This window comes from Podarcis filfolensis (assembly GCF_964270895.1).
Source record: "Podarcis filfolensis genome assembly, chromosome: 5".
Taxonomy (NCBI): Eukaryota; Metazoa; Chordata; class Lepidosauria; order Squamata; family Lacertidae; genus Podarcis; species Podarcis filfolensis.
In genome coordinates, this window is record NC_139608.1 from 64,855,348 (window position 1) to 65,099,140 (window position 243,793).

The 243,793-nt window shown below is 42.3% G+C and overlaps 4 protein-coding genes and 2 long non-coding RNA genes across 9 annotated transcripts; 3 read left to right on the plus strand and 3 right to left on the minus strand.

Moving 5' to 3' along the window:
• Positions 1-67,508: 67,508 nt before the first annotated feature.
• Positions 67,509-121,746, minus strand: PTEN (phosphatase and tensin homolog). Its single transcript, XM_083614203.1, has 9 exons — positions 120,018-121,746; positions 99,280-99,364; positions 96,455-96,499; positions 93,345-93,388; positions 92,240-92,478; positions 79,163-79,304; positions 77,014-77,180; positions 71,637-71,864; positions 67,509-70,340 (listed from the first exon to the last, which is right to left on the minus strand). Exons 1-9 carry the CDS (start codon positions 120,094-120,096, stop codon positions 70,155-70,157), a joined length of 1,215 nt encoding a protein of 404 aa, XP_083470329.1. The 5' UTR covers positions 120,097-121,746; the 3' UTR covers positions 67,509-70,154.
• LOC310762795 lies at positions 109,978-117,377 on the plus strand. The gene is made up of 2 exons (XR_014548181.1): positions 109,978-116,305; positions 117,180-117,377. It is a non-coding gene; the product is annotated as an uncharacterized lncRNA (long non-coding RNA).
• An 8,970-nt stretch (positions 121,747-130,716) lies between the features above and the next one.
• On the plus strand, positions 130,717-151,244 carry ATAD1 (ATPase family AAA domain containing 1). Of its 3 annotated transcripts, none has more exons than XM_083614223.1 (10): positions 130,717-130,940; positions 137,686-137,861; positions 139,529-139,627; positions 140,197-140,317; positions 141,438-141,638; positions 142,830-142,936; positions 144,711-144,800; positions 145,279-145,329; positions 145,656-145,789; positions 146,722-151,244. In XM_083614223.1, the coding sequence occupies exons 1-10, from the start codon at positions 130,928-130,930 to the stop codon at positions 146,840-146,842; spliced, it is 1,113 nt and encodes a 370-aa protein (XP_083470349.1). In that variant the 5' UTR covers positions 130,717-130,927; the 3' UTR covers positions 146,843-151,244. The 3 variants fall into 3 exon arrangements, with proteins under 3 accessions (XP_083470349.1, XP_083470350.1, XP_083470351.1); XM_083614224.1 differs by lacking the exon at positions 130,717-130,940 and adding an exon at positions 133,773-133,971; XM_083614225.1 differs by lacking the exon at positions 130,717-130,940 and adding an exon at positions 134,003-134,255.
• Positions 151,245-154,261: 3,017 nt separating this feature from the next.
• On the minus strand, positions 154,262-197,865 carry PAPSS2 (3'-phosphoadenosine 5'-phosphosulfate synthase 2). 2 transcript variants are annotated; one of them, XM_083614128.1, is made up of 13 exons: positions 197,544-197,763; positions 174,533-174,647; positions 173,423-173,658; positions 172,487-172,625; positions 171,886-172,004; positions 171,651-171,764; positions 168,483-168,594; positions 167,384-167,413; positions 162,711-162,916; positions 161,191-161,326; positions 159,834-160,102; positions 158,440-158,669; positions 154,262-157,531 (listed from the first exon to the last, which is right to left on the minus strand). In XM_083614128.1, exons 1-13 carry the CDS (start codon positions 197,568-197,570, stop codon positions 157,390-157,392), a joined length of 1,875 nt encoding a protein of 624 aa, XP_083470254.1. In that variant the 5' UTR covers positions 197,571-197,763; the 3' UTR covers positions 154,262-157,389. The 2 variants fall into 2 exon arrangements, with proteins under 2 accessions (XP_083470254.1, XP_083470255.1); XM_083614129.1 differs by lacking the exon at positions 167,384-167,413 and having other exon boundaries at positions 197,544-197,865.
• A 3,889-nt stretch (positions 197,866-201,754) lies between these two features.
• LOC310762792 lies at positions 201,755-226,428 on the plus strand. The gene is made up of 3 exons (XR_014548179.1): positions 201,755-201,765; positions 203,392-203,507; positions 226,206-226,428. It is a non-coding gene; the product is annotated as an uncharacterized lncRNA (long non-coding RNA).
• MINPP1 (multiple inositol-polyphosphate phosphatase 1) lies at positions 220,948-243,552 on the minus strand. The gene is made up of 5 exons (XM_083614143.1): positions 241,979-243,552; positions 236,363-236,560; positions 233,209-233,306; positions 231,774-231,907; positions 220,948-223,362 (listed from the first exon to the last, which is right to left on the minus strand). The coding sequence occupies exons 1-5, from the start codon at positions 242,568-242,570 to the stop codon at positions 222,951-222,953; spliced, it is 1,434 nt and encodes a 477-aa protein (XP_083470269.1). The 5' UTR covers positions 242,571-243,552; the 3' UTR covers positions 220,948-222,950.
• Between the last annotated feature and the right edge of the window lie 241 nt (positions 243,553-243,793).

Consider the following 243,793-nt stretch of genomic DNA (forward strand, 5'->3'; position numbering starts at 1 on the left):
CATAAGCTATGTTCCTAAGCTAGATCAGGATCCTTCTCAAAGCAGGATCTGAAACAAGCCAAAATTTCACATCCTGAATTAAGTGGTGACCATTGTTGTGTGTGTTAACCATGGTTAATACTGCTACAGACATGATAGTTAGCAATCGTTAGAGACCCCTGTTTCCCTCACAGAGCTAAAATGCCCAAGGCAGTTTAGCAATCCCACTATAACTGCTTAACATGGTATGATATTGCTTTGAATGCCTAGTAGAGATCAGGCCTCATTGGTCTTTCTAATATGACAGAATAACAAAGTTACAATTTTGGACTTTACTCCCATTTCTATTCCTATTGAAGGGACACGGGTGGCGCTGTGGGTTAAACCAGAGCCTAGGACTTGCCGATCAGAAGGTCGGTGGTTCGAATCCCCGCGACGGGGTGAGCTCCCGTTGCTCAGTCCCTGCTTCTGCCAACCTAGCAGTTTGAAAGCACGTCAAAGTGCAAGTAGATCAATAGGTACCACTCTGGCGGGAAGATAAACGGCGTTTCCGTGCACTGCTCTGGTTCGCCAGAAGCACCTTAGTCATGCTGACCACATGACCCGAAAGCTGTACGCCAGCTCCCTCGGCCAATAAAGCGAGATGAGCGCCGCAACCCCAGAGTCGGTCACGACTGGACCTAATGGTCAGGGGTCCCTTTACCTTTACTATTCCTATTGCTGAGCTCCACACAGTTTCGCATGTGATTTTGAAATGTCTTTTGTTGCCAAAGTCGGGACCCCTCGCCACAGTTTCAGCAGCGGCGATTACAATTGCAGCAGTGGCAAAAGGGAAATAAAAGGAATGTAATTGGAAGTCAGTAACCTGGAAGGCTGGGAAACGCTGGGACATTTCAGAAACAGCCACAAGTGGCACGTTCTCAACAAGCAGAAAACAGGAAGTAGGAGGCCGTCTGCAGCTTCAGAAGCCCCAGGAGGGAAGAATTCTTGCTGCTGACTCAGTTAGAATTTCTCATGGGTTCTCTCCCAGCAGAAAAGCATACAGCTGCCATAGCAACACCTTTCCCCTCTAATTATTTCATGCATTTGAGAAAATGTGCTCCGTACAGCAAATCAAAGCAAATCTAGTAGACTCCACTGATGAAAGGAGGAGATGAGGACTCCTCCCCTCCATCCACCAGCAAGAGATTAATAGTACATCTAACTGCAATGTATGCATTTTGCATCCAGATAATTCCTACACTTTTCTTATGTGCAAAGACCTAGAGAGCAAGAGAGGGGGAGGGACAGGGGCAAAAGTTTCTTTGAACATCTGTAGATGATGTATGTGTGTATTGGGCACCCCTGGGACTTTTTTACTGCAAAGGATAAGGGTGACTTCCTTTCAGGCTGTGCTTCCACCAGAAAAAACTAGTTGGACCTGCATTCAGACAACGAACTAGTAATGTCAATACATTAGCCACTTGCTGGTGCTATGTGGCACTATTGATAGCAAGGTGGTTTTCTGACACAGAGCAGTACCATCAGTTCATCCATTGTTCCTTTCATTTTGGATTAAACCGGTGACTTATTTTTTATTTTATTTTTTAGCTTTTAATTTCAAAACAAAAATGAACAAAATCATTTTAGAAAGCTAGCAAGCAGAAAAAAATCTGGAACCCTGAGTTTGACTGGCAATGACGTTGGTCAACAGGACTGAGTTCTCCTTTTGGGGTGTAACTTTATGTCCTAGGGCTGATTCATGCATGTATGTTCAACACTTGATAACAGATGTACCAAGTGGTGCCATGCATGTTCAGGTAAGTCAAAATACTATAACCAGAAAAGGTTTCTATCACTTTCCAACTAAGTCAGTTCAGACACACCTTCAGCTGCTGGTCAAGTGCCGGAAAACCAAATGCAAGTGTAAACCAGAAATATTAAAGAGATGCTAGCTGATGTCCCTCTAGAACAGAAAGGCCATGATTCAGGACTCAAGTCACATATGGAGCTTTCCCTGACATTGAAAAGAATAGGTAAAACTGCTGTTCGTACTAGTATGCACTCATTTGGAAGCCAGCAAATGGAACTGAATCCTAGGCTTGAGTATTATCACCCTATGGCCCACCTCCAAAGATATTGTTAGATTCTCAAAATAAGAGGCACTTATGTAGTTTGGTTGACCTTTCCATATTGCTGTGACCCATACTCTGAAGCCATATGGAACACAGCCTTGGTTATGACAACAACACATCATAATTGGATGCATGTCATTTTATTATTATTATTGTGGAACTGGCTTTGAAAAGTGTTTGAAAACTTTCAGTTGACCAGAGCTGAGCATGGGGAGTTACAGCATGTAATTTGTTGTTGGTCAAAGTATACTGGCTTCCAGTCCATGTTCAGGTTCAGTTCAAAATACTGGCTATTATTTTAAATGGCTTGGGGCCAGGTTACTTAAAGGGCCATCCATGCAGGCCATCCAAGGAGGCCTCCAGATCCCATTGTGATCCAAAAAACACTCAGTTGGCAGGGACATGGGAGAGGGATTTCCCCACTGGAATGCCCAGGCTCTCCAGAACAGTGCTATCTGTTTTTTGAGATTTTCTGATGAATATTTTAAATAAATAAATAAATGGTTTCTTCTGCTTTTTGGAGTCGAATATCAAGGTGTTGCAAGATATTCCTAAGCGTTAATTTGTGGGCCACCTTGGGTGGGTATCTGCAACTGAAAGATTAGATATGCACATTTGAGTTAATAAATAAGAGTGGTTTTACTTCCTGCACCAGTACCACCCCTCCTCAAAAAGTCAGGGCAATCGGCATGGGTAGCTGTGCCACCTTCTATGCGGTTTGCCCATTCCTCACATTGCCCATGTGATATGGGAAGCAGCTGCATAGAAAAGATAACCATGTTGTTGGTGTTTTAAGAGCTGGCTTTAACAGAGACCTGCTTTTAAACTGACACTTCAGAGTTCCCTGGCCAAGTACAGAATTAAACTGCAGACCAAAATGTTTGCCCTCACACAGCTGATTTTTAAAATAGCCAGGGAGCGGGGGGCAGAATTGGATCAGAACCATTAACCATTGACTCTTTCCATGGTCCCAGTTAGAATGCGGGGGGATAGAAAATTGCACTATTTCTAGTTTTGAAGAAAGTTGCACAAAGGCAAGCTTTATGACAAACCTTCACCTCTAGTTTGGCCCTTTGGGGCAAACAGCTTACTTAAAATCTTTATATATCCCCCTTTCTTCAAATCTGCATCATTTCCCTCATCACCCGTTAGCAAAAAGAAAAAAGAAAAGGTCTTGCAGCCCCTGCGACTGCTGTCTATTCTATTGCTCAAAAGGTTGGGAGAAATAGCGGGATGGGATTGGCGGTAATTGTTTACAGACAGCAACCCAAGTGGCATGGCTTGATTTATTATCGGCCCACAGGATTCAATCCCCGGGAAGCCAAGCTTTGTGCCCAGTAAAACTGGTAATTTTAGAAAGAACATCTGTTTGAAATGAATTTTTATGCTGATGACAAAAGTTGATGAGCAGACCCCTACATGTGTGTTGTGTCCATATGAGCACCACACTCTTTCTTGCCTCTAATGAGAAACATGTACAGCAGATCTCAAAAAGGAGGGAAACAGAGAGAAACAAAAAAAGAAAAAAATGAATATGAAAGAGTTAATCCCCTCCTTTCCCTGTTCCCCCTCCCTCTCATTTCCTCTGAATAATGAAATTAGTTGTTCCACAGTCTCTTGAAGGACTAGTCTTGGTCTTCTTACAGAATAATACATGCTGAGCTCGCTGTGAGAATGCTCTTCCAGTGAACTTTAATCTCCACATCTGTTATAGAGAAATAACTCTTATTCCCAATTGGCCATTACTAGCAGAAGACTCGGAGTTCATCCATGCTTTAGTGTGTGTGTGTGTGTGTGTGTGTGTGTGTGTGTGTGTATCAATGTACTTCAGCCTTACAGGCATAATAGATTGTTAGTTGCTATTTATACACCTCATTAAAATGCATCCACAAGTTTTATTCTTTTCATTTGACAAATGGGAGCCCAGGCTCTCATTTTGCAAAAGGTGAACAGTTGACCATTATCCAGCATTACCCTTTGGAACGAAAGAAAGAGAAAATGACTATGAAGCGAGGGAGTGGGGGGGGGATCAGTTGCTTATTGCAGATGTGCAAATGACATCGTGCAAAGACTTTCCTCGGGGCTCTGTTGCTTGATGTTGCTGCTTCGTGTATGAATTAACATTAAGTGTCTTGGGGAAATTGTTGCAGGAAATGATTGATAGTCGCCTAATCTTTCAGGAATAGCTTTTCACTTTCTTGCAAATTCTGTCCTTCTGGCCCCCTGCCAATGCTCTTGCCTTTAATTTGGTTTCGATGAAATGATTGGGACAGAGACTAAAGGCTCAAGTAATACGAGTTCAACTCAGATATTCTCGCTTACTGCAAAGAGCACTGACATGCCTCCTCTTTGTGTATCTCTTTTAAAGAAACGGCTTAAAGAAACATCTCCCAGACTGATTGGATGTGATTTGTGATTTTTAAAAAACTGATTTGATGGCCTCTGATCAATAGTTTAAAGGCTAGGTTCATATTTGATGGGTTCCAATCCTGGTGGAGAGAAAAACTATCTCCTAAGATTACAAAGGCCAGCCTTACCTAGGGACTTTCAAAGGTGGCATTGACATCCAGGGGGAATTTCCAAAAGGCAGTGCTTTGTCCTGGATCTTAGGCAAGTCAATCAAAATATCACTTCAATTTTGGCATTTTTGTAAAAACAACTTTGGGGTTGGTCTAAAAAAAAGCTCAACAACTTTGTGGGGTGTTCCATAATATTGAGCTACACTCAGTTTGTGGTCACTGCCATTCGGCGCAGACAATGCTGAGGTGCACTCAGTTTGTGGTTGCCACAACCCTAACGGGGACCCATTGGGGTGCCCCTATTCAATGCAAGTCATAGGGATCCCTCTATTGGTGGTTTACCCTTAGATGGACTCCCTGCAGATGGGTGGGAGTCGAGATATAGCCTGGCTTCACCCAATGCCTAAGCCAAACCGCTCACATCTGTAACCAATTAAGTTGTGGCCTATTTGAACCTATAAACCTAAATACTCAGGTCCATGTGTTTATTAACTACTAGGGAACTGCGGGTCATGGGGCCTTGGCACGGAACTGAAATGGACAGGTCCTTCCATCTCTGTGCTGTGAATCGTCCTAGAGTCGGGTGCAGAGAACATGCCTACTTCCCCAATTGCCCCTCTGCTCAAGCCAACGGTCAGAAGATGTGCAGCAGTATCAGGTATCTTTCATGTTGGCTCAATAGACCCATGTCTGAAAAGGCACTCCAGAGTTGCTGTTCACCATCATATGAGTGGTTCCAGATTGAACAGAAGGGCTGCAGCAACAGTTGACAGAGCTGTGCCGAAGACATTTGCTGATAAGATGTCACCCACCCCCAATTCTACATGAAGGAGCCAACCCGGCTGATATTGAATCAGACTTCAACAGTGGCTGCCTACACAGCACCTGAGGGCAACAGGTGAGCTTTGGGGGCACATAACAGATTGCCTGACATGCACACAGCTCTTTCCTTCAACTTCCGTCTCCTCCAGCTGCCCTGCTCTGCCCAAAGGTAGAAACCAGAGAAAAGCTTTAAAAATGGAAAAGAAATCAAACTGATTAGCAATTGTTGATACTTCTTACAGTTCGGTAAGGAATTTTTTAGAAGTGAATCACATATGTAGAAGTTGATTCTTATAGGAACATGCTTATCTTTATGTATGTATTTACTTTTTTATTTAAAAAAAATGAAAAGCAATTTAAAAAAACCAAAAAGATGTTGTCTTTATTTTCAAAGAAAAGGAAGCTTTGCTGAAAAGCAGAGAAGCAATTTTAAAAATCAAAATAGTGTTCTTTGTAATTCATACTGCAAAAAAAAAGAGGGTGGGTAAAATGTAAACTACAGAGAGAGAGAGAGAGAGAGAGAAGGGGCAAAACACCCAAATGGTGGAAAGATTTTCACAGGTCTCGATTTGTGTATATAAGCAGGTTGTGTTAGTACAGCAACATATACACTTCCAACAGCCATGATGACAGATGGTGACTCAAGCTGCTGTAATAAAACCGAGTGAAAAGCGGTGTTGGGTTGATGGGCGCTTCTCAAGCGCCACAGAGGCTTCAGATGTTGCATTATTTCTCGGTACAACATTGCAATTAGGAGGAAAATGCCAAATTAACATTTACCAAAACTTCGCTGATTAACAGTCTTGCCTAGACTTGCCTAGAGGGGTGGACGCTGCAGAGACGGGTATTTTTGTGCGATAATTGCTCTCGTGTCGCAGGCGTCTCTGCAGTTTGTCAGATGCCGCTAGGTGGAAGATCTAGCACCACAGATTTAAACTGTGGCTGCCATTGGAGTGCCAGCTCCCATCCTGTGAAGAGAGTGGGAGAGGTGCGGTGGGGAGGAAAGTGGACGGAACAAGAATAGACCTGCAGAATAAAGAAGAAGGGACAGAGAGAACTTGCGCTGTGCATTCTAGGAAGTTGAAGAGTACCGAAACAAAACGCACCTGCCATTTAAATGACAGGTTCCAGGATAAAGGGCTTCATTAGGAGTATGTGGTAACAGTGGGCTGGTAAGAGGGTGAACTTATTTGACGATGAGTAGGAAAATAAAGCATATTTTCTAATATTTATCAAGTGAAATAGATACGTTGGCTCAGCCTTAGCTATCAAAAGCTAGGATTGCACTAACTAACTGCATGCAAACAGTGCCGATGCCCCTAATACCTTGATGGTTGTCTTGTTGCTTTACCCCCTAAAATATGTGTCAGACTCTGGGGAATTCTCTCCCTCCCTTGGTGGCCGCAAGGAGCAGATAAAAACAAAGAGTTCTTACTAATGAGTTTATTCAATCATCACAGCAGGAGACAAAGAGTGCAGGCTGCCTCCCTTGATGTTGTTGCTCCAACTGAGCTCCTCCTGCCTCCCTTCCTACCAACAGCACTTCTGTTTACGGTGTCCATCAGGGGCTAATTGTCTCTGAGACCTTTGCTCTTGCACCCTCTCAATGAACGCCGAGTTCTGGGAGAAGGAGGGTCAGAAATACTCTCCAGTGATAACCTGTCAGCTGGCTGCTCTGTCTCTGTCGTCTCCCTTGTCTCTGGCTTCCCCCCTCCCTTCTTCTAACACCTCCCAACTCTTCTGTTCACCTGTCTCTGAGCTGTGACCTTCCTCAAACCACTGCTGTAGTTCAAGGCTGTCTTCCTCTCCTCTGGAAGCTCCAGGAGAAGGGGGGAGGCAACCTCCACCATTCCTCAATGTTTCCCCCTTCAGTCCAGTCCCTTAGACCCAACAGGTACAGATGACGACAACTTTGTGGGCAGTTTGTGAAATGTGCCTCCTTTTTCAGGGTATGAATAGCTTTATACAAATTCTCCCATCAACTGAGAACATAGGAAACTGCTATGTAGCTACACTCATAGGAAGTTCTACCTTATTGGGGACTGAACCATCACTGCACCGCACCACAGCATACCTAACCTAATTATTGATTTGGCACCACCAAGCAGCAAGCTCAAGAAGCTGCCATCTCAACACATCTTAAATTGTTATGCGTCAACGGGGGCTCTGTTGCAGACCCCAAGTGACACTGCGCTCGGAGGCCAATCAGCATGCATTAAACTTACAAGAACGTCTCCAACCCGTGGCAAGGATGAGCATGCAAATCATTCCCCCTTACTTAACTTGGGTTTATTTTGCTTATCACCCATCTCAGTTCTGAAAGATAATGCAGAGAGCAACCTTAACTCTGCCACATTGGAGGTTTATTTTTGGGTTAATTTCTATTGTCCGCAAGGCTCTTAAGTGACATGTGTGTGATAACAGCCTAGAAATGCAGTTGGAGGAGGTAGCGAGCCAGACCTCGTATCTGGAGCACTTCTTAAATGTCTACTTGTATTCATATAAATCTTGACTCTGTAAAAAGCTTCATTGTTCCCTATCCCTCTCTCTCTCTCTCTCCTCAAATTTAAATGCCAGCAATCCAGCAGCCTTCTTGAGTAAAACTATACAATAAAGAGCCCTTTCTCACTTTCCATGAACGGCAATGACGGCAGCATACATTAGTCTAATGGTTTATATACTGTAATGGCCTAGTAATGGGGATTTGGAAGGGGGAGTCACAAAGACTTGCCAGCCACACTGGTATATGTGGCAACTTTTCCAGCAAGGTATTCTCTATGCCTAGAGCAATGTTTTCCAGCTATGCTTCTGGGCTCCACTAGCATCCCCCAGGAGTGGCCAAAATGTTAGTGCCAACCATGCCTTGAGTTTACGTTTGGTTCATGATATTGGAAGCATACCCAAGATATAATTATCGATGTTGACTTTGCGTTATGCAAATTGCTCTGGGGAACTGCCACATGGCTCAGTGGCTGAGCATCTGCTTTGCATGTTCAATCTCTGGCATCTCCACATCGGGCTGGGAGAGACCGTTGACTTGCAGCCCTGGAGAACTGCTGCCAGTCCTTGTAGACATACTGAGGTTGGCGAACCAGTGGCCTAGCTCAGTATAGGCCACTGGTTCGCCAACCTCAATATTGTCAGTATAGGCCACTTCCTGTGTTCCTTTGATCCAATTGTTAATCAGATTACTTGTTATCCGTTTTCACCTTGTGGGGTGGGTCCGGGACAGGGAGAGAGGGCTGGGGTTTTGTAGGGTATCACAATGCGTTCCAGGGCTTCCTTAAGAAAGGGCTGGCAAAACCACCAGCCTAGAGAATGGACTTGCTAATTGTAGTCAGCCCTGCAGCTTTGAGATGTAACCCATCTTATATTCTAAAGAGAGAATGCAAGGCACTTTGCCCTCGGAAATTTCTACTTTTGCTACACCTGAAAAGCAGGCTTCTCTCGGCGGCTTCTGCTGCTAGTCTCTACTCCTAGGCTGGAGAAGGAACAGTACTTTTAAAACCAACATGAAAAGGCATATTTCTCAGGTGAGTTGCGTGCTGCAACAGGAAGAAGAAAGGAAGTTGCAGCCCTGCCAACCCAAGAGAGAAACCTTAGAACAAAACTGAGCTTAGAACAAAACTGCAGCCTCCTTTCCCAAGAACAGTTTTACAGATGGCTATGATTTATTAATGTGCTAAGTGCCATCAAAGCATGACACGAAAAAGCAAGTGTGGTGATGAGTAGGTGGTGGTGCCATCATCTGTCCTTTGTTATGTGTTTATTACTTGTTTCTAGACATCACCAGAGAGTACTGAAAAAGTGAATCACCCTTGCCCTTTTATTTGCACTTGGAGGCCGGTGTGCAAAGGGGTAGTGGGTGTGCCTCTCCACCCATGAGAAGTCCTGCATCCAGGCACCATCAAGAGCCCATGCATCCTCCTCTTTACTAGAAGTAAACTTAGGCAGAGGGAGAAGTCATGGATTTTACATGTAAATGGAAGTCATGTATTTCTTCAGCAACCAGGTCAATTTGTCCACATTCGTCCTCATCCCCACAACTAGCTTTTAAATCAGCTAACAGAGGATCGATTCATTTTACCTCCCAGAAATGGTTCATTAAAAAACAAAATCAAACTTATTAAGAGCATAAGCTTCTCTCGCCTCCCTTACTGCCTCCTCAGTAATGCTTTTTAATAGTTTTAGGTATGCTCCGACTAGTCACATGTCTAGCATGTTGCACTTGTATCTCTTCTCAGCTACATCAAGGAGAAAGCAGGGAATCCACGGGTCTAAGCTGATACAGACAAACTTCAAAAAAGCAGTCATCATAGCTGGCGACAATAGATGGATAGACAGACAGACAACTTGCATACTGCCCTTCATCCGAAGGTCCCAGGGAAGTTCACAACATAAAAATACAAAATGAGAACACAAAATACACAACAGATGTGCCAACTCTAGGGGACAGAGGTGTCGTCAGCCCCCACAATATTGAGTGGGTGGAGAAAGCTGAACCACTGAGCTTAGTGCGGCACAGCATCAAAGGCAGGCTGCTCTTGAGCATAAGACAGGAGGAGTCGCCCAGCACCGCACAGCTTCAATGGCTGCAAGGCCTCCTCCCAACGACACTCCTCCTCTGACGAGGCTGCATGATGTGACGTCACAGGCACACGGTTCATGGTGCACATGTGATGTCACGTGTGTGCCCCGCATCGCTGCACCCCCAGTCTTCAGCCTGAGGAAGATAGGAACATAGGAAGCTGCCTTGGAAAAACATCAGACCTCAGACTCCTGCAGAGGACTTTCCATTTCAAAGAATCTTGGCTTAGTGAAAACTTGGTTTAAAACAAACAACAGCTAGTGGCTCTTGCTGTAGAAGGCAGCTTCCCAAGTCCATGGGATTCTTTTATGAGCATGCTGTGGGTGACCCAGTTTCATAAAACTTGCCGCATGATTTCAACCACTTCTAACCTGTAACTGTATTCGGGATTCAGCTTTGGTCATGCTACCGGTAATCCACATTTAGGGTGGTTTGCGATGGTATGACAAAAACTGAATCCCACATGTGGCGGAATGTGCACATGACAAGCTTGTCATGAGCTGCAGGCGTGGCTGGAGTTAACACAGGGGTCAGCGTTTTCTCAAATGTTTTCGCATACAGCGATGAGTCAAATGACTGTTGGCACGCGCACACACATGCCTTTATCATAAATCTTCCTACAAAATCAGAAATGTTCCTACAAGACCTCAGGTGGGCCAACACTGACACCAGTATATGCCACTGCAGAACATAGGGCTGAAGAAGAAGAAGAAGCGTTTGGCTTTGATATCCTGCTTTATCACTAACCGAAGGAGTCTCAAAGCGGCTAACATTCTCCTTTCCCTTCCTCCCCCACAACAAACACTATGTGAGGTGAGGGGGGCTGAGAGACTTCAGAGAAGTGTGACTGGCCCAAGGTCACCCAGCAGCTGCATGTGGAGGAGCAGAGACGCGAACCCGCTCCTAACCACTACACCACACTGGCTCTCAGAAATGTCTCAGAAATGTCCTAGCAGCACAGCATAATGCATATCTATATACATGGTATGACATAAGGCATGGTTGGTCTGCAGACAAGTCTGGATGCAGTGATTGCCAATGAGTATCTCATATATATATGTATATATATATATATGTGTGTATATGTGTGTGTGTGTGTGTGTATATATATATATATATATATATATATATATATATCCAATAGCAAAAAATATTGGAAGTAGCAGCTTCATCAAATATAGAAACACTTCTTCTTTTTACTATTTAGGGATCCTTCTTTTGGATCAGCTTCAAGCCTATATCTAGTCCAGAAGCCACCTACAGCAAACATTTCTTGCTGCCCCCTCTGGAACTGAAATATTTTTGTCTTACAAGGCCTCTCAGAAAGAGAGAAAGCAGGAAGAGGGGTGTTTTGGAAGGTCAAGCTGATAGCTGCAAAGTGATTGTTTCCACATGTATACTTGGTCATATTTCCTTGATATGAACAAGGACAACAAACAAAAATAGAAGGCATCACCCCACCACAATCTATTAAACCAAGGCCCCGGGTTCCACAAGCCACCTAAAGCCATGGCTGATATGGCCCTTAACAGAAAACAAGTAGAATGTTACGATTGTTCTATTCTGGGTGCATTTCTAGCTGTGTCAGCCTTGTGGGAGAGGGACAGCCGTGTTAGCCAGTCTGCAAATGGAAAAGGTCAGAGTTCCACAGCAAGACACCATAATTCTTCAAAGAAACAGGCATCAGAATGTGGATGTGATGATACCATTTTGCTTTACCCCACAACTTGTTCATGTCATTTCACCAATGTGATATTTTGTTATTAAGGAGAAAGGAAGGTGTGCTTTGTCATTCAGCTGTCTGCTGAGAAGAATAAACCAGCATTGACTCTCCCCTCCTCCCCCAAAATAAAGCTGTATTTATGTCACCTTAAATATTTATTGTCACCTGTGCAAAACGAGTGCAATGCCTTGGCAAGAATGGGATGTCTTAGTTTTCTTTCAAAAAGAGACACCAAAAAAAATCAGATGCTTAAAAAATCAAATAGCAGAAAATTATATTATAGCCTAATGAGAGCCCTTTTGGAAGGAGGCATAAAGGGAAGTGGGATTTGATCTCTCTGAATTAGCTTTGCTTCAAAAAGTAAATTTCTGGATGTTTATAGAACATGGGTATTACTGGCAGAAATCCAGCACCCCCAGCTTCTAAAACTTGTTCAAAGGTCAGAAATATCTTTTTGGTGTACTATCACTGAAAAATATTATCTCTTTGTTTCTCCCTTACCCCTGTCCCATTACTGCAGATGATCTCTTAGCTTTACTTCCTCTTCCCAGAGATCTCAGGAGACTAAAGCTGTGCAAACAAACACCCCCAATTTAAAAGGCTAGCTGGAAAAAAAGCAAACATGATTTGTCACTTTCCCTACATAGCCATTTTCCCAGTTGGCTACCATAAGTAACTCAGAATGCTGGGGAAAATCCACAGCCAGGAGTTTAAAGAGTCTGCCTGCAGCTGGTCAGGAGGGTCAGGAGGCAACTCACTAAGCCTCGTTTGAGGGCCTGCTTACAACAAACATTTCACCCATTTTGCCCCCTGAGCTACACAAGCAAGGCTATCTCTTCTGTCTGATTCCCATCCTTCATGGAGCATAATTCAGATGAGTCAGCAGTGAGGTTTTCCGTATTATTTTTAGCTTTTCATATGTGGTGACCATATGGAACAGATCACCATTCCCAAGGCCAGCCATGTGTGTGTGTGTGTTTTATCATGCGCCTTCATTTCAGATACTATTACTGCCCAAAATGATACATAACATGTGGCGGTGCTGGAAGTTTACATTCTGTTCTGACTACACAGATGCACACAGAGTCCTTCGTCTGACAACAAAATAACTCCTGGTTCTTGCTTAGCTTCACAGCATCACCATTAAGTAGTGTAAGTGTCACTATGGTTTTGCTTCAATGAGTTTCTGTCCTGCGATCAAGAAAACACACACTACCGAAGCTGCATGGGATCCCACCACAAGCCGATGGCTCCCACCTGGTTGGGTAAAGGGCATTAGAGAAAACATTGACTGTGATATCTTTCCAGACCACCTTACAAGGATGGGGTTAGAAGGAGGTGCTTTCTGACGGTTTCAGGCCTCTCTTGAGGGTCGGTTCCAGGATATTAGCGTTGGGTGGGTTTCTTGCTCACTGCCTAGCAGAGCCAGCCCAAGACATTTTGACACCTGAGGCGAAACACAAAATGGCGCCCTCCCTGCCCAGGGAAGAACGGATGAGCAAAGATCTACATCAGGGTTTAATTCAATATTACCTGACAGCTGAAGCTGAAATCTAAAGCCAATAAGGAGGTGCTCTAAATTACAGAGCCCAGGGAACCCCAGAAGGCATCCCCTGCCGTTTCCTTCCTAGGGTTGGGAGGAGACCAACAGCATCCCCTATTTGCTGAAAGGCCATTGTGGGGACAGCACTCGGGGGGGGGGGCTGCTGAGGAGGCAGCAAATCTTTCGTCCAGGGAGTGTGCCACAGCTGTTGCTGGTGACGCATTCCTTGGAGGCTGGATCTGCTACCCCTGTGGTTCCTACCACCCAAGGTGGTTGCCTCAGCTTGCCTCATGGGCTGGCTGGCCCAAGTGCCTAAGGCCATTTGCTTCTTGAGTCCCACAGGGCTCAATCACATCCCCATGTTATTTAATATTTTCATGGAATTGCTGGGAGAGATCATCTGGGGATTTGGGGTGTGCTGCATTCCATCTGCTTATTAGGGACATCTCTCTCCTTTTCAACTTGTAATTGTGGAATTTCCTTCCAGTTGAGGTCAGACAGGGCCCCTCTCAACTTCTGATACTTACTGAAGACATGAAAAATAATAATATAGCAGGCCTTTTAATAGAATTCATATTTTATAGTTTTCTCTTGTTTTTGTTTTTATTGTGTTTGATCTCCTGTGGCTAAGCAATATACCAATTGCCAAAACAAGCAAACAGTAAACAATATCAAGGAAGCTGCAAATCTTATGAATCAATGCTTGGAATCAGTAATGGATTGGATATGGGCGATCTTAATCCAGGACAAGACAGAAGTGTCATTGGTCAGAAAGCATTTGGACCCTAGAGTAGGAATGTAACCTGCTCTGAATGGCATAGAACTCCCCATGAAGAAGCAGCTTCACCATTGGGTGGGGGATGTTGCTACTGGGTTCAGATTTACAGTTGCATGATCAGTGGCGGCTGTGGGTCAGGGGTGCCTAAAGCTAGTGAGCCTGCCACACCCATTCCTGAGGTCAGCTTTGGTCATGCCTTGGTTGCCACACGCTCTACATTAGGCTACTTTTAGAAAATCCTTGGAAGCTTTAGCTGGTCCAGAAGGCAGCTGAAAGGATACTGGTGAGCAATCCATTCTCTGCCACTTGCAGGAACAAAGAAACTCAGTGCAATGACATTGAGTCATGCATATATCTTTTTTATTAGGTTTATTTATGGTGGGAGAGAGGGAGAAGATGCAGGGCTGCTGCTTTTGGCATCAGCACCACAAGCCTCTCATAATATCTAGTTCCAGCCTTGGGAGCAAAGTTGTCGAACTGGGTAATTGGTTGGGTAGGCAAGAATTTCAAGAAGCACTAATGCAATTAATCCAATAAGAACGCAAATAGGAGTTCCAAAAGCCAACTACTAATCTGCCATTCAGTCAAGAACGCTGCCTTTGTATCATCCCATGTAGTATTGTTTGTTTGTTTAGCTTTATTACAGCTTGCTTGCAGTCATGTAGCCAAGGACATGAAGTCTGCTGGGGATTTTTTTCCTTTCTTCTTTTTTGGTGTTGCCTCCAAGGATTCATTATTCTGAAATATAGAGTCAATAGACTTTCCCATGAATGTTTCCAAGCCACTTTTGACTTCACACACAGAGAAGTGGGGGGCCTCTTGCACAACTGGGTGGAACTGGTGTCAAAATTCAGTGTGATGCTGGCAACTTGAAAGCAAGGTCTGGGTCATTCTGGGGGCTTATGCAAAGCAGAGGAGAACGTCTTTCAGGTTTAACAGAAGCCTTTGTTATTAAATGAATTTTTAAAAATAGGAATAACAGAGCTCTTTAAAATGTGGAGTTGTTATTCTTTGTTGTGAATAGTCAGGAGGAGGTGGGATTTGTGCTTTGGGATTCTGTAGGGTCGCAAGCTCTACCCTGTGCTGTGCAATATCTACCGGAAATTGCTGAGCGAGGTTCTCCAGGGGTTTGAAGTGCTTTGCCATCAGCATGCAGATGGCATGGACGCAATTCTATTTCTCTTATTCATCTGGCTCTGGTGAAGTGGAAGAAAATGCTAGACCAATGCCTGGCTGAGGTCACGGGACTAGATGAAGGTGCGATCCAACCATTTATGACATAGCACTGTAAATCTCTAGAAATGGTTTAAATAGCTCTTTAGATTTGGGCGGGGGGGGGGGTATTTTGGTTAATTTTGATCTTGTACACAGATGCCATGACGTGCAAACTGAAGCTCAACCCACATAAGACAAAGGCACTGTTAGGAGGGTCTCCTCCACCCAGATGGGGTAGTTGCTTCCTCCACCAGCTTCAGCTGAGTGGCCACATGTCCAAAAGCAGGTCACCTCATGTCATTGTGACACCAGTAACTGACAGGTGGATGACCCCACCCATCTGTCAAACTTCACCTGTTTAGGGCAGGGCAAGAAAAAGATCCAATCTGCCAGTTGGATCTAGTTCACCCACCTTAAAGGATCGTGTTCATGGTCTGGGGGTCTTCAGCTCATGGATCCATCATTGTCACTGGAGATGCAACCAGCCACAATGACAGTTACCCCCTCTTATTCTTCCAACACCCATCAGCCCCAGATAGCATAGTCAACATTCAGGGAAGATGGGAGTTCAACAACATCTGGAGCGCCATAAGTTAGCCATTCCTATCTAAAGGAACACCTCTTCCCATATGTATCTTTGGAGGCCTTGCTCTGAATGGTCCCTCCAAATGAAGTGCAGAGGGTAGCTATGGGGGAAATGGGCCTTTTCAGCAGTGGCTCCCTGTCTGTGGAATGTTCTCCAGTACTTGGAATGAAGGGGATGTGATATTGGTGAGATAAGCACCATGCCTGAAGGAGGTGCATCCTATTGCATCTGCTGCCTGCAGCAACTTGAAGCTCACAGAAGCAGCAGCAGCAGGGAGGATACATGTGGTGGTGAGGCAACTGATCAGCAGTAGGTGGCAAGGCCAGCAAGCCTGTGCCTGTATGCCATGTGGGTGGGAATTTTTTATTGTTGTTATTGTTTCATGCGTGGGAATTGTAGCTGAGCAGAGAGTGGCAGTGCACCAGTGAGTTCAAGCAGCAGCAAATGGTGGTGCTACTTGCATAGATAGGTCACAAACCCCCCACCCGTTGCAGGAAGAGATCCAGCGTGGTGTAGTGGTTGGAGTGTCAGACTAGGACCTGGGAGCCCAGGGTTCAAATCCCCACAAGGCCATAGAGCTCAGTGGGGGATCTTGGCCCAGTCACTGCTGCTCAGCCTAACCTCCCTCAGAGGGTTGTGGTGGGGATTAAATATGGAAAGGGATAGCCACATACACCACCCTGAGCTCCTTTGAGGAAAAGGGTGGGATTTAAAGACCACAGATAAATAACTAGTGGCCTGTATCTGGAGTCTGGAAGAAAATTTGGCCACCACCAATACCTCTTATTCCAAACTCAGCAACACACCCCTAAACCACTGTGGGGCCCAATTATTCACCTAACACTGTGTGTGTTGGTATCTTCTTCTTCCTGTATTTTTTATACTTTAACAGGGCTATTTGTAAAATTCTGACAGCTGACAAAGATTGCCAAGCACCAAGACTGTGAATTTAACTAGTTCCCTTTTGGAGGAGGTGAATTAAAGTGGAACTAATTCCTTTTTGAAGAAGGTGAACTGGAAATGGAACGACTTCCTTTTTAAAATGAACTTTCCAAGCACTGCCAAGGACCGAGAAAGCAAACACACATTCCTATCTGAGTACAAACAATAACTATTGCCCTCTTCCAGTTTGCCTCTTTGCAGACTCAGAAAACCACTAGTCCTTTCTCCATGGGACTGGCACCAATTTCCAAAGAGCACCAGCTCAAATTCAAAGTCAAGGGAGTAGAAGTTGCATCAGAAGGACCATAAGCTACATGTTGTTTGTGAGCCACAGATTGGCAGGCACCATACTCCCAGCCAGCTCCTTTGGCAGGGAAGCAGCAACCCTATTATTTGCATTTCATGCCCACACTGTTGAGTTTGCTTGCTCATCTTCAGGATTACAAGTCAAAGCAGGGCACATGCTTTTTAAAGGGCATTTGATATTATCTAATGCAATCTTACAAGTTTCAAACCACAGCTTCAAACGAATCGCTTCCCGTAAGAGATTAACATAATTGGGCTAGCTAAAATGTGGCCTATTTACCAAACATAAGGAAACCCACTTTTATTTTCCTCCAAGAAACAAATGTAAAAAAGGAAGATTTGTTGAAATCAGACCAAGTGTGCAAAATATGTAAGTAAAGATGCTTCAGTTGATAATTAGTGAAGACACATAATTCAATCTACTTCAAATATAATAGTAGCAGAGCTCCTGGCTTCTATATGGATTTCAAGTGTCACGCAATCTGATTGAACATCACTGTCCAAGCATAATTTCCCTGGGACTAGCAGAAACTTGTTAACATATGACGCCCATATCCAAAGGTACCTAAATCAGGGCCAAATAAGTGTCTTAATGTACTGAGCAAGTTTTGAAGTTCCCCATAATGCTTCTTCAGGCAGGATGTTAAACAACTTGGGGCCAGGAAATCTAAAGACCACATCTTTCCACATGAAGCTTCCCATCAACTATGGCCTTTTTATTATCTGAAATGTAGCAGTACAATAAAATAACTTCTATTCCAAAGGTGTTTGGTCCACATGGAAATTTCAACTCTTCCCACCCCAAGTGCACCCATGCCTTCTTTACAGAAGAGCTAACATGGTGCCCTCCATATGTTTGGACTACAACTCCCATCAGCCTCTGCAAGCATGGCCAATAGTAGAGGTTGATGGAAGTTGTAGTTCAAAACGTCTGGAGGAGACCATGTTGGCTATCCCGGTAAAGACCTTTAAGTATTCTCCTACCCTCTGAAAGTCCTATCCCTAGAATGCTCAAGCCTCAAAAGGCACAACTGACTAAATTAGCAAACAAATAGTGAAATAGAAGCAAGAGGGAAGAGAGAAATATAATTATGATAAAATAATAGTAACAGCACCAAAAAAGGGAAAAGGGAATGTCTGATATTCTCTGTTCGCCGCTCAGTGTAAGCAGAAGACCAACACGCCCTCTTAATTCCTGGAGAGGTCAAGGAAGCCCTGCCAAGTATCTTCAGATATAGCTAGTTTCTCCCATTTCATGTAAGTCAGTATCTCATTGACTGCAAGAGCTAAGACCTGACAAAAAATTGTCAGTTTTGGTTCCTCTCCATTTATAACTTTTTCATCCTTAAGTTCAGCTTGCCCTTGGCAGTTTGAAAACTTTTCTTAAAGTTTGCATTAAAATGTGTAAGTATTTTTGTAAGCATTTACATTTCTTCTAATATACACATTTTTTAAGCAATTTCCCCAGTAAAATGCATTTTTGCATGCTGTTTTCACTAACACGGGCATATTTGTACAGACCTTTCTGTAACATACTTTTTGTACACTTTTTTATTTTTGGTGCAAAATTGGGGAAAATGTGGATTTGAGAGACTAGCTATGTTTTGGTTCATATATGGTTTCAGGAAGTGCACAATGGATACATTTGCATTTAAATGTGAACAAATTCCTCCCCCATGAGACCAACGATCCATATCTCAGCCTGTTTTGTCTTTCTAGCTTTTTCAGAATCAGCCTCTTGGACAATTGTAACAATCTCAAGCTAGAATGCAAGAGGAGTTATGCAAACTTAAATAAATCATGCTGGGTGAAAACATACCAAAAGCTTGCTCGCTAATTTGAGATATTTGAATAGTCATAATCAAGGTATTACCCTCCGTCACATTTAGATTGCTATTGTTTTTCTTAAATGGACCACAGGGTCACCTGCAATTTTTGTGTCATCCTGAAAAGTATTTGAAAGAGCTTCTGTCAGAAATGGAAAACTTCAAAATAGCATGAAATATGATTTTATAAATGGGCAATTAGGGGTGGGAAGACATCAACAAGAATACGTACATATGAAAAACAGAATTTTGGTTGGTTTCTACTCAACCAGGTTACTGTCCTGGAATGACATGATCTGAACTATGTTGTGCAACCAGAACGGCAAGTTCAGCTAGCTGGAGAGGAGAAAATGATACCATCATTTTTATGATTGCTTTAAAAGAATTTGGCAAATTGTAGAGATGATAAAATTGACTAATTTTGTGTGAGTCAGAAGTCACCAGCCATCTGAAAGTTTTAAGAATTATGTTCAGCTATGACTTGCTAGTATTTGACACCTGCTGGATTTTTTCTTGTTGTTTTAAGTGCCTGATATGGGCACGTGTTTCTGTGCATGATGCTGAGGGTGATCCTGGCATATCTGCCCCACAAGCCAATCAAATGTCAACTGTGTTCAATGCTTAAGTCTCCCACCAAAGTCAATGGGACTTCAAAAATGCCTAATTTTGGCTAGATAGTGCTCTTGGAGTTATATTTGGAGTATTTCCTTTCTTGATATAATGCATTCCACATTTGGATTCTCAAGACCTTATTGGGATGAAGTTATATAATAATGTTTTGACTGCCTGGAATTAATTTGCATTTGACTTTCTTTCATGCCTCCTGTTTAATGGCATTTTATAACTACATTTCTGTTGCCAGTGTGTATTCATGTGGTTATGTTGCATTCCTATTATTAAGAGTTCTTGCTTTTGCTCTATAGCTCTAACATGGCTGTTATGTGTTTATTTATTTGTTATTTAATAAATTTCTAGCCTACCCTTCATTGCTGTCAATCCCAGGATGGGCTTAACAGCATGAAATCACAACATAAAACAAAAAAATCAGTTACAACAGACAGGAGCTTCTGTGGCATCCTCCCTCCATAAAGATGGGAGTGAGGTAATAGATTTTTGTGTGGTTTTAAAAACTTGGACTCTCCCTGTCAGAACACTTGAGAAGTCTGTTATTAACTGTATGTGGTAGCATTTCTTGATAATCAGCAGCAAGGTATGGCAATTGTGTGAAAGGGAAACTTGGGACCACTTATCCTTGACTCAGAGGCTATGTTTTGGCACTTTTGGAACTAAACTAGAACTTCACATATTTACACTCCAAGAGGGTTATAGCTTAATGGTTACATTGAAAAGGCACAACACTTCATTTCAAGCAAACACCCTTTACAGAGATAGCTAATAACTTTCTTAAAATTCACACTTGAAACCTGTCTCTAATTAGACGAATTCCTCATAGAATGGCTATTGGTCTTACACCACGATTAGAACACCCCCAGCCACTTCTAGGGTCTTTACTTTCCCCTCAGAGAAACAATCTGGGTTGCCCAGTCTAGCAAAGCCCTAACTCAGCCCTAACCAGGTTCAAAACTGATCCCCATCAGCCCTAACTTGGAAAACACTCACTGATCGATAAGCCCTACTTGATAGAAGAACTAACTCCCTACCAGCTTCTGATTGGATGACACTACACCCAGCCCTGATTGGTTTCTGGGTCACCAGGAAGCTCACCCAGGGTCTGGCTGTGACAGCATCATTGACACAACATTTATTAATCAATCTCTAACGTTTCCACAACACTACACAATTGCACCAGTTTCCATAGGTTAACAGTCCTCAAAGACCTGAGCAGATAAATGTATCTCGACCTGGAAAAAGAATGAGTGCCAACAGAGGGGAAAGGAGTTCAGAAACAGTGGGGTGCCACCACAAAGGAGGCCCTTTTGTTTCATAACATTACAAATGTCTCCCCATATCTGGAAGTAGAGAAGGGCCTCTCATGAAAATGTTAAAGATCTGGTGAAATATTTTATTGAGCCTGTGGGAGTTGCTTGATTTCAGTGTGTGTGTGTGTGTGTGTGTGTGTGTGTGTGTGCGCGCGCACGCACGCACGCGCACACAAGCACACATTGTTTCCCATGAAAGCATCTTGAAGCAATTAACAATAAAAACACCAACAATTTCAAATCCAATACAAATACTGTCTGGGGGCGGGGCAGGGGAAATCTGTTTAAAGGCTTGTTGAAAAACAAAGCTCTCTAACAGTAGATGGTTCCTATCTGCCTCCTATGTATAACTCCTTTGTAAAAGAAACTGTGTTCTTCTACATCCCAGTTAATGTTTAATAAAGAGGGTTTGAAATCCCAAATGTTAATCAATTGGAATTGGTAGATTAATTAAGTAAAGCTGGATTAATCATGCTTACCTAGGAATCAACCACACTGAATACACTGGAACTTATTTCTAAATAAACATGCAAAGGATTGTGTTGTTATTTGTTTATTTGGTGAGGTCAAATTTTAAACTGGAGCCAAGAGCACTTTATTATTATTAAAATCAGAGGCTAATTTATCTCCGGTGTTTTATTATGAGAGGGGATGAAATACTAAAGATTGCCTTTCCCTCTAATAAATGAGGCTTAGGATCTCATACTTTCTTTACTCTACATAAAAATCACCTATATTGAGATTTGTATAGTACAGTGATTTATTTAAATGTGATTTGAAACAATTCTCTGAAATAAAAGGCAGGTAATTAATCAACTAAAATAATTTTATCTGTAGGCACCATTAAGTAATAATGGAGCATTTGCTTACAATACAGTATTCCTATTCCACAGTATGGATAGGACCATATAAAGCAAGGCATCATCACCTTCCCAATATTTCAAACAGCTGACGCTACAAAGGATCTGGCAGCAGCTTGAGCATTTTACTCATAAACTTGTTTTGGACACAGATTTTCAGAGTAGCCCATGTCAATGAGAGCACCTTGTGCCAAATGGCTGCAGCCTGTAGGAAATTATTCATCTCTGGATAAACACCACCACTTGGAAGAGACCATTCAGGGATTGCTTGCATCACAACGTGAGGAATATCTGTTGTTGGCATTTGGAATTTGGGGCTATTCCTTAACTGTACTGTTTGGAATTTTGACACGGCCCCTTAGGGCAAAGCAATTGCTTTAGTTCAGTTTAAGTTTCAAGCCTGTTTGTTAGTGTGGTTGTTAGTTGTGCCCAGGCAGGAACCAGAAGATTCTTTCTCTGGGTGTAACTGAAGTTCTCAACTCTTGTTCTACTGGGTGTTTGTGGAATTATTACTGTTTTTTAAGGACTTCCATTCACATTGTGGCTCAGGAGCTGAACTTATACCTGTTCCACATGGTATTATCTTATCCCTTAAATACAAAACAAATCTCTGTGCCCTGCAGATACCACCTTCTTGAGAGGTCCGTCCCACACAATGTCAGAATTCGGTCTTGAGTGTGGCATTACCTGAGCCTTTTGAACTCTTCCCCATTACATATCAGACAAGCCCCATGTCTGCTGTATTTTTTTCCTGGCATCTGCTGAAGACTTACCTCTTCCAACAAGTCTTCAAAAAGGAGATTTTATTTTATTTTTTGTGTCCTAAGCAGGATATGTGCTGGATTTGTTTTCTATGTGTGTGCACGTAATTGTTTTAAGTGTTTTTCTGTACGCGTTAAGTGTGTTCAAAAATTGCATTGAGGTGCTTCATAGGAAGAGATGCATAAATGAAATGATAAATAATGTGTAAAATCAACTTCATTTATTTGTTTCTCACACTTTGAATTCCTTGAATAGCTCACAGCACCTTAGGTCTCCATGGCCATCTGAAAGCATTTTGCCATGTGAGGGAGAGGAAGAGCAAACATGGTGCCCCCTCCCATTTCCACATACAGAAGCCAACTAGACAGGCAAGCAGATTTTACTTCACCACTGCTACAGGAGCAGCATCCTCCACAGCATCAGAGAGCAGGCGGCTTATTTAGATACCACAGCCCGGCTACGTGTTGCACACAGTGCTCTAGCCTCCACCAGTCCCTGCTGCTCTCATTGAGACAGCTTAAGACCATTTTTTCCCCCAATAGTGGAAGACAGCATATCCAAAGAATAAAATGATAGGTGCAAGCTTATATAGAGAAAGTAGGTTCACGGTAGTAAAGCTTGAGGGAGCAATCCTAATTTATCATACCGGCTTGGTGGGATTTTACAATGGCACACATGGCAACTGGGACAAAAGTTGGGAGCAGGCAGCTCTTTGTACCAGACTGGAGCTGGTGCAGTGATCAGGCCTAAATAGATGACAGTGGGGCAAATTTGGGATCCAGTGAGAACTAGGGCAGTTCAATCATTTCTCCTCCCTGGCCCCAGAAAGCCTGTTTTTTGTTTTTTTTGTTTTGTGGTGGTGGGGCTTTCTACTGGATGCCACCAGTCAAGATCTGCTGGAAACATTTCTGGAAACATCACATCATAGCTGGCAGCCAGCTGGAGGCCAATGGAGCCCAGTACAGTTGGGTGAAGAGACCTCACTAGCCTACCCTACCTCCCACAGCCCAGCATAAAGGATGGAGGTTGCATTGCTCTTCCCAATGGCCATTGGAGAAATTCTGGTGCAACCTTTTCTTTACATGTCCCTTTCCTTTATGGGCTTACCTAGGCCCTGATATAGGCTCCTAAGCCCAGCTTTCTAATCAATTTTGATGCTGTATGTTAATGTTCTGAGTCTGGTCTGCAACAATACTGAACATCACGCCAACGAGGCGCAATGTTTCTTTCTCCCCTCTGCTTCCCCTTCTTCCTTTGGCTCCCTTCTTTCCTTGTATGTTCATTAGTCTGCTCTACAAATCACATCCTGGGTACTGCTAATCCTACCTCAAATCTGCTCCACAAATGGTAACGGACACTGTCCCAACATGACATGCACTAAATGCACGGTCGAAAGGGTAAAATAAGGTTGTTCTGAATACACACATCTTTCATTCCCTTGCTTTAACTATTCTCCCTTCGTGTTTTCACATCTCACCAGCTCAGTTTCTTGGAAGCCTCTGCAGTTCACTTCTTATCTCCTGTGTTCTTTATAGGCTATGATTTGTACCACGGCTATTTTAAAGAGGCAGAGTTGAGCAAGACTTACCAGACGTTTTATGATCTGTTTCTTAGAAAGGTTAAGTATCTCTCAAGAAAATGTTCTGATAAAGTCAGAGAAGCGGATTAGGATCTCACAAGACTGGATGCATTTGAGGACTCTCTGCCTTGCCTCCTACATGAGTGCTTGTGGTGAAGTGTCCCAAATGCTAAGGAGCAGCTCTACAGTCCTGCTCTGAAGGGGAGGCCTTGCTCAAGAAGCCATCTATAAGAGGACCGGGAGTTCCAGTGGGTTTTCCAGAAGAGAACCAACCCTTTTTTAGTCTTATTTAATTAAATTGGGGGATGGGAAGTTCAAGGTAAGAAACATGTTGTAGCCACAAAGTGAACTTGTAGACTCAGTTCCAAGATGGAGACTGCAGGCTGAATAAGTCCTTCCCAGGATCCTGGATTGCCATGGATTTGGTGAAGGATGGCAGCCATTTTGTCATCTTCTAACAGGCTAGAAAACCGATCACGGCACTGAACCCCTATGTCAGTGCCTAAGTAATAACATTAATGACTGGGTGTCCTTAATAGTATGCCTCCACTATAAACATCTAACATAAACTTCCTCTCCAACTCTGTTAAAAATGTCTTGCATAAGCTGATCCAAAATGTTAACATCCTAATAATGATGGTTAAGGAAGTTTTCTTCTGCAAAGCAGGTCTCGGGAGTTATTAATCCATTGGTGAAGAGCTGGGGTGCGTATGTGTTTTAACCACTAAAGCAACAAAACAAAACTTTTCAACCACCTGGACTAGCCTCTTTTCAAGCCTATCCCTGCCTCTGATACTGCTTGAAAAGTGAAATGCAATCAAAGAGGTTTTTTTTTATTTATACATTATTATAAACAGGATAATCGGCTGCATAAATGGAAGTTAATGGGAGCAAGGACTATAGGCTTTCACTTTGAGAGTTTACTCAAATCGTACTTTGACTCTGTTTTCACTTTAAAAAAAAAGACCTGGTGTGTGTATACAAATGCTTTTCCTGAGTTTATTTCTGCTGGTGCAAAGTAGTCGCCAATTAATAAAAACCATTGGCTAAATCCCCATGTGACTACTTGGGTGGGTGGGTGGGGAACTGGAATATGCTTCTCGGTAGCAAGCATTAAGCAGCTGCCAAAATGCTACTGGTTTGCAAAAAGGTGCTGGGCAAAGAGGAAGGCATTTTCCAACCTTCCACTCCACTCTCTTAGCCAGGCTCATGGCTCAGTGCTCCAAAAATAAATCAATACAGCCCTCCGCCATGCCCCAGATGTCATCTTTATGGTGCATTCATTATTATTTGTGCTTTCATAGAATCAGGCAGTCATACGGGATCCCACTTTCAAAACTCTGTGTATGTGCAAAAGTATCAGAGATGCTGCTTCGTTTCCAGTCGGTGCACATCCTATAACCTTCTGCTGAAATCCTGTAACTTTGTACACCACAGATATGTGCAAGAGTGCCCCTCCAGATGGCAATAAAGCAGTAACGTTGGGAAAACATAACAGGACAACTCAAAGTGGAATGAGGTGTGGCCAGTCCACTAAATTCACCACTAATGTGCTACGATTGTGCCTATGCTGCTGCACTCCCAGGAAAAGAAAAGAAAAATCAATCTGGGTTGGTCCTATACCTTCTTTACTCAAACCAGAAGTTCCTACTTGTAGGGGCTCTGAGAAGTCTCTTATAGGGGGGATTTGGCTTGGAAGAATGGATTGGCTGCCATAGACAATTACCCTTACCTTTCAACTGCTAGGAGATACAGCGGTACCTCAGGTTACAAACACTCCGGGTTACAGGCTCCGCTAACCCGGAAGCAGTACCTCGGGTTAATAACTTTGCCCCAGGATGAGAACAGGAATCGCGCGCTGGGGGAACAGCGGCAGCGGGAGGCCCCATTAGCTGAAGTGGTACCTCAGGTTGAGAACAGTTTCAGTTAAGAACAGACCTCCAGAACGAATTAAGTTCATAACCTGAGGTACCACTGTAGTTCTCCTCGCTGCAGGAAGTATTCTATTGGGTGGGAAATTGAGTTCAGAGCTCCATCCTCCCCATTCATACAAACCCTGCTTCAGCTCCCTCCCTCCTGCACATTTCTCTGCTTCCCTGAGTTTCCTCCTCCCAGTTGCTTAAAGGTACTGCTGAACTTCCTGCCAGGGAATCAAATGGTGTCTTTGTGTGGTAGGGAAATGGCATTTTGGCAATGCTTTTGCCACATACCTTAGCATTCTCCCCCACCAGAAGCAATGGCATCCTGCGTATTCCTCGAGCTCTTTGGCACCAGGTGTATCTCCATATGGTGTACCCAATTTAAAAATGGCAGGAGGGGTGATAGATACACAAATCTGGCCATTCCTAAAGATCCCTTTCTCAGTTTTGAAACATCCAGAGATAAGATGGCCTTTCTTTTCATTAGCTTCTTTTTCTAGAGGGACATTGATCTGTAAGAAGCAGGGCTGGGAGGTCTTCAGTGTGATTCATTGGCATGTAGACTTCACAAAGTGTAGGTGGCAAGAGCTTACACGCCAGGGCTTCAACATACGTTGAGGAGCAGCACGGAATAATAATTTAACCACATCTTTCATCCCTCTCTGCAGGGGATCCATCTGGACCTGGCACTTTCTCACAGTTCTGGTTCTTAATGGTGGATGTTATTGATCTAGCTGCATAAAGTGAAGTCTAAGATCTGTCAAAGAAAAACTTGAAGATCATCCGTGATACATTTCCCTTTGCAACGGTCCCATACAGGACTTCCAAAAATAACATAATTGTATAAATCACTCAGATCCAAAGTGTCTCAAAAAATGGGAGAAATGATCCCTTGCTTTCTGGAGACCTGGCCTGGAATATACTGGACAAATCTTCATTGCCCAGATGTGAACAAGTCAGTTTAACGACAACAAAAACTCCAGCTACTGTAATTGCCAGGTGAATGGATTCCACCCTTTGCTTCTTTTTCTTTTATCAATCTCTCTGAGGGTGACTAGACTTTTAGTGGCCAAGGAGCCTCTTTTAATAATAAGTTGAACTTTTTAAAAATTTGGTCTGACACAAGTACCCAAAGGCCTCATATGGTCAAGAAATGGAGACTTCATGTGCTGATATTTAAATGCTGCATGCAGTTTCTGCCTGCTGCTAACTTTGTCCAGATGCGGGTACTCTGTGTGCCCATGGAAATTAGACAGATCTCTTTCTTTTCAGCTTGTCCAAGAATCTTTGCACTCTGACTCACTCCCAAAAAGAAAGAAAAAGAAAGAATGGAAAGAATGTGAGGCAACAGCATTCAGTACATAGTATTTTATTAGTGCAAGGTCTACTGGAAAGTGGGGATCTCAGCACGCAAACAGCAAACAATTGGATATTTTTCAAAACAATTGAATTTTTTTTCCAAAAAGAAAAGAAAAGAAAAGATTATGACATGAAAAAATATATTCCCTGAGATGGGTAGTCCCCAAGAAGGAAGGTGATGCCAATTATTGATTTCTTATTCATGTCCTCTTACTCCTGTGTAGAAAAATAATTTCTATGGAAGTCCCATTGAGACTGTATTGAATATTGAATGTATTTGCCCTTCCTCCCAAAGGAGTGTAGGGCAGTAAGCACATATTTAGGAAGAATTTGAAAGAATCTTAAAAATATTTCCAAACAATAAAACATTACAACAAGTGTAAAAGCAGATGAAACCAAATGTGTCTGGATAGGCCTGCTAAAACCTAGAGGTTTTACACAAGCATCTATAACAGTATTGTGAAGGTGCCTGCCTAATGTGAAAAGTGCAAGAAGTGAAAAGGTCAAAATGGACCTCCCCATTGAAAGCAGCAGCTGAAAAGGACATCTCACTATTGCCCGCTCATGTTATGGTAAGTGGCCTGGGGAGGTGGGCCACAGGTACAGTAAGGTCTCAGGTGTTGGTCTGAGCATGTACATTTCTATGAGCAGCGGCAATCCTGCAGATACCCTGCAGGTAATTATTGTCTTCAACAGCACTTAGATCAGTGGGGGAACACCAAGAAGTAACAAGGGGTTACTGAGCCCTCCACCCCCCAAATATTTCCCATTACCCAATTTGCCCTCCCAGGTGCGAGTCACGGCATATGTATATTTAATGTGCAGAGCACATCCTTACTCCCCAAATTTGCTAACCTTTCACTCCCCTTATCTACAGCCTCCCCATCCAGAATTTTTGGAGTTGCCGTAATAGAAAGATAGGTAGACACGCACAAGTATTATGATGAGAGGGGTCAGGAAGGTAGATGAAATGTCCATGTTACAAGTGGTTATCTATGCAGCAGACTGATAACCTATCAAAGCCGGTTGCAAATGCTTTGAGGAAGATACTACATGGAACAGCAGGAAGATACATTAGTCACAGTCGACACCATCAAAAGTCTTGGCAGGGATTGGCGAGTACTGGCTCATGATGAGTGCGGTTTGGAAAGCAAAGGAAATCTAAAGAGTGCAGAGAGTCCATAATGAAACCGATATGCACACAAAACGTGATGTGTAGAACTTCTCAGTGTTACACTGCTTGAAAAAGAAAATGCGAGAATGATGGATTTGACTGAGTATAGTGAGCGAGCTCATTAGAACTACAGAAAATGTGGTGGCAAAGGAAAAATACAAGGACGGTTCCAGCCCGAAGAGCTTGTTTATTGAGCTCATGGCTTAGTTTACAAGTGCAGAGGCAACAGATACTAATAATACATAGCACTTACATAGTAGAAGTGTTTTATATACATTACCCTAGTGAGTCTTACAATAATCCTGTTATGGATCAAGGAGGGGTGAGTTTGATATATGGCAGCAACCTCAAGGTCATGGGAATTTTCCTCTCTGGAATGTCGAACGTCGACAGATACACTTCTATCGTTACAAAGGCCCCTGAGTAAACCAAGATCCAAACTGGTGAGAGGCAAGCCAACTGGACAATAAGCCCAAAGGCTGCTAGTATCACCCAAATGGACGGTGGTGCTAAGGACACAATGTGTAAACTGAGAGATGAACCCCATGATCGTACCTGAAATTGAAAAAGAGGACCTGCTGCTGTGCTGTTTAGAGGCCTGGGGTGAGTGGGTAGACTCTCAGAAATAAGAACCAGGACTAAAGCTATGGTTGTTGTCTGAAGAGGTTTATTTTAGAGTACTGTCTTTGCTCACAGATACATGCAGACTGGTGTTTTTCCTTACAGAATCCTCTGTAAGATCTGGTTGGACTCATCTATGCATAGCCCAGAACAGCTTTTTCTAACCTTAGGTCCTCAGACTACAGCTCCCATCAGCCCCAGCCAGCATGATCAATTATCAGGAATGATTGGTTCAAAACAGAGTACTTTAATTGCATAACACAAATATGTGAAACTAGTAATTACTACAGAATTGCGGGTGCAACGTAATTATCTACTAAGAGAATTGTGACTGCGGATTCAAATATGTTACTTCATGTGTACAGGAGTTGCAGCTTCACTGCCAAGACCCTCCAAGTGTCCCCATTTTCCAGGGACAGTCCCAGATTTACAGAAGCCAGCCTGGTTTCTGATTTGATCCCAGAATATCCCGTGTTTCCTTAGGACGTCCCTATTTTTATCGGAGAAATGTTGGAGGGTATTGTACTGCACCTTCCTGTGCCTGAAGCAACATCTAAAGCTGCTCGTTTCAGAAGCCAGTGGTAACCCGCGTTAGTGAAAGGTGGCTTCTGCATAAGGAGGCACTGTTTCCACGTGGTCCAGAATGTCTTCTGTTGCCTAGGCACAGCAGCAAGGGAAAGAGCAGCAATGCACATTGAGGTAAAAGGCTGCATTACAGTTCAAATGTATAACAGAGATCAAAACAGAGAGCCAGTGTGGTGCAGTGGTTAGAGTATCAGCCTAGGGCATGAAGCTTGCTGGGTGGCTTTGAGCCAGTTGCCTCACAGGGTGGTTGTGAGGATGAGGGTGCAGGGAGAGAATCATATGCACGACTTTGTGGGAAGTTGAGATACAAATGCAATAATAATAATAATAATAGAAATAAATAAAGCTGAAATACCTGCAGGAGACCCCCCCCCCGGCGCATTTAAATGCATGGCCCTCTGGAGTCATGAGAATGGCTTCTAAAGCCCCCAACAGCCCAACTGGGGTAGACTTTTATACATAGAATTTGGCCTTTCCTGCAGCCTCCCAAACATAGGGATATCCTTCTTTCAGCTAAAGCAGATCCACGAAATTTCATGGTAAACAAAAGCGCTCTTGTGCCTTACGAGTCAGGGCGAAACATGCCAGCTAGAAATCTGAAGGTTAAAGTGTAAATTCCTTTTGCACAGTCACATGACTAAACTTTTCTACAACCGCATGTGAACAGGCTCTGCAAACTCACGAGAGGCAGTTTGCTCTGACGGGACCTCTTAACTTTTCTGGGTTTTGCAAGGATAGGTTTAGCCAAGGGGCTTTGGAGAAAAGTGGGGGGGGGGGCATGGCTTTGGATACAAGATGCGAATCTTTCAGATGCTTGTGTTTAGTTCAGAATGTGAGAGATTAACACATTTTAATAGTGTGAGGGGTTTTTTTATTTAAAGTTTATACATGAGGGAACAGAAAAATAAGGTAGAAAAGTGGTGGCGAAAAGAAGGAGAGGGGGAGAAAGATGAGCCTGACAATAATAAACAAGTGGATTAAAAATAACAGATGGCAAGGAAAACGCCCCTGGCCCTTCCAAAACCACCATTACAGCCTCCTACACCCTGGCCAAATTAAAGCGAGTTTGACATAATGAAGTCAAATGCTGCATTTGTGAGAGATATTTTCAACAAAAGAAGCAGGGATTGTAGGGGGCAGGAGAAAGCAAACAGGCTGTATCTCAGTGGGGCTATTCTAGAATGAATAGTTTGGGGATCTGAATGTAAGTAATGAATGATCGGGTTCCCACATAAGCTTTGATGTGTGGGGCTATGTGGGGCTTTGAACTTTTCCTCTGAACCCAAATCGCTCATTTGTAGCTGCACTACAAAGCGGCATTAATTGTATTGTTACATGCCACCCCTATCTCCACAGCAGTGAAAGATTCCAGAGGTCCAGCAGAGACTTTGGTCTCTTTATGATATATGGTTTATTTACACATATATACAACAAGATGGAGAGAGTGTGGAGCATTCACATCCCAAGAGGGTCCTGATTCTCCTGTTGCTGCAGTCTCAGATTCCAAGAGGCCCCAAACATCATGTCTGACCTCCCTGAAGCATAAAACTGACTGATTGCCTTGTGCTCTGCCCCCTTCACTCCAGCTTGCAAAAGGGGCTCTTTTTTCCTGTTCGTTTACTTTATCACCCACTGCAGTTCTGGAAACTTCCCTCTCCCAACTCTGGTATTATCTTTTGCTAATTACCCAGCTCTCAGGACAGGGTCTCCCCGCTCTGTGTCCGAGAGTCTCTTGCTTTCACTGATGGGTTAATGACTGACCATCTTCTTTTGCCCTCCTAACAATCCATGCTCAGCGAGCTCTACCAGGCTGGCCTTCTCATTAGCATAAACAGAGCCCAGGGATTTCAGTGCTTGGTGCAGTTTAATCAAACCTTGATTAATTCTAACTTTTACTAAATCCAGGAATTATGAGGAAGATCTGGCACCCAAAAGCTTAGGAGATCCTTGGCCCCTCAAAAACTTAAAACAGTATACATCTTTTAATTGTCATGGCTTTGTCCCAAAGAGTAGTTTGTGAGTTTGTGGGGTGCTAGGAGCTCTCCAGTAGAAATCTCTACTCCTGTTTAGGGGATTTCAGTGGGGCTTATACCCAAGTAGATGTGCATCAGATTGCAGCCTTCATCTCAGGTCTGTAAATAATTTCATCTTTCTCAGAGTCTTCAGTTCCTTCTCCTTCCTTTCATCCAACAACCAGATCATTGCCAAGTCCTCTTGCTTCAGAGCATGTCAAAAATTCACCCTTTGTTGTATATATCTGTTCATAAAAGATTGCTCTAGGCGATACCTTGGGATCCCTTCCAACTCTCTGATTTCAGTGTGGGTATCTCTAAGACAATACCTCTCAAGGCCTGCAAAAGACTATAGAGAGCCAGAGAGCCAGAAGATAGCTGAATACAAAATAGGTGGTACAAGGAGAAAACTCCTTCCCACTGTCTTAGGGAGAGGAGATATACCTGTGAGAAAGACCAAAGCAAGCAACCTGCATTTGTTTGGGGGCTAGACTGAGTTGAGGCAGAGGAAAGGAGAGAGACAGCTGAGCTGCTCTCTGTAAGCAATATGACAGGGCTAGCATTTCCCCTAGAAATTTGATGGAGCAACAGTACATGTTGGGGGGTTAATGTTGTGAAACCTGCCTATATTTGTGTGTAAATCAATCCTGTATCATAAAATGCCAAAAACCTTCCACAACCTTATTTCAAAGGGAAACAAAACCCTGAGCACCCACTGGACCCCTGGCGTTTTCACTGCTCAGAGAATTGAAGTGTGTAAGCCCCTACCATTTCTCATCCCGATCCCTTTCCCACTTTGTTTAGTATGCCCGCTTGTTGGCCTTCATGTTTATCCTATGTCTTCACTTCAGTCAAGTAAAAAGTGTTCTGCAAATAGCTTTCATCCCTGGCATGATGATTGTACTTCCCTTTGAAATGAAACTAGGCAGGCTACCTGTCCCGTCCCCCGTCCAATCCCTACCCTGCATTGCTTTTTGTTTACGATTTTATATCCTAGTTTTGATCACTTATAGTGCAAGCCTACATGCGTCTACTCAGACGTGTGTCCTACTGATATTGATGAAGTTATTTCCAGGTAACTGGATATAAGCTTACAGACACACATATTCAAGGTTACTATGTAGAGAAACACCACAACTAGAACATAACACAAATGTAATACTAAATACAGCCAAAATCTTGATAATTATATACAAAGTCAGGCCTTTTCTTATGTGGGGCTCCAACTTTGGAACTTACACCCCAACTAAGTTCAACTGGAACCTCCTCAATTACAGAACCTCCAAGTGTCCCTATTTTCCAGGGACAGTCCTGGATTTACAGAAGCCATCCTGGTTTCTGATTTGATCCTGGAATGCCCCGCTTTTCCTTAAGGGGTCCCTATGTTCATTGGAGAGATGTTAGAGGGTATGCAGTTATCTTTTCAGCAGTAAGCTGAAACCCTTCTTCATTTGCCCAGAATGTTTATTACGACGGATGGGTTTACCTGGCTTTTAAAATGGTCTTCTGTTGCAATTATGTTTAGTTGTATTTTGAGACAACACCATTTCACAGTTTTTAGACTGTTTTGGAAGCTGTGCACCTGAAAAGTGGTGCGTGTGTACTTCGAATAAGCAGATAAATTAAATCAAGCAGCATCGGGGTATTTTCAGCTCTTCATAACTCAGTCTAAATGCCCAGGGGGCAGCAGGGCAGAATTATCTTCATGACACATCAAGACCCAAGAACTAAGTGATGAGTCACAGAGCCAGACAACCTTTCCAGGAAAAGGGAGTTCTAGGGACAAACTAGACATTTCTTAGATATGCAGCATGTAAGTACATATCTAGGTTTGTGCTGTTACTTAATTGCTGGCATGGAGGGTGACTCTTACTGGAAAGGCAGCATATAGGGGTGAAGCCTTATTTCAAGGGAACTGGAGATTTCTCACACACACCATGAGACTAGGAGCCTTGCCAGTGGGATTCCCCATTAGTGCCAATGGCTCTCTCCATTCCAAGGGCACTAATCAGATAACAGATAGATATGAAGCTTCATGCTACATACCTAAGTGAACATCTTCTTTGGTTTCATGGCTGTGTGGGAGCAATCACCGAAAAGTCCCTACCTAGCCTGTGTGATCACCTGCCTTACATCAGATGAGAGGAAGGGGAGCATAAAGCTAAGTGAGGAGCTGAGTAAGCAGGTAGGCTCATATGGTGGCCATATTAACTCAGGGACTAAGTACACGTTACCTGCAAGTGTGCTGAAAGGCTCTGTGTGGTAAAACAACAACCATGATTAGTCAGTTAACCAGTTCCCTCCTTAAGAACCCTCCTTAAACAGACTTTCTCATGAGCTATGGTTTGCTAAGTCGTCAAATTAAATGGCCCATTTCTCAGCAGATCCTTGAAGGGAGTAAAAGGAGTGGAATCTAGGATGTTGGAGTAGATGGACTGTCTAATACACCATTCCATTCGCTGGAACACCAACTCCCACTGCAGCATTTCGCTGCAGGCTCCACTTGTTGAAGTGCAAAATATCCTTACATTGCAACAGAAGGTTAGACTCAGTTATTTTGAGCCATTTCTACCATTATATATTGCTTTTCAATCAGTTAGGATTCCTGTATGGAGCCTGTAAAGCCATGCCTCCACAGGAAGAACCAAAACTCTGGGAGTGTAGGTAACTTGCAGCTTAACACACATTCAGCTTGTGTGGATTCAGCTTTACACGCTTGGCAAAAAAAGAGAAAAAAGTGAACAATTAAAAAGGGTCCAGAAAGGAGGTGTGTGAGTGCAAGGAAAAAAAGACTTTGGCAATCCCACCCACCATTGAACCAGATATGTTTTGACGATACACAATGTTGGCTTTATGCGCTCTTCCCAGAATGTAAGCCCAGGATGAGTTGAGAGTTGCCTGTATGATGGAGAGGATTGCCTGAATTGGCACTACTCATCTGTAGATGTACATGCAAAATACCCACAGCATCTTACCCTGATGAGAGGCACCTGCCCCTTTTGTTTTTCTGTAAGATTCCTTGCAGGCTGAATGTCTGAACCAACCATATATATATATATATATATATATATATATATATATATATATATAATGGGTTCTGAACCCCCATGCTATACTTGAGTACGCCACTTCAGCCCATGTGATTGAGAGAGAACAATATGAAACCAGTATGCAGTGCAAATGACTGACTTCCCTTTAGGAAAGGCATTGGTTCAGTGGCCAAATATCTGCTTTGCATGCAAAAGCTCTCAGGTTCAATCCCTAGCATCTCCAGCCAAGGTTAGGAGAGAACCCTGACTGCAACCCTGGAGGGGCACTGCCAGACAAGGGAGGGGAATAGTGAGCTAGATGGAATAATGGACTGATTTGGTATAAGCTAGCTTCCTGTGTCCTGAAAGTGGGAATACTAGTAGTAGTAGTACTAATAATTTAATACATGTATATAGCCGCAATAGAAATAGATACAAACACAACATTAAATTACGGTTTTTAAAAAAATATTTGCAACTGATATGAGATTTCTCTGCTCTGGAAACTTTCCTTGTTATTACGACATCGTTGCAAGCTTGCGAGCAGATGGTTGTAAGCCTATCTGCTAATGAAGTTGCACAGGACTGTGGCGCCAGTCACTATTTAGCTATTTTTATATATAATCAAGCCCAAAGAGTTAAGATTCAAAAATGAAGAGGTCAAGATAACCTAACACTGAAGTGTGACACAGCCCAGCCAACAAAACACTCAGCTGAGATGCTTCAGTTTAATCCAGCATAATCCTACTGAAATCAATTATTTTGCTTAACTCGTTGTTGTTTTTAAAGTGCTTTTATCATTCAAGAAAATTTCCAGTTCACCAGAAGTCTCAGTTTTCATACAGATCAACAAAAGGTATAGTAAAATGATATATTTATTAGAACAACCCAAAGTTCAGTGTTTTAATTATAAAGTTAAATAAGCATATTTAGCTCCTACTGGATTCAAAGGGAGAGAGAGAGGCGCATCTTTCCTCATTGAAATTGGGGGTTTCCAGCTCTGGCTCTTAAGTCAAAGTATGCTGACTGTGAGCTTTTAGGTTACACAAAACTGTTCCGCAAGCTGGATGTTCAAAACAATTCAGTAAGGGGGAAATATATTTCTTGATTTAGTCATATATACTATCTGTTGTGTACTATCTAGAACACACAATGTAGGATACCAGATACCAATTGCAGGATACCAGAGAGAGTGATAATAATTACTCCATACTGTTGAAAAGAAAGTAAGCCTGAATAAATTTTGTTGTTCTAGAGCAGCGATGGGAAGCCTTCCACGTGGAGTTGTACTGCAATTCCCATCATCCTGTCCACTGGCTTGTTGGCTGGGGAAGATGGGTGTTGGAATCCAACACATCTAGGGGGCCAGTGGTTCCCCACACCTTGTCTAGTGACAAGGTGGTGTTGGCCTGTTCTTATATATTTGTCTGAGACACAACATGCAGCTTGTTTTGGTCTCTTAACGTATTATAATGCAGTGTAACTAAGTTGAAGTTTATTGAGAAAGAGAGAGAAAGAACAGATTTAAGAGTTTTAAAAGCACTGATATTTCATTTCTACTCTTTTTTTTGCAGGAGATTCTGCAGTTTCTTTTAAAGCACTAGTATTTCATTTCTGCTAATTTTTGTTTGAAGGGGAGGAGACTGCAGTTTCTTCATCTCCTTCCTTTGCATGCATTTGATCGCGACAAGCTGTTTTAAAAATGAAGAGTTGTACATAGCTATCCAGTGGGAATGATAACATCAAACTCAATCTGAACATTGATGCAAAACATTGGTTTTCAAATAGCCTAAGGAGTCACTAATGTTCTCGGCTGGATGGAATCTCGCAAGAAATTATGTACTGTCAAATGGAAAAAGAATAGACCGAACCTGTCTTCTGCATAAGCAGCTGTGAGAGATTCTAATCTGGGTCTGGGCCCTTAGTGTATATGCAGATGTATCTTGGATAAGCAGTTAATTGGTGTGCGCATGCTCTGTATTGTCTATGTGGTTCTCCCTTGAGCATCCTGGCAGGTCTTTAAACAAGCTAGAGCATATGATATTTTGGGGGTTTTAGAATCAGCACTTCCTTAGTGTTTTTAAAATCAAAGAACTGAATTGCTGTTTCTGAATCCAGCCCCCCACCCCCAGCCGCTGCCAGAAACCAAACTTTGTTTGGGCATATCTGAACTGCAACAGAGAGAGCCAACAGAGTGATGGATGGAGAAAGATCAGAGTAGGACTGTGGGGCGAATACATCAGGTAAAAAACCTCTTACCTATAAGCCTTTGGATTTAAAACTTTTCCAGGGAGAGAGCAGCTCACTATACACACCCAAATAGCAAACTTTTTTTTTTAATTAAGTTTGAATATTCTATTTGTTGATTTAAAAAAAAGAACCTCCTAGCTTAAGATCGGAGTTAAAACTATCTCATGTTGGTTCAAGCCCGAATAAAGCACATTATTAGTTTTCACCAAAACTGAAAAGAAATGCAGAATATACTTTCTTAAAAACTTGGGGGGGGGGAGGCTGTCATTTTCAGCACTTGATTTGCTGGATTGGGTTTGAAAATTGGCACTTTTGTAGATTTTAACAGGTGGATCACGTCTGCCAAGTTTCAAGTTATTAGCCCAACAGATGCAACTCCTATAATCTATAGAATTTTTATCCTTACAATGACAGAACTTGTTATATGCTCCTAAAGCAAAACAGCTTTTCTTCTGGAAGCAATGCATCCACTACATATTAATTTCGAACTAGAGCCTTAGCTGTACTTGGAACTAGGACTAAAGTATTGTAAAGATAATCCTGTTGCATAGTGCCAAGTGAAGAAGAGATCATCAGGCCCTTGTTTAGGTAATAACTAAAGATGGGCGTTAATGGCTAGAGAATGCCATCTTTGTAGACTTTGACACCTACTAGTTACTGGACAGGGATGCGGGTGGCGCTGTGGATTAAACCACAGAGCCTAGGACTTGCTGATCAGAAGGTCGGCGGTTTGAATCCCTGTGACGGGGTGAGCTCCCATTGCTCCGTCCCTGCTCCTGCCAACCTAGCAGTTCAAAAGCACATCAGAGTGCAAGTAGATAAATAGGTACCACTCCGGCGAGAAGGTTCGCCAGAAGCGGCTTAGTCATGCTGGCCACATGACCCAGAAGCTGTACGCCGGCTCCCTCGGCCAATAAAGCGAGATGAGCGCCGCAACCCCAGAGTTGGTCACAACTGGACCTAATGGTCAGGGGTCCCTTTACCTTTACTATTTACTGGACATGCAGCTGGAGACATGGAGACATGACTGGTCAGTACTGGAGAGAAGCTGAAACCAGACATGGCAGCTCCCAAAGCTTTCCTAGTGCTACTTTTTAGCAAGTAGCAAGGACAAAAAACATCAGCACTACTTTAATTAGAGACTAGTTTGTTAAGCTATGAGCAGACTGACCTGGGTTAAAATATCCACATAGCCATGAAACTCACTGAGTGACCTTGGACTACTCATTATTCGTCAGCCTGAAAGGGATTAGACCAAGCATAGGCAAACTCGGCCCTCCAGGTGTTTGGGGACTACAACTCCCATCATCCCTGACCACTGGTCCTGTTAGCTAGGGATGATGGGAGTTGTAGTCCCAAAACATCTGGAGGGCTGAGTTTGCCTATGCCTGGATTAGAAAATTAAATGGAGGACAAAGCTGTCACTGACTACTAGTTATGATGAGAATCAGTGGTAGTATGACTCTGAATGCCAGTTGCTCAGGGAAGTATTTCTTGCTCCCAGGGGAGGCAGTGGTGGCCGCTAACTTAGATGGCTTTAAAAGAGGATTAGACAAATTCAGGGAGGAGAAGGCTATTGGGAACTACTGGCAACAAGGGCTACGCTCTGCCCTCACAGGTGGAGACAGTAATACTTCCGAATACCAGTTGCTGGAGAACACAGAAGGAGAGAGGGCTTTTGTGCTCAGATTCTGCTCATGGGTTTCCCACCGGCATCCAGTTGACCACTGTGAGAACACAATGCTGGAGTAGATGGGCCATTGGCTCTTGTTATGTTATTAGTGTGTTCATATACCACTTGTTCTCTTTCAGTAGGCACCTGGCTGGCCATTTCAAGAACAGAATAGTGGGCTAGAGAGACCTTTGGTCTGATCCAGCAGGGCTTTTCTCACATCAGGCAGCTAGAGGATTCAAGAGCATTGCCTTCATCCTTCGGGTGGGACTGAGGCCAATGGCACTGATTTGGGAGCAGTAGCTGCAGCAGTAGGAACCCTGGTGTAAGCAGTAGAAAATGTGGTTATAGCTACTACTGGTTAGGGAGCTTTAGGATATCAGAAGGAAAATAAAAAGGGAGTCAAGGGCAAAACTCAAAACATCCATAATGCAGATTATACCATTACTTCAATTGATTAAGGTTGCTTTATGGTCCCTCTGATGGTACCTATTTCTATTTGGCTTTAAATCCCCAACTCAAGAATAATTCGTTTGGCTAAAGTTTATGATACAGATCAGATCAATGTTTGTCAATTAAGTCCGCAGTCTTGGGGTTTTCTAACTTGGAAGCAAGTTCAACTGAATAGCATCATGATTTGATGACAAGGTGTGTGGGATCTTAATACAAGAGATAAGAGAGAGAAGGCAGCTGTACATGTGGCTGTGATGAACAGACAACATTACGCTGACTGAACATCCAAGACCTCATATCTACACCACACACTTATAAAAGTTTCATATCCATTTAATTGCCACCCATCCCCAAAAATGAATTATAGAAATTGCAGCAACAGACGGCATCAGAGATGTACAGGAGAGAAGGGACAGGGTCAACTAAAACACTCAAAAGGAGGGAAGATAGAGAAAGAATAAAGGTCAAGTAAAAGATGAGCAACTGGAGAAAAGAATCTCTGGAGGAAAACAGTCAGCAGCAGGTTCTTTGTGGTGCTTCTCTCTGTGGCAGAAGGAAGAACCTGGACAGAACAGAAGTCAGCTTGTCCTCTCAGCCAGGCTACGATTTACTTGCTGCAGTGTGCATATGGACAGCTGGTCATAAAGTCATATATAATTTTACCAATATGTATCATTTTCATGTGGACTGCTGGTAAAACCAGGTATCCCCCATCTTATATTTGTGCAACTAGTTATTCCTGCTTGAGTACAGAACCTAACATTTGTCCTTACTGAAATCATTTCGTTAGTTTTGGCCCAGTTCTCCAATCTGTTGCTGGGGAATTTGGGAGAGAAAATGAACTAGAAATCAGAAGATGTCAAAATGGTGAGTGCTGCAGAAAAACTGGACTCCAGGAACAAAAAGAAGCTGGAAGCTGCACTATATCAGTGGAGTGGGATGGGCTGACATTGCTAAACCTTGGCTTAATATGAAAACACTAGCCCAGGTTTCAGGGGATGCATTTCTCCATATCCCAACTGTGCTTATGGTTAATTGCTAGAACTGCTTTTGACTTCCCCACCCAGAAATATCTTAACTGCAACTTTAATAGTAATCAGTTTAATTGCTGCTTTTCAAAATATTTAATAAAAACTTGGTTTGTTTTCCCTTGGCCTGATGCCTTTTTTTTTCTTCACCTCAGCCTAATTGTCTTAGCACACTAATACAGAAGCATAGCAATCCAAACTGGGGGCCTGGGAGGGACCAAATGACAGAACCAGCACTGCATCTATCAGCCAGGGAGGAAAGTGGCAGTGTTGTTGTTTTTTTAAGAAAATATCTGCTGTGCCAGCTCCAGGCTAGCATAGCCAAGGGGCCCAAGGATCAAACCCTTTGGAGAATTAGTGGGGCTACAGATGACTACACTGTCTGGACTCTGTTGCCAGAGGGAGAACCACCAGTGGAAGCTTACCACTCATTTGGATCTGCTGCAGAAGAAGCCATTCACTGGTAGTGTGCCTCCCTTCCAGTGAAGGCTAGCAGATAGAAACCTATTGCCCATCCTGACTTTAGTGGAGGCATGCAAGAACTAGCAACATCCAGTTGGTGACATCCAGTGAGAATCATAGATGGTGCTAGGTTAGCTCTACAGTAGGCAACATGGTGCTCTTCAGATGTGGTGGACCACAACTCCCATAATCTCTGACTATGGCCTATGCTGGGTGGGACCAGTGGAAGATATAGTTCAAAACATCTGTAGGGCACCACCGCATTGGATATTCCTGGGTTAGCTGGCTAGCTTGCCTCCTGTCCTTCTTACTAGGCAGACTACAACCCATGCTGTCACCTCCCCTCCTTTTCTTACATAGATAGTGATGAAAGCGTCGGACAAGTTTGTTCTGCATCTTGGTAGCATGCAGTTAATCACTAAAACCATGTATTTGTTGCAGTGACTAACCAAACAAATTTTAAAATCTTATAGCAAAACGTTTTGGCTTTCACCTTTATCAGTTGCTCTGATAAAAATGAGGATAATTGATATACGTATGTATATTTCCAAATGGAAAACCAAATCAGAAAATTCATCTTTGCTCGACAGCATTATAAGCAGCCTAGTGATTTTAAAGTTTTCAATACTATTCCATAATATAAAGCTGCACACGGAAGAGAAGTGCCATAATAAAATAGGTGCTATGAAAGCACAAAGGAAATCAAAATACATTTTAAATCATTCTTATTTTTATCTTTTTGCAAACTTTCCATGACCTGCAGAAGCAGCTTTAAAACTAAAACAGATCTTGCCTTGGATGGAATAATAATTTGGCTGACCTATATAGGCAGGAGGGGATTTGAGAAGAACATAGTATGATACCACAACCTAAATCTGGCACAAATGTCAACAAACACAAGGGAAGTATCATTCACAAGCAGATCCGGTCTACTATTTGAAAGACACACAGTGTAGACAGTCTTTTGAGGGATCGTGGCCAAGAATAACTGTAGGCTTCAAGCCGTCCAAAACACGAACTTGAAGGGCAAGTCATGCGCACAGCAGTAGTTCAGGGAACATTGGGGCGCCACTGAACCTTATTCAGGTTCCCCTGAGGAGAAGATCAAGAGCAGCAGAAAGCTGCCCTGAGCGTCAGCTTGACCAGTGCCCGTCATTACTTGTCCTCCTCAGGGATGCACAGCCACGAGAGAATGTGTTGTGCCTTTTAGAGTGAACTCTCAGTTCATGGCAATAGTCTCGCTTTCTGGCTTGTGCCATGTGTAATTGCAGAGTGTGCCCTACAGTGTTTACCAAAGTTCTCTGTAATACTCAGGCTTCCTTGGCGTATGTTTAAAGTGCTCCCTGAGAACAGGACATTTGCCCTGATCCTCCATCAAGTCAGGAGGAACAAAAGGCTATTAGAAAGTAAATAGCAACATATTAAAAACTTCTTAAAAAAATTAATCACACCAATAGGCTTTCATGACACTGCCCTTTTCTGCCTATTTCTCCTGCTCTTCATCTCTGTGTCTTTCTCTTCATGTGCCCTATTCTTTTCCTTCCACTTTCAGTGTGTACCTCTAGAAGTAGTTCAGAAACCACTTTTGACTGTGTAAGGCAGGCTTGAAATGGGACTGCATTTTTTCCTCCCATTAAAAAAGACTTGCAGCACCATCCAACTCAGACTGTCTACTCGGAAGTAAGTCCTACTGAGTAAGTGCCAAGTAAGTGTGTAGGGGATTGCAGCCTTGCTGAACCATTATATGTTCTTTTAAAAATCGGATTATTCAGAGTTAACATCCCATTAATTGCCCTGTACCGTTTACTGCCAGCTATTCAACTTTTCCATCTGAAGTGGTAAAGTATAACCTATGAAAGCTGATGCTGTATTAATAATTAGTCGAAAAAGGCACAACTCAATTACTTTAATACTGCAACCCAAGACTATTGTGACTGTTGGAACACACCTCTGGCTTACAGTAATTCACTAGAGGTGAGACTGTCTTAGGGACAAACTGAAATTGCCTCTAGTGTAACATGAGCATACGTAGGTGTATGGCCACTGCTTTAGGATCAGCATTTCAAAACAAGGTATTCATTCATCCTAAAGCTGCAGGAGTCATCCAGAATAAGTTGGTTGCCAATGACAGACAAAACCACCCTCTGCTATCCTTCTGCATCTGTTTGAAATTGCCCATTCATCTCCATTACAGCACAGATTTCATTCGAATTATCTACGCAAGTATGTCCGTTTCCTTTCCACAACAGAAAATTTTATTTTATTGCTTATTTGGGCTCTAGTTCTGCAAGTGTAAATTTAGACACTACGTGCCTAAGCACATAGCTGCAGCAGAAACACAATCCTAGTCTATTGCATCCATGCAGCATCTATTATCCCAAATAACATGTTTAATTCGCACGCGCTGCTCATCTAACACCAAATAAATGCTTGCCAAATGACTGAATCTGTAAGTAAACGTAATTTTGAAGGGGCTACATTTGATCTTGATTATAATTAAGTAGACCGTTCCAAGCGATTAGGGCTTGTAGTGACTAGAGCCTTGGCAACCCACAGCTAAGGAAAACGCAAGATGTGTTTCATAATGTCTACTCCTCAAAGGGGTTGGATTAACCACAATGCTGAATAAGCTATAGTGGAAGGCCCAAGCCCAATCCAAGTTTCTGCTGTGGCATAATTGTGGGAGAGTTTCCCATTGTGTGATGATACTACCCAACCTTATCCTTTTTTCATCAGTCTCATGCAAAACACTCTGCAGCTTCCTTATTTATTTGTGGCATTTCTGAGTTGCTCCATAACTAGGGTTCTCAGGGTGATGTACAAATGAGAAGGGGGTGGGATGATATTTGTGTGTGCATGTGTGTGTGTGTGTGTGTGTGTGTGTGTGTGTGTGTGTAAGTAATGATTGGCTCCTCCTTCATTGTGAAAAATAGGAGGTGCAGCTGTTTGCACAGTCCTTCAGCTTTTCAGCTCATACATCCCACCTCCACAGCTAATAGCAATACTTGGGGTAGGTTTGGACTGTGGGGAATAAAAGTTAGACTCTCCTTTCCCTTATGCCATTGCCCCAGTCCAAATCCCCCCACCTCTGTGACTATTTTTTTGGGGGGTGGGAAAACAGATGTTCCCCACAGGGCTCTCTCTAGTCATGCCGCAGATGAAAGTTAATTTTATAATGAATTAATTTTATAATTAATTATAAAATTATAATTAATTATAAAATTAATTTTATAATGAAATTATTTTAGAATGTTTTATTATTTTATTGTTGTTAGCCGCCCTGAGCCTGGCTTCGGCTGAGGAGGGCGGGATATAAATTAAAAAATATATTATTATTATTATTATTATTATTATTATTATTATTATTATTAAAGTACAGATCTGTGTACCTTTGAGGACACTAGAAAAAGAATGCTGGAGCACAGTTTTAATTGTGATAAGATAAATATTCAAAGAGATAATTGTGACCGCCAGGATGATTGTTACAAGTAAGGTGTGGGATATGCTGCAGCAGTTAGTTGTTCATATTAGGAGGAGTGGGAAGGGAAATTGTGCTGTCCACAGCAATCCTAACTTGAGGCGGTCGTGGGGTTTGTAATTCTGCACTTGCACCTCACAAGTGCACTAACCAGCACTGGACATCGCTTTCAGCATCCTGGGGATACTAGCCTTCTTTTAAAAGTATCGGGCTTGTAGTTTTTAAGATTGTGAAGAGGGTTTTCTCTTTCTTTTTCTTTTAAGCCTCAAAGTGAAATGCTAAATTCCCAGGGATACTAATTTATGTGCCTCGTCCTGAAGACTTGGGCCCTCAGCTATAGTTTATTCAGCAATGTGGTTAATCCAGCCCTGCTGAAGATTTTATAGGCAACACTTGCATAATATTACATGTGAAGTGTTTAAGAGACTCCGACAGCTTTGAAACAATTGGAATCTTACACAGAAACAGGAAAGGGGCTGTGCACTAAAATATATAAATATCTTGTCATCATATATCAGTGCTTTGGGATTAATTCATCGGGTTGTTTTATGGCGGGGTGTGTTTGCGGGCATTTGCCCTGGACTTGTAGAAAGCTCCATAAGGCCAGGAACAGCAGAAGGTTGGTGGGGGAGTTTTAATGTCATGTTCCTTCACCATCTCCCTTAACTGTCCTCCATCAAGACAAGTTAATAGCTTTATATTGAATGGCATAATCTGCCTTAAACTGCCTTGGGGATCATTTAAATACAGAGGCAGAGTATTCATCTCCGTAATAACAACTATTTCACAGTCAAATGGCGGCCGGGGTGGGGGTGAGGGGAGTGGAAATATTAGAGATATTAATCCCTAAAAGTATTTGGCAGTGCATTTTGACAAAAGAGGCCAAAACCAGCACCATGTATGAATATCAGAGTAATAATGTAAGCGACAGTGGATCAAATACAGACTTTCCACATTAGAGTACATGATCCAGATGGGGGAAAGGTTTTATTCATTGTTAGTCAAATGGTAGGAAATGCAATGCTTCTAGCAGGGGAGGTTTGGGAACCTCTGACCCCCCCCCCCGCCCCCCTGCCCCAGATATAGTTGGGTTGCAACTCTCATAATCCCTAACTATTGGCTGATGGGATTTGTAGTTCAACATCTGGAGGGCCACAGGTTCCATTTATCTGTCCTATTTTTTCCTCGGGAGATACACATGGATCTGTGTATTCCAAGCATCCTAAAATGGTCTGGAATTTGTCGCAAAGGTCACCATAGCCTGAAAAAGCCAAATTCTGATTGTGTGGATTAAATTTATTTGAAGCTTTTTAAGTATTGTGCTCTGGAATATTTTGATGAAGGGGTAGTTCAGGAGTATTTTAAATGAAATAAAAGACATAAAATAACTTCCTTGTTTGAAACGTTACTCAGCCATAACACGGTGTATTGCCAAAATGTAGAAAAAGTAATAAAATATACACATTTATGTGGCAATGCTATACCTTCTTACCTGGGAGTAAGCCCTACTGAACTCAATAAGACTTACTTCTGAGTAGACACATACAGGATTGTGCTATTAAGAGATGGTAAGAAGCAAACAGACTTTTTGCAGGATGCCATTCATTTTATAAAGGTGAAGAATAAATTGGATCCACATATGCAAATAAGTCTTTCTCTAAATCTGTTTAATATTGGAGATACTTTCTTGCAGTCTATATTTTCTGTTTCCTGGGAATTTTCCTCCTTGTAAAGTTCTCTTTAGTACATTCTATTTTATTTTATTTTTTTTAAAAGAGTAAATGTGAGGAGGTGAGGACTCCATGTGCACAGCTGTGCATTTGAAGATCTCAATTCCAAAGTTTATTGGTCAACCAAGTTCAAGTTATAGCCAAAAGGGGGGGGAGGGGAGGGGGAAAAACAAATGAGCAAACAGATTTTGACAGACAAGCAAAGATAATAAAAACATAATAAAACACACACACATAAAACATGCAAGCACGTTTGGAGATCCAGCTTGTGCAAGTCTAATCCTTTATGGGTGGTGAATGAGTGTGTAAATCACTCTGTGGCTTATAGTCTTAATGGTAGAAGTGACCTTGCGTGGCCAGCGTAGAGCAGCACATTCCACTGCCACCTCCATACAGAGGGCAACCAGGTAATAGTTGTTGCTTTGGCATCACATTCACAGCCGTCTTAGATAAATACGTGGTCCCTACTGCACAGCGTGAAAATCCCATTGTTCTTATTTCTTTTACACTCATTGCTTAAGTTAGCATTTGAAAGTTCAGCAAAGGACTCCGAGACCTTAACACACAGCCGAGGTGTGCTGGCAAGATTATTCCTCAACTAGGCCAAGATACGGATAGCACAGTATTTGCAAAGTTTTATGTAGTCCCCAGTCACTCCTTAAAGCCTACCTAATTTATATCATGCGTATCTTTCCCTCCCTTCCCTGTTCCTCTTTTTGCAAAAGCTAAAAACAACACACCGCATCCAGAGAGAGAGAGGGAGAAAGGGCAGCGAGAACTTGTGCGTTTCTCTAACCACTCCAGCAGCTCCCAGCAAAAACTGGCATCGAACCCCACAGAAGTATGCCCCTAAAACCCAGTGGCACAACTCAAGACAGTCAACGGTGCCTTATAAGCTGTCGGGAGGAACATTCTGCCCTCAATTTTTCCTCACCGGGTCTGTTCTAGCGCAAGAGCAAGCCACCAAGACCACAAACAGATGTCAGATTCTGGCATGCATTTTTCTGAAAGCAGCATCTGTTTGGCATCTTCCCATGCTTGTTGTTTGGCTCCACAGCTGGCTGCTGGGGTGGCTTCAGCCCTACCCATGGGGCTTCCACAAGCTTACCAAGAGTCCAGATTACTGTGCCCTACTGAATTGTCTATTCCTTCCCATTCCCCCCACCCTCTCCAGCAAATACGGCAGGAGCCTTCAGAACATTTATCTGTCCTTCCAAAACGGTGACTTGCCAGCTCATTCATAATTATGAATTCCCCCAACCCACCCACCCCCCACAAACAAACTGCAAAGTAAGAATCCCAACAGCAGATGGTTGAGCAAACGCACGACCCTTTAGAAACTCAGGGCAGAAGGTTTAAGATGAACACTGTCACTTTAACAAAGTTTTATTCCTGTTATCAGACCCATGCCAAAAGCTTACAGCACTGGAAGGTTCGTAAACATTAACACATAATAGGCTTGAAAACATCCCTGTCCGCAAGCAAAGCGTGGGCAGAACAAAATAACATGCGAAAGATTTTATAGAACAGAGGGGGAGGGAGGATAAAAAGCATGGACTTCCGTGCACCTTGGGTTTCTTGCAGACTCCAAGATCTAAAAACTGAGAAGCAAAAGCTTCATGTTATATTTCTTGGCTGAGTCATGTCATTTCATGCTGCCACTGGTGGAGGATCAAGTGTAAATTGTCCCCCACATAAATCCTTGCCTCCTAGGCTCACCCAAGACGCCTGGGGAGAAGGGCAAGACGGCATCCTCCTCTTTCCCCTTTAGAAGGAGACCAGTTTGGCGCCTGTATCTGGTGTTGGGAGACTGTCCTCCTCCATTGCATTTGAGGGGTGCAGGCTGAATTAAGGGGTACAGACTGCTCTATCCCACAAGTCCTCACTCCTGCTGCCTAAGGCAACCGTCTCACTCCGCCCAATGGCCTGGAAAGGTTTACATTAGAAACTCCCCCCCCCATTGTGCTAGTTTTGTAAGAACATCCAAACTGCCCGTCCTTCACATTCAGTATGAAACAGCAAAGCCTCAGACCATATTGTTTGGCTAAGGAATGTATGCCGCCTAACGTATTCCCCTCCCCCTAAAAAGCTCAACAACTTTGACCTGAACCCCTAAAAAACAGGGGTAGATCACTGCCAGTTTTTAATTTCTCTTGGAAGTTGGCCACCCCTATCCTATGGTACCCACAAAAGGGCTTATTTTTCCAGTTCCAGCACCTCTCAGGTGGGCACCATTGCCATTCTGAAAGTGTCCAGAACCTCTAGCCTACCTGGCAGCAAGTCAGTAGGTCCAGACCAGGGTTAAATCCACATGTCCAAAGTCCCGCAGAGATCCTGGCACACCCAAGCTGAAGTCCTTCAACAAGGGCAGACACAGCACCTCAGCTCTGCTTCCCTTTTGCACTTTGCCTGCTGATTGCAGCTTCTGGGCTTGACGAGGCATATGACCCTCACCTGTTCCAAGCCTACTCCAACTGAGGAATCTCTCACCTGCTGCCAAAGCTAGCGAGACCCACCTGGCCAGCTAGGGAGCTGGGCTGTGGGCCCTTGCCTGCCTCAATCTCCTGGAGTGCCCTGTCTGCTGCTCCCTATGCCTCAGAGCCCCTCTGGCTCTTGTGATGGGTCCTGCTGCTCCAGTTCCTGTGCACTGACACCCCCCCCATCCCCTTATCATCCTCCATCACCCTGTACTTCCTACACCAACCTCTCCTTCCCCATCCCCAGCTTGCTCCGGCATGTCCCAATCCTGGCTACACCCATGGCTGGGATTCTCTTCCTCCTCCCCATTGTCCTGCCAGTTCGTGACATCAAGGGAGGAGTTCGTGGTGATTTCCGGCACCTCTTTTCCTAGAAACGTAGCAGTGGTCTCAGTAACTATCACCTTAATAATCTGCAATGCACGAGAGGCTGTTTGCTCCTCCTGCTCACTTCCTGTTTGTTCTGGCATGGCCTTTCTTTCCTTAAACGTGCCCCTTAAGCATGTCCACATTTCACTGGATGCCAGGACTTGACAGGTACTCTCCCTGCTGTTCTGAACAGAGGAGAGTTGCAAAGAACTTCTTTCTGCAAGTGAGCATAGGGATGACTGATGCAGATGCCTTTTTTACATGGGTGGGTGTATGCATTGCGTATGAAGACCCCCAAGACCTCGAAAAGAAACAGTTGACACCAATATTAGTTTAATGTTATTGGCATAATTTTGGCCACAACTTTATTGATTACAGAATGTGAGTGGTTAGGGTTAGGGTTAGGGTTAGGGTTAGGGTTAGGGTTAGGTATTGGTTCGACTAGCTGCACCTACACTGCCGGCAGGGCAGCACTGACAACTGGCAGAAGTCAGTAAGAGTAAACATACTGGGGGAGCATTGGTCCTACCACAGATGCAACCTCACCTCAAAATGCTCCCAGGTGCTCTGGCGTGGCCCTAACCCCTGGAAAGGGATCGGACAAAAGCATGGCGAGCACCTGGATTCCTTTAATGGAATACCCTATCGCACATTGGGAGGGGCAGGTGTGACAACCTTCCCTCACCACACCTTGAACCAATGCCTAACCGCCAAACCTTACAAAGTTGTGGCGATTTGCTAAGCGGCAGGTGAAACCCAAGTGGCACCAGCCAATCAGCCAAATGGGAAAATTCCTACCGGGCCCCTGCCCCAAAAGCAGACAACCCACAACAGCATAGCAAGGTCATAATGAACCCTAAATATAGGGAGGGTGGGCGGGTGATCCAATGCACAATGCGAAAAGAGGAAGCTGGACGCAACGTGCAGCAGTATAAATAGGTCCCCATCTGCCAATTCTCTCAACCCTATTGGCCAGAATTACGCCAGCAACCGAGGGACCCAATCGGGTTGTTGTGGCTATCCAAACAATCCCACCCACACAGACAGTGAGATCAGTCTTAGTGATCTCACCGCAACACGTGCCCACCATGAAGAGGACACGATTATTCACACCTTTTTGAGTCTCTGCTCTTTTTTGTTTTCTTTTGAAATGGGGCGGCCATATTGTGTTATTCTGCTGTCCCCCTTAGCAGACATTTGGGGTTATGACACACACACACACACACACACACACACACACACACACACACACACCCTATGGCAGACATTTTATGTTGTGGCTCATCCCCATGGCAGCCATTTTGTGACTAGCACCCACAGCACTTTCTCAAAATTCCAGATATATCCACTTGTCCACTGAACTTGAAGCATGGGAAGCCCCAACAAAAATTTATAATTTGGCAGAATATTTGGACTATATGATATGTATTTGTATAATTTGGAATACTTAATGTGATTTGACTGGATTGTTAAAATGGAAAATTTAATTTAAATTTTTTATTTTTTTTAAAAAAGGGTGGTGAACCATAGCTTAATCAATTAAATGCCGAGATCCAGTTGATCCAAAACATTTAATTAACAAAATAGGTGTCCCTCATGAATTGGTTTGTTTGTTTTTCAATTAATAGCCTCTGTGAAGACACTATCATTTTAAGAGGGTTGTGCCTAAATAGTATTGCCGTGTAATTTTACTTGCAGCCTCTTAGTTGTGTGATCAAACATCATAGAATCTTAGAGTTGGAAAGGACCCCAGAGGGTCATCTTGTAGCACCCTGCGTGTGGTTAACGCTTAGCTGGAATGAAATATTCAACGCAGCAATAGAGAAATTAAAATAATAATTTATTTGTCAGACAAATAAATGAGAGACACAGTGGTATATGGTTACCAAAGCTCTGACCACTCCAGCCCTGATGGTCAGCACTTATATTTCCTCAGCCCAGCCCCCTTGCTCCTCCTTTGGCTGCCTCTGTCCAATCAGCCTGGTTGAAATTCCTATTGGCTGTTTGCTAGAACCAATCATAAAAGATACACCCATTTCCTATTACCTTTTATGGGAGACAAAGAGCTATATTTCCTTCTATCTATAAATGGCAGACAAGTAGCCATATATCTTACATTTGCCTCGACAAGGCACCTTAATTACCAGATCACCTTTTGCCCTATTGCCCTATTGCCCTCCAAAACAGATGGTTAAAACAGATGCTCATTCTGTCTTAAACAGATCTTGGGTTCACATTCTCACACACCATCAATGAAATAAGAATCTAACATAAGAATCTAACATTTCTTACTTTCTAAATCCTTTGCATAATTACATTTAAGCCAATATATTTCATACATAACATATATAGATTTTTAGAAGCAAAGGCCTTTTCAAAGTAAAAAGGAACTTAGTAAAAACACTTTCCAGAAGCAACCCCCCTTTCCTGGCCAGCTGCTTTTCCCATTAGCTCTTGTCCTTTAACCTGTGGCTCAAGTCTCTAATGGGAGACACATGGTATTATATTTTGTTAAACAATGAATCCTACTATTTACCAACTCTTAATTAGTGCTTTTGCAGCTTGATTGTATTCTGTAGGGTCAGTAACCTAGTAACCTTTGTTCTCAGCCTGTAATTCCCTTTTTACAACTTTGAGAATTTTGGCTCCTGCTATAAATAAATCAGGGGGGCCTTTGTCCAGGAGGATAAACATCTGCCAGTCTTTTAGCCAGCTGGTCTTCTGCCTGGCATAAAAACATCTTTAAGCTCATTTTTAAAATACAGGCCTTGATCAGATGCCTCAATCTAGTCCAACCCCCTGCAGCAGTCCTGTCTATTTTTAACCTTTATTAATGACTCCTTATTAATAATGTAAATAGTTAAGAAGGTTTTACAGTTGGTTTGCCTCCTTTTTGGATCCTGAAAGGTACAAAGGCAAGAATGTGACACCATGTTTCACATTATTCACACATCTCTCGCAGACCAAAAGAATGCCTCTTTTGAGATAGCCTGGTGCTACAAACTAAGAAAGAAGTATGCATCAGAAATACTTATACCCATATGCAAAATTTAAATCAGTAGGTTAATCAACTAAACCTCTTCTGATTGATTAACACTTCTTTGAATTGGGTTGAAGCCTCGTAGAGCCCAACAACAGATTCATCACCTGGGGTTTGTCGGCTGCAGCTCTTTATTCACTTTTCACTGCTTGCTAAACTGAGATGACCCAAATACTAATAGAAAAACATATGCTTTGTATGCAGAAAGCTCAGATTCTAATTATTATTATTATTATTATTATTATTATTATTATTATTATTAGAATTTATATACCACCCTACACCCAGAGGTCTCAGGGCAGTTTACAGAATAAAATCAAAATATAAAACCACAAAATACATAATCAAAATAAAAACAACAACCCAATACCCCCCCCCCAAAAAAATCCACATTTTAAAAGGGCATAGGATGTCAATCAAATCAACCAAAGACCTGTTTAAAAAGGAATGTTTTTGCCTGGCACCTAAAGGTGTATAATGAAGGCGGCAGGCGAACTTCCCTGGGGAGAGCATTCCACAGATGGGGAGCCACTGCAGAGAAGGCCTGTTCTCGTGTTGCCACCCTCCTGACCTCTCAAGGAGGCGGCACACGAAGGAGGGCCTTAGAAAATGATCTCAGGGTCCGGTTGGGTTCGTATGGAAAGAGGCGGTCCTTGAGGTATTGTGGTCCTGAGCTGTTTAAGGCTTTATAGGTCAAGACCAGCACTTTGAATTGGGCCCAGAATCTAAGTGATAGCCAGTGCAGTCAGACCAGGATCAGTGTAATATGCTCAAACCGTCTTGCTCCAGTGAGCAATCTGGCCACTGAATTCTGCACTGAAGATTCCAAACCATATTCAGAGGCAGCCCTATGTACAACACATTGCAGTAATCTAACCAGAGCATAGACAACAGTAGTTAGGCTATCTCTGGCCAGATAGGGGCGTAGCTGGGCCATCGGCCAAAGCTGATGGAAGGCACTCCAGGCCACTTAGGCCACCTGAGCCTCGAGCAACAACAAAGGATCCAGGAGTACCCCCAAGCTACGAACATGCACCTTCAGAGGAAGTGTAACCCCATCAAGAGCAGGTGATCTCCCACCCATCTTCTCCCACCCACTAACAGTGTCTCAGTCTTATCTAGATTGAGTTTCAGTTTGTTGGCTCTCATTCAGTCCATTACCGAGGCAAGACACTGGCCCAGCACTTCCACTGCCTCACCTGCAGATGTAAAGAGGAAATAGAGCTGAGTGTCATCAGCATACTGCTGACAACATACTTCAAACCTCCAGATAACCCCACCCAGCAGTTTCATGTAGTTGTTACACAATGTGGGGGATAGGATTGAGCCCTGCAGGACCCCACATTGAAGGTTCCATGGAGCTGAAAAGCATTCCCCAAGCCACACCCTCTGGGAATGACCAAGTCGGACTGGAACCACCACAAAGGGGTGCCACCCACCCCTAGTTTGGATAGTCACTCCAGAAGGATATCATGGTCAATGGTACAGAGAAGAATTAACAGGGTTGAGAAGAATTAACAGGGACATGTTTCTCTTGTCTCTTGCCAGTGTGGTGTAGTGGTTAAGAGCGGTAGTCTCGTAATCTGGGGAACCGGGTTCGCGTCTCCACTCCTCCACATGCAGCTGCTGGGTGACCTTGGGCCAGTCACACTTCTCTGAAGTCTCTCAGCCCCACTCACCTCACAGAGTGTTTGTTGTGGGGGAGGAAGGGAAAGGAGAATGTTAGCCGCTTTGAGACTCCTTAAAGGGAGTGAAAGGCGGGATATCAAATCCAAACTCTTCTTCTCTCAACAGAGGTCATCATACAGGGTGACCAAAGGAGTTTCTGTGCCAAAACCGGACCTAAACCCCAATTGAAATGGATCCAGAAAATCAGTTTCTTCCAAAAGTGCCTGGATCTGGTCTACATATCCAGCATCTCTGCTTAAAAGGGCCGGAGACTTAGCAGGCCTCCTCTCCATCAGAATAGATGGTGCTGAGCTTAATGACTGCACACTCTGACTCAGTATAAGGCAGTTTCATGTGAGCATTTGTCCTGCAGTTGCTTCTTGCAAAGTAACTGTAACCACATGTGGTTAGCTGTAAAACTGATGAACTGATAAGGAGGATAGTGGGGAATTTGTAAAATCTGACCCACTTTGTGCCTGGAGCCTCCAGCTGATGACTGGCTCCTCTTACAATACCAGTTGCCTCTCAGTGAACTTTTAAGTGGTCAGCACGGGACGAGCTGTCGCCAGGATCGAGCGATTGAGACACAATGCTAAAAAATTGCCCCAGACATAAGAGATGTTAACATAGAATGCTTTGAGTTAAAAACTGTGCTCCAGAGCCAGATATTCAGTTGGTGGGGGGAATACTGAGAGGCAAATGAGCTTCTGGGGTAGAGTTCTGCCTCACACATGCAAACTATTAAGAGAAACTCATCTGCTCCTACAGTAGCTGCCAAATTCCAGTTGCACCTCTGTGACTGTACCATCAACCTAAGATACCAGAATATAGGAAGTGAGCAGCACATAACGACAGCATGAGCAAAACCAGGAAATTCAGTGGTGTGGTAGCCACAGCTTGAAGGCTGGTTCTAAATTAGGGGTCCTGCCATGATCCATGAGTTCAGGACACAGGCTGGGCACTTGTTGTTCTAGCTCCATAGTTTAAAGTGTCAGGCAGCACTATGCTTGGAGAATTGGTAGTAGCCAGTCTTCTGTCCACTCCTGCTATGTTAACACACAGCTCCTAAGCCAGTATAGGCTCAGGAGTGTCAGAGAAATTAGGACACCAAGCATGCACACATGGAAACTAGCCCTAAATCTGAAATTGGCATGCAGCACACACTAACTTGGAGAATCACGGAAACATCTGTCCCTGTCAAACACCCTCCAGAGGGCAAGCCTCTTGGTTCCAGCCTAGCTTACCGTGCATCTGTGACATCAGAGCAGCTAAGCCAATGGCAACAAGAGGGACTTTGAAATCTCTCTGCTGATTCATCACTATGATCAGTCACTCTTAGATGACTCTGTTACCCCACTGGCCTTTTCAAATGGCACCAGAAACATGACACTTTTTTTAAAATGGAAGGACATAAATGTAGCCCACTGACTGGCAGTCCCTTCACTAGTAATTAATGCCAGCTGTGCCGCAGGAGAAGAGGTCCATGCTGCATAATTGCCTGCTACCACTTCTGAAGCACCAGCGCCTTTGCCAAATGCCAGGCATGTCATGTGGGCCCCCTAATACTCCGCTGGCCAAGGCACATAGGAACATGGAGCCGGGATTGGTTATACAGAAATCTCATGCATTTCATGATATAGATGTGTGGGACTACAATCCAATTTGGAGTTCAGTGAACTCTTAGGTTTGGGAAGGAAATTGCTGTTAATGAGTTGCAGCAAAGACATAGGCTCGAGGCCAGTGCAAGGAAAAATCACTTTAATGGGCAGAGCAGATGTTGCTTAAACTCATTGCAAAAGTTAGGCAGGCTAAGAGCCAAGAACTGCTTGGAGAAAACAGAGAAGCCTGCTTTGTTTTGTTATTGTTTTTTACAAAAGTAGTACTTTGTACAAGGAGTCCTTTGATGATCAGATAGGATGACTAGAAAGGATGGAAGGCTCGGCTCTCTAATGTCAGTGGACATACTGCAAAAAGTTGTAGTGCAAGCACAACAATGCCAACTTGGTTGGTGTGCCTAGGAGGACCTCCTGTGCATTCATCATCCATCTAACACAGAGGTGAGGAACTTGTAGTCCTCCTGTTATTGTTAGACTGCAGCTCTCCTTATCCCTAACCATCACTGGTCACGACGGCTGGACCTGATCGGCAGTGGAGTGTAACACTATTTGGAGGGCCACATGTTCCCTATCTCTGCTCCAGCACAAGTCTATACATTAGTAGCCATTGCCATGGCACTCTTTACACTCCCATCCTAAAAAAGTTATTTGGGAGATCTTAGTCATTTCCATGGGATTTAATTTCAAACAATATACTTCCACCATGTGAAAATTTGTCCCTACAATAATCCTGTGGATTGAGGTCATGGTTTTCCCCACATGACTGTTATAAATCCCAGGTTTGCCCAGAGGGTCTACGGGTTGGTTCCAAAATGCAGGAAGTCTTAGGGAAGTTCAGTGGAACACACAGGGCCATAGCTGGGCTTGAACAGAGGTATGAACAAGCACCACTCCAGAATTTATTTATATGCACGCATCTCAATCCACAAAATTGCTTTTGCTCACATTTATGGCTTCTTCGCTTTGCTTCTTGCAAACTGTCTTTTGGCTTTCTTTCTTTTTTTCTCATCTGGCCCACACTCTCTGGGGGTAGTGTGCTGGTGTGAGTCAGGCCTAACCCAAAAGTAGGTGGGGCCAAAGCCCAAAGGGAGGAGGCCGTTCCCTTTATCTCCATCACCTTATTTCCTCTCCTTCACTCCGCCACTTTCCCCTCCATTCTTCTTTCCTCACCACCCACGTAAACTGATCTGAACACACAGTGTGCAAAGTGTGTTATTATGCAATCCTAACAACTCATTTTACTGCAGCCCACAAGGCCTGAACTCAACATAAGTCATTTCCCAAGGGAAGACTCAAAATGTAGTAATAAAAACATGGGTCTAGTTAATTAGAATATTAGACAAAGAACGGTACATATTAAGAGTATGACAAAAACAGAGAAAACTCCATTCCTTTAAGGCAGAGTTGCCTTTATTTTTCTCTCCTACTTGGACAGGGGTAGGGAAATAGTATGTTTCCAAAAAACTTCTGCCGTGACAAACGGCAGGTCAGCTCTTCTGGATTCCATGACAGCAGAACAAAACTCTTTACTTTTTACCACACTACCACAGCCTTGCAAATAATGGCACCACAATTTATCAGACCACGTTACTTGCATGTGTGCAAGTTTCACAGTGTCTTACAAGGTACTTTCCCACAAGGAATCCTTAGCAATTCACTTTCCTAACGAAAACAATATGCATGGCTGCTGTACTCAGTGAAAGATGCCCACAAATGTAACACACACCTCTTGTGTGTCTGTGTTTTCCACTTAACATTTTACTGATTTTGTTAAGAAGTGTAAACATAACAAAAAGAAGAAAAGCAAAGAATAAAAAATTCTTGGAAGGACAAAAGTAGAAAGGTACAGGGCAGCTCCAAAGAAGTAGTCTGATTCATAGAAAGATTCCCTTTACAAGTAACAAAGTTATGTAAAAATAAAAGTATCCTCCACCTGTGAGTGACATCATTATTGAGAGCAAACAATTAAGTTTTGGACGAGCCAGGCGTTTGAATATTATGGTGACACTGAGAGACCTTGTGCCTCAATATTCTTACGAGAAATAAAATCATGCCATAAAGCAAAAAAGGAAAAGGGGATGAAAGATCATTCGAGTCTGCCCTTTAGATATTTTTAGTTGATGAGGTATATTTCCAAAGAGGGCAACGCACGCCACTTGTGAGCCATTGTGGACAAATGCGCCCAGCTAACTATGGTTCTCCCCCTACCAGATACTCAACATTCCCCTCACTTCTGTAGGTGCATCAGAAGCTGCCTTATCCCAGGTTTGACTGTTTGGTCCATAAACCTACTAACTGATCCTTGTAACTGGAGATGCCAGGGATTGAAGAAGGGACCTTCTGCATACTGTTGGGGGAAAACTACAGGGCCAGGAGATGAGGTGGTTGGAAAGATCCACAAACACTCTCCAAGAAAGAATGGAAGATTTGCATCCAGTGTCAAGGTAGCAGCCCTACCATATAAAGTTTGAGGTTCCAACCCATGTGACTGAGGTAGAGAAATTACTTTTAATACAGGGTTTGCAACACGTAGCAGGTCTTCCATGGCACCCAAAGGGTATCTCCCCCTACTGAAATTGAAAGAAACATTCTGTTGTAGCCAATAAGTGTAGCTTGTGGTGCGTGAAGTATGCCCAAATGTTTCTCCAGTGCACAAATGTGCCCATGGGCCCCGAATGGTTGGGGGACCCTGTTTTAATAGCATTGCCCAACTTTGTAAGCAAACAATGCTGTTCTCAAAACACAAGGGCAATTCTTCAAGGGTCAAGAATGGCTTGTCTTCATGTGACCCAGCCTCAGAAGTGCTTAGAACTGTTTGCAGATTTGCTAATCTCAACTAGACAGTCCATTGGTGCTCACTGGAAATTGGTCAGAACTACTCATACTTCATACTCATACTTGGGGTCTTTTCTAAATAAACTTGCATATTTTAAAATAGATGCACAGTGTACAGACAGCTTAACAGAGAAATTTCGTACATTTATAGATGAAGCAAAATCATGATGTCTACCTGTATACTTTATTTTCCCTTATTTACTTGGCTTTTAACTATTTTAATCTTTCTGATCTAATATCCATGCATTTGTGATTTCTCTGTATGTGTATGTAGGCACATTTGCCCTTGGTACATATCAATGAAATCTTTAAATGTGTTGGCTAGTAAGGGGATATTTCTCAATATCTTAATAATAAAGAATGGTTTTAGAATGACTTAGGAGTGCTGAACCCACTCTAAGCACAACATCAAAGAAGATGGGGGGAAATCCACGCTGACCAATGTCAAGCCAGCACTTCTCTCTCCATTAAAGGCTGGGTAAGGACTCACTTGCATTCCTAAATGACTGTGCCTTTGATCTACTGTGTACTATTTGGTTTTGAGGCATTTGTTTTGTTTATTCATTTGTTTTCATCTTTCCTGGTCAAAAAGGCATTTTCCCACATACCCCAATCTGCCTCCAATAAAACCTGCCTGCTAGCATTCATTCCAGTCAATTTTTGCTCTTTTCCCCTCCCACACCCTTAAATCTAATTTACAGGTCATAACTCTAATACCTTGTCCGAAATTGCCTGCATACATTCGCTAGGCCCATCTCAAATAACCACTTTCAACTTAAAAAACAAAACAAACAACAGCTAATTTAAAACTATGGAAAGCTTGCCATACTTGAATCCTCTTGCCAGACAAGCAAGTTCATAGTACTGAGGAAGCAGAACATTATCTATTCTAAGCAGCAACAAAAATAGGGACAAGGACAAGGAAGATCTTGGGAACAGATGCATTCCATGAAGTGTCTTCAGTGAGTGAGCTGGGATACTAGAGTGGGTTAGGTCAGGGTCACCGCCATTGCCATTTTTCTTGGCTTTTTTATTATTATTTTAAAAAACCTTGTAACTCAAGCGTAAACCCTGCCTGAATCCTAAAATACATCAATATTCTCAAAGGGTTAGTGCCTTTCCTCTCTTGTGAGAAGTAACCCAAAAGAAAATGTATATGTGGTTTTGAAAGGTTTCCTACACAACACACTTGGCCTCATAGAAATACATTATGCCACCTGAGGCAAAGGGACAGATGTCACCTTTCCCATTCCACATCTGGACTGGCAGCTGAATTTTCCATTAGCAGTGTGGAAGTGACACCATCCACCATACCTGAGGGAGACACTACCTTACAAGGCACAGGGAAGGCCATGGGGTAGATATAGATTTTGGCACCCCCACCCCCCAGTTTATGGTACTTTACTCTGCCCACTGTTAGGGGCTGGCCCTGTCTCAAAAACCAAATCAGCTATCAACACATGCTGTTCAGGAAATTCTCCCTCCTGTCAACATGGGGGGAAATGCAACCTCAATCTTCTTGAAATGATAGAGTCTGAAGAGCAGCACATCTAGTGCAGAACCCAGTGCACTAAGGCCTTCCTCTTTCGGAGATTAAGTGGGGAAGAGGCCTTTTCAGTGATGGTACCCCAACTCTGGAATAGCTTCCTAGGCTTCCTCTTACTGATTTGTGATTTACTTTGTTGCTGGTGAATCATTTTAAAAAGCTACTCAAATATTTTAAAATAAAAGTCTCTCTCCACAAAGAAGTTTAACACTTCTTTTGCATGTTCCTAATTGATAATAAGAGCTTGTGAGACAATGTAATCATTTGAGAAGTGTAAAATAAAAGCCCTTTGCAGTTTCCCAAGCATGTTTAGCAACTCATAAAAAGCACTACTGTCACTCTTTTTGGGGCTGGACTAATGTTGCCAAGCAATAAACTATTCAAAAATTATTTGAGGCTGCTTTTGAACCTACCCTGTGCCATGATGAGATTTGAGGTTTCTTCTAAATTGCCCAGAGTTATACTGCCTTGCTTTTGTTCTGGTTGGAAATTACAGCATATGCAAGGTACAAAGTTGCCCCAAAAAACACTATTTGGAGCAAATTGCTAATAGATGTGCACAAAGCTGGGTTAATAAATGTCAAACCCTCTTAACTCAGCATGGACCGTTTCCCACCCTCCTTAAGGTCGCAACTCCGATAGCAAAAGCAGTGATTTAAAAATAAGGTTAAAGAGTAGGATCTCTTGCTAACTAGATGTGATCTTCAAGCGATGCAATTTTCATCGTTTTATTATTCTCAGAAATACAATTATGGTCTTTCAGATTACTTTTCTGAATTATCTGCTTATGCAGTGGGGAAAGCATTTACAGCTTTGAAACTCCAAACTATGCCCACAGGGGAGATATGCTAAAATACCTGTAAGCTGGCATTTGTGCATTTGCAGTCAGAGGATTGGAAATTATTGTTCCACAATGCATTATATTGTTCTCTCCACAGCTTCTCTTTGAAAGAGATTCTTCAGACAGTTTGACTAAGTACACATTAGCAGCTTGAACTGCAGCGAGGGAACCCGTTGCATTTCAAGTTGCATTTTTATGCTGATGTTCACACCAGAGCATAGGTGGTGAGGCCTTCACCCAATGCCCATTCCCTGATTTATTTCCCTCACTGAACTCCAATTCAGCGGCCATAGTGGACATAGTGTATCTTGATTTCAGTAAGGCTTTTTGACAAAGTCCCCCATGGTATTTGTGCGGAGAAGATGGCAAAATGTGGGCAGGACAAGGTTGCTGTTAGGTGGTTTTGTAGCTGGTTCGTTGGCCGACGAGTGTTCACAAATGGTTCATCATCATCCTGGGAAAAAGTGACCAGTGAAGTTCTGTAGTGTTCTGTCCTGGGCCTGTTGTTCAGCGTCTTTATAAACAATTTGGATGAAGGAACTGGGGGAGTGCTCATCCAATTGCTAGATGACAGGAAACAGGAGGGGTAGCTAATGCCACAGAATGTGGAATCAGGATTCAATATGACCTTAACAGGTTGGAGAAGTGACCCCCCCCCCCCAACTAACAAAATGAATTTCAATAGGGACAAATGTAAGGGTCTACATTTATACAGGAAGAACCAGCTGCACAAATATAAGATGGGGGAAGCCTGACTTGTCAGCAGTACACGTGTAAAAGATCTAGGGCTCTTAGTAGATCACAAGCTTAATATGAGTCTACAACATGATACAGCAGCAAAAACACACAAAAACAACCCTAATGCTATTCTTGGCTGCATCAACCGAAGTATAGTGTCCCAATCAAGGGAAGTAATAGTACTGTTCTATTCTGACTTGGTGAGACATCACCTGGAACAGTGTGTGTAATTCTGGGCCCCACAGTTTAAAGATATTGACATGCTGGAACGTGTGCCCAAGATGATCAAGGATCTGGAAACGAAGCCTTATGAGGAACGGTTGAGGAAGTTTGGTATGTTTAGCCTGGATAAGAGGCGGCTGAAAGGAGATGTGATAGCCATCTTCAAATGTCTAAAGGGCTGTCACATGGAAGATGGAGCAAGCTTGTTTTCTCCTGCTTTGGAGGGTAGGACTCAATCCAATGGCTTCAAGTTACAAGAAAGCAGATTCTGACTAAGCACCAGGAAGAACTTTCTGACAAGAAGAGCTGTTTGACAGTGGAACAGACTCCCTCAGAAGGTGGTGGACTCTCCTTCATTGGAGGTTTTAAAGCAGAGGTTGGATGGCCATCTGCCATGAGTGCTTTAGTTGAGATTCCTGCATTGCAGGGGGTTGGGAGTAGATGAGCCTCAGGGTCCTTTCCAATTCTACAGTTCTATGACCTTCGGACCGTGACCAAGTACATCATGTGTTTTATGCATCAAACACCAGTGGCAGAAGCATGCTGAAACCTGTGTAAGTAGCAAGGTCTACATAGCCTTAGTTTGCTACTGGTAGATAGCAATAAATGTGTTTACATAGGTTTCTACGTCTGCTGCAGCGGCCCAACTTTGTGTTTTCAGAAATCACTTTTATGAAGGTGAAGGCTATAGCTAGTAAAGATTTTGAAGACAGTAAAAGGAGTTCTGCTCATTTCTGTATCACTTTCATTTTGCATAGCTCAGTAGTCTCTTTTTCCACTATTTTTTCCCCCACCCCCATATTAAATATTTTGCAACTTATGAGAGGAATTTAAGTCAATTTCATGCAGCTTTGTTCAACCCTTTTAATGCTGGGGTCAAATTCAAGAGCTAGGTGAGCGAAAGTATGTAAACTGAATCAGACTGAATTTATGGACCTTGGAGTGGACAGTTCTTTCGCTCAAGAGATACACCCAAATATCTGTCAAATATGGTGAACCTCTAAAATGAATAACGAAAGCTGATTGTACAAACTATCCAATCCAACAACAATAATTATCAGGAGTAAAGGAACAGTATATGAATAAAGCAAAACTACAAAGACAAGAAAAGCATCCAACATGCTTTCTGCCAAAGCTGGTGGTAGGATGCCTAAGTTTTCCTTTTCCTCTGGCCTGAGAAGAGCTGAATGGCATATAAAAGGACAGAAAAGAAAAGCAGCTTATATAATCCTTAAGAGGCAAGATGGCCTCCTCCATATGCAACTGAATGCATCAACTGAGGGCACAGCAACTCAGGTTGATCATTTACCAGAGTGGTGGGGAACTTCAGGCCCAGAAGTATGTCCCTCTGGACTCTTTCCAGGCCATGCCCTCTATCCCTAGACTTTGCCCCTCATGGTCCTACTCTGTACCTTCAAGTGCTTTTTTTCTGGCTGGAATGTGTCCTTGAACTGTGGCAATGCCCCTTGATTGCCTGGCTGGAAGATGCTGAGGTATGTGTGGGATTTCACTGTATAAAGGTAAGACTCCTACCTAAAGAAAGGAATTTTTAAGATGAGACAGAAGGGATTCTATAGTAAAATAATGCTATCTCTAAAACAATAATGGCATTAGAACTCACTCACTACATCTTATCTATCTCAACATCTCTCATTAGGTCTGATAGAACATTCTCAAGGTCAGTAAATTATGAAGTTTACTCAAGACAGAGGAAGGACTGCAGCATTTGCTAAAATTGTGGTTGACAAAAGAAACTACCTTAGTTGCAGAGAGGGGAGGGAAAGCAGACCCAACATAAGAGCCAAGCTCATGCAGCAGCAGTGCAGGAGAGACCCACCAATTATGCAGGACTGTTGGCTGCAGTGGACTGCTTTGCTGATGTGTTCCTGCAGTGAACATGCCAGCATACCAGCATCCAGCAGGATTGAACCATTATGCTCTCTACAGTTCATCAGGAGGTGGGGAAACAAGCTGCAGTGTCATTGTCCCCCAATCCCTAATGAAACATTAGCTCCATTCCCAAACTGATCTGGACCTGGGCTTTTTTATTACTATTACTTTGCTAATTTTTATTAAAGCTTTTTTTTTATACAGCAAAATAAAAAGGGGGGGAGGAGAAAAGAAAAGGGACTTCTGATTCTCCATCTGTCAGTTACATTAAAAGAATTATTCAAAACATTTGCTCCACAACAACATCCAACTATTGCACTTTCCATAAAAAAGTATTTTCCCAATCTCCAAACCCAAATATTGCACAAAAAGGGTCCCCAATTAATAATATTGATATGTCCCTCTAATAGTTTCTAATTAAACATAACAATTTTGCCGCCAACCATTTCAGCAACCATGCCTCTATGTTAAATTATGATAAATCTTTCCCGCTCTGTGCTGATAAGTCTCTCTGCTGTGAACACATCGAGACAATATTCCATATCCATTGGTCCACACTCAGTTCTGTATCGTCAGTTTCCACTTCCTGATGTATTTACCATGTTTTTCCAGCCTTCTCTTTTCAGTTTCCATGTGCATTTCTTCCATTCTTTTTCCAAAAAGAATACCAGGGATTTAATAGCTTTATCCCCTGGGATCACTCCCAAGTCATAGGTAAAACTCTTCCTCCCTCAATTCCATAGATGTCAGATTATCCAAATATCTCTCCATTTTTAACTTCGTTTTTCTTTTCCTGAATCTCAGCTTTATCATTTAGTTTCTTCATTTCTCCATACATTTGTATAGTGGGTTCTTCCACCTGATCAGTTGCTCCTTCTAGCTTTGCCAGTTTCATCCCTCAGTCCTACCTGTTCTTTATCATCTAGAGCATCTATAACATTTCTGATCCCTTTTTCCATTTCATTCATCTCCGGTTTAGTTTCATTGAAGTGTTTGGATTTGATATCCCGCTTTATCACTACTCGAAGGAGTCTCAAAGCGGCTAACATTCTCCTTTCCCTTCCTCCCCCACAACAAACACTCTGTGAGGTGAGTGGGGCTGAGAGACTTCAAAGAAGTGTGACTGGCCCAAGGTCACCCAGCAGCTGCATGTGGAGGAACAGAGACGCAAACCTGGTTCACCAGATTACGAGTCTATCACTCTTAACCACTACACCACACTGGCTCTCCTGCTCATTTCATTGACTGTTCCTCCTAATCTTGGCAAATTTTTATCTATTTCCCCCCTCTAAAACCTCCGTTTTTGCATTAAGAGACTTTGTTTCCTCTGTCGGTATCTGCTTAAGAATATCCACAGTAAGAAGGGACCCTGAAGATCTCCTTTCTTCCACCGTTTTTCCTTTTGCCTCTTTTTCCTTTTCATTCTTGTGATATTCTGAATTTTAATGCTTTCCCTGCATTTTTATATACCCCATATTTTTCTGTGTATAATACACCCCCATGTATAAGATGCCCCCTACTTTGGGGGACCCCAAATTTAGAAAATGGGCATATGCACTATTCGTGTATAAGACTCCCCCAGATTTTTAACCTTATTTTAAAGTAAAAAAACCCTAGTCTTATACACGGAAAAGTACGGTATATTACTTCTGTCTCTAAACAGCTTCCATCACTACAACAATTTCACAGCTTGCACCTGCCTTGTTTTGAAAGAAGCATATTCCATTCCCAGGAATAGTGTCAGCTGGCAAAGTAACTTTCAATTTCCTAAACACACATTCGCCAAAATAATAATTAAAAAATAATCCACTTCAAGCTGCATAGATTCCCCTTGTCAGGTTAAAACTTTCTCATTCCACGCCATAAATCCAGCTTTTCGTCACTTTTACTTGACGCTATAAGCAGTAGCTTTTTCCTTCTCCTTTATTCCAGAAAGCAGTTAACCTACGATTTTCACTGGCAGACACAGAAACACTTCCAAGTTGTAAATTATCTTGTTCCGAAGATAATTAAGAAAGGGACGTGTTTGCGGTCAGTGTCCATAATAGGACTGCAGCATGGTTTGGGCAAGATGACAGTCCTTGGCCTCCTGTCACTCAACCCACAAGGCAGGAAAATTTGCAATCTCCCTATCTCACAAAGAACAAACTTTTTAAAGCAACAGTTCCATTCCTTCGGTTCAACTTCTTTTGACAAACATGTGTCTGGCTGTCATCAGAGGCTACACTGCTATGTCCATCAGTAAGAAGCCGATGAGAAACCTTCAGTCTGCCATGATCCCTCCCCTCTGAAACACCCCGGACCTGGGCTTTGTGTATAGCCCAGAAATCAACAAATTAAACAATCCATTAATAAATCTTGGAGGCTGTTGTGTTGTTTTGGTTTCTTATCATTCCCAAGCAACACTGGGTTAACTACCAGTTAATTTCATATATTTTGCATACCGGTATTTTATACTTGAAAAGTCTGTAATTTTATCGGGACAAGTTGTTTGTTTACTGTTGCAACAATTGTTTTCTCAAAACGTACTTTCTGTACCATGAAAAACAAATAAAAACATTTTTTAAAAGTATGCAAGAACTTCATATAAATGTGTCATCAATGTAGCCCTCTTCACACATTATGTGCATGCAGAAGGAAAACCATGGTGGAAATGGCAGAGTTTTTAGCCCAGACCCCCAGAATTGTGTTCTTCCTCCTCCTGCTCCCATCACCGTGCTAAGCATACTTTCTGCAGCAGGGGATCTTTTCTGATGGAGGCTCCTTACAGGGTTTAGAACCTTGATAGAACATTCTGCAGCTGTTAATTTTTCTTACATTTATATCCCGCTTCTTCTGCCATGAAATTCAAACCAAATGTGGCTTCCAGGCGGTCACCCATCCAGACTAAGGCCTGCTTTGCTTTAGCAGAAGGTAGGCTCATGCGCTTTCAGACCATACTCTGGGAATTACATTCATCACAGTGGCAGTGGAAGCAGGAGAGGTGTGACTTTAAAGGTGGAACTTACAGAGTGTCTGAAAAGGACAGTTGTGTCCTCATTCAATTTAGAATGTATGTTTCCATATGATGAAAGGGGAAATCAGGTAATATATAATGAGCAATACATGGGTCTTTTCTCTCTCTTCTTCAAGTGTTACTATCAAAAGCTTGACTACTTGTAGGAAAGAACTGAAAGGTTAGGGATTTTTAAACCAACAGATAAGCAAGCACTCCAACATGATTTTGGGACTATGCATCACAAAATGGGAAAAATCTGAAATGTAAGTGTATCATAAGGCTCTACTTTTCAGTTTTCATTTCATGTAAACATGGAACGGTTACAGTACAAGGCTGCTCTGAGCCTCCATTAACACTATTCTGTGGTTTTAGACATACATTCGTATTATTCTGAAAGTATTGTACAAAGATCTAGGACAATTAGGAGCAATCTTTGCCCCATACAGCTTTTCACAACTTAAGGTATTAAATGAACACTAACATGGCAACGCTAGAAATTAGACAATCTGGCCTAATTTAACAAAAGCATATAGTTTCCTTTCTTCACGCTTTATAAAAAAATGGTAAAGCAATATATAGTGTCCACTGTAAGATCTGAATAGGCTCTTTTGAGCACAATAAATACAAAAAACTAGCATCAAAAACCATTCTGGACCAATGGGAAAAAATTGATTGTTCAGTAGCAGTCACCTCTGAAACAATGCATCAAAGCATTTGATTTCTTACACAGGAACAGGTTGATATAAATACTTGTTTCTGGTGGTAATATTTTTAAAGCTACAAAATTAACCCATCCCGGATGTTCAAGTTTCATTTATGTATTCAGGCTGACAGTTTACCATGAAAATAGCTAGGTGTGCAAATTGTCCTGTGCTAGATGTATATTAGAATGAACAGGAATAGTTTAATTGCTCTAGATCTGCACAGATATAAAGGAGTTGCCAAATAACCATTTTAGACCAATGGCCTATTTAGCAGAGCACTGTCTTTCTTAGCTCTAAGGTCTCAAACAGGTTTTTCTCGTCCTTGCAACTACAGTACTAAAAACAGCCATTGAGGATATGCTCTGTATTAACCTAGAACTTTATCATGTAATGCTTGAGCTTTACCCCACTAAGCTATACCCTCTTTCCTGCACCAGAAAAAAGTTCACCATACTGAAGTTATTACAGAAGATTCAAAAATACAAAACCAAATTATGTAGTCATATTCATATTCCTACACTAGTCTAATCACAAATTGTCAAAACCCCACCAATTTCCCCCCCCCCCAATGAAATTTGGGTATACTTTTAAACATGTTCGTCTCTATTAAGCAATCCCCAGGCTTTTAATCACATGTGCCTTTCATTATTTTACTGAAATATAAGTGATTTTATTCCATGTGCTTCCATATAATAATACACCCAACACAGTGACAAGAATGAGACTTTAATCAGTTTTAAGTGGAGTTTTAACACTACGATAAAGGGCTGTTAAACACAATAACAAACGGACATCTGATTTGTATGAGACATTATCCTGTACATGTCATTTTCTTGTTTTGTGTATCCTCGGTGCATAGCATTACACACAGAGCCACTGTTGCACAGCACAATAGTATCTGAAGAGGCTGAATCAGAATAAGGCTGCTTAACAGACTTTTTTTCTTAGTGTATATATATATGTATATATATATATAATATTCTATATGAAAACAGACTGAGAATTTTGAACTGGCGGAGTAAAGAGGCAGCTCTACCAAACATTGCAGTTAAAGCCTCCTTTTAGTGCACAGTTCCACCCCTTCCATCTGCATGCATGACACATTTTAACAGTATTTTAAAAAGGTAAACGAGGCACTTTGTGGCAACCACAGGCATCGTTAACATATTGCACGTTTGCTAGAATTTTAAACATGGAACTGCACACTGGCACCCCAAACTCTTTTTCCTTAAAGCTGAAAACAATTGATGCTGCATGTAAACATCCCTTCAGTTTACAATTTGTGCCACAGCATATAACCTTGGTGCTATTTTATACAACTGCCCTTTCACTACTGTGACAAACTATTTTAAATGGGGCTACAGATGATGAGGGATGGCACAGGGCCTAAGAGTAAGCTCCTGTCAAAGTGATGCCTTCAAGTAATTTCAGACATGTAAGCTGCTGCACATCCAAGAATTTAAGCACACAGTCCAGAAACTCAAGAAATTACCTACAAGAATGCATTTTCAAGCTAAATGATGAATACTGTCATAAATAAAGTTTTAATTAGGACTCAAACCTTTCAGTCATAGTAATTCTTGCCATGTTCTATGGGGATGGTAGCTGAAATAAAGTATAGGAGAGTATGCATAATATATATTATATATATAATATATATATAATACCATTTTCCTTTTCCAATGACTATACCATAAAAACGTAAGCAAGGCTTCTCAGAACCACTGACACATTCAAAATCCAAACCCTCATTCAGACCTTCACATTCCAAAGGAAGAACAGTGCAAAAGGCCACTGAAATATTTCCAATCTGACCCTCCCATGTTACACAGTAGAACTGTACAAGACACCGAACACTGTCAACATCCAAACATCTTAAAGCACAAACTTTTTAGTTGGCTAATGTGGCTTTCAAATTGTCTTAACATAAATCAGGCTCAACGTAAGTTGCAGGATAAAGTCAACGGTGACACGGTTGTCACCTCTCGCCAATAAGGTCCATCTATGGTATTGTAGAACTGGATCGAATCTGAGGAAATCTGAACATTAGCTTTGAAAAAAGTTTACGTAATAGATGAAAGCTATGATCCTGTGCAGTTACACGCAAGTTCCACTAAAAATAATATGAAGTTATAGGCACGCAACTACACAGATTAGAAAAGGGAGCAAATTTACCAATGAATGTTGAAGCAGCATGCTGCCCCTTTGTTCGGTATTCAGCCTGAGTTCTGCCTTGACTAGTTACCATATATACCCTTGTTATCAATGCTAACGGACTAGGAAAAATGGATTATTCCAAATTCTTTTACTCAAATGGGACAATAATAAACAAGTTTAACTCCAATAAACCAATGGGATTTTACACCATGAAATTCGAAATAGCAGTTCCAAATGTTTGAAAGACAAGGATTTTTTTTTATTTTCTTTTTTTAGAAAAAATATTACTTCAACATTTATCATCCACAGCTGGGGGCATGGCAACTGTAACACACAAACAACTGTGTAAGCCCATTTCTGGTAGACAGCCTCCACATTTGTATGGTTAAGTCATTGTTACGGTGTCTCACATGTAACCAAATTTTCATATCCCTTCATTTGTAGATCTTTTAAGATGCTGTAGAAGGTTCATTCCTGTACCCCTAATACAGAACCACTCCCTCTAGCTGCCTTTTCTAGCACCATTATGCTTTAAAAAAAATAAAATGCACAAACAAGCAGTGACAGCGGCGATTCCTCAAATGTCCAGGATTTATTACTGTAGCATGCTAAAGAGGTGCATGTAAGTAAGCTGGAAATGGTACACAGTCCAGGGTCCAGCACAAAACAATCCTTTCTGAGCTTCTCTTTCCACTCTCCTACCCATATTACATGCATTTGAATGTAGTAAAACCCGTTACTTCTCCAAGCCAACTGCAGACTTATCTGTTGCCACATAAGTGCAAAGAAAGGGGCAGGATGTGAACCTGTGTATTAGAAAGAGCTTTACAGCCACTTCAATTGGTGACAGAACACAAAAGGAAAATTCCCTACGTATACACATCAGATCTGTCTCCACTTTTATAAAACTGGAATCAAATGGGAAAGTGCCATCTTTGTGTTTTCCTAATTGAAGTTTAAATGTTCTCTTGACACGAAAAGGTATATACATAACATAGCTACGTAACCTTTTTTTTCAACTGGACAAGAAGTGTCAAGCCCAGAGACTTCATAGGGCAAAATGAGATTGGTCAGGAAAAGAACTGTTCCTACAACTGATAATTGTGACACAATGTCCTATTGCCATTTCAAAAGGTCCATAATTCAGTTTATTCAAGTTTTCTTCTTTGTGGTATTTTTTCCCAAATAAAAAAAAATATTCAGACTTTTGTAATTTGTGTATGCTGATCTTCGTCAAAAGGTTCATTCTCTGGATCAGAGTCAGTGGTGTCAGAATACCTATAATGATCAGGTTCATTATCACTAACATCCGGTGTTACTGAAGTCGAGCTGCTAGCCTCTGGGTTTGATGGCTCTTCTACTGTTTTTGTGAAAAATAGCTTCACCTAGAAAAAAAGACAAAAGATATCAGTCCATATTTGCTTGGAAAAGAAGGAATAGGTTGCTCCCTGCATCTGTAGTTCTTTGTGTGGTCATCTGTGCACAGCACTGTTATGAACACGAAAAGTGAATGCAGAATATTATCACAACCTAAGCATTAACACTAAACAGAAACCCAAATAGCAAGTACTTTATGTGATTAACTGAGGATTTTTAAGGCAGCACCAGTAATTTCAAGGCTTATTAGTATCTTACATTTTTCATTTCTTCTAGACTGACTGATCCAATCTTCTATTAATATGGCAAAGCCTCATATTTTTAGCTTCTTCGTAGTTATTCTAACAGTTATTCTACTCAGGATCTGGTCACTTTTGATAAAGATTTTAGCGAGATCCCAGAAACCTTAAGAAAAGTCTAACAAAGTACTTATTAAATGTGTGCTTCTGAAATAGAATTATAAAAGGAAGCTATTCCCCCCCCACACATACTATAGACCAAACATCAATTAACAGAATTCAGCTTGGGTTCTGCCAAAATCAGCTCTTGCTGTATTTGTATGCAGATACGGATAACACAAATGAAAGAGGAAAACAAGTCAGTGTAATAGTAGTTTTAACATACAAATAAAACAGTTTAACACAAAATTCTCTCAAATTTGAACATCTTCCTGTTATTGATATTCAAAGGTAAGATTGCCAGAGTAATTCATGCTCTAGTAACTGCCAGTTAGATCACTATAACATGCTTTACATGGGGTGCCCTTGAAGATGACCCAGAAGCAGTGCAGTCTGCTGGAAATCTTATGATACTGATTCTGAAGCTGCCACTCATATTTTATATTTATTGGGCAGAATGATGTTATTTTTAAGTTGTGTTTTTGTACCATACACTGGGGTCACTTGTGATGAAGAGTGGGCTAAAAATATTTTAAATAAATAAATTCATTGCTGGGTTGTCACACATTTACCCTTAAGGTATACAGTGGAACCTCAGGATACGTACCGTCTTCCTTACGAACGCTTTGGGTAATGAGCTCTGCTAACCCGGAATTAGATGCTCCTGGTTGTGAACTTTGTTCCAGGATGCGAGCGGAAGTCGCGCGGCAGCAGCGGAAAACCCCATTAGCGAAAGCGCTCCTCATGTTAAGAACGGTTTCAGGTTAAGAACGGACCTCCGCAACAAATTAAGTTCATAACCAGAGGTACCACTGTACAATAAGACCCCGGATTTACTATGCATGGCATACTTTCAATCTCTTTGAGTACACTTCAAGTTTCTTTGATGCCTCTGAATATACCTACCTTGAAGTTTGGAGAAAAGTAACGATTTGCCTTGTCTTTATTTGCCTTGTCCAAATCATTTTTTGTTAGTGTAAGTATTAGATATTCCTTATCATTATCTGAACGCTCTGTACTGAAAATCCCATCAAGTTCCTGATCTCCAAGAAGACTTCCGTTTTCTACTTTGTCGGAATTTTCTTCTGGTCCTGGTATGAAGAATGTATTTACCCAGAAATGAAACATTTTGTCCTAGAGACAAAAAGAAAAAACTTGTTTTAACATAACATAAACATGGCACAATATGAATATATTCTATTGAAATTTGGCTGCACAAATACATAACACAGATACACAAGAAGTTTTATGGTGGGGAGAGTTTTCCCCCATCTTCATTTCTGCACTGACACATATACCTCCACTGTCCTCCTTTCTGGTAGAGCTGCCCCAATGCCTAGCATGATTATTCATTAAAATTTTGTTGAGTGCTTAATTTCAAAATCTTTTCTCCTCTTTTTTACCGTTTGAAAATTGACTGCAATAATAAGTAGCTTTCTAACTGGCACAAAGACCAGATGATCAGTGCTGAATATAAGGCCTTCTCTGAGAAGAGGGCAGATGACACAATAGATATGAAAAATTGGGGAGGATACCCCAAATTCCAATCTTGGGGAGAAGGCTGTATGTGTTAGAATTCGCTGCATGCTCTTCCCACTCTGAATTTATGTATACCTGTATACACAGCTGTTACATCCTGAAATCTGGTCAGCCGAAATCATGAGATGAAACATGTGAATTAGGAGCATGCTATCCCCCTAACTCTAACTACCATGGCAAGAATTTTAACACAACCCCACCCCACCTCAGTCCAACTCTTTATGGCCTGCGGAACTGAACTTTTTCTTCCTCTTCTCTCCCACTTCCTTAAAAATTGAGCAGTGGCTTGACATATTTCAGGAGTAATTATAAGTTGAACTTGTGATGATTGCAATGAGGTTGTGATGGGGTCACCTCCATCCTCAGCTTCCTTTTCCAGCAGAAGGTAAGCTGTATATCCACTTTATACAAGTGCTGGTACATAGTTTACTGGTACAGCATCACACCAGTGCCACTGGAGGAGCAGGAAGAGATAGATCTTCCTTTGCTACTGCTGCAGCAGCCACCACCGTCAAGTGAATGAATAGGTGCAGAAAAAGGTATGGATGGCAGTTGGAAGGGAAGGAGAAAGATTTGAGTTCTCTCACTCATATTCAACCATGCACTAAAAAAGAATGCAGTGACTGTAATGCTCACCCTCTTATTAAAAAGCGAGCACTATAAACCAGGGTTCATAATCCAGGCCTGGAGGTTACAAGATGTGGCAGCATCAGATGCAATTCATTAGAGGCCTTTCCAACAATTAAGGATCACGTCAACTAAGTACCACCACTCTGTACAAGTACAATTAAAACAGGCCTAGTACAAAACAAAACATTCACAACCTCTGATATGTGTGTCTACTGATGTTAAACATCCATGAAAGTCTGTATGGTAGATTAGAAACTGCTAGTGGTAGCTGTAATTGGTAAGAAACGAAAGTACCCATTAACCGAGGAATAAAATTAACCACAATGGGGATACTGAAATTATCCATTGCTATAGTCAAATTCCCTTCAAGAAATGTTTTCCATGATATACTTCCTATAAGAAACTGTTCGTTTTCTCACATGTATATTCTGCCTTTTAAGTTGAAAAAGGAGACAACCTGCTTTTCATCAGTGCAAGGAAAGCATAACAAGTTGCCATATTAAAGAAACATTGTTTCTATAAGGAGTAACTTTGCTGTTACAGTAATGTTAAAGAAGATAAAGAACAAGATGTTGCCTTACACTCCACTAGAAAGCTATTGCCATCCCGTCCCTCCAAAAAAAGTTTGTGCTGATTGTTTTAGACAGATGTTTCATAGTTCTATACTGAAAGGATCATAGAAAAAACAGAAATGATTCTACACTTCTATATTTACTTTCCTGGTCTGGGGATTCTATGAAAAGGCTGCTAAACCGAGCACCTACTCAACCTACAACTGCTCAATAAATTGTATCTGCAAGATTTAGAAGTCTTTTGTACTGCTTTTCTACAAGTGAAACTCAGAAAATTAGAATATTGTGGAATAGTTCATTTATTTCAGTAATTCAACTTAAAAGGTTAAACTAATATATGAGATAGATTCATGACATGCAAAGCGAGATATGTCAAGCCTTTATTTGTTATAATTGTGATGTTTATGGCATATAGCTGATGAAAACCCCAAATTAACAATCTCAGAAAATTAGAATATTAAATGAAATCAGCAAAACAAGGAATGCAAATAGAGCAATATTGGACCTCTGAGAAGTAGAAGCATGTGCATGTACTCAGTACTTGGTTTGGGCCCCTTTTGCATCAATTACTGCCTCAATGCGGCATGGCATGGATGCTATCAGCCTGTGGCACTGCTGAGGTGTTATGGAAGACCAGGAAGCTTCAATAGCAGCCTTCAGCTCTTCTGCATTGCTCGGTCTCATGTCTCTCATCTTTCTCTTGGCAATGCCCCATAGATTTTCTATGGGGTTCAGGTCAGGCGAGTTTGCTGGCCAATCAAGCACAGTAATCCCATGGGCATTGAACCAGATTTTGCTACTTTTGGCAGTGTGGGCAGGTGACAAAGTCCTGCTGGAAAATGAAATCAGCATCCCCATAAAGCTCGTCTGCGGAAGGAACCATGAAGTGCTCCAAAATCTCCTGATAGACGGCTACGTTGACCCTGGACTTAATGAAGCACAGTGGACCAACACCAGCTGATGACATGGCTCCCTAAATCTCTTTTCTGATGAGAGCAGCTTTTGCATCTCATTTGGAAACCAAGGACCCAGAGTCTGGAGGAAGAATGGGGAGGCACACAATGCCAGATGCTGGAGGTCCAATGTGAAGTTTTCACAGTCTGCGTTGATTTGGGGAGCCATGTCATCAGCTGGTGTTGGTCCACTGTGCTTCATTAAGTCCAGGCTGATTTCATTTAATATTCTAATTTTCTGAGATTGTTAATTTGGGGTTTTCATCAGCTGTACGCCATAAACATCACAATTATAACAAATAAAAGCTTAACATATCTCGCTTTGCATGTCATGAATCTATCTCATATATTAGTTTCACCTTTTAAGTTGAATTACTGAAATAAATGAACTTTTCCACAATATTCTAATTTTCCGAGTTTCACCTGTATATATACAAGGTAGTCATGTATGCAAGAGGGCAGATTACATTCCAAGTAAAAGGTAAAGGTACCCCTGCCCGTACAGGCCAGTCGTGTCCGACTCTAGGGTTGTGCGCCCATCTCACTTAAGAGGCCGGGGGCCAGCGCTATCCGGAGACACTTCCGGGTCACGTGGCCAGCGTGACGAAGCTGCTCTGGCGAGCCAGCACCAGCGCAGCACACGGAAACGCCTTTTACCTTCCCGCTATAGAGCGGTACCTATTTATCTACTTGCACTTAGGGGTGCTTTCGAACTGCTAGGTGGGCAGGAGCTGGGACCGAAAGACGGGAGCTCACCCCGCCTCGGGGATTCGAACCGCCGACCATACGATCGGCAAGTCCTAGGCACTGAGGTTTTACCCACAGCGCCATCCGCGACCCACATTCCAAGTAGTTATGTGTATTAAGACATCATTGTGATAGTCAGGATCATAACCTTCTAATGTCTTAAATGCCCACTCATCTGTGCTTTCAGGGCATAAAGCCAGGTAAGTCCACAAATCTCTAATGGCAGACCAACATAACTAGATTCCAGAATTATTTAGGAATTACTGATTTGGATAACTGTTGATGATCTGGGTGAAAAATCTTGGCTGCAACTATATCTCATTATTACAGTGGCAGAGGACACTCTGGTATATAGGATACAAGAGGTTGCTAAAAATAGGAATGAAACTTACTAGAAATGCAAATTGTATTCTATTTGTGCTGAAGCCAATTATAGCAACATCTTTTTAAAAAATACTCTCATTGTGCAAAAACCAGCAGCAAAGAAAGCTTCCTTTGCAGGTGGTACGACTGTACCGAAGCACAGTTCAAAAGTGCTCCCAATGATCTAGTGCAACTGGGCTGCTTCCATCCCAGAACACATTCTGCTAATGCAATACATCTGAAGCCAGTTCAAAAACAAAAGTTACTTTTGTTCAAAGCAGCTCAATTAGCACAGGCTGAAAAACTGGGTACAGTTGAGCCAACCTCGTCCTACGAAATTATGTTTCAGTGTTTTTGCTCATTTCTGTTAAGAAATGCTGACTGGTAGTTAGAAAAACTAACTACCAACCGGTCAGCTTGACATAAATACTAGGAAATGTTGTAGAACAAATAATTAAATGGTCAGTCTGTGAGCACTTAGAAAAGGATGCTGTTATTACTAAGACCCAGCATCAGTTTCTCAAAAACAAGTCATGCCAGACAATTATTATTATTATTATTATTATTATTATTATTATTATTATTATTAATTATAAAGTTACAAGCTAGGTGGATCAGGGGAACACTGTGGATGCAGTGTATCTTGATTTCAGTAAGACTTTTAACAAAGTCCCTCTTGAGATTACTGCAGAGAAGCTTGTAAAATTGCAATATCTCATGCCAATATCCTCTGACTACAAAGAACAGCTTTTCTGTGGCAAGGGGAATGGACTGTAGCTGTGGGAAAAGGCTGGGAAACCCCAGTTTACAAGCCCAGTACTACTGGTACCACTTGCAATGTTTGGGCTTCAGCCCTGCAATCTCATTTTTCACAAAAGGTTGCTCAGATGATAACAGCAAAAGAAGATAAGACTGTACAGCATGTTCCCTTTTATGCTAAGATTAGACCTATCCTACCCTAATTCTTTACATATAAATAGGGCAGACATGTGAGCAGCAGCCTGCCATAATATTCGATTTGACCCTCAGACTTGAAGCACTTGTGGGTCCACTGAAGCATTTAGAAACATTTAACCACCTAATTAGCAAGTTGCCATTCTTTCTGATTTGGGCTCAACAACCACCATTCATGAATATATAAGCTAAAGACTTCAGCAACTGATGGTTTGGAAACTTCAGATAGTGCAAAATGTGGTAGTCCACATCTCTAAGGTAAAGTCATGGAAAACAAAGCAGAAATCAGTCATCTGCACTGACCTCCTATAACATTTGATACAATACTAAGTGGGCAGATGGCATATATACATTGTCCCCTTTCACACAATATCCAGAAGCAATGACAAGAAAAGCATGAGTGAGTCATATCTCCTTCCTTATCACTTTGGTAGAATGCCTAAAGCCACCAATAGCAGACTGAACTGCATGGAATTGGGGGGGGGGGGTTGGAATCAATATTTTCTCAGATTAAAACAAACACACCTTTTTCAACATCTTGTTTTGCTTATGGAAGAATTCCACCTTGATATCACCACACACTGGCAATGGCTGAGGGAATTCGAAGTACATGTATTTGTCTTCACGTCTTGGGGGTCCTGAAGAGGAGGTGAATATCTTTACCTTAAGTTGGTAGACCACAAACTGAGGATCTGCAAGATAAAAATAGCCAAGCAGTTTAAAATTAATTTGAAGTCCAGAATTAGAAAGACACTTACCTGAAGCAAGTATTTTTAAAGCGTTTGAGTCATGACTATCAATATGAATGTTGTTATACTAAGCAGTCAACCATTCCAAGTTAAGTCTGTTGTGAACAGTGACATTTTCAATACATACATCAATCTAGCACTGGATTACTTAAGAGCCTTCTATAAAGGTAAAGGTACCCCTGCCCGTACGGGCCAGTCTTGCCAGACTCTAGGGTTGTGCACTCATCTCACTCTATAGGCCGGGAGCCAGCGCTGTCCGCAGACACTTCCGGGTCACGTGGCCAGCGTGACAAGCTGCATCTGGCGAGCCAGCGCAGCACACGGAACGCCGTTTACCTTCCCGCTGGTAAGCGGTCCCTATTTATCTACTTGCACCCGAAGGTGCTTTCGAACTGCTAGGTTGGCAGGCGCTGGGACCGAACGGCGGGAGCGCACCCCGTCACGGGGATTCGAACCGCCGACCTGATGATCGGCAAGTCCTAGGCGCTGAGGTTTTACCCACAGCGCCACCCGCGTCCCTTCTATAGAAGAATGTTAATACAGTGAGCCTCAACTAGAACGCAAGTGACTGGCAATTTAATCAGCTGAATTAGCTAGAAAACGTCTAGCCAACCAAGGAACAGAACTACTCAACAGAACCACAGATTTAATATAATGGCCTGGTTTGCATAATGGCAAGCAAAGCTATGGCTTACTGGTACTATGTGAAGGCCAAACTAGTTTGCTCACTTCAGACTCATAGCAGCAAAGTATTGTTAAGAATCAGTTATGCTTTTCTAAACTGGGAAGAAAGTTTGTTCTATATACTTGATCACATACAAGTTTAAATTAATGCAAACAGTTAATATAATAGAGTTGAAACAAATTAAGCTCTTGTCAAATTGTCAAATTACACGTGTAAAGATACTGAATCTCTTAAAAATTAGGTATTCTTGCTGCCAAGTATCCATGTGGCAGGGGAGCTCATTCCTTTTCCCCTTCTAACACAGCTTGTGTTTACTGAGGACAGAGTTTAACTATAAGCCATGGGTCAGACGACACACTAAGCCAATTCCTGGCTTGGTGCAGCAGCAAAAAGGACCAGGGAGTAACAAAACAGCTACAAGCTTCTCTCTTGAGAGCCCATCTTCTCACCTCTAAAGCTTCTCAGTATCTTCTCACCAATTATGTATATTATGATATGATGTTAAGTTTTTTAAAAACCAGAAAATACAGTAATGAGAATTTATGGCTTGAACTAAAGGCTAGTATGGAAAGGTCTTACCTTGCCTGTCCAAGAATTTGGGCAAAAGCAAAATAAGCTTGCTGACCAAGACAACAATCCTATGCATACATATGTGGGAATAAGCTCTATTCAACTCATTGGTACTTATTTTCGAGCAGCTTAAACATGCATATGATTAGGCTGTGTGCCTCTAACATGGAATGTAGAGTGGGAATTTCATAATTCATTCTGAATTACAAACTAAACTAGAAAGGAGAAGCGACAGAAAAAAAATGTAATGAAGCATTTAGGTGAACAAATGAATACTCCAGCCAATTTCTTTAGCAGGCAGGGAGGGAAGAGAGAAAATGGAATTTAACGTTGTACTAAGGCGGTAGTTCCATCAACACAAGCATTTTTACTTGCCAGACAAATGGCCTCCCCTCTCCTCCCATGTGCTGTTTTAGGTGTCTCCTGACCCTCCAGAGAGGATCTGAGGGAGGTGGGGGGCACAGAGGAGGAAAGCCCAGTTGTGCTAGTGTAAGTCCTTACACTAGCTGCCACTGTGCACCAGGCTAGTTGACTCTGACCCTTAGTCTATAGACATGGCTAACTCTGCCAATATTAAAGTGGTTATGAAATGAGAGCAACAGTGAACAGATGTAAATACAAATATTAGAAGACAACCTCTCACAGTAAAAATGTTTAAAAAGATACTTACTGCAAGTGCCGCCACTAAACATCGGAATAGTTTCAAACATCATCTTATGAAACAGGAGGGCCACTGGTCTGTAATCCAGATGATTCTTTAACAGGTAGCTATAGTAATATACATAGCGCCTCTGACTGGGAATAGTTACTCCCTAAATAAATAAATAAATAAATAAATATGAGATCAAGAATGCTAATCATGTTCCGCCCTGTGGAACGCCCTCCCATCAGATGTCAAAGCGATAAACAACTACCTGACATTCAGAAGACTTCTGAAGGCAGCCCTGTTCAGGGAAGTTTTTAATATGTGACATTTTAGTGTATTTTTCATCTTTGTTGGAAGCTGCCCAGAGTGGCTGGGGAAACCCAGCCAGATGGGCGGGGTACAAATAATAAATTATTATTATTATTATTATTATTATTATTATTATTATTATTATTATTATGCCATTTTTCACGCTTTGTTACTTGACTTTCATAGATTTCTGAATATGAATCTTATCGCTCAATTAATTCCTATGCTCCTTAATACGTACACTTCAAAGACAGTATGAGAGCACTTAAACATTAGCATGTTATAAAATTAAATGTAACCAAAAAGAAAAGAAAAAAGCTATCAGTAAATGCTTTCCCATTAAATCTTGGAATGGTTTTCTATATATATTCAATGTTTCTTGAACTTCTTTTATAACAGTTTAATTCCATATTCTGTCATGATGCTGCATAAAAGACTGGTTGCCTACAATAGTTAGTTTTTATTATTATTAAAGATTTTCTTGGTTTACAAAAGTACATGTCTTGTCTCTTTTTACAAGTTGTACAGTCTTTTCTACAGATCATTTACCTTTGTTATGAGATATTAGTGTTGAGAACAGTATAAGGTCAGGAAGAAGAGCGGAGAGAGGAGGGGTGGTGGTGAAATTTCTATTTTTTTACAGTGTATGTGCGGGGTTTTGTGTCAGCATCAACTAGATGGGTTATCTTTCTATTCACTTGTTACTTTTCCTTGGTAGTGAGAGACTTTGGAGGCCCAGGGTCTGTGATTAGTTGCAATGGGGTGTGTTTGCATGGGGGGCGGCTTGCTGGGTCAAGTAAGCCAGGCTGATTTGTATTGCTGTTGGTGGGTTCTTCTTGTCTTGCTGGGCTATGTATGTGATGAAGTGGAGCCATATCGGGGTGAAGGCGCCCTCTTCTATTTGTCCCCGTGTCAGTTCCAGTTTATTGGTTAGCTTTTCTAGCAAGGCTGTTTCCCATATGATTTGGTACCACTGGTCCATGTTCACCCCGACAGGTCTCTCCAGTGTCTGGCTATGAGGCTTCTAGCTGCTGAGAGTAGGTGGGTAAAATGTGTATAATGTCATTATGGTCTTGGAAGGTGTTCTGTAGTGCCAGTTCTGGGTTGAGTTCTAAAACTGGTTTAGTTATCTGGCATATTTCTTGTAGGACTGCTGTCCAGAAGAGTTGGATTTGGGGGCGTTCCCACCACATGTGGAGGTATGTGCCTGTGGAGCTGCAATCTCTCCAACATTTTGGTGAGGTTCCTGGGCATATCAGCGCCTGTTTCCATAGTGTTAAGTACCACCTGTAGGTGAGTTTCAGGGTGAGTTCCCTTCTTTTGGCTGAGATGGACTAAAAGGGAGATTTAGACCACATTCTAGTCCATTGGGTGGGGTTAATTAAATAGTGGATTATCCAGGTCCTGTCTTCCATTGCAGCAAAGTTACATGCAAAAATACATAAGTAGTTCATTATAAGAAGTAGAAATATAAGAAGAAATGGGCAGAAGGAGAAATTTCAGCAGGCCCTGTAGTTCTGATATTTTAAATGGTAGCAGGAAGTATCCACAGAAAGCATCAAGATAACACTAATTTATTCTACTAGACTCCACTGATCTTATGCTTTTCTCTACTTTACCATGTATAAAAATACTAATACAGAAGATTGAGTTCCAGTTCAGTTGTTCAAAACAGACTACACATCACCAACTATGACTAGTCATCATGCTCCTATTATTGTATGGAAATAAGTACCAGTCCTTAAAACAAATAAAAGTGCAGTCAACTGTTTTAGTCATGGAAATCACAGCTGAGTTGTCATAGTTTATCTGAATATAGGCCTAAATTCATATATATTCCACACAGAGAATAGGATGGATTATTTGCAACAGGTCCAATTCTGATCATGAGAGCTGAAAGTTATAGTATAACCACTATCCTTTTCCTTTGCAAACCAATACTGAGAATCGTAAAGCTGTTTTCAAAACCAGGACTGTACATTATTTTTCCATTCTGCACTATACTTTGATCTGCATGCACATGAAAGCATCTGCATTGTAAACTATGGAGGCTTTTTCCTTCTATAATGAAGTAACTATTTTTCAGAATTTTCTATTCAGAGACATGTCCTTTTCCAGTTTCTAAACACACCAGTCATTTTTCAGAAGTTTGGAATATAGCTAAATATATTAATGACCGAACTTTGCAGCACATACAAAATATTTTGGTATACTGAAAACAATTTATTTTAAACAAGGGGTAGTTCTCGTAATCTATGCCATATTTGTTCAATACTGTAAGCCATTTACATGGTACAACGCAAAACAAATGTTGATTCTATTCAGCCCAAAATGAAACAAGGTATTTATTGAGATTAGAAACTAGAAAATCATGTTGTTTGTTTTTATTAAATTTTCTGTTTTACAATTTCAAATACTCATTTTAAATCCTTAAGATATCAGTGACTTCCGTTCTTCTCTTTCCATGGTTCATTTTACATATCTTAAATCCCTGCATATTTTACAAAAACTATACCAATCAGTATTCCATTATTGCATCCTTCAAGACTTATTTACACTGTTGAATTTATCTTAATGCTGCCAGCGTTTTCAGCTGTAAAGAATTATTTTACATATATTCAATAAACGTTTAGAAAATCATTTTGACCTTAACCAGTGCTGAGCATCAATACATTCAGGTATAGTTACGTAAAGTGTTCAGACTCACTCTTGCCAAACTGCATCCAAATGAAACAAAAATCACTGGAAAATTTCTCTCATTAACTTTCACAGTTCTTACATTTCTATCCTCCAGATTCTTCTTCACATGTAACTGATTTCTTTTTCAAGCTGTAAGTCATTGTTGTTCTCCCCAAACATAAATGCAACACTAAAACTTCAGACAAAAAAAAACCTCAAGCCAGAATGTTGAACCAAGGATATCACCTGTAGAAAACCACTAAATAGCAGTACATTAATGTACTGAAAATGACAACTCAACTCTGATAACACTGACTTAACCATCCACTTCTGAGGGTATATACACAATCCAACTCCAGCAAGGTACCCTCAATTCTGCATTCCAAATGAAGAGAAAAATATTGATACCTGTAACATTCAGAGATTTTCCATTTGTTTTGATGTTCAGCCTACTAAAGCAAGATTAATTCTGAACCTTTTTAGGCCCTTTAAAAAGCAGCTCAATTCTGCAAAAACCTCAAGGCTCCAAGCAAAACACTGTATTTACAATAAATTCCTTATGTCACAATACCAAATACATACATATCCTATTCCCCCGCTCCCCTCCCATGAGCAAGATCAACAGGAAATGTATTGAACTAGCACTACAGAGAACAGGGACCTAAGTGAAAGCATAAAAATGTTACTGGACCCCATGTGAAAAGAAATAGTTGCGAAGTTCAGAGCTACCAGGGGATGGGAAGGTGGAGAGAATTAAAGAGCTTCCAGGTATGAAACCTATTAAGAAAGGTAGCTTGGAGGATTAACCCTGTTATCCTCCGAAATATATTGCAGTGGAGAAGCCCGTATTCTTCATAGGCTGCAATGCTATGGAAGAAGAGAAAGTTAAAGAACTCCAGTTACCTCCTGAAGCCCTTGCCTGCTCAGAGATCATGGGTAATTAAATACGGCTCCTTGGATTTTATAATGCTAGTGCAATTAATATAAGACTTTGTACAAGAACACTAGCACCATGATGCCTCATGTTTTTCAAGGTGAATCTGAATAGGGTTACTGCTTTTCCACCTCTCAGCAGCTCTATAAAGATTGATATACTATGACGATCAAGCACTATTTCACACACCAGACCATGCCCTACCAGCCTAGGTCTCTCAACTTGCTAATGGAAAGTAACCATGTCCAAATAATACCGAATTGATACAAGAAGCAACCATGCAAGTTCTATACTCTAAGAACAAAGTACTGCAGCACCCAAATTTCAAAGATGCTTACAACTACCTCTGTACTGATCAGATACAGTACAGGCAGGTCTATCAAGATGCAAAAATGTTGTCTAGAACCAAATAAAGCTGATCAACCAGTAAAGATAATAACAAGTGGAAAGATATTTCAGATATAAGCAATTATTCATGTTAGTGATATCCCTAACAGTAGGAGTACAAGCTGATATCCCTAATAGTAGGAACATATGCTAGTTTCCAAACTCTACGGTAAATTAAAGGTAAAGGTACCCCTGCCCATACGGGCCAGTCGTGACCGACTCTAGGGTTGCGCGCTCATCTCGCTCAAGAGGCCGGGAGCCGGCGCCGTCCGAAGACACTTCCGGGTCAAGTGGCCAGCATGACGAAGCTGCAACTGACGAGCCAGCACCAGTGCCACACACGGAAACGCCGTTTACCTTCCCGCTATAAAGCGGTACCTATTTATCTACTTGCACTTAGGGGTGCTTTTGAACTGCTAGGTGGGCAGGAGCTGGGGACAAACAACGGGAACTCACCCCGCTGTGGGGATTCGAACCGCCGACCTTACGATCAGCAAGTCCTAGGCACTGAGGTTTTACCTACAGCGCCACCCTACTACCCACAGCGCCACCTACTCTACTGTACTTACAATCAAATGAGTTAAGTTTTGCCATTGCCGTAAGCAATAAAGAGGGAGTGAAATTTAAGGGAGGATCTGTTTCTATCAATACTGATGGCTAAAACTTCCTGCAAGTTCAAGCACAACAGCATGTTCTTCCCCAGAAACCTTAGAGGAGGAAAAACGTTGAGAGTAACTGTTGTGAAAATCATGAAATTAGTGGATTAAAAGCAGGTAAGAGTTAACATGGGACGTGGGTGGTGCTGTGGGTTAAACCACAGAGCCTAGGACTTGCCGATCAGAAGGTCAGCAGTTTTAATCCCCGTGACGGGGTGAGCTCCCGTTGCTCGGTCCCTGCTCCTGCCAACCTAACAGTTCAAAAGCACGTCAAAGTGCAAGTAGATAAATAGGTACCGCTCCAGCGGGAAGGTAAACGGCATTTCCATGCGCTGCTCTGGTTCGCCAGAAGTGGTTTAGTCATGCTGGCCACATGACCCGGAAGCTGTACGCCAGCTCCCTCGGCCAATAAAGCGAGATGAGCGCTGCAACCCCAGAGTCAGTCACGACTGGACCTAATGGTCAGGGGTCCCTTTACCTTTAAGAGTTAACATACAAAGCTGAAAATTCACTAATATGACTGGCTGAAGTAAGTGCCAAAGCAACAATATTGTAGGGTCACAATTTGTACCCTATCTTAACCATAGGTTCCAAGAGTTTACTTATGACTGATGGAAGAGCAAACTCCAGGTGTGCTACTCAAATTAAATATGACAAGAAAGTTTTTCACTATGGCATATCAACCACAGCATCTTGTCCAGAGGCAAATGGGAAGCCCAACCTGCCAGTGCATGTACTTTGATCAAAGATCAAGATGATTCACTACTAAGTACTATACATAGAGGCACCCTAGGAGGAAAATAATCAAGAAATCCAGAGAGAGAGAGCAGTTTGCACTTAGATAAGCAAACCTTGTGGGTGGAAAGTTTTCAAGCATTAATAAGTATATCCACACTCCCCTCCACCAAACATGAAAGGTGGAGAAATAAGAAGTGAGAGGTGTATTGAAAATAATGGACTTGAAAGAGAAGTGCTTAACTCCAATGGTTACATGACATGACCCAAGAGGTGATGTAGGTGACACCAATAAGGTGACATGGGCAGGGCCATTTGGTTTTATCCCATCCTCTCTTGCAAAGGTGTGGACACTAAAGCATTGCAGTTACATACTTAGTGCCTAAACAAACTGAAAAGTGTCCAATCTTCATTTAGAAGGGATCCCTGCTGTCACAATTTTGAGTGTGTGTTAATGTCACAATAACCATACATTGCTCAGAAGTAAACCGACTAAATTTCATGGGGCTGGCTCCCAGATAGGACCAGAGCCTGAATTGTTTAAAGGTGCCAAACTGAACTGCTAAAAAAGGTCACGCCCTAAACTTTCAACCCTACTGATAATATAATCCTCACCCCAATGTATTCACTTCTTTGCCTTTCCAAAACATGGAGGGATAATAAATGGACTAGGATGTAGGAGACCAGCGTTAAAATCACCACACAACTATGAAGCTCCCTGGGTGACCTTGGGCTACTCACTATCAGCCTATGTCTCAGTCATAAGGATAACACATGGAGGAGGAGAATCATAAATTCCAGCATAAGTTCCTGATAGGACAGAAATAAAGTTGTTTTTATTCAAGGAGATATATCTTCAAAGGAGAAATTACAAACTCAATGCAACCAACTACTGTAGAGCCAGATGCCATTTCCCAAATCATAATCATTTGAAAGTAACCTTGTATTTGCTATCAAGGGAGATTTAGCGGCCATGGAATTAGAAATAACAAAGAAGGAAGGTTCCATAGCTTCAGATCTAGAAAAAAAAATCTCAATGCCAAGATATAAAAAGTAAAATATCTCAATGCCAAAAATTTAAAGCTAATCATCTTAAAAGTGGAAGGCTTGCATGACAACTCAGAGGACAGATGGTAAGTCTTTGAAGAAGTGGGCCCTGTAGCTTGTATGAACAACACAGAATGAGTGTCCGTCAGAAGAGAGTGCGAGAGGGTGTTGAACACAAAGAAAGTGCGACCACATGATAGCCTAAAAGCATTTGTCCAATAAACGTTAAGCTTTCTGGGTGAGTTTGACCATTCTTACTTGTGTCAACAACAGGATCCTCTCCCAAGCAGATGCCATGTAAATGACTCTGAGAATTTACTACTGCATTTGCAGCATGTCTTAGAACTGATTTTGTAAGTTGCTGTGAGAGCCCTTCTGGCTAAATGGCAGGGTATAAACGATGAAAACAATTAATAAAAAATACATAATTTCTAAAGTAAGGTTTCAATTATTACAGAAGCAAAATGAAAGCCACTATGTTGATGAAAAGGTGAACTAAGAGATTCAAACACCACAACAGACTTACAGAGCTCCCAAAGAGAGGTCCCTTTCTGATGCTATTTCCTGTGTGGTCAGGAAGAAACTAAAGCGGAAATCACAGCCTCCGATCCCCATGAGGGAGTTTACTGCATGATTGGTAGGCAATGCTCCTAATTTCTGAGAGCTATTTAGGTTCCAATGGCAATCTGTACAGGTGTATTCCTACATATAGGACTGCACAAAGCCAATTAGTATTTGGATTAAAATATAGTATGACAGAACCTATAGGGTAACAATTTAAAAAGGTAGAATGTCAAAACACCCTTAAAATTATTGTAGTCAAATCTGTAATGTTTTTATTATATATTTCTCTAGTGGAGACTGGTCTGTTAGGGCTAATGGTCCTTTCCTGGTCCTGCCTACCTGCTTACTTGCCTCCAATCAGAAAGGTGGCCCTGCCTGTCAGTTTCCTCCTCCTTACTCTCAGTGTTGCCCTTCTAGAACACAGCTGGGGGGAGGGTGGGAAGAATTAGTTGGCTCTGCCCTTCATTGGCTCTGGCTCCACCTACTGTGGGGACAGCCAGGCTTCTGTCCTACCAGTCCCAATGGGCACCAGCAACTACTTTATTTCTCATGCTTCATGCTCAAATTCATATTCTGAAATAAGTAATCATATACCAATTATACTACACTCCATTTGACCATTTGAGCTGCTGTTGGAAGGAAGAAGAGGCTCGGCATCTGTGAACGGAAGACCTACCTTCTTTTGGCAGAACTTGTGTAGATGCTACAATAATAATAATAATAATAATAATAATAATAATAATAAATTTTTATTTATACCCCGCCCTCCCCAGCCAAGACCGGGCTCAGGGAGGCTAACAACCAATAATAAAAACAAGTTGATTAAAATACAATTTAAAAGATTAAGATACAATATTAAAACAATTAGGAAGCAATCTCATCACAGGAGGAGAAAGGAAAAAGAAAAAGGGGAAGGGGAAGGGAATCAAACTGATTCTGAGCCAAAGGCCAGGTGGAACAACTCTGTCTTACAGGCCCTGCAGAAAGAGATCAGATCCCGCAGGGCCCTGGTCTCAAGAGACAGAGCGTTCCACCAGGCCGGAGCCAGTGTTGAGAAGGCCCTGGCTCTGGTTGAGGCTAATCTAACTTCCATAGGGCCCGGGACCTCTAGGGTGTTGCTATATATGGACCTTAAGGTCCTCCGTGGGGCATACCAGGAGAGGCGATCCCGTAGGTACGAGGGTCCTAGGCCATGAAGGGCTTTAAAGGTCAAAACCAGCACCTTAAATCTGACCCTGTACTCCACCGGGAGCCAATGCAGCTGGAAAAGCACTGGGTGAATATGTTCCCATGGCAGAGACCCTGTGAGGAGCCTCGCTGCAGCATTCTGCACCTGCTGGAGTTTCTGGGACAGCCTTGGCTGTTGTTGTAACCTGCGCCTCCATGGAAAGGGAGGCGTCAAGGATTACACCCAAACTCTTAACGCAAGGCAATGGCACTAATTGGGACCCCGCAAGAGAAGGGAGTTGGTCCCTCATCCCCATACTATCCAGACCCAGCCAGAGGACCTCTGTCTTCGAAGGATTTAGTTTCAATCTGCTCCCACGAAACCATCCAGCCACAGCTTCCAAACATCTGGTCAGTGTGTCAGGGATCGAGTCAGTATGGCCATCCATCAGCAGATAGAGCTGAGTGTCATCAGCATATTGGTGACAACCCAGCCCAAAGCTCCGGATAATCTGGGCAAGGGGGCGCATAAAGATGTTAAAAAGCATCGGGGAGAGGATTGCGCCCTGCGGCACTCCACACACCAAGGGGTGGTGCGACAACTCCCTCCCCAGTGCCACCCTCTCTCCCTGACCAGAGATAAAAGAGCACAGCCATTTATGGACTATGCCCTGTATCCCCACATCGGCGAGGCGGTGGTCCAAAAGATCATGATCGACCATGTCAAAGGCTGCTGAGAAATCTAAAAGAATCAGCAGTCCCGACCCCCCTCGATCCAGTTGTCTGCGGAGATCATCTGTTAGGGCGACCAGAGCCGTCTCGGTCGCAAAACCAGGACGGAATCCGGACTGAAATGGATCTAAAGCCGATGTTTCGTCCAGAAACCTACTGAGCTGTTCAGCAACTGCTCTCTCAATTACCTTACCCAGATATGGGAGATTTGAAACTGGGCGGTAATTGGATAGATCTAAAGGATCTAGTGAAGTTTTCTTTAAGAGCGGACACACCATTGCTTCCTTCAGCTCCCCTGGGAATATCCCTGTGTCAAGGGACAAATTGATAATTTCAACTAGGGGGGTCCCCGCGATATCTGGGCACGCTCTAATCAGCCAAGACGGGCACAGATCGAGGAGGCAGGCGGTGGGCCTACCAGCTTGGAGGAGTCTATCCACATCAGCAGGGAGTATCCAATCAAAATGTTCTAACACTGGACCCGAAGACAGTCGAGGGGCCTCCAGTTCTGTCACTGTATCTAAATTGGCAGGGAGGTCATGGCAGAGCAACAGGACTTTCTCCGCAAAAAAGCTCGCAATTGCCTCACAGCTGTGGGTCGAATATGTGCTTAAATTTGGTTGTCCTCCTAAGGACGTTATTGACCTAATTATTCTAAAAAGTTGTGCTGGGCAAGAGCTAGCAGATGCAATGGAAGCTGCGAAGTGAGATTTCTTAGCAGCTTTCACAGCCATCTCATAGGCTTTCATAACTGTCCTATAAGATGTTCTTGAAGCTCCCTCACGAGTCCATCGCCATATTCGCTCTAGCCATCTGAGATCCCGCTTCATTTTCCGGAGCTCCTCAATAAACCAAGGGGCCTGGTTTTGATGGGGTTGCAGAGGGCGCTTAGGCGCAATCTCATCGATAGCCACCAAGAGCTGGTTATTCCAGTCCTCAACAAGGTCATCTAATGAGTCGCCAGGAGGAGCAGGGTCCCTCAAGGCCAGACGGAATCTATCAGGATCCATCATTCTTTGCGGGCGAGCCCAAATAGGCTCACCACCCAAGCAGGGGAGGAGCTGGAAGTCAATCTTGGCTTTCAGAGCGTAGTGATCAGACTATGGCACTTCCACAGGGGGGAGCATAATCACATCTATGCCAGCACCAAAGATCAAATCCAGTGTGTGGCCTGCTTGATGGGTCGGGCCCATAACAAACTGGGAGAGCCCCAGTGTTGCCATGGAAGTCACTAGGTCCAGAGCCTGTGAAGAGGGGGCGGCATTGGCATGGACGTTGAAGGTTTGGAAACTCCAAAGCCCAGCCTGCCGCCACCTCCAGCAGGTCTGACAGGGTGGCTGCCGGTGCGCTAGGTGGTCGGTACACCAGCCAGACACTAAGTTCTCCTTGGTGCCCCAAACAAGACCAACACATTCAATGCCGGAGATCGCCAGTGGTGCCAGAGCCCTGAAAAAGCAATCCTTCCGGATTAATAACGCTACTCCTCCCCCCCGACCCACAGTCCACGATTGATGGAGGACAGAGAAACCTGGAGGTGTTATCTCATGTAGGGAGATTACTTCGCCTTCCTGTACCCAGGTCTCTGTCATGCAAGCCAGGTCAATCCCCTGCGAAACAAAAAAGTCACGCATGGTGGCGGTTTTATTGCCTATGGACCTGCCATTGCACAACACCAATGACGGAGGTTGGTAATCCCTGCTCGCCCTACCCTTGTCCTTTGGGAAGGGGCGTAGACTGGAAGGGGTTTGAGCATCACTGCATCTCAAAATATAGTGATATTTAGCCCCACCACCATTCTTCCCTAGCCCTTCAATAGTGGGAGTCCCAGACCCCATACTAGCCTCCCCAATAGAGGGGTAAGATCTCCTCAATAACAAGTCATCTCATCTCTGGGCCAGGACTCTTGGGTCGGAATGGTATGGGGAAGAGGTGAAAGTTTGATAGGGTAATTATCCCTAGAAGATAAAACCCAACCAACCGCACCCTGAGCAAAGAAGGTGTTCAGTTCCTCTGCCAATGAGGCATCAGTCTTAACCATGTTCCTTGTATTGCCCTTGTAGTTGGTTAGGTGCTGCAGTCGTTGCCACACTTGTTTCATGATGTTATCAGCTAAGTAATTTTCCACCTTAAGCTTATACTGTTGTTTTGCTGCCTTAATGCCTTTTTTGAGATTTATTCTCACCTCTCTGTATATGTCTATATTCCCTGTCTTAAAGGCAGAATCCCAGATTTTCAGGAGTCCTCTTACTTCAGCAGTCATCCATGGTTTACAGTTCCCATAGAGTCTAATGCATCTCTGCGATGTTAGATGCACACTTTAATATAGGAGAGTATAGCATCTGTGTATCTATGCAGATCTTGATGTTCAAACACGCTCCAATCAGTGCTCTCAAAACAATCCTGGAGCTGACTAAGAGCACCCTCTGGCCAAATTCTAACTGTTTTTATAACTGACTGAATTCTTCTCCTGAGAGGGATGTACTTCAGACATAGAAAAACTGAAGAATGGTTGGATGAGCCTAAGTGGGGGGAGGGGATTGCCCTGTATGCCTGTTTGAAATTGGAATACGCGAGATCTAGAATATTCTGTCCTCTAGTGGGAAATTTCACAAACTGTTCAAACTTAGGAAAAACCGTCTTTAGGCAGATTTGATTGAAGTCCCCTGCCACAACAACGGCGCCCTTTGGGTGGATATGCTGCTGCTTGGAGATGACGTCATATAGCTTAGAAAGTGCTGCACCGATATTAGCATCGGATGGAATATAAACAGCTATAATAATTATGACAGTTACTTCTCTAGGCAAATAAAATGGCCGACATGTAACTGCCATCAATTCTAGATCTGGGGAGCAATACTTGTAAGCTACTTTGCTGTTAACGCACCAACCATTGTGTATGTAAATACAGACTCCTCCGCCCCTAGCTTTACCAGAATTATCATTTCTATCAGAGCGATAAATTATTCGATTTATCAGCTCAACTGCCGCATCCGGTACTGCTGAATGTAGCCAAGTTTCTGTAATAATTACCACACAGCTCTCACAAAGAAGCTTGTTTGCTGCCATCAGCAGCTGCAGTTGGTCAATTTTGTGGACGAGAGATCTAGTGTTGGTCAGGAAGACACTTGGCAGTGCTGGTCTCGTGGGTCTTTCTCGAAGCCGGGTTAACAGACCAGCTCTGCAACCACGTTTTTGCTTTCGCTCTTTTCTCTTTCGCTTCTTTCGGCACTTCCCCCTCCCGTCGACAATCCATAGAGATCCTGAAGGTCTTACTATGCAGTTTGGTATACAGTGAGACCTTTGAAACTCTCTAGTTATCTCTATTTTTCTTGTGAGCCCGATGTTTACCAGTTTTGTGCGTGAGTAGGTGAGGTATTGGGAGCTCAGAGCCGCAGCGTATGAACGCGCCGCCATCTTGGAACAGAATTCCTGCCCATGACTGCCCATGTTGGTCTGCCGTAGTCGGGGGAAAATAAAAAATAAAAATAAAAAATTACTTCCAGTAGCACCTTAGAGACCAACTATCTGGAGGTATCTGGAGGTATCTGAAGAAGTATCTGAAAAAGTGTGCATGCACATGAAAGCTCATACCAATAACAAACTTAGTTGGTCTCTAAAGTGCTATTGGAAGGAATTTTTTTATTTTGCCCATACCTAAGGCTGAGTTTCCTCTCCCCCAACCTTTTATTGGCAAAGGTTGCGGACTACATTTGTGGAAGAAAAAATCTAAAAAATGGTACCATTTTTAGAATTACTGTACATTCATGGCAGAAACATAAGCATGTCAAAAAAGCAAACAAAAAACAAACCACCCACCAGTTTCAAGATACCCTACACAACTGATTTACAAATAAAGGGATAATGCATATGTAGGAAAATCAAGCTTCTTACCTTTTTATCTCTGGTCCTTACTTCCCCATAGAAATCTAGGGCTTCTTGTGCCTTCTGAAATCTTCCTCGATGTAACAAATATGCACAAATCATTACACCAGTTCGTCCCTTTCCAGCTTTACAGTGGATTGCTGCAACATGACTGCCATCTTCACTAAGCCATTGGTCAAGATCTTCACAAAAAGGTTTGATAAGCTCCAGCTGCGGCGGATTATGGTCTTCAAAAGGATACTGTGCAACTATAAAACAGAGTGTACTGATTAGTCAAGAGTCAGATTACTGTTAAATCTAACATATCAATATTAGATGTTTTAATCATTATAGGATTTACAGTATACAAATTACATAAGCAATCATCTATTAAAGGCTTGTGTAATTTGTCACATACCATGGCAAATGCAGCCCATCAGGCATTTATTATGACCTGCCAAGTGTTTGGGAATCCCAGTAAGGCAGCAAAAAATTAAGTCACACGTGGGCTACTATACGCTGTTCATGGCCTACACAGAGCTTGGTATGTCATAATTTGGTCGTGGAATGAAACAGAGCCAGCCAAAAATCAGTAATTTATATTATCAAAAATTTATAGAGAGACTGCAGTACATAGAGCAGCCTGTTATAGCCATACTGTTATACCCAAAAAGTCTTCACTACCGTTTAACACAGGGTGGGGTGGGGCTCCTTTTTGGCTGGGTATGCCAGATTTTTATCTTCCTCCATTCCGCGGGTCAACTTGACAGGTGGGCAGGACCCACAAGTAATCGTTTGATGTCATAATGACATCAGGTGACTGACACCTGAGAAAACACAGTGCTTTATGCACAGACATTGTACTTAGTATCCATACATGAGAATGTCAGTCCTTGCCAAGTACAAGTCTCTTCCGAATAAATTTTGAATGATATAGAACAGGAAAAATTGATTCATTGAAAAGATAAATTCCTTTCCTAATCATTATTTACTGTCTGGGGCCAACACAGAAATTACTGGATATCAAATTAACAGGAAATCTGTGGCTTGCTACATTAGCAACATCCCTCTCTAATCACTTGCAATCCATTTTGCTTCTTAGTTTAGAAGAAATAATATGAAAGAACAGGCATACCTCTGCAGTTAAATTTGGCGGTGTCATAATGTCTTTCAGCACATCTGAAATAAAAGTTGCAATACATTAACTACAAGTTCAACAAAACTACTCACCAGGGAGAAAATTTATCATTTTCAAATACATTTTTAACTAATACTATATCCATATTAGAAACAACAGTTCCATTAAGCTTAATATATATGTTTAGCCAGAAGTTTCAGATGTTCTTCAAGCCATATAAATAAATATGTGGTGCTTGTAAGTCCACAGATATGGAAGGGAGGGTGAGTCTGTAACAGTGAGGAATCAGACCTGGATCAGAGAGAACCAAATCCACATTTCCATGCTCTCATGAAGCTCAATGGGTGACCTTCACACTCTGTCAGACCACCAACTCCTGGCCTAATAAGCCTACTCCAAAAAGTTGTTATGAAGACAGATTTCGATGGAGGTTCCCTTTCTATTATATTGCCATATGACATTTTAGAAGATTCCTTTATTTAGTGAAATTTTCCTTTTTTTCTTTCCTACAGTTTTGGGGATCAATTCTATCCCTACTGGAATGACTGAGAAAACTGAAAACCATACACAGATGTTCCTGTGGGTCTATGTGACCCTGCAGACTGCTATGTATTAGGTATTCATTATGTCTACAGATACTTAGCACAAAACTAGTTCTTTAATTTCTTGTAAAAGAGGACCATAGAGGGTAAAAACAATACTTTCAAGATAGACAACTTTTTCAATTTGCTTAAGATCACTACAAATGGTACTGTGAATTTAATAGTACCCCATAGGTTTACAAAACCCAATGTATATATTTGGTCCCCAAAAACTAAATGCTGTATTCCGTCCTCCAACCACAATCAACAGGCTGCTGGTAAACTGCTTTATAATGGTAACATTCTCAACTGGCCAGCAAGCTATTTCTGAATTTTAGATTGAAATCTGCCCTGGTGAACAGCACATTTTTGAGAGTGCTGGGAGCACCAATTATGGCAGTCATGGAAGGAGCATCGCATAACACATTAGACAGACAACACCACCCCTGACATGCTCATCACGGGAAGTCAGCTATAAGCTGCTGGTCCTGATTCCTGATTCTGGAGACCACATACACAGAGAAAGAGAGAGATGCTGTTGCTGTTTAGTAACAGGGAGCATTTCTCACTACCGGTGGGGGGGGGGTGAGGTAGGCACACTAATCACTTTAAAGATACCTGCACATTTTGCTCCACATTTTTTCCTCTAGGAGGGCTAGACTTTTTTAAAAAAAGAAAGCTCAGAGTCTGGGACACCTACTGGGTTGCTGATCCCTGTGCTAGATCAATACCACAGCTGTCATGAAGCCAGTTACTGAAAAGTGTGCAATTTCTTCTAAAGCTAATATGGTTGGAGTTGTAAAAAACGCTTCCATTGCAAGTTGTATATATTACATTTAAGGAAGCCTATGAAATGCAACATTTTGAATCTACCATGGAGTTTTTAAAAAGGTATTTAAAAGTTCACCATGTACAGTATCCAAGTGACAGTCCTAAGTACCACATAGGTAAAACATTTGAAGCCAGTAGAAATAGGTGAAGTTAAAACAAAAAGAAGCTCAGCAAATCAAAATACCAAGCAGATTATTCCACCAAATTGAATTACTATTAATGAGTAACATTCTGGAGAAGTAACAGATATTACAGACTTGAACAATAACATGAACCTGTAACACAAAAAAGGAAGAAAGCTTTGCCACTGATATTCTTAGTTAAAACCAATCATTTTGCAGAATTTGGATGTCACTGTGATTAGTTCTAGAGGGAAAGCTTTCAGTTTTCTCTGTGCATGCACAAACTAGGAAGACAGACAGGAACAGTACAAGTCTGAGGCTTGCATAGGCTTATTTCTGTAACATAGGGTGGAAAACGTTTTTGGCCCAATGGGCCAGCTCTTTAGATGACCCCAAACTGCCAACTAACTTTGACGGAGGGGCATGACAATCAACTTGTCAATCTGATCTCATTATGACAAAAGATGGGTGACAGGTAGGTTGTCATGCCCACATAATGTAGCTGGATAGTACTTCTCAAGTGCCCGACAACCAGCTGTTTGTCAGGCACCTGAGAACTGCATCATAAGCAGCTTTGCTGCTCCTGTAGCACCGAGTGGTTTGCATTGAAACTGCTGCTAAAACTGAGCTTTCCCCCTCTATTTTACTAGCTGTTTCAATGGAAACCACTTGACACTATTAGAACAAAACTGAGACATGTTGGTCTGATCATATTACATCTGGGTTGAAAAAGTTTTATTGGGTCCTACTGAGTTCCCAGGCACAATTCAAATGATTTTGACCTTAGGCACTTCAGGGATCACTTTCTCCCATATGAATGTAAATTTATGTTGTTGTTTTTAATGGGCAACTGGTGGCTGCTGCTCTTTTTATCGGTTTTCTTTGCTCTAGCTGTTATATCAAGAAATGTTACATCATTTCTTTTATTAAAAACCCTAAACATTTAACAGCTTGAAAAACATTATAACTTTTTTAAAAATGGTAAACTATTCTGGATTTTAAAAAAAATCAACTGTTCAGTTGATTAAAAATCAAATTTGGAACATAAGTATCATGTATGGATGTAGTCATTCTTATATGTTTTTCTTTATATATATTTTTCAATTGATAAAAATGTTACTCATACATCTGTTTCTTTCGAGTTTACTATAAGTCCTAGGATCCTTGACATGAATTTTAACTATATAGCAAAATCTGAAAGAATTCAATATATAAAATGTGGCCTGAGAATAGCAAACTAAGGCTTTCCACAAAAAGTTTAATGAAACACATAACAATTTTGCTTCAATGTGACGATGTCATCAAATCAACAAAAGCTGCCTGAATAATTTCACTTTATCATAAGGTTACAAGCTGCAAGGTAGGCATTCTACCATGTTATTTAAAGCAGCCCAAGTACATTAAACTGCACCATACCACCACCCTTACAAAATAAGTTCACAATGCTTACATTCAGCATTTTTTCATGTTTAAGTCTGTTGAATATCTTTGAGATCAACCTCTCAAATAAAAAGGAACTTAACTTCCTCTGTTAGAAATATTTGGGTCAGTATATGTTAAGAAGTATACTTACAGATTGTATATCTTGTAATGGTTTTTATGTTTTGAATCCAAAAACCTTAAAGAAAAATACACACAAGTCACACAAACATATATTTGACATCATTATTTTACATAGTTGCTCGATAAGACATATCTATCTCCACCTAAATGTTGATATCAATTTTGATGTGTATGTAGTACCTACTATTGCTGCTGCCCTTAATTTGCACAAATGTGGGAAAGTGTGTGAAATTAAAATTGCAGTTTACTCCACAAAGCATTTTTACTGAGAAACTGAAGCAGATGTTGTTCTAAAGATGGCCTTATTGTTCTATGCAAGGGTAAGAATTAGTACTCTTTAATATTGGCATTTAATTTTAGATTTCATAGAATCTGCCTCAGAATAAGGGATTCAACCTCAATTTAGATGAGGAAAACTAAAGCAGCTAAATGAAAGTTAATCACAGACTACATTAATTGCCCAATTCCAAATAACTTGCAAAATAAATGCAACTGAGAAAGTGCAAGCCTTAATCTCATATAATCAATCCCTGCTCATTGCATAACCAATGAAAAACACTGCCTATTGTTCTATGCACACTTTCACTTTTGCACAATTCTCCAGTACTCTGCTCTCACAAAACAGGGAACAAAGCAAGGTCACAGTGAGGAAGCAAACAAGAATTTAGCAAGGGTCCAAACCATGGGTAGGCAAACTAAGGCCCGGGGGCCGTATCTGGCCCAATCACCTTCTAAATCCGGCCTGCGGATGGCCCAGGAATCAGCATGTTTCTACATGAGTAGAATGTGCCCTATTATTTAAAATGCATCTCTGGGTTATTTGTAGGGCCTGCCTAGTGTTTCTACATGAGTAGAATGTGTGCTTTTATTTAAAATGCATCTCTGGGTTATTTGTGGGGCATAGGAATTCGTTCATTTCCCCCCCCAAAAAAAAAAATATAGTTTGGGCCCCACCCGTTTTTAAAAACCGTGATACCTGCATATCACTTAAGTATCTGCTATTTCCTTGACCATTTCATGTTAAAAATATGACAAGAAACTCACTCTATGGTTTCAATAGCCAAATTTTCTCCCTCCCCCGCTCAACTGCAATTTTCACCAAGGAGTCTGATGAAGAGTTCTGGAGAACTTGAAAGCTTGCAAAATATTTTAATATAAGCTGTTTTTTGGTTGGTCTACTAAAGGTGTTAATAAAGGTTTTGTGCTAATATTTGCAATTTTCTTACCTTTACTTTTTGTGTAAAAAAAATTTTTAGAATGGTTTTTAAAAAGAATTAACTTATATGTGGCTATTCCTTTCTAAATATACAGAAGTGCTCCATTGTAAAGCTATTAGATAACCAGCATATCAAACCACAACTAACTAATAAAAATCTAGGGAACTGTATAGTAGCCACCAATATGAGGACATGCAAGCTCAGTAAGCTATCATGATGCTCTGCTCCATACATTTTTCTCACACAATCAACACCTAACCTTTATTGGCCAGGAACATTTTGTGTATATGATATGTGAAGGAGGTATGCGCTAGAGACTGTGGTAGGTAATGAGAAATTGGACGAAGGTGGAAACACCTGAACTACTTTGTGAAAGGTTGTAATTTTATGTACAGATGCAACTGCAACATCCAAAGAGTTCCAGGTGCTTATACATATGCCAGTGCAATGCATTTTCCTAACCCCCCCCCCATTTTTAACAGGTGAAAATGAAACGCCTATGTTGGAGATAGAGCATGAACATTCATATTTCAGAAATCATCAAATTCTCCTTTAACTCAATTGATCTCGTAGAAGCATCTACTTAGCTTAAAGATTAGTAACAGGACTTACATGCTTATATCCATATTTAATATTAGTCTAGCATGTAATATGATTCCCCCCCCCCCAAGAAAAGTGGGTTTTCTTTTAAAATAATGTTTTTATTAAATCATTGATCTTATTTACCCTGGTTTTAGATGAGTTTCACCTTTCAGCACTAAAATATGATACTTCTCTATCACCAGAACTTTGTGTAGCTGCCCTCCCGCAGCTTTTAGATTATAATGCTAAAATAAATTGTTATAGTCACCCTAGAAGTCATTTACGGTGGAAAATTTTGGGAGGGTAAATACTTGAATTACAGTTTCACAAAACAATGACAAAAAAAGGAACAAGACTATATAAAATCATCATGAGGTCATTCCTGTTCTGTCATCCCCCTCCCTTTCTTCCATCTACTGTACGTGTGTGAACTGCTATCTGTGGGCTGGCATGGAAGGAGAGGATTAGAAAAAAAAGTGAAGGGGATTGGGATTGGAATCTGTTAATGTTACACCTAATACGCAGATTTCACATACTAGCAGAGATTAAAATTAGAGAGGCAAACGTTCATTGAAGAGCTGGAGAATTAACAGCCAAACTTGTCAACTAATTTCTGCCTTACACAATATGGCTATTAAGTGCATAGATGAATTCAGAGGTACGAGATTTGCTGAACTGACACCAAACTGCAGAATTATACAAAAATAAAAATAGTAATGATGAATGCACTAGCTAGATTAAACATAACACTGATATATTGTCATGTAAAAAAGTAATACTTCAGTTAATTACCTTAAAACTTCAAATCTTAATATTTGCTTTTGTTTCAGATTTGGCAGAGAAAAACACACTGCATTGTAAAAGATACCAAAACATTGTTTTAGTTCTCATTTGAATAAAATATGTGATAATCTCAGAAATGGGGAAACCTGTGGAAGGGAACATACACAGGGATGTAACATTTTGTCCCCAAGAAATCTCATATTTATACATTTACTCCCAGATGACATTAAGATGCACAGACACAAATTCTTACCTCACAACGTCATCAATATTGTTTCTGTATACTCCTTCAAGTCTTTCTGCAGGAAAACCCATTGCAATTATATTTGGATAAATATCTGAATAGTCAAGTTAAGAGAAATATTTACAGAGTAACATTGTGAAATAGTACATAAAGTGTTAAATATTTCAAGTAAGTAACTATAGAGACTGGATTTAAGCAACCATTTCAGACACTTTCTATAGAGAAAAAGGTTCTAGTATTCCACCATCAGGGAAACAACTGTTTGGCAGGCTAAGAAGAACAGGCCTGGGAGTACAGAGGGGCACAGGCGGTGGTTTGCCAACCCATAGGAAAGGTCTCTGAGGGCCTTGGATTGCTCACATGTAATCTTAACAATTACTTGGAAGCAGAATGTTCATGTTTTCAATAGAGAGAAATTAATATCTACCATTTTGAAAGATCAAGCAGTGTAACAACAGTATTATATGTCATATAACTCACAATTTTATTCAGTCTACCCTTCAGCTTGAGGGTCAAGAAACTGTTTCATACCCGTGCAGCCCCTGTCATCAAAACAGCCACCATGGATCTGGTGATTTATGCATAGTTGACCACTAAGTTTGACTTAGTTGCTCTCTAGTGTTTCCTAGCTGCCAAGACACAGCCTTGCAAGGATCAGATTACTGAAGAGGTACAGAATCTCCACATCCAGGGCGCTTCCTTCCCTTCACCAGAACCTCCCAAGTTGCAAGCTTGCTCCAGTCAGACCATCTGTGGAGTACAAACAGAAGCAGTCTGTCCATTTGGGCTACTTCGGCAAGCTCTGAGTATTCAGAGATTGGGTAGCTGCATATGCTGCCAAGAGATATAGAACATCTCCTGTTCCTGTACCACAGCATCATATGGCTCCAAGCCTCTCACACACAACACGGGGGAGCAGAATGCAAGTCCTGGGAGCTTGAAAGCTGTCCTTCAGCTCTTTTGTATGCATGAAGGTACATATAAATCTGCATATAAACACAGGGAAAAGAAAATGTTCTGATTTGTTAAGATCTAGTCTCTACTCCAAAAGCCATCATCCTGTCTCTCACCAGAATAATTCACTCAAATCCAGCTCACACTATTTTATGTACTCCAAGTTTTACAATTTGTTAAACTCTCATTGTTATAAATATTTGTTCATAACTACAAAACTAGACTGACACTTGCCTTTCCATCATCTGCAAAATGATGCACCTGCTCAACAGATACCAGCTGTTATCTCCAGAACCTTCTGTATAGTAATATCCACTGAGCCATGATGCTCACTGGATTACCTTGGGTCAGTTATGGTCTCACCTACCTCACAGCCTAACCCACAGCATAGGGCTGTTGCAAAGATAAAATGGAAAGGGAGAGACCTGTGTAGGACACCTTGAGCTCATTGGTGTAAAGGCAGGATATAAATGTAACAAAAGAAAAACTTTTCCATGCATGCCACTCATTTTAAACTGATGACAGCAACTCATTTCATCCAATCAGAGAATTGTGATTATTATACATGGTAGGAAACAAAGCCAGGATCGTGAACCATATTTTGAAGTTGGCTTGTTTCCCAAAATCATAGTCAAGTCTAACCAAACAAAAGCAAAAACCTTCACTTGCACCTGCAAGTAAACAAAACAGGTAATTACAAACCAAAATAGCACTTATCCAAGTGGTAAGCATCCATGTTGTTTGGTTGATCATGCTAATTTTTTTAAATTTGCAACAATAATTCATATAGACACACACAAACTGTGTTATGTAAATAAACAAATGCACAAACACCTTGTCCTCAGAAGTATTTTTTTAAAAAAAAAATCTTCTACACAGAAATTCATTTCGTATGCTTGATAGAAATGAGATTCGTTTCAAGGTAAATGCAGAATTATCTGATTTTATCTTTTAAAAAAACAACCTGCACACTATCTTGTACACTAGTAACTTTTGTGTTGGAGTAATTTGCAAGACATCCAGAAAGAGAGTAAGTCTGTCTATTCTACACTTTTCACCAGATTATACATAATATGATTTTAAATCAGTCTTTTGCTGATTTCTGCACTTCATTGGGAACTTACGTAAAAGAAAGTGAAATCTTAATTCGACTGAAGCAATATACATGATCTAAGTACAGGTATCGTTCAAAAATAATGGTAAGCTACGTTCTGACATTAGCATGCCTGGGCCTTAGCCTTGCTGACATGGGATATCCCTCTCTCCCCTCCTGATGTAAGGTAGCCATGATGTTCCATTTAATCCAAACCAGCAAACATATGGTTTGCCCTTGCCCTACTAACTAGGAAAGAAGATCTAATTTTTAAGTGGGGTTGAGAATTTTATTTAAGTATAGTGTATACATATATATTAAAAAATAAAGCGAGGGTGGAGAAAGCACATGAGGCCAAGAGTCCAGTCAGGCTCATTTGCATAATTTCAACCATCACGGGCTATACACAGCCTACATTCCTCTTAAGTAAAACTACAGATAATTTTCTATAGGTTCTCAAACTGGATCTTTTTATAGCCATCTCATCCAGGAACTGAAATAGCATAAATTCAGCAAACAAACAGAAGCCTCACGTTAACATTAGATTGTCAGTAAGTACTGTAATAAAGAAGCAAAGTATCATATATTTAGCCTGATATACTGTACTCTATCAAATTACCTTTGCATAAGCACTTAAGCCTACTAAAAGGAAAGGAACCATTTTTCTTGCCTGAAATATGTTTCTCAGATGGCATGGTGGGCTATGCTACCCATTTTTGCTCAAAGACACAAAACACAGACCTTTCTCTGTTCCTTGCTCCTCCATCTCTTGACCAGTCTCTTTCATTACTCATATACAGAACAAATCACCAAAGCAATGCAGCACAGGAGAAAACCTAAGAACATAAGAAGAGTCTGTTGAATCAGGCCAATGGCCCATCTAATCCAGCATCCTGTTCTCACAGTAGCCAATCAGTTGCCGGGGGAAAACCAGAACATGTGCTGGACCTGAACACAAGCGTATTCTCCCCTTTTGTAGGTTCCAGCAACTAGTATTCAGAAGCATATTGCCTCCAACTGTGAAAGCAGAACAATCCTCCCTACATTCATTCATTCATTCAATTTATATAGCACCCTTCATTATAAGATCTCAGGGCAGTTCACAGAATTAAGCATTTATACAGCCTGCCAGTCATCCCCAAAATTCAAGGACCTACCATGTGTTCAATGCCTCTGAGAAACCCCTTTCAAGTGAGAGCAAGGGTTCCTTCTCTAGAGGTGCTAATATATGGTATGGTGAGATGCACTAAAGCTAAAAACCTCTCAGTGGGAACCATGCAACAGTTGCCTATTAAATAACCTGCTGGAGGACTTCCTCCCCAAAGCTGCCTTTGCTGAAGAACATTTATCAATTTTGTAATGCCTAATGAATGCTGTTGGTGTAGCCTGCACAGCCACTCTGCATACCTTGCAAAAAGGCGCATTTGCTGAAAAAAGCTGCTGAAGTTGTCAGGGTTGAATATGCTGAGATGTTCTGGCACAAATAACTTCAGTGATTCATAAGCTAATGTGATGCACACTTTAATCCACCTAACTAAGGTGTAGCTTCTTACTTTCTATCCCAAGGTGTTAGGGTGGAAAGAGTTTGTTTGCCTCAGTAGTTTGTTCTATTAACGTATGCTCTAATAGCTCTTCACACATCTAAAGAATGCCAAGCCTACTCATGGAGAAGTGGGATAAAACTCTGGCAATATCAATTCTTCTTGTTGCTGCAAAATTGAATTTATTTTAGGCATGTCCTTAGAACCACCCTGCCTGAATGAAAATACATACAGATGTTTTGCTACTGAGAGCTGATACATCTTAAACTCTAGAAGCAGGAGAGACAGGGTACAGCTAAACAACTTTCTCTTCAGAGAAGCTGAGTGAAACGAAACAAACAAGAAATCAGATTGTCTGAAAGGTTAGGAACAATAAATTAATATTGAAAAGTCCTGCACACATCAAGAGACTGCCAACCATTCTCAGAAGGTTAGGATGTGACCATGTGGAGATTCAACAAACTTTGTGTAGGGTATTATTTGCAAAAACTGCAGATACTACCACCAATCTGCAGAGTAAGTTATAATGTTAGATGGAACAGGTAATTTAGAGTAACCTTTCCCAACCCTATGTCCCCATATGTTGTTGAGACTACAATTCCCATCATCCCTGACCACTGGGCCATGCTGGATGAAGCTGATGGGAGTCATAGTCCAACAACACCTGGGGGACTCAAGGCTGGGAAAGTCTATGTCAGAGAATATGAAAGCAAGGAAAACATAGCCTTTTATTCACCTTGCTCTGGTGGACACTCGCCCTGTCACTTTGGCTGAAAAAAGTTAAAGAAAGCCTCTGACTGCCTAAACTGTTTGGTTCCCAAAGCAAACCTCAAAGCTCTTCACACTGCCAGACAATACCATCCCCTTTCCAAGGCTGGAAAGCAACAGGTTGTAAGGACAAGCTCCTGCTCCTGCTGAAAATGGAAGCATGTTTATGAGATGAATGACAAATTTGTGCAAAGAACAACCACCATGACAGACTGAAGTGATGACAACTAGGGGTTTAAAAAAACCAATCTGAGAAACAACAAAGAGACACAGATTTTAACAACTCAAATGGCAGCTTCTGCAATGCTGACAAGGTAGTATGAAGATGCTGCAGGTATCCCAGCATTCTTTAAGTGCAGTTGACCTTCTTTACACTGTCTAGGAAGACTGATCATGCAGAATGATAAATGCAGAGCATGGAAGGATACCTGGATGACAGAACTGTACCTACCACTTTAGGTGGGTGGCCTTTAGGAGCCTTCTATTCAACTTCCAGGCAGAGACATACTGCCAAGGCAGACTGGAATGCAGAAGCATACCTTGAGACATGTTCTTCTCAATAGTGGCATTGGTGGAAAAGTGAAAAGGAGACCTGATGGCTATGGTGACTGCAGAGTAGTGGTCTAGAATTGTGCCTGCTTAGAGAGTGTTAAGTTTTCTTAACTATACAGGTAACTCACAACTTACGTGCATTTAACTTGCACGCATTCAGCTTTACATAGTAGGCAATTCTTTATTTTTAGAAAATTGAAAAGGAGGCAGAAAGAGGGCAGGTGTCCAGGAAAATATTACTTTGGCAATCCCACCCACCACTGAACCCAAAATGTGTTTTGACTATATGAGATTTTGGCTTTATGCACTATCCCTGGAATGTAACCCCCGTGTAAGTTGAGTCACCTGTATAGGATTCACTCCTTTGCAATCAGCACTAAGCTCTCCCTGATAAAGAGGCATGGAACCTGACAGATATTTGACTACTTGCTGAAGAACCCATTAAGCACTGCACTGCAGGGTCACCTGAAAACTTCAGAATTCTACTGAAAGTATAAGCCAACTGCACTGTTTAGGCAACTAGAAGTGAAAGTGCACAGATGAAGTCTTGAGTCAGATAAGCAATCAGCACTGGAAGAAATTCTGAAAGTTGAGCACTTGATGAAAGTAATGTTCTAGCACAATTGTCTTCAGAAGCCTATCAGAGTTCCTTGTGCTCTGGCATTGGCAGAAAAGACAACACACTTCATGGAATCCACGAACGGTGGGGAGTTCCCTTCCTTGACAGCCTCTATTATTATCTTGAGGCTTCACATGTGTTTACATACTTAAACAAAGAAAATGGAATAAATACTCCAAAACATTTCTGGCTCAGTACCTGAACTACAACCAGAATACTGGAATAGATATATCTGCTCAGCATCCTGCAATCAGAGGAGAAAGAGAACCACTAATGGGCAAAAGAAAATTTTGGTAACAAAGCCCCACTTTAAAGTCAGTGAAAGAAAGTAGTATCTTCTCAAACCTCCAGGCAATGGCAGAATATTGTCATGCAATAAGAACTTGCACAGTGCTAGTAACCTTAAGCTTAAACTGCTATTCTGCTATTTAAATGTACACAAAGGAGCAGTATAAGACCCAGAAACCTTATTTTTGGTTTAATTACACAATATAGAAAGACTCATCTATTTTTCTTTGATTCTACAGTACTGACATCTTCAAAAACTATCCAGAAGACTATCTGTCAAAGAAACGATTAAAGCCAATTTAACTTACATTTAAAGTATACTTATTTTATTACTGTACTGTCCATATATACATAGTATCTCTGCTTGCATCTACCATCCTGTGTAAACCCTTAGCCAAGTCACTCAAATTCTACCAAGAACTAAGTACTATCAAAGGTGTCATTTGTTTTAACCGTTTTAATGTTGAATTTTAAACTGTTGTAACACACCCTTCGGACCTGATGGTGAAAGTCAGATAATAAAAGCTGAGGAAAAATGATGTTGCAGGAAAACACCAGTAAGGTAAAACCTGGAGGGGGGACTTCTGGCAAGCAATACAAAACGCAGATCAGACAAAGACCAACCACACACACACACACACACTGACAAAATGTATTTAAAACACTAACCACAAGTCTGAGGAGTAGGCAACTGAGGAGTACACACACACCTCTGCTCCTGGTCAAGACAGGAAACAGACTGGTCAAGAGGAGGAAGGGAGCTATTAATGGACAAAGGTATGTGTTTCCTGACTTTCAGCACAAGAGGGCAGCATAACCCACTATGCCTTGTGTTCACCACCTCTGCACAATGAGATATTAAGAAGTGAAATCTATTACCGTAAATTACACTCCTAGAGATTATTCCAATTTCTACTTATCAAGCTTTTCAAAAAATTGTGGGGGGAAGATTAACAGTAGCATTGTAGTTTCCAATGAGTATATGCATAAAAGAGCAGCACAAACACTTCTGAAAACTAGAACTCAAAAATATTATATCTATAGGTATACCTAAAGTGCAGTTATGACCACGAGAGACAACTGCAAATACCTGTGGGTATGAGGAGAAAGACCAGTGAAACAATTTTACTAAATTGCATTAACAAGGAAGCACAGATAAGCAAAGGCTACAGTCAAAAGAAACTTTATCTAGCCATCCAGTCTGCAACTTGCGAGGGATAACCAGTCACTGTCCCCAGTCTTAGGTTGCATCATACTTACTCACCCTACCCATCCACTATTGCTGCTATTCCTGAAAAGCTATTTTAGGAGTCAGGTGTCAAAGTTAATTGCTGCACTTCTCTACCTTTTTCATATTTAAGGGCCAACTAATATAAAAGTCTGCAATAGAGAACATAGGCATGCAAACATACTAACAACCACAGTTCTATACTGTTTCACCTAGTTAGGAAAAACTGCAGCACAGTGCTCTATTACCTGTCAGTTCTACCTCAACATTCTATCACCCATTTCTTTCAACCACAAGTGTTAAAGACTTACGAATCCAGATATCCTAACCATGTAGATTTGATACTGAAGTCCAGTTATCAATTAACCTGACTTTTAAGCTCATGGTGAAGTGTCGCAGCAACAAGAAGATAGCACGGTTATAGTAGGGGTACAATAGTAGAGGCAGGATGGGGAAGGATGAAGGAGCAGCGGCACAAAGTATACAGGGTCAGTTAGGGCGGGCAAACATTCCCTGTGTAATTATTTGCAAAGCTGCTTAAGATGTTTACATAGACTAAGGAGCAAACCAGACATCATGGCAGCAAACCAGTGTCCAAGAAATCTAGTCACTGCTGATTTCCGGGGGGGGGGGGGGTGTATAGAAGTGCAACAACGGCAGGAAGCAGGATTTTTTTCAGTTTTTTCACTCACAAGAGTTGCCCAGCTGTTCTTCTCCAGGTGGGGCTGTGTATAAAATGGAAGGTCCAAAAAAGAAGAAGCTAAAATGTAGATGGTTTCCAAGAATCACTCCAACCTATTGTACTTTTCTACCAGAGACTTACCTTTGCAATAAGAAGTCTAAACCAGTGGTTCTCAACCTCCCTCACCCTTAGAACACTAGAAAACAGCTGATGGTCTTGGTGGACGGTTTAATGGTTTTTCTGCCTGTTGTAGAGAGTGTATGAGATATACTGTATAATTTTTTTTTGTTTCTTTTAAAAGAAGCAATAAAACTGCAATTAAAAATCAGTATGAATATTTAAAAGTGGACATACCAGACCACCTGAATGAAGATCACAGACCATTGGTGGTCCATAGTTTGGAAACCCCATGCCTAGACTCTAAACATCAGCAACTGCCAAATATTATATATCATTTATGCATGCCCTACTCAATGTGGTGGACTGCAGACTGGTGTCGATTTGCAAGCCATCAGCTACTGGTCCCTGATGACTCTACCACAGCCCAGTTTGGGTGGGACACTTCAGGGACTGGTCCCTGGCTTATTTGAATGGGGAGGGTTTACAAGTCCACCACATCAGATAGCTTGAGAAGCACTGATTTATATAGCCTATAGATGTGGACTGATCTCCAATTTACAAATAAACTACTATCAATTTTAGGAGGTTTAATGTAATAAATAATTAATTTATCAGCACTCCTGGAAGAGTAAGAAAAAAATATTGTCACTGCATAACCCCAGTGTGCCTTAACAGTTTTTTTATGCTGTACAGCTATAATGCAAAGAGGTTAAAAGCTTGTTTTAGAAGTGGAAGCAAGCTATAGTTGAAGCTATAGTATGCCCCACGGAGAGCCTCAAGGTCCATAAATAGCAACACCCTAGTGGTCCCAGGCCCTAAGGAAGTTAGATTGGCCTCAACCAGAGCCAGGGCCTTTTCAACTCTGGCTCCAGCCTGGTGGAACGCTCTGCCTCATGAGACCAGGGCCCTGCAGGATCTGATTTCTTTCCGCAGGGCCTGTAAGACAGAGTTGTTCCGCCTGGCCTTTGGCTTGGAGCCAATTTGATTCCCTCCCTCCCTCTCTTTCTTTTTTCTTTTCCTTCTCCTCCTGCAATGAGGCTACATTTTAATATTTTAATGTTCCATTATTTTAATGTTGTATTTTATTTTTGTTTTTAAGTTGTAATCTTGTTTTTATTATTGCTTGTAAGCCGCTCTGAGCCCGGCCTTGGCTGGGGAGGGCGGGGTATAAATAAAAAATTATTATTATTATTATTATTATTATTATTATTATTATTATTATTAGCTATTGGCAGTGAATTTGGTTTTGCTATTCTACCTGATGTCCAGCATTCCTCTTTGCTAACATTTTAGTACAAAGTGATGGAATGGGAGAGCAATGAACAGAGCAGGAGGGGAACATGACATCAGAAAACATAAACTCATCTTTCAGGAACAACAAGTTCTGACTGACCAGCTTAAATATGCAAGTATTAATCTCCAGGAAGAAATCATATGTGCACACCCTTAGTCACATGCCCTATTTCTTTCTCCAGCACTTATCAACCCTGCAAAAACCTCTTTGTAAAAGGCCTCAGCCATTGCATACTTTTAAATACCTGGCATTTTAGGAGAGATCTTACTCCACCTCTCTGCAGTTGACAGCAAGATATAGTTACGTTCTGGCTGGAGGTGTCCCAAGTAAAACATACAAAACCAATACTCTTATGTTGAAGCTACACAGTACAGCATAGGGCCTGCAGAAAACACAAACTTGTGTTCTATCCACACCTATTTCAGAATAGTTCCCATTGAATTCAATGCTATTTTCTTCCTAGAATTCTTCAGAAAAAGACACCAAAGGATTTATTATCAGTGTGCACTTAACCTCTGAGAATGCTGATCTAGGAGCAGGCCAAGGAACAGCTTTCCCCCTTCAAAGGTATCTTGTTGAAGGAGACCAGCCATCTCTGTACAGCCATTAATTTAAAAACCTGCCTCCTTAGTATCTCATGGTTTGATAAAATCAAAAGCCTAGTTTCCCCCATTTGTTTCCTCTCTAGTAGAATGCAAATTACTAAAGAACTCATCTAGCAGCAGCAAATTTCTAGAAAGCATTGCTCAAATGCCTAGGAATGATTCAAAAGAACCAAGTACCAAGGAATGCTTCAAAAGAACCAAGTACCAAGTCATATGAATTAAGCAAAAGGTATGCAGTGCAATGTGACTTAATTATGTAAGGAAAGCTATTTATAAAAAATAATAAATCATAGGGTATTTCACAATGGGGAGGGGGACCAAGGGAGAGGAAAGGTCACAGATCATGAGTTTTAATTTGTTTTAGTCTGTTCTATTGTGCTTTTAACTTTTTGTATGTTTTAAATTATGATAATTTTTTTAGTAATAATGTCATTGTTTTATCTTTTTTGTAAACTGCTTTGAAGTTTTTTTCAACAATCAAGCAGTATATATATATCTATATATCTATAGATATAAAAAGGTAAAGGTACCCCAGCCCGTTTGGGCCAGTCTTGCCAGACTCTAGGGTTGTGCGCTCATCTCACTCTATAGGCCGGGAGCCAGCGCTGTCCGCAGACACTTCCGGGTCACGTGGCCAGCGTGACAAGCTGCATCTGGCGAGCCAGCGCAGCACACGGAACGCCGTTTACCTTCCCGCTAGTAAGCGGTCCCTATTTATCTACTTGCACCCGGGGGTGCTTTCGAACTGCTAGGTTGGCAGGCGCTGGGACCGAACGACGGAAGCGCACCCCGCCACGGGGATTCGAACCGCCAACCATGCGATCGGCAAGTCCTAGGCGCTGAGGTTTTACCCACAGTGCCACCCGCGTCCCGTATCTATAGATATAGATATATATGAAATAAATAAATAACTCTTCACCATACTCTTTTTGTCATCTGCTAAAAACACTCTTGTCTGGAGAAGCCTACTGAGATACTTAGACAGTTGAGGTAATTTTTGATTTGTTTTAGTAATTTAAGTTTTCTATGTATGATTATGATTTTTTCTCAATTTTATTGTTTTTTTTTTTGCACCCTGCTTTGAGGGTTTTGTTTTTTTTTACCATCAAGTGGTATATAAATAACCAAAGAGGAAATCAAAGAAATATTGGAGAATGTAAGCATATTCAAGTCAGCAGGTCCTGATGACATTCACTCAAGGATCCCATGGGAGTTACGCTGGTCTCTCAGAACCACTAGTGATTATGTGTGTGAACTCATGGAAAATGGCATGGTCCCAAAAGGCTACAGAGCAAAAGTAAAGTGCATCTTTTTTATTTTAAAAGGAAAGCAGAAAAATTATTCTGGCTTCTGCATTTTAAAATTGGAGCACATACTGAAGCACGGAGAAGAATATGAGTGACTAGCATTCAATGGTTATAAATTGTACTGACCCAAACGAAGTTGCATTTTTAAGAAGCCAGACCCACTGATATATCTTAGCTATGCCGAGGCTTCTGATCTCCGTCTTCATGACAACCACGCCAGAACAGTTATTTGGGAGGGTAGCAAACAAACAACAAACTATTGCAAGAGGGATATAATTTGTTGAAAAACTGCACAAAGAAATAAAATAGATCAATATCAAATTGTAAAGAGATTTCTAGCCATGCTGGTAGTTCTCTCTTCAATTTCTTAATCAACACAGCTGAAGATGACCATACACCATGTTGGATCCAAAATAAAGGGATTGCAAACACTAAAATGTTAGATGTATCTATGAAAAGTAAGGTGAACATCAATATGATAAAAACAAAAAAAGTAGTATATTTAAAACAAAGAACTGTACAGAAACACATACAATACTGTGGGCAGGGGAGACAAGGGAGAAAAAAATTAACTGGGTGAACAGCTGCACTTCTAAAAACTTCAGCTTATAGGGAATAAACTGAATGAGTCAATGTGATGTAGTGGAACAAAATAGCAATGCCATTATAGACCACATTAAGAGCAATACTGTCTTTAAAATACAAATGAATAACCATAGCATTCTATTCAGCACTGATGAAGATCTCATTTGTGTTTAGTTCTGGGCAACAGAAGTCAACAACAATGTAGATAAACTGCAAAGGATTGATAATATAATAAGAGCAGCTTTGCTTGATGAGAACAAAGATCAATCTAGTTTAGCATCCTGCTTCTAACACTGCCTAGTCAGATACATCCAGAAAGCATACTACCAGGTCATGCAGGTAACAGCCATCCCCTACTGTTCATCATCCCCCAGCAACTAGTCTTTATTAGTTTACTCTGATGGCAATATTTTCCAAGTAAAGAGATAAAGGCAAGTAGGAGAGCATGGGCCCTCCTACATTATATTCAAATTTAAAATGACAGCACTAGTTAGGAACCACCACTTTCTAACTGAACTAATACATCTTATGGCAGACTTACTTGGCAGTAAACCTCACTGAGTTCATTGATATTTATACCCAAGTGTGCATGTATAGATTTCAATCTAAATTCTTAAAAACCTTAAAGATCAAATTCCAGAACATTAGTCCATGCATGTAAACACCAACTTCTGGGAGGAAAAAGTTCTGGGCATTACTTGTTTTGAAAATCACTCAGTTGGAAAGTTCTATGCATACATCATGTGAATAAGACATAATAAAACACCCTTGTAGGTGTTTTTATTCTACTGTCGCCCTATCAATGTAAGGATTTTAAATTTGCTAGAGACTAAGGACTCATTTTCATTTAGTTGGGGAACACACAAATGGCCTGTTAAAACAAACAGCAAAATAGTAATGGATTCTTACTGCAAAAATGGCATTTCTCTGAATTTTCAATCAAGTCTTCTTAAAGCTACTGAACTGTATCATTAGAATATTTACCAAAGCAGCTCATATAACTCATATATATGTGCATAACACACACATGCAAAAAGAAAAAAAAATGCCTGCCAGGAAAAATACACTTTTTAAGCCAAACCAGAACTATTTTATAACTCATTATTCCTTTTGCATATTTTTTTCAGAGTCATCACTACTTTCCCTAAAAATATGCACTACCACAAGGAAACTTTTCTGCATTAAAATATTACTGTATTCTATCATTATTGTTCTTGAGATAGGTACAGAAGCATTTTTTTTTAATCCCAAAAAATACAATCCACTGAGGATGTCAAATATATGGTCTTAAACTATAACACTGCTCTTTTCCCAATGAACATCTGGCGCAACTTTCAGAACATTTATGACCCGACTTTTTATTTCATAGCAGAAAAAACATTTCATGCATATTCTGCATCTACCCATTAAAAAAGCCTGTCCAGGGAGCAGGGGCCCCCATAATGGTTTTTCTATGGCAGAAGAATAAAATTCCCATTTTACGTGAAACTTGTTATATTGGGTCATATGAACATTACCAAATTCATAAAAATCCAGGAGGATTAGAAGCATAAAAAATGAGTAACAGCTTTCACATACCAATATATGGCATGGGATGACTGTATTCATTGCACCAAAGGAATCAATTTATTTATTTTACTTACTTATTCATTCCATAAAAATTTATACACGTATGATTATAAAAAATCTCATAGTGCTTTACAGAAAACAAAACTGTAAAATCAAGAAAAAATTACAACCCTACATTAAAACCTACAAAAGTTAAAGTAATAAAACTGATTAAAATTATCTCAACTTTCTAAGCATTTTAGTAGCCTTGTCTAAACAGGAATGCTATTAGCAGGTGCCAAAGAGTATGGTGAAGGTGCCTGCTTTATCTCAATAGGCAGGGAGTTCCAAAGTGCAGCTGCTGACAAACTAAACAATTTTGTTCAAATAGCACTGAAACTACCGTACCTTTTTAAAGTATTTAACCCCACTGCTTTTTAGGTATTAGTAACAATATACAACAAAAAATGTGAGCAAAGGACCCATACACTGCAGGAATACCAAGGGACACAATGCTTCTGTAAGCTATGTTAGCTTACAGTTAGAAGACTACATGACATTCTTCTGCAAGAACCGTGTTAGTGGGGGCCAAGTCACATAATATTAAGAGAAACTGTGCTTAATTTGCACTGACCAGTGTTGCTAAGCACAAAGCCCATAGGAAAGGCATTCAGCAGTTTTCAGGAACTAGTGGGAAATGCAGATAAATATCAGATTTACAATAGAATTATTTCTGGTTTCTTTGCTGCCAAGAGTAAATGCACATTGTACATAGTGTCGAACTTTATGAAAATGACGCATCCTTTCTGAGAGGAAGTGTACAGATTAGAAACATTATTTAGCCTTGTTTGCCCAACCACTGGAGAAATGGGAAGGTTCTGCTATTCAGAACTCTTCTTCCCCACCCCATTTTCTTTGGCACCACAAAACTAATGCCTTTACCAGTGTACCCCTTCTGGATGAAACTTCATCTACAGAACCAATATTGTTCATGTATATCACATACTTGCTTAATACACACACACACACACACACACACACACACACAGAGAGAGAGAGAGAGAGAGAGAGAGAGAGAGAGAGAGAGAGAGAGAGACTGTATTTTAAGTTAGATATATCTTACAAATGGAGCAGCTAAAAATCTACAATCTGAAGCATTTTGTTTTAAGACATATATGTATGCGTCTATCTCTGTGCGCACAAACAAACACAGAATGAATCCAGTTCTCAAAGTGAATATCCTTACATAGCAAAAACAGGATCATACAAACTCCAGAGAGATGCATCAACAGGCTTGGGGGGAAACCAAGTTATGTAGAAGTAAAAGCAAATTAGGAAATACCTAAGGTGGGGGTACTCAAAAATCAGGACAACGACTGAGCATGCTCAGCAGCTATAGAGTGCAAACTGACTGTTGCAGGGGGGGGGGGGATACAAATCCTAGCGGTAGGCTAGAAAGAGCATGGTGGTTGGCTGACACCCTGAATGGGAGCACTCCATGCTGCAATCTTGTGTCTTCTGTTTTAAGTGCCTGTCATAAGAAAGTGCAAATGCATACATGGAAATAAGCATCAAAAGTGGAAAGGTCTTCCAAACACTGCTTCCATTCAAACCCTGCCTTTCATTCTGGAACAGATTGTATAGCACCCTATCTGTCAGAAAAGACATACTACAATCACAAAAGTCATTGTGGTATAGTTAGTGGCAAGGATATTTGACTTACAGGAGAGAAGACATAGCTTCAGATCTCTTACTCAAAAAAGTCACTAGGTGACCTTGGGCAAGTCTCTCTCTCAGCCTAATCTATCTCAGATTATATACTACTCTATACTGCTAAAGTATAGCCAAGTATTGACAGAAACATGCATTCAATTTAGCCAGTCCAATAAAAAGGCTGGTTATTTCTGGATCCGTTTTACACAGGAATTACATTTTAGGCTGGTCCAACCTAAATCCACAATACCAACACTTATAGGTTGATTTACATTCATCATTGGCCTTAATATTTTGAACTCTTTAAGCAAGATAAAATTGTCATACTAAGAATAATATTTCATGATCTTCACAAATGCAAAAGTTAAACAATCTTATTGAAGTTAAACAAAATCCTATTGAATCAGCTGGCCAACTATAGCCAAAAGGCAGTTCATAGCTGCACAGCAGCAGTGTTGCCATTTTGATTTTGCCTTTTGTGGTAGGATGCAAGCGGCTAAACCCATACCATTCATGATGCAGAGGGAAGCTAAACGCCCAAGACAAAAAGCAGGATCTGTCTCTAAAGGCTAAAAAAACATGAGAATCAACCACTCAAAATGCACCTATCAAGACTGCATGACCAACAGTCAATTCAAATGGAAAGCTTTGCTACTGGAGGGGGGGAGTAACTACCTGTTGAACCTACGCTGAAAAAACAGAGACAAAGTCAAGGGAGTTCCATCTCTCTGGAAAACTACAGTAAGCCACTGAGCATTCCCAGAGGCAGAAAGAAGTCCAGATAGAGAAACAGTCTCCCAGAAGCCTGCATTATATTCACTAAATTAAAAAAGTATGAAAAAGATTATTACTAGAGATGATGTGTTTGTGTTATATAATCCAACTGACAAGGTACACTCCATTGCAGATTACCATCTACTTTGTGTGGTACTTGGCTCACCTCAAAGCAGGTAAAATATTATTTGAGACCCAAGACAGCAAATGAAAATGTGCAGTTAACACCCTGAATTTCTACGAATTTTTCATCTTTGAAACACTTGTGTTAACAAGGGACACTACTGACAGAGTAAGCCATTCTACTTTCTGCACACCATAATCTGGACATTTGCAAACTAAAATGTTTATTTTATTCCTAAACTCTTAGGAATATGGGTATAGGGAAATCCTGGGGTAGACTCACCTTTAAAGCACTTCTATGCAATATCTGAAAACCATGATATTTATAGGTATCCATTATATGCATCATTACTATGAAATAGTGGTTTTGTGTCAGAATTAGTGAAAATAAACTGTAGATGCCAAAAAATTATTTTCAGTGGGACATGGGAAGTGTACTCCTTACCCACCAGGAAGGACAGAAAGTGGTGTTTTCCATGCTACTTGACAGATGCTGAAGATGCTTATGAGTGCACAGATTGACTTGTAAATTACAGATACTAAATGTGTAATTTGTAACACAGTTCAGAATCTAAAGAGATTTAAAATATTGCTGTAAAAATGCATTGTTTCTCCTACGTCTAAGATAAAGCCTCTGATTAATCTATCCTCAATATGGGAGGAGATACTTTAAAAAGCAGTTTGAAGTAAGTTTATAAAGATGGATGCACAAGCATCAGAATATAGCACATTTTGCATTCATAAAGGCCCAAAGTTCAAAACCTAGAACTCCAATTAAAAGGTGTATTCAACAGTAAGGCTGAGAAACACCTTCCTGAGATCATAGGGTGCCACTGCCAGTCCAAACAAGCAATATTAATCTAGGCAGAGCAATGGCCTAACTTATACACACTCACAAAGTCACAATCAGGAAAAAAGTCAATGCCATTTTCAGTGCAAATTAATGTATAGGTTACTCACCATTTCAAAGTTTCTACTAAAACACAGATCATATAGGTACTGCTTGTACTACAACTATTACTGACAAAAAGAGGACCAAAAGTTGAGACTTAAACTGTGTACACAGTAACACTTGTTAATTGTTAACTTCATGTTTAACTTGTATAACTTTACAAATCTGCACATTCTATATACAACTTTCTAAAACACAAGTTAAGTAATTCCAGCTGAAGGGGATGCCATTCCACATCACTTGAAAGAACCGAGGAAAACTCAAAGGAACTACAACAAGAATCAATCAGGTATTTAAATTTACCACTATGTACCAAAACTATATGATCTCACACGTACACACAATAAGAGAATCTATTAACTATCTATTTTAATGACTTTCAAATTGGCAAAGTAGAGTAATTACACCTTTTGCAAATAAAATGTAAATCTTAAGGAAATTAAGGTAAACTCTACTACCTCTTTCAGGATCAAATATCCACTCTTATTCACATACTATGACTTACATTGTAATCATATACAGAGTAACAGCTAATATTAAAAAAGCATGCAATCTTTCAGATTAGAAATTCTACCTATATTAGGCTGCAGTCCTAAACACATGGACATGTAAACTGCATTGAACACAGAAGATCTTACTTCTATGAAAATATCCACAATTACTCCGTTTATCGGGTATTTGAAGTGTACAGCAATTTAGATTTTGATAACAATGCTCCTCCTAAAAAGAGAGGATGAAAAGACAGATATACTACAGAGACAGAATTTAAAATATACGAAGTTATGTCTGAGAAATCAAGACGTCCCGTTCTGTTTTCATTAAAGTTAGGTAACTAAATTTACAAAATCCAAACTACAGCACTGCCTTAATCATATCTACTCTGAAGTAAGCTCTATTTAATTCAATGAGACTTATTCACAGGTACGTGAGTTTAGGACTGAAGTCTCCCAAGCCCACTTACCTGGGAGTAAGCCCCATTACATTAGGTACAGTATTACATTCCACTGAAAGCAATGGAAGAGGATTTACAATACGTAATTCTAAGCATGTATACTCAAAAGTAAAGTCTCCCCAAGTTTAAACAAGCTCAACCAAGTATGAACAGGATTGCAATTAGCTGCAACTAACTTCTGTTTGATCATGTACACTGTCTTTCATATTAGCGAACAGGACATATAATTACTTGTCTCATCAAGTTAAGTAGGAAGTACAATTTTCTACAAATGGAAGAAGCGAAATATTTCCAGGCTACATCCGAGGAAGAAATACCCATGCCACAGCACAACTACAATCCTTAGGTAATTGATTCCAGAGGAGTAATTCTGAAATAGGTATTTTCATTTATTGCTTTTTGTATATATGACCAAGAAATTCCTTGTCCAATATTTCTATGCTTACCAATAGGTTATTTCTATATATTATTTGATTTAATTTAAAATCTATTGGCTTAACAAATGGTTTGGATTATTTTTGTTTGTCTAACAGCACAGCCATAGGTATGTTTTCTCAGAAATAACCCCATCTAAGTTCAATGGGACATGCAACATAATACTATACATATTTCCTTGGAAGCAATTTGTGTTCAGCGAAGATTATTCCCAGGGATAAGTTTGCAACCTCAAGCTCTAAGAAATGTTGCTAATATTGCAGCCTAAGACAGTGGTGGGCAGACCTCAGGTTTGCAGAATCTACTTATTTTTTACCTAAACTCCAAGACCCAACAACTAGAGCCAGGTACAAAAGACATTCACTTAGAATTAAAGAAAAGGATGTCTCTGAGCAGCTACTGATCAAAAGAACCAAAAATGAGTTCAGTTACTTCCTACAAAAATCTATTCTTGGTTACCCAAAGGTTTGCTTATGTCAGCAACTTATTTGGGGAGGGGGGCACTTTGTTGTTCTTATTGTTAAACAATTTGAGACTCAGATCTTTGGATTATTGCAGTAGATCAAGAATATCTATTAGTAGATTCTGATCTAACTTCTGCCTGTGCCTGGCCTAAGAGATTCATTTTAACCTTGTGATGTGTGAAGAGATTTCAACTTATTAAATGGCTGGAGGATTCTCCAATACACTGGTGACACTTTACTGTTCCAGTATCAAATATTTAACCTTTGGATTCTCCGTGCTACAACTTCACACACACTGTCCAACTGTGAGTTAAAAGAGCTGTCTTTCAATTATGTATTGGAATAAGAACTAACTAGTTTTCATTTTTAAATATTTTTAATGCTGTTAGCAGAAACACCAGTGGCAAGATAATTTGAATTTTCTTGCTGATCAAAATTCTTACCATGTAAAAGCAGCTCTATTATTCATGTATTTAAAATGATCAGTGATATAATTAAGTTATCACTTTCATGCAGTGTGAATTGATTGCTACAATATCAGCAGCACAAATATACTATACATATTTACCTGGCAGTAAGCCCACTGAACATAGCCGTACTTCTGAGGAAACATACACAAGTACTGCAAATGTGGTAAACTAATTGAAAGATGGAATGTAATTTGAGCTAATAAAAAAATTAAGTTTTGTTGCTTAAACGAATATTTTATTATAAGAATATGTATCTTTCACCAATTAAGAATACCTAACATTCAAAAGATTAGAAAAACCACCAAAGGGTTAAGCAGATGTAACAAACCGTTTGGTAAGCAGTTCTGAACACTTGAGATTCCAATTAGAGAAATCTAGAGTAAGACCACAGAGCTTCTCAATACAAAATCTTTACAAATTTAACAGCCTCCCACCCCATAAAACCACCTATCTCATCAGTATTCCTTCTGAAGAGATATTAGCCTAATGCTGGTATACTATACTGAAAAAGTGTTCCCACTTTCATTGTTTCTCAAATTTACTAAGCTACAATTTAACACAGAATCACTTCCCTATAACATGCTGTTTCTATTGGGGGAGGTGAAAGAATTCACAATGTTAAACAATGTAGGCATTTGAAGATGCAACATAAACTATTGGATGAAAGTTTTGTTAAGAACCAACTTCCCAGTTCTAACTGCTTTGGGGTCATATTATCAATGCAGTATTTTAGGACTGTTATAGAAAATTGTCTTCTCATCCCTATGTATTTAAAGTGATGCTGCCATCAACCATGGGTACATCAACCACACCAACACTTTAACAGAAAATAGTTACTGCAGTAATAGTCTGAATCTTATTAGGTATTTTTAAGTAGGACGTAACACCCCACATTAAATGCATGTTAAATAATGCCACGCAATAATTTTATTCCAAATGACCACTAATACTCTTTGCAATCATACTTTAAAACATATAAGTAAGCATTAATCTATGTGGCATTATCATTTAGGAGTCTTATTTTACTAGCTATGATAAAACACAAAAATTGCAACTTATGAACAACCCTCAATCTACTCATTCTACAGGCAAGAAAAGGAACAACACTAAGTACTGTAAATTGACTCAGTGTGCATTTTCTATACTCCAAAAGGAGCATTTTCCAGAAGACAAAAGGCATTACAAACTAACCAACCAGATCTTTGTCACTGTAACTGGTAAAGTCTTAAACAGACGAAGCTGCAATCCTAGATTGCACTACACCATGTATCATATCATACAAAAGACACTGAAAGAAACATGCTAGATAATCGCTGCATAATTCTGATGCAACAGCTGTATGTGCACTACTGCTTTCCACTTGAATTTCATCTCTGCCTTTTAGTGCCAGGCCTAGGCCTGAGCCTGCCAGATTCTAGCTGCTGCAAATCAGCGAGGGGGGAGGGGAGGCAAGGCGAGGGGGGAATCACAGCAGCTTTTTTGAAAGAAAGTATTACCTAATGGGGAGAGAGAAAGCGATGAGGGACAGGGGGACGCAGGTCTCCCTTTGACTGAGGGTGGGGAGTACAGGGAGGGTGGGGGGAATTTAAGACATATGGGTTCCACCTCCCCTAAGGAAGAAGAAAAAATGACTAGCGTCCCCGGCCCAGCCAGGCTAGGCCTGCACAAAATTTGGGATACAGGTCAGATCTAAATCGAAGCCATCCTCCTGGTATCGCCTTTTGTTCCTGCTGACGATCTCTTTGATGATGGCGGTCATGTCTGGGAGCCGGGAGCCGCTCAGGAACAGCGCGGATAGGCACGGCGGCGGCTGCAGGGCGCAGATGGCTCGGAGCCTCGGCGGAGGAGGCTGTTCCCCCACCTCTCCCCGCCGCCGGTGATGAAGAGGGCGGCCGCGGCGGCGGCTGGAAAGCGATGCTGCTGCTGCTGCTGCTGCTCCTTCTTCGGGCGCTGCGAGGACGGCGGCACCGCGGACAGGGCCCGCTGCTGCTGGTTGCGGCGGCAATTCAGGCGAAGGCCCCGCAGCGGCACAAGGGCCCTGGCCAGAAGGCGGCGGCGGCGGCTGCTGCTGCTGCAAGGAAAGTCCTCCTGCCGCTGCTGCAGCTCCCGCCACTGGCGCGGCTCCCCTCAGCTCAGGCAGGCTATACCTTGAGCGCGGCGGCGGCGGGGGAGAAATGGGGCCCCGAGTCTCCTTAGCGCTGCTGCTGCTGGGCGAGAAAGAGGAACCGCCGCCGCCGCCGCGCTCCCTTTCCCTCTCGCTCGAACGGCGGCGCTCCAGCACAAACGGTGACAGCAGCTCCGCGGCCGCGGAGGGGCTCTGGGCCCCCGGCTGGCTTCCTTCTCTCCGCGCCCCCCGCCGAGCACCGCACCCCGCGTGAACCGGGGCCGGGCGGGCGGGCGGGCAGGCGAGCAGGCTGAGGCTTTTCCGCGGAAGGCGGCCGGCTTGAAAGTTTCGGTGCTCCTTTGGCTCGCACCTCCGGTGGGGGGGGGCCAGCAGGCGGGGAAAGGGGGGGAAGGAAAGGGAGGGGGAGGCGGCTGGGCCTGGAGGGAGGGAGGGAGGGAAGCGGAGAGGGAAAGAGCAAGCTCAGGTCCTGAGGGGCGCGCGGGGCTGGAGGCTGCCCCGTGTCATTTTCCTTTTCTCTGCTGCCGCCGACGTTATAGTTCCTTCTCCCTCAGTCCATCGGGGCGAGCGCGCTCCCTCGTCGCCTCAGCGCCAGATCTCTGTCACCGCGAGCGAGCGCCACCCCCCCCTCCCTCACACCGCCGCTCCCGCCTCGTCGTCGTCGCCGCTGCTGCTGCCGTCTCCGCCGCGCGCCCGGCTTCCACGAGCGTCACTGCCGTCAGTTCGTCCGACCGTTCCCCGGCCGTTGGGCTGTGGCTCCCGAGCCCCAGCGCCAACCGCCTAAGCTTCAAACTGCCATCATGGCTGCAGTTTCCGAGAGGAGGGGGGTGGAGGAGGAGGAGGAGAATGAGGGAAGGGAAGCAGGGAGGGGGGAAGGGAGAAGAGGGAACGGCAGCGAGAGAGGGGGAAAGAAGCGGGTGGGGGGGGGGGGAGAGACTCAGAGAGAGAGAGAAAGAGAGAATCGGAGCTACGGCACCACTCCTCGCTTAGGTCCTTCCGCCGTTGCTGCCGCCGCGTACAAAAAAATTAGTTCTCCACCGCCACATCACCGCCTCCTCGGCTCCAGCGAGCTCGCTGCGCGCTCTAGCCAAGTAGCAACCCCCTCCCCCTACCGCCGCCGTCCGGGTTCCTTATAGAGCCTAACGAGAGGAGGTTTGGCTCTTCTCACACGGAAGGGTCTGGCCGAGACATAACCGATCAAAGGGGGGGGGCGGGAGGAACAGGGAGAGCGCGCGCGCGCGCGCACACACACACACACACGTACTGAGTGGCGGAAGGATACAATAGACTATTGCCTCATTTCAATGACGGGCTAATTCCCTGCGGAGTCACGTGACGAGCGCTAGGAGCGGGGGGACTTCCCGCTTCCCTGTCTCCCTAACCACCGCTGCTGCCAGCTTCGACCGCGCTCCTATGCAGCGACGGGGCTTTTTTTCTTCTTCTTAAGTGTTCAGGTTTTTTGTACTTTAGTAACAGGGACTGGAGATATTAGACGTTGGCCGTTGCAAATCTTGTCGCTGAAGTCCGGGCCGTTTGCAAATATGGTAGCCAAAGTGACTGGGGGGGGGGGTAGCCTGACCTCGCCTGCTCTTGCGCTTTTTGCAGTAGTTTGGTTTTTGTAGAAATCAGCAGGTGCAAGTTTGCAACGGTTATCGCCTGATAACGTCTGCAGATATGTGCGTGTGTGTGCTTTAATGTTGGTAAAATTAACAGACTGGGCCTTGGAAATCTGGTTCCTTCAGCAGCATTATTCGATAGAAAGCGGTGGGCGAAATGGGTGGCTGCGTCGTCCTTTCAGCCGGGGCGTATTATGTGCAAAGCTGAGCGTTGGATCCTTGCAATGTGGCTCTTAGCCTCCTGCGTGGTGCTGGATCTTTAAAAAATAAAGTGTTCTTTCTCAGTCCTGTAGACACCTGTAAACTTTTAACAGGGAAGGGTTGCCTTTCGTGGCTTTGCGTGCCTAGTTGCTGATGTCACTCGGCGCTCAAAAAACTGACAGTAAAGTCGCCTTGGTCACAAGTGGCTGCAGGAAAAGAGGAGACAGGCCCGGCGAGTCGGGGCGATCGTGCAAGAGCAAGTAGTGATCAAAAGCAGCGGGGCGAATACAGGGAAGTGCCAAGAGCAGCCCTGAACGCGGTGGCCCCCAGGTGGCTGCAACGCAGCGCGAACTATCAGCAGCCACCCTTCGCTCCATGGCTTCCGTCTGAGCTTGGTCTTTAACAGCGAAGCATGGCAAGAAACGGATGCAGCGGTCGCCAGGGCTGCTGCGCCACCTATTGCCTTGGAAGAGGAAACCGCAGTTGCAATGAGCGCACACAACGCCCGCCCTCACCCCGCCGCTGTCCTGCTCCTCAAAATTCCCAGGGCCACCGGCCCAGTCGGCCCCACCCACCTCTTGTTAGGGCACCCAAGCTATGCTTCAGTGCTTGCACGAAGGGGTGGGGAAATACTCAAAGCCAAACAACAGCGAAAAGCAAAACTGATCACACACCTCTGCTTTCCCAACCTTTAAAAATGTTCTTCATTATGTGGACTAGAGAAGGCATTAAAATATTTATCAGTTCCTTAGGATTCCATGGTATTATGAGGAATTTTATCTTGCACATGCTGCAGATTGAGGGTTGCCAAGCGATAATTTTTAGCAAACTAGATCTTGTGTCTTTTACAGCACTGTACAGTACTTTGCTTTGCATCAGTTTACAGTCTCCCCCCCCTCAGGCTGATGAACATTTTTCAGCTGATGGTCCTTCACCATCTAACTTTGTGAGGACAGATGGGGAGAATTCATTAGCTTTTCTGCAACGTTCCTGTCTTAAGTGGTTGTCTCATGCCTTGGTGCTCTGGTGGCCTGGCTAGTTCTTTGGTAATTTTCCTGCCTTTAGTGAATTTTAATGTATCTTTCTGTCATGAGAAAGTATGAGCATTTGGATTTTACTCGTTTTAGTTATTCTGTTATAACCTATGGCTGTGAACCATTAATATGCACACTTTAGTTTTCCTACTTCCCTTCCAGGAACTCCCTCATCAAACATCCCTAGAAAGCTTTTAAACTAACTTGAATTTTAAAAAGGCTAAGGTGCTTCTAAAAGGGTTCACAGAACACTCTAGAGAACATGCACTATTTTTAAACCCTGATTACTATCCTACCATTTTTATTACTAAACTCACATCAAGAGTGTAATGAAGATTGTGATTTCTCCCCTTTCTTCAAAAGATGTAGAAATGTATTTTATTCATTTATAATAATGGTTGCAACTTCCTACCAGCTAATAGTTTGCTTATGGAATCCACTCCACTTGGGGATCCGATAAAAGGGGGAGAGCACAGTGGTTTCCTAAACAAAACAAGTGGAATTGCATCTATTTCCTTATTTTGCACATTAGTAGCTATCTCATTGTAACTACTTTCACAGACTTATTTCACTTTAGAATGAAGGAGAAACCTTTAGGACAGTAGATATTTAAGTTGATGCTACACCATTTATGAAAGCCATGCCATGCCATGAGACTGCTTTGTATGACAACAATATTGCTGCACACTACTCCAATCCCCGAACGGTGCAGGATTCCAGGCATTCCAGGTTCCATGCTTACACAGGGTGCATGTTTCCTTTTGGAAATGAGGCATAGTGGAGACTGTGGTGTCTTTATGTTATGTGGTTTATTTACATATATATTCAGCCCAAGCCTGCAATGGAGGGGTTCACAGCATTAACACCTCAGAAGGGTCTTGTTTCTCCCATAGCCGCAGCCTTGCATTCAGCCACAGTGCTCTCTGCCTTCATCAGCCAGCAACCTTTTTTTCCTTTGGGTCACATTACAGCCAACTCTCAACTCTGACCTTGTTGTTTTTGCTATTTAAAAGCTGGAGGAAGGGCCCTACTCATTTGGTGTCTAGCACAGAGTCCCCCCTCTCCTTTGCTCTCTTAATGGCCTATCACTTTTCCTTTGCTCTTTTCTTAATGGTCCATCATTAGGAGATTGCCTGAAGCTTGCCTGGTTTATATTTTTAGCACTTTTGGATACAGGGATTTAAAAGGTCTGTCATCCAGTTTAACATCCCAAGCCCTGATTAAATTCTAACACTTCCTGGATCCATGTATTATAGATGTCTGGCACCCACAAACTCATAGCATTATGCTCTCGTGAGGAGAATAGCTATTCTGAGCTAGTCTTTATTATTGCACTAATACCCCAAGTCCATTCTTACTGTCGTCAAAACATAATTGCTATAAAGGAATTGTTTAGACAATAACATTTGAGTTCGCTCACAGTCCAACTTTATTGGACTTGTAAGTAGAGTTCTAAGAATATTTTTTGGGAAAGCCCACGAACTTAAGCTCTTGAGAACTGCATGTAGATGCTACATGTAATAACAGGTTCAAAGAGAAGATCCAACTCCAACTTCTGTGCCTTGAACATATCGTGTGAAATTGCTGTGGCGTGTACATAACATAATTGGAAACTTCATCACCATACATTTCGGAAATAATTGCATGCTCACATACATTTTGTTTTTTCTAAGGCAACTTCGGCTATTCCTAGGGAGGTGTTGGTATACTTTGGTCTCTATTGTTCTCCTACATCCTCTCTACCTCCAGATGCTTACTGTGAGAATTGTGCAATTGTGTATTCATTGAAATCATTTGTACCTGCTTTAATTAAAAATGGTTTTGCATTTTCAAGGTTATTTCCTATCTAGGAGCCTCTAGAGACACATTTAATGCACGCCTCAGATTGCACGAGGGTAGAAAAGATTGGGAGGGGGGAGATTGCTTCACCTTGGTAACAAGGAATTGTTACGGGGCAGGAACTAAGGAGGGGGCAAGAACAGAACAAGCTGGTCGCAGATGAGGCCTCTGGTGTCCCATTTGCATATTTTTGTCTACAAACATTTCTGAAGTGTTTGAAGAGGGGAAGCCCCTATTCACAGCCGTACTGTCTGATTTTCTTTGCAGTAACACAGCATGTTGACATCACAGCTCAAGCAAGGCAGTTCTGGTACATCATTTATAACTAGCTCCAAACAACCAGCTGGTTTCAGAGGGAGGTGGAATGCACTCCACATCCTCCTCAATGGTTGTATATGATTACTGCAATAGAATGAAACTGGCCTATACTAGGTGCTTGGCTCATCTGCGTAAGTGCTACATTTTTTTCATTCTTTGCAAAAACTCAGCACATCTACAGTGAGGATGTAAAAGTTAAGTAACCTCCTAGCACTTGCTTCAGCCTTTCAGCCTTTTCAAAATCACTGTTAGCAATAATTGGGTTACATATTTTGGCCTATGTACACCTGTCTTCCCTGCTTTTTACCTCCCAATTATTTCCCTATATAAAAACTAAATCCCAAAACAAAAATGATGGAACAATGCTACCAGTGCAAGCCATGCTAGGTAGCATGTTCCAAACCAGCAGCTGAAGACCGTTAACTGATAGTTAAGAAAACTGAGGTATAGCGAGAAAGCAAATACTTCAGAGACCTATAATGGGCTATATAGCTTGCCACTTGAAATCTGTCTCAGTACCCACATTAACAAAGGCAAATGGCTTTAATTTCTAGGCCTACTTAATGTTTGTCTCAGTTTAAATATATTATCATCCAACAGCTCAGCCTGTGCTGGACATTAGGTGCAAAACCATGAAACAGTAGAACAAACATTAAATCAGATGTACAGTGTAGGGACTTACTACACATACTTGCCTTTAAAAAAAATTAACTTTGCTAGGGGCAAAATTGTATCAACTCAGGATTTTCTCTTACAAGTCACCTTTAGCAGCAGCTATTTATATAGCAAGCTCTTCAGGGTAAAGAACACATCTTAATCTGTGTTTGCAAAGCACAGTGTAAATTTAAAGTCCCGTAAAAGTGGAATGTCCGGGAATAATAAAGCTGTATGAGCTTTATAATGAACTGTTTGCCTCTCAAGTGGGATGAAATAGAATCCTCCAAGCCAGTTTTTGTTTGGTTTGGTAACAGCTCCCCCATCATTTTCCCCCACCCACTTTACAGAACACTACAAGATGAGTCACACAACTCTCTTTTCGGGAATGTCAACAAAAGAGACTAAAGACTGTGCAGAATTACATAATAATAAACTATATTAAATGGAAATTAGCTTGCCATTTGCAAACTGCAAGGCTGACAATTTTCATACAATAGTAAGACCACAGTAGTTAAACCAGTGTTTTCATTATTAGTGGAGTCATATGGAGTAGCCAGGAGTAGCCCTCCAGATGTAGTCTAGCAGATGTAGACCAGTGGTATGTAGGCTTGGTCGGATGGTAGGTAGTCCAACAACATCTTTCAGTCTCCACCAAAAAACAGTAAAAAGCCTGCCTGTTAAAAGCCACATCTTAACAAGACAGCAGAACAAAACAGGAAGGCTTACTTGAGAAGGGTATTCCATAATCCTGACATGACAAATGAAATGGCCTTCTTTCACATAGTCAATGGTGGAACCCAGTGCAGGATCTCTTGAGTTCTCAGGAATGAATTTATAGAATATGGTCCCTAGGCCATTCAGGGGTTTTCCAGACACCTTGAATTAAGCCCCCAAACAAGCAGAAAATCAATGGAAATTACAAAGGGGCATAGTAATGTGCTCTATCCAAACAGCCCCAGACAAAAACCTGACAGCAATCTTTTGGACCTCATGCTTTTCAATGGCAGCTCCACATAAAATTTGGTAAAGGTGACTAGTTTGGAGTTTTTAAAACATGGAAAAGTCATAAAGGTTTATTTATTTTGATTTTCATATCCTACTCTGGTTTTGGGAGGTTGTGGGAGCTTATTACAGAATTAAATTTTATATATTCCACGTCTGTCACAAGACTCAAAACTGCAGTGTATAAATTATCCCAGAAGGAAAAGAGGAGACTAAAAGTTGGCCAAGGCCCAACTCTCATTAGTAAAGCTGCTTAACTAGTACTTATCCTAGTTCACACTGTGGACTCCATAGAAAGCTCCATCTTATTGCAGCTCAAGTAAACTTAACAGTCCATCCTTCTGATTCTTCAAATTTCTTCCAATACATTCAGTAAAAAAAAGACAGGTCACATGATTACAAGGTCAGAGTTAAGCAAGCCTACCTGGTATAGGGAGGAAAGAGTTATGGTGGATGCACTAACAAATCTGAAATAGAATTGGGAGCAGGCAGTGTTTTTCCTTCCCCCCCTCCCCCTTTGCATCCATGGGCCCCCTTCACTCAAAATGTTCCCTGCAATGGTCCCAGTGAGAGGGAAAATTAGTAAATCAGCTGGTACTTCCGCCCCCTGTTTCCCCTTCTCAGGATTGAGAGGACTTTGGGATCCAGCATTCCCTCTTTTTGCCATTACAGCATGACAGCAAGAAGAGTGAAGGGCAGTTCTGAACATGCAAGAGGGAGATTTCCAAGGACAAACGTTTTCATTCATGGGTCTCCTTCTTCACAAGCCCCATAGGATCGTTCTATAAATCTCCTATTTAAATAAATGGGACTTAACTTTGGCTGCATTGTGCCCATACTGTACATAATATTCATATCATAATATATAGCTTTAACAAGGGGATCTGCAACAAAAGTTGTTGTGTATAGTACTCCTATTCAGGGCACAAACCACTCAGGAAACCCATCTGCTGTGCCTTCCGCCACCCACACTTCTGCTTTTCCTGTTCCCCACCCACCCAACAGACAACCGGCATTTCATAGCCACTGAGCATGCTCACTGAATTGGTATATTTGGGGTAGGGGGGCTGCCCCCTTAGGGTCTTTTTTTCTAAGGGGGGGATGTTTCTGCAAATCCTGGGGCTTGTACAAGTCTGCTGATACCTCTCTCTTGTACCTGGATGGTGTCAAGGATCAACACTCAGAGAACGAGTTTGCTATTCATATATCATACGAATTTGCAACTAGCTGGTACATTGTAGTGGTCAGACAGTGTCAAATTCAGATCTGAGGGTATCTGGGTACAAATTCCCACTCAACCGTTAATTTCACTACTTGATCTTTGGCCAGCCATTGTCTCTCAGCCTAGCCAACCTCACAGGGTTGTTGTAAGGATACACTGGAGAGGGGAGGCAGACATCTATGCCACCTTGATTTTCTTGTACAGTAATAAAGAATATAAATATAAATAGGATTAATGCAAGAGTGTTGCAATAATTCTATAATTACTACCTAGTTCAGTTTGCCATAGCTTTCCAACCACTCAGAAATAAAATGAAGTGGTGACATACTGTTTTACAAATACATTCAAGGGCATTCTTCCACATGCAGGTAAATCAGAAGTTGCAGGTGGCCTACTTACAATAACATAGCTCCGGGTTATAGAGATAGGGAAAGCGAGCACAGCTGAACAGTTAGGAAAACACAGCATCTGGAACCATTTTATGCCTCATCTATCAATCTGCTTTATGGGACTGGAGAATTAACATTTCAAACCACACATCATTGCTTCATGACTGATATATCCCAGAACTGTGGTCATTACTTCACCCCAAAGCAATGCGGATGGACATCTGCAGAGGTCACATTGAAGGATCATGGGTAACTACCTTCCAATGTCTTTCAATTAAAAGTTGCAATAAAATTTTATATGTTATAAAGTTAGCAGAGACTGTAAGAAATATTCCAATATAACCCCACATTTCCACATCTCCAAAGGTCTTTTAAACATCTCAGTAAGCTTATATTTCTCAGTGACAGCAGGGGGGCAAAAAAAACCCCATGAATACCTTCAGATAAATGCAGCAGTGTTTTTTTAAAAAGTCATTTCAAAGTTAAGAGTTTCTGCACAACTTAAGAAGCTTGGTGTCATACAGTGTAGCTCTTGTATTATTTGATAATTCTACCCCCACCCCCTACCCCCAAAAAACGAAGACACATTTAGGAAGTGTTGTATTAAGAACTATTTGTCATGCTGGAACAGGTTGGCCAAGCTATAGGAAATATATTCGATATACTGCTTCATCCCCAATCCCAGCCCACTATTTCACCAATGTAGCGTTGAAGTTGGAGAAGGGCAGGATCTACTCTTACAGCGTTTTATGGTTCATTGAAGCTGTAGAGATCTGCACAGTCCTGCATCAGCCACAAGGACTGGAGTTTCCAGAGAAGCAGGGCAGTCTCAACTCGCTCAGCATTGAATTCACCTTCACTGGCACAAGCCACTACTTGCATAACAGCAGCTTAGGCCAATAAAACAAGGTCAAGGTGCTACATAGAATGTTATCTCCCAACGAAAGGTTTGCAGAATGTAAGGGTTTGTCTATAAGGCAGCAAGCCACATGTCAAAATTGGGTAGTTGCAGCTGATCCCAGTAGTTATACTTGATACTAATCTGGGAGGGAAAATACTTATACCACAGGGACAGTGAAGTGGGGGCAAACAAAGCACCCACAAATCTGTAGACAATCTTTTTCATACTAGAAAGTACTGATTAAGTCATGGGGCAGTATTCTAACAAGTCCCGTCAGGATTTCCTATTGCGCAACAGAACTTCCCTTTCTCTCCTGTGGTGAGGCCTATGATGATAATGAATGCCATTGTTAAATTTTATGCCACATTTACTCACTGCTCAGTTTTTATTATTGATTCTGTGGGTCATTCTTCAACCTTGTATTGCCTGTTTGTACCTGGGAGGCACCCTGAGAATACCTTCGGTGCTTTTCAACTAAGTTTTACTCAGAGTAGACCCATTAAAATTAATGGACCTAACTTAGCCATATTCATTCATTTCAATGGGTATACTCTGAGTAAAACGTAGCTGATTACAGTGGTACCTCGGGTTAAGTACTTAATTCGTTCCGGAGGTCCGTACTTAACCTGAAGCACCACTTTAGCTAATGGGGCCTCCCGCTGCCGCCGCACCGCCAGAGCACAATTTCTGTTCTCATCCTGAAGCAAAGTTCTTAACCTGAAGCACTATTTCTGGGTTAGCAGAGTCTGTAACCTGAAGCGGATGTAACCTGAAGCGAATGTAACCCGAGGTACCACTGTACCAACCTTTATGTTGAAGGGAGGCATATGCGTCTTAGAAACAAATAAAGTTAGGATTTTAGTTTATAGACTGCAGATTAAAGGCTAGCAAAATCAGCTTCAGCTCAACGTATCTCTGCAGAAGACTGACACATTAGTCAAACTTTAAAGATATTCAAAATACTACTGTTTTATGTCTGTGTTGCTCCCATACCTACTGTATTATTATGCGTGTGGTAGTCACAAGACCATTGTATTATGCATGCACAGATCACACATCCTTAACATGTGGCCTTGCTGATTTTTTTAAACCTGTTCAATGCACTGTGTAAATGTCTTGAATTAGATTAGGTATAATGTACTGTGACTATATAAACAATCTAAATTTGCAAATAAAGAAGAAGGATGGGATGAGGAGCCAAAGCAAGAAAATGGGAGGTGGAAAAGGGGATTCACTAGCTAGTTTTCTCAACTGTTAAGACAGCAAATGATTATACCACTTAGAAAAACATGGACTCTTTCGGTAAGGCAAGAAATATCTGAAATATTGTTTTTTCCCTTTTACTGTATCATTTACATACGGGCAGCAAAGCCGTTCAATCTTTCTGAGTTATAACCAGGTAAGTCAGATTAGACACACTGATTAAGTTAGTCAAAGCTATTGATTTCAATGAGACTATTCTGCATGTGACATAGGCCGCAATCCTAAACCCAGTGATTTTTTCCTGCGGACACTCAAGGGTACGCAGTACCTGCACCTTTTTTCTGGAAGAAAAGCACTGGTTTAAAATGTGGCACTTAGTGTAACAACTTCATGGTGAGTACTGCCACCTCCCCCCCCCCCAGAACCCCACTGATTGCCTAAACCCCACTGGTTTCAATAGGACTTCTGAATAGACATGATTTGGATTTTGCTGCTAGTTGGCTACAACGCTTTGATTGTAGAAGCACTGCCATGAGTGCATCCATTTAATATTGTTGTACACCAACCCCAATCTCTGAGCAGTGCGAGATGCCAGGGGCTTACCCAGGGTCCATGTTTCCTTCAGGAATAAGGCATAGTGGAGACTGTGGTGTCTTTTAAAATACATGGTTTATTTACACATATATACAGTCGGAGCCTACAATGGAGGGTTTCACAGCAATAGCATCCCAACAGGGACTTGTTTCTCTCATAGCTGCAGCCTTGGATTCAAAAAGAGATCAAACATTACTCTGACTCTTTCTCGAGCTTGCTGCTTTACTTCTAGGTCACATCACTGCAACTCTCAACTCCAAAATCTGGCTTCCTTCTTCTAACTAACCACAAGCTGGGGTCCCACCCATTTGCTGTCTCACATAGAGCGCCTTTCCTTTGTTTCTTTTAATGGCCCATCACCTTAACACAGGAAGATAGCCTGGGTTATATTTTAACACTTGCTGGATCCAGGAGTTAGAAGGATCTTGCATACAGCCTACTTCCTCTATCCCAAACTCAATACAATATGCATATCCCACCTCATCTGATTTGTTTGTGACACCTCAGACTCCTTACATTAAGACAAGAATGAGTTGACAGAAAGTAGATTTTGATGGTGGGGTACTATGAGAATCAGGACCATGTTAGGCAAGTTCAATGAAAATAGATTTCTCTATAATATCATATTCTGATGGGTAGTTGTAATCTTTCCTTAAGATATATTTAAGATAGGTACAATATTGCCAGGTAGAGTCTAGTTCACAGTAGAACAACTACAAATACAAATGTCCATATATTTGCATATATAAACATGCAGCAAATGGTGTGGACCTCTTGTAGAAAATCTATTTTTCTCTCATGATTGTGGAGAAATGGTAGGAAACGTTCGCAAAACCCAATCCATGTCATTAGTCCTTATAATTTCATTCATTATTGGGCCCCACACCGTTAAAAATACAATTCCATTGTGCAATATACTGTGTAATTAAGATCATCCAACATGTTTGCTGGAACTGTGATATTTTGAAAGCAAACCAGCTGTAAAATAGGGATTTCTGGAATCACATAGCACTCGCCCTGGGTGACATCTTTGTATCATGTACACTGTCAGGGTGTGAGACCACGAAAGCTTAAAAGCAATGAATTACTTCCTTTTAGAGACCAGCTGGTAAAGTATTGGTATTGCTCCTGGGAAATTTTGACCTAATCTCATTTCAGACAATGACTCATTTAGATAAGTCACTTTCAACCTCAGTTCCTTAATTTGGGTGGGGATTTGTAACATTAGCCAACCTCACCAAATTGGGTTTTTTTCTGAGGGAAAGCAATAAAATAATGTAACACTCTTCATAGTAGAATCCTAGGCATGATTACTTAGGAGTAAGTCCCAACATGTCCAAAGGAATTTAAGGTTGCAATCCTGTGTACACTTACCTGAGAGTAATCTCCACACACACAGCAGGACTTCTGAGAAAACGTACAAACAACTGCGGCCTTAGATTGTAGTGTGCATGTACAGGATTACACCCTTATCCTATTAAAAATATAAATACTTTGTGATAATTAGCATTTAACTAGAGCTCAACTCAATAGCCATACAGTTCCTACGCAATCAGATCCTGTGCCTCATTCTAAAATATATCCTCATTCCATGCAATTTATCACCTGACCTGCATTTATTAAGAATATCCCACTGAAATCTAGAGGATGTAGAAATGAACTAAGAACACCAAACCCACCCCCAATAATCTACTTTTAAAATCTGACCAAACTATAAAAGAAATTTTTTTTAAAATAATAATAACAACTTGCTTGTTTAATAAAAGGAAGAGTAGAAAATATGTGTGGGTTACATAGGGTTGCCACAGCTCCCCACAATGCCAGTGATTCCCATCAGCTGCCTGAAAGAGACCGCTTTTCACAACTTGGAAGTACAGTGAAAGTAAGAACTTCACCTGCTGAATTTCTGCTTGTCGGTGCCAGTGTGGTGATGTAGTGGTTACAGACAAGGTCTGGTTAGAAGACTAAGGATTGAAGCAACGCAGGTGGGATCCCAAATTCAGCCACGAAGCCACTGTATCGTGAGAGTTGTGAGAATGAAACGAGGGAGAGAAGGGGGAACCATATGGGAAGCCTCGACCTCCTTGGAGGAAAGTCGGGATGAAAATGATTTTTTGATATACTTTTTTGCAAAGCCGCCCAGGGTGGCTGGGGGCGACCCAGTCAGATGGGCCCCGGGTACCAATGATAAAATAATCATTTTTATTATTATTAGCCTGGGCTCTTGACTTCCTGCCTCAAGAATGCGCGTCCCCACCTCGCAGCGCGCGCCCAAAGTCAGAGCAGGGGAAGTCCTAGTAACGAAACCACGCCCGTTCGCCGTTGCCACAGCGGCAGCTCTTCCCCCTTCCGTCTCGAGCGGAACCTTTGCGACGAGGCTCCGGGGCAGAAGCGGAGGGAATTCGCAGGCGGCCCTGGCGCAGGCGGGGAAAGAGGCGAGGCCTACAAGGCACTGGCGGCTGCTGCTGCTGCTTCTGTTGGTGCCGCTGGAAGCCGCTTCCTTTCTCGTCGCTGGCTGGCTGGCTGGCCGGTCGGGGTGAGTGTCCCTCGTGCTGCAAGCCCAGTCCCCTTTGGGGGCGCCGCGCCCTGCTCCTCCTCTGTCCCGGCGCCGAGGAGGAGGCGCTGCAAGGGGAAAGGAAGCCGGGCGGGAAGGTCACCGCGAGGGAGCCCGGCGGCGGTGGCTGCTCCTTTCGCTTTCATATTCCTTCTCGGGCTCGTCTGGACCGTGTCAAGCGCCTTCCTGTGCAAGCTCTTTCGAGAGGCCTCAGAGCCTGGGTGACTTTGGGGGGTGGAAGGCGAGTCTCTGGGAAACCCAGCCAGGTGGGCGGGGTATCAATAATAGATTATTATGATTATTAATATATTGTCTCCTCCCCCCTTATGTGGTCTTGCCTTCCCTTTTGTGCGCTTGCCAGGCTCAAAGCCCACCCACCCCGCTTTAAGGTCAGTCTCCTCCCGCTGACCCAAGGTCACCCCAGGCATTGGTTTCTCCATTTCCTCCCTCCGCATCCCTCCACAAAAGCTACCTGTACGGGTGTCGTTAACACCGCTCAGAGCACTTGGCATCTATGCATTGCTTTGCAAGCAGCCTTCCCCAGCCTGGTGCCCTCCAGAAAGTTTGGGCTACAACTCCTACCCTCCCTGACCATTGGCCATGCAGGCTGGAGGGGGGGAGTAAGGCGTCCCTGCTGGTAAACGGGCTCCAAGCTTTTATGGGGATTTATATACGGATAGCAACACCTTAAACTGGGCCCAGTAGCCAAATTGGCAACCAGTGCAGGTTTCTGAGGAGAGGTGTTGTATGCATGCATGCATGGTCTCATTCCTTTCAGCAATCCTGCTGCAGCATTTTGCAGTCATAGAAGCTTCTGGTCCAAGCATGAGGGACGTCCCGTATAGAGTGCATTGCAGTAATCCAGGCTTGAAGTAGCTAATACAAGAACTACTGTGGTGGTAGTTTACCAGTTGCAGCTATTAAAAGGTCTTCTAGCCACCGAGGGCTCATTCATACTTCTGCTTGTTCTCTGCTTTCTAGGCACAGGTTCAAGCTGTTTTGCCTTTGCCATGCTGCTTCCTCCCTGTGGAACACACTGCCAATGGGAATTCAGTGGGCGCCTTTTGTAACAACTTTTAAACGCCTGTCAGGCCTATGCAGGCAATTAAGAGTACATCCCCCATAATTGTCTACTGAAGTTTGTTTTTAATTATTTTCCTTTTAACTTGTTTTCCTTTTTTATTATTTTATTGTATGGTTTAACATTTTTATATTGTTGTAAACCACTGTGATATTTCTATGATACAATGGTATATAAATATTTTTTTTTTTACAAATAGCACTCCCTGCCTTGCTTCTCTGAGTGTTCAAATAGTTGTCCAAGGCTGCAGTCCTAACTCCCATTTACCTGGAATAAGTCCCATGGAATTCAGCGGGACTTCTGAGTAGATAGGGTTAGAATTGTGCTACAAATGTTGTAACGTGCTGTTCATCATGTCAGTGCTTCTCACTGAAGTTGGAGCTATCACAACGCAGGTTAATAGTACTGTGGTCCTGGCTCTTTTAACTCAGCTTTTTAAAGAAACTCAGAAAGCAGGTAGAGAATGTCATACAATGCCTATGCACTTGGCACATCTTAGCTAAGCAGCCTGGCAGCATAGGACACTGGTGATATGTGAGGTCTGTCACGTTCTTGATGAATCCAATTTTTGCGACCCTGAGCAGGCAACAAGAATTGTGACTACAATGCACCTGACAGGCCACAGCTTATTGATAATATTCTGTATATGGCTTGAGGGCTTCAGCTTTTGGCTGTATGTGGCATACTAGCTATGGATGCTTGACCACTTTCTGGCAGATAATTAGTACCTCTTGTAGTCTACTGGCCTTACATTTGATTTGTATTTGCTTCTATGTAAATGTTCCTATTTAAGAAAAGAGAAGACTTAAGAGTGGTAAACTTAAATGTAACTCTTTAAGTCAATATATAATATTGAGTGATGTAATTGGCTCAACTTTAATGAAACTACAGTATTCTTTTCACTGAAGAGCTAGAAGAGGCAATTAGCTGTTTGTTGACATTCCCATTATGTTATGGACAAACATTTAGATCTAAGTTAACTCAGTTGTTTTGAATGTAAGAAGAAACACTGAGATAATGTAAATTTCCTTCTGTCTTCTCAAATATCCTTGTTGTGGGCTTTGGTGCTCTTCGCAGGGGGGGACATTTTCCACCGAAAAAGCTATTTTTAGTACCAGAAGTTCTGCTTATAGTAAATTAAGCACTGTTGAAAGGGGGGGAAATGACGCATGTTATGAGAAAAAGATAAAAAGGTTGTGTTTAGTTGACACAAAATCTCAGTTTGAATTAAGATTAGGAAATATGTTTGGGCATCAGGATTCAGTCTCTGTGTGGAATTGCTTTGCATTAGTTCAGAATGCAAAATTATCAGTCTTGTTGGTTGCAGGGAGGGAAGGGGGACCATAGAGCAGGGTATGAAGTAAAGTGACAATAGATGAATAATTCTGATCAATAAGTACTTGTAAAAAATGCAGGCATAATATATCCACAGGGCAAATAATCAATTTGACCCAAATACCAAGTTGACTGCCGTGTGCCTCTCTCCAGTTATTCTCTTCCGTTGCAGTAGGCTCTAGGTTAGCCTACGGCTTGAAGCCATTGATGTGTTTTAATTGCAATCATTAGTTGGAGCATAAGCTGTATGGAAGCAGAGTGGAAAGTGAGAGCAAAGACTCTTAATAGGTGCCTTCTTTGTTTTTCTTGGTCTTCAGCTCCTTCCATGTATGTGAGATTTGGTTGGAACTCCATCCACGTTGTATGACTTTTTTGTACTGCCTCTGTCCCATCTGTGGTGTAGTACATTTTTGTATCAATATCATATATGAAGGTAATGCATTCTCATATTTTATCTGGAGGATCCATTCTAAGGGCAATGCCCACAGGTCCCCAAAATTATGTAGTTCTGGGTCCATGTATCAGATATGGCTCCTGGCAAGAGTTTGTACCTGAAGAAGGGCTGAAACATTTTGTGTGTGTTAAACTGATGCACGAGTCCTTTTGGACCCAGAAAAGGGTAGAACAAGGGGTGTAGCAGGCTTATGCATGCTCGGCCAACACATGCAGGAGCCAGGAATGGAATCCCCATGCAAATTAGTTGCCACCTCTGTTTGTAAAGGCAGTAGTAGAAAGCAGCATTTTCACAGTGCAAGGCCTATGAATTCAGGTAATGTTTGCAGTTTGCAATTCCCTCTAGTATCCAGAACTTAGCAGCTGTAATTCTTGCTTGGTGCGTCTAAGGCTGAGGACATTCTGCAGGCTTCATACAGTGGTACCTCGTTTTGAGTCTGCCACATCGAGTGTCCATTTTGTTGAACATCCGCAGCAAACCCGGAAGTACCGGAACGGGTTACTTCCGGGTTTGCCGCATGAGCAGAAGCGCAAACCGCTGAGTGCGCAGAGCGGCGCTTTGCCGTGTGTCCTTTTCGTCTAGTGTCTGGGGCTCCAGAACGGATCCTGGTCGCAAAACAAGGTACGACTGTAGTGGTATAGACTGTTTTTAAATACTGTATATCTTAAGATGGGAACAGTGCTTCAGATGACTGCAGTTCCTTGATAGCAAGTAGGAATAAAGACGCATGAGCTGGACACATCAATAGTCTTGCCACTTTGCCAGTTAAACACAATATGAAAACACCCTTTTATAAGAACTTTCTCTTTCCTTTCTTTTGTCGTAGGTGAAACAGGCAAAATGGTACACGCTGAAGCCTTCTCTCGTCCTCTTAGTCGGAATGAAGTTGTAGGTTTAATTTTCCGATTGACAATATTTGGTGCTGTGACCTATTTTACTATTAAGTGGATGGTAGATGCAATCGATCCAACAAGGAAGCAAAAAGTAGAAGCTCAGAAACAGGTAGGAGCATATAATAAAATATTTCTTCTTAAATATCAATTATTCAGAATGTTCATTTTGGAGCATAAAAGCCAAGTGGGAAGGCCAAGTGCTCAAGGACGTTTTCTAAATCCTTATTGTTGTCATTAATGGCTGCTAATATTTAGACTGGGAGTGAGGAACTGAATCTGGCCAATGGTGGGCCATTTTTAGAGGAGGTACAAACTAGTCAATCATCTGATGTCACTGTGGTGTCAAGTGACCAATTTTCCTATGTGCTGTAGTGAATTAAGCCACGCTAGAAAGGAAAATCCAAGCCCAAACAAACAGGGCTTTAAAGTGACTGCCAGTGTTACGCTCCACTTCTTGCTAGATCTCACAAAGCTTAAAGTCAGTACCTGTCAGCTGAGAAGTTTGGAGCCTGGACCTACTCTCACTCACCTTTCACATCCCTGGTCTAGGATTTTTTTAAGGAAGAGGGTAAGCAGTAAGGCACTTGCCTGCTTTCCAGCTTGACTTTCATGGGGCATTTCCTCAAATTTGCCCTGAGCAAGTGGTGGCAAAGCAATCAGCCCCCCGCCCCTTTACCAGGTCAGTTAAGCCACTTTTTGCTATGCCCGCTGCTCAGCATGGTCTGAGACGCAAGAGCACATTTGATTTGCTGCCCCCCTTCAAGCTTCTGGAAAGTACTTGCCACATTTTTTGGATTTGCATCACTAAAGGCGGAAGAAGGAAGGAAAAGCAGAAGCCAATTTTACACGCACACAGTGCCTTTGCTAGAAGCCTGATCTGCTTTCCCATGAATCACTTCCCTCTTTTTCTAATCCACACACAAAAAAATCACGAACCTGCAAACGCACACCATCTAACTGATACAAAATCAGCTGAGGAGCAGGAAGAGGTATGTGCACATTCACATGTAAGTGTGAAGTGGCTTCACCCACCATGGACATGTGGCCGACGGCCAACTAGCCATGAGTGAGTGAAGCCCTAGGGCTATAAATGGTCCTAGGCTCCTGGGCTAGTTAGAAATATAGGAAGAGGAGTCAGACTATTGATCCATCTATCTTAGCATTGTGTGCTGACTGGCAGTGTCCTTTCATACAGGAGTCTTCCCAGTCCTACCTGGAGATACCAGGGATTGAACCCAGGACATTCTTCACACAAAGCACTTGCTCTGCCACTGTACTATATCCCTTACCCAAGCGTTGATTTATGTCTGCCCTGCATCAGTTGGTCTTACGTGGTTGTTGCATTGTTCCTTTTTTGAAACCACAGGTGGTGGTTGTTTTTTTGCTGAGGAAATATTATTTCCCCCAATAGTGTATGTTGCTGTTTTAATTCCTGCATGAAAGTCAGCTGAGTTTTTTGTCACAGCATCTCCCTCGAATATTGTTCGTAATATCACAGAGGAAGACCCTGAGACACTGGCCTCGTTCTGTTTACTTAACCTGTTGAACAATTATCAAATAACAGAGGAGTCACATTTTAACTAAAAGGGGTGGGGGTGAAGTCACACTACATTCAAACAGGTGAAAAATTTGACGGTTCTGTGTAAAGATCTTCGAATTTCAATTCTTCGGCTGTCTGTGTTTTCAAGTAACAACACACCTCCAAATTATTAACTTTAAAAAGCGAACGGTGTAATGTTACTGAATGTTAACTTTTTTAAAAAAAACTCTTTATAGGCAGAAAAGTTAATGAAGCAAATAGGCGTGAAAAATGTGAAGCTGACAGAGTATGAAATGAGCATTGCTGCACATCTCGTAGACCCTCTTAGTATGCACGTAAGCCTCTCTCTCTCTCACTTTTTCTTACTCATTTAGAAAAATGGTGCTTCAGGGAGATAGTAAAGTGTAGTATTTGGGATAAAACTTTGTAAAATGCAGCTGCTGTTACTCATGTAGGGATTACACTCTAATAAATTAAGAGTCTTCCTAACTTAGGAAACTTCCAAGTGTTCCTGACTGTTTTCTAGCACGAAATCATCTTCTATGTTTTCCAGAACAAGACGTGGGTCAGGAGACTTTACTTCAGGGCCAACTATAATCTGCTTTGCATATCACAAAACTAATTATAATTGCAGTCAGATCTGTACAATACAGATAATGTGATCCTATTCATGTTTACTCGGAAGTTAGCCACACTTAGTTCAATGAGATGATTTAGGATTGCATCTTAAATCGACTTAAAACATGATAATCAAAAAAGTAATACCACAGATCTTACTGTGGCTCCACTCTTATCTGCTATATCTGAATACACACAATTACAGATAGCCATAAACTTCTTTAGCTGAGAATGTGACTGTTTTCTTACTTGATGATGACTCTTTAATATTGTATTTGTGCCTCAGGTAACATGGAATGACATTGCAGGTTTAGACGAAGTTATTACAGACCTGAAGGACACAGTAATTTTGCCAATCAGGAAGAAACATCTGTTTCAGAACTCCAGACTCTTACAGCCACCGAAAGGTAAGTATGGAGAGGTCATAGAGGACGTTTTCTTGAAACTGGCCATGGTAGATTTCACCTGCATTCAGACACTTGTATCTCATCTTAATAAACGAAGACATGAACAAGCCTTTTCAAGCACACACATAGAGCCCATTTTCAGAGCAAGTGAGCAAATGAATCGGGAAGTCTTCTCTTAACTACAATTTTCTTTCTTCCGAAGCAGGAATCTGATTAATAGCTTTGGCATGAGCCATGATTACCAAGCCATTATTATGATTAACACTTGCACTGATTGTACATAAATTAAAAGGTAAGATAGACCCTTCCTGCAGGCTAGTAATCCAATAGACATACAAAAGGAAAAAGAATGGGAAGGGAAGAGAAAAGCAGGCACTAGAGCAGCTGTTCTTTCACTGGCCGGTGGAGTGATTGTTCTGCCCCTTGCCATGATATTCTTCCAGAGAGGCAGGGGCTAAGATTTCAAATATTCAATTAGTAGTAATCAAAAGGTTTAAAAGATGTTTCCTTAACAAAAAGCAAGAACCCTTTATGTTGAGAGTTGCAGAACCTGTATTTCTTCAGGTGTTGCTAGACTACATTTCCCATCACTCCAGGCTGGCCGGGGCTGATGGGAGTTCCAGTATAGCAATATCTGGAGAGCCGCAGGATCCTCTATTACTCTATGTGAACAGAAGAATACAGATTGAAACATTACTACCATTTCCTATGAATCTTGGTGAAACTAAGGCACAACGCTATGTGTATTTACATGAGAGCAACTTCCGGTGAACTCAGTGGGATTTATTTCCAAATACACCTTTAATTGCTAAGCTATATGCAACCAGTGCTCTTTAACTTTCAGCTGAACAGATCTTAGTGACAGTTTATGCCTCTGTTGCTCCCTTTTTTCTTCCATTGAGATCACTTTTGTTTTTACCAGAAAGATTGTAGCCTGGACAAAGTAACATGTTCAGGATTCATTGAGTATGGGAGCCATATATGAATGGCGGTGCAAATCTTGAGTATCCAAAGGCACTTAGGAGCAATCTTATTCATAGCAAATGTGACTCTGTTGGTGTTCATGCTGTGTCTGTCAAACCAAGCGGCAATAAAATGTTAACAATGTGTTGCTTTTTAGGAGTACTTCTCTACGGCCCTCCAGGCTGTGGTAAAACCTTGATTGCCAAAGCTACAGCAAAGGAAGCAGGTTGCCGATTTATTAATCTTCAACCCTCCACACTGACAGACAAATGGTACGGGGAGTCTCAGAAGCTGGCTGCAGCTGTTTTTTCTCTTGCTATGAAGCTTCAACCTTCCATCATCTTTATTGATGAAATAGGTAAAATGCGTACTTTCTGTATGTAGTCATAGGAAAATATAATTGCATTGAGGTTTTAAAAATGAAATGAATTTCATCAGGTATGCATGCCTTATTTGGCAAAATATCAATGTTAAGAAGGCAGTCACTCCAAGCATAAGGAAATGCTTGGTAGCACAAGTTTAACTTGGTTGTAGTCAAAGATCTTTATTGCTAATGCCAAATATATGTGTACTCAGTATCTGGTGTTTACTGCAGGAAGAAATTGAAAGGTTTTCTGCTTTCATTTGGATGCAGATATTGATGATGTAACAGAGTTATCTCACCCACTTCAACCTTCATTTACACTCACTATGAAGCTCCAAATTTCAAAAGTAATGTACAAATTAAACCTCTTTAAATTTTTGCATGTTTTAATTGTTTAGCTCTTAATTTATTATTTACATATTGTCAATTTGGCTATTCCAGGAGCTGAACAATTAAAATATGATGGGGGGGAAATTAAAGTAACGTTTGCGTAATGTTGCACTTAGGTGTGAATATTATATGTTGTATGCCACTTAATTCTTACAAGAGTGAGGCAGGAGGCATGCTAGAGGGGGGAGAATTCTGAACCAAGCAAATACAATTTATTTGCCCAGAAGAAATCAATAATAGTTTGTGTTAATCAGTTTAGTACTGTACATTTGCATACTTCATTCTTTGTTGAACTTGCACTTTTTCATTCACTTTTTAAAATAGTAGTTGTGTGTTGGCAGATGAATGTATTGTTTAGGAAAAATAGTTGGAGGTGATGCTACTTAGAAGATATGACAGATTCTTCTTTTTTATGATGGCACATCCAGTTCTCTGAGAAACTAATCCTTTTCATCTAGAAAAATGAACAGCATTAGGTGAGGCAGCTTGTATTGCAGGATCTGAACAAAATTCACTTAGTTTGACATTCCTTGCAGTCTTCTCTCCATTCTTCCCATATCATAGTCAGAAGTAGTTTACTCTATGGCAAGAGAGGAACTGTGGGCTTCTTGCTTGAGAAACACCAGCCAAGACCCCCCCCCCCTATAGAACTAGTTGTATGGTTTCTGGGAATCGTCTAGTGTTATGTAGTTGGTGCATGTTTATTCAATAATGTTCAATACAACAGCAGTAGCCAGAATAATAAGATAAAATAGCCATGAGCACACACTTAATTCAAACGCTCTTAAAATTCAGATTCCTTTCTACGAAGTCGTTCAAGTTCCGATCATGAAGCCACAGCTATGATGAAAGCCCAGTTCATGAGTCTCTGGGATGGCCTGGACACCGACTATAACTGCCAAGTAAGTAATAATTTTTAAGAGAAAAGGGCAGAAATTTATATGCATAAAAAGGCCAGGACAATTTAAATGCTAAAGAGCAAGGACATGCAAAATTCATCCGTTTCTGCTAGCTGCAGCTAAACTGGTATTTTATTTTACCTTTTTGCCGTTCTTTGAGCTCTCTTTTCCTTGAGATCAAGGAATTAACACCAAGGTTCACTTTCCCATGTGGAGGTTTTAAAAGGTTGGACAGGAATGCCCCTCTCAAGGCAGCTACACAAGGCAGGCTCCTGGGACTTTGGCTTCAGTATCCTGTAGACGGCCACCAATCTTTCCTGAGATGATTGTCATATTGGGTATTTAATTGGATTCACTCTTACTTGGCTTGGTCGTGTGTGTAAGGAAGCCTTACTTCATTCAGGAAAAGGGTAGATGACTCTGGCAGTTGAGATCTGTATCTCTGAAGCATCTCAGATTAAGAAACTTGAGGTGGTGATCTCATAACCACAGAATTTTGTGGTTGCCACCACAGAGATCAGAGAGGGACAAGGCCTCAAGTCAGCTTTGCAGGAGGGAAATTGGCGTGCAAGTTACAGATAAAGCCTCTCTGTCCAATATAGGCTTACAATAGGAAGCCTCCAAAATTTCAATGAGATCTCATATGCTCAGAGGCTCTGGTGATATCTTTGGCTCCCACTACTAATGACTAGTATTGCCCTGTTGGCAGGCCAGTACCTCACTTTCTCCTCTGCATAAAGGGGAATTCTTTTGGCATGGTTTGTCTTTTCAACTCTAGAGGGCAGTCTCTCTCTCTCTCTCTCTCTCTCTCTTTCTCTCCCTCTCAGAGGAAATACAGCAATATTTCGAAGCAGGGCTCCTTTACACATTGCATTTTTCTCTGTATAGGGTTGTCTGTGGCACAAATGTGTGTTTGTCTCATTGTGGGTGTTGTACAAAAAGTGATGATGCTTGGAACAAATCTAAGCCAGTGGCATTTGCAGGGCAAGGGTACAAGACTGAGAAAGCAGTATTTGAGGATGAATGTCGGAACTAAATGAATTAAAAAGAAACCCCCACTCCACAAAAAGTTTTAGTATTTATGCTTGGTCAAGTTCAAGTTTGGGAAATGGTCACTGGGAGACACGTAACCTAGAATTGTTAAATATTACTTTGCATCAGTTGTAGATTAGATTTTAGAACTTTTCATTAGAGCTATTTTATATCTCTGAAACCACATGCAACTTTGAAAGTGTGACAATTGACTCCAGATACCAGTTTTGTTACTAACAGATAACTTTTGGGGTGGAAGGCTTCTGAGATTATTCCCCAGCAATTTATTGATGGCATCTTTAATCAGCCTGTTTCTTTCATTGTTTAGAGGAAATATGGTGGTATTTTCTCAGGTTTTTGAGTCTGACCTATTTTACTTCATATTGGGCAGGAGAGCTTTTTAAACCAATTACACCAAAGCACTTTAGTACTTGGGGAGAATTCTGGAATATATTATGGAACATACTGCTTCATAAAGTACATTGAGCTGAGCCAAACCTTTTAGAATCTCGATTGTCATGCCAAAATTTGCATCTTCAGCTGCGGTGAACTTTTTTTGTCTTTCAAAACAGGACGTGTATCTCTACTTTTCACCCAAATCCTGGGCACTAATCACTTTTGGTTTTAAATACTCGTGGGAGCTATATATTCCCTGAGCTTGTCTGGCCTGTGTTGACTTCTGATTCTGATTCATCTTGCAACAAAAAACCTTTCTGCTCTTCCTTCCTTTTTTGACTTCTTTTAGGTGATAGTGATGGGAGCTACCAATCGCCCTCAGGATCTTGACTCAGCTATTATGAGAAGAATGCCCACACGATTTCATGTCAATCAACCTGTAAGTCATAGAAGATTCACAGCCGTGAATTGTATGGCCTGACTCCTCAGTTATCTGTTGACCATTATTATTTATTATTTATAGCTACTTTTCTGACCAAAGGATCCCTAAGACAGTATACAATATACTGATAAAAATGTAATACAATCTAGGAGTTTAAAAAAAGGTTAAAGTTCCTTCCCCTGGAGTTTATTGTCCCAGCCAGTCCTAGTTCTTCCTTGAAGAGGGAAGGGAACTTTGGGCGCTGCTAATGGGGGGAGAGTAAAAGCCTATTGCTTCAAGGGGTAGTCCTCACTTACTTTTGAAGATTGTGAATACATGACCACTCTGCTGTCCTTCTGTAGCCCCAGTGACACGAATGGGAATTGCACAAGCGTGATGCCGTGCCATTACAGCACATCAATTTCTGTTTATCCAAAATCAGTGAGAATACTGACACCCTGTTCTTTGTAACAAATGTTTTGTTCTCAATTTAAAGGCACTGAAGCAGAGAGAGGCAATCTTGAAGCTGATTTTGAAGAATGAGAATGTAAGTCGGTTGTTTCTTATGCAGCAGAACTTGGAATGGTTTGCATTATTGGAAGGGCTGTAGGATCCGTAATGGCTTCAGCCAGCTATTGCATCCCAGTCACGGTGCTTAATTTTCTCTAATGGATGCCGGTTAAGCTGAAAGGGCACAGCTTTCACTGTGGGTTATACCCATAGCCTTTTGTTGTTGCTGCTGTTTGCTAAAGTCCATGTTGGAACAGAATCGGTTGTGATAACGTTTCTTAATCCTCCTTCAATCTGAACCGCTGTTAGAACTTGGTAAAATGTTTTCAAGGCATTCATATGCTGCTGCTTGTTTGCTGGTAGGTGGACAGGCGTGTCGATCTCCTTGAAGTTGCTAAGGAAACAGACGGGTTCTCAGGAAGCGACTTGAAGGAAATGTGCCGTGATGCCGCGCTGCTCTGCGTCAGGGAATATGTTAATTCAACATATGAAGACAGGTAACTTTCATTGAAACTACAGAGATTTTTAATATGATCTCTAACTTTAAAGTGGTTTTTTAAAAACAGAAATCATAGACTCATAGCATTGTAGAGTGGGAAGGGGGGGAGTACCAAGGGTCATCTAGGCCAACCCCCTGGAATGCAGGAATCTTTTGCCCAGTTTGGGGCTCGAACCCAGGATCCTGAGATTAAGAGCCTCGTGCTCTACTGACTGAGCTATCTCAGGATGTTGTATTGGAAAGTACAACTTCACATTTAGTTAAATGTACACAGAGTACAAAGGGACGCGGGTGGTGCTGTGGGTTAAACCACAGAGCCTAGGACTTGCTGATCAGAAGGTCGGCGGTTCGAATCCCCACGACGGGGTGAGCTCCCGTTGCTCGGTCCCTGCTCCTGCCAACCTAGCAGTTCAAAAGCACATCAAAGTGCAAGTAGACAAATAGGTACCACTCCAGCGGGAAGGTAAACGGCATTTCCGTGCGCTGCTTTGGTTCGCCAGAAGTGGGTTAGTCATGCTGGCCACATGGGAGCTGTACGCCGGCTCCTTCAGCCAGTAAAGCGAGATGAGCGCCGCAACCCCAGAGTCGGCCACGACTGGACCTAATGGTCAGGGGTCCCTTTACCTTACACAGAGTACAACAAAAACCGGAATGACATCCTTCCTATCCCTTCACTTTCCCTGGTGGGATCCGTGTGCGCCTGAGGCAGGAACAGTGTGCACATCTCTCTGCCTATGGGAAGCAGAATATTCACTAATTCCACATTGGACTTTACAGAGGAGTTCAAAGAACAGGAAGCGAGAGTCATTCAAAGAACTCACCTTTTATATGTACTGTGTTCTTTGTGTGTTTCCTTTCTGATGATTAAACTACCATGCTTGTGTTGCACAGCATTTAAATCCTCTTTACGCTTTTTGGGGTTTTTTTTAGTAATGAAGAAGATGAAATTCGACCCGTGCAGCAGAGGGATCTGAACCGGGCAATTGAGAAGATGAGGAAGTCCAAGGATGCTACAAATCAGAGTGTTCTAATGCACGTTAGTTTAGATTAAGGCTAAGGAATGCCCTCACACGGTCTCATTTGGTGACTGTTTTTTGTCGTTTAGATAGTGGAAATGAATTGGAAGCAGAAATATCCTTTTAATAAGTGTTGACAGAATTGTTTTTTTATATGCAGATATCTTAAGTTATTGAAATCTGATAATATTGCAAAATTGGATATGGCCTCTGTAACAGATCATGACATGGGAGAATGTAGTCTAGCTCGAAAACAATGTCTTGCTTCATGGTTTCAGCCTTAAAAGCCTGTTGGTTGGTTCAAGTATGGCACATTGTTTCTTTGGGGAGGAGCAAACTCAGTTCATGTACATATATGTATGAGTGTGTGTATGATATGTATATATATATATATATATCCACACAGTTTTTATATATAGACATAATGTGTAGATAACTTGAATATGAAAAGCCTTCTCTCTCTTTTTTTTTCTTTTCCCTCTTTTCCTTAAAAAAAACAACCTCATTTTCAGGATCAAACCAAGTCAGGGGATTAAAATATTTCAGTAAACATCTATTTTTTGTGTAGTACCTTAATATGAAGGAAGAAAACCTGCTTCAGGAAAATAAATTTCTGGAATGCAGACAAATTTGACTTCTTCCATTTAACTTATGGTATCCACTGGTGCCAATCAGTTTAGGTAGAAAAAAACACATAATGCCTCGTGAACCTTTTGATTTTATAAGAATCCAATACTTTTTTTTTTAATAACTTTTTTTATATGGTCACATGATAACCATTACGGAACATCAGTAACTGCATATTACCAAAATTTATTTTTCTACTTCTGAATTTCTGAACTTCAAAGACCTGGAGGGCTCCTATTGCTGAAGTTCCTTTATCACTGTAAGACTATATTGTCTCACTTGCTGGTATCTATAAGTGGTCACAACATTATAACATTAAGTACAATGATCTTAAACATTTGCTTCATTTAATTTCTCCCCTACCTTTGCTCCATTGAGAAGCTCTCCACAGGTCTTCTAGTGGATAGAGGGAATGACATAACATTCAGATATTCTTTAGTAATGGTGAGGTGGCATTTCAGCATTAAGACTAAAATTTTGTTCACCCTTAAAGCTGTTCAATGGTCATATGAATCCACACTAATCAAAGTAGCCAATTACCCAAAACAGTCACAGCCTTCGTAAGTTGGGTTTTTTTTTTAGTAATTGAAATGAGTGTTGAAAAAGATGCGTAAAAAAACTGATGAAGGGAATGATTAATTCTAGACTTCCCTCAACTCGTTTTATAACTTGATTATGGTTATTCTTGCAGGTGCTATTTTGGGCACAACAGGTTTATATAAAATGCAGAATGTTCCTGCATCTCAGCTCATAGGCTTGCATTTTCTTTCAAAGAAGGAAGTTAGCAAATGGTTTGTGGCTAAATAAAACCAAGTGCAGTGCAGGTTTCAGGTCAAGATCCAGAGGGGCTTGTGGGTGTGGGTTTATAACCTGTGTTTACATCACTTTTTCTCAGTTTTCTTCCCAGAAGGAGCCTGTAAGAAAATCCCCAGATCCGTTTTACTATTTGGGTTAGATTGAATAGGTGTTTGAGGTTTTGCATGAAGCATTTCCTTCTTTAAGGGGAAATATTGCTGCAGTATGTGATTTCTTTTACTCCGTTTGTCTTTCAAAACCTCTCTCATCCAGTCCCAAAATGGTTATTGGGGACGATTTTGTGGAACAACTTCTAGAGGAAAATCCTGATGCTTATTTATGTGTTCCTCTGGATTTCAGCCATGTTTTGTCTGAAATGTTGTTACTTGTTCTTGCAGCTAGTATCTACCGATACATCTGTGTTACTGAATCCTTTTAAGAGCTGTTTATGTGAGCTGCTTTTGCAAAACTGAATCCTTGGACACTGGAGTGCATAGGTAGAATTATGACAAAAGTACTGCTTTGTACAGTCTGTCACCTGTCAGTTCCTTTTGATAATCATGAGTGTCTATATTTTGAAAGAGTGAATAGCATTTTTCTGTTCATGCCCTTCATTTAATTTTTCTGAATTTCATTAAAAGCACAGAATTCAAAATCAGTATAATTATCTGAGCACCTCATAGGCGTGCTGTTTGTTTCTACCATTTCCTATTGCTTGTGAATAAAAAGGTCACACAAATTGAGCTAAACCTCCAAATAATGAATTCATATCAGAAAATTTGTGCCTTAAAAAAAAAGAATTATGACCATTTTCTGCAAAAATAAGAAGTTGTCAGTGTATTGTTCCTGCTTGCATTCTACCTAATATGTTAATTTACAATTTTGTTAACTCAGGCGCAAAGCCGCCCCAAATAATAGAAGGTGTGCCATTCAACAGGAAGGTTCCCCCCCAAAACCAAGTGAAAGGCTTTATTGAATCCCTTTTTCCAGTTATTTTCAATGGCCAATTTTCCTGAAGGAAAATCGAATTTCGTTTGCAATTGCTAGGCTCCAAAGGTAGTAGCAGCTCAGGAAACTCAGCAGCGTCTCTCTGCATGCACAGAAATACTAAGTGTCCCTACAAGTCTCTTTGGATCCTGCTCAGTATTCCTGTGATTTCTAACAACAGAGCCTTTGAAACAAGAAACCTAGCTATATCACTATATGTGATACATTATTTGGAAATTTCAAAGTGTTTGTGTCCTGTGTGTCCCATCCCCCCCACTGCTTCTCCCATTGTGCTTGTTTGCTGGGCATGATTTAGACTGGTTGAGGGCAGTAAACCATACAAAGATTTTAAATTACTAATGCAACATAAATTGGACCATTCTGCCATAATAATTCCCAGAACAATTCTTCGGGCATTTATCCTTCCAAATAATTCTTTTATACTTATATTTCTACCTGCTTTGTCACTGCATGTTCTGCACGTTCATCTCTTGTCTGCCGGTATGTCTCTAGCTTTCCAGCCAGTGACTTAATTCTTCACTATACGTGTAGATTCTGAAGTTGCTATACTAAGTTGTTATTCGCAGCATCCTTTCCCCACCCTCTCTCACTACATAGGATCAGGTTAAAGTTTCTGGTTACTTCCTCAAAAAGGAGAGATGCCCCAGTCCAGCAGATGTCTGCCTGAGTTTTGGGTACTTCTCTCTCTCCGTTAAAAATCAGGCAAATCACATTTTCTCTGGATTGAAGTCTTTACTGTGATAACATTGTTTTATTTTTTTATTGCTCCCTCAAATACCCCAGTAAACCCTAACAATGTTTTTTTGCCTTTTTGCTGAAACAACTGCCTTCACTGCAACCAAGCCATCTCTTCCTTACATTAATTTCAACTTAATGCTCAGCTCGTTTGCTCCACGTTTTTCAAGGCTTAGTCTTAAGCAGTATCCAGTCACTTATTCTGGAGAAATCTTTGTGGAGCTTTTCAGCCCACTTGGGATTTGTTGTTGTTGTTGGTGGTGGCGGTGGAATTGTCAAGTTATGCTGCTTCATGGCTTACCCTACTTCTTGGAACACTGTAGATTGATTCAGCAACCTTTTTTTGCACAGTGAAAAAACGTTTGAACACCTTTCCCCTGTACCATGCACTTAACATGTGAGGTTGGGGTTCATTGTGTGCACCTCTTGGAAAAGAGACAGAGAAAAGATCAGGTGTACATGTCATGTACCATGTAGCTGTACATGGAGCTCCTGCCGTGTGTGTGTGTGTGTGGAGGAGGAGGAGGAGGAGGGAAGGAGTCTATACTTGTTTCTCCAACACACAAAGATGTCTAAAGTGGACCTGCGAACAGTAGTTTTGTGGGTGGCCATTGCTTATCCTTCCTCGTTTTGAAAGCTGAAAAGTTGTCTTTCTTTTCACAATTTTTTCCCATTTGCTTGAGGAAGCTTTGCTTTGGTGAGTTACCATATTTTTCTGTCTATAAGACACCCTCATGTATAAGACGGCCCCTATTTCTGGGGACTCATATTTAAGAAAATGGGAGGATACATCCGTGTATAAGATGCCCCCTAATTTTTGACATTATTTTTTAGGGGGGGGGAGACCTAGTCTTATGCGCGGAAAAATACGGTACTTAACATATAAGCAACGAACAAAGTGCTTTGTCTCTAAGGCACACCTGCTCCTACCTGAATGCAAAGCAGAGTTCCTTGGGTCTCAGGAGAAAACAATACAGCTACTACTGTTAACCAAGAATTGTTATCTGTATGGTCCCAACCCCCAAATCCAAAAAAAATATGTTGTGACAAATGAGACTGGCCTTGGCTGTGTTTAAATGGATGACGAAGCAATAAGCTTGATGATGATTGTAGCAAAACATTTGCAACTGTGCTTTTTTTTTCTGTGTGCTGCTGCAGCAAAAACATTTTCCACATGGTTTTTAGGATCAAGCAAAAGTACACGTATTAATGGTGAAATGTAAATGAGGGGGAAAGAAATAAAACTCTTATCTGGCCTCCTTTCGAAGTCCAGCTCCGTCTTTGTGTTCCATTTCATTTCCCAAGAAGATTCTTCCGTTAGGGTGGTATTGCCCCCCCCCCCAAGTAAGAGGCAAACTGCACACAAATGTAATGTTCATCTTGTAAAAGAAGCTGTGGGTGGCCTTGGGCGGAGGTGGGGGATAGAGGTCTAGCCCCTTCTATCTGTGTTGCTGTGAGCTCTGCTCCAGATCCCCCTGCTTGAGTTGCTGCTGTTAGTGTGTTCAGGATTACAGTCTTCAGCCTGCATCTTTCCCCTACCATTGCAAAGGTGTAAAGTTGGTTGAGCATAATAAGATTTTGCAGTGCAGCTTTATTCAGTAGTAAGCTTTTCCCTCAGTGACTAGCAAGACTAGAGCAGCACCTGGTTTAGCACGGCTCTCTCCCTGCTGCCATTATAATCCAAATTAGGAAGTCCCATACCTTTTATAAAAAGAAACTTGCATTGGAGTGATGGCAAGCAGAATGTTGATGGATTTGAGTTAATGACGTTTTGAATTAAGTTTGCCTCCTTGAATGCCCGAGCATAATTTGTACGACCCTTGTAGAAAGTTGTAATGTTGGCCTCCCCAAAGCCCTTTGCTTGTCTTTTCAAAATTCAGGAGAATTATTGGTTTCCTTTTGCAACTTATTTCTGACCCTTTATTTGAGCTCATAGTGTTTCATTCAGGCTGGAGGACTGTCTCTTGTTCTGAGTGTTACACTGTGAAATTCGTAAGCAAACTGGAATGGATTGACAGGAGGGCAACAAAGATGGTCAGCTGCCTGGAAAGCGAGTCTGATAAGGAAAGGCTGAAGGAACTGCGTGTGGTTTTCCCAGAGAGGACTATGATGGCATTCTTAAAAATACTTGAAGGGCTGTCTCATAAAAGAGGCTTTGTTTCTGCTACTAGAGGGGGCAGAGTAGATCTAATGGACTTAAGGTTCAGGAGGGTAGCTTTCAATTGACCATTAAGTTCTCCTATCCGTAAACTCAGTTCAACAATGGACCAGTTGTCTAAAGGGATGGCGAAGTCTGCCTCACTAGAGGGCTTTAAGGTGCATCTGGACAGCCATCTCTTGGGAGATGTTCTAAACCAGCTTTTCTCAGCCTGGTCTCTCAGATGGTGTTGGGACCAACTCCCATGAACCCAAGCCAGTGTGACTCATGGCTGAGGACGATGGCAGTTGTAGTCCAAAGAACGTGGAGGGCACCAAGTTGGGTGAGGCTGCTCTAAACTGGACTTTCCAGCTCCAGCAAGAAGTTGACAAGATTCCTCCAACTCTAATCTTACCTGTAATTATGGCCCGACACAGCAGTTTTGCCTGGGTGCATATTAATTACATGCAAATGCTATTTAAATCCTGCTTTCAGAGTGCAGGATCTAATATCAGTTCCTCTGGATGGAGACCAAAAGCATAATATATGTTCTTGTGCCAGTAAATGCTGTTCTTATCAGCCCTGCCTTGTGATTTCTGGAATCTCAATGAACCTGAGTGTTCTAGGGCTTGCCAGGCAGCTGCCACACCCTGCTGCCTGTGCACAAGCAATGCCAGCAGGAAGGAATTTGGGGTCTTGTGTGTTGTTGAGAAATCAGGTCACCTTGAGTGGCACTCCTCTTTTAACACGCTCTGTACTAGAGTTTCCTGTATACTCTCTGTCCTAAAGGAAGGCTGGAGTCAGTATCACTGTTCCGAATATACCTTGTTTCATTTTAACACTGCTTCTGAGTGTATCGCAAGATCCGGACACCCTAGAAAGGGAGATATGTTTGCATAAACTTGTTTGAGCACAATCTTCAATTTAGCCCCCATTTTCTCCCTCATGGTAGTAAGTGCCAGATGGTACTAAGGCCAGATGCCTGAGTAAAGTTCACAAACATACCTACTTCTGGTCTCAGACATCCCTTGTAAAGAAATCTGTGGTATTACAGAGCTCTAGAGCTTAAAACACTTAACCTTGTCCAAAAGGTGCTTGTTGTCCTTCAAGTGAGCAGTTAAATCTCCAAAGTGTGTACATGGAAAAATAAATTCCACTCCCCCCCCATCTCATTTTTCATTAAAGAGGAGCTCTTTTTTCTCCCTTAAAAGAATTATTTAAGCCACTAGAGGTCTTGGACCATTTCATGCTGATTTGCTGTGTGACTTTTACATATGGCAAGGCACAAGAGCAGGACTCAGGTTAGCACACCTCCCCTCACCGTATGTCAAAAGCCTACTGCCTGGATTGGACTTTTACGTACATCCTTCCATGCATCTATGCCTCACCCACCTGTGGTGGATGACGGAGCATAGGGACTGGACATATCTGCATGCGTGTTTCAAGCCCAGTCCCTTCTGCACATTCTTGGGCTGCCCAAGCACAACCTGTCATGTGCAAACTGGTTATTTGAATGTGAGACAAGTGGGGAATAAGTGGAGAAGAGCTGGGTTTGTAGAACATGTAACCCAATTTCAGTGCAGAGCCCACCCTACCTGAAGCTCCAGTCTCATTCCATATAGCCATCTTCCCCCTTCAAACCAGGTTAAAACCAGGTTACTTCATTCCAGTGATAGTGTTGCCATAACGAAGCAGCAGGGGAAAATCAGCTGCCAGAGGTTTCTGTCTCGCCTTTGGGTTTTTTCCTCAGCTCTCTCTGTGCTTCTGCTCAGTACTTCTGAGACACTTCCATGGAATCATCTTACTGACTCTCCTTTTGATTTAAAATACTTAACATCATGCTTTTTAGCAAAAGCTTGCCATGTGATTGCTTCCTATTCTGTTCTCGGCCTTCACTCTGCACACCCGATTTGTTCCTGTCTCCATCTTGCCTTCCTAGTAACAGCACATAGCTGCCTATGTAAATGAAGCTTCACTTTCTTCCAAGTTGGACTCTGACAACATTCTGCCACTGGCAACTTCACACTGAGCATGACACAGTGCCACACAGAACATTCCATGACATCACAGCATCTTAGCCAATGGCTTTTGGGGTTGCAGACAGTAGGCAGCAGGCTTTGGCCTTCGATAAATAAGAAATGTCAGGAAATAGTTAAACATAGAAATATTTATTGATATTAAAAGCAAATTCTAGTAGTAGAATACGAAATTCAGAAGACATTTTAATCAAGATATATATATATCAGTTAAGGCATACATTCCAGTCTTGTGTCTGTAATAAATATGCTATAAAATATTACAGAATATTCTTCTTTTAACTATTTAAAAGGAGTAGTACCCCATATATATTTGAACTAATGGCAATGGATATAGTAGTATAAGGTTAAAAAGAAAAGAAATATATAAACACTATTTAAAATATCAATTAAATTATAAAATGGCAAGATCGTTTCTATCTTCAAGGTCCCTTCCAGAGGGCTTGGATACAAAAGGCACTCTTGTTAATATACATTAGCTGATTTTCAATCTCTAGTTAATTCATTGCGGTTTGGTGCAGATCCCATGCAGCCTGTTGTACAGCAAAAACAGCTGATTCTCTCTGCCCAGTGGCTGCATTTGTTTCACACAAGTTGTAAGAACACATGGGCTGTATCTGACCAAGTCATCCCATCAGCCCAAGGACTTCTGCTTGCACAACAGAACTTCCCCTTCCTCTTCCTGAATGCTGCCGCACCCCCAACCACAAATCTGTTCTGGAGTTTTGGAGGAACCACCAGAACAGATCTGGGATGCACAGGGGGAGGAGGAATTCCAGTGCACAAGCAAAAGTCCTTGCGCCAACAGAACAACTTTTGGATGCAGCCCTACTATACTTTTAGGGTTTTTGTCATGAGGATTCCAAAACTTTAAAAGCTGGAACCGTTAAAAGGCATTCTCAAATACGATTTTGAGACGGTAAAGATGCGTTTGTTGCATGATTGCTACAGGAAATAAGAACATCATTTCACAATCTTTAGAAACCTTATTATTTCATTCCTAGATAAGACAGATGGAGAGGCAGATCCTTTTTTTAAGTTTGCAATTTGTATTGACTTAAAACACTTGGCCAAAGTTTGGGCGCAATCCGGTCCATGCCCTGGCCTAGGGCCTCTGTTGGGCCAGCTCAGCTCTCAACATGTTGGGAGGAAAACTTATCATCAGAAGAAGAGCAGGAAGGGAGGGAGTCCCACATATGCAATCTGCTCCCATGGGAGAAGGGTTTGGTCCCCGTGTATTGTCATTAACCTGTTATATTCTTAACTTTTACAGCAACTTTACATACACAAGTACTGCCTGTTTCTGTGCTCTGTCCCTTGTATGACTGAATAACATTCAGATCAGGTGGATTTGGTGAAATTGACTTCAATGGGTTTGTGTTATCTTAAATCCAACTACTACTACCACCAGCATTTTGTGAATTCTGCAGATAAGCTGTCCTCTTCTCCAAGACAAATAGATGGGACTCTCTCTGCTAAATCTATGGTTCCTCTTCTAAATCTATGGATGCTTTTCATGACCAAAACACATGCTACGGTTCCAGAATCTGTAATTCGAATGTAAAACCTACGTGGGCTACAAAATACATTTCTCTTTGTATTCCATATGAACAATGTTCACATGTGGAAGAAATTAAGGCAGCAATCCTATACTCACCTGAGTGTAAGCGGCATTAAACTTAATGAGACTTCTGAGTTAGCATGCATAGGAATGCACTGTTAAAAAAGGCATTTTTAGCAGACTAGGGAACTATTTAGTTACTATTCTGAAAGAATAAGGTAGACTGATACCAGTGTGCTAGCTCTTGTGCCTAACTCAGTGTTGGGCTTCAAGTGCCTTTTTTATTTTAACTACAGCAGTTAAGATTGAAGAAAAGGAATATATCCTGCTTTCTCCCCCCCCCATGCTAAAGTCTCACAATAAATTTAATATGCAGTCACAATCGACTGAAGCACTGGCACAAACAACCACTGCTTTTGTAAGCGTATTAATATTTGTATAACAAATCGTGTTTGCACTCGAATGCCTAGATCACATTTCGGAAGAACCTTAGATTAACCAGAAACCTCAATGAGGTTTAGTACAACTATTGCTAAATTGTGAGAATATGACTAGCAGCTGGAATTCCCATACAGCCCCAGGGATGGCTGATCTGTTCTGCATTATGGAACCATCTTTGCCAATACAACATCCAGTCTGCATTCATGAAGGCTAGGGATTCACTTAAAAAGCTTGGATTCAATAAAAGTTCCAGGCTGTTCCAAAGAGCTTCACATATTGAATGTGGCAGACAAACCTCAGCAATGGATTCATGGTATCAACTTCAGACCACAACACCCTAGTTCCCTCACGGCACCTGCAATGTTTACCATCCAATGTGTAAAAATCTAGGAGTTCAAAAGTAGAACAATGATCAAACCTGCGACGTTGGATTTATCAGCATCATGCTCTAACCAACTGAGCTGTACAGCGAATTTTCTGCCTCACGTGCCAAAATAACTTGACTGGCTTTGGATACTATGCACTTTGAACTGGAAGGCAGGGCACTGTTTGCTGTTCTGCCTCAAACAACAAAGTGCTCTGAGCTGGCCCTGCAACCCCTGCTAAGTGTTAAATCAACTTCCCAGGACTCTCCAAATTGCTTGCAACAGTTTGAAAATTGATTTGAGATGATGGGAGAAATCTGGTGTGGAATTATGAGGGTTTCTGCAGATGAATCAGGATGCTGGTGTTTATTAATAATCACCATAATTTAAAAAACAATGTCACATCAACCCGCTAAAAGGGATATGAAAGGCCATGCCAAAGTTAGGCAGAAGGTAAACTTCCCATTTAGTGCTGCTCAGGAGGAGGAGGAGCAAAAGTTCTACTTAATTGCATTGAGCAAGCTGGGAATGAATTAAAAGCAACAAAGAAGAACAGATAAATAACTCCAAATTTTTTCAGCTGCATAATTCTGCACAGTTCAGACAACCTCTTTCGAAAGGCTGTGATAAATCAATATATGGCTTTGGACTCCCATAATCTTTCTCTTTATATATATATATATGTACAATAAAATCTCTTCTATGGCTTTCCTTTGAAATTAAGAGGAAATGTCCTAATAACTTCAGAGGGGGGAAAGCTGGGAAGAAAATGCCCACAAACAGCAGAAAATTTCAAAGTAGAAGATGTAGAACAGCATATAAATCAATTGAAAGAGCCCATCTTTAAAAACCAAGACGCACTTGGATAAAAGCAAAATTAATTATTTTTCCCCAGTGACATGTAGTACTCAGTTAGCACTTTCCAAGCTTTTGGCGCCATGAATCCTTCAGGGGGGTTTTCGCCTTCACGAGCCAGCTTCCTCATGCGTGTGCCAGAAATGAAGTCAAATTCATTGTGCCTAGTAAGCAAAAAAAGTTATCCATGAAAACATTACAAATACAGTTCTACCTTGGTTTTCGAACAGCTTAGTTCTCGAACATTTTGGCTCCCGAACACCACAACCCCGGAAATGAGTGTTCCGGTTTGCGAACTATTTTTGGAAGCCCAACATCCGACGGGGCTTCCGCGGCTTCCGATTGGCTGCAGGAGCTTCCTGCAGCCAATCAGAAGCCATGCTTTGGTTTCTGAATGTTTTGGAAGTCGAAGAGACTTCCGGAAAGGATTCTGTTCGACTTCCAAGGTATGACTAGAAAGAATGAAATACCAGCAGCAACGCACAGAATTTGCAACTTTTCTGTTCATCTTAATGAACATACAAATGAGATGAATATGGTTGCAATGGTCTCTCCAACAATCCTAGAACTGAAACCCAGATTTCAAGATTGCGCTTCACAATATCACGCAGGAGCAAATCAAGCCCATGAACCAGAACATAATGTTTGCCGTGCTACTTCTCTATGGGCACTTATCAACTCGGCAGGTCTTTCTGTAAACTCTGATTTTGTGATTTTCCAAAATGAATCTTGGACAGGGCTAGCTGCCACGCAGCTACAGGCAGTTATATTTCAACATCCTGGCTAATCCAAAACCCAGAAACAGATTTTTCAAACATTTTCGCATGCTGCAAAATGAGCCTCCCCACAGTTTTGAGCAATTTGAATTAACAACATATACTTTTTTCATCTGTGAGGCTTCAATTGCCTTTCAACATACCTCGTGCCATTTCATTTGAAGTCTCATCATAGTTCATGTGGAGGAGAATGTGGGAAAGAACCGTTTCTGATGCACATGAGCACATAGGCCTAGGTAAGCTATTACAAAACCACTAAGCCTCTGCTACAGGTGGTCATTTACTGTGTCATTTACCTGTCCGGATCATAGAAGACCATCGCCTTTTGTACTATGCTGTATGCTGCTACTCGGAAGGGAATGATTTCCACAGAGTTCAGTCCTGGAGCCATGCTAAGCACCTTCCCACCTTGTGTGGGTTCGTACAGATCTTTCTTGGTCTCTGGGTGAGGCATACCAGCTGGATCTCGGCCCACAATGTAGAAATTGGCTCCAGCAATCATCCGAGCCCGACAGTGCCACTGGACCTGAGGAAGTGCCACAGGATTAGAGTTTGACGGATGGATGGATTGAGTTTGGCTGAAAAAACTTTGAGGGATCATAGAATGGTAGACTTGGAAGTCCACAACTCCCTGCAATGCAGGAATCTCAGCTAAAGCATCCATGACAGATGGCCATCCAACCTCTGCTTAAAAACTTCCAAGGAGGGTTGGATGAAAACCCATAACAAATTCATGCTCCTCCCTCAACTTTCAGCAGCCATTCCATCACACTATAGGAGAGGAGAAAAGACAGGCTACAGGACTTCTCTCTCGGCTTTGCTGGAAGATCAGCAATTTTACTCCCCTCTCCATTTGCCCCCTGCTCCATATGCTCACCACAAAATCCCTGTAACTAAGAATTAGTGCCTGAACTTGATTTTGCCTGTTCCCTCCCAACCCCTCTTTTGTGTTGCATCTATAGTGAGCCTGGGGACGCGGGTGGTGCTGTGGGTTAAACCACAGAGCCTAGGACTTGCTGATTAGAAGGTGGCAGTTTGAATCCCCGCCACGAAGTGAGCTCCCATTGCTTAGTCCCTGCTCCTGCCAACCTAGCAGTTCGAAAGCACGTCAAAGTGCAAGTAGATAAATAGGTACCACTCTGGCAGGAAGGTAAACGGCATTTCCGTGCGCTGCTCAGGTTCGCCAGAAGCGGCTTAGTCATGCTGGCCACATGACCCGGAAGCTGTACGCCGGCTCCCTCGGCCAATAAAGCGAGATGAGCGCCACAACCCCAGAGTCATCCACGACTGGACCTAATGGTCAGGGGTCCCTTTACCTTTACCTTTATAGTGAGCTTCAGGGCTGCGACTGTCTTCTCACTGATATTTGTAAGCCCTTTTGAGCTTACAATGGTTTTGCACCAGTTTGCAATGTTTATCTCCAAAGAATCCTGGAAATAATAGTTTAGGCGAAAATCCTATACACATTTACTTGCGAATAAGCCCCACTGAACTAAGTATGCACAGGATTGTTCTGTTAGGGCATTGGATTGTTCTGTTAGGGCATTGGTCATGTTCTGTTGGAGATTTGTAGTCCCCATCACTGCAGCTACAATTCCCAGGGAATTCCCAAGACTTAAGAGAAATAATTTAAAAGGAAAAGAATCCCACTGTAGGGAGAAGCAAAGGAGGACAGCAAAACGATGCATACCTCTGTTGGTCCAGCATACAGCATTGGAGAAGGGAAAATGGCCACGATGGTGGACTTTGGATCCAGCACGTGCTCCTCCAGCACTGCAGCATGCTGCTTCATGCGCCACTCGAGGGGCACATCATCATCCTTGGTCCATCCCCCGAGAGGGTGCAAGAGCAGCACAGGATGCTTATAGCCCCTCTCAAGGAGGCGCCGTTTGGTATCCTGCATCAGCAGGGCATGTCCGTTGTGCACAGGGTTGCGCAGCTGGAAAGCAAACACCGCATCTGAAACATAAGAAGTGGGAAATGCAGATGTGAAAGGATCCAGGACATGCAAAACTGCACCATGATGTTAAGCAGTGAAAAGTAGATGATATGGACCTACATTAAACGCAGCAGCTTTTAATATTTACAGGTTTAATAATAATATAAAACATACACACAGAGATCCCTAAACCAGGGTCGTTATAAAGTAGGGATGGGGAACCTTCCACATTGGATGTTGCTGGACTGTAATTCCCATCATCCCTGACCGCTGGTTGGGGCCAATGGAAGCTGGAGTCTAGTGACTTCTGTAGGGCCACTGGTTCCCCATCCCTGTTAATAAAGCCAACATCAGCATTGGAATTCTAGCATGAATATCATTCACCCCTGGGAGGCCTTTGACTTTCTATAGTAGGAAACTATTTTTTTCTCTCCAAGGCACGATCCAAAGAACATAACTTTTCGTTCTCTCCCCACCTTCCATGAAAGAGAGAATCACATTGTTTTCATTTCTAAACATTTTATGGTCCGCCTCATTTTCAACATCTCTTGACTTCCACAACAACAAAAATCCTAATAAAAGAACAATAAAGCTGTCACAGAGACACTTGCAAATCTGCACATCAGAAACAATCATCCTAATAAGAAAATTAAGCATCCTAAATCAAAACCTCTCTCCGACATTGCTCTCCAACAGAGCTGCTCAACGCCAGCTATGCGCTCAGGAAAACTCCTGTTTTACTGCCTTTTTGAGGCTTGGAAAATGCTGCTGTCCCATCATTTGGAAGGACAGGACAGCCACCACTGTGTTAGTCTCAGTGGACTATAGAGCAGGGTCAAACCATCTGCTTCTGCAGAACACCTGGAGGGTGGGAATAGATGAAGGCAGGAATTGGTGCCTGCATGGTGCAAATCTTTTTAACAATTTACCTTAGTGGGGGACGCCACTTGGGCTCAACATCAGGCAACATAATGTCTTGGATCAGTGTGGTTTATATATGTTCCTTAACACTTGCAGGGCATCTAGTTCCAGAGTGTTGGAACCACCAGGAAGAAGGCCCTGCTCCCTGCCACATGGTATAAGCAATGTTGCAAATGCAAACACTTACCAGCATTCATTTCTGCGAACTTCTGTCTCAGCTCCAAGGGAGTCAAGCGGTATTGGTCCAGCCCATCATTCCACTTAATTCTCTCTAATACAAGGAGGTCTCCACCAGCCAACCAGTCTCCACTTTCCATCACCATCTATCAAAGGACACCACAGTTAATTAAGGCAAAATGATACTTATAATGTAACTGTGGGGTTACAGCTGCTATCCATGGTAAAATGAAGGAGGGACCTTATCAAAGAGGTTTTGTGGTGCTGACTGCTTAAAAAGCAGAAATGTAGCAGGAGTGGCAGGCAAACTGTGGCTTCCAGGCAGTTCAAGAAAGTTCAAGATAATTTGAAGCAGAGAATGACAACTTTTGCTTCTCCTCTCCCAGCTACATGTTTAGAAAAACATTGCTTGAAAATTCTGATATCATGGCCATATTGCCATATACTTAGATCTCGGAACTTTGCCTATTTACAGTATAAATTGTCTACTGTTGCTAGCTTCTGATTCATAAACTTGATTTTGCAATGAGTTCAGAAAGACTTTCCAGGAACTAGGTTGGAAGGAGTGACATGTGGAGCCCTGAGCATGCCAGGGAGGGCAGATTCTGCTCTCACTGGTGCATTCTAATCTGTCCCCGCCCCCCATGCGCTGCCATCCTTTCAATTTTTCAATTTTCAGGCAGTGCTTAGGTGAGAGTTGCAAAGGCTCAGGCTTAGCTGGAAGGCACAAGCCTTCAGCAACCCCAGCAGCCATTCAAAAGGCCAGGGAGTGGGAGGTGGACTGGTGCAAAATAGCCATTGAGACTTCTGCATACTTCCTTCTTACGAAACTTGCTATCTTTAGCTCCTAATACAAAGATGTATTTATTTCAAACCTTGCCAACCTTCATTTAAAAAAAAAGAAAAGAAAAGAAAAGAAAAACTCAAGGCATTTAAAAACCCAGTATTAATAGCCACAGTAAACAACAACAACCATGTGTTGTATTCAATGTAGCGTTAAGCATATTGTTCTGTCAGCACAGGCATTTCTCACTGTGCAACGGAATGATCTCACCCTCTCCTAAACCCCCTAAATCTGTTCTGGGGGTTCCACTAATTCTCCAGAGCACAACTGGAAATGATGTAAGTGGCACGTGGGGGGACAACCCATTACACTAGTGCAAATCCTTGCACTAGCACCATAATTTAGTTGAAAAGCGCCCAGTGTAATTACAAATGCGACTGTATCACCTTTCTCACCTGCCCCAAAATAGAAATGTTGTGAGCAATTTAAAAACATAGCAAGTGGCTACTGAAACCCCAAAGTTTTTCCTGATAAGTGAGTGAGCTTTTACATTGCCGCTGGAGGAGGGTATGCAACCGCACCTCTTGAAAGAGTCCTGGGGCCACTCCCGAGGAGGCCCTAATTCTTGCTGCAGGAGAATTTATATTTTCTATTGAAGTGATGCAGAGCTATCAACCTAAATAGGTAGACAGTTTGCTCATATTCATCGCCACAGAAATAGAGGAACTTATTCTGTGATCACTTGCCTTTACATGTGGGTGCTTTGCACATGTGGTTCCCCAAACACGTGCGCAACGTTCTTCTTTCCTGTGCTCAAAAAATTCTGGATTTTGCAGTATGGCCACTCTCCGCCCATTGTACTCCAGTGTAAACGCATTGCATCCTTCCAGGCGTTTCTTTTCTTCCGCAGTTATTGGTAGTACAATTGGAATGGTCAGGTTAATAACGCCATCTGTTGAAAGAAATTTTATTTCAATTAACTTTTTATATATATATAAAAAAGTACACCAGGGATGGCTCCACAGATGTTGCTGGGCTCCAGCTCCAGCCATCATGGCCAATAGCCACTGATGATCAGAGATGTGGCTCAACAAGATGGGGCAGGGCACACAAATATGTGAAAAGGATGGTTAAGTTGCTCATCTGGAAGCACTGAAACGAGAAGGTCCTTTGGCGATTTACTTATTTACTTATTTAATCAATCAATCAATCAATCAATCTATACATCATGCTTTAATGTTCAAACAAAACACCCAGGGAAGCTTACAACATAAAACTTTAAAAGAAAAGAAAAGGGTGGGACCCCCCAGGATAAAAACAGCAGCAATTAAAAACAGATCCAGCATAAATTGATATGTAAAAGAGAAAAACTTGTCCGCATCCAATTTCTCCATGCTGAGACACCTCCCAATCAGCTGCCCCACTTCACAGTCTAACAACCATATTTTGAACTAACTGTAGTTTCCAAACAGTCTTCAAAGACAGCTGCACCTTTAACATATTGCAGTAGTCTAATCTGTAGGTTAGCAGAGAATGGATCACTTTGCTAAGGTTGTCTCTGTCCAGGAGCTGTCACAGTTGACACACCCAATGGTGAATGTATTTGTTTTATAAATGAACCTTTTGGTGTTTCTGCTCCAAGGGCAATACCCTTCAAAATGCAATAAAAAACCATTTGCAATAATTAAAGCATAATGAAAAACATTTTACATTAAATCTGTGATTAAAACCAGGTTAAATAACACCAAAGCACGGGGAGTCACAAGAGAGTACACTGGATGGCATAACCTCACACTTTGGACTTAACTTGAACTGACTTGAAAGGTTGGACACCAAATGAGCTACTAAATAAAAAGTTTATTCACCTTGTAAAAAACAAACACCCTTTCATACCACTACAGTTTGTTGGTACCACATCAACTTCAACAAAGATGTTAGAGGATGCAATATCTACCTCCTTATTGGACTTTCAAGTTGTTACTTTTATTTAGAACGTTACAGATCCATACACACTGGTTCCTCACATGTTGCCACAAGGAATGAGCATTCAGGTGCAAATAAGGATTTCTTCATCCACTTCAATAGGAGGAGTTCTGTGTCAACATCCCTTTATGCACACAGTACTGTGCCCTCTTATTGGAGCGAATGGGGAAAAACACACAGGAACACTTAGGAGTGGCTATGCAACTCCTGGATCAAGGACAAAGTGAATCCCTTAGTTCAGAACCAGAGTTCAGAACGATATGATGTCTTGTAATGATTACTGGTTTGTTTGCTGATTGCTTCCAAGACTCATATAATCGTTAGCATTTTATATGAGTGATCTTTGGACCTTTGCTCTTCACCAGTAGCTACTCTCTTCTTTTTTAAACTAAGGTTCGTTTTCTTTGATTTTGCAGCAAAATTTATCTATAAATTTGTAGGGTTGCCATATTTTGAAGAGCGAAAAAAGAGGAGACATTGGCCAACTTCTACTTTTAATTATGGATCTCTAGGATGACTCTACCCATGAAAAAGAGGAAGTGTCCTGGAAAAAGAGGACATATGATTGCTACACTGATCAAATGACATATATAGCCATAAACTCTGCACAAATTGCTCCTTCAAGTAGGTGACTCAGTGCAGTCACAGCACAGCTATAGCAAGACTGACAGTTCAGTTTGGTTCGGTTCAGTGTGCTCTCAAATCAGCAGAGTGGCCTGCTCAATTTCTTCTGCCACAGCTGTATTTTGTCTGCAGAATTAAGCTGCCAACCAACAAAGCTTTTTCAAAGTGTTTTTAGAAGGTCTGCCTCAGACTCAGTCCAGGCCTATATTTGGTCTGGTCAACTGAAAGGCCTGACTAGGAAAAAGAGGAGTTTAGTGAGCAAAACCAAAAGGGATTAATAAATTAGTAGGGAGTACTCTGGATTACGGTAGTTCACTGACTGGATCTCCTCTGCCTGTCATACCCAGCTGAAGTTAGATATTTGTCTTTCATGCAATGGGGGAAGGAAAATGGTGAGTGTAGCACTCCTCCAAGATATGTATCCATACATATATGCATACATGTGAACTATGTTTTCATTAATGAAAAATTGGGCCATTTTGTGCTGAGAGTGTGTGCTCCATGGATTTGAAGGGCAAGGTCAAATTCTTTGTAGGGTCATCAATTTGCAATAACCCTTCTGCAATCCTCACCCGTATATTTGCTACCAAAACCCATCATGCCAGCACCAAAAGGCTGGTAAGTGAAAACACTGGACTCAAAATGAAAAGCAGGACCCAACAATTTGTGGAAACAAAACACTTCTAATACATCCATTATAATATAACATCATTATAACATCAAAATATATAATAGAATATCAAAACACCAGCTGTGTTTGAATAGACTGAAGAAGGAACACAGGGTGTGAGACAGGCCTAAGGCACAAAACAGGAGTACTTTGAGAGTATTTACAAGGATGCAAAGAAGCATTATCTTCTCAAAGATGAAGGTGCAGCAAAGGAGGTTCTGGCCCCAGAGAAAAAAGTCTTTTAATACAGTAATATGGAAACTCAGTGCATTCTTTCCTTACATGATTGTGTTCATATTGCCCTCAACACAGTAAAGTGCTTAATAAACAAATATACCTAACATGTCTCATCCCTCACACCAATTTTTCCAAATGCACATTATATTTCCAAATGCACATTATTTTACCAAATGCACATTTTCCAAATGCATATCCACCCCCCTACGCACTAAAAAACCCTGTTACTCATGCTCTTGCTCATTCCAGTATGTACAATACTGGGTAATACCCAACATCAGACCTACTCAGAGTTATGTAAATTGATTTATTTCAATAGGTCTACTCAGACTGTGACTAATGTTGGCTATCACACGTTGAGTTTATGCCACTTCTTAGCATCAAAATATCACTTTGCCTTTCTGTTTTGTTGTGCATCCAGTGTTCCTATGCCAGGATATTTACAATCAGTTTTGTTTTGCTGTTGTTCAAACACAACATTTACTTTGTAAAAACTATACCCTCTAGTAAACTTACCCAATTTTTTTTAGCTGGTGGTTGTTTTTAACGCTCGCAAACATATCACAACTTTTTTTGAAGGTTTCAGTTCATAAAAAATATAATCAATGACAAATTTGAAATGAAGTATCATAGCAGTTTTAACCATTGAATGCGTGTGATTTTCATTACAATTCCAAAGTAAAATTTTAATGGATTTGGTGATTATTTGCACTACTCTAACTATCCTTGAGATTATCCAAGGATCATCTTGGTTATGGGTTGGATCCAAAGACGCACAAGCAAAAAGCAAGTACAGTCGTTAGCACTGTTCTTTGAAGACTTTATTTAAATCCTTTACATTTGGGCAAAGCAAGCCTTAATGGCTGGGTTACAAGCTGAAGGTCTAATGCAATAAAGTATCTTGGACTACACTGCAGCATCCAAATTAATTGTGCAACTACATTGGACACATGCCGTTCACCCCTGGAAAGTATGACATCATGGCTGGAGAGCAAACATGTCCCCATTGAAAAGTGCTTGCAATAGCCACTTAACAAACATTAGGAAAGCCAGGCTTGCTTGGCTCTTGGTGCTTGGGGATTTTAAATAGCTGTGTTTGCAAGTGGCTGCTGTAAGTGGTTTTCTGCGTTCCTGCTGCGAGGGCTTGCTTTGCACATATGTCAGGGATGTAAAGTAAAACCAGTTACTGTATGGAATCCAGAGCAATAATAGCAAATGGTATTGCGGAAACAGAAGAACTGTTCTTATGCAACACTCTTCCACAGCCCTTCCATGATCAAAAGAGGTTTTCTGCTCACGGAGGGGGAACCTTTGAATCCAAGCCACCGTGCAAATTCTGCTGACCTTAGTTTAAATTTTATACTTACCAAGTCTATAGGTCACCCATATTTAATCCATGCATAATCAGGAACTTTTAATATATTCATAGTGCAATTCAACCAGATGCATTTTTATTTAAGTCTTATCAAAAGCTCTTTGGAAATATATAGATTTTAGAGATAAAACTGCGGATTCCGCCAATGGCCTTATCATCAAATATTCAGCGTATGGGACTGGAGAGCTGCATGTGGGTCAGTGGTTGACAAGTTGCACATGGCTAATATTCAGTGAGGAATCGCCTTAAACAAAAGAACTGAGTGCAAGCCTGATCTACGGAAATTAATAAGAGCTTTGCCAATCAGGGATCAAAGCCAATTAAGACATATCCTTTCCCAGCCAATAAAAATGCTTGAGGAACCTGGTACTGGTAACTGGTTGGATCACGAATATACTCGTAACAGATTGCAGCCCTCTACATAAAAATTTCATTTCTATAACATACATTTTCTAACCTTTTAAATTAAAATCTCATAACTGTAATTATTTTCATACCATAGTGGGGGAAGAAAACAACTGAATACGTACCAAGCTCGGATATATCAAATCTACCCCTTCCTGGCAAAATATAAGCACAATTATCAACCATATTTTAACTGGCCCACCCCCCCCACCCCCAGGCAAATAACTTCAATTTGATGTTCTAACCCTCAACATCCTCTTGCTTCATTCAGACCAATGCAGGAAGAGAGGAAAAGGTTCTCAAGGGCGCAGCTAACGCAGGTGCAGTTGTGCATCCTGTTCTGTATTATGATGCAAGGCTGGAACCCACTGACTGAATCTGTCCTTTTATGCAGGTGAGAATGTAGGTTTTTATTTGGGGCCGCTAGTTGCACATGATAAGGGTTCTGAGGTTTTCCTATTTTATGTTAATAACAACAACTCCATATAGTAGGCAAGATTAAAAGATCACATGTGTTATCTCACGAAGGTTCTTTGCAAATAAATATTATGGCAAGCAGTGGAATAGGACTTAAGTGAAGAGGGCTCCATTCCACTTTCCTAAGATTTCCAGGTTGTGTATTCTTTCAAAAAAACAAAATCCTATTTGCAGGGGGCAATGGTGGGACATAAGAAATGTGTGCATACCCCATGGGAAGTAAAGCATCCCTTAAACTACTTTCAGCTCTAGGTTTCAGGGGAATTTAGTTACAGCTCACTTTTGTTGCATTATGCCCAGTAAGTGATCCAAGATAACTGAGTGAGATTCATGCATGTGGGGGTTTGAACCCAAGGCTTCCTAGACCAACACTCTATCCATTACACCACAAATAGCATTTTAAAGCCCAGCGACTTGGGAAATAAAGAGGAAAGCTTTTATGACTGCCTGAAATGCTCCCCCAAAACAAAGGCTTAGGCTTTGTGCATTTTCTGTGGCCCTTGGGAGTGAGGCTAGGTCTAGTTCAACTGGACATGCCCAGAATCTGGCATGGATGCACCTGTGATCAGCAGGTTTTTTCACATCTCCCAATACAGCAGTAATGTGAACTGTTTCATTCAAAAGCTATGCTCCAGTCACCTCAACAGGTAAGTGTTCTGAACTGATTTCTTCTGCTGAATTTCCCGCAATGTGCATATAGGCAGGCAAAAGCTCTAAAGACAAAGTGTAGGAGCCGGCAAATCATACCATCAAGCAAGGTGCCAAAATGGATAACTTGCAAGTATTCTTTCTCCCGCATAAACCCTTTCAATGGGCTGGCCCAACCTTCACTTAGGACTTGAACCCACTGTAGATCCAACTGAAAAAAAGAGAACACCATATGGCAGATTTACAACACAAGTAAAGACTGCCTGTTTTCACACATTTAAGTATTGCAAATTACTTTCTAATTAAATACAATGGAGCGTCCCCAATTCTTGTTTGGCCCCCCCAAAAAATATTTTCTTAGATAAAAGCGACTACATTTCCACTACTAAAATACAAGCCCAATTACTAAGAAGTGTAAGTTACTTATGACCAAAACAAAAGGCATAAAACATCACAACCACGTTTTTTACTAGCAGGTGTCAGTCATTATGATGGGCAGGTTATGTTGAGGGAAACCCATATACTGTGAACTGTATCTCCCCAAGAGATTTCTCATGGTTCATGACCAGATCACACAATGCCAGCAATATTGGGAAACCTTCGCTACAATGCAATATTATCCCCACATGTAATTCCTCTTCCTTCAACAGCAATACCAACCATTCTCTGATATAAGAATAAATAAAAGGTGCACTTGGATTCATCATTAAGGTTGTAAAGCCTCTTAACCTGGTAGACACTGTGTAGGAGGCAGGTTTTGGATCCCCCTCACAGCTCTGGAAATTTACTGCTTGCTTATAGCCGGTTTATATCAACATACTCCCAACTCAAATATATACGAAGGGCATGCAATTAATAATAATACACACACAGCCCTCAAAAAAAAAAAAAGCTAGAATTTCTACAGAAGCAGCCAGATATTAATTTCTAATCATGCAGTTGTAGAAGCGTAAATGGCTGCACCTGCAAATATTAGCCAGTAGATGGCCACAGGTGTCGTGGGAATCATTTTGAGTCCAATTGCATTGGGATCAAAAGCATCAAAGATAAAAGAAGCCTGGAATAAACTCATTGTTGACTAGCGGTTGTTAAATCTTCATTTTATGTTTGTTTGGTTTTTTTAAAAAAAGAAAACAGCAAGGGCATTGCATTTAAAGAGATCTATTCTTAGCTAGTACAAGGAATTTCAAACATCTTGCCCTCAGAGAATCCTTTCTAAACTGATTTGTCTGTAAGTCGGCCACAGGACACCTGTGTGTAGCTGAGTACCTTAAGGAATGTTTTTGACCCTGGAATTAACACAGGGTGCAGACTGGGGCCACTGGGCCTTGGTGTAGTGGCCTTGGTGTAGTCCTGGCTGAAGTGAATGACTAACCTAGAACATTGGTCTTCAGATGGTGAAGTTCCCTCACACTTACGTGGTTGTGACCTGATCTGAAGTGGGCCACAACAACAGCACTACCACCATACACAGTACACAGTACACAGTACACAGATACACAGTAAAAATAATAATAACAATTAGGAAATGGGTCCCCAAACTCACAGGTAAGTTAAAGGTTGGTGGCCTAAGCATACATCAAACACTCTCCTTTATCAACTTAGTGCATTCTAGAGGGAGACTGGCAGTGGCAAACAAGCAGCCTTTTACTCCTCTTATTATTATGAAAGTCTGGATAAGCTTTACAGGGTTCCTTAGAATACGGTTTGAATATTATGGAACTGGGAAAACCTAAGGTACACGCAGGATTTTGGATTCTGGCTCCCTGAGGCATAATGGCAACCCATCTTGTAAACTCTCTCATTCGCATGTCCATGACACATAAGGAGGCCAGCAACTTCTGCCAGAGTTAGCTGAGAGGAAACAAGTCTTTCTGAGGAACCTTTCCATAGTGTAAATCAGGAAGGGAAATCCTTAATTCTCCAGATGTAACTCCCAACAAGCCCAGTCTGCATAGCCAATGGTCAGAGATTATGGGAGTTATAGTTCAACAAATAGTTCCTCACCCCTGGTGCACCCAATGATGACACTAAGGCATAAGGTAGCAAAGAAATGTTTTAAGTACTGATTACATATGACTGTATTTTACTGAACACACTGAGACGGCTATGTATTTTTAGCTGGACTCTGATTTCCCTAGGTATACAGTAGACAGAGTGATATGGATGATTATCTGGAACAGAACTATTTATCCAATTTACTCTTGCATCTTGCATTTGAATAAGTAGATCCTAGTCTACAAAGGCATATGCCACAGTGAATGTGTCAGTCTTTAAGATGCCCTGGGAATGTTTATTTACCGCCTTTGCCAGCCGCCTCTCTACCAGGTAGGTGGACAAAGTGATGGGCAATGAACTTACAATAAGTTCATAATTAAAATCTACAAAGATCACTTCCAAAATGCAATACAAACAGGAAAACAACTATTTTATAATAAATATATATCCATTAAAATCCAGAAGTAGTTAAAAGAAGCCAGTAAAAATCTAGGATTGGAAAGCATTCAAAAGGCAATCCAAGAGATTTTGATACCCGATGCAGAACGTTCAGATGGCACCCCTCCAAGAGTAATAAAAATATACTAAACTATAAAATTGGCAAGCTGATGCAGTTTGCTCGATCGGCTTGATGGCAGAGCTAGTTCTGGGTCTTTTTTTTGTTATCTTCTGATAGAACATATATAGAAATAAGGATTGGAGAGCCTTCTTGGGAATATACTGCCACAGGCTTTAATCCCATCTGCACTATACATTTAAAGTAGCATCATTTCACTTTAAACAGCCAAGGCTTCTCCTCAAAAGAATCCTGGAAACTGTAATTCATTAAAGGGTGCTGAGAGTCGTTCAAAGACCCCCATCCCCTTTACAGAGCTACAATTCCCAGAGAGGTTTTAACAATCAAGCCCTCTTCCCAGGGATCTCTGGCAATTGTAGCTCTGTGAGGGGGAATAGAGGTCTGCAGTCCTAACAACTTTCAGTGCCCTCTAGCAGACTACAGCTCCCAGGATGCTTTGGGAGGAAGTCATGACTGTTTAAAGTGGTATGATGATGCTGCTTTAGATGTGAATGAAGATGGTGGTGAAGTGGCACCAACAAGAATTAGTGGCTCCATGCACTGATAGACCTCCCTGATACACAGTGCACCAAACAATGCATAATCCTTGGAACACAGGAAGGAATGTAAGGGTGAAGAAATCTACTACCATTGGATGGTTTTGCGACAGCAGATTAACACAATTTCACTCCTCCAGGTTACTACTCTCTTACCTTGGTAATCTTCACAGAAGGCAGTGTATTGGCTTCAGCCCGAGCTTGTTCAACTTTATTTTCAGGGACAAACAGTTCAAGAACATCTTTGATCGCAGTTGGCGGAACAATGTTCTAGAGGATAAAAAGAAGATGTGTAGGCCCTTAGTGACAATATTCATTTTTAAAAATGGGTCTGGGAAGGGGGGGGGGAGACATTCATGCTTTTCTAGGTTTCGTTACTTAAACAGTGTACCTGGTCTTGCAAGAGGTCCACAATCTGCTGGATGCATTCAGTGACAGAATATATGTTGGTTTTCAGCACAATCTCAGGCGCTTCTGGTTTCTCATAATCTGAGTCAATTCCAGTGAATCCTAGAGTGTGGAATATTCATTTACATAAACATAAGCATGGCAGTCAAGCGGTTAAAAAGGGCAAGGAAATGTGTTCTCTTTCAGGACACCCATGCTTAGGAATGGCTTTTGCATCTTTTGCACGAACTGCTGGAGACCTCTCATCAACTACTTAAGTGAAAACACAACAGAGAAATCGCTACATTCCAAGGCAGCAGAGTTTCCTATCTAGCTATCTAGAAGAGTGCCCCTTCCTTCATGCAACACAGCTGTGTTGGGTCCATAGCTGCAGTTAGCCATGGCACAGCCATGGGAGGCCCCTGGCATCTCTCAGCTGGGTATCTAGTAACACACAAATTCAGACTGGAGCAGAGTTCAGCCAAAGCAAGTCTGCTGCTCAAGGGAGACTTCTGGAAGAAGTGGGATGGGGTGTGTGTGATGTGAACTGGGGATTCCATGTGGGGAATAGAATACATTATCAGTAGATGCAAAAACTGGCATACCTTTTATTTCTCCAGCTCGTGCTTTTTTATAAAGGCCTTTCACATCCCTGCTCTCACAGATATTCAGGGGAGCATCCACAAAGATTTCAAAGAAAGGAAGTCCAGCTGCCTCATGAATGTTTCTTGCATTCTGGCGGTCCTGTATAAAAGGAAAGCAGAGTAAATAAGAGCATACCAATGCTAACATTTGTTTCCTTTTACGTTACAGTACAAACACTCACACTCACACAGAGAGAGACATGACAGGACATTGACACAAAGCTCTCTCTCTCTCTCTCATATTATTTGTATATTTGTTTCTAGGTATTTATCCTGCTTTTTCAGGGCATCTACCCACAAATAGCAGCAAAACAGCACGATACGTCAGCATTAAGATAACATTTAAAATAAAAGAAGAGATATACCCACATTTAAAATGCCAACATCAATCCAAACATGGGATGCATCCAGACCTACAGGGCACACAAACACAGGACACAGCCTCTCTCTCTCTCTCTCTCTGCCAGAAACATGCTTATATTTTATAAACAGAATTCTTTTGCATAATGCTGAATAAAAATATTGGACCAACCTCCATTCCAACACTCCTTGACAATGCTTTACATGGAAACAATATATTTAAAGGACTGTATTTTTAGCCCCCAAATGTTGAAAGAGGAAGAAACAAAGTGAGGTTTGGCCAAAGGGGTTGGCCTCTTTCCCTTGGCCTTCACCCCACCCCCAGCTGGCCGTCTATTGTCCTCCCAGGCCGGGGGCCGGACGATAGCCACCCTGACCCAGGTGGGAGGCACCAGACCAGGTAAGCCCACTCAGTGTCGCAAACCCCGCCCACCTGTTGGGAAGGGAGGGTGGAAATTATGTATCTTCTTTCCACAAATACTAGTAAAAGTAGCTTTTACAGCATGGGGAATATGCTGTTTTTCTTGAAAGGTTTACCTTTGAGAATGGAGAAATGAAACTTGTTATACAAACAAGTCCGGCATCGGCAAACAGCCTGGCAACTTCAGCAACGCGGCGGATATTTTCTTCTCGGTCATCAGCAGAGAAGCCAAGGTTTTTGTTGAGTCCGTGACGAATGTTATCCCCATCAAGGGAATAGCAAGGGATGCCATGAGACACAAGGTACTCTTCAAGTGCAAACCCAATGGTTGTCTTGCCAGCACCAGAAAGACCTGTATTAATAATAGGCAGTGCATAAAATCTGTGATTTTTCATGTAAACCAAAGGACCCATCACATTCACAAATGTGTCATAAAATAAGTTCTCAAAGATCATGCAACTAAACTCATTTAATAAAACATTTTTATTCCTTTATAAACAAGTTATCTAACTTATCAAACAACAGGTATGTGTGTTTGTCTTTGGTCATGTATGAGTCTCTTTATCCATTGACTGAGCTGCTGGGAAATGTTCACAAATATTCTAACTGCTCAGGGAAAAGGTGTCTACAGTGGAGTGTTGACTAACAGAACAGTTTGTGCAAGCTTCTTTCAGTCCATTTTGGCTACAGATAGACATAAAAAAAAGCTCTAGCTAGGGAAATGGGAGCCAGGGAGCTGCTGTGGCCACTCAGGACTGCTCTACATGAAGTATGGCTCTACATGAAGTCTCAATTTCTGAGCATCCAGTGACAGTAACAAATACGTTGCCTCACATATGCACCTATGCCACACGCACCAAACACACACAGATACAGGGCACACGTAGATCAGCTGACACACAGGGGTTGTCACCCCCTAACTATTTGTCAGATGAGCCACGCCACTGGCAAGGTTGGTGGGTGTCTGTGGCAGGAACAAATGAAATAAAAATAAAATGGTTGGGGAGCCAAGCACAAACCATGGGCCAGCAATTCACCACCACTGTATTAAAGCATTTGGAACTCACACCTCTTGGCCATGCTGAACTGAACATTAAACAACACCTCTTTCTCCTTATGTGTGACTTATTATAATGGACCCATCAGTTGCAATACAGTAACTTTGTTCACTGTGTGAATAGCTTTTCCCATGCGCCAACTTGCTGAGTTAATCATGAGTACAATACCTGTGAGCCACACTGTACAGCCTCGAAAGCCACCTCTTGAGCCCACGACTTGCCCTCTCTTACTCCTGCTAACGTGGTGAGCTTGGTAGACCACATTGGTGGACCTATGGAGATTCTAAGCACACAGAAACACACACAGATAACATGAAATGAAACCGTTTACGTCATGACTGACAGTAATGAAACAACCTGAGCGTATCATAGAGCAAAAATAATAAGAAGGAACACATGTTGCTGCGCAACCACAGGGCTATGAGGCTTTACAAAGGGGGAGGGGCTTGATCCTCAGGAATCTTCAGCCCTCTCAAGTGAGCTCTGGGAACAGAGCCCCAACCCCCATGCTTGCAGAACGTACTTCTGTTCATACGAGACAGGACACTATGCACTGAACCATTCTGTGCTATATTCCATACTGTTTTGGAGCACCCCTCAATCCTCAGGAGCAGCTTTTGGGCTGGGGCGCAGGTGGCTGAGCAGGGCAGGGGGTTGGAATCAGTGAAAACCAGGTTCTCAGCCATGCACAAGCAGAAGTCCTTTCAGTTAGCTTAAAGGTCACCATTGGACAACCCTCCCTTATCTCAATAAGTCTTACAACAATCCTGGAAGTCAACACGACCGCATATTTTGATTCTCATACTGCAGAATCAGGGACTAAGACTGCAGATACATTTAAAGCACATTTCCCCAAAGATTTCTGGGAACTGTAGTTTACAAAGCTACATTTCCCGGCACCTTAAACTAAATTTCCCAAGATTTGATGTGGCAAGGTGTGTGGTTTAAATGTATGGTGTGTACACAGCCTAAGAGTCACAGACAGAAGCTTCCTTATCACATTGAAGAGAGATTTGAAAGGAGGACTTTGTATATCGCACTCTTTGAATCTTCACTATAGCAGCTCCCAAAACTCTATAAAATTCCAACTAAAATCCGTTTTTGTTTATCACCACGGAGTCCCAAGTAAGAAGCTTGTCTTTATAAACTCTAGAAACGTTCAAGGTTTGTTTAGCTCTGTACCCTGCTGGAATTATTTAGCTTGCAGGAAATACCAGCATGGGCCCAAACTCCCTTTTGACCTGTTCTTTCTTCGCCTTTTAGCTGAATCATTCTTAAAGAGACAAAAGTCCCTAGCAGCTGTGTTTTGTGCAGAATAAATCCACACTTATTCATCCCTCCCAACAAATCTTCTGTTGTTTTCAATATGCATAAGTTTCATATTATTACAGTCAGGCAACCTTATGAACCTTTTTAAAAAATCAGATGGGTCGAAAGCAGTGTTCGAAACTCCCATTGTTTTAGGTGCATTTTGTGACAGGGAATTTCATTAGCGCAAGCAGTTTCTGAGCTCTGGGTGCAGTACTGTGCCCAAGATTTCAGATTAAAACTGCAGAGTGGAAGGAAAGGAGGAGCTTTTTCTGCCTCCCCATTTCCAGCTACTCTCTGAAGACTGGAGAAGAGACCCTCTTAAGAATATTAGGGGGGTGGGCAGGAGAAGGACTAGATCATGTGAAAAATGAACATAATATTTTAGTTCATTCATTTTCAGCTTGGTATTCTTATTAAAAAAATGTGCCTAGACATTCCGTTGTTGCACCCATAACCTAAGCTTAAGATGCCATTTAGCTCCTAGCTTTCATATCTCAGTTTCCAACACTGGTTGAAAGTGGGCTATACAAAGTCTGATTGTCCACCACGACATACCGCCTTAATCCACAACCATTCAGAAACGTAAACAGCAACAACTAGAGTACAGCCAAAAATGTCGTCATCAAAACTCTCTGTATATATATCAGACGTTTGAGAATGATTCCTAGAAGAAGATTGCAACTCTATAATATAAACATAATGTTGCTATGCTTTTGTGCTACAAGTTGTAAGCAGAATATATCTGCACTGTTGGGGGAGAAATGTTTATTAAAATTTGACAAACGCGGAAAGCTGTCTTTACCAGTACTGTACATATAACTGAAATCTATCTTTCTGATCTAAAAGAAATCACTGTTATTCATAGATCTTATCAATCTAATGCAAATATATTCTAGAGAAACATGTATATTTATAATGCCATTGAAGTCCCAAGTCTTTAAAGAGAGAGAGACAGTGTTGGTTTTTCACAACACATCTGCGTCCCAGATGAAGCAACCAATCTAGAAAGCATGAAGGAGCAGGCAAACTGCAGACTATCAACTATTCACCCACTTCCTAGGCTTCAAACTATAACACTGCTAACGTGCAAGGCAAGTGGGGTTGGGAACGCTGATACTTTTGAAAATGCTGTTTCAGCGACAAAAAAACCCCTCCAAATTAACATGCAACATGCTCGTACCTACTACGGCATCCTAGGTAAAGGTAAAGGACCCCTGGACGGTTAAGTCCAGTCAAAGGCGACTATGGGATTGTGGCGCTCATCTCGCTTTCAGGCTGAGGGAGCCAGCGTTTGTCCACAGACAGCTTTCTAGGTCATGTGGCCAGCATGACTAAACCGCTTCTGGCGTAACGGAACACTGTGACAGAAACCAGAGTGCACAGAAACATCGTTTACCTTCCTGCCACAGCAGTACCTATTTATCTACTTGCACTGGTGTGCTTTTGAACTGCTGGGTCGGCAGGAGCTAGGACCGAGCAACGGGAGCTCACTCAGTTGTGGGGATTCGAACCGCCGACCTTCTGAAAGGCAAGCCCAAGAGGCTCACTGATTTAGACCACAGTGCAACCCGCGACCCACTGGCATCCTACTGCGATACAGATTCCAAAGTAATAATAACATACAGTTTCTGTTCTTTGTCACTTTCAGCATTCACACTCCCAACCTAGCCAGAGTTGGTGCTGGGCACAAGTCCCAGCAGGGACAGAATTAGAGCCTGAGAGCATCTGCAGAAGAACCAAGGTGGAGCAAAGTTAGCTGAAACCAGCAAGACTGTTATTAAGAGGCAAAGGGAACACCTGCTTCCCGTCAAAACTTGCTTGTGTTACTTACATAGTACCAGCAACAAGGGCAGAGTGCAGGTTCAGAGCCTCTCTAGACCTCCCCCCTTACTGCGCATTCATGATGATTTGTGCTGCTGATGACATTGAGGGGGTTAAATGTGTCCTTGCTGTCCTTGTGAGAGCCAGTGTGGTGTAGTGGTTAAGAGCAGTAGACTCGTAATCTGGAGAACCGGGTTCATGTCTCTGCTCCTCCACATGCAGCTGCTGGGTGACCTTGGGCCAGTCACACTTCTTTGAAGTCTCTCAGCCCCACTCACCTCACAGAGTGTTTGTTGTGGGGGAGGAAGGGAAAGGAGAATGTTAGCCGCTTTGAGACTCCTTAAAGGGAGTGAAAGGCGGGATATCAAATCCAAACTCCTCCTCTTCTTCTTCTTCTTCTGTCGGTCCTGTTTGCAGCTGCAAGGGTTTGGGGCAGTCTTAGTGCTTTGTTTTCAATCAGCGCGTGTCCCATAACTCAGAATAGGCCCCATAACTTCCTGATGGAATCCTTTGGTTTTTCTCCATAGCTGGGGTGTGTGGCACTAGTGGGGGGTTTTTGCCCAGGGTGAAGCTGCCCGAGGGGCACCATGAAGCTCCCAGCCTGTGCATGTGTGTGCAAATGCACATGGGAGGTGACAAAATGGGTCTTTGACCCGGGTGAAACAAAGCCTAGTTTTGCCCCTGCTTGAAATACATTTGGAAAAACCACAGGTAATCAGCCTTTGGAAGGGGGCAAGGACAGCAGGCGTGATCACTCCCTGCAACACAGAGAGAGAGAGCATACATTTTGAAACATTTTTTAAAAGAACAGCAGAAAGGAAACTATTTACCTGCGTCCCCAAGGAATGCGACAAAAACGACTTTATCCTAGATGGAGCTGAATAGAATTAAGAGTCAGCAACTGGAGACTCCTGGGCCAAATCTGCCCCACTATAAGGCAAAACTTGCTCCCTCAAGTGCTGATGTAGGCCAGAAAATAATGTGAAATAAGGTGGGAACTGAACTTGCCAGCAGGCCCACTTAGGAAGCCAATGGAGCTGAGGAGATGGGCTATAACTCCTCATTCAGTTCTTAAAGTGTTCTTCCAAGAAAGCTAGCTGACAGCCAGGGATCTAGGTTGAAGTTAAACTTTAAAGAATAAAGTTTAAATCAGAGCAGCTCGTTACAGTAGCAAGTCACTAACAGTTGTACACCTTGTACCTTTTGAGGTTTTTCAGGGAAATGGTGGACATACACATTCAGGGAATATTTTAGATAGCAGGGCATCCTCCCTCAGAATAGGCAGGCCCCTGAACAAGATGTTCCTTTAGGAACTCTACAGTTTGTGTACACGCTGTCCTCATTCACTCCAGCGTAGCGCATAATTGAGCAGGGTATTCCTGAGTCCAGCCTTAGTCCTCAGTGTCTCCAGTGCCAAAAAGGCTTCCTTGTAGCCTAAAAAGCAGCAGTCTGACATGGAGGTACAGAATCTCCTACATAAATACTCATTTATTCCATGGCCTCAGCTATAGTTACCTACCAGTGCCAGAGCAATTGCTCTTTCAGAATCTCATTTTTCATTCAGTGCTCTTTGAGCAAACTTGAGAGAAACCACTTTTGCCCACTGGTACAATCTTAGCACTTTGTTCCTGTTAATTTTGGCACTAGTACCCCAGTCTTTCGCCTCTACTGGGATATGTAACACAGAAGGTTTTTTTCTCCCAAGGAGATCCACAAAGACAACCTAGTTACCTCAAACAAGCAGCTATTCAGCTTGGAGACAGACAGACCAAAATGCCAAGGTCTCTGAACTGACAAAAAATTTCCTCCTCAGCTGCTAGCCCAACAATACTCTAGCTGTTAAGAAATCAAGCTTTCATGTATCATTAAACATGAAATGCAGCACATAAAGTTCATTTTAATATACCTAGATCTTTCCGTCTGTGGAACTGCAAGTGCTGTTACACTGAGGCATAATCAGAACCAATTAAGAATATACAGTCGAACGCCTTGCAAGTCAAACATTTTGGCTCCCGAACACCACAAACCCGGAAGTGAATTTTCCAGTTTGCCAATACTGTATTCTTTGGAACCTGAATGTCTGACGCAGGTTCCGCAGCTTCCAATTGGCAGCAGGAGCTTCCTGCAGCCAATCAGAAGCTGCGTCTTGGTTTCCGAACGTTTTGGAAGTCGAACAGAGTTCCAGAATGGATTCCGTTCAACCTCCAAGGTGCGACTGTATTTAGATAGGTGTTTATATGTCACTGTGTTTCTGTTCACTAAATAAGTAATTATCCATACTTCAGGGACCCATCAGGAATATGCCACCCATTGAGGGGAAAGAAAGGAATCACAAAGCTGTGACAAAGTGAATATTTCATATTGGTTTTATTGATTTGGCTAAAACATTGCTAAAATATGACAAGGGGAAAGTGGCAGTTTCAAAATTTGTTACAAAGTGTGACAAACCTAATGGATAGTCTTCCCAAAACAGAGAAAAACAGTATGTTTCAATCACATAGTCAAAAGAAATCCACACTGTTTTGTCCTCTGCAGCGATGAATCAGCAGTTTCATTAATAAATTCAAAACTCATTTTGCATAGTAACATATAATAAAATACAACCTTTCCCCCCTTCTATTACTAATAAATTAAGGAAGCAATTTATAGTCATGGTAAATGTAATGGTTCTAGGGGTTGCTCATGCGTAAGTTGCTGCCACTCCTGGCTAGGTTACCTGGTTGAACCCTTTCTGTCTGGACGGCCTTTCATTTCGTGGCTGTCTCAGTCGCTGGCAGAATCCGTCAGTGGGCGTTTCTTGAACTTCTTCCAGCAAAGAAGTTCTTTGACGCCAAGTCTCCTCCTACTCTCCCTGCGCGGAAGTCTTCTGCGCAGGGAGGGTGTGGGCAGCAGAGGACCCGTGCTCTCCCCGCTGGTCTCCGGTGAAGAGTCCTGGAGCCTCCTCTCCGATTCCCCCATCTGCCCCCCTTCTCCACTGGTGTTGCGCTGATTTCCTTCCCCAGCAGATGGGCTGCCTCTCTCCCTACTGGGACCCTCTCCGGCATCCCTCTGGAGCCTCTAGCTCCGATGGCAGTTCCCTGACAGTAAATTATAGCGAAATGAAGGAAGCAATAATCTTTCAACTGTAAATCGTCACTTTACAAGTGGAGATTTTTCAAGAGATCCTTAATCATTTGAGGTGGAGCGCAAATTTGTTCTGAAGTTCCACAAGCTAAAAGGGTGCAGCAGGGCTAACTAATACGGTGCCCTCCTTATGTTGTGGGACTACAACTCCCATCAATCCTGCCAACGTGGCCAATGGCCAAGGATTATGGGAGTTGTAGGCAGCATGTTGGCACAGGTGCAGTGACATTGGGAGAGGCACTCTGGCAAAATGGCGGAATGGGGCCATCTTGGGAAAAGCATAATGGCAACAAACCCCTGTGCCCTTTAAATCAATGGCCACAATCCCATGGATGGCACAACTTTATACCAGCCCCAAACCTGGTGCAAGAAATCTCCCCCCCCCCCAATAAAGTCAACAGGAGGTTTTTTTAAAAAAAAACAACAAAGCAGTACTCTGTCAACAGATCTGCTCACGTCACCATGGCAGAGCCTAGATTATAGTGTAACTCCACATACACCCTATGAAAACACATTACAACCAGTATGCAAGCCCCACAATGGTGAGACCACTTCTCTGATATTATGGCATGTGGCATGGAGCTGTATCTCTCTGGCCCCATCTTCTGCACAATTAGACCCTTGCACAGCAGAACTCTGGTGATGGAAACCTGGAGAAAGGGCACTTCACACAAAAAAGGGATACCTTTGCACAAAACAGTCTGTCTTCAGAACACACCTGAGAACTTGAGCTCACTGCTACACTTCTCTGCCTACAGCTCTAAAGCACCTCAGCTCGAGACTCCAGGTACAAATACGCCATACCAAACTCTACACCACTCCCAACAACTGGGGGTGCCAGGCAAGACTGTGTGTACTCTGCCCAGGGGGAGCTGCATGGGTGCTGCATTGTACAGGCTGTCCTTCCTCCCCTTTGCATGTTGGGCTCATAAAGCAGTGCTTGGAAGGCGCATAAGGGGGCTTCAGACCACTGTCTGAAGGGATGCTTGGGGTTTGGCAACAGCAGACTTGTTACGGGCTGAGTCTGTAGGGCTGATGAAACTGGGGCACTGCAGGATTGTCTTGCATGTTGTGTATATGGTGGTGCAGGGATGTGGGCTGGGGGCATATCCTTATCACATTGTGTTAGCTCTCTCAATGTGTGAGCAGCATTGGGTGTCATTGCTGGCACAGTTCTTGACTGGTCCATTGGCAGCGTTTCTAGGGATGCTGGGGAAAATGCCTGTCATTTTTATGCCATTTTTGTATTTTCTAGCTGTATGGTTTTTCCATCCCCTCCCTGAGTATTCATGACAGCAGCAGTATAGCGCCAGTCCTAGTGAAATGTAAATATGTGTGCCCTTGGGTAAATGGGAATGTGTGCAATGCCCATTTTCCAACACAGGAAGGGCAACTGCACATAAATAAGATTTTAAAGCACACAAGAAAAACTTGCGAAACAGAATCTTTAAAGTTTGTAGAAGTTAACACACCATCCTGCTGCATTGTAAACACACAATACATATACTGTATATCACACTATTTTCCTCTCAATGTTGAAATGAATTGATTATTTTGAGTCATTTCTGTAAACTGATGAAATTTGTGTAGAAGGCTTGAAAAGTAAGTTTTGCCAGACGCCTGTGAATTATTACCCATGAGCTGGACAATACATCCAGAGTGACCCTGCTAGCCTGAGAGACCAGTGAAAACATTTAAGGTAGTGGAAGATGATACAGCAAATAAACAAGACAGAACACCAAAAGTTACACATGAAGTTCGTGCATTTTTATTTTATTTTTTAAAAGAGAATTGCAAAAATAAAAATCCAACTGCAATGTTGAAGTTGCTTTTGTTCACTGTGGCTGCTTTTGAGAACTGCCACCGAAGTTACTCTAAACACTGCTTTTAATTAAATGGACTCGAGTTGAAATGGCAGCTAGACAATAATGTCTGTTCATTAGTCCAGCAAATTGAAGGGTTCCACTTAGCATTAGTTCCACAATCTAGTGAAAAACTAGATCAACTGATTTCCGATCCTATGTTGTGACAATAATATAGAGGGAAATCCAATGTTGCAGGAGCAAACCTGCTCATGCAATGGGATTTTCCCTTCTTCCACTTGCTCCTACAGTCCTCCCCCCCATCCCAAAATGTGCTCTTAAGGGTTGGGGGACCCAATAGAGCAGTCCATGGGGGTTGATGGGACCTACAGGGAGGATTTTTTGACAGACCGTCTCTTATTTTCAAGTTAATAAGCTACTCCAAGTAACCTTTAGGGTTCCTCAGTTTGACAGAATAATTACTTTCATGGTACTCTTTTAATGAAAGTGACTAGGTAAAAAAAAAGTTAAGCAAATATGAAACATAGGTGGAAAAGGTAGAATAAATCTCATAGCATACATTTTCCCCAAAGCAAAGTGAATGCAAGTTTCTACAAAACAATCAAAAGAGCCAACGCACATGAATAAAAATTGGGAAATGCACTTGAATGTTTTGTTCCTTCCAAGATCAGCCAGTGCCTGTGTATTAGTCTTTTTATATTGTATTAGACACACTTTTCTTCCATTGTCATTTCCTTTAAAACACATGCAAAGATCACGCAATAGCCAAGGTCCTGGTTTTACAACAGCTTGCTGACCACTAAGGCCATCTCCCATTTTTTGTGTGAAGCCCTAGACAAGAAACAGTGGCTATTTCTCCATCCCTCAAGGAAAGAGTTTATCATCTGCACACTTCTCAATTCACTTCTTCCTGATCTTCTGAGCACAGGAACTGAAGAGGGTGGATAATTACGCCATAGCTATGGTTCAGCTTGATGAGCCCTTCAAACAACCATCGGCCCTGAACAACTGCCCTGCCTTTCCAAATGCCATTACCAGCCATATTCCTCAGGCAGAGCAAAAGTTTAACCCTAGACTACCTTATCCTAGCTTAAGTTCACATATAAAATCCTGTCTAAGCATCTACAACAGCAGGCAAAAAGGAGCTTTGTATTCAGAGTAAGGATGGGTTGCCTATGGCAAGCAACATGAAATTTGCACAACACAGGCAAACTATAAGCATATCCAAATTGCTATGGAAGGATCCATAACACTGAAGGACAACCAAAGCTGAATCCTGAGCAAATTCGTCATATTTAGATCCCACTGGGCTTAAGTTGATAGTGACCAATTTTCCACAAATAATAAGCTCCAAGCGCATGTACTGTACTGTAGCAATGGAAGAGCAGGTTTAAAGAAAGTTCCTGTTTTAAGTTACTACCTCAAAGTTGTAGCAGGACATAGTATGTGGGCTTTCTAGACTTTGCATATATGTGAAAGTAGAAAATGCTTAGGTACTATTTCAGAGCACACAACATACCTTAAGCAGCTGCCTTGCACCAAATCCAACTGTCACTCCATCTAGATCAATATTATCTACACTGCTCCATCAGACATCTTTCCCAGCCAGACCCAAAGATGTGGAGGACCAAACCCGCAACCTTTTGTATGCAAATCACATGCTCCATATGGCCATTCCCCTCTCTTCTTCACTACCTTAAATGAACCTGGGACTCAACTCAAGTCCCTTCTGTCCAAGGGGGAACCATAAAAGAACATTACCTTTGTTACTGCTGCACCGGTTCAAGATAAGCAAGATAATCTTCATCATCATAGATCATAACACAATCATCTGTTAACTGCAAAGCTTATCTAAAACTGATAAACCCAAGATTAAAAACAGAATGTCTCCCACTTTTAAGGAGTCATATTGAAACATAGTTGTTCTCAAGTTAATGCAAGCTTCAAAACCATTCTGATGAACCAAAACATAGCTCCAGATAAGGTTGGGGAAATTTCATTCTTCTCCATTTTCCTGCTAAAAACATATGACCTCCAGCTCAAGAATTTTTATTTATTCATTTGTTAAATTTGTATACTGCCCTATAACCATAGATCTCAGGGAAGTTCACAATAAGGAATCCCCTTGCCAACAAAGGTCCGTATAGTTAAAGCTATGGTTTTCCCAGCAGTGATGTATGGAAGTGAGAGCTGGACCATAAAGAAGGCTGATCACCGAACAATTGATGCTTTTGAATTATGGTGCTGGAGGAGACCCTTGAGAGTCCCATGGACTGCAAGAAGATCAAACCTATCCATTCTTAAGGAAATCAGCCCTGAGTGTTCACTGGAAGGACAGATCGTGAAGCTGAGGCTCTAATACTTTGGCCACCTCATGAGAAGAGAAGACTCCCTGGAAAAGACCCTGATGTTGGGAAAGATGGAGGGCACAAGGAGAAGGGAACAACAGAGGACGAGATGGTTGGACAGTGTTCTCGAAGCTACCCGCATGAGTTTGACTAAATTGCGGGAGGCAGTGGAAGACAGGAGTGCCTGGCGTGCTCTGGTCCATGGGGTCACGAAGAGTCGGACACAACTAAACGACTAAACAACAAAGTCCACAAAGCTAACCGGCACTCCTGTTGCTGTGCTTGACGTTAGCCCCACCAGACAGATCAGTTAACAGGGCTGATCATCTAAAGAAGGAGAGAAAGGAAGTGTCTGAAGTCAGACTGGTGCTGTGAGGGTCCAGGTGGCTAAAGCAAAGAAAAAAGGATTGGAGGAAATAATACTTTTTATCTGAAAAGTTAATATTAATATCAGTCTCCTGAATGCCTCTATAGCAGCTGGCTCTCCGTGTGTGTGCACAATCAAACTTGACAACCCAGTGCTGCTCAACAAAGCAGATAGCGTTAAAGTCAACCTAAGGCAAATATTTTACACATTCAAGTGCTGAATAAATAAATTTAAAAATCTGCTTTCCATATTGAGATGCATACTGGACCTGAAAGATATACTGAAACAAAATTCTAAAGCAAAATGGAGTCTCGTATATTTTAGACAATGTTTATTTTGCTTTACAAGGCTACAAAATCTCCACTAACTAGAAATAAACCAGCTGTATTTCACCAATACTGTGTAAGTTAATGGCATTATATATCACAGCTTGGAAGTAAACACACTTGAGGAAAAAATGTCAAGGGGAAAAAATCCATCATGTACAATTGCAGTAAAATCAGTTTATTGCAGTGCTGGATGTTAACATTTCACTATTATTACTTTTTTAGTATCTGTGATTTCTTGAAATGTGCAGAGCAAATTTATAATGTAGTTACTGGCCAACCTTATGACATTTTGTGCAACCTTATCTAAATATTCATACCATTCACGACACATTATAAATCTCCCTTTTTTTAACATTATGATTTCAGCTCAAGATGTTCAGCTAATGCAATGTACTTAATTTCTGCAATAATACAAGAACATTGTGTTTGTTTAAAGTAATTGCTCTTATCCATAAAATGTTCTTTGATAAGCCATTGTAGAATTGCAGTCTCTTTGACCTCAGTCTAGAAATATTTCAGGTGTTAAACTCCGGCGTTCAAATTCTGATTGAGAGAGGAACCCAAGTTAGTATTTAACATACTTAACATATTTGCTGAAGTAACATTTTACCACTGTTAAGGAACAAGGAAGAAACTTGCCCCAAGGCAAATCAGATCACCAGTAAGTAATGAGAAGCAAGGGGTGGGATGCAGGTCATATTCACACCAAACATCCAATGCACATAGCTTCCCGCAAAGAATGCTGGGAACTGTAGTTTGCTCAGGATACTTGGAATTGTAGCTCTGTGAGGGATAAAGTGCATTTCCCCTTATTCTTTGGGAGAAGTCATGTGCATAAACAAACAAAAGAAATTATATTTGCCATAGTCCTGCCGTACTCATGTAGGGATTCAAAGTTATGCTAACACCAGGTCCAAATATTTGCATCAATGTATTGGTACAAACAAGGCATTAGGATGTTCTGGCAATGCAATTATTTGCACACTCCAGTCTAAGCTCTTACTGCACGTGCTCTATTCTTAACTATTAAAAAGCCACTTCCCTTTGAATGATAACCTTTAAACATCACATTACAGTCTTAAAGCAGCCAGTAAGGTGGAATGTAAAGAAATGGCTTCCTTGCTTGCTTGTTGCTCTTTGTAGCTATAACTCTTCAAAAGGGTTGCAGACATACAACTATTATACAGTATTATAATGTCCAAAACTGGTTACAAGATCTCAGGAAGCTCCAGACTTAGGGCCAAGAAATAAAGCACAAGAGAGGTGATGGTGGAGAGAATGGCAGAAAACTTCTGTTATAACAAACACATGTTACTTGGCTCTACAGTTGCTCATTGAATCCAACAAAATGCCTTTCTTTTGCCAAAAATAAACTAGAAAAGAAAAGAAAACATTCACTTGTGTTGCATAATCTTTCTGCAGCCCTAGATCACCAGTCTTCTGAGTTCTTAATGGTTTGGGAAATGAAACTCTTCTCCCCTGAATATATACATGAGAATGTATCTCAAGCACTGTTTACATTCACGACCAAAGTTTTAAATGAAATAGGCTAGCTTGCTGATCCTGCCTCCCATGGAGCCATGCAACTGATAGCAGCTGGACTACTGAACTGTTATTTGTGGATCAGTTGTAACAGCTTGTTTCTCTTCCTGTCTAGTATCTTTTTATTGGTGCAGATGTACTCTGTGTATCTTACTCGATTTGTGTTTTCTGAGCGGCCTTGGTTTCGTGCACTTTGTATCTAGTGAGTTGTGTTTGCAACTCCATTGTTAATGGACAGCTATAATTCTGTCTGTCTCTTTCTGTGTGTAGTATGTTGATCCATTTATTTTCTGACACCTGCCATGACTCTTGGGCAGTTGGCAAGCAAAGGCATGAATTCTAACTTGACCACTCTCAGCATTGCTGCTGCTGCTGCAAGCCTTTAAGTTTGCAAAGATGAGAGAACTATCCCTCAAAACCACCTCATCAGCAGTGACGAAAGCAGATCCCATCTTCTTCCGTAACATTACATTGGCATTCTATACTATGTGGGTGAAATGTTTTCATTCAGCACCTGAGCCCTCCACCAACCTGTTAACCTATGGTGTCTGAGAAGAAACTAGGTGTTTGTGACAGAGAATAACATAATAAAGGAGAGCAGTAGGGAAGAAATAGTTATTTTTATACTTGAGGGAGTTTCTGTTATGAAAATAAGAATCCCTAGTGTAACTCATATCTTCTGGGGGGAAAGTAATTTCCTTTTTTGGTCTCCACTGGATAAATCTGCTTTGTATAATCTGGAACCAAATTAAAGTTTTCACATGGCAACAAAGTCATAAACCTTAATTTCCACAGCATCACAATGTTTACACCTCTAACACATAAATGGGGATCACAGGAGAACTGTACAAAAAACCTTATGACCCAGTTTCTCACAGCTACACATAAAATATACCAGCTGCATTGGATGCCCATACATTTTTTGTTCGAAGTTACGGTGCTGGTATGGACTTTTAAAGGGACCAGGTTCTCTGAAGGGCTGCCTGCACTCCTATGAATCTGCCTGGGCCTTGAGAGAAGCTTCAGAGGCCCTGCATGTGTACCTGAAATCAAGATCTACTAGACTGAAATAAAAGCTGTAGAATTCTGTCCAATTTCAGAGATGGATGGGACTAGGATACTATCTTCCGCTTGTAGGACAGATGATTTTTAGCTTGTTTTGCCTGAAGATCTGGACAAACTGCTTGGAATTTTAAGACCTACAACTTCCTTGCTTGACCCTTGCACTTCATTTTGAGATTTGGGGGACTGGGTTGTTAATGCCACTTTGAGAGAGGGAATGGTTTTTCCCTACCTCAAGGAGGTGACAGTGAAACCACTCCTTAAACAGCCAAATTTAGAACCTTTGGTAATGAACAACTACCATCTAGTCTCTAATTTGCCTTTTTTTGCCAAGAGAATAGAGTGGGTGGTGACTTCAAAACACCAGTCATTTCTACTCATAGGCCTGCTGTACAAAAGCCAAATACTTTTGATGATCATTCAAACATGTAATTAGCTACTCCTACGATAACTTGGGGAGAGCAAGAATTCTGTCTAGTTGACCAGGCTTGGAAACTTTCGAAAACTTTTAAAAACTGACTTTAATTCTCTCTTAAGGTCCCTCACATTCCAGAAATAACCAATGTGTCTTTGTGTGGCAATACTTTCAAGACCTAGTTAGCAAGGCAGTAACACTAACTATCTGTACAGAATAGTTTTTAAGCACATTATTTGAAGTACAACAATTCTGCTGTTTGGAATGTTGGACATGTCTCATTCTTTAATTCCAAGGAAACGGTTCCGTATGGCCTTATTTGAGCTGTTTTAGCGTATATAAAGTGTCATGTGCAAAATAAGGTACAAAATAGTAATGAAGATTAATCACTGCAGATTTCTGGATTCCAAACGGGCTTTTACCAGTAGGAAGAAAGAATGTGGAATTATTACAATGAAAGACACACAGTCATACATTGACCTGATCTACAACGGCCTTGCCATGATTACACCTTGCAGTTTTCTAACACATCTTGGCACAGAACACATACAACTGAGCACACAGCATAAGCTAACCAGATTTTACAACCTTTGGACTATGACAAGTCCCATGAGGATATCTCTCTAATGATTTATTTCCAGCCAAAGAACTCCCCTAATGAGTAGTGACTAGGAAACAGCACAATTAATGTGGAAGAACAACAAAAGCAATGCAACATGGTTTTGCTGCCAAAAAGGACATAAATATTACCGTAAACCGTCATCTTATGCACACTCTGTTGATTTCATTGTTGTCTGAGCATGCATCCACTCTTCTAAAATTTGCTAAAGTCGGTTTATGTGATTATGTGTCAATTATCAGTAAAAAAAATAATGAATTGCTGTCCAAAGCAGCCTTTCAAATACTGTTGAAAAACCACCCAGTTCCCACATGTCATTTCTTCCCCTGCCTAGCTGCTCACCATTTCTGCATTCTGTAGTATTTCCCCAACTCAAAAAGAGCACCAAAGCACAAGTTCACATTTCTCTCTCAGAGTAATCCCAGATGAGCAGCAAACCATACCTTATGGTTCTTAAGGTTTTGATTTAAAACAGGTATAGCACAACTCTTAAAATAATTGAGTTATCTAGAGCATGTTATTTGAGGACAGCAGTCCTGGGTCTCAATCTACAACATGTTTGCTTTAAAATCCATCCTGGTGACTCCTACGTCGAACATTAATCCACAATGAAACTGCTACGATTTTGAAAAATAAGATTGTGAACTAGTTAACAGTGTTTAGGTGACCAATTTCCTGGATTTTAACAAATTAATTTAAATGATTTGCATATTACCAATCATATTAATATGTCTTGTCTGCATGCAAGGAGAAGAGCCACAGCTCAGTGGTAGAGCATCTGCAGAATGTCGCATGTTCAGCTTCCAGCATCTCTACGTAGGGCTGGGAATTGCCCCCTACCTGAAACCCTGGAGAGCCGCTGCCAGTCTGCAGACAATAGATGGTCCAGTTACAGAGACGCTTGCTCTGTCCCAGCTTCTGCCAACCGAGCAGTTCGAAAGCATGCCAGTGCAAGTAGATAAATAGGTACCGCTGCAGATTAGTACATAAACAATGATGACAGCTAACTAATCTACATTCTCTGAACTACAGAGTGGTTATTCCAATGCATATTAGTAATGCTGGTAACAGAACAACAGTATCCCCCCGCCCCCAGGTAAATGCACCCAGAATGTAAGGAAGCAATTGTCTGACTACACTTGCTATGCAGAAAGCTGTCCGTGGACAAACGCGAGCTCCCTTGGCCTGAAGCGAGTTGAGCGTCACACCCCATAGTCACCTTTAACTCGCCTTAATCATCTAAGGGGCCTTTACCATTTACCTTTACACTTGCTATGTATAGTGTTTGTACAAATAGAGCTGTTAATCCAGGAGAAGTGTTAAAAACACTTACCGTATTTTTCTTCCTATAGGGCGCACCGGCCCATAGGACGCACCTCGGTTTTTTTTGGGGGGGGAATGAAAAAAAATTATTCCCCCCCCAGCCGCGGCTGCTGCCCCAAGCCTTGCGCACACCTGCCCGAAGCACGGGGCACCCTCCGGAGGGCTCCGCGTGCTTCGGGCTGCAGGCTGCTGCCCCAAGCCTCGCACGCCCGGCGGGACCTCCCGCCGGGCACGCAAGGCTTGCGGACACTCGCCGGGGCTGCAGGCTGCTGCCCGCAAGCCTTGTGAGCCCGCGGGAACTCCCGCCGGGCTTGCAAGGCTTGCGGATAGCTTCCTGAAGCCTGGAGAGCGAGAGGGGTCGGTGCGCACCGATGCCTGTCGCTCTCCAGGCTTCAGCGAAAGCCTGCATTCGCCCCATAGGACGCACACACATTTCCCCTTCATTTTTGGAGGGGAAAAAGTGCGTCCTATGGGGTGAAAATTACGGTATCTGATTTTTACACAGGATTTGCCTGTGAACTTGCGCATTACCCATGTTTACATTCTGCACCTGTGTATTTAGGAAGCACGAGCAAGTGAAGATGGATATCCAATTACATTGCTCAGTACCTTAAGGTTTAGTCAGGTCAGGTGGCATGGGGGATCATTTTGAAAGAGGCTGAGAGCGAGAGGAAACCTGGGAAATAACAAGTCTAAACCCAGCTCACTGTGAGGTAATGGTAACTCACAGCCAGTCTGAGTATAGGTTGTTTCCTGCCTATACTCCCAGAAGTGAGGTGCAGGCAACTAACAGGTGCCCTATGTCCTAGGTTGCAATCCTATGCACATGAGGGCTTCTAACTATCCAAGAGAAAAGGGGTGTGGCATTCTTGTGTGCCTTTCAGAAAAGCTGGATAAGCAGAAAGCCGCACATGAACTTTTTCACAGCATGTAGAGAAACATCACCATCTGATTGTCAGTGTCTGAACATCATTCTGCTGTTACAGGCAAAGCTACAGTGGCTGGCTGGCTCTAAGCCACGTAACCCCAGAGTACACTTATTTGGTAGAGCAACCCTAGATCATACCACACACTGACTCAGGAGGAGGAGCAGGCTCCACTGGAAACAATAGGACTTAACTTCCCAATACAGTGGTGCCTCGCAAGACGAAATTAATCCATTCCGCGAGTCTCTTCCTCTTGCGGTTTTTTCGTCTTGCGAAGCACGGCTATTAGCGGCTTAGCGGCTATTAGCGGCTATTAACGGCTTAGCGGCTTTAAGAAAAAGGAAACAAACTCGCAAGAACTCGCAAGACGTTTCGTCTTGCGAAGCAAGCCCATAGGGAAAATCATCTAGCGAAGCGACGCAAAAACCGAAAAACCCTTTCGTCTTGCGCGTTTTTCGTTTTGCGAGGCATTCGTCTTGCGGGGCACCACTGTAAATATGAATGGAAATAGGGCACATAAAGTAGGCTGAGGTATGCCCCAACCCAAAGCTAGGCACTTTTTAGTCTCATTGATTTCCCATGCTTAAACAAATGGGACTTGGAGGTACTGAAAGGACTTTGGCTGCAATGAGCCCTTAGTTTCAACTTTTAATATGCTGGCAAAGTTCCTATTGCCAAGAACTGTCAAGCAGTTCAATGTAGATTATATGTAAATACATTGGGTATTTTATTTTCAGACAAAAACAAACAAACTACAATACTGTTTTAAAGCGTGCATTCCACTCACCCAGCTTTAAACTACCCATTTTTAAAAGCAAGGGGTCACTAATTCTGTCTGTTGTCTGTTGGCATCAGTTTATTTATGGGTTTTTTTTCCTTGTTAGATACAATACACCAACATATCCAGAAAACATGACAGCTGTACAAACCCTGAGGTGTCCCTTGTGACAATGTTAAGCATTTAAACTGTTGTGAGATGCAATGTGCCTAATTGGCTGTGATTAATGTTGGTGAGTGAAACTCTTTATCTACACATCCATTCCCGACATTTGGAGTTGTTTCTTAACAAGCACAGTTCAGATCTAAGCCAAGGACATGAGGTTCTAAAAAAAAATAACAAATAGTTATGTAAGTGTAACATCCAACTAGGGAGAAATGGGCTTCTTTCTTCTTTATTTTGTTTTCATATACTGAAAGATGACAATCAGCTAGAGACAAAAGTAATCATGGTTTATAAGACCCACCCAACCTATGTTGGCAACAGTGCTACAAGCTTTCACGCTTCGTAGTTCTCTTCTCTTGTAAACAGCTATGTGAAGTCTGAAAGTGTGCACACCCTGATTTGGGGACTGCAAAAATCCCAGGCACATCAAAATATTATGTTGTTTCCTGGGCATATATGACATCTTTATTTAGGCCTTCTATAAGTCTGGGTCCTACAAACATGATTCAAAAAAACAAAGAAAAGAAGCAAACTTCAAGCAGGTATAAAAAGAGAGTATTTATTCATTCAATTACATTTCTGAACACATTCAGGGACAACATTCAGGGCCACATTCCTGTTTGGTGCTGTCCTTTGTTGTTGCTTTCCCCCCCTGCCCCTAAACAATTTCAAATATTTTCCCATCACTGCTCACCCAAAAGAAATTAGAGCAATAAAGAGTTACATCTTCGGTATTGTCACTTCAGTCCTGTGTACAATAAGATTTTTGAGAGAACCTTCAAACAGCCTAGGAAACACAAGTCAAGAGTGCCAATTTGTCAAACAATGAAGCTGAACGTTAAAAAGGAAGCAAATGAGATTAGAGAGCTTCCTAGGCTGCAGCAATCACAATATGAAGAAAACCATGATAATAGTGGAGGGAGGGAGGATCTTACAGTGTTTCTACTCTCCTGTCATCTTATATCTCTTAGCTACTTCCTCAAGAATGCATTGCAGTTGAAGCAGAATATATGCTACCAGCCGAGTAACTCTGATGAAATAATGTAAATAATACAGCGGGATCACCTAGCTACAGGATATAAGACTATAATCTGGGCCCCAGCCTTGTCACTCTGACATCTCTGTACCCGAGCCCTGACAGCAGTTTCTGATTTATTAACATTCTTGAAAGAACCATATAACCCCAGCCCAGCCACAAGATTATATGCTCAGTATCTGGCAAGTCTCCTAACGGGCACAGAGGATGACGTTGTAACTGCTAAGCATTTCAGAACACTGGCTTTTCTCTTTGCAGTTTACACTGCTGGTGGTTTTCTTGCCTGAGCCACCTAGGTGTGTCTTGCTAATATCATTCCTTCTCCTGAAACAACCTCTGGCTTCCCGTACTTTGGGACCCTCTTTCTCTCTGCTCTAGGAACACTGCATTCTGGACCATAATTACTACAAGGAAGGGACTTTCCAGCATTCTGTGCTCAATGAGGACATTTCCAGATACAGAAGTTGTGTCCTGCAATCTAACTCTACTGGCACCTTGGAAGAAATGGCAGACAAAGTAGTTAAGGAGGTCACTGTGGAAACTTTGCAAACTTTGCTGTGCAAAATAACTCTATCTCCCTAGTGGGTTTTGTTAGGTTCCCCACCCCGACCCCCACCCCCCGGAGTACCCCTTTCTCCACACTGCTTTTCAGTGTTTTGCTATAGCAATCAATTGCAGTAACTGTAGCCTGGTTTTAGCTGATCTTTATCCTTAAATCCAACACAACTGATATTTATTGCTTGTAAGCATAGGTCATTGCAAATACAGTAAAATGCTAATTAGCACAGACCTAAAATGTGGATGGGGATGAGGGTGGTGCTGTGGGTTAAACCACAGAGTTTAGGACTTGCTGATCAGAAGGTCTGCAGTTCGAATCCCCGTGACGGGGTGAGCTCCTGTTGCTCGGTCCCTGCTCCTGCCAACCTAGCAGTTCGAAAGCACGTCAAAGTGCAAGTAGATAAATAGGTACCGCTCCGGTGGAAAGGTAAACGGCGTTTCCGTACGCTGCTCTGGTTCGCCAGAAGTGGCTTAGCCATGCTGGCCACATGACCCGGAAGCTGTACGCTGGCTCCCTTGGCCAGTAAAGCGAGATGAGCGCCGCAACCCCAGAGTCATCCATGACTGGACCTAATGGTCAGGGGTCCCTTTACCTTTAGGCTATGCATCAGAGAAACCTGAATGTAAGAAGCATGTGATAAGAAGCACTAGCCACATGGCAGAAGACTATGGGAAGCAATGACTTTGGTAAAGGAGGCATCTCATCAAACAGCTAAAACGTTCATCCTGACCAAAGACTAAAGGAAAAGAAAGAAGGAAATTTGGTATTTGTTGATTGCATTGGGTCAGTAATTGTGGGTTGCAAATAGTGCAATGTAATTTTATGGAATCTGTACCTTTTGCCGCATCCTAGTATCCAGTGAAATGAATCCAGAGTTATAAATGCTCTTAATTAAATAACCACACCTCTTTTTTAAAAAAAACAGTTGTATATCTACACAGAGTGACTTAACATATTGTTATCACTCGTGTCTACTATGCTGATGGGCAGGGGACCACATAGGTTAAACTTTGGGTTCTGTGCAAAGAAAATGATGCTGGGTACTGAAAGGAAAGGTAAACCAGCTAAATCACCCTGTCAGGTAAATGTCTCAAATACATCCCCCACCATAGCTAAAGCCCTATGCAGTCATTCCCTAAGCATCTTGACACAATACATCAGCGCCCCGCCCACCCCCCGAATACTATGGCACCACAAAACAGACACTTCCAACTTAGGCAGCTTTCACAAGTCATGCCAAGAAAGTATTTGAATCTATAATTCATCACACATGTATGTTCCTGTTAATGCCAGGCGGAATGTCGGAGGAAACCACTTTTAAATGGAACATATATTTCAGACAATATAGAATGTGTACATAAATTCCCATGGGTGTAGGAAATGCTAATAAATCAATATTAATCAAGCACCCCTTGTTAAAAACTTGTTATTTTAAAATGTTAATCTAGAAACTTTCAAGCAAGCATTGAACTGATTTAGGCTTCAAATCCAGAATCTATTTTCAAAGCTTTTGATGCATGGAAACAGACTTCTTTCCTCTGCCCATACGCAGAGTGTTTTTGCCCTGTCACTGAATAATCACAGTTGCCACAGTAGGCAAGCAAGAAGCATCATCAAAATTCCAGGAAGCATTCCAACCAAGCAAAAGCACTTAGGGTGTGAAGCGGGACAACTATGGGGTGTGTGGCGTGAAGAGAGTTCCAGGGGCCAGATAGGGGGACCTTGGGGTCACTTGGGGGCCATGGGTGCGAGGCTCCCCATCCTTGGCATAAACAATCCATAACATACCACTCAATGAGACAGGGTGATTGAGAAGAGGCAGGAGCAGCTGCTGCGTTTCCATATAATTGCTCAGACTGTTCTTCTCTTGACAGGAAGGATCAGGCAAAGGATGGCTACCCCAGTGCCTCTCACTGCTTGCACATCCTTGCTCCCTAGGCTGTGCAATGGAATGACTGGGCCCCAAAGAAGCCCCCGGATGAATGAGTGAGCGAGCAAAAAGAGGAAATGGCCACTGCTTCTAAGAAGACAAAACCCAATCTGCTCACTCCTCTACAGGTGGTGAAGCACAGCTGAAGGTCAGGGAAGGAACCACCACCTGCCACTTGACCACCTGCGCTCTCCCTGTAGGCGGCACTGTTATGTGGACTGGGATGACAAAGAGGGTGGGTTAGTAGACAGAGGTGGCTGCTTGCGGTTCATGTCCAATCTCCTCTGCATGGTGCCAAGAGAGGAGAGCTTATGTTTTCCTTGAAGTTCCATTGTACGTAGCAGGACTTGCACACCATTCTCCTGAAACCGAAGCGGCTCAGTGTTCCCAAATGCTTAGCTTTGGAGCATACAGAACAGCAATTCCTCTGTGTCCCTTCCTGAACGCTTTCACCAGAGTGACCCTAGGACCCGATCCTCAGCAGCCGACTCACCTCTTTTCACTCTGTCTCCAATCAGCACAGAAGGTGAGAAGATTTCTTCTCAGTAGCTACAAAGCTCTCATTTCTTGCTGACCAGGCAGCTCTTAGTTGCTGGAGGCAGGGGCCCCACTAAAGAAATAATAGTCACAAGGTCTTTGACTCTCCCCCTGTAAACCTAGACCAGGACACCTGTGGTTACTTGGCCCTGAGACTTGCAGCCCAAACTCCTATACTAGGAAACGAAGCCCCACTAACAGTGCCAATTCTGAAGACGATGACTACTATGCCTTTAAAACACATTTGAAGAACACACACACACACAGAGAGAGAGTTTATTAAGGACTCCTGGGCACTGTAACTCCATGATGGGTAGACTACACTGCCCAGAAATCTTTGAGTGAAAGAATAATAGCATCGTAGAATTGTAGAGTTGGAAGGGACCCCAAGGGTCAACCAGTCCAACGCCTGCAATGCAGGAATCTCAGCTAAAGCATCCATGAATGTGCTTCAAAGGTGCTTTAAGGGTACCATGCGTCTGAACACAGCCACGACTCTACAACAAAAACAGGATATTTGCCAAGAGACGGGCATCATGACTTCAATGTCCTCTCACACTCACACACCAGCCTAGCGGACTCAAAAGTTTGCTCAGCATTCATGGCCATAACCATGGGGTTTGGGAAGACACCCCAACCATAGCTGTCAACTTTTCCCTTTTCTTGCGAGGAATCCTATTCGGAATAAGGGATTTTCCCTTAAAAAAAGGGAAACGTTGACAGCTATGACCCCAACCCACCTCAGCCACAAAGTGCCAGTTTAACTCTTAGCCACAGGATGCTAACGCAACCTACCTCCTCCTCTAACGAGGGTCTCTCTGACAAAAATCACCTTTCTGGCGGCGCGCAAAGAGGACTAGTAAAGGGAGAGGACTTCCCCTGCCCCGCTGGTGGTAGACCCGGGGGCTGCTGCGCGGACCAGGATGGCATCTTCCAGCTGCGCCCTGGCGCGACTGCCTCTGCCCCAGCGGAGAAGGGGGCTGCAGCCAGCACGCCCATCAGCGTGAAGAGAGAGAAAGAAGAGCGCGAGCGCAGTGTGGCGGGGCAGATGCTTAAAAAACAAAAAAAAAGGCGCCTCCCGCAGGGCGCCGGCACTATGCCGCTGCTGCTGCTGCTACTGCTGCTTCTGCCGCCGCCGCGAGAGAACTGCTGAGGCAGCACCTACCATCCTTTGCTTCTTGGTGTCGGACATGTCGCCGGCTTCGCGGCTCCCTCGGCTCCTGGCAGCAGTGACGGGGTGGCGTGGCGGGCAGGAAGGCAAGCGGCTGGCTCCCGCGGGCTGCTGAGAAGCTGCGAGGGGAAGGGAGTAGGTATAAAAGCGGCCGAGGAGACACGTAGCACTTCCCCGGACCGCCTTTCCAGCCCACGGCTCACACCCCGCGCCCTCCTCTGGCTCCTCCCCTCGCTGCTTGCTCTGCTCCCGGCTGCCACAGGCAGGAAGAGTGCGGGGTTTTTTTTCCCTTCCCTGTGAGGGGAAAGGGCTCCGCGAGAGTATATTCACAGGAAAACTTTTCTCCTCTCGTGCCTGCGTCCTCCCCCGCCCCCCGCCAGTTAGGACCCGCGCTTTTTTATTGTTTAAATCGCCTCAGACGGCGCTCGCTTAACAAAAACGTGTGTTCTTGCTCGGATAGGGGACACCGTCTCACCCACGCGTTTCCCTGGCTATAGGTTTGCAGGCTGGTGCTGGACGGAGGCGAGGTCCAACCCTCGCCAAGAATCTCATCTTTGTGCAACGAACAAAAGCAACAACAACCCCGGGCTTTCCCTCGCCTTAAACGCTGGTTTAGGGAAGCCTGAGAGCAAAAAAAGCAAAGTACTGTGTGTCAAAGGACACTCTGGGTGATTCTGGGCTGGGAAAGTGGCTGCCTATTTTGTTTTTCTATATAAACCCTGCTTCCCAGCCCAAAGCAGCTTGCAGTGACACAGCCACGCAGGCAAGTAAAGGCGCGATATATTAGGGATACTTGGAGGTGTTTATAGCACTTCCTTCTGGTCCTCGGCAGTTGTTATCATAGCCTATCACAGCCAGCCACATCCTCAGCACACCTTTAAAGCACTCTGATGACACAACAGTCATGGAGAATCAGCGGTTTGTCAAAGTCTGCTGACCTTAGAGAACTACAGTTCCCAGCACCCACGGAAACTACATTTCCCAGGATTCTCTGTGGCTGCTAAAGTGGCATAAGAGTGCTTCACGTGTGTTCTAGAAAGAAGAAGCTGTAAGGTGGAGACATGGGCTGATGGATCATAGTAAGAATAATGACCCAACGGTGCAGTGGCGTAGCGTGGGTTGTCAGCACCCGGGGCAAGGCAAGTAATTTGCACCCCTAACCCATGGATTTGCGCCCCCTAACCCTAACCCCCAGATGTTGCGCCCGGTGCAGCCGGCCCCCCCTGCACCCCCCATGCTACGCCACTGCAGCGGTGTGTTTCAACCCTACAGGCAGGGCGTGAGGTGGCAGTGCTACCAGCAAATTTAAAAGACACACACACAGCTTTCAGGCACAAAAGCAACACCGTGGCAGCTTCAGGCAGTAGTGCCATGAAAAGTCCTCTCCTCCATAAAGGTAAAGGTGACCCCTGACCAGGTCCAGTCGTGACCGACTCTGGGGTTGCGGTGCTCATCTCGCTTTATTGGCCGAGGGAGCCGGCTTACAGCTTCCGGGTCATGTGGCCAGCATGACTAAGCCGCTTCTGGCAAACCAGAGTAGCACACGGAAACGCCGTTTACCTTCCCGCCGGAGCGATACCTATTTATCTACTTGCACTTTGACGTGCTTTCGAACTGCTAGGTTGGTAGGAGCAGCGACCAAGCAACGGGAGCTCACCCCGTCACGGGGATTCGAACTGCTGCCCTTCTGATTGGCAAGTCCTAGGCTCTGTGGTTTAACCCACAGCGCCACTTACCTTAATTCTTCTGTCCTTCCTCGCCTCCGCTTCAAGCCAACTGCATCCCTGTATTTTCTTTCACTCCAGCTGCAAAGAAGCAGCAGTGCTAGGAGAAGCTCACACACTTGAGACAATTTCCACAGGGGCTGCTCTTGTTAGCCTGCTGCTACATAAACAACAGGAAGCTTAAAGACAGGCAAATTTTATTATGGCATAAGATTTTGTGGACTGGAGCCCACATCATCTGACAAGGCCACTATATATAATACAGTATAGAAAGGGCAGGGATTCGTTGTTGTTTTTCAGGAATCCCTAGTATCAAGAGTAGAAAGCCAACAGTGCAAGATGCACAGCCTGCCTTGGCCCTAAATTGTTAAGTGTTGCCTTGGGGAGACTGGGAATGTGACACTGAAAAAACTGAGTAGCTGTGTGTGCCATGGAGGTCCAGATGTGTGAGAACTTCAAATGTTATAATAATAATTTATAATAATTTATTATTTATACCCTGCCTGTCTGGCAGGGTTTCCCCATGTTGGCCCCAAAGAGCTGCTGCAGATACATTTAGGTGGTCATTCTTCATTTACTGCAGTGAGAAAGGCAATTTAATTGGAAAATAAATTTATGACACCTGTTCTTTCTTCTTGTCATGTGTGTAAATAGTCAGGGCCAGCCCAAGACATTTTGGCACCTGATGCAAACCACAAAAGGGTGCTCCTTTCCCCGTCAGGGAAGAATGGGAGAGTAAAGGTCTACATTGGGAACAGAGGGCGGAGAGATAAAGCTCTACATCAGGATCTGCTGCCCCTGTGGATCCTGCCACCTGAGGCAGTCATCTCACCTGGCCTCCTTGGTGGGCCAGCCCTGTAAATAGCATTATAGTGGGAAGGTAAACCCGGCATACATCTTGTGGTTCATTGCACTAAAATAAACCCTTTGTACAGAACAAGCAATTGCTCTGTCACACATTTTAAGTGATATAGAAGGAGAACATGCTATACTCTATAAGCAGTTGATTACATAGATAAGAAAATGTAAAACCAAGCCATAAAACGTGAATAGCTAATCCACAGAAAGGTACTTATGGTGTGATAAAATTTCCATTATGTCACACAGACGAGTTTGAACCAACAACATGCTTAGAGTCTCTGTACTCATTTGGAATATAATCCATTGAGATGTGTTTGTTTGTTTGTTTGTTTGTGGCTCCAAGAGTTAAAACTGGGCTGGAAGATCCAGCAAAAGCTTTGTCACAAAGGAAATTGAAGTAAAGTGTTAGAATACTATATAACTGATGTAACTCCAGGTAGGTACAGATAAGCAGAGAGCCTTTTTTCAAAAGCAGCACTCTTCTCACTCCCTTCCTCAAAGAACTGCAATCTGTACACAATATTTCCTGGATAACATTTTAAACTGTTGGTCACTTTTGCTAACAAATATCTAAATAGAGTGAATATGTTGGCCTGAGATATTTCTTCTTGAACAAATAAAAACTGCCCCTCTGGCAACACAACACAGCTCCCTTCTTGTAATAATGAGGATTAGTACAGATTAGTATACATTTACTACATTTATTATCCTATGCTTCTGTTGTTTCAGAGGATTTACTTACTGTGAATTCTCTCAGGGTTGCTTTTTGTCCTACAGCTGGTGAAAAATAATATCTCATGAGCACATATTACAATGAGCTTCCCTAAGACAAGAAACATTATTCAAGCTTATTCAGGTATTAGTAAAATTAAGATGGCTGGCTGGGAAACTGGGAAAAGTGGGAGTGTGTGTTACTTCCCTGCACACATATCCCAGGTCTTCTAGCAGTTCATAAGTTGTTAAAAAAATAAAAATAAAGTGTCCACTGATAAGAGCAAGGGAAGGGGCTTGGCCTTTTGGTTTTTTTTGTTTTGTTTCCATACACTGGCCCATTGACCAATGTAGTTGCTGACTGTTATTCCTAAATATGGTTTGTTCTCTTAGAACAATAAATTGCAAAACCTGAAAAATGCATACTGAACACTCATAGGTAATGGAGCGAAACTGGTTTACAAACAATGGTCCAGTTTGCATGTGAAGCCGAGCTAAACTATGGTTAAGCAAGAACACAAGGGTGTGAAAGTACAGGCTGTGACCATTTTGCGGGCATTCAATTGACTTGTGGGTCAGAAGAGGGCAAAACGGTTGAAACGGCAGCTAATAAATACCAGTTATCACCAGGGAACATAATCCAACAAAAACAAACTCACACCTCAAATAAGTCAAAGGTCTGCATGAAGAGGAAAACTCAAATTGATGTTTGTTCCGACTGAGCACTTAAGAGCAGTTTCCCCCAGGATTGGGAGGAAGCAGTGGGTCAAGAGGAAGTGTGGATAAACCCACAGTGAGTGCACAGTAAATGGGAGTGTGAACACAGTCTCCACAAAATGAAACCAGAGATCCATCTCACTGTCTGGAGAGGGAGGTTCCAGGTTTTTATTGGAAGCGATTCAACCTCCCCAAGGATGGAAGTGAGTGCTACCCATGGAAATCAGTGGAGAACACCAACATCTTAGTAGTGGCTGGGCGGCAGCATGCCTACTGCCATGGAAAAGTATCAGCAGAGATAGGATTTACTACTCTATTGTCATATTCCATGAGAAAAAAACATTTTGAAATAATCCTGCCAATGAAAAGCCAGTGTAAATATAATATATTATTCCCATATTGCTGTTTTGGAGGTTGAGAGAGAGCAAGAGAGAGGTTCACAACAGCCATGCAATGGAGCCAATATCAATACTGCAGGTTACAGGTCAAATGCTTGTGAAGTTTGTCCTTGCATAATAGGTTTTAGGGAAAAAATAACAGGAGCTTTTTTAAAAACAAACAAATGTGTATTAAGTTAAGCATTTAAAATACCCTCCTGTTTTGATGAGGTGTTGAAATACCCTTGTGTCTGCCCAAAGGAAACAGAGTACTGCACTCATCTTTAAAGAGGTTTGTTTTCCCCCCCTAATCTGAGGCTGAACATCCATAGTAACTTATGGGATTTTAACTTTTGCTGGGCTGGTTGCTCACTCATGCTAGATTCGTTGCTTGCCCAGCCAGTAGGGACTGCAGCTAGAAAAGCGGGGATATTGCTTAAGAGGTTGCAAGGCTCCAGAATCCTGTGGATGGAAGGAATCAAGGAAACCAGTCAAAGTGCCTGAGGCTGCTTTTCATGGGAGACTACGGTAACTGGAGGGGAGCGACAGGCCTAACACACACACACACACATATCCCATTTGTTGCAGTGCTTCCCAGGTTGAACAGGTTGGCAGGAAAAGTAGTACAGTTTGCTCCTGAAATAAGCTGGCAGGGGCAGGATGAATTTTACAGCCTGAGGACCACATATCAGAGGTGGGTAGGGCCTGAAGCCAAAGTGGATGGAGCAATTAAAGTACAGTTTACCTACACACAGTCCAGAAGATGGGAAACTGCAAGCCTCAGCTCTGCCTCCTGAACTTGCAAAAGGAGCACAGACGATTGGGCAGGCTGTTGAGGAGGATGAAGAACTCTTAAGCCACATGTGTTGGATCCAACCTTAAGGTGGGGTGTGCTAGCCCTGCTGGACAAAGTGGGGCAGCAAAGGGAGGGGATTGCATGGACAGGTGGAGTCCCCCCAGCCCCAGGCGACTCCCGAGTGGAATAACAACTCAAGACAACGTGCTACGGGATTAAAATTGGCCACAACTTTGTTAAAGTTTCAGATGTAGGGAGACCTTGGCTTAGGCATTGGGCGTTTATCCCTCCCAGTCCCTGGCCGGGGATCTGGGGAACATCAGGGTTATCCAGAATGTGTGGGGATTGGGCTGGCTCTGGAGAACATATGTTCAAGCAGAGAGCCCGCCCCCCGTTTCGCCGCCATTGCAGGGAAGAGCAATGACATCCAATTGGCGTATGGCCAATGCCTCCCCTCAAAACAACCCCTTTAACAGGGAACCCTGGGATCGCCGCTGCAGGGGGAGCGTGGGCCACTGCTTCACACCCCCCCCCATTAAGGGAAGATAGAGTAAAGGATTCTGCCCAATGCCTGAAACCGCCAAAGTTGTGACATTTTGCTATAAGGAAGGCAAAACCTGCCAATGCAGGAAAATTCCTTTCCGGCCTTTCAACAGCGACCATAATGTAGCAGCGCCCTCGTACCTGTGGAGAAGAGATTAACCTGCAAAGGAAGGCTTAACTGAGGGAGGGCAGGGTGGGAGCAGCTCTGGAGCCAACTGACAATTCCCAGGTAAGATCCACCCTCTATTGTGTGAGTATGGCGGTCCCTCCTCCTACCTGGCCAGGTCCCCTGGCAACGCCTCCCCAGGTGGGATTGGGTAACTGCTTGAGGTAGGTGGAGACCTCCAGATTTCCAACCTGGGAAGGGCGAAGCCAGGCTATATGGCTGGGAGCCACATAGGATCCGGGGGGCTGCACGCGACTACGCAAAAGGTGCCCCCCATTTGATGTGGGGAGCGGTCATTCCTGTCTTAGAATCTGTAGGGCTGGTAATGATGTTTGGAGAGCGCTGCAGGGTCAGGGAGAGGTGTAGCATTTGGCAATGTGCCACAATTGTTAATTAGAATTTACATTTTTTAAAAGGTTGCAGTCGTGTCCACAAGCTGCTTAACACCAACCAATCTAAGCGAGTGTTAGTTAGGCAGCTCAAATGTTTGCTTAATGGTACCCATGTTCTCCAACACTGAATCGATTTCAGTAGCTTACTCTGAGGCTATGGGAAGAACTGGGGCAAAAGTTGCTATGAAGCCCCAGGCAGCGTAATAATTCTTCTGAACAAGTAAGAATGCCTGTGCAAAGGCTTGCACAAATATCTTGCATGACCTGGAAGATGTCAGGTGGTAACGACCTCATCAAACACAGGTTTATGATATACCACACATTTGTAGGGAGAGATTTCTCACGCAATGCTTTCATCACTGTTAATTGCACTCCTCTTGTATGTAGACAGGATTATGTTGTTGTGGCACAAAGGGGAGCCTGAAAAATGTAACCTTTAGTGTGAGTTTTGTTACCTCGCTCACGTCAACTGCCATTTATCACCAATATTTTAAAATGATACTAGTTTGCCCCTTACAAAGCTACAGTTCCAGCACCTTTGAAGAACTACAGTTCCCAATATTCTTTTTTTTTTTTTTAAGTATGTGTTTTAAATGTGCTGCAATGTGCACAGATACATCCTCCTAAAAGCTTAAGAATTATGTTTTTGGCATTTATGGAAACATACATACGTTGTGATGTCAGAAATTTGTTGACATTTATTGCTCTTTTTTAATATTTCAAAAATCCTAAAGGGAAATGTTCAGAAACGGTTATATTTGTTGGCAAGTCTGCTGTAGTAGGGAATGATCTGCTGATTCCAAACACTCTCCCAGCTAAACTAACCAGGGTAACACCCAGCATCACAACATTGTATTTTACCAATGTTCGGCTTTGTTTATTCACTCACATCTAGCCCATTAATATCCCTCCCCAAGCAAAGATCCACAGTGGAGAAAATGACTTCAGGTCGACTGAAAATGAAAAATAGACGTTCAGCCTTCAGATGATCTCATCCAGCCCCTTCTTACAATGTTAAAGGGGACCATTTACGCGTCCTGGAGAAGTACTTCATAGTGGCTGGCCTTTGCCTTTGTTTACTTCTTACAGGGAAAGCGCAAGACTTGTTCAAGGGAAACACTTCAATGAGTATAGGTAAGAACAGTTCCCAAGTTCTTGTGTGTCCTGGAGCTCCTTTGGGCTTCAGCTGTGCTGTTTCAGCACATTCAGCCACCCCAACAGCAATAAGGACTGGCCAGGTAGACCTTAAGCGGGTCCTACATGAATTCTGGAATGTAGTTCAGTAAACATTTAGGATGATGACACAACATAATCAATGGAGTAGTCTTGCCAGAAACCTCTTCTCTTGTAATACCAGCCAAATATATTAACAGAGATAACCATCAGCTGTGGCTTAACTCCACCGCTTTGGTACCACGCGCCTTCATCCAGTCTTTGGCTCTGAAACAGGAGTAGCCAACACCCTCCAGATGTTATTGGACTACAATAATCAATGTTTTATATTTGCTGTTAGCTGCCCTGAGCCACCCTGAGCCCAATTTTTAATCTGGGAAGGGCGGGGTATAAATAAAGTACTATTATTATTATTATTATTATTATTATTATTATTATTATTATTCCACATCAGCTGTGGGAAAGGGCAGTAGATCAATGGCAGAAGGTCTCAGGTTTAATCAGCAGCAACTGAAGGCAGGGCTGGGAATGCCACTTTCCATCATCAACCTTTTTATTCGACCGTCAGTCAGAAAAAAGTACATTTGTCAATACACAGTTAAAACAACCAGGAAGATTTTAGAACTTAGCCAACACTAAAATGGGCTAAACAGATAGCCCCATATCAATACAGTCAATTATAGTCTTGCGACGCTTAAAAGCTAAAAAAAGAAATTTGGCCACCAAGGAAGGTATAGCTCTAGTGACATTATTCAGCAAGCGTAAAACCTGGTTTTCTCCGGGTAGGAAGCTAAATTGACATAGGTGTGGGTCTATAAAATTTTGTCTAAGCTCTGCATAAGAAGGGCAAGTCAAGAGAATGTGTTCGGTGGACTCAACCACACCCATGGCACAATGACAGGTTCTCTGGGCGTATGGTACTCCCCTGTACCTTCCCCACAATATCGCAGAGTCAAGGACATTTAATCTAGCTGCTGTAAGAAGTCTGCGGTATTCAACATAGTGGATTTCTGCAAGGTAGGGGGCTGGTATGGTCCGATAAATCTGGTCCCCTAGGAACATCCCTGGTTTTACCAGGGCTATGTCCTCTTGTCTGGCAATGTCACTCAGTCTCCAGGAGATCACAGCTCTAGCTTGATTGTACGTCATAGACTCAAAGTAAAGGTGAGACAATCCGCAGGATTGAACCTCGTTAATGACCTCCCTTTCCCACGATGATTGGAAATCGTCCCTCAATATCAAGGGGGCAATACCCACTGGTTTAAAACAAAGCTTGAGCCATAGCCAGAGCTTCGTCTTCAAGGCCACATACTGTAGAACTTGCCAGCCAACCTCTAATCTCATAACCGCACCCGCTACCGAGGGGGGAATCCTAAGGATGGCTCTAAGGAATCGCGTTTGGATAGAATCCAGTTTCAAAAAATCCCTACGGGAGCCTAAAGAGATGCCCACCAAAAGAAGGGGGAGGACTTTCATTTGAAAGAGTCTCAAAGCTATCTTCACTGATTGAGCCTGATTCTTAGCATACAGAGATCTAATCTGGATGGCTGCTTTAGATGCATTAGTTGTTATATAGTCTCTATGGGCCAGAAAAGACCTATTTGACCGTATTACTTGTCCCAGATATTTAAAGCACTTAACCTGCTCTAGGGGGATCCCGTTCATCGACCATCAATGGAGTCTCGGTCGGGCAGAAAAGACCATGACCTTGGTCTTAGCATAGTTGGGTTGGAGCTCATGCTGATCACAGTATTCATGTAGAGCTTGCAACATTCTCCTCAGTCCAATAGGGGATCTGGCAAGAAGTGTGGCGTCATCCGCATACAGAAGAACATTCAGAGATCGGGCTGCTAATTTGGGGGGGGGTGGAAAGCATCATTGGCCATGTGAGTCACCAGTGAGTTAATGTAAAAGCTAAACAATGCTGGAGCCAATAGACAACCCTGTCTTACCCCTCTAGTGGTGGTAACAGGGTTGGAGACTAGGCCTTTATTGTCTAGCCTGATTCTCAGAAAGGTGTTTGTACGGAGGCTGATAATCAGATGAAGGAGACGACGATCGATCTTTGTAGCAGCCAGTTTTGTCCATAGCTGCTTTATAGAGATTCGATCAAATGCCTGCTTAAGGTCAATAAAAGCCACATGAAGAACCTTTGGGGCTTTGCCGGCATACTTTTCCTCCAGGTGATTCAAGATTAATATTTGGTCTGTGGTAGATCTTCCAGGGCGAAAACCCGCCTGTTCATCGGCAATGATATTGTCGTCCTCCATCCATTTCGATAGTTTGTTTAGCAGGTACCCCGAGTAAATCTTCCCAATGACATTTAGCAAGCTGATTGGCCTAAAGTTGCTCGGCTCTGTACGTGGGCCTTTCTTATGTATTAATACAATCAACGCAGAGCTCCAGCTTGAGGGAAATTTTGCTGTTTTGTTTATATGCGTGTAAAGTGCTGCTAAAAGTGGGATCCACCAATCTTTATTTGCTTTGATGGCATCAATGGATATAAGGTCATCACCGGGGGCCTTGCCTGCTTTAAATCGATCTATGAGAGTTTCAACTTCAGGGCATGTAACTGGGTCCCAATCGGGCAGTACTTCCGGCTCCACCGTATCTCCGCAGGCATCATGGGCTGCATACAGATCGGTGAAGTATCTTTCCCAAGTGTCCGCTGAGATGTGGGGTTCTATTATTGCAAGCGGCCTACCCAGGTATCTGGAAATTAACTGCCAAAAAGAGGCTGGATTTCTATTCTCTGCAGCTATCAAAAGGTTGTTCCAATTGTTTCTTTCTGCCTCGAGCTTCTTTTCCTTTAGTAGGACTTTGTAACTTCTCCTGAGGGTGATAAGGCGGTTATTTGGCATGGGGTCATTTGATGCTCTGTATGCCAACCATTCATTATACAGATGATTCTTGAAGTTTTTGCATTCCTCATCGAACCATTTTTTGTGGAAAAACTGTTTACCATGCTTTGTGGGGGACCGAGCTAATGTTGGTTTTAGAAGTTCTACTAAATCGTCATATATTGGTAGAGGCTCATCCGCCTGCATAAGGGAAGCCCTTTTTATTTGGAGCTGATCAGACCAGAGAAGTTCGTTCAACTGCTGGGCCGAGTTGGAGGTCCATTTAAGGGCTGTAGGTCTTATCTCCAGATGATCATTTGATAGGTGCACAAAGGAGTGCCTATCAAGTTCGTCAGCCAGAGTCAAGGAAATTTCTAGAGGGAAGTGATCACTCTCCAATCTTGTAGCCACCTTAAAGCTGGATATTTTTGGGGTAAGGTCGGGAGATATCCATACAAAATCAACAGTGGATGCACGTGAACCTGACCAATAGGTGAATTCGGCAGGGTAGTCCAAGCTGACTGCCCCATTTAGCAGAAGGAAATTGAGGGCCAGCAAGGTTTGCCTGCATTTGAAACCTGCGTAAGTGGCTATGTTATCTTTGAATTTCCTTGGTAAAAGATCTGTAGTCATAAGAGGTGAAGAAGGGTACTTGTTAAATTTAGAGAATAAGATTTGGTCAGTATGTGACAGGCGTCCATTAAAATCTCCCGCCAACAGAAAAGTGGCTTCGGGGTATTTATCAAAAAGCGTTTCCAATGTCACTTGGATTTCCTGCCATCTCAGATCAACCAAATTTCTCTTATAAATTGGACATAAGTAGATATTGATCACTACTATCGTTTCCTCTGCTGTTTGCAATTTTATAATCAGCATGAGTGACGACTGGATGTCGATTTTTTCGGCCTGAAGATTTATGGCTAAGGAAACAAAAGTAGCCAAGCCTCCTTGCGGTCTACCATGTGATAACGAGTTCTGCGTGGCATTCAGGTAGAAGCCCTTGTATCCTGTTAGATAGAAGTCCTCACAGGTCCATGACTCTTGGAATAGAAGGATGTGGCTGCCATTTATATAGGCAACAAATGATGGATCTGTCAGTTTGGATTTAATACCAGCCACATTCCATGATAGTAATGTAAGAGGCCGCTTTGTGTTTCCCTCAAGTCATGATTTCTCTTGCGTGGTTAATCCTGGAGAATCCAAATGGGGGTGTACGCTGCGTGAAGAGGCAGTAGGGTGAAAAAAGGCAGTGATTTTTGATTGTTTGCATTTCAGGTTCAAGTTGTCACATGTCACAGGAACAGCCAATGGCTGGGGCGAATTTATACATCGCTGTAAGAGAGAATCTTGATACGAGGGGGTGTTACTAGCCGACAAGTCCATAGACTCGTCGTTTGCCGTATGCTCTGTAGTTGCAGGAGTCGTGCCTTGAGGATCGAGGCTTGTTGAGGGGAAAGCACAATGTAAGACAGAAGAAAGACATCCTTTTCGGTTAGCTTCCAGTAGCTTGTTTAGCCTTGCCACTGCCTCAGTGTTTGTCCAAAGGGCTACTGGATCTCCCAGGGTCTCTTGCATCGTCATGGTATCAGCACAAGGAATGCAGCCATTTTGAGGATTGGAGATCGTTATCGCTGCAGGGGGGTCCACATGGGCTTGTGTCTGCCAATCTTTAGGAGCATCTATAATGGCCAAGGCTGGACCCGTCAAAGCTCTACCCCTTAAGGCAGTCCCTTCTTGCCGGTGGGATGGTCGGCTAGTAAATCGTAGGGAGGGGTTCATAGGAAGGGTCCGTTGCTGCGAATTTCGGTCATAATCCTCAATCCTCCTTGTAGGCCGGCTAACCAAATTTGCCGAGTTTGGGATTTTCCCAATAATGCCCCTACAGTTGTTAAAGAAGCATCTTTGTGGGAAGATTCCATACCAGTTGAGGCAATTTTGAAGTTTGCTCAAAAGTGAAGGAAGCCTGGGAGAGTCGAACTTGAGCAACAAGCGCTTAAATTTTGGAGTCTCTGGCAGCCATTCTAATGATAAGAGATCACCCTGGGCCAAGTAGGACCTGGTCAACATTCGCAATGAGATCACAGCAGCTTTACAATTTCTCCAGGCATAGTAGGGGAAGCAGGAGTGAGTGATGTTCAAGCATATATTGTTAGGGGTGAGTTGGAGGTTTACCAGCTGCTGCCCCCTACTTAGGCTCTGTGCCTCATGATTATCAGGTCCCTGATGATTTAATGGCGGATTCAAAATCGAGGCAGGGGTTTTGGTGAAGGCATTTAGTTTCCCCTCTAACATATTGATGGAAGCTGATAGCACCTTTATTTCGTCAGCCAAGTGCAGGCAATATTTCTGCAAAGTCCTCAGCTCCACTGATTGTACTATATCACATAAAGATTTACAATGAGGGTCGGGGTGGGGAGAGAGGCCATCTGGGCTGGAGGTTATATCCAACAGCGATTTGTCTCCTGGCAAGGGAGTATTTGAAGTCGTTGCGGGGTCATATGGACAGTCTACCTGCTTGGAGGTGTTTAAAGGGTTGTTTGGAGTCATTGCAGGATCATGTAGGCAATCTAACTGCTTGGAGGTAACAGGTGAAGGAAGCACAAGATTGCAGAAAAACTCCTCCAATGATGAGATAGAAGGCTCTAAGGTCTTAGGTGGTGAATCCAGCCCAGTAGGCTTCGAAACCTTAGACATAGGTTCTGAGGCATTAAAGGAAAGGTCTTCCACAGAAGAGGTACGACCACGTTTTAGGTTCGTCATGCTAAACCCCTTGAGCGGCTCGGTTATCTAAGAGTCCTCCAAAGGCCAAGCAAGAGCTGGTGGAAGGCCAGGGAAGCGCGGCCGATGGCTGCCCAAGTTACAGCTAATCAGGTTGTTAGCGAAGCTCATTAGGGAGATTTATGGCGCTGACTTTGCAAGCTTCCACAGGGTGAGTTCCTGGCGTTATCATCAAAACATTATCGTGCCAACTTCCAGAGAAAAATAGGAGTGGAGTAACTTACAGCATGAACTGGAAAGGGGAGCTCCAGCAAGTGCGTCTTACTTCGTCGCCATCTTGGCCCCCGGAATGCCACTTTCTGAAATCCCAGAAAGCTGCTGCCAGTCAGTGTCGGCTCAGTATAATGTCACTTCCTATGTTCCTCTGCAGCACTACACTGGCTACCCCTGCCCTAAAACTTTAGATTCTAAACTAGCCTTCCTTAACCTGGTGCCCTTTTAGATGTTTCACATCACAATTCTCATCGATGCCAGCCAGAATGGCCAATGAGTGATATTTGTCATTTACTAAAATACCTGGAGGGCACCAAGTTGGAGAATGAAGGATGAATGGGGATGGAGAGAAGCCCCAGAGACATAGTGTGAAAAGGGATACGCAATTCTGCCCCCCACCCCAAAAGAGAGTCAAAGTGGATTATGCAGGTCTGAAAGACCAGGCCTACATACATCAAATGCAATCGCTGTCTTGGGCCAATGGTTTTGTGAAACTATCATCGTATTCTGGGTGTAACATTTTGTACGGCACTCAAAATCTGTCTTTGTGCTTTTGATGAATCTTATCTGGAAATGACCCAGTGATTAATTTAAAAGTACACCCACACCATTTCAAGATATGGCCTCCTAGCATATGTTTGTTCTAGCTTTGCTTGAAAAATGTATGAGGCTTTCTGTTGTTCAGATTATAATTAAATGTTGTGGTTGCACAGTGCTGGTAGATTATATTTCATTGCCGTCTTTAACCTCTCTCTTTCTCTGTGCTCTAGATGAATCATGTTAAGCAGAAGTGGAACAAAAAGAAATATTATTCACACAGCACATGCTGAAGAAAAAATATCTAGAATTTATCTGGCTTAGCCTTCAGTATAAACATACTAACTAGGGAGAAAGCCCTTTTCAACAAAATGAGACTTGCTGCCGTGTGAACATTGCATAGGATTGCAAAGTTAATATGGTATATCTTTTGGCTTTGATTTTGCATCAGTGTTAATGTTTTCCCCTAGTTAACCAAGCTCAGAAAACAGCAAGCTTTCACACAGCTAAGATGTTTGGCAAGAAGTTCTCTGAATAGAGAGGGGCGGAGAAGCAGTACAAAAGTTCTATGAATGTGTGTCTGTTATGCAACAAGCCCTGTGCAATTCCTCTTTTGGATTGTGGCAGTTATTTTGACTCTGCTAATCTTGGCAAGTATTGGGTGTGTTCATAAAGTATGCTTGAGATCTTCGGGGGGGGGGGGATCTTCACCTAGAAGCACTCAAAACCAGCAAGGTAATTTGAAAGGATTCAGTTAAACAGAATGGAGGGAGCTCAGTACAACATAATTCCCATTCTCCCCTTTTTGTAGTTGCCCTTAAGCTAGTTATCTAACATCACACAAAGTTCACAGCCTGATCAAGGTACATTTTCTGCAGGTAGTTATTTGCTCACAGTTTTGTTTTTTTGTCAGGACTCTGAACAGAGTTGTGTAAATGGCTGATTCAGCTATTTGCCACTCACATCTAAACTCAGGCTATGTACACACCAACAGCTCAAAAAGCAGTGAGGTCATTCCTGCCACTATCCCCCCCCCCGCCCCGGCCACCCCAGCGTTTCAAGTCACTTTTTATGTTGCTCTTCACACTAGAGAGGAGGCGTGGATGTCTTCACCTGGTGCCCATTACCTGATTCGTTCCCCAGTGCCAAATTCCAATTCATCGAAGCTGTCATCTGCATGCGCTGTCACCTGTTGCATGTGCAACAGCTTCCTGAAATGTACACACCACTTCAGTTTAACCATGGCTTCCGTTTGCTAATTGGATGGAAGATGGTAAGAGCGAAAGAGCAACAGATGGGGCCATTTCTCAAGAAACTACACAACACCTATGCATTGCGGCTAATGTCTTCTTCAAAACAGCAGAGGTGGGAGCATTCTGGAGCCAGAGTAAGCGGTAACATATACACAGCCTCAGAATAAATCCTTTTGCCAAAGGATTAAAAAGGCAGGGGCATTACTGTGTAGAGGTCCCAAGCAGCTGAAAAATGATCTAGTTGAGAACATTTTGCTTCCTTCTTGCCTCCACATTGACCTCAAGCAACAAAGAGGAATGCATTTGAAGCTTTTGCTAACACAAAGATGTGTTGGATTTCAAACAAATGCGAAACTAATCTTGCCTCTGGCAAGTGTTCAGAAATGGGAATTACTAGTTTCCCAACAGCTGTGTTAGTCTTCAAATTAATTATTACTAAGCAGACCGATCCTGTGCACATTTACTCAGAAGTAGACCCTGAGGTGTTCCACTTCCTCCCACATAAAAGTGCACACAATTAATTAAGGAGCATCCCACCTCATGCAGTTTTATTGGTTGCAGGTTGATCACACAACACCAGTAACAAACAAACAAGGACCCCCCCCAAAAAAAAACTAAAACGCAACAGCAACGTTAATTTTATGCACTGATGAGTTGAAGCAATGTGTCTTGCTACTGTAATGTGAGTGTTTTCTTTATAGACTTCCTGGAAAAGGTGTGTTTTCATGAGGAATCTAAAAGAAAAGAGGGGGGAGAGGTAGCTTCAATGTGTGGAGTTTTCCTGGAGACAGGTCAAGGCAAAACTGGCTGAAAGGGAGAATGAACTGAATAATATAAGGGAGGAGTCCAAGTGACAAAGTGAAGGTCATGGGCAGTTTATCACAGAAAATGACACAGTGCTTTTTTTTGGGGGGGGGGTGTACTCAAAGGGTACGAAGTACCAGCACCTTTAAAAATAAAAAAATCACTGGATGACAGTAAAACTGGAGGAGGAGACTGTGATGCAAGAAGGAACTATTGTGATTTAGAAATGGTTTTTGTGTGGAACAAGTTCTGGGTGACACCATCAAGCTAAGAAGACCTGAATCATTTCAGTTTTGCATATAGTTTGGTAAAAGGTAGAGATAAAGGGACTCCTGACCATTAGGTCCAGTCGTGACCGACTCTGGGGTTCATCTTGCTTTATTGGCCGAGGGAGCCGGCATACAGCTTCCGGGTCATGTGGCCAGCATGACTAAGCCGCTTCTGGCAAACCAGAGCAGCACACGGAAACGCCGCTTACCTTCCTGCCAAAGAGGTACCTATTTATCTACTTGCACTTTGATGTGCTTTCAAACTGCTAGATGGGCAGGAGCTGGGACCGAACAACGGGAGCTCGCCCCGTCGCGGGGATTCGAACCGCCAACCTTCTGACCGGCAAGTCCTAGGCTCTGTGGTTTAACCCACAGCGCCACCCACGTAGGAGCGCACTAATAAAGCACCCCCTTCTAATCCAGTATCTGAGGCTCAGCTAAGATGAAATTGTTTTTAGAACATAGACCCAAAATGCTTTGTGAAGGGACATTTTTAAACGGGAGCCTCCTGAACTCATTATTAGTAGATGCATGAGGATAAGCAGAACGTAGAGCTCTACAGTGCCATAGCGGTACAAGCTGTAGAGTGGAGCCACTCTCTTGACACCAGAGCCACCTCTGCTACTTTCTTGCATGGGAGTAGAACTGGGCTATGTGAATACTGGATTGGCTCCACTGGGCATTCACATAGCCCTTCTCCGACTACTGACCCATCTCTATCCTGGTCAGGTCAGCCACAACAATGCCAGCATTGGGAGGCTGGTTCTTCCACGCTATATTACCTGGGAAACTACAGCTAAGTGTGTACACACTTGATTCCAGTGGGGCTGTTCAGAACAAACAGCCTTTGCAGAGCGTTAGATTTTTGTGTGTGTGTGAGAGTAAACAGGCCAAAAGTTGACAAAGGGAGTTTTCAGTGCGGCGGGGGATCACCGCCTTAAAGGAACAAGCTGCCCCACTACAAGCCAGAAACTCACATAGGGAACATTATCATTCGAAAGTATGCCTTTTATGCATTAGTCTAAAGTGAACAGTTAAGAGAAGACAAATCTTCCATTCATGTAGAAGTCACTCTAATTATGCAATTATACACTGCATACGCAACATACGTCGCACTAGTAACTGGTAGAAGTGCTGGATCAGGCACATTGCCTGTCACACTGGAACAACACCATGGTAACAGCTACCATTGGTAGATGACAATGCCTTTAAAAAAACAACTTGTCTGCATGCACCCATGTCCTACAACCTAGGGTCCCCAGATGTTGTTGAAGTATGACCACCCTCAGCCACCATGACCAATGATCTGAGATGACAGGAGTCCAAAAGCACCCTAAGGTTGGGGAAGGCTGCCCAAGAACTTGTTAGGTTTCAACCCTTTCCACTGGATTTTCTCTCAGGGTTGGAGAACCTCAGGCACAAGAGCTGAAAGGTCCTTCAGGTCCTTCTACCTAGCCCTCCAAACTGTCTCCTGAATGCAACCATCAGTGCTTTCGTCTGACTAAAATGTGTCCTTGAGCTCTAATAATGCCTCTGAGGGAAGTGTGAGTTTGTGTAGCAATTAGGCCACTGCAGGGAGGTAAGATTAGCATATCTCGCTCCACCTACTTTTGCTCCTGGCCCTGCCCAACACTGGCCTGCAACCTTCAGAAGGTTTTATAGAATTGTAGAGTTGGAAGGGTCATCAAGCGCAACCCCCTACAATTTAGGAATCTTTGGCCCAACATGGGGCTCGAACCCTTGACCTTGACTCTCATGCTCTACCAGCTGAGAATGCAGCCCTTGGGCTGAAAATGCCCCTCAGCTCTGCTCTAGAAGTTACAGTTTGGAGGGTGTATGTGTGTGTGTTGCAATCTGACTTCAGTGTGCATGCAAATAAATGCATATGTGAGTGTCATGCCCTTCTACCTCATCCCCTCAATAAATGTCTATATACACAGAATAAATGTTTATGGGGGTGTGTGACCTGCATCTGTTATATAGGAAGAACAGCTGAAACGATTGTGATATTGTGCTTTCCTTTTTTTTTTTTATAAAGCAAACAGCTATAGTCAGGTTACTGTCAAGCAGGTGAAAGAGAATCTCCAACTATATGGAAGGGAATGGTCTAGCATTGGAGTGGCGAGAAGAGAAGCAATACACACACACACAAACATGTATGTGTCTCTATTCTCATCTGTGACATATAACAAGGATAAGAAGCTGCCCGCTGCAAGCTATACTTCCTGTGATGCATTTTGAGTGATTTTAGCATCATTCAGCTGCTAAAAGAGAGTCAGGAATTGGAGAGAAGGACTGCTGAAAGAATTACTCAATATTTACAGGGAAACATAAGTTGCCAAGTCATCATGAGTTACTGGCACGCACATTTGAGCCCAATCATTAGGAAAGCTATGTCCTTACGTGACTACAAAAAATGAAATCATCATACTATTAGTTCTGCATCAACTACTTTCCAAGCACCGGTGATGTTAAAATTCACAGCCAGTTGTTCAGATGATGGGATGCATGGGGTGCTAGGAGTGGAGTAGTACTTCTGGTAGTGGACATGATGTGCTCTTTCTGGGGTAGTTTGTCCCCCCTCGGTCCCGACTCTGCACTCAGCTCTCATCTGTGGCTCCTAGAAGCTGTTAGCATAGGACAGTAGCCACACCCTGGGAAGAGCTTCACCTGGCCGGCTAAACCAGGTGAGGATAGCCAGTGGGTCTCAAACCCTCAGTGAGTCTGGGACTTCCCCTGCATGTGAAGACAGTCTCCAACAGCTTGAGCGGACAAAACCAATAGTGGGTCCACTGGTCAGGAAGATGATTACTGTATTGTAGAGGGGAGTGAGTGGCAGATGGGGTTCAACCACCTCTGAAGGTAGCTAGGAGAAGGAAAACTCTGATCCTAAACTTCCGCTAGCCTAGTGGGATATCTGCGGGAGAAGAAATGGCTAAGGAGTAAACCCTACACAAATCCAGAGTCCCTAAGATGGTTGGATGGCGCCTTGAATGCTTCCTTCCAGCAACTCCTGTAGCCAAGCTGGTTCCCAACACATTGCTCTGCTTTCCTTTGGGCCACATCAGTGAGGCCAAGAGGTGGGGTGTTGTCATCAGGACAGCCCAGGACCTCCATACACAATGCCCAGGCTTGCACCCTGGAGAGATCACTTCAGAGCTGCTAACGCACCAGTTTGACTTCACCCCTGGAGGCACACTCCATTGTCTATTGAGACAGATAGAAACCAATCCCAAATGCTCAGATGATGATAAGAAACGTGACTTCCCACAATGATTTATATGCATAAGCATACTATACCATTCACAGAAGACTGTCATATGGAAGAGATACTATCGCCCTGTTCTCTCTTTGGTGTTATTGCTGGTAAAAACATTGTGTATATAGGTATTAGGGGAACTCTACTCCAAGAAGATGGGAGTAAGATCAATTCAAAGCTTTTAATTCAGCTATAGGTAAAGGGACCCCTGACCATTAGGTCCAGTTGTGACCGACTCTGGGGTTGCGGCGCTCATCTCGCTTTATCGGCCAGGGTAGCCGGCGTACAGCTTCCGGGTCATGTGGCTAGCATGACTAAGCCGCTTCTGGCGAACCAGAGCAGCGCACGGAAACGCCGTTTACCTATTTATCTACTTGCACTTTGACATGCTTTCGAACTGCTAGGTTGGTAGGAGCAGTGGCCAAGCAACGGGAGCTCACCCCGTCACGGGGATTCGAACTGCTGACCTTCTGATCGGCAAGTCCTAGGCTCTGTGGTTTAACCCACAGCACCACCCGCGTCCCTAAATTCAGCTATATCTAGTATCTATTCTGGGAAATTGTTCATTGGTCCACTGTGCACTTGGACACCTCTTAAGATACAATTGGATTCCATGTTGAATCAAGATGGTGGACTGAACCCTTTCAAAACTGTACTGATTTTTCTTTTTTTCTTAGGACTTCCAAGCAATGCCAGACACAAGCCTGCTAGTAATTCATGTTTTAGGAAGGTCCTAAAATCTATAACGCTGTGTGCGCTAAAGCCTCTGTCCACGTGATGTATTAACACGTATGCAACTTGCTTTTATGTGTGTGCATTATTCCACCTTCACTTGGGACTGCTTCATCAATGCAAGGGAGGGTGTGGTGAAGAGAGGCTGAAAAAGGAGTCATAAAGCTTTCCATGGAGAAGCTGTGGCTTTTCACTACGGAAACAAACCCACACCTCTTCCCTCCTAAGAGATGCAAAGAACAAACAAGCAAAAAACCCAACTGACTGCAAAGCTGGTTATACAGGCTTAAATACCTTTGTTGCTGCTGCAGCTAGACAGCCCTCTACTTCCCTTTCCCTCCGTTTGCCTGATTAGAAATATCTTTGCCACAACATGCAAATAATCAGTATTGCCTGTTTCAAAAGGTTACGTGTCACTCAGGTCCTCTAAGTCGAAGCATGCATGCAAGGCCTATGGAGATGAGGAGGGCTGGCTTTGCATCAACATGTTTACTCTTGCATTTTTAAACATACAGATTGCTGCTGCAGTCTAAGGCAGCAGTCTAAGACTTCAAGAAGTCAGGCAACTGTTTGCCTTGCTTTTAGTCAAAGATTGGGAAGTACACCCAAAGATCATACAGCTCGTCTATTAGGCAAATCGTATTCCAAGTACCGGCGCTAGCTACCCCAAATGAGAAATCAGATTCATTTACAGATGCTGCGATATGCGAACAGCAAATGAAAGCGAGCAGCAGAGAATGTTTATGTGAGCAAGCATTGCATTGTTTCCTCATGACAAGGTAGTATAAGTGCAAGTAGATTTCTTTATAGAGTTTGTAATAAATTTACCCACGTTATGACTCACCAAAATATTTGCATGATGCCAGAATTCATCCTATGGTTGAAAACGCAGAAAATTTTTCTAGAACAGGGATGGAGCCACAATTAGGGAGCCACTAAAAAAATCCATTTTGTTATTTTGTTTCTTAAGAAGGGTGTTTGTGGAGGGCGATGGAGTGCTAAGATATTTTTGCATGTGTGTACAAACTGACTGCCTTGTGAGAAGGAAATTTCTCTCCAGTGAGCCATCAATGTGACTCTCAGCACCTCCATCTGTCTGCATAATTTCTCTAAGCTCTTATTTCTCTGTATCCCAAACTGTGCATTGCAGTGTATTACCATTATTGGGTTCGGACTGTACACAGAACAATTTAAGTGAACCTTTTTCTGTCTCTCTCTCTCCCTCCTCCATCCCTGCTCTAACAAATGATCCATGTTGTCAATTCTGCTGTGTCAGCTTCCTGATCAGCAGGAAGGTAGAAAACTCATAAGGGTAAATTGTGTAACCATTCAAGAAGACAGTTTTACCTTAAAAAAAAAAAAAAAAGCTTAGTTGCAGGGAGTTTTAATTACTTTGAAGCAATGTAAACAATACTTTTTAATCCACTTGTCATCACTTCATTGAAAGTTGTTGAGGACTAATGGATTGCTGCCAAGAAGAAAAAGAAAAAGCTTACATAAGGCAAATACAATGCAATTGTTACTTTGTAGGGAGTAACTATTTTGGGGCAGCTGCTCTGTAAACATGAAACTGCATTTTCCTAGACATTTGACTACATTTAACATTATACAGTCGTACCTTGGTTGATGAACGCCTTGCAACTTGAACGTTTTGGCTCCCAAGCACCGCAAACCCGGAAGTGAGTGATCCAATTCACAAATGTTCTTTGGAACCCAAACATCCAATGCTGCTTCCTGCAGCCAATAAGAACCCATGCCTTGGTTTCCAAACATTTTGGAAGTCGAACGGATTCTGTTCAACTTCCGAGGTACCACTGTAGTCTTAAAATATGGAGATATCTTAAGTGTTATGACCCATGCTAGGACTACCAATGAACAGCTGAATGAAAGACCCAAGGGCTGCCAGCTTAAAGCTCAAGGACAGAAGCATTTGACCCACTTTGTAAATTACAGAAGCCAAAGCCTGTTCCTGCACTAAAACACATTTCCCCACCTTCTGCAAACATTTTTAATTGATTACAAATCATGTCCCTGTTTTATCTCCAATGCTTTAAAAGTAGCAGCTCAAATCACTATTTTAACAAGCGCTTAGGAGTGGCAATTTAGAAAGCAGGTGTGCTACCATAACCTCATACCACATTTAAGTAGGGCATCAGGTACGAGTCATCATTATTTCTTCAAATAGCAAACTTGCTGGCCCCACTGCAGTGAATGGAGCTACCTTAGTATTATTGTTTATATACTTCAGCTTTATTCTCCAAGGAGCGTAAAGTAGCATAAATAGTTCCCCCCCCCTCATATAATCCCCACAAAACGACCCTGTGAGGTAGGTCAGGCTGACTGCCAACCTGAAAGTGCAGAACAATAATTAAATTGTTTTATTTAACGTACAGAAAGGGGCGCCATTCTTTCACCCTAGTTTTCAAGTAATGAAATACTATATTTTTTGCTCTATAAGACTCACTTTTTCCCTCCTAAAAAGTAAGGGGAAATGTGTGTGCATCTTATGGAGTGAATGCAGGCTTCGCAGCTATCCCAGAAGCCAGAACAGCAAGAGGGATTGCTGCTTTCACTGCGCAGCGATCCCTCTTGCTGTTCTGGCTTCTGAGATTCAGAATATTTTTTTTCTTATTTTCCTCCTCCAAAAACTAGGTGTGTCTTGTGGTCTGGTGCATCTTATAGAGCGAAAAATACGGTATATAGTTCTTCCATCTCCCTGCCCTGCCACAAGTAGAAAGGAAAGCTGCATGATGTCTCTAGTTGGTAGAGTTATTCATAGGGAATTGCATGCATTTTTTGCATCTCTTCATTATTCCACCTTTTATCTACATAGCCCTGTTCTATGACTCATCACTTCCTTTTGATGACTCATCACTTTCTGTTGATTCTTATCTTAGGACATGGGTTGTTGAACAGGTATAAAATTGTGTGTGTATATGTGTGTGCACATACAGGTATATATGTATAGAATACAACTTCAAGCAGAGAGGAAGAGGCTGCAATGGGAGGTGCTAAACCCTTTCCCAGCCCTGTCACCACAACACCTTCCCAAAACTGAGCTCATTTCCCGTCTCCAAGCCCAGTCGGGGGGGGGGGGAGCAGCTGGCTGAGAAAAGTTCACTAGCCTCTCTCATTTGCTCTTCTTCCACTTGAAATGACTACTCCCCACATTTTAGGTCTGTATGGTGCATTTTGTGCCTTAAGCCTAAACATCTATCCTGCATTTAACAAATGAGACAAATCGGTCCAATAATTACTTTTTTTTTTTGGAATGGCGTGATAGCTATCTGACAACATTTGAGGTGTTTAAACAGCTTGTACTATCGTGAAGTTTTCCTTCTTTTGTTATACAGCAACCAAACCATTATATGATATGCAGGAGAAGTTTGAAACCATAAACTGAATTATAGGCACACAAAAGGCTCCACTGTAAGCACACACCTTAGCAACCACATTGCTCACAAATACTTATATTCATTCAGTATGAAAGCAGCTTTATCATGCGATATGCTACATTTCGTTTATCCTGTGGAATTAGATAGACGGGACTACAGTGTCAACAGACCTATCCTTACAGGTTTGTTCACCTGACACTCCCAATCAAGAACCTCCCCTCCCTACCCCACCCCCCAAAATTGTCAGTATAACCTTCTCTTTAGAAAGAGCTCCCTTCAAAATGGTGGTGTATGGCATCTCACGTTATAGACCAGCAATTTAACACAGAGATACGCTGCACACTGTATAACCATGATGCAGTCCCTTTTATGGATATTTGTTCTTTATTATTTTTCTTAAAAGCATGGTTTTTTTTAGCAGCAACTCTTGGTAAAAACCAAAACCAAAATCTTAAAAGTGTTTAGCAATACTGTATCCAAGATAGTGCCCCACTAAAAAAAAACACTCCGGTTTCAAGGAATGGTTCATAGGAATGAAAAAAAGCTATAGAGAAACAGACCAAAAAAAGCCAAGACTGAGGTGATAATACTATTTTCAATTCTGAAAAACCTAATTCCTGCTTCAATGCATGATTGAATATATTTAGTTGCGAAAAGCAGTCCCTTTACAGTTTACATATGGAAACCACCCCCAAGAATGGATTTAAAGGGGGAACCATATTAAAGCATCATGGATTTCCTCTTTAAAATGTGCACTATGAACTACAGTCGTACCTTAGTTTCTGAACAGCTAAGTTCTTGAATGTTTTGGCTCCCGAATGCCGCAAACCCAGAAGTGACTATTCCGGTTTGCAAACTATTTTTGGAAGCCGGATGTCTGACGGGGCTTTTGATTGGCTGCAGGAGCTTCCTGCAGCCAATCAGAAGCCATGTTTTGGCTTCCAAATATTTTGGAAGTCAAACAGATTCCCAGAATGGATTCCGTTTGACTTCCAAGGTACGACTGTGCTCTCTCTGGCTGAGTAATTTTGTTCTTTTTGAAACTGAACTCAAAGCAGTGACCCCCTTCTCTTCAATGTTATTATTATGGAATACCTAAATGCCCATCACAGATTGGCATCTGCCCAATTGGCAAACGTACCACCCCTCTTTTTGCAGCCACAGAACCACATTATTGCTGGGCGAAAGCTACCAAAGCAAAACACAAAAAAGACTGAATCATGAAAATAGATTAAGCAGCACTGGTATTCTCCTATTGATTTACAATTTGGGGGTTGTGCGCAATTAGGTCATATTCAGAGCAGACCCACTAAAATCAGTAATTAGTAAAGTCCATTATTTCAGTGGACTATTTTAGTATAACTTAACTAGATGCAACCTTTTATGAAAGGTCTCCAAAATACTTGGCAAAAACCAATTATTTTTGTAAAACATAACCATGAAAACCACCTGGAATCTTATATAAGAGATGTTTGTACTTAGGAGATGTTTGTACATAATAGGCTGTATTCACAAGTGAATATTCCAGTGAAGCAGCAATTGAGATCCACAATAACTTCCAAACTATTCACATTAAATAACTGGCATAGCTATGAAGTAAACTGCATGCCAAATACCATGTGGTTACACCTAGATCATTCTTGATCCTAGAAAAGGCAGCTTTTTTCCAGAAACAGCTTCAGAAGTTTGTCTGAATGTTTTGAGATGTCCTATATCTTTGTTTTTGTAATTTTGTTTTTGAATTTCAGAAACAAGTTTATGAAGTTGTTTTTTTAAAGTGTAATGGTACGTCTTCCTAAAAAGTAGCAAGAGCAAAAGAGCTACATTTTATCAAACTCTTCCACACACAAAAACGCTTCCTCTACTTTGTCCCCTTTATATACAGATCACCTTCAGTAGTATTTTTTGGCATGTCGCACACTTCGGAAAAGTGACAATTTTGGAGGGCTTCATTATAGTGGTTTTTCAGGTCGGTGTACAAAGCAACTGTTTCTCCCGTGTGTGGAAATTGCAGCAGCTTCTCGTTGAGCAGTATCTGGATCTTGTACTCTTCCTTTGGACTTGTGGCTTGATCACAGTGATAAAGCACAAACAACAGGTTTGCGGCATAAGGGACGATGCGGCCACTACGAAATTTCCGATGCATCTGCCTGTGGTAGTTGTTAGCTTTAAGAGGCTCTTCGTCTTTGAAGTAGCCCATGAGAGCAAGGAGAGGTTGAAGGGTTTCTGCATGTCCAAACTGGAGGATCACGGGAGAGGAAATAGGCTTCGAACTAGAAAGTTTAAAAGCCAAGCAAAAGATGGTTAGTCAGATGAATCTAAGGGTGGATCTACACATTCGGAAAAACACACGCTATAAATAAGTCAGAAATCAAATCGTTATAACAAAAGAAAAAGAAATGCTATGGAAAAATCACATTTTTTTTTATTCTCCAGCACCATCTAGTGTTGCATGTTTATAACGCATTCAAAACGCTGTTTTTTGACTAATGTAGTGGAGTCCCAAGCAGTGAGGCACAACTACTGTATAGTTACAAGAATTAGCAAACAATGCTACTGTAAAAGAGTTGTTTTACTTTTGGTGGTCTGAACCGTAGGAATGGCATTTGACTGCTAAAGAACACTTGGTCAAGAAATCATTTATAATAATAATAATAATAATAATAATAATAATAATAATAATAATATGTTATTTTAAAGAAAAGAACTAGAAGATTACAGAGTTCAATCTCATTCCAGGTTAGAGATGACCTGCTGAGATCATGTGGATATTGGGGTGCAGTGGAAGAGAGCAATTCTCTAAAGAGAATGAATGGCAAAGCAGAGAATGTGCAACTCGCAACTCATCTACAGATGATGCGCTCACTCTGTAGTGATTTTTTTTGCACATGAATGGCGACTACTTCATTCATCCTATTGTCCAGGTACAGTGTCACAGCTGATCTTGGATTAGTTTCTCTCCACTGCTACCCACCTGTTTAGAACGGCCATGTTATGGACCTTTCTCCCTGTACAACATACTAAAAAGCCAACTGTTCCTCTCTGTCCTCGTGGCTACAACTCTGGTTCATGTAAGCCCTCTGGCCTCTTCCTCTTTCACATCTTAGTCCTCTCCCGTCTATCGAGAAACCAAAACCAAAATTATTCTCATTTCTCACTGATCTGACCACATCATTTGTTTCCTTCCCTGACTTCCCATGATCTTCTATAGTCAATAGAAAGCCTGGCCTTCAAGAACTCTCTTTGCCCCTGCTCAACCTATATTTTGACTCCTATTTCTCATTTTATCTCTGTCCATGAGCTCCACTCCTCCACCTTGACAGTCAACTGACCAAATGCCTGTTTCATTTCAGATTGTAAGTTCCTACTGAGTCAATGTTGCTTATGTAACTCTAATGTACCGCGGTGATGGTACAATATAAAAAAGTAATGCAAAAGCAGCTGTCTAGCTTCTTCTCCCCAAAACTATTATCAACGCTACTATTTATAGTTAATATATTTTTTAGAAAATTTAAAGGTCCGAGATCCCATGTTACTCATGATTCCATGTGCTCATGTTATAGTAAAGCAGAATGTCAACTCCAGTATTTTTATTCTTTGTATGCTTTGAAGTAAGGTTGTAGATTTTTCTCTGTTTTAACTTTTTGTAAACTGCTTTGAGGTTGTCCCCCCCCCCCCGCATCAAGCATGTTTAGGTCCCCCCCGCATCAAGTATGTTTAGAGTTCCAGCTAAACCAAGCTTCTCAGTAATAAGTTTGATATGATACTTATCACATTACGCTGTCCCTACCTTTAGAAACTTGAACCATAATCTATATAAAGGAACATACAGGTGTAACTATAATTTGCATTAGGGGACACCATGCTTTACATATGTTGTGTTTTGTGAATGGAATAAACAAAGCCCAGTTCATAAATCCAGGTTTTCATCACAATTAAATGTAAAAACTTTCAAGTCTTAGAATTATTAGCAGCAGCTATGACAAGCATACAAAGGCCAAGCAACAAGCCGAAGCTAAAATACAATTTTTAATTCAACCGAGGAAAGTTCTTGGTACTTTAAGTTAACCTGTAACATCAAAAAGGAAATAAAATGCAACTACTTGTTTGACCTGTCCCATTTAGAGAAGAATGCATTGAAATATCCTGTTTCTGAAGTTTAAAAATGACATTTTGACATAATAAAGTACTGCATAAGTTATGTTATATCCTCAGTTCTTTATAACCGGTCGCAAGCTTTAAGGAAATAAGATGGATTACTCATTTCTCCAAGAATTCATATACATATTTTTGTGCTTATGGTGGGGTAGTACAGAAGAAATTCCCCACCATACTGTGATTTAGCAAGCCCAAGAAGTCAGACTAAAAACTGTTTTTACAGGAAATGAAGGTATACAATATTCCCTTTCCCACAATTACTGACCCAATGCAAGTGACAAATACCAAATTTCCTTCTTTCTTTTCTTTATTTTATTTTATTTTATTAAGAAAACCAACACAAGTGAATTTAGTCTTTGGTCAGGATGAACATTTTAGCTGTTTCATGAGATGCCTCCTTTACCAAAGTCATTGCTTCCTATAGTCTTTTGCCATGTGGCTAGTGCTTCTCAGTACATGCTTCTTACACTCAGGTTTCTCTGATGCATAGCCTAAAGGTAAAGGGACCCCTGACCACTAGGTCCAGTCGTGGCCGACTCTAGGGTTGCGGCGCTCATCTCGCTTTATTGGCCGAGGGAGCTGGCGTACAGCTTCCGGGTCATGTGGCCAGCATGACTAAGCCGCTTCTGGCGAACCAGAGCAGCGCACGGAAACACCGTTTACCTTCCCGCCAGAGCGGTACCTATTTATCACTTTGACGTGCTTTCGAACTGCTAGGTTGGCAGGTGATACATAGCCTAATAAGGCGCATAAGAATAAGCTAGGTAACTCCAACATAAAATTCAAATAAAGAAGGCTGTACCAATGTGCTACCACACATTTTTGAACACTGATCAGAAATCAGTATCAAAATTCTGGGAGCAGAAATGTTTCTGCCAACATCTGACATCTGAAAGCACAAATTGCTTTCTGTTTAGTAAACTATCACAGCAAACAGATCTTTGTTCTTTTTCTTTAGGCAAAAGGTGATGTTTGGCATTTTCATCTGTTGGCTGCCAGCTTAGAAGCCTCACCCACAAATGAAGGCAGTGTCTGACTGGTTTAGAAAGAAGGCGTTTCTCTCAAGCATGAACTCAGGAGTTTAATGCCTAATGAGATACTCCACTGTATCCAAAATTCTCTTCTGACCAAACTGTGGGAGGCAGTGGAAGATAGGAGTGCCTGGCGTGCTATGGTCCATGGGGTCAGAAGAGTCGGACACGACTAAACAACAACAACATCCAAAATTCTCTAGCTTGTGTAATAAGAGTTTGGGAGTAACGTACAAACCCATTCAGTAAAGAGATATCAGAAAACAATCAAATCAGAATTTACATGCTGGCATTTTAAAGTTTTATTTCTGTTTCAAAGAATCGGAAGTGGGTATCCCAAAGTCAATTCAGCACACAGAATACCTCGCCACCAAGCTGTCAAGATGTGTTCAGAAACCCTAAAACCTATCCCTCGCTATTGGGTGAGCTGCTGCAAGTCACAATACATAATACAGGGCTGGATCGGCCTTGGTCAATCTGGCACTCTCTAGATCAGGCTTCCTCAACCTCGGCCCTCCAGATGTTTTTGGCCTACAACTCCCATGATACCTGGCTAGCAGGACCAGTGGTCAGGGATGATGGGAATTGTAGTCTCAAAACATCTGGAGGGCTGAGTTTGAAGAAGCCTGCTTCAGATGTTTTGGACTTCAAATATCACCAGTCCCAGTCTAGACTCTACAGCAGAGATGGGTAACCTCCGGCCTACAAGTCTAGTCAGGCCCAGCATGGGTTCCAGTTTGGTCTATGAGACCATTTTCTCCAAGCCACACCAACCTGCCCGACACCTGATATTATCTGCGATGTTAAGTGTGGAGCAAGTAGAGGCGTGTTTGCCAACAATTAGGAGCCTTAGAGAGCACTCTCTACTGTTCCTTGACAAAGCAAGGCTTGCTGTCAGTGCAAATCAGCAAGTCTGCAGGCATCGGAGTTCCCATTGCACCCCATCTACCTGTCACGATGGCCCATGAGACGAGGTGGGAGCTTTCAATATGGCCCCTGGAAAAGATTCCCCACCCACGCTCTAGAGCAGTGTTCTTCAACCTTGGATCCCCAGATGTTGTTGGATTACAACTCCCATCCATCCAGTTAGCCAGTGGTCAGGGATGTTGTCGTGGTCCAATGTCATCTGGGAAGTGAAGGTAGAGGAACACTGTTCTCGAAGATGGACAGATGGTATGACTCAGAAGAAGGAAGGTGTATATACCCATAACCAGAGAACATAATCTCAACTTCAATCGTTGTTAAAGGACTCCTGTTACTCCTTCTGTTGACTACCAAATGCCTTTTGAAATGATATTACAACTAGAAACTACCCTCTCATTTCTAAGCTGCAATGAAGAAGAAAGCTCAGTCTAAAACTCAATTCCAGGCAGCATGTTGGGAGTTGTAGCCCTAGAGTATTTGAAGGACACTGTATTGGCAAAGGCTGAATCTGATGAAATAACACTGGAGCCATCTGAATGCCTGACTATAGTGATAGTGTCTTCAGTTCTTGCTCTGCTTCTCCCTGCCCTTCTGAAAAGTATCTGGCAGTGTAAACCTGTGCATGTCTTACTCATGCACATGCCTTACTGCGTTCAGTTATGCTTGTAAAGCAGTACTACGCAGGAAGACAAAAAATAGGCAGAAATTGGCCCCAAGCTTATAAGGCAACGGTGACAGAACTCGGCACTCACAGCTCAACACTGAATTCTCAAACCAACCCTAATGCTGCCCTCCCTACCACCTGTTGGCCCGATGACAACCAAACAGCTCTGATCTGTGTACTGTTCTCAGTAAGGAAGAGAATATAATGCACTATCTCTATTCGAACATCAGCTGCCAGCTGATAGCGTCACAAAGGTCACTGGGTTTGCAGGTATAGTTGGACTAGATGAACCTTGGGATCCCTTCCAACTCTGCAATTCCATGATTCCAACTATGAGGACTGCCGTTGCTCCTTCTAAGTTTTCTTCAATTTCTTTCTATAGCACGCAAGAGGACTAAAAACATGGCCGTGCCTTTGTAAAAATAAACGGAATCCACAACAGAAGCGCAACCATTCACTTCAAAGGGCTTTGAAATGTTCAGTGTGCGTTGTTCAGAAGCTGAGGCTGTGGCTACGGTCCACCAAGGGGAGTCTTAACTTCCGATAGGAATCAAATGAGAGAAGTTGTTCCTCAACCCCAGGATGGAGTTTTAAGTCACTGCGGTTGGGACAAGTCAATTTCTCCCCTAAACTGTTTAGAGCTCTTAAAAATCTTTACAAGGTTATATAATTAAACATTCCATAAAACCATTCCAAACAAAGCTAATCCCTAAACACACAAAGATTAATACACAGAGAAGCATATCTCATATAGGGTCAATAATAAGGCTGTCTTCTAATGTCAGATAGTGATCCCTCCCAGTCACTGAAGAGAATCAATCTTTCTTTCTTTCTTTCTTTCTTTCTTTCTTTCTTTCTTTCTTTCTTTCTTTCTTTTCTCTCTCTCTTTCTTTCTCTTTCTCTCTCTCTTTCACACACACACACACACACACACACACACATCTCCACTGATTCAAATAAACCCTTGGTCATAAGGTATTAAGGAATCACAATGCTGAATAACCCAATTGAACTTCTGAACGTTTAAAAGTTGTGTAGAAGAAGATTTAAGCAGGCGAAGTGTCTCTTATCCATGCATAGGATAGGATGCACCTGCTGCAATTCCTTCCTCAGTTAAAAAAGCACAGAGGCAGTGCTTTCCTTTACATATGGTCACTATTAAGGCAGGTGTTAACCTTATAAGAAACGTAACATATACCAATTAAAATTCTAAGGGGGGGGGGGAGAAACAATTTATGAAGTGAGGAGGAAGAAACTATGAAGCAACTATCCATCTGCCTTGGATGCTTTGCTTGAGATTCCTGCATTGCAGGGGGCTAGACTAGATTGACACTTGGGGTCTCTTCCAACTCTACAATTTTATGTTTCTATGTAGCTTAGTCCAGGCATAGGCAAACTCGCCCCCCCCCCCAGATGTTTTGGGACTACAACTCCCCTGACCTGTTAGCTAGGGATGATGGGAGTTTGCCTATGCCTGGCTTAGTCAAATGTCTGGTCATATGTGTGTGCATGTGTGTGTGTGTGTGTGTGTGTATATATGTATATATATATATATATATATGAATGATACTGAATGGAATTGTGCAATAGGACATATCTAGAGGTGGGTACTTCTCAAAATGTTACCTTCGCATAGAAGAAAATTAAGTTCAACCCCAAATTATAATAGAGTTTAAAGACTTCCAATGATTTCACAGTGTCTTTTAAACATTAATTCATGTTGTGGGAAAGAACTGTTTGCCTCTTGGTACAAGTAACGCTGATTAAATACTCTACTATTCCATACTAAGAGTACATTTTAATAGAAAAATGATAGATAAAAAAGTGGCTTGTTATTTTGAACGAGGTATGAGAATGCTTATTTTACAGTAGCTCTGCATACGTTATCTCATCTAGCTGCAGCTTTAATTGGGGATTAGTGGCTGGAAGTTAAACTTATCTACTCGATTCTAGGTGTCACATACGGCAAGTCACTTGGTCTCCCCGTGTCTCAACTCACCCTCCATAGAAGGCAACAGCTGCCCTCTGCTCCCTTGTCAGGATAAACAATGATCAGTATTCAGAAAAAGCTGGTAGGTGAAAGAGGCAATTAGGTACTTTAGTTTACTAAGCTTAGTTAAGAGAAACCTATTCAAAATTTAGATTAGCATCCTCTGTTTATACTGCCATCAACTGTTAGGAAAAGGAACAGCACCGTTTCACAGAGCTCCTAATTATATCAAATCTAGACACGATGCAGGCAATTCATAACCGGGATCTCCTGCAGCTTTTTGTTGTTTAACAATCAGCTGCCTACAGACTGCCAGTATTTTTCAGGAGGGATTCAATAGCTTATGGATATTAATTAATTTTTAATGGATATTAATTTTTTTAAATTAAAAATGACTTATTGCAGTAAGGAAAGTGACAGGGAAGTGCCCTAAAAACTGGAATAATGTTTGATGGGAAGTCATATAGCCTTTCTGCAAACAAATCAAAAGAAATGCTCACTAAAGAACGGGCACCATATGTTCTCCACTCATGTTAGAATATAAAAAGTTATAGTCATGTGTTTGATATCCAGGCATCCAGAAACAAACTGAAGGGAGGTTTTGCTACAGATCCAAACTGAAGTGGGAAATCAGTCTTAAGTGAGCTGCAAGCCAAATAAAATACCTGCTCATACACCTAACTGTGACCATAGCAGTTCAATTGAATTTAAATGTAATAATAATAATAATATATTTTATTTATACCCCTCCCTCCCCGGCTAGAGCCGGGCTCAGGGCAGCTAACACCAGTAAAATAACAATAAAAAAATAATAGGAAAAAGAGAAAGAAAAAAACCAATTTAAAATACAAGTTAAAATACAATTTAAAATGCAGATTCATTTTAAAAGTAGCCCATAGATCAAAACCATAAGGGGAGGGAAACATAAGGGTCAGACTGAGTCCAAACCAAAGGCCAGGTGGAACAGCTCTGTCTCGCAGGCCCTGCGGAAAGATGTCAAGTCCTGCAGGGCCCTGGTCTCTTGTGACAGAGCGTTCCACCAAGTTGGGGCCAGTATTGAAAAGGCCCTGGCCCTAGTTGAGATCAATCTAACCACCTTGCGACATGGGACCTCCAAAGTGTTGTCATTTGTGGACCTTAAGGTCCTCCCCGGGGCTTGCCAGGAGAGGCAGTCCGGTAGAAGACACTTCTCTCGATAAATCATCCTCTTGTTTTGTAAGCATCTATATCTGACATTCAGGACCTTTTCCAGGCCGCTCCCTCCTCCCTAGGCCACTTTCCCTGCTCTGTGGCCTCAAGTGCTTTTGACTGGCTAGAATGAGTCCTTGAACTGCGATGCTTTGGGCTTTCCTGACTGTAGGAAGAGGCAGGGGTGTAGAAAAAGTAGCCTACTGTACAAAGTTAACATTCAAACTTGTTGCTCTGCCTCTTTTTGTCCCTGGAACGTAGCCCAGAAGGGAATGCAACCCTTGGGCTGAAAAAGGTTCCCCAACCCACATTCCCACATTCCCCGTCCCCTTCTTCCACCACCTGCTACACCAGAGCTTTTCAAATTGCATGTTACACCACATTAGTGTGTTAGCTGCAGTGTGTGGGTGTGTCGTGTGAACGCTTCCCGCACTCTTCCCGGGGCTGGAAAGGGGTTAGTTTAACCTCTGGTTAGCTGGTAAAACTGAATTACTTTGCAGCGAAATGATGCATGTCTTAAAAGTGTGTCACCAACATGAAAAGTTTGGAAAGCTCTGTGCCACAAGCACACACACATTTTGGTCTTTTAAAACATAAAAAAGAATGCTTACACATATTGATCGTTCCACAAATAGCAGCTGTGGCACATTCAAGAAGATGGAACCATTTTAGTGAATGGGACCACGAAACAGAGTATGTGTTTTCCCACCACCACCACCAACTTTTTACCTTTTACTCTCTGTAACAGCCTGGTCCAAATGTTTGAAGATATCCTGCATAAGAATGCAGCTGGAGCGGCTGTTGATAGGATACCCATAAGCTCTCTTCCAGTACTGCTTCAGATCATTCAGATATTCAAGTACCTGGTATCACACACATTTGAAAGTTGTTACAAAGAAGGATTATTTTACACGCAACAAGATATTTTAGTAAATTGCAGGCAGGCCATTCCAACGCACACAAACTTTCATATAACTATTGGTACCTAACACCATCAATATAGATAGATATCCCATTTTCCACCTCAGGCAATGGGTTCTTTCCTCTTCCCTCCCTACCACCATTGCAATCAGGAGCAAATGCTTTGGCAGAGACCTGCCTTTATAACACTGCAGTTGCAGCCTCCCAGGGGCAAGCCAGGAACAGCAAACGGGAATGAGCACTGAATTCTACAATTTAATAGGAATATGAGTGAAAAGGTAGGCAAAGGATTGTTTTCCTGCACAGGAGTGAAGTCAATAGGTGCAGCTAATGCTAAAGACATTGGTTATGAGCCTTGTTAAAAGCAGACTCTACTTTTAGGAATTTAGTGTTCCTTAGAAAGAGACTGAATATAGCCAATATATATGCATCTGTTATCCTAGGTGTCTACACGCAGATGCTCAGGGTGACAGGCTGGAAGGTTGGGCAGAGTAGGAGAGGGTATCTAACGAGAGCGGGAATGTTAAATGACACTCCCCAAGATCAAACCGTGGTAGTATCATTTGTGCTAGCACTTGTCCTGCCGCAGCAGGTTGTTTTGGTCAAATTAAATCATGTTAAGTGAGTGCCAGATTTCAGCTCATGGTTAGAATTCAAGTTTTCCTCATGGTAGACCACTGAAATTAATGGACTTAGCTGAGTAATGCTGATTAATTTCAGCAGCTCTAGGTAAAGGTAAAGGGACCCCTGACCATTAGGTCCAGTCGCGAACGACTCGGGGGTTGTGGCGCTCATCTCGCTTTACTGGCCAAGGGAGCTGGTGTACAGCTTCTGGGTCATGTGGCCAGCATGACTAAGTCACTTCTGGCGAACCAGAGCAGCGCAAGGAAACGCCGTTTACCTTCCTGCCAGAGCGGTACCTATTTATCTACTTGCACTTTGATGTGCTTTTGAACTGCTAGGTTGGCAGGAGCAGGGACCAAGCAATGGGAGCTCACCCCATCAAGGGGATTTGAACCACCAACCTTCTGATCGGTAAGCCCTAGGTCTGTGGTTTAACCCACAGTGCCACCCGCATCACTTTCAGAGGCTCTACTCTTGAGTAAAAACTTGGTTGAATACTACCTGCTATGTCCTATATAATTCTGTGAGACCGAATAACAGTTTTTTTCACAATACACTGAAACATTCAATTCTCCACTTCTTTAGTTAAGGGGGTTGCAGACGTATACACAGTACCTACCTTGGCATCTTCTTCACTGAAGAGCGAACACCAGGGGGAGCTAATGTTTTTTATGGCCAGCTCAAATGAGCAAGTGAAAAATGCCACCTGAACCAAATCTGTTGTAAAGAAAAGCAACAGTTAGCAACACACCGACAGTACATCAGGTAGGATGCCGCAAGCCATCAATGAAATGTTTACGCAGAAAGGGCAACACACAAGGACCACGTCAGTGGTGAACGAAATGCCCCTTTACAAAACTGCTATGAAGGTATGCAATAAAAAGAGATACAATTTGGGAACCAAGTCCTGTGTATAGAACAAGGCTAGGGAACTTCCCCTTTGTATGCTGAGAGTCGTATTTCCTCAGGGATAACATCTTGGGAAATGGATAACAAGTGTGGGCAAGGTCATGATTTTCTCTCACTTCTGAACTCCATCAATTAGGCTTTGAAACAAAAGCTTCCATTGGCAACAACAGAAGCTTTTTTCTAGTCTAATTACTGTGTCAAGGAGGGGCAAAGAGGGATGAGACAGAATGGATCCAAAGGCACCAGGAGCTAGACCTAGCCTGCAGGCAAGAAATTTCCCTGGCACAAACAGAGGGGTGACGTGCAAGAACTATGCTTGCAATTCCACAAATGGGTCCGTAGTCTTCTGCATCCCTGGAATCAATACATATAATACACTACAAACTATAAGCAAAAAGAAATGAGCTAGTGAATGCGGGATTTTTATGTATTTCAAGAATGTTTTTAACATATATAAACACGGAATACATGGTGGGTATTAAATATTTGCAATGGAATTATTTGATTAGATTCGTATGAACAAGAACACATCAGTGCCTGGAGTGTTTTATGCATGCAAGTGCTTCTGAAAATATTCACAAACTTGTTCAAAAACTCAACTTAATTAAAATTGCAAACTGTATAAATATAAGCCTCGTTTTTAAGGCTGTTAGGTGAAACTTAACATGTTAACCTTTCTACCATTGAAAGAATCATAATCATATATTCTGTAAAAAACCCAACATATAAGTGAATACGTATACTCAGACAACATCTTACTACCTGCTCTTGTTTCAATCACTTTTAGCAGGGTTATGATTAAAGTAACTAGGAATCATTGTTGCATGTACACTACAGGAAACACAATATTCTTTAGTTAGTTCAGATGGTCAAGTGAAAAAGGACACCAGAACCCAATCTGTAGAAAAGGCAAGTGACAAATGAAACTGTCAAAACTGCATCTATGCACATTTAGTAACAGGATAATGCTTAGTTACACTCCGTAACAAGAGAGAGATGTTTCAGAAGTTGGAGTTACGGAAGTGTCAATACTGTATCATATGACATTGACCTTCTTTACTACATTTATATCTGCATATCTTAGAGCTCCTCCTCCATCAATTATGGCTCAAAATCCCTTGCCTAATGAATTCAAGAGTGAGACAGAAAGGACTTTTTATGCTGCTAGAAAACTTGAATCGATGCACCTGCCTTTATCTATCACAAAGAAAAACAGGATAGAGTTGTTTGCAGTGGCTCTGGGGAGTAGTGAACTGTAATAATGATACCACCTATGTTCACCCGATAAAAGTATGTCTTTCCCCCACTTTTTGTGTTTGACTGGTGCTTAGTGATGTTCTGTTGTATTTTAAATGGAATGTTAACCACCTGAAATAGTTGATAGGAATGGAATGTTAACCACCTGAAACGGTTGATAGGAAGGATAAAATACTGTAGAATGAAATAATACTTCCTGATTCAGTAAAAGGAGACCCATAATGCAAAAAAATTAATGCAAATGCACATCCAGATGCCCATTTCACTGTTCATCTGTGTCCCACTAAACTGGGTGCATGTGGGTTTTTAGTGCAGACTGGAATACCTAACGCCATCCGGATTCACAAAGTTATGCGGAATATCTATCACCAGTGTTTATCTTCTAAAAATATGTTTAGGGGTACTCTCATTTTCCTACTCATATTGAAATACTGTCCCTCAATGAGGCCAAACTTAGATTCACAAAATGTTTAGGGGTCTGCTTACCCCTGCATCCCCCACAGAAAAAAAGCACCATCACTATCTGGATCCATAAAGTTTGTACGACAACAGCAAGATAAGGTCCTCTCTTTTCTCATGAAAATACTCTCTTCCTGGTAAAATCTAATAAAGTTAGCCTGTGGCCCAGGAAGGGGGAAAAGGTTGCCACAAAGAACTTGTACACGATAGTTGGTTTCTCGTGCTTCTTAAGTGTTCGACCACAAGCCAAAGCACTCCCTTTAGGCAGCCCCAAACATCTGCATGTACCCAGGAGAAACAGACTTACAAAGAAAACCAACCACAAACATCCTTCCTCTATGCTTCACCACCAGCTGTTCTTTAAACAACTCTGGCAGCAGTCAGTTGTGGGTAGATATCAGCTGGGCACAGAGAAATAGTTGTACATTTCTTCTAGGCATAATTTTGGAAAAGTTGCAGCTCTTGTGGTAGATAGTTTTAGTTGCTTGCTCTTCCTACAGAGGTTCTTGAAAGGGTGCCGACACCAGTAGCTTGTGCCACACACCAAAATAAAGCTTATTAAAAGACAATGTTGATAATGGCTCATGACATGGATATTGTTAGTTACTAGCTACAGAGCTTGCTGGTAGTGGATGTTTTGTAGTTAAAAAAAAAAAAGCACTGTAGCAGTGAAATAGGCATGTGTGCACCATTACCTGAAAACCGCATGCAAGAGTTGATAGGCCATTTCCTTTCTGCATTCCGCACTCCATCGTACAAATTTCCCCAAGCATCTTCCAATACTTCTAAGAGTGTGTCTCAATGGAGCACGACTGTCTGCTCTCTCCAGGCTACCACAGAAACATGAACTAGGCTTCAGTTTTCGCTCTGCGTGGCACAAGTGTGCATCTCTGCACTTGTGAGAGTCATACAATGCATGCAGCTGAGATACTTTAACTTATGTGAACCAGTCCCTAAGAGTGAAGAAAATGAAAACAAGGCACGGGGGGGGGGGGGGGGCGGCGGGGGAAGGGTAAATATTTTATGTCCCCCAGTCAGGTTCAACAGAAGTTAACCTTTAAAGCTTTTCCAACAGATGTTTATGTTTACTGCTTATTTGCTCTTCGTAATAACTGAGAACAGGTAGGAAGCTGATAAAAGAACATTACCTGCGTTTAAGTCATTCACTGGTAGACACAAGGTATTTGCGATTTCCCCCACTACTTCCTTCATCTCAGGGCCTTCCTTGAAGGCATCCAGCTCATGCATAGCCGTATCATTGTCTTCTATATCTTTAACAAATCTTTCACATAGATCAAAAAACCTCATCAGTTTGTCGTTGGTTTCAATTCCTTCTGTCGTCGTGGCTGAAAATGAAAGGCCAAAAGGTTATTAAATGTCATAAGTTGCTTTAAAGTGGAATATAAATTCACAAAAGCAAGCACGTTGCAAAATATACTCTTAAAACTGAATAATCTTCAGTCAAACACTGAGTTAAAGCTAGTTGCTTCAAGCAAACTACAGGGGGCATTTGCTTTTTTATATAAAGCATTTTGCACAGAATTTCTCAAAAGGGTTCTGAAACCAAGGCTTCTGTGAAATCGTCTATCAACATAAAACCTTGCTAAAAGTAAACTGGACAAATGGTTTGCGGAAAGAATGTTGTGGGCTTGATTCTAGAAACAATGGACTATAAAGTCATCACAGGCAATGGCCTGCCTGATACTATTTAGGGTCTCACTAAAATCAACCATCTGAACGATCCTGGACCGCTCTTATTTTATCCTTTCCAAATACTGAGCTCTGCACTTTTCCTAGTTCATAAAATTATGATTATCTTCCCAGTAACTACCACCCCTCACTTCTGGGCACTTGGAACTTAAGGAAGTGATTTTGCTCAGTGCCCTTTAGAACATCCATTATTCCTTATCTCCCAACTTTGTGCTACAGCTCATTAGCATTCTGAGCGCCCCTACCTGAAAGCCCAGTACAAAAATCTGAGACTGATCTTCCTCTCCCCCAGTTCCTACATATAAACAAAATACACTACCTCGGAATGTTTCATGTGTTTCAACATGCCTATCTTCTGTGTAACAATTAATATGAAAATCTCATGTAAATTTAACCTACTCTGATGTCAATCACATTAGTTTTTCAATCTGTTGGTTGCAGTTCTCAGTATGCACTGTTTTCATCGTGAGCGAGGAACAAATGGCCCAAACGCTGAATATGACCCAAGGAACCTTTGGTTCAAGATTAATTTTAACTGCTGGTATATGCAGTACTGTCCAGCTACCAACAGTGTGTCTTATGTTATTTGTTTATTTAACACAATGAGTGTATTGCTTAATCATTGAAGTGATTCACATAAAATATTTGTACTTTATTTATTCATTTTAAATTTCCTTATTACTAAAATTTGTATGTTTAAATATACTGCAATATATTTCATACCTGAAATGTTTTAAATGCCAACGTTTCCAATCTATATCTATACCTATGCAAGCATATCTGCCATGTATTATTAGTAGTAGTATTAGTATTAAGTGCTATCTCTGTACAGTATGTGTCATTTCATACAATAACAAAAGCAAATGCACGCACAAACGTTTTTGAAGAGCCAACCTAACCAGGGTGCAGGGGGGAGAGTGAGGCCAACTTTTGAGAATCAGGGTTAGAGAATGATAGTTATACACCTCAGCTTAATTTCTGTTGTGGAATAAGATTTAATCTAAAGGTTCTGTAGGACAGCGGCCCGTGTAATGTGCGGGAATTCTGTGATTTGTTAAATGATCCTCAAAAAGTAAAATGGGAAAGTATGGCTTTTGGAAAAACAGCTTGAGTAAGCAAAAGATCAGTAAAAAATCTGGCTTTACTTCTTCAACCAGATGCTGAACAACACCAAAATCCATCCAATTCAGCCTACTGTTCCATACAACAGTTGCTTCTGGGAAGCTCATAAAACAGGACACAGACATGCTGACCCTCTTTATCCACAGTTTCTGATATTCTAAGCTACTGCAAGTTCTGAACTTGCAGTTTCCATTAACTTACTTAGCATGGCAAATAGATATTGATAAATGTAGAAGGGCGAGGGGGGGGATGTCAATTTAAGGATGAATAAAAACATTTAAGGAAAGTTAGGAAACAATTCATAATTTGCCAGTTCTGTTCCGGAAGAATAAACAGAACCTATAAGGCATTTTATGAAAAAATAAAATAGAAATGCTTGCTATTATGAACACAAGGAAAAAGAACAGATGTTCCTGATCATAATTGTTGCTGGTTTCTATCAGTCTCAGGAGCCAATGTAGGAGTGTGCCTTCGAGGATAAAGTCGAACCGTTGGGAGCGATACAGCGTCTGCTGTGGCTGTAGAGACCAATAAGGGAGAGACATGTTTTATTGCAGCTGGGGCAGATGAAGGAGTCTGGCTGCGCTGATGCAGGTGTACTATGGCGTTTCTTCTGTCTGCGTTCCTCTGAGTAGTCATTCCTCCTCTGGTCACTGCTGTAAATGCACAACCTGTCTGTCGTTCTCCAGGCACTCCAGTCATCTGCAAGGGATTCCCATACAATGGGACTGATGTTGCCAGCCTTTGTGTCATGTTGGCAGCCATCTTTGTAATGTAGACTTGGTCTGCCAACAGGTCTAGTGACAGCTCCCTTTTGGGGATCCTGCCATCTTCCATTCTGTGTACATGACCAAGTCAGCAGGGATGTCACTGAGACAGAACTACGGACATGCTGGGAATGTGGGCTTGGGAGAACACACCTTTATTTGAGACTCTGTCCAAAATCTACCTGATGCAATGCATATGGAAGGCCTTGAGGCATCACTCCTGGTGGGTATAAGTTACCCATGAACTTACTTCCATAAAGCAGCCTGCTCAACACACAAGCCCAATAGACCTTCATCTTGGCATTGGTTGTTAGCATCACATTCTCCCATACCCTTTTGAAGAGGGAAACCATTGCCGCAGCTAGCTGCCTTGCCAATGCGCTTGTCCAGCTCAGCATCGATGGAAAGGTTGCTGGTTATGGTGGAGCCCAGGTAGATAAAATTGTCTACCACCTCAATGCTGATGCTGGAGTGCTGGTGACATCTTGACCCAAGATGTTGATCTTCATCAGGGTGGTGGTGACACCGAACTCCATGCGAGCTTGGACAAAACTGTTGACGAGTCTTTTCAGAGCTTGCTTAAGAGTGTGCTGTCAAGGCTGCATCATCTGCAAACATTTCGCAGACAAGAACCTGCCACACTTTTGTCTTGGTGTGGAGACATGTCAGGTTGAACAGACCTCCACCTTGAATGGTGATCATTAGGCCAGGCACTCCTGAGCAGACCTTGTTTCTTCCAATAAAGAATTAACGTCACTTACTCTGTGTGATTTATTCCTGGCATCCACTTCTGACACTGTGGTGACACAAGTCTTGTGGCATGGATCCTTGTTTTCAACACTGCAAGAGAAGGCTGTGGAGGTGTGTTATGAGGGAGAAATTGAGGCCGTCTTTCAGCACTTCTGTTGGGATTCTGACCTGTCCTGGGGCTTTACCACATGCCTGAGAGTTGATGGCATTCCTCAGCTTGCCAAGGGCAGGAGAGGAACCTAGCTCTGCTGTCAAGTGTCTGGATGTTGAAAATTGTTGTGTCAGATAATTGTTGTTTTCCTGTGAGTATAACTCTTAATAGTGCCCTGCTTCACCTGCTTGCTGCTGTAATAATCTCTCCAGAAAAGGTTTTCAGTGATGCAGTTTTCCTTACTATAGGTCCAAAGGCTACCTTCATGCCTTCAAACATTTTGCGAGTGTTAAACCACAACAAAAAAGGCTGGTATTTAAGTTAGCTGTGCAGTGAGCAGGAATATTAGATAAGCACATTAACTATGATTTGAAAGTTCTGGCCAGGTCTTCTTTTTTTAGGAGAGGGACCAGTACCACACACAAAGGGGGACAAAAGCAACCCTTATCAAGAGAAAAGGGCTGGGACTGGGGTCTTAAATGATTATCCAATCCCCTAAGTTCAATCAGGGTTTAGACCCAGTTTTGGCACAGAAAGAGGAGAGAGACAGGGAGATGTCCCCCTGTTGATTCTCCTCAACCTCTCACCAGCTTTCAATACCATCAACCATGAAATCCTTCTGGATCAGCTGTCCAAGTTAGGGGTGGGTGATGCTGCTTTGCAATGGTTCCAGTCCTACTTGGACCCTCATTTCCAGTGCATGATGCTTAGGGAGTGCTGTACAGCCCCATGGAGACTTCAATGTGGAGTTCCTCATGGTTCGATTTCATTCACCGCGCTGTTTACCTGAAACTCCTGAGTGACGTTATCTGGCATTTTGGAGTATGTTGTCAGCAATATGCTGATGGCACACAGCTCTGCTTCTCATTTACACCTGCAGGGTGTGGTAGTGGATGTGCTGGATTGATGTCTTTCCTCGGTAATGGACTCGGTGAGAGACAATAAACTGAAGCTCAATCCAGATAAGAACGAGACACTGTTAGTGGGTAGTTCCCTAGAACCGATGGATAGGAGGTTGCCTGCTCTTGATGGGGTTACACACTCCCTCTGAAGGAGCAGGTATGCAACTTGCGGGTATTTCTGGATCCTTTGCTGTCGCTTGAGGCTCAGGTGGCCTTGGTGGCACAAAGTGTCTTCCATCCGCTTCAGCTGGTGGCCCAGGGACAGTGATAACCTAACTTCTGTCGTCTATGCTCTGGCAACCTCTAGGTTAGATTACTGCAACATATTATCTGTGGGGCTCACATTTGGCAGCCAGGTTGCTCATCAGAGCAAGACCATTTGAACATATAACACCAATCCTGGCCCAACTGCACTGGCTGCCAATTAATTTCCAGCCCAATTCAAATTGCAGGTTTCGACCTATAAAGCCTTAAACGGTTCAAAACTGCAATACCTCCAGGGCTGCCTCTGCACATTTGAACTGACCCAGACCCTGTGATCAGCATTGCAGGACTTTTCCATGAGAGTCCCAGAGGGTGGCAACACCAGAAGGTGCCTTTTATGCAGTGCCTCCCAACTTACAGAATGCTTTCTCCAGAAAGTATTGTCTGGCGCCATGATTATATATATTTAGACGCCAGCCTGGCATTGCCAGGCAAAACCTTTCCTCTATAACTAGGCCTTTAACTATCTCTGTGGCCTTTTAGAAGTGGATGGGGTGTGTTTTAATTTAATTCTTTTCCTCTTGGTTTTAATGTATCTGCTTGGGGGTGGGGAGGGTCTCATATTGCAAACCTAGGCTTCTCTACTGACAACCCTGTCCTACTGAATTCAATGATGACACTTACTCCTAGGCGCCAAACTGCTTTCACGTGGTGCGTTTCATTTTGATGCTTTTTCTTTGCCTAAAGTGCCTAATACGTGCAAATAATAATAAAATAATAATAATAAAAATAGTAAGTGGGGTACATTATTGCCGCCTTGGGGTCTTTAAATGGTCTGGACCTCTGCACCCACACCCCAAAGTGCCATCAGCTATCATGGGCATAGCTGGCGGTGGGGAGCAGGGGGCAGTCACCCCTCCAAATACTTAACTGAAAGTAGCAATTGTAGAATCACTCTTGGGGTCAAAAGAAAGTGGTAAAAAAACTGTTGTTGAGACATATCATTCGGAAACTGCTGGACAGAGCCAAACAGAGGACGATGACAGGTGGGTGTCCCCGCCCTCACTAACACAAATCCTAGCTACGCCCATGCAGGTTATAATGAAGCAGAGAATGGACGGCTTGCTGGGAGTGGGAAGGATGCGGGGTTACTCTCACCATGCTTTTGGGCCGTGCCCTGCCGCTGGCCGTCGAGCGCCTGCCGGAGCCCTTCGCGGAAGGCGGCGGCGCTGTCCAGGCACCGGTGCTTGGAGCTGCTGACGAAGGCGAAGCGTCGGTTCCGGGCCAGGAGGCTGGGGAAGCGGCGGGCGAGGCGCCTGGCCAGCATCTCCATGTCGCGGCGCCCCCGAGGGGCCAGCTTGCCGTCCATGTCCGGCCGGAGCCACATGGTCCAGCGCGCCAGGCGGGAGGCGGCGCTGGCGTTGCATTTCCCGGCGTTTCCCTGGACGAGTCCGTGGAGGCGGCCCAGCTTCTGGATCTGCTTGCGCGTCGGAAAGCGGGTGCCGTGGCGGAAGACGGCGCCGAGCTGCAGCGGGGCGCAGGAAGCCGGCGGCAGCGGGAAGCCCGGCTGCGGCGGCCCGAGCGACAGCGGGTCCCGCAGGAGCTCCGGGTGCAGCTCCTCGTAGCGGGACTTGGTGCCGAAGTAGGGGCTCAGCCTCTCGGCCGCCGCCTCCGCCTTCCCCTCGGCGGGCCCCGGCGCCAAGAGGAAGAGCAGCGGCAGCAGCAAGAGGCAGCCGTCGGGTCGCAGCATGAGAGCGGCAAGGAAGCGGCTGTTCTCCTCCTAAGCGCGGTGCCCGGACCGCAACCCCGGTGTAAAGCGCGAAGCCCACGCAGGAAGTCGAGCCACAGGGGCCTCCCCCTCCGCGCTTTGGCTTTTCCTTTCCGCTGATTGGTCGGCGACTCCCCGCCCACTTTCTGCTTGCCCGCAGCCAAAGCGGCCACCTCGCCGCATGACTTCTAAACGCTTTAAGCCACTGCCGCCCTCAAGCAAGATGGCGGTTGTTGCTTCCCATCCCTCCCCGTTCTCCCCGCCATCCTATATATACAACAGTGCCCAGCCCTAAGTGGCGTTCAGCCTCCTCGGGAACCTTGGGAAGGCGGAATAATTGTGCAAAATAAGCACACGACCATATATCTTACTGAGGGTCTTGTCAGGAATACTCAAACAACAAAAAATGCTGCTGCGGATCCCAGTTATTATAAGGCTGCTTTGACTGCAGGTTGAATGGACTTTGGGTGATGCCAACGCTGTTATTTTAGATATGTTTAGACTCCCCACCCCCGTGGCTCAAAGTAGCCCTGTGCTCATATGAAGCTGGGGTCAAGGCTGAGTGAGTGGTTAACAACAACCTTGCAATGCAGTCCAGTCCTAGTATCCTCATAATCTGGGAAACAGAAGTGGCTAAGGCTGAAAGATTTACAGCAAACTTGCAGTGTAATTTCTCTGTAATTACCCAACATGGTTACATTCTAAGGAACATCTAGGTCCTTACAACAAACAGACTCAAACTATAGATAATACTGGCAAATTGTGAAAGATCTGGTGGTTTTGCCTTTAAAAAGCGGGGGGGGGGGGGGAGCGGCAATGCAAGGCTGCCAAGCTGCTTGCTTGCAGGAATCAGAGACAATTCCTGGTCTGACAGGACCCTGTGCAGGGAGCTGAGATTCTCACCCCTCCAGAGAGGGGAGAGCTGCTCTTTATGAATATTCTACATCCTGCTATACCTCAGCCACAATCCTGCAAAAAAACAAACAACAACAAAAATACCTTGGGGAGGGAAGAGGGGAAACTGTATATTGAGCATATGCTAAATTTCTGCACCCAAGCTACAAGATTCCAAAACAACAACAATGTGCAGTGATTCATACCCATTGATGAGAGACTTCTCCCTGGGAGAGCAGGGGAAATACTGAGGCTATCTAATAAGCAGAGTGCCAGCTCATAGAAACTAACCAGATTGCTGTTATTAGCAG

Coding starts and splice junctions, on each gene's coding strand:
- PTEN (XM_083614203.1), bottom strand. CDS start 120,096: ATGACCGCCATCATCAAAGAGATCGTCAGCAGGAACAAAAGGCGATAC. Junction 93,389..96,454: donor CATTACAAGATATACAATCT/GTAAGTATACTT, acceptor CTTTTATTTCAG/ATGTGCTGAAAGACATTATG. Junction 79,305..92,239: donor TAAGGACCAGAGATAAAAAG/GTAAGAAGCTTG, acceptor TTATTTATTTAG/GGAGTAACTATTCCCAGTCA.
- PAPSS2 (XM_083614128.1), bottom strand. CDS start 197,570: ATGTCCGACACCAAGAAGCAAAGGATG. Junction 174,648..197,543: donor ACACCAAGAAGCAAAGGATG/GTAGGTGCTGCC, acceptor CTGTGTGCTTAG/AATCTCCATAGGTCCACCAA. Junction 162,917..167,383: donor ATTTGATATATCCGAGCTTG/GTACGTATTCAG, acceptor TTCTTTCAACAG/ATGGCGTTATTAACCTGACC.
- ATAD1 (XM_083614223.1), top strand. Junction 141,639..142,829: donor CATCTTTATTGATGAAATAG/GTAAAATGCGTA, acceptor CTTAAAATTCAG/ATTCCTTTCTACGAAGTCGT. Junction 145,330..145,655: donor TGATTTTGAAGAATGAGAAT/GTAAGTCGGTTG, acceptor GTTTGCTGGTAG/GTGGACAGGCGTGTCGATCT.
- MINPP1 (XM_083614143.1), bottom strand. CDS start 242,570: ATGCTGCGACCCGACGGCTGCCTCTTGCTGCTGCCGCTGCTCTTCCTC. Junction 231,908..233,208: donor TCAGTGAAGAAGATGCCAAG/GTAGGTACTGTG, acceptor GTGTGATACCAG/GTACTTGAATATCTGAATGA. Junction 223,363..231,773: donor GCTGTTACAGAGAGTAAAAG/GTAAAAAGTTGG, acceptor TAAACTTTCTAG/TTCGAAGCCTATTTCCTCTC.